Source organism: Chionomys nivalis, chromosome 2 (assembly GCF_950005125.1).
Source record: "Chionomys nivalis chromosome 2, mChiNiv1.1, whole genome shotgun sequence".
In the NCBI taxonomy this organism is placed as follows: Eukaryota; Metazoa; Chordata; class Mammalia; order Rodentia; family Cricetidae; genus Chionomys; species Chionomys nivalis.
Window position 1 is genome coordinate 17,902,796 of NC_080087.1, and position 243,793 is coordinate 18,146,588.

At 45.2% G+C, this 243,793-nt stretch overlaps 1 protein-coding gene and 2 non-coding genes across 3 annotated transcripts; all 3 read right to left on the minus strand.

Moving 5' to 3' along the window:
- Positions 1 to 39,232: 39,232 nt before the first annotated feature.
- LOC130870584 (U8 small nucleolar RNA) lies at positions 39,233 to 39,360 on the minus strand. The gene has a single exon (XR_009056728.1). It is a non-coding gene; the product is annotated as a U8 small nucleolar RNA (small nucleolar RNA).
- A 14,929-nt stretch (positions 39,361 to 54,289) lies between these two features.
- Positions 54,290 to 243,325, minus strand: Mthfd1l (methylenetetrahydrofolate dehydrogenase (NADP+ dependent) 1 like). The gene is made up of 28 exons (XM_057761342.1): positions 242,781 to 243,325; positions 234,797 to 234,881; positions 233,393 to 233,443; positions 233,256 to 233,309; positions 227,913 to 228,037; positions 226,192 to 226,292; positions 225,090 to 225,226; positions 210,183 to 210,294; positions 200,490 to 200,581; positions 198,581 to 198,678; positions 195,375 to 195,548; positions 185,760 to 185,896; positions 183,758 to 183,804; positions 181,260 to 181,367; positions 180,289 to 180,363; positions 178,366 to 178,468; positions 172,063 to 172,139; positions 165,288 to 165,428; positions 164,568 to 164,636; positions 150,427 to 150,538; positions 126,349 to 126,488; positions 121,518 to 121,559; positions 120,423 to 120,523; positions 119,729 to 119,906; positions 104,669 to 104,776; positions 101,553 to 101,705; positions 61,696 to 61,816; positions 54,290 to 54,756 (listed from the first exon to the last, which is right to left on the minus strand). The coding sequence occupies exons 1-27, from the start codon at positions 242,993 to 242,995 to the stop codon at positions 61,727 to 61,729; spliced, it is 2,925 nt and encodes a 974-aa protein (XP_057617325.1). The 5' UTR covers positions 242,996 to 243,325; the 3' UTR covers positions 54,290 to 54,756; positions 61,696 to 61,726.
- On the minus strand, positions 186,486 to 186,592 carry LOC130870574 (U6 spliceosomal RNA). Its single transcript, XR_009056719.1, has one exon. It is a non-coding gene; the product is annotated as a U6 spliceosomal RNA (small nuclear RNA).
- Positions 243,326 to 243,793: the final 468 nt, after the last annotated feature.

A 243,793-nucleotide genomic window follows, 5' to 3' on the forward strand; every position in this document is an offset into this window, starting at 1 on the left:
TTTACTTTTGAGACAGGGTTTCTCCTGTGGAGCCCTGGCTGTTCTGGAACTCACTCTGTAGACTAGGCTGTCCTCAAACTCACAGAGATCCACCTGCCTCTGCCTCGCAAGTGCTGGGATTAAAGGTGTATGCCACCACTGCCTGGCTAAGTTTTACTGTTCTGAGACAAGTTCTGTTATTCCCTAGCCTGGCCTCAAAACACAGCACTGGTGCAGTCCTCGATTTCCTGATCCTCCTTGGTCTTCCTCCCACATGCTGGGGTTGCATGGTTGTACTTGCTTTATTTATAAGATGTATTATAGTTTTTAAGATGCAGTTCTGTGGTTTGAAGCTAGGACCTCAAGCACACAAAGTAGATGCTCTATCACTGAGACACACCACCATCCCCCCTCCCTGCCCAAATTTATGAACAGCCCCTGAGGCTATGAAGTAGGTATTTCCACCTTGGAGAATTGCTTGCTAGGCTTCCAGTGGCTGGCGGGACTTTACATGGAACTGTCCCATATGGTCAGTGGAGGCGACTCCAAAAAGTGGATTTCAGAAGTAGGGGTGTCAAGATGAAAAGGCACTTTGGTAATCTCCCTCCTTAGGGGACGAGTCCACCTCTTTAGTAGGAATAGTGAGATTTACCCCGGTCCTCTCTTGTGCCAGCCTCGGAGAAGTCCTTGAAAGAGTTCTCTGCTACAGAAGAGCGAGGGTGCCCCCCCCCCCATGACCTTCCACAAGCACAGATGGAACCCAGAGGAGCCCAGGCTGTTCTAGTGTCCTTTGTCCTGTGACAAACTGGACACATCCTCCGCAGTGCACAAAGAACAACCGTGCTGGGGCCAGAGCGGTCATTTGAAACATCACACACAGTCCTTTTCCTTTCCCTGGCGTCTGATATCTGTTCTTATTGATCCCGCTAAAAGGTTGGCTCCATCCAACGCGTGGGCGCAGCAGGGAGTCTGCGCCGTTGCTATGGTTCGGGCGTCTTGACCTCATTACACCTGTTGATGGAGGCAATTATACATCTAAGATGCTGGGGCTGTTGCTCACCTGTGCCCAAACCTTCCCGGAGAGAAATCCAGAGATAAATGCGTTTGCGCATGACCATGAAACTGGAGGTGGGAACGCAGACTTGAAAAGCTGCATCGAATCCACGTTGAGTTTTACACCATCTATTTTAAATATACACACTAACGCGGATAAGAGCTTGATGACTTATTTTCTCCAGAGGAAGGAAAAAATGAAAGAAAATAGGTTGTGCCTGGGGAAACCCACACCCCTGCGAAGCCTCAGTACTTGAAGCATCTGGATTCCTGGGACCTGAAGCACATTCCGGGACATGCTAATGAGCATGCGCACCCCCACCCCGCCCTGGGCAATCCTGTTATAAAAGGGTCTCTCTTTCTGCTTTTGAATCTGCTCACGTCAAAGCGCCTCATTGCTTGACGCTAAATTGCTCGCATTTTTCATGTCGATGGAGGCATTTACACATCTAAGATGCTGGGGCCCTTGCTCACCTGTGACTGAACCTTCCCGGAAAGAAATCCAGAGATAAATGCATTTGCGCATGACCATGAAACTGGAGGTGGGAACGCAGACTTGAAAAGCTGCATCGAATCCATGTTGAGTTTCAGGTGAGGCAGAAGGCTGGTTTATCCCCAGCAGATATAAAATGGAGGACCATCCAAGTTTCCTTGGCATTGTCCTCCCCGCCCCCCAAGGTCTTTACAATCAGCTGGGGGTGGCTAATTTCCAGATGAAATGGTGCCAGCTAGCTTGATGGACAATAGAAGTCAAAACATGTGAAGGAGAACCGAGACAAGCGCGTAGTAACCTCAAGAGATGGTTTCAAAACCTACTTTCCAAGCACTCAGGAGCTGGAAGTGGGAGGGTCAGAAATTCAAATCCTCACCTACCTTGTGAGTTTGAAGCCAGTTTGAGCTATGTGAACCCCAGTGTCTGTAATACATGCTGACTAGTTTTATACCAATGCGACAAAGGTCAGAGTGATCTGGGAAGAGGGAACCAACCCCTCCACCAGAAGGGCCTGCGAACTAGAGTGTAGTGCATTTTCTTGGTTGATGATTGATGTGGGAGGGCCCCGCCCCCGGCCCCGCCCCACCCCCAACCCTCACCTCCACCCATTGTGGGTGGTCCTGGGTGCTTTCAGAAAGCAGGCTGAAGAGACAGGTGGATCTCTGTGAGTTCGAGGCCAGCCTGGACTACAGAGTGAGTTCCAAGACAGGCACCAAAGCAACACAGAGAAACCTTGTCTCGAAAAACAAAACAAACAAAAAGTGTCATAGCCAGAACCTGGAAACAACCTAAATGCCCCTCGACAGAAGAATGGATAAGGAAAATGTGGTACATTTACACAATGAAGTACTACACAGCAGAAAAAACCGACATCTTAAAATTTGCAGGAAAATGGATAGATCTAGAAAACATCATATTGAGTGAAGTAACCCAGACCCAGAAAGAAAAATATCATATCGCAAGTGGCTTTTAGACAAAAAGCAAAGAAAAACCTGCCTACAAATCACAATCCTAGAGAGCAATAGACAACAAAGAGGACCCTAAGAGAGACATACATGGATCTAAATCTACATGGGAAGTAGAAAAAGACAAGATCTCCTGAGTAAATTGGGAGCATGGGGACCACGGGAGAAGGTAGAAGGGGAGGGGAGAGGAAGCGAGGGAAGCAGAGAAAAATATATAGCTCAATAAAAACAATTAAGAAAGAAAGAACGAAAGCAAGCAAGCAAGAAAGCTGAGCAAGCCATGGGGAACAAGCCAGTAAGCTCATTCCTCCAGGGCCTCTATGTCATCTCCTGCCTCTAGGTTCCTGCCTTGAGTTTCTGCCTCAACTTCCCAGGAGAGTGGACTACAAATTGGAAGGTGAAATAAACTTCTTTCCCTGCCAGTTGTTTTTGGTCATGGTGTTTTATCACAGCAATAGAAAGTGACTAAAGACACAATAGGGGCTCAAGGAAGGTTGAGCTTTACTGGAAAGATTCCACTGGGTACCCAGCTCTCTCCACCATCCACCCTTTCTTCTTTTTTTTAAAGATTATTTATTGTATGCATAAGAATGGTTTGCACACATCTGTGTCTGTGCACCACATGCATGCCTGATGCCCACAGAGGTCAGAAGAGGGATCAGATCCTCTGGAACTGAGTTACGATTGTGAGTCACTGGGAATCAAACCCTGGTCCTCTGAAAGTGCTCTTACCCCCTGAGCCATCTCCCTCCAGGCCCTAGTGAGTTTCTTAAACAAAATAAATTGAGATAAAATAACCACAGAGTAGAAAACACCAGTCAGCATCCACCATTTTCGTTGGACAGGGTATCATTTTTGCAGGAGTCCTCAGAGGTTCAGATCACAGGGTTTGGAATTGCCCTGCTAAGCAAGAACCCTTTGTCAGTCTGCATTATGTGATAACAAACTAGAAGTTAATTGTCTCTATATGTAGATGTATATATGATGCATTTGGGGACCATAAGTAAATAAGATTTTTTATCGAAGTCAGATCTTTGAACAGGTAGTAAAAGTTTCAGCCTGGAAAAACATAAACAGGAGCTTACTTAGTGGTTAAGAGCACTGGACATCTTTTGAAGGACTACATGGAAGATAACAAACTGCCTATAACTCCATTTCCAAGGGATCTGATCCCCTCTTCTGGTCTCAATGGGCACCATGCTCAATTGACATTCAAGCAAGCAAACACCCATACACATAAAACGTAAATGAACACATTGTTTGAAAAAAGCCATCCATTTCTCCGGAGAGATGGCTTTGTGGTCAAGAGTGTTTGCTGTTCCTCTGGGGGACCTGAGCTCAGATCAGAGGACCACATCAGCCGGCTCACGACTGCCTATGATGCCAGCTCCAGAGGACCCAAATCCCTCACCCAGCGTCTGTTAAACATCGCTTGCGCACACGTGCACACACACACACACAACAATTAAAATGTTTAAAAGAAGAAAAACAAAAGAAAATGAAGGTTATAGGAAAGAATATATGGTGTAATTACAAGAGCACTTAAAAGGATGTATAATGTGTAATTGCGTATGCATGCATAGAGTGCCCTACATAAAATGGAAATGACAGACTTCAATGGTAGTGGGATTTGAGGTGATTTTTCTCTTCAGGCCTTTTCTATAAAGAAAAAAAAAACACCAATATATTTCAAAATGAAAAAAAGAACCATCTATTTTCAGTTAAGTGTTCCCCAAGGAAAGTGGTTCGTCGGAAAGTAGAAAACATTAATTATAAGGCTATCAAATCTGATACTAAGGTTTCTAGATTTAGCAAATAAAAATAGAAGATACTCGGTTAAATATAAAGCTTGATAAACAGTGTCAGTCTGCTTCCATGGAATATCTGGGACACGGCCTCTTCATTTTTTTTTTTCAAAGACAGAAAATAAATGTAATGGCAGAAGTATAGTTTCTAAACTACAGATATATGTATATACATTCCTATCTGTGTATATACACACACACCACATATATGTTTACTTTTTTTTTTTCAATCCTGAGGATGGAACCCAAGCCTAGTATATGATAGGCAAGCAGTCCAACATAGGCCACATCCCTAGCCCCTTTTTATCTTTTTGTATGGAGACACTCAGTTGCCCAGGCTGTTCCAGAACTACTCCTGCAGCCCAGATTTTGCGACCCTCTGTCTTCAGCTGAGTGGTGAGATTATTCGTCTGCACCACTAGGTCCAACTTACTCATACGCATGCTTTCATTCTTTTCTGTCTGTCTTGTTTCAGATGCTGAGAAGTTATACCGTGTGCATGTTTCTTCCTGTGGAATATGCATGGAGCCAAGCATTCCAAACATGTCAGAGGCAATGCTATGGTTTTCCATTTGCATTTTTTTCGATTTTATTTTTGAGATTCTATAGGTGGAACCCAGGTCCTCTGCATGCAAGTTAAGTGCTTAGTCACTGAACAAGATCTCCAGCATGGGAGTATATCCAACTGGGTCTCTGCTTATATAAAACTATTTCACGTAGGTTAATATGAAGTTAAATGAGCTGGAGAGATGGCTCAGTGGTTAAGAGCACCTGCTGCTCTTTTGAGGATCCAGGTTTGCTCCCCAGCACCCACATAGAGTCTTACAACTACCTGTAATTCCAGTTCCGAAAGATCCGAAACCCCCTCTGGTCTCTGAGGGTACCAGCCATGCACATGGTACACACACATACACTCGTACACATAGAAAGGAAATTGTACTGCCTTATAGGCTTTAGTAAATCAAGACTTTTTGCAGTTTGCCATTATCTTATTTTTAGGATAGATAGCTAATAATATTACTGTATTTTTAGACTAGTTGGGAGTTGAGAAAGCTAATTGACTGGAATGGAGGAGTGTTCATGTCTATAACTCTTTGCCAGCTTTGGTTTAGTCATTTTCCATGGGTGTGTTCACTAATTTTATTTGCCAGATTACCTATGTATTTTTAGGGGGGGTGTGATCTTGCAATTATTCTAATCTTCTTAATGAACTTAACTTTAATTGAGGTCTTGTGGTCACATACCTGCAACCTCAGAATTTGGGAAGCAGAGGCAGGAGGATCAGGTGTTCAAAGTTATCCTTAGCTACCAAGAATGCCTGGGGCAAGCTTGAGCTACATGAAGCACGTTCTCAAAGAATAAGAATAGTTCTTCAAGAGAGAAGAACTTGCTGTTCTACCAGAGGGCCCGAGTTCAAATCCTAGCATCTACACAAAAGCAAACCGTGGCTGTGGGTGTCTATAACCCCAGTGGGGGAAGAAGGGGGGACACATGGACATGGAGATCTCAGGAGCTTGCTGATGGGGCAGCCTAGTTGAAACAGTGAGCTTTGGGTTCAGTGACAGGTCCTGTCTTAAAATACAACGTACCAAGTGATAGAGGACGACACTGGATGTCCTTGTGTGGCCTCTGTATGTGTACAGACACACAGACCCACCCACACACCTGCACATACACCACACCACAAACATACCCCCAAACCAAACAAAAACGTGGAAAGGAGAGCTCAGTCTTGTTCTTAATTTTTTTAAATGTTTCTGTTTTTTTTGTTTTGTTTTGTTTTTTACTAGGACAAATTGACATCATAGCTATTAAAATCTCTTCAGCTGTTTCTTAGTGGAAACATCATGTCTCTGTCCAAATGTTTACTATGTTTGATTTTATTTTATCCTTTGTTATATTTAAAAATAAAGATCATCTGGAATTTATTGAGTTGCAGGTTTGTAGTGACTAGCTGATAAGATTTATCTCTCCAGATGACTTATTTGTTATTTTCAAAGAACATTCTGTTTTTCTTTCTCTCCCTTTGATTTTTATGATGACTTTTTTGTCACACATTTAATTTTTAATATGTTTATCAATAGACTTATGTTCTTTTGATCTGTTTAGTTGAACACTATCATCACACTGCTTTTCATTATAAAATCTAACAGTGTGGTATTAGAAAAATGTTAAGAGCATTAATTATATAGAATGTGTATGATATAAATGATTCTAGTTTTTATTTAAGATTTATTTATTTATTGCCGGGCGGTGGTGGTGCACGCCTTTAATCCCAGCACTCGGGAGGCAGAGGCAGGTGGATCTCTGGGAGTTCGAGGCCAGCCTGGTCTACAAGAGCTAGTTCCAGGACAGGCTCCAAAGCCACAGAGAAACCCTGTCTCGAAAAACCAAAAAAAAAAAAAAAAAGATTTATTTATTTATTATGTATACAGTGTTCAGCCTCCATGCCTACAGGCCAGAAGAGGGCACCAGATCTCATTACAGATGGTTGTGAGCCACCATGTGGTTGCTGGGAATTGAACTCAGGACCTCCGAAAGAGCAGTCAGTGCTCTTAACCTCTGAGCCATCTCTCCAGCCCCCAAATGATTCTAGTTTTATAGCATTTTAAATGTTATGGTTATTTCCCTAGCACCCAAATACTGGAATCTTTTTTACTTTTTTTTTTTTTTTTTTTGAGTCAGGATCTCACTACCTCATCCTGGTTGACCTTGCATACGCTGAGTAGACCAGGCCTAAATTCACAGAAATCCTTTGTCCTCTGCCTCCTGCATGCTGGCATTAAAACTCTGAGCAGTTTCTTCCTCTCTTTTCTGAGAATCTCCTGTAGCCTAGCCCGGCCTTGAACTCACTCACTAGACCACTGAAGATGAGTAGAACTACTTCTCTTCCTTCTGCATCCTAAGCCCTGGGGCTGCAGTGGGCATCCCCATGCCCAGCTCATGTAGTGGTGAGGATTGAACCGAGGGCTCCTCGGTTGGCTGGACCCATAAATTATTTCTCCAGACCAGAGGGGAGGCATGGAATTAAAGACACAACTCACATGGCTTTATCAGGAGGGAGATTCTCAGTGATCCCTCGTGAAATCCTGAGCTCACATCCTGAAAATTCCCCTGCGTTTATTCTCCAATAACAGCTTTTACACCAAAACATAAACTGAGGGGGAAAATTCATTAGCTTTCTGTTTCCTAGGTAACCAGGTGAAGGTTGTGGTCGCATCCACATCTACCTATTCCTGCTCTGTCATGTCTTTCTGCTCCGTATGCCAGCTCTGTCATGTAAGCTGAATTAACATCTCTTTTCAGACATCCTCCAAATTACAAAGTAGGAGCAGAACAACATCCTGACCCTTTGTTAGGGAGGTGACCGCCTCCTGTGTGGTAGGTGCAAACTATAGCCTGAGATTCTGGCCGCCATACCATGTAGAAATATGGGCGTATACTCCACGCATGTTAGGCAAGTGCTCTACCAACTGAGTGGCATCCCCAGCCTGAGGCTGCTCTTTCTGAGGAAAGATTAAGCTCTTCATAACTTCCTTTGGGACCTGACATGGAATTTTACCAAGGCTATCAGCTAATAGGATCGCAGTAGGCAGTTCTCCACAAAAGAGCATGACCTTTCTCCATTCAGTCAATTCTCCTATATGTAAGAGCAAAATTAGGCCCAGCATTGCTGTGGGACAATGGTTTGTACCGTGACAATTGTATTTTAATAAAACGCTGATTGGGCAGTAGCCAAGCAGGAAGTATAGGCAGGACAACCAGGCAGGCAATAGAGGCGGGGCAATGAGAACAGGAGAATTCTGGGAATAGGAAATCTCAGTCCGCAGTTGTTACCCAAACACAGAGGATGCAATATGTGACTGTCTTGCTGAAAAAGGTACTAAGCCATGTGGCTAACACACACAAGAATTATGGGCTAATGTAAGTTATAAGAATTAGTTAATAAGAAGCCTGAGCTAATGGGCCAATCAGTTTAAAATTAATGTAGACTTCTGTGTGATTTCTTTGGGACTTAACAACTGTGGGAACCAGGCAGGACAGAAAAACTCAGTCAACAGAATGGTACCCAACGTGGGGCTCGAACCCACAACCCTGAGATTAAGAGTCTCATGCTCTACCAACTGATCTAGCTGGTGGCTCACGCCTTTAATATAGCATTCAGGACACAGAGGCAATTGTTTCTATAAGTTTGAGGATAGCCTGGTCTACAAAAAAGTTCCAAGATAGTCAAGGCTGTTACACAGAGAAACACTGTATCAAAAAACAAAGCAAAACAACAATAAAAATCCCAGCAAAATCCTCTCTTTCTGTCCTTGACATTTACCTGGCCCTCTGAAATCTTTTATGGCTGAGTCCTACCGGACTTACCTTGGCTCCATACCAGCTACCCTTTTGTCTGTTCCATGTCTCTAAGTAATCATTCAGGTTATTGAGCCGATTGAGTGGAGTGTTAAGAACCTCTCCACTATTAGCCAGGGGCTTGTTCACAGTTTTAACTCTTGGGAAGCCAAAGAAGGATGATGAGTTCAAGGCCAGCCTGAGCTATGAAGAGAGACCCTGCCTCAAAAGATTCAAAACCAACCAAACCAAGGCTACTCCCATTCCTCAGTCTTGATTTTATTTCCCTTCTCACTCAGAGTTGGGTCCTTCCTTCTGCCCTGGTTGGCACTTGACTCCTCCTCTGGGTATCAGAACACAGCCATTTTCCCTGGTCCCACTCTTCTTCTTCTCTCTCTTCTTACCCAGATTCTTCAGAACTGATGGGATGTCTTTTGGGGGAGAAGGGAAGAAAACACAAAATTAGGTTAGTGAGATGGCTTAGCAGGAAAAGGCACTTTTTACAAAATCTGATGACCCAAGTTTGACTCCTACAAGTTGTCCCCTGCCTGGCAAGCTTGTGGGCATTGCTAGTCCCTGGTCAAATGGTTCCAGGCTGTTGTAGGATAGAATATTTGTTTAACTATGTAAAGATAGGTTATATTTGTTTGTGTTGCAGAGTAATTGTTTGACTATGTAAAGATGAGTTGCATTTGTTTATGCTGCATTTGTTTAAATGTGTAAAGATTTGGCCTTGCCTGCCTAAGGCACCTGATTGGTGCCTAATAAAAAGCTTAATGGCCAATGGCTAGGCAGAGAAGGGACAGGGGGGCTGGAGGGGAGAGAGAAAAGGGGAGCCAGCCATCTAGCCCAGGGTCAGCCAGCCAAGGGCCAGCCAGCCAGACACAGACGAAGCAGGATGCACAGTACACAGACGAGGTAAACAATTCTCAGGGCAGCACATAGATTTATAGAAACGGGCTAATTAAAAAAAAAAGCTAGCTAGAAATAAGCCTAAACTAAGGCCAAGCATTCATAATTAATAATAAGTCTCCATGTCATGATCTGGGGGCTGGCGGTTCAAGATAGTCTGCTACCCCAGGTGTGTTAGAAAGTTCGCTAAGCACATTCACTAAGCACGAGCCTGCATAAACCATCAGACAGCGTTCTTTCCTCCATGGTTTCTGTTAGACACCTTGGCTGTGAGTGAGTCCCTTGGTCAGAGGTAATACCGAGTAGAATGCCAAGTAGGGTTGCCTTCACGTTCCTGCCCTGAGTTCCCTACAATGGACCTGGAACTGTAAACCAAATAAACCCTTCCCTCTCTCAGTTGCTTTTGGTTAGTGTTGTATCATAGCAACAGAACAAACTAGAATGGGAGGGTATAACCTTCAAAGGTCCACCCCCACCCCTGTGACTTAATTCTACCAGCAAGGTACCACCTCCTCAAGGTCCCACAGTCTTTAAAATAGTGTCCCCAGTCAAGGAACAAGTTTCAAAGATAAGCCGTGGGGACAATTTAGAGTTAAGCGTAATAATTAGCATGTCTAGATGGACTTTTAGCTGTCATGTGTTCAAGAATGTTAAACCAAGTTGTTACATATATTATGTATAAATTATGGGGCGAAAGTGTGTTGAAGACTGTCTTAGTTAAGGTTTTTCTTGCTGTGAAGAGACACCATGACCATGGCAGCTCTTAGAAAGGAAAACATTTAATTGGGACTGTCTTACAGTTCAGAGTTTCAGTCCACTGTCATGGTGGGACATGGTGGCACGCAGGCCGATGTGCTGGAGAGGGAGCTGAGAGTCCTACATCTTGCAGGCAACAGGAAGTCACCTGAGACACTGGGCGATATTGTGAGCACAGGAACCCTCAAAGCCCACAGTGACACACTTCCTCTAACAAGGCCATGCCCACTCCAACAAAGCTGCACCTCCTAATAGTGTCACTAGGAGATTATGGGGGCCAGCTACATTCAGACTACCGCAGAGACCCAACAGGACGACGTATGAAGATAATGGTGCTTTTTAGGATTTTGGTTTGGTTCTGAGATCTATTTGAGGATGAGCTTCATTGTTGGTTGTTTTTACTCTGTTACTCTTTTGAGGGCCCACCACCCACTTTCCAAATAAATCACGCATGGAGGCTTATTCTTACTTATGAATGTCTGGCCTTAGTTTGGCTTATTTCTTGCCAGCTTTTCTTAAATTATCCCAACTACCTTTTGCTCCTGGACTTTTTCCCTGTCCTACTTCTGTATATCTTACTTTTACTTTTACTCCATGGCTGGCTGGGTGGCTGGTCCCTGATGCCCTTCTCCCCTTCTCTCGTTGCTCTTTTTCTTCCTCATGTTTTTTCTTCTGTTTATCCTGTCTGCCTGCCAGCTCTGCCTGTCCTTCCTCCCGCCTTGCTATTGGCCGTTCAGCTTTTTAGTAGACCATCAGGAGTTTTAGACAGGCAAAGAATCACAGCTTCACAGAGTTCAACAGATGCAGCATAAACAAAGACAACCCAGCTTTAAACATTAAACAAATGTTCCGCAGCATAAACAAAAGAAACACACCTTAAAGTAATAATATTCTAGAAGAGAATTTGAATCTTCAATTCTCCTGCCTCCACCTTCCAAGAGCTGGGATTAGGTCAAACTTGGTTTACAGAGTGCTGGAGCTCAAACCTAGGGTTTTGTGGGAGCTGGGCAAGGGTTCTACCGACTGAGCTACCCCTAGGTCCCCCTAGGTCCCCCTAGCTCCCCCTTAGCTCCCCCCAGCTTTTTAGAGATTAGGTCTCTAAAGAAGTAACTAAACTACAGTAGGGTGGACTACAAAGACAGAATTACAACAACTTTCATTAACGATCTAATTGGGTTTTATTCTCACACCATGAATGGTAACAGCCTTTACTCTATAGACTGGAGTGAGAAATGCTGGGCCATGGCGGACAGTGGGGTTTGTAGGGAACAAGGAAACACAACAGGAAAAAATGTCTATTGGTTAACTCAGGTTACCAGAGGCAGCTTTCATTGTAAGGATCAAAGCAGGGCGACTTCCTTATTGTGTTGTTGACTGGATTCCCTTGGTGTTTAGGAAAAATGATCCATTGAAAAGTTCCATTTGAATACACACTACTTTTCAAGAGTATCTCTGTGCGGTTCATTTCTATTGTCAATTGGACTGCAGTTAGAATCACCATGGAAACACACCTCTGGGTGTATTCATGCGGGGCTTTCCAGGAAGACTTAGCTAAGCAAGGAGACCCTTGCCCTGAGTGTGGCTGGCACTAAGTGATGGGGTGGAGTCCTGGGTTGAGTATAAAGGAGAAACACCTGAAAAAGTGACTTCATCTCTCTGTGGATGCGATTCAGCCAACTGTCTCATGTTCCTGTCACAATGCCTTGTCTGCTGTGACAGGCATTGTCTCTTTTAAACCATGAGTTGGAATAAACACATCCTTCTTTATGTTGCCCTTGTCTGGCAGTCGGTCACAGCCCTAAGAGGAGTCACAGGTACAGATACCACTCTGGGTTGGTCTGGTCCGCAGGGTCTTGGTGAAGGAGGATAGAACACTGGCTGCCTGTAAGCTGCTCAACATCCCGACTCCACTGCGGTTACTCTCCGCATGGGAAGTGAATAAGACTCACGCAAGCGCAGAAGGAAGCACCTATGACGATGCAGGGAGAAGGCGGCCGTGTACAAACCATGGAGAGAGATTAATCTTGGAGATATCTTCGTCTTGGCCTGGTAACCTCCACCAGGGCTGTAAGGAAATTAATTTCTGTTGTTGAAGCAGCCTCGTTTGTGGTATTATGTCACCACAGCCCTAAAAAATCTCTGTAAGGTAACTAATGTTCTTGTTTCTTAGCTACTTTGAAAGGGGTAATAATAATAATAATAATTAATAATGATGATGATGATGAGTTTTAAAGATTTCCAATTAAGATGGCAGACTAGAAACAGTGTGACATAGTGAGGGGAAAGAGCCAAGAAAAAATAGACAAAGAAAAAAAAAAGAGCATTGGAAACCCACAAGGGGATGATGGGACAAATGGAGACAGGAGGAACAGAAGGGCGAGGCTGCAGGGAAAAAGTGAGCCAAGATAAACAGCTTCAGCTTCCTGTGCGGACGGGAGGCAGGAGCCTCATCCAAAGCATTGTCTTTCTCCTCTCAGAGTGGGATAAGGAGGCACCGAGTCCTTAGGAGGAGGCGACCCCAGAATAAAACCCTAAGGTAGCCAAGGCGGCAGAGGCATAAGTTAACCCCAAGACACCAGACTCACGGAAAAGAAGGCAAGGAGATGCCTTTACATGCTGAGTAACTCTTTACCCACTATGGTCAGAGATTTAGAAATGTCTGGGCAATGTGGTGTCTGCCTTTAATCCTAGCTCTTGGGAGGCAGAGGAAGGCTGGTCTCTATGAGTTTGAGGCTAGACTGGTCTACACAATGAGTTCCAGACCAGTCCCGGCCAGGACTACAAAGTGAGACTCTGTCTCCCTCGGCCCCCCAACCCCCCAAAAAAGGATACTGGAACGGATAAAATGCCACTTGAGGAATTCAAACATTTATTTTTCAAATTGATCAGTGACCAAGTGGTTGGAGAGATGGCTCGGTCATCAATACACTTGCGGCTTTTATGTGGATCCAGGTTCAGTTTCTGGCACTCACATGATGGATCTCCCAACTGCCTCTGACTCCAGGTCCAGGGAATGAATCTGATGCCCTCTGCTAGTCATCACTGGCTCTGGCATGCACATGATGTTCGTACACGAACTCTGTATTTTGCAAATATGTTTTATTACCATTGGTTAATGAGTAAAGCTGTTTTGGCCAATGGCTTAGCAGATCAAAGTCAGGTGGGAAATAAGATACACGGAGAGATTAAGTGGGGTCAGGGAGATGCCATGTAGCTGCCGAGGGAGTAACATGCTGGCACTGGTTAGTGGCAATACACAGATGAAGAGAAGCGGGTTAATTTAAGATGTAAGAGTTAGCTAGAAATATTGGTCAAACAATATTGTAACTAATAAAGTCTCTGTGTTATTATTTAGGTCTGGGCAGCTGGGAAATGATCAAGCACTCTCTGTTAACACACATATATGTTAAATAAATAAAATATCGTTAAAGAGATAATCAAGGGCCTCAAAGAGGACACAAGCAAGGATACAAATGAAGTCAGGAGATCCATCCAGGATCTAGAGAGAGAAGCCAGAAACACAACAGAATGGAAAGAAATGCAATAAGAAGAGTGAGGTTTAAACAACAACAACAAAGGAAAACACCAGAAACCAGTGCAAGTGTAGGAAGTGAACAACTGCATGGGTAAAATCAAGAACACAGCGGAAAGCATCACCCACACCCTTGACCAAGCAGAGGGGGGATTGGCAGGGATGGAGAACAAGGGCCCAGGTTATACCACTTTCAAACCTCGACACTAGCAAACCATCCGCTTAGTAACTGGGCGGATGAGTAGGACAGACAGTTCTTTAAGACAGAAATACAAACATCGAGCAAGAGCTTGAGAAAATGGTCCACATCCTCAGCCATCAGGGGAAGACTCGTGAAGACGGCATTCGGGTTCCATTGCATCAGAGTCAGGCTGGCAGTCAGGGAGACAAGCGATGACAAGAAACAAGAGCCAGTATGTCGGGAAAGGAGAACTCTTAACCCTATTGTTGGGAGTGTAAGGTGGTGCAGCCCTTATGGAAGTCAGCATGGAGGCTCCTCAAAAAATTAAGATTAGATCTACCGCCGAGCGATGGTGGCACACACCCTTAATTCCCCCAACTAGGGAGGCAGAGGCAGGCGGATCTCTGTGAGTTTGAGGCCAGCCTGGTCTACAGAGTGAAGTTCCAGGACAGCCAGGGCTACGCAGAAAAAAAAAATGCTGTCTCGAAAAACTAGAGGGGAAAGAAAAAGATTAGCTCTACCACTGACCCAGCTGTACCACGCCTACCTGGAGGACTCTAAGGTCCCACACCACAACGACCCTTTCTGCACCACTCACAGGGGCCAAGATGTGGAGGCAGCCTAGCTATCCATCAACAAGTGAACGGATAATGAAAATGTGATGTGCTCATATACACAGCGGAGATTTATCTAGCCCCGGGGAAGAGCAAAATTATGTCACGGGAGGAAAATAGATGTAACTAGTGAAATAAGCCAGACTCGGAAAAACAAACACTGAACTTTTACTCTCAGATGAGAAGTGTGCATTTTTATTTATATATGAAAGAAGGAGGGGGATTCGGGGGGGGCAGTAAGGTCTGAAAGGGGGAACGGGGAGCAGGAGAGGCTAGAGGAGGGGAGGCAAATATCACATGTGTTCTTGCATATACTCAGTCTAGACCTAGCTATATTCTACATGCATATATGTAGCATGAAAGCAGAAAGGAGTCCTGGGAGAAAGAAAGAAAGAAACCACTGTCCAGGGGAAAGGAAGGAAGCAAGATTTAGGAAGAGACAAATAAGAGCAAGATAAAGCTCTATTATCTATCCGTCTGTCTGTCTGTCTATCTATCTATCTATCTATCTATCTATCTATCTATCTATCTATCTATCTATCATGTATGTATCTATCTATCATGTATGTATCTATCTACCTATCATGTATGTATGTATGTATCTCTCTGTCTCTATCTATCCATCATCTATGTATGTATGTATATATCCATCCATCTATATGAATGATGTTTATGAAAGTGTCATAATGAAATTCATTATTTTGTTTTCTTACTAAAAATGGAACTGTATAAAAATACTAGTCTGTCAACACATGCATCAAGGTATCTCCCCCATCTCCGTGTCTCCAACAAGCTTACTCCCAGTCAGAGCAGACATATGACTTTCTGAAAATCACACCACCATTTGCAAATACATCTAGTGAGCTCCCTGTGCTACAGCGAATGAAAGAGCAGGGGTTTTGAAGAGTGAGCCACAGAATGGGCACCCTCCCCACAACACAGACACACATACACACTCTCTGCCCTGTCTGTGCATGCGTGTGGCCACACCTCTGTCACCAAACGACTAGAGAAGTCATGAGAAGTTGCCCTCTTGGACAACTGGCAGCAACTGTGACCCTTTCTTTCTTTCTTTCTTTCTTTCTTTCTTTCTTTCTTTCTTTCTTTCTTTCTTTCTTTCTTTCTTTCTCTGTCTTTTTGTGAACTGGGCTTTTCTGTGGTTGAGATAACACAGCACAAACCAAGAGGGATTTGCGTTTCGGATAAAGCAAGGCATTTCAAATGCATGTTTTGGGAAAAGGAGGCCTTTTATATCTTTGCACTTTGGCAAAAATCTCCATGAGTGAGAAAGCGAGGCCTGTGGGGCTGGGCTGGAGCTGCTGGGGTGGAGGTCACAGCAAGCCTTCTTCAAACGTTCCTTCTATGTACATCATATACGGGGGGGAAAGCAGTCACTGAGGGTCTGTTTTGTGTTAGTTGTAACTGGTCCTTGATATCTAGGGGAGGGACCCTAGGCATATAACCCACTCTGTGTGTACCCCAGTCTCATGGAAAATGGTGTGGTCTTTGTGCGTAACCTGGGCATGTCCTGTTGTTAACCCTACATCATCCCTTAGGATTCATAATGACATATAAATCATTGTTGGGTTTATTGTTTAGAAAACAGTGATTAAAAAAAAAACAACAAACTGGTACAGGCTAACACACCTCCCTCCAAGTGTTTTCGCTTTGTGTTTGCTGGAATCCACAAATGTGGGTGGAGGGCTAACCCTGTTGTCTGAAGTCCTCCCATATTCCACTCACTCTATATACACTGTGGCTAACAACTGCTGGCTCTAAAGTCCTTCATGAAAAGTCTTGACCCTCCCCCCCGCCCCAGCCTTGTTTCCCTGTCCCGATTCTTCCAGTTGCCCTCATTTAAACACCCATTTCCTAAACAGCAAGGGAAAGACCTTTGAATCTGGAACCTTCTCAGAGCAGCAAAGCTGCACCGCATAGAGATGGGCTGGACCCCAGGGTGTGTTAATGAAGAGCGGCGAGAAACCGCATCTCACAGACTGCAGATGTCTCAAGTCCCACAGACTGCAGATGTCGATTGTCTGCTGGGGGACTGGAGGGAGCCCCAAGTGCCTGTGGAAAGAGTAACTGAAGTCCTGCGTGAACTGTTATCACTGATCTTAACATACCCAGCCATGTTAAGAGTCCCATGGGCTCAGACTCATGGATTGGCAAAGCCTTTCCCAAGTGAGGCTGGAAGGACTAGCAAATCCTTCCTTGGGTCCGAAGGTGGATGTAAACAGTGAGTGTAGAAACAATCACTCTATCAATCATAGCTTCTCCTCTGGGGTGACTGCTGCCTGAGACTGCTCCCCTAAAGACACCTCCTACTGAGATTAGCCAAACCTGCCTCCCTGTTCAGCTGTGCACTGCCTTCTTCTAGCCTCCTCTATTCTGGTTCAGAAAATAAACTTGCTGAATGCTCATGTTCTGGGTTTGTAGCGGGAGCCCTCCATCAGCGTGAGCGCGGCCTACCCGGTCCCAGCTTTTCTGCACTTGGGTCTGTCCTTCCTTCATTCCCTCACGACCCGAGTTACATCAGTCCTTGAAGCCTTGCAGAGCCTAGCAACCTGACTGCTCTTGAGACCAGAAGTCTGACGGCATTCGTGTCCTGGGAAACCTGGGAATGGTGTGCGCGTGCATGCGTGCGTGCATGCGTGAAGGGGTGGGAGTATGAACCCCGGCAATCCTGGACTTTGAGATTCCTCTCAACACCCCCTGCCTCATCATGCCACCATCTTCTTGCTCTGTTTCTGTCTCTCCTCTCAGATGGTGTTGAATTAAGAGTCCTTTTTATGCCGGTATGACTTCAGCAAATCCCACTGTACCGTCCCATTCTAAGTATGCCACATTCTAAACTACTCAATAAATAAATAAGCGTTCATATATAAAAAAAAAAGGCCTGCCAGACGCTAAGGGCAGATGCTCTGGGCAGGAGAGAGCTCCCAGCATAGGATGCCCGAACACTGAAAAGCAAGGCAATGTCTACAGTGCATGGCCTCAGAGATGGCGGACAAGCACGGGGATTGAGGGAAAACGAATCTTCTGTAAATCATCCAGACGGACCCATGCTTGTCCACATCCACCAGAGAAATCACTCGGTTCTCTATTTTGTGGCATTTAGCAGGTCAGGCTCATGTCTGTGTTCCAAGGATGTGACGTGACTCCTGACCGTTACTCCATTTGAACTTAAATAGCGATTTCAGGTTAATTTGGAAATTGATTGTGTCAGGCCTTTTCACAGATATGATTTTGCCTTTTGGGAGTACCAGGGTGGGGATAGGGTCAAAGATCCTTTTATGGATCCAGGATGTATTTGTGAAAACAGGCTTTCCGGTCAGTTAACAATGGTCACTGGAGTCTAATGGCGATTACTGGCAAAAGGCAGGGTTTATAGAAGACCCCATTTAAGACATTTCTCTCAGGGTTTGTTAGACTGTAAGGGAGGGACTCTGCAGACCCAAATCACTCCAGGATGCAGTCTTATCTGTTTCAGATGATCCCTGCTGAGTGCCTGGCTAAATCAATTAGAGACGCTGACAGCAATTTTCACATCCCCCAGCTGAAGGACACAGCACGGGGTGATGCAGGGGACTTCTCTCTTTCCAACCCAAATGTCAAAGTCTAGAGGTCGTGAGTGATTAGAGTCTCCTCAGCTCCAGCTGCTTCCCAGCTGCCCTAAGGTCAGGCTCATCTGTCTGCAGGTCTGCAAGTCACCCCCCACACCCCCTCCCCCCTCGCTGTGGAAAAGCAGGTGCCACCTGCCTCCCTCCCTCCTTCTCTCCCTCCCCTCCCCTCCCTCCCTCCCTCCCTCCCTCCCTCCCTCCCTCCCTCCCTCCCTCCCTCCGACAATGCCATTGTCATGGTCCTCACAGATGAAGCACAAGCCCCGAGATTCTTTATCTCCGTTGGTCCTGACTCCTGGCACCCATCCAACTACCATGTGCCCCACTACAGGCAGCAGCCCTCGTCAAGCGTAAGCATCAGGACCACCTGAGGGACTTTTATTTATTTATTTTTATTTTTTTTTATATTTTTTTATTAATTAATTTATTTAATTATTAAAGATTTCTGCCTCTTCCCCGCCACCACCTCCCATTCCCTCCCCCTCCCCCAATCAAGTCTTCCTCCCTCCTCAGCCCAAAGAGCAAGCAGGTTTCTCTGCCCTGTGGGAGTTCCAAGGACCACCCACCTCCATCCAGGTCTATTAAGGTGAGCATCCAAACTACCTGGGCTCCCACAAAGCCATTACGTGCAATAGGATCAAGAACCCATTGCCATTGTTCTTCAGTTCTCAGTATTCCTCATTGTCCGTTATGTTCAGCGAGACCGGTTTTGTCCCATGCTTTTTCAGACCCTGGCCAGCTGGCCTTGATGAGTTCCCGATAGAACATCCCCTTTGCCTCAGTGTGTGGGTGCACCCCTTGCGGTCCTGAGTTCCTTGCTCGTGCTCACTCTCCTTCTGCTCCTCCTTTGGATCGTGAGACTTCAGTCCAGTGCTCCAATGTTGGTCTCTGTCTCTGTCTTCTTTCATCGCCTGATGAAGGTTAATATTCAGGAGGATGCTTATATGTTTTTCTTTGGGTTCACCTTCTTATTTAGCTTCTCTAGAATCACGAATTGTAGTCTCAATGTCCTTTATTTATGGCTAGAAACCAAATATGAGTGAGTACATCCCATGTTCCTCTTTTTGGGTCTGGCTTACCTCACTCAGGATAGTGTTTTCTATTTCCGTCCATTTGTATGCAAAATTCAAGAAGTCATTGTTTTTTACTGCTGAGTAGTACTCTAATATGTATATATTCCATACTTTCTTCATCCATTCTTCCATTGAAGGACATCTAGGTTGTTTCCAGGTTCTGGCTATTACAAACAATGCTGCTATGAACATAGTTGAGCATATACTTTTGTTGTATGTTTGGGCATCTCTTGGGTATATTCACCTGAGGGACTTTTAAATGAGTGACTTCAGACACTCTCCAAGATGCTGAATCAGCACATCTCAAGGCGGGCGGCCGGAGTATGTGTTAAAAGTCCAGAGGCTGCCTCAAAGGTGATTTGACGGCTGTCAGGATTGAGAAGTCATTGTCCTAAAAGTGCCGTGGCCCTGGTACCTCCCCAATACCTCCATCCAACGTGTCTGGGTTCGAGTCTATCTCTTGTTCCGCCCTCATGGCCTTGATTAGGCATCCATTTTAGTGGCTGGTATTTTCAGAAATTTGGCTGGGCTAGTCAGTGTTCTCTAGAACTAACCAGAAGAATGTATATATGTGTGTGTGTGTGTGTGTGTGTGTGTGTGTGTGTGGAACCGGACTATTAACCAAAGACTGGCCTCATGCCTGAGGGGCTGAAAACCCATTAGCAGTTCAGTCCCTGAAGCTGGACACCTTCTCCCTTTTGTCTGGATACGTGGCCACCTGCCTCATTCTTCAAGACCAGAGTTGACAAAGGGAGCCTCACAGTGGACAGAGGCCTCTGTGCCTTGCCCCTTTCAGCTGTAGGATGCTATGCAGTCCTGTCTCATCATCCGTAGACCAGATTAGTAATTAGTATGAGGTAGGGCTGAGGATTTTGAGAGAACAATGCTCACTAAAGCATCCCCATCCTACTGCTCTCTTTCTGGACATGGGTGGGTAGACGGGCATTTGCCCGGTGTGAACTCCCTGACCTGTGCGTTCATACGTGTGTGCTTTTCAATGTTGATGTTTGATGTGGGAGTCCCCTCTGTATGCTGACATTACCATTAATGAATAAAGAAACTGCCTTGGCCTGTTGATAGGCCAGAACTTAGGTAGGCGGGGAGAAGGGAGGCAGAGAGAGAGGATCACCATGGAGCAGCCAGAGACAGATGCTGGGAATTTTACTTGGTAAGCCACTGTCACGTCGCAATACACATATTACTAGAAATGGGTTAAATTAATAAGAGTTAACCAATAAGAAGCTAGAGATAATGGGCCAAGCAGTGATCTAATTAATACAGTTTCTGTGTGGTTATTTCAGGGCTAAGCTAGCTGGGTGGCTGGGATGAACAAGTGGGCCCTCCTCCTACAGATGTTTATTAAAATTTAGGACTAGCCAAGTATTTTGGCTCATGCCTATAATCCCAGCACTTGGGAGACTGAGGCAGGAGCATCATTCAGAGATTAAGACATGGTGGACCTGCATATTGAGTTCCAGGTCAGTCTAAGGCAGTGCTTCTCAACCTGCCTAATGCTGTAACACAGTTCCTCAAGTTGCTGTTACCCCAACCATAAGATGATTTCCTTGCTACTTCATAACCGTGATTTTGCTTCTACAAATATTTGATATGCAGGCTCTGTGGGGGACATGACCCACAGGTTGAGAACCACTGGCCTAAGGCTAAGGAGTGAGACCCTTAAGAGGATATTGGAAGGGCTTCACATATTTGAGAGGCTTTCCCAAGAGTAATCAGAATTGTTTATTTCCAAGAGCAATCAGAATTGAGGCAGATGGTCGGTTTGTCAACTTGATACAACCTGGAAAGAGAATCTCAGGGAGGGATTGTCTACATCAGGGTGGCCTGTGGGTGTGTCCGTGGGGCATTGTTTTGGTTGTCTTAATTAATGTGGGAAGACCTAGTCTCAAAGTGGGTGGTACCATTCCCTGGTTTGGGGCCTTGGACCGTGTAAGCAGAGAGAAAGCTAGTTAATCACCAAACATGCATGCATGCCTTTCTTCTTCTCTTGATGTAAACATGATGTTTTAAGTTCCTGATATCTTGTCTCCCTGTTCTGTGCTGGACTGTAACCTGCAAGCTAAAGTAAACCCTACTCACCCTTAGCTGCTTTTTGTCAAGTTATTTTTTTTTAATTATAGCAACAGAAATAAAATTAGAACAGTTATGGACTGAACTGTCCTCCGAAAAGATCTGCTGACATCTGAGCCCAAGCGCCTTGTCTGAAAGGAGGATTTTTGCAGACAGCATAGACTATGAGGTCATTAGGGCGGGTTCGAATCCTGGATGATGGGTGGGTGTCTTTATCCAAAGAGAGGAGACACACAGCTAAAGAGATTGCCATGCGAATAACTGATATAAGAGGGAAGGCGGCTTGAGGCCTGGGTGATGGCAGGGAACACAGTAGCTGCCAGCCAAGAAATGCAAGAAGAGTCTGACACTGATTACACTTTGATTGATATCCGATTTCCTGATACAGGAACCATGGGAACGCTAGCACTGACAGAGCAAGTCTGTTGTAGTTGGTGGAACATTGTGCCTGCATCCTAGGCCGTGATGCTTCCAAGATCCCTCCCCAGCCCTTGAGTCCTCATTAGTTGGATGGCGACAGTAAAGGCAGAGTTGTCTTACAAGGTCACCCTGACATATGTACTTCAATTGCTGAGCCTTTACTACCATCTCCTTGGTGATGGTCTCCATCCCAGACACTTCTGGCCTCCTAGCGCTCAGAAATACCCCTGCCCCTGAGCCCTACCTGCTCTACCGTGCTCTGCTTTTCTCTTTTTTACTGCCCCTCCTTCCATACCCACATGGCCCAAGTTCAGAGCCTGGGGGCTCCGTGAGACCCAGGATCTAGGTGAGGGAGCTCTGCTAACCTTCCAAGCCCCTACCGCATCCAGAGAGTCTCAAGTTTAGGACTCTTTAGCCAGCAGCTCTAGGAAAGGCTTTCTGAGTTTTCAGGTACTGGGCTTGATGCTCCAGTCCAGTGGGGTAGATAAGGCTATGATGCTGTAGCCAACTAAAGCAGCCCTTAAACTGGAAACACAGAGAGCCCTCATAAACCCATGCTCTTCTCTTTCCTCTGAAGTTCAGAAATGTCTTGTGAGGACTCTTGCTGCGCAGGAGAATGAAGATGAGATAGTTGTCTTTAAAATCCTGTGAACCAGTGTGTCCTTGTGATTCGTGCCCAAGCCAGCTGCTGCTATGTAGAAACTCCTGTGGGCACTGATGCCCCTCTTGGCTGCAAATGGTCAGTCACTGTGGGCTGAGGAGATGTGCTAGAAAGGGAGAAGATGCATGGGATGCTGTCTCCAAGGACAGCAGGGACACTGGGTCCTTCATCTGACCTCTTTAGAAAGACCCCTGGGACCTGAGGGCTAAATCCCATATGGTCGCAGGAATCCTTGATTCTATGTGTGTTTCTGTTCTCTGGTCCCTCTGTCCCCAACTCCAGCTGAACACCTAGACTCCATTGCTTCACTGTGAGTGCCACGAGAGAGTTACAGACAGTTGTGAGTTGTCCTTTGGTGCTGGGAATTGAACCTAGATCCTCTGGAAGAGCAGTCAGTGCTCTTAACTGCTGAGCCATCTCTCCCACTCCATAAAAAGTATTTGTAAGGATAAGGAAAAGTAATCAAAGACCGTCCTGTTTTCAGAGAAGGATGCGCCTGAGACCTGACAGAAGCCGCAAGGGTATATTATCTTGTCACGTGCAGGGCAGATTTAGGGAGATAGACTGACACAGCCTGGCTCCTGGGATGTCCAAAGGAGACCCCAGGGGCTGGAGCGAAGTGGTCTAGAAAAGAGGGGCATGCCGCGTTAGACACCTGCAGGACTTTTCCAAGTCCTCCAAATGCTGGCATTATTGTGAATCTCCTAGAATCTGTTAAAAGTCTCTTTCATCAAAAAAAAAAAAAATTCCCTTTCATCCCATCTGATCACAGAGCTGGGGACACACAGAGTATTGTACTGTCACTGAGGAATTTAGGAATACCACTTGATAAAAACAGTTCAACCGAGGAAAAAGCCAAACTACCTGGATATGACACAGGGATGCCTGTGCTTAGTTTATATATTGTTGAGGAGGACTCGCTGCTCTAACTGAACTTGGGGGGGGAAAGGGAGCCATACACCAAACTGAGCATGGGCAAACAAGAGTGATGGCGTTCTACAGCAGCGTGGGCCAGTGTGGGCAAGGATCCTGATTGGTGTGTTTGGGAGCTGGGGTGTAGAAGATTGTAGAAGTGTTAAAGGGGTTTCTGGGTAGCGCACACACACACACGGGAAAACACATGCGCTCTCTCTCTCTCTCTCTCTCTCGCGCGCGCGCACACACACACACACACAGAAAATAAATCTTATCCTTTCTCTCACTGCTCACCGCTGTTTCCTCCTGACAGAATTGGTCACCTCTGCATTCAGGAGAGCCTCCCAGATCACCCTTTGCAAAATGCTGCAATGCCGCTTCCTTATCAGGGGATGTATCCAGCTTCCTCTTTCTTGCTCAAACTGACCATAGTAGTAAAGACTGAATTCTGAAGCTGGGCATAGTGGCATGAGTCTATAATCCTAGTCCTTGGGATGTGAAGCAGGACTTCAGGAGTTCAATGTCATCTCCAGTTATATAGTGAGTTTAAGGCCAGTCTGGGTTATACAAACCCTGTCTCAAAAAAAGAATTAATAGTTGAAAATGTATGTATATGTATGTATAGAGATCCCCCTCCCCTCCTCCTCTTCTGCCCCTTAGGAATCAAACGCACACAGGCAGAGGCTGGATGCCATTTCTCACCCTGTACAGGACACAGGGGGCTCTTTCCTGAAAGGAATGTGAGGGGACATCCTGCCCTGATAGGAAACTCCTGTATTTCCATTTCCTGCCCCATGGTCAAACAGCCCCTGCTCCTGGCCAGGATCCTGGCCTCTGTTGCCTCCCTTCTTCCTGTTGTCCCTTCCCCTCCTTGCTGTCCTTCCTGTCTCTACAGGCCAGGTCACGTTAGTAGGAAGGACATCCCTAGGTGCTTTTGCAAAGGCAGTGGATGGTTTTCTCTCACCTCTCTCCACAGCAGCTGTCTACATGGCCCTAGAGACCCCCAAGAGGCCCTAGAATCTAGGCCTGACCCTCTGTAGCCTGAGAGCCCTGGGGGGCACCCTTTCCTGTACCTTGTTCCCTCAAGCTCCTCCTCTTCGGATCTCCATATTCTAGACAGCAAGAAATTCTGGTAGTGTGGGTGGGTGGGGAGAGGGATGGGCACCAGGAGAGGGGAAGTAGGGAAAGGGAGTGGGACGATCAAGTGAGTGAGAAGGCCCGGAAGAACAAAGCAGGTATGAGAAGGCCATCATGAAACCCATGAAATCCTCTACTCTGGACGTTAACTTCAACAACAACAAAGCCTGCACCCCATAGTCATATTTCTCGGAAAGCTCGCCTACCTGGCCTCCTGGCTCTCTACCCAGGAGTCTTCTGTACTGGGGGAAAGATATCTGCACTGTTTGGAACCCAGGTGATTCGGAGGCAGAGGTCCCGGCAGCTGGTTGATCAGTTTCATATGGCACAAGTCAGCTCTGACGTCTTTCTCTCTCTCCTGGTCCAGTCTAAGCCCCCTTTGATTTTATGGCCTTTTCTCTTCATTCCCAATGCAGTTGGGGAAAGTCAGACTCCCTCACCTGAAGTTTATACCTAGCATGGCTGAGGAAATAACCCATTGGACATGTCTATGAGGGCTTTCCTAGACTAGGTTGACTCCAGTCGGAAGACCCACGCTAAAGTGACTGCACTATTCCATGGGTGGGGCGTCTCAGACTAAAAAACAAAAGGAGAAAGGAGGCTGAGGGCCATCACTCATTTCTGCTTCTTGCACGTGCCACGTGACTGCCTGCTTCATGCTTTTTTTCCCACACTTTCCCCTCTGTGGTGTGTTGTGCCACAGACCCATGGGTCAAGAAAAGTGTCCCCTTCTTCCTAAAGTTGCTTCTGCCGTGGCAGTTGTCACAGTAACAAGACAACAAGTGTCAACGTGCAGTGGCTGGCCTGAGTGGAATTTTCTCCAGCTTGAGTGACTTCAGGAGCGTTTCCAGGACGGATCTTTTGGTATATTGACAAAGTAGCGGTCACGACAATGTTACAGTTCAGATGCTGACTGTCCCTTATGGCCCTGGTTTGTAGGTTGGTACTAAAGGGAGGTGGTGGAGCTTTGGAGAGCTGGTGCTCAGTGGAGTTCCTTCAGCCATTGCAGTGTGCCCCAACTGTGTTTGTGGGACACTTGGCTTTTCCATCTTTGTTCCTGGCTCACACACTCCCACCAGGCTCGGTCGCTGCAGGCCCAAAGCAACCAGTTCAATGGTTTCTGGCCTTTTGGAGCCATTGAAATGCTGGGCTCAAGACCATTTGTTTTCTGTCTGTAAACTCATTGTTTCAGGTGTCTTCTTCTAGTTACAGAGAACTGATGAACAGGAGCAATTAGGCAAGACTTGGCCAAGAGCAATATGACATCATAGATTCCGTGTGCCAGCTTGGCTTTCTGACTACCTGGAACCAAGTCTGGACTCTGCCACATTCTGGACGGGTGATTTAATCTTCCTGCATGTCAGTTCTCGTGTGTGTATAAAGAGGACACTGATAATAACTCATTTTTTAGGGCCTGTGTCTGGAGTGGCTGTGCCAGGTACGTGATCAGTGCTTAGTGAACGCTGGGTTTTTTGTCAACCTAGGGACCTCAACTGAGACATTGCTTCCATCAGATTGGCAAATCTGTGGGGCGTTTTCTTGATTGATGTGGGAGGGCCCAGGCCACTGTGGGTGGTGACACCCCTGGACAGGTGGTCCAGGGTGGTAGAAGAAAGAAGGCTGTGAAAGCCATAGGGAGCAAGCCAGTAAGCAGCCGCGGTCTTTACTTCAGTTCCGGCTTCCAAGTTTCCACCCCGCTTGAGCTCTGCGTTGTCTTCCCTCAGAGACTGACTAGGAAGCCAAGTCAACCCTTTCATTCCAAGCTGCTTTTGGTTATGGTCTTTATCACAGCCATAAAAAACAAGTTGGACAACGCTCAGAAAAATGTTATTTACAATTGATGCTACGGCCCCAGAGCTGCGTCTGCCACTGGGGACCTTCATGGATGGGTCATACACACGAAGATGAGATTCCCCTTGGCCCAGCCTTCCAGGAGCCTCCGAGGGACCATGTGTGGGTTGATCCCTGTCTCTGGGATTTGGTCGGCTGCAGGGAAACATCTGGAGCTTTCAGTCCAGCTGGAGGCAGATTTAGGTTTGGACAGCAGCCATTCTCATGGAGCATCCCAACTACAGCAACCCTGGCCTTCAACTTGGGGCCAAATAGAAGAACGGGAGTGCCACGAGTTATCTGGTGAGAAGGACGATACAGAAAGTGAGCGACTTCCCTTGTCAGATAGGTCTTAGAGAGAAGGCTTCGGCTGTAAGCTCTCCCTTAGGGGCTCCGATGTTCCACACAGCTCTTCGTCAGTCAGGGGTCACTGATTGATGGGTGAGCAGTGCCTTGTGCACTTTTCTCCCGCGCAGAACAAGCCTGACCTATCCAGTTAGTGGATAAGCAACAGAGAGCGCTTGCGTCACCTGGACTGGCTGCGACGCCCCATTTTCTAACCTTTGGCTTTACCCATACATCTCTTTCCTGAGAGAGGAACTTTGAGAGGCAGTGTATTCACCATGTAAATTCGGGGGGGGGGTGTTATGTGAAAGACAGACAAGGGACCGTGGGCATCTTTGGAGCGACTCTGGGACTTCTAAAGCTGCTTTAGGTATGGGAACCTCCCAGCCGCAGAGTTCCTTCTCTTCCTCCCTGGCATGAGCAGAAATGGCTGGTGTTAAAGGATACGTGCCGGTTAAGTCCTTTTTCCTGTGACACTCGAAGGCTGTCTCTGAGAGGCACAGAGCTGAGTACTGGGGGTATGGCTGTGGAGAGTCAGACACTCTCCGAGTTCTGTCGTTGGCCCCATCTCAACAGGAAGAGATGGGCACCCTGATATGGCAGATCTTGGCCTCTCGTCTTCCTGACAGCGCTCTCTCCCAAGACATGGTTTTGAGCCCAGGTTCAGAGAATTGCTGCCTGCAAAAGAGGCCGGAGACACAATTCCTGGCTTGCTGACTTGGAAGGCAGTGGGGCCCTGAAGCAGAAATGGATGTGTAGAAGTCTGAACGTCTTCCAACGTCCTTGTCCTGGCTGATAATCCTTAATCAAGCCTGGTTGTCTCTTCTTGTGGAAGCCTTTCCTGTCTGTCGAGGTCTGAGTTGGCTGCGTGGCCTGGTGCCCTTTGGTTCTCCTCGCCACTCTGTCACTTCCCTGAACACACAGTGCTCTAATAACCAGCTTCCTGCTGATCGGCCAGCTCCTTGAGCGCCATTAGGCAGGTCACACAGTGTCTGTGAGGCTCCACCCAAAATTCATCTTAGCACAGTGCCCGGCACATGACAACCTACTCTGTAGACATCAGCTCCGTGAAAAGATGGAGGATGGATACACACCTGGGAGTCCAGCTACTCGGGAGGCTGAGGTTTGAGGTCAGTCGATGCTGGCTATAGCGTGTGCTATAGTGAGACTCCTATCTCAAAGAAAAAGAAGCAGGGGGAAGGAAAGCAGAAGGAGGAAGAGGAAGACGACAAGAAGGAAGCAATGGTTAAAAAGATGGAGGTAGGGACTCCATGATCACTCAGCTCAACTCGGTGCTTTCAGCCAAGTGTTGGGCTGGGAGACCTTGACCTTTTTTTTTCTCAATTTCTCCACTGATTTTCTGTTTGACTTGGGGGCAATTTCATATATGGTTTCTGCAGCTTCTTTCTTTCATCTTTAAAATGAGGCTAATGATAGGTTTGTGGTAAAGTTCAAATTCAATAATGTATATAAAATGCCATAAAGATTCTTGCAAAAATAAACTATAAAAACATTTACATTTAAAGCACAGAATTGAGGGCACTTAAAAAAAAAAAGTAAGCCACTCTGCACACACTGGTTTTGTAATCATTCCTTTATATGATGGCTGCTATCCAGGCACATTGGATCATGTCACTTCTCAATTCACATCTTCCCAGCAACCTCACGGTGTGACTGGAACTCGGGTCAAGGCAGTGTTGTAAATACAGTGAACTGAGCTGAGAGGTTAAGTTAGAGTAAAGTGCTCTGCTCATACAGGGGGAGAAAACTCCTTTAAGTAGAAAGGTTTTAGAAGGGAGGTGTGGTGTGGAAGGTCCTTCTGTCTATGTGTTGCTTTTATTGGTTAATGAATAGATAAACTGCTTTGGACTTATTGCAGGGCAGAACTTAGGTAGGCCGGGAAGATGGAACTGAATGCTGGGAGGAAGAAGGCAGAGTCAGAGAGAAGCCATGGAGCTGCCAGACACAGATGTGCTGAAACTTTGCTGGTAGGCCATGACCCCGTGGTGATGCACAGATTAATGGAGATGGGTTAAATTCATAAGTAAGAGCTAGCCAATAAGAAACTAGAGCTAAGGGGCCAATCAGTGACTTAATTAATACAGTTTCTGTGTGATTATTTCAGGTCTAAGCTAGCCGAGCAGCTGGGACGAACAAGCGGGCCCTTTTCCTACAGAGGTGGGGTACAAGACCAGAAGGGGAGGAGGTGGGGGTGACAAGGGCCAACCAAAACAAAGAATGTGAGAAAAAGCCATAAGGATACTTGATACTTGGTAAGCTAATTAAGAAACAAAATAAACAACAAAAAAAATGGAGTTGAACAGAGGTACTCTGCATTGGTAGATGAAACTGCTCACTGAAGCCATAGGTTGTTCAATGGAAATCCCAATGCCTCTCTCTAAGTTGAGAAACCTGACATTCTCCAACCACACAGGCAATTGCCACTGTGTTAGTTGCTCACTAGAACAAGATGGTAACTCTATGGCTGAAGATTCCACATACCTAGGTCACAGGATACGGCAAAACCAAACTGGGACTCAGCTGGAAGCTTCCTTCCTGCTAGCCAGCCCTCACAGTGCCTGAAGGTGCTGTGTAGGCAGCTCGGGGAGAATTGTCATCAATGATGTCACTCAGCTTTGGACTCTGTGTGCCACAGTACTAACTAGCCTGCAAGGTGTGACCGCTGGTGCAGTAGAGGCGAGTCTGTTACAGGGGTAACCAGCCTCTTATGTAGTGGAGCTGATGTCTGCTTCTTGGGGAGGGGGTGAAATGTACACCCACTACTATAAACTCAATCAGAGGTCCACGGCTAGGGAGGTCACAAGTCCTTGGGGGTAAACTATTGATGTTGTTTTGCTAACCGGACGTGATGTGTCCATCAAACGGCCTTCCAAGTTCTTGGTGAGATACAGTATTCAGTAATAGGTAGTGAGACAAGCAAGTCCCAGAAGAAGAGGGCTGGTGTAGAGAAGGGTAATGACAGCTAGGAAGGTAGCTTAGGACATACAGAGAGGTTCACATTTCACAAATACGGTTTATCCCTTCCCCCTTTGCCTGTCTTTGTAGACACATCTAAGGGGATATCGGTTGCTTTCTGTTGCTCTGATGAAACACCATGACCTAAAGTGACTCATGGAAGGGAGTTTATTTGGGCTTATGGTTCCAGAGGGAGAGTTCGTAATGGCCAGAGAGGCAAGGCACCAGGCAGCCAGAGCAGGATGGTCACTTCTTCAACCACACACAGAAAGCAGAGAGTGACTGGGTGATGGTGGCGCACACCATTAATCCCAGCACTCGGGAGGCAGAAGCAGGCAGATCTCTGTGAGTTCAAGGCCAGCCTGGTCTACAGAGTGAGTACCAGGACAGCTCCAAAGCTACAGAGAAACCCCCTCCCAGTAAATAAATAAAAAAAAAAGAAAGAAAGAAAAGAAAAAGAAAAAAAATCACGGAGAGTGAACTGGGAGTCGGGTGAGGCTGTAAAGTCTCAGACCTCACCCCTAGTGATGTTTTCTTCCAGCAAGGCTGCACCTTGGAAAGGCTCCACTACCACCCTAAGAGTTCCACTGACAAGAGACAAAGAATTTGAAGACACAGGCCCCACAAGGGACAGTTCTCATTCACACTATCACAGGGTGGAACCCAGGGACTTTCCATCCTAGTCAAGGGCTTCACTTCTGAGCTACAGCCCCAGATGCTGGCTTTGTGAGACAGCTATGTGTCCCAGGATGATCTGGAACTTGATGTTTTAAATCCTCCGGCTTTTCTTTCCTCAGTACTCAGATTACAGTTGCACACCACTCTACAGGCATCTCAATGTCCTTTTATGAGCTTCCTAGTAACTCTGCAATGTCTGTGTAAATTATCAATGAAAATAACTCCATTCTTAGTATGTGAGGAGTATAGCAGTGACCTGTGAGGTTTCAGCGCATCCTGATGCCACCTAGGTTGCAAACCTGCTTGTCTCTCATGGAGGAAAGTGTCTGCTACCTCTGCTAATGGCCATGGCTCATTTGAGTGTGGCCTTTAGGCTCTTAGGTCATCTCAGAGAAGGACAGGGAGCCTGGAAGAGCCGGGTAGGGGTTGAGAGGAGAAAGGACCTGACTCTGAACCTCTATATTGTGTTGCCTCAAGACCCTTCTATGTCTGGCTTCCTCAGAAGAAAGTGAGAGAGGGTGAGGAAAAACGGTAGACAAGCCAGTGGATGGTTGGTCCATAGCCAAGCTTCTAGGAGTGAAGACATCGGGTTTTCACTAAAATAGCACATGGGATACTTACTACCAACTCCCCAGAGAAGGCTGTGGGCCACTTGCTCCTCCCACTCTCGGAGAGGGTAGAGATGATTTCTGAGCGCTTTACTCCAGCATCCTGTGTGTGGTGACCACTGTGCCTCTGGGCCCCGCCCTGCCTGTGATTGCACCTTTTTGGCTGCAGAGGATTCTTCATTTGCCAAGAGGGAAAAGGAAAAGAAAGAGGAAGAAGCATGAGAACCAGCTTAGTGACTTGCCAACTTGCCTCAGGCTAATTCTTTTAATTAGGTGAGTTCCAGACACTTGTAGCATGGACACTGTACATGATTCCGTGGCTTATCCTCTGCTCAGGGAATGCTGTGAATCTCCAAGTTTCACATCTGGGCTTTCCACTAACCTGGGTTAAAATATTCAGAAAAAAAAAAAAAAGGTTTTGAACACGAGCAGGTTTTGTTCTTATTAATTCTTACACAACACAGCAAACAGTTATTTACATATCATTTACACTGTGTTGTCTTCCAAGTATTCCAGAGACTGCTCAAGATTCAACATATATAGGTTATATGCAAATACTTCATCATTTATATGACAGACTTGAGCATCCAAGGAGTTTGAGATCTGATATCCGGAACCCAATTCCCTTTGGCTATGGAGGTACAACTGCATTCATTTGCTCGAGTTGCCTTAATATATTTTCACACACCAGATGACTTAAATGACAGATACGCTGTGTCTTATGGTTTTAGCAGCTGAGAGTCTGACATCATGGTGTCAGCAGGGGTGGCTCCTTTTCAGGGTGCTGGGAGAGAAGGGTCTGGTCCTGGCTCTCTCCTGGGATTCTGAATGACCTTCACCTTTTATTGTCTTACCTCATCTGCATGCATGTCTGGGCAAATATCCCTTTCCTATCAGGATGCTAACCTTATTGGATTGGGAGCCATCCTACTGACTCATCTTCATTTAACATGTACACATACCCCTGATTTAGGGCACACCGGAATCCACAGGCTGTCTAGATGTACTTGGCAATCACATAATAACTAAAGCTATGAGAGATTTTCGGCGGTTCTAATTTAACACGGCTAGAGCTCCTGTAAGAAATGACAGAGATACAGAAGGGAAAAAGATGAACAAAGAGACAAAGGTTGGGATGGTGGGGCCGTACGTCAGGGGGCTGCTAGGAGCTGGACAAGAAAAAGGACCAGGGGAAGTGTGGTTTTGGTTTGTCACCTCTCTGTGAGAAAATATATCCCTGCTGCTGTCATCCACACAGTTTGTGAAGCTTTCTTACAGCAGCCTTAGGAAACAAATATGTTCTTCCTTCCTATGTAAAAACCAAGATCATTCCTTGTGTACACTCTCAACTTCCAGCTGCCTGCTCTGATAGTTCCAGCCTACAGTATTTTTTGATTTTGTTAATTTGGATCTTCTTTCTCTCTTTTGGTTAGTTTGGATAAAGGTTTGTCTATTTTTTTGATTTTTTTCTCGGAGAACCAACTCTTTGTCTCATTGATTCTTTGTATTGTTTTCTTTGTTTCTATTTTGTTGATTTCAGCTCTCAATTTGATTATTTCCTGCCATCTAGTTCTCTTGGGTGAGTTTGCTTCTTTTTTTTTTTTTCTAAAGTTTTCAAATGTTCTGTTAATTCACTAGTGTGGGATTTTTCCAGCTTCTTTACGTAGGCATTTAGTGCTATGAACTTTCCACTTAACACTGCTTTCATTGTGTCCCATAGATTTGTGCATGTTGTGTGGTCATTTTCATTGAATTTTAGGAAGTTTTTAATTTCTCCCTTTATTTCTTCCTTGACTCATTGATGATTCAGGTGAGCATTGTTTAATTTCCATGTGTTTGTGGGCTTTCCGGAATTAGTATTGCTGTTGAATTCTAGTTTTAAACCATGGTGATCTGATAAGACACATGGGGTTATTCCTATTTTTTTTATAACTGTTGAGGTTTGTTTTGTTATCAAGTATGTGGTCAGTTTTTGAGAAGGTTCCACAAGGTGCTGAGAAGAAGGTATATTCTTTTCTGTTTGGATGGAATATTCTATAGATGTCTGTTAAGTCCATTTGAGTCATAACATCTGCTAGTTCCCTTATTTTTCTGTTAATTTTTTGTTTGAGTGACCTGTTTAGTGATGAGAGTGGAGTGTTGAAGTTCCCCACTATTAGTGTGTGGGATTTAATGTATGATTTAAGCATTAGAAGTGTTTATTTTACATATGAGGGTACCCTTGGGACATAGATGTTCAGTATTGAAATTTCCTCTTGATGGATATTTCCTGTGACTAAAATGAAATGCCTTTCTTTGTCTCTTTTGATTGGTTTTAGTTTGAAGCCTATTTTGTTAGCTATTAGGACAGCTACACTAGCTTGTTTCTTAGGTCCACTTGATTGGAAATTTTTTTCTCAATGCTTTACTTTTAGGCGATGTCTGTCTTTGAGGTTAAGGTGTACTTTTTGTATGCAGCAGAAGGATGGATTCTGTTTTCATATTCAATCTGATAGCCTGTGTCTTTTTATAGGTGAGTTGAGTCCATTTATATTAAGGAATATTAATGACCAGTGATTGCTATCTCCTGTTAATTTAGTTTACGTTGTTGGTGATGTTAATTTGTGTGTTTTTTCCTTCTTTGGGATTTGCTGCTGTGAGATCATCAATTGTCTCTGTTTTTGTTTGTTTGTTTTTTTTTGTTTTTTAAATTTATTTATTCATTATGTGTACAATATTCTGTCTGTGTGTATGCCTGCTGGCCAGAAGAGGGCACCAGACCTCATTACAGATGGTTGTGAGTCACCATGTCGTTGCTGGGAATTGAACTCAGGACCTTTGGAAGAGCAGGCAATGCTCTTAACCTCTGAGCCATCTCTCCAGCCCTCTGTTTTTGTTGATATAGCCAACTTTCCTGGGTTGGAGTTTTCCTTCTAGTATTTTTTGTAGGGCTGACTTGAGATTCTCTCTTTCATCTCCTATATTTTGCTGTTTATGTGGCTAGGTATGGGTTTTGTCATGGAATATCTTGTTTTGTCCTGCTATGGTGATTGAAAGTTTTGCTGTGTATAGTAGTCTGGGCTGGTATCCATGGTCTCTTAAAGTCTGCATAACACTTGACCAGAACCTTCTGGCTTTCATTGTCTCCAATGAGAAGTCAGGTATAATTCCTACAGGTCTGCTTTTATATGTTACTTGGCTTTTTTCCTTTGCCGCTCTTAATATTCTTTCTTTATTCTGTATGTTTAGTGTTTCGATTATTATGTGGTGAGGGGACTTTTTTTTTTGATTCAGTCTATTTGGTGTTCTGTAAGCTTCTTGTATCTTCATAGACATATCTTCCTTTAGGTTGGAAAAGTTTTCTTCTATGATTTTGTTAAATATATTTTCTGTGCTTTTGAGTTGAACTTCTCCTTCTTCTTAGGTTTAGTCTTTGCATGGTGTTCCATATTTCCTGGATATTTTGCGTTAAGCTTTTGTTAGATTAAATTTTTTTTTAGATTTAATAGACCGATGAGTCTATTTCCTCTACTGTATTTTCAGTGCTTGAGATTCTCTCTTTCGTCTCCTGTATTTTGCTGTTTATGTTTGCATTTATGGTTCCTGGTCATTTTCTCATGATTTCTATTTCTATATAATTCCCTCAGCTTGTGTTTTCTTTATTGTCTCTATTTCAGTTTTCAAGTTTTGAATAGTTTCTTTCATATGTTTGATTGATTTTTCTTGGTTTTCTTTAAAGGATTCGCTGATGTCTTCCATTTTTTGTTTGTCTTTTCCTCCATTTCTTTGAAGGAATTTCTCATTTCCTTTTTAAGAGTCTCAAACATTCTTCTGAAGTTATATTTTTAGGTAATTTTCTTCTGCTTCATCTATATTTGGTTGTTCAAGTCTTGCTGTTGTAGGGTCTCTAGATTTTACTGGTGTCGTGTTGCTCTTTGTGTTGTTATGTGTGTTCTTACCTTGTCTACTCATCTTTTCCTCTAATTGGTGTGGTTGGGGTTGTCTTGACTATGGTGATTAATATTCTAGGTGCCAGTGAATGCAAGGCTCAGATGGTACCATTCCTTGTGGTACAGTCAGTGCCATAGTTCTAGTTACCCTGTTGGTCACTCAACATTCCTGGAGGTCACTCAGCACTCCTGGAGTTTGCTCTGCTCATGTGGAGTTTGCTGTCTCATGCCTGCTCTGGTCCAGGTTGCTGGCTCAGACCTCTTTCTATAAATGGTCCTTGTCTGGATCTGCTCCTGCCGAGGTCCCTGGCTTGGAGTTCATCCTGCAAAGGTCTCTGGCTCTGATCTTATCCCTCATAGGTCCCAGACTCAGGTGTGCCCAGACCTGCAGAAGACCCGGCTAAGGCCTACTCCCTCAGAGGTCCCAGATTTACTCCCAGATTCGCAGAGGTTTCTGGTTCCTGCCTATTGCCTCAGAGGTCCCAGACTGATACCCGGACTCACAGAGGTCCTGGCTCAGGCCTAGTTCCTCAGATGTCCCAGACACATCCAGACCTGCAAGAGTCCTGGTTCAGGACTACTCCTGTGGAGGTCCCAGATTCACTCCTGGACCCACAGTGGTGTTTCGCTCTGGCTCACTTGCTCAGCAGTTGCTCCCCTGTACCTGCTCCTGTGGAGTTTGCCCGCTAGCTCAGTCCTGCCTTTGCAAATGTCCCTGGTCTGGATCTGCTCCCACTCCCTTGGAGCTTGCTGTCTTTGGCCCACTCTGGCCCAGGTTGCTGGCTCAGTTCCGCTCCTATGACATTTGGCCATCCCAGATCCGCTCCAGCCCAGGTTGCTGGAAAAGGTATTTTATTTGGTGTTCAAGGTTAAGTCTTCACGTACATCCTCTAGTGGTCCTTCTACCTCTTATTCCACCCCTTCTTCAAGCTTATTCCTGAGTTCATGAACACCTTGTCTTTATGGCTTCTTCTACTGTGCCCTGTACTGGTTTTTCTTGTCAACTGATATAAGCTCGAGTCACATGGGAAGAAGAGAGAACTTCAGATTGAGGAATTGCCTCTTTTAGTTTGATACCTGGACTCACAGAGGTCCTGGCTCAGGCCTAGTCCTCAGATGTCCCAGACTCATACCCAGACCTGCAGGAGTCCTGGTTCTGGACTTGCAAGTCTGTTAGGGGGTCTTTCTTAATTAATGATTGACATGGGAGGGCCCAGTCCATGGTAGGTGGTCCTGGGCTGTATAAGAAAGCAGACTGAGCTGGTGATGGAGAGCAAGCCAGTAAGCATCACTCTCTACGGTCTCTGCTTCAGTTCCTGCCTCCAGGTTCCTGCCCTGCTGGGTTTTCTGCCCTGACTTCCCTGATTGATGGACTGTGATTAGGGGTGTAAACCAAGCAAATACCTTCCTTCCCAAGTAGCTTTTGGTCATGGTGTAATAGATGATGGTAATAGAAAACAAACTAAGGCAGGCCCCATCCTGTATCCCCAGTTGTCTGACTCTATCTATCACCCCATCAAGTGGCTCTTGTCACGTTCACCAATCAGCATCAAGGGACCAAACCCAGTGTGTATTTTCTGTACTACTCTCTTCTCCGCATTTGCCTTTGACAGCCTTGCCCCCCTTGGCTTTGGAGACACCCCCAGTTCTTCTATTTCCTTTGTTGACTCTTAGATACCCACCCACTCCACTCTGCTGCAGGAGAATTGTTTGCACTGCCAGTCTGTTGTGCCAATAAAGTTTACCTTGCCTCAGAGGGCAGAGCTAGCTAGTAGCTGACCAACATTAGCCATAGAGGATTTGGAGGACTGAGGAAATATATAGAGACACAGGAAGTTGTAGGGAGGGGCTTCAAAAGGTGCCTGGCCTTTTGGATGGTGGGAGGAGACAGAGAGGAGGTCACTGGTCACTTCTGTGCCATTTCTCTGATCAATCAGGTTTTAACCCCATATCTGACTCCTGAGTTCTTTTTTAAATTAATAATAGAATAATTTAGATAATTGTTACACCTTCCTGCTAGTATTGCCTCTGATTTTAGCCCTTTCCTTTTTAGAAAAATCCCATTCGCACCCTTCCTCTGGCTATGAGCAGTCAGCAGGGCCATGAGTTCTCCAAAGGTAGCAGAGACCCCATCCACTCCTCTGTTCTTTTGCTTCCAAGCATTCCTGGCCTTGTGAGAGTGGCCTCTACCCCCTTCCTTCACAGCTTTCTCCTCTGCTCTAGCCTTCACTCTTCCTCCCGTCTCTTGTGAGGACACGTAGTCAATGCAGAACGACTTCACGTCAGGATCTTTAACTTAATTGCATCTGCAGAGATGTTTTCCACATGAGGCCATATTCATCTGATTCTGGGTAGACATATCTTTTGAGGGACCAATATTCAACCCACTCTGGACCAGCCCTCCATCAATCAAGTGCCCCTCAGGGACCTTCTGCTGTAATCCGACAGCCTCTGCCCTTGTCACTTATCAAATGGCTTGTCCTAAATCTTGCCTTCTTGGCCCATCTGCTCTCCCCTAGTTCATCCCCCAGGCAGCATCATAAATGATCTTTCCACAATGTAAAAGCAACCACATCACTCTGCTGCTTAAAAAGCATGTTTCTGGGGCACTGGTCTGCAGCAGGCCTCCAGTGCTGAATATTTCATGAACTACGTAGCAATGGAAACATCTCTCAGCTTTAAACTGTAGAGAATGTGCTCCAGCTTCTATAGTAGAGCAATGGAAATGCATTTATCTGAGCCATGTCTGTTGCATGCACCCCCAGACTCAGGTGCTCGAATTAGGGAATTGCTATATCAGGGGTCCAGGCTATACCTGGTTTTAACTCAGTATTTCCCAACTTTCCTAATGTTGCGACCCTTTAATACTGTTCCTCCTGTTGTGGTGACCCCAACCATAAACTTATTTTCGTTGCTATTTTGCAACTGTAACTTTGCTATTGTTATGAATTGTAATGTAAACATCTGATATGCTTTAAATATGTAAATCATATTTTAAAATCCAATTGTCAAGACACAAATCAGAAAGGCTCAAAGTTGGGCTGGGTATGTAGTTCAATGGTAAAGCATTTGCCTGGAATACATACATGAAGCCCTGAACTTGATACCCCAGCCTTGCAAAACCACAACCCAACTCAAAACAACGTTATCACCAAGTTGATTCTTTCTCATGAGGTTTGTCTTAAACAACTCAACCAGAACCCTGTCATTCTCCCCTCCCCCCACCACACACATCCCCATGCACCATTACCCTACGGAACAAATTATTTGTTATGTGCCACAGCAGCTTGGTCTCTATTCTTATTTTAGGTCTCTTGAGATAATAAGTGGCAGAAGCATAACCCACGTCTGGCGGTAGTGTGTATTGGCTCAGGAACTGAGCTTAGGGAATAACCATGGTTTAGTCCTGCTTGAATCTAGGGGCTTAAAGAAATGTCAGCAGGACATGGCTCTTTCTCTATCCTTCACTTTCTCTTCTCTTCTGCTGGCTCCGTTCCCAAGATGTCTCTCACCAGGTGGTATCTAGCAAATGAAGTCTTATTTCTCACTAACCCAGCAGCCTCAGAGACAAAACACCTGTCCTTGGTCTCCATGGGGATGGATTCCAGGCCTTTCCAGGAAGGTCAGACCTGTGGGCACTCAAGTCCCTTATTTCAGAGTCATCCCATTTACATATAACCTATGCTATCCTCTCCAGTACTTTAAATGTTCAGCTCCCAGCCCAGAGCACGTGAACGCTATGCAAATAGTGGTTCGACTCTATTGTCCAAGGAACGACAGCCAAGGCTGCACATGTTCAGGTCAGGTGCAGTCATTTCTCTGAGTCTTTCTGATCCTTGGATGTTTGCATCTGTGGTTGTGAAAGTCACAGATATGAAGTGCCCACTCTTCTCCATTCTCCAAGCCCTGCTACCACCGAAGTTTTAAGGCTGGTGTGTACTAGACCAGCTTGGGTGACATTTCTATCCTTAACACAATGTTAGTTACTGGCAGATGCAGCTTATGTTTGGAACCAGTGATGAGTTTGCCAGACCAGAATCACTCCAGGGTAGAAATATGGTTTTTTCATGGTTTCTAGAAAAAGAGGACTGGATGCTGAGCAGGCAGAATTTCAATATACCAGAATATAAGTTGGCAATAAGCAGAAAAAAATAAAATGGAAAAGCACTTTCTGTAATTTTACCATTTGGTAGTCCAAAGGGACATGATAAAATTCATTGATGCAAAATTTATACACATTTCTTTTATAGATATATATGTATATTTATATATACATACACAATTTTATAGACATTTCTTTTTTTCTTTTCACAGAAGAATCAGGTAATAGCAATCAAGATTTCTAGTCCTGATTAGACAGAGTCATAATCACAGGTCAAACGTTAGCATTACACGCTTATCTGCCTTCCTGAAGAAGGAACGTGTAAGGATTGTCCCATATGGTGTATACTTTGCTTTTTGTTGAAGGCACAGCTTTTGGAGCTAGTCAGGCGCTAGTCTATATGAGGCATGTGCTTGTTAGAGATGAGGTCATGACTAGCCTTGAATTTGCATTTCTGTCTTGGTCTCTAGAATGCTGGGGTTACAGGCATGAACCACCTTACAGGCTTCCCTATGCGTTCATGAACAGAGTCAGGTTTGCTTGAGATGTATAGGCACCATCTTGTTTTAGGATTGGTGAGGTTCTCATGTGCCTCCACATCCCTTCCTGCATGATTGCACCAGGCATCGTAATTGCATGCCCTGAACTCTTGGAGACCCTCTCTCAAGAGTTGCAGCCTGTGGCAGGTTGGCAGAGCCAACCATTGCCACTTCTAGGGTTTTCGTTTTTTCCGCACTAGAAAGTGGCAGTCACTCAACACTGGTTTAATGAGTGTAATTTGTCTGTTTCAAAGTTTAGAAATGTGTTCTGTGGGGATTGGAGAGATGGCTCAGCAGTTAAGAGGACCTAAGTTCAGTTTCTAGCACTCACATTTGGGTGGCTCACAATTGCCTGTAACTTCAGCTCCAGGGGATCTGATGGCTTCTTCTGGACTCTGAGGGTACCTGCATTGATACCCGCTTGAACTCTAACCCAAGGCTTTCTGTGTGTACGGCAATTACTCTCCCAACTGATCGCCATCCCCAGTGTTTCCCTCCACACTTTTTCTTGAAGATGGTCCATCAATTCTGTCCTTCTCTAGAGACGGAAGCTGGTGTTTAGAGATCATCCAGCCTGTTCACTATGGAGAGGTTTCTATCATGAGACATTTTCTCCCACACTGAGTTATAGCTGTTCTTATTAAACACAAACTCTTCTTTAAAGCAACAATGTGTTTTGAGCTATTCCTCTGTGCCATGTTTTAGCAGTAGAGCAGGGTTTGCAAGGTTCGCTGGGTGTTTCTGTATGAGTTCAAGGCTCATCACCTTGATTTCAGTAACATGACAGGCTTCTGGAATGTGTGTATGGTTTCAGTATAAACAGTCCCCAAACTCACGTATCTGACAAAGTCTAGACTCAAAAGTTTGTTTCAAGGAGAAAAAACGAGGAAGAGGAGAGGAAGAGGAGGCGCCCCTCTTTTAGAAAGAACGGCAAACCTGTAAAGCCACGGTGTGTTTATTCCACCAGTCGAGGGTTCAAGTAAAGCAAAGCAAGAGCAAGCACAAGTGCCAAGTCAACACTCACTGCACCTTCAAAAGGGCCAGGTGAAACGACAATTCCCCTTGTCTTGCTGTGACCAGGCACCTGGCCAGCACCCCAGTGCATTGCCTACAGGATGGGTCTGCTTATTACCCTTCTTGCTCTGAGACACTGAAATTCAAAGAGATGAGTGAGGGCCTCAGGTCAGACAGAACCCTCCTTTTGGGGGGCCAGGAATGCCCATGGGTGCTCTAACTTAACCCAGGTAACCTTTTAAAGCTGATTCATACACCCTGTGGATGCAGATCACTAGCCCAGAGCTATTTCTCATTTCAAGAGAAAACAAACTCCCCTGTGAATTTTTATCATATTCTTAGGGTTGTCTGTCATGACCTCCATCTCCCATGGTTTTCTCAGACTTCCAAAGTGTAACTTAGTCATCAGTCATACTTGCCAGACAGCCAAGGACACAATTTGCTCACTGATATTTGACTTATGCTGAGGGTCAAGTTAAGTCAGCAAAGGACAGAAGGGCCAACGTCATATGTTTGAGTGAAACATTAGAAACAAGTCCAGTAAACTGTTGGTGGAAAATTATGGGACTTAGGAGCAAAATCAAGGCTTTGCAAAATTTTATTACCCCGTGTTAAGCAAGCACAATTTTGAGGCAAACTATTTCAGTGGCGTGTTGATTCTTACGAATGCAAATATCAAGTGATATTTAAAGAAAAACCTATAGGTTAGTCCTGGTGGCATATATCTATAATCCCAGCTACCTGGGAGATTGAGACAGGAGGATTGTAACTCTGAGGATTGTCTGGGCTACAGAATGAGTTTAAAGATGGCCTGGGCAACTTAATGAGACCCTATCTCAAAACACCAAAGTAAAAAGAGGTCTGGGGATATACTTCAGCAGTAGAGCTCTTGCCTAGCATATATGAGGCCTACAAAAACAAAAGAATAAAAACCAAAACCAAATTAAAATTCCTATAGTCTATCCAGCCTGTTCATAGTAGATGCTGCAACTTTTTGGGTCTTCACTGCTTTTATTAATCAGCCAGAAACAAAAATGGACAGATGGTCCAGGCTGGTGCCTCAGGGATTCAGACAAATGCCATTGTCTAGACGGCAGACGCTTTTTATCTGGGCCAATTCTCTCCTTCTTTGCTCACCTACCTTTAATCCATCCTCTCCAGAGCCATGATGGTAATCTCTGTGTAAAAATGCTCTATAGTGACTTAGTGATCCTGTCTGACTCTAGGCTCTCTAAAATTGGGCTATAGCAATCTTTTTTCTTCCAGTCTTTTTCTTTCTTTCTTTCTTTCTTTCTTTCTTTCTTTCTTTCTTTCTTCCTTCCTTCCTTCCTTCCTTCCTTCCTTCTTTCCTTCCTTCCTTCCTTCCTTGCTTTCTTGCTTTCTTGCTTTCCTTCCTTCCTTTGATGTTTTTGAGACAGGGCTTCTCTGTGTAGCCCTGACTGTCCTAGAACTCACTCTGTAGACCAGGTTGGCCTTGAACCCACAGAGCCCCACCTGTCTCTGCCTCCTGAGTATTGAGGTTAAAGGTGTGCGCCTCTACAGCTGGTTTAGAGGACCATTTTCTAATTCCATCTTCCTGCATGTTACCAGACTGCCTGTCTTGATCTCTTAAGATTCACCCAAGACCCATTCATGAAGCTGTTGTAGCAGAGGCCCCTCATCTCCCTATAGACGTCAGCTGCAAAGCAGAACCTTGCAAGGGAAGGTTGAGGCTCCCAAAGCAAAGCCACACCTAGAGATGCATCCATGTCCTGTACTTTTCTTACAGTGTGTGATGTTTTTCTCATGGAGGGCCGCTATGAATTTGAAGTATCCTGAGCTACACAGTGAGTTCAAACTCCAAACTGAAAAGATGAGGTCTGGTTTCAAAAGAGAGAGAAAGAAAAAGAGAAAAAGAATATGTTTGTGTGTGTGTGTGTGTGTGTGTGTGTGTGCATGCGTGCACGCACACCAGTGGAATTCTAATTGCAATGGTCAGATTGGCCTCTGAGTTCTGAAAAGTTTTGGCTAACTAGGTCCTTGAGGTGAAGGGTGTTCTGGGGGTGCTTAGGTTCCTGTTTGCATCCAGGCTCCTCCTTTACTGTATCCTAAACTATTTTTTTCCCATTGTCGTAACACTGGCAACTCCTCTTATAACGTATTTCTTTGTTTGTGACAGGGTCTCATGTGGCCCAGGCTGATCTGGAATTCACTACGTAGCTGGGTCTGACTTTGAACTGTTAATCCTCCTGCCTCCATCTCCCTGGCATGACAGGTGCATGATGCCTGGTTTGGTTAAATATGTTAATACTATTTCTAGGCCTGTCTCTGTCACACACAGATAATTGCTTTTCAAGAGGACTGCATTTCCCAAAACTTAGTTCATTGGTTTGAATAATGATACAATCTGTTGAAGGTCTGACTCATTCTTCATGGGTATGTATCTCAATATGGATGCTTAATTAATTAATTGTTATCTAATGCCTGGATTGAGTTGCAATGATTTCAGTCAACAGTGGATGCTCCATGGTTTTGTTATGACCTCGGGCAGCCAGGGTTTGATGGATTCTTTGTGGCCTTAGTTCTTTGTTGGGAATGATAGGGTAAGGCATTGACATGGTCACTGTGCCTCTCACTCACAGCCCTGATTTTGAATGAGGTTTATGGAAAAAAAGAGAAAACAAAGGTTGAAAATAGAGTTGAAACATTTTTGAAGGTGCATGGATCTTGGTGGCAGGCCTGAGGATCAGCTGATGTCTGCTGTGGGGCCTGGATGCTAGGGAGAGGTGCGTCTCCACTGCATGGGACCAGGGGAAGTGTGGTCTAGACATCAAGCCCATTTCCTTATATATACCTTCATTGTATTGAAATAATATAGTGCCTAATCTTGGGAGGGGTGTTTCAATTTGCTTAGAGTGAAATAATGAAGTCTAGGCTGCAGATCTTACTCAGAAAGAGCTGCAAGCACATTGGCTCACCCTGCCTGTCACCCTTCATCCCCGAAGGAAATTCACTATCTGTTGCCCAGTAGGAAAGGAAGCATGGGAGAAATGGCTGCTCGTTCTGGATTTTTCCATATCAGGTTGGTTGCTTCTCTGGCTTGAAGGCCTCCGAGTGGTTTGGTTCCATTGTTCTTCCTACTGCACAAGCAAGGAACAGCCGAGATGATGGGGATGAAAGTTTTCCCAGAGCCCCCTTCACCCTTCTGATTGCTTGCTGCTTCATGGGAAAGTCACTTCTCAGGGGCTGGCTTCCTGTGTCTCAGAGGAGGCTATTCATATCACAGTCACGGGTCCTTCATGAGTGACATCCTGTTAATGATAACACATGTAACAGAAACCCCGGCACAAATTAGACATCCAGCAACAGGCAGTTGCTGTTGAATCTAGAGTCTCAGCGCTACCAGAACCATAGCAGACATCTCTCATTTCATAAAGAGGCAACTGCAATCCAGGACAGTGTGTTGACGTCCTCAGCCTGGCTTCATAAGCTTGAGTCAAACCTGTTAATGGAACCAAGGCTATTTAAACCCCAGAAATAACACTGCTAAGCATAGAGACAAATTTGTTTCAGGTGACTCAGAAAGTTTGGAGGTGTTGATAACTAATGTGCTTAAAGTTTTGGATGCTGGGAGGAGTAGTATACCTCTGAGTCTCAGCACTCTGGGTGCAGAGGTAGGTGGTTCTCTGTGAGTGCAAGATTAGCCTGGTCTACATAATAAATTCTGGGCTAGTCAGGGCTACAGAGTGAGGTTCTGTCTAAAATTTTTTTTAAAAAAAAGCAAAACTGTCTTAGTTAAGGTTTCTATTGTTGTGAAGAGGCACCATGACCACAAAAAGTCTTATAAAGAATAACATTTAATTGGGGTTTGCTTACAGTTCAGAAGCTTAGTTTATTATCATCATGGCAGGAAGCATGGGATCTTGCAGGCAAACATGGTGCTGGAGAAGGAGCTGAGGGTTTTTCATCTTCATCTGCAGTCGACAGAAGGAGACTTTGTACCACACTGGGTGGAGCTTGAGCATATGAAACCTCAAAGCCCACCCCCACAGTGATACACTTCCTCCAACAAGGCCACACCCATTCCAACAATGCATCCCTCATACCTGCCACAAAAAAAAAAAAAGTATCAGGTATAGAGGAATATACTTGTAATCCCTACACTTAACAGGTTGGGGCAGCCTGGGCTACATAGTAAGTACTGGGCCAACTAGAGCTTCATAGAAAGAACCTGTCTTGGTCCAGTGAGACGGCTGGTGACCTACACTGGAGCTGTGGAACGTGGAAGTTGGAAGGAGAGGCCTAATTCTTGACAATTCTCCTCTGACCTCCACCTGTGCCCTGTGCTCACACCAAGACCCTGTCTCAAAAAAAAGTCCAAACAAAACAATGCAGATAAACTTACGAACCAACCAAACAAACAGCAAACAACCCAACCCCGAAACAAAACAACAAGAAAAAGAGCAAACAATTATAACTAAGAAATGAGGTCTGCTCACTCCCGACTGTGATTGGTAGCATCCGGGGAAAGTGGCTTGTCCTGCTTTCCAAAGGAGCCAGCCTTTGGGGGATGTGTCACCCTTGGAGGATGCTCAGGGGAGCCTCCGGGGTCTCCCAGGCCTTTCAGACATCTTCCTCAGATCTGTCAGGGGAACAGTTAGCAGTTCTTAATGATTTTTTTAAAAAGTGATTTTGAAAGCCAAGCCTTTCCTTTAAAATAATACAATTCTGTTCTGATAATATTGTAATAATTGTTTGGGGCTGGAGAGATGGCTCAGTGGTTAAGAGGGTGGACTGCTTTAGCAGAGGACCTGAGTTTGGTTCCTAGCACCCATGTTGAGTGCATCAGACCATTCTAGCTCCAGGAGACCCAACACCCTCTTCTGGCCTCTGGGGACACTCATGTGCACATACCCAGTCCCACCCCCATAATTAGAAACCTATAGCTTACCTATGAGCACTGTGTGGGAGGGGCTGTAGGAAGCACAGAGCCCTTGACCAGTGTCTTATCTTCATGCTAACCCTACAGAGCACTCCTATCTCTGGGCAGTGTGGAAACCAAGGCCTTTCCAGGATAAATATCTGCTTGTGTTGCACAGACAGGAAGTGGGGAGCTGGGTAAGAGTCCAAGTCTAGCCCGTCACTTGATCTGGCCCCGTTCTCCCCAAGGAGAGAGTCCTAGCCAGACTGCCATTAACTTGTCATGACAGCTCAGTGATAAAGGAATTTGAAATTGGAACAGGAATTGGGAATTGGGGTGGAGCTCAGAGGGTGCACGCTTACTTGTGTGCGCAAAGCCCTACTTTTGTTTCATTTTATTCTATGTTTTGAAACTAGCCTTAAACTCCCTGTGGAGCCAAGGATGACCTTGAAGTTCTGATCGCCTTGCCTTTAACATTGAGAGAGCTGCAATTACAGATGTATATCACATCTGATTCCCTGATTTTTCTTTTTTTAGTGAAATTTTTTTTTAAAATTTTTGTTTTGTTTTGAACCAGAATCTTGCCAGCCCAGGCTAATCTCAAATCCCAATCCTCCTGCATCTTCCGTCCGAATGATGTGATTACATACTTGAGATGTATCACATCTTGAGATGTATTACCTACTTGAGATAATTACATACAGAGATGATGGTCAACTCTTTTTCAATTATATTCTTGGCTATGTATTTCCAATCTTTTTCCTCTGGTTATTTTAGGCAAGGTCTCCCTGTGTAGCTACTATGGCTGGCTTTGAACTCCTGATCTTCCTGCCTCCACTTCTCAAATCCTGAGATTAGAAGCATGTAGCCATTGTCCTGGGCTAATTAATCTTAAAAATTAACAACTTTATGGTGGGGGGGCATGTTTATGCAACAGCACACATGTGGCGGTCAATGGACAACTTGCAAAATTTGGTTCTCTCCTCTGACTGTGAATGAACTCAGGTCATCAAGGGTTTTGGGCAGGCTGTCTAGAGGAACAGAACTGGCAGATACTCAGTCAACAAGGAAGTACCTTAGTGGTCCCAATCTGGCGCCAGAAGCCAGGAAGGTGCCTGGAGAGCTGGTGGTCCCTATTCCAAGATGAAAGCTTGGAAACCCTTCCTTATCAGAGGAGGAATCAGAAGCGGCAATGGCAACTGCAGTGCAAATGAACACTGTTCTAGGAGAGATGGAGGGCTGAGCAAGCAGCAGGAGAGATTAAAGACAGCATTTCCAAAGGGAGTTTATCTGGGATGAAGGTGCAGTCCACAACCAGGGTGCCTGCCCTGCATCAGTCAAGGCAAGCGGGACAGTTAGTTCTTCAGGTGAGGCTTCCTGCTCAAGGGATTCTAATTTGTAGCAAGCTGACACTAGAACCACCCACAATGCCCCCTGACACTAGAATCACCCACAATGCCCCCTGACACTAGAACCACCCATAATGCCCTGCTGACACTAGAACCACCCATAATACCCTGCTGACACTAGAACCACCCACAATGCCCCCTGACACTAGAGCCACCCATAATACCCCACTGACACTAGGACCACCCACAATACCCCCTGACATTAGAACCACCCATAATGCCTTGCTGACACTGGAACCACTCATAATACCCCGCTGACACTAGAACCACCCACAATGCCCCACTGACACTAGAACCACCCACAATGCCCCACTGACACTAGGACCACCCACAATGCCCTGCTGACACTAGAACCACCCACAATGCCCCCTGACACTAGAACCACCCATAATACCCTGCTGACACTAGAACCACCCATAATACTCCGCTGACATTAGAACCACCCACAATGCCCAGCTGACATTAGAACCACCCACAATGCTCAGCTGACATTAGAACCACCCATAATACCCTGCTGACACTAGAACCACCCACAATGCCCAGCTGACGTTAGAAACCCCCATAATACCCTGCTGACACTAGAACCACCCACAATGCCCAGCTGACATTAGAACCACCCACAATGCCCAGCTGACATTAGAAACCCCCATAATACCCTGCTGACACTAGAACCACCCACAATGCCCAGCTGACATTAGAAACCCCCATAATACCCTGCTGACACTAGAACCACCCACAATGCCCAGCTGACATTAGAAACCCCCATAATACCCTGCTGACACTAGAACCACCCACAATGCCCAGCTGACATTAGAACCACCCACAATGCCCAGCTGACATTAGAAACCCCCATAATACCCTGCTGACACTAGAACCACCCACAATGCCCAGCTGACATTAGAAACCCCCATAATACCCTGCTGACACTAGAACCACCCACAATGCCCAGCTGACATTAGAAACCCCCATAATACCCTGCTGACACTAGAACCACCCACAATGCCCAGCTGACATTAGAACCACCCTAAATACCCCCACTGGCACTAGAACCACCCATGATACCCCTCCGAGACATCTCGCTGCCCTGTATTTTTAGTTTTAGAACACACACAAAAATTGATTGTGAAATGCTATTATAATTTTAACTTAATTAGACTGAATCAAATTGATTATAACCCAGTGAATAGTCCTTTAAATTATTTTTAAAAAGATTTTTCTTTTTCAGTGCTGGGAATGGAGTCTGTACATGGTAGAGATCTGGTGGTTACAATCTGGCTCTGTGGTTGGGCACAGCCTGGGGGCCCTGTGAGGTTGTTATGTAGCTGTTCCTGCTATGGTGTGGTTTACACTCCCTTTGTTTACTATGAAACCCTGGTGACACACTATATAGCATACCCAGGCTTTACACTCACAGCAATCGGCTTGCCTCAGCCTCCTGAGTGCTGGAATGACATGTGTATGTCACCATACCTGGTTTCCATGTTTTAATAGTTAGGCCTTCAAGTCATCTATCCAGAGGTGACTTCTTCTGCTCAGCTTTCTGAGTCCCACCAAAAGATGTTGGGTCGGTCCTGGTCCAAGCACCTTAACGGACTTGCATCTCTTTGAACACAGGTTTACCCCAGCTGGGATCCAGGCTGAGGTGTTCAGTGGGGCTGAGCATGGCTCTGGGGTCAGAGAGACCATGCTGGGTCCTAGGAGTCTCCCTTGTGGGGACTTGGACATGGCCTTGTATGCGTTCAAGCTTCAGTTTCTTCAACTATAAAATGGGAAAACAGAGCCTTGTATTTATTTCCTTAAATAATAAGTGCAAAGCATCTGGAAGGGTCTTGGCAGATGGTTATCTTCCAGCGCTAACTATTAAGAGTCATTAAGGAAATAGCTGCCCGTGCACATGGCTCCTTCCTGCTTCCTGTTAGTGTTCACAGCAGGCTCTCCATGCCTGCGGCTCCTGGGTGCAGTCCCGGGCATCTGTGGAGCAGGCACCTGTCTCGGTGAGGGCCAGCTGCCCAAGGCTCTGCTCCTACCTCAGCTCTGCAAAGGTTCGGCCTTTCATATGTGATTTGCCCTTTTGTACGGATCGATAGCACCAGCTAATCTTAGACTTTCATTTTTAGCTTATCTGCTGGTTTTACTGGGTTAGAATCGGGTTTCTTTTTCTTTTTCCTTCTTTTCTTTTTTCTTTTTTTGTTTTTTGTTACTTTCGTGTGTTGAGTGGGAACACACTGTGGTGGGCAAAGGTCCTGAGTGAGGCAGAGAAATTGGAGGGCCACAGTGTTTTGTTTTTACCCTTAAAACTTGTATACTGGGCTGGAGAGACAGCTTAGCACTGACTGCTTTTCCAGAGGGCAAGGATTCAATTCCCAGCATCCACATGGTAGCTCACAACTGTCTGTAACTCCAGTTCCAGGGGATCCGACACCCACGGCAAAACACCGATGAACAGAAAATAAAATACACACACACACATTTACACACACACACACACACATAAAATTGTGTACTAAGTGGCTACTGTGAGCTCTCTTCCCCCCTCTGCCCCACCCTTGCCCCTTCCTTTCCTCTGACAGGGTTTGCTATGTGGCTCAGTTTGGCCTTGGGCTTTCCAGTCTCTGTTTTCTCTTTTGGTTTTCCAAGACAGGGTTTCTTTGTGTAAACCTGGCTGTCTTGGAACTAGGTCTGTAGACCAGGCTGGCCTTGAACTTAGAGACCTAACCTGCCTTTGCCTCCAGAGTGCTGGGATTAAAGGTACGTGCCATCATCACCCTGCTTATAATTTTACTTTTTATCAAACATCATACATATATACATACATACTGTATACATAGTAAATAGTCTGACCCTCTATTTAAATGCACAAGGACAAGATCAAAGTGTTAGGCAAGTCTAGCCCTGTAGACAATTGGTCTTGGTGTTGTTATTGGGCATGTAGCTTAGTGGTACAGTGCTTGCCTAGCACACAGAAAATTCTGGGTTCAATCCCCAATTCTGGAAAACTAAAACAAAACAAAACAAAACAAAACAAAAAACCCAAACAACTAACTGCCCCCCCCCAACAACACTCCATTCTTTGGGTTCAGAATATTCACGGCGCTCTGAACTGGTGATCTGAAACACGAAGTCAGCCTGTACCAGCTACAGCGTAGACCCAGAGCCGGGGCGGCCATTCCTTCCGAGAACCTCTGTACAGCTCTGCAGTCAGGGCAGTCGGTCAAGGCTGGGCAGCTAAGGCATCTCCTGCAGCACGCGGTTGCTTTTTGTCAAGAGGTCCTATCTGTCACTCTGCCTCTCAGGGCTCAGAATCTTCAGAAACCAGAACCCGCTGGAGACTGCTCTCCCTGGACCCGCTTGGCTCCTTGGCCTGCATCCTCACCTCCTTGCTCTGCCTGTGGGTCCCCCTCCTGGGTCCACCCCCTGCTGCTCCCAGCTAGGTCCCAGCTCAGCACTCCCCACAAGGCTTCCCACTGTCCTTGGATCCCCGCCTCCCTAATTATTTAGGTCTGAACTGGGTTTTTCTGTCCATCTGTAGTTAGCTGTGCCTGAGTCCTTCCTGTCATTTCTGTTTATATATATTTACAGCTACTTCAATGATCTGTTCTAATGATGAGCTAGGTAGCCACGAATAATTTAAAAATAATTTATTTTCGGCTTTGGGCATAATCTCTGCACTCCCATTTTGAGGTTGGAGGGTATTTGATCATCAGGGAACTCATATTTTCAAATGGGGTTCTGAAGGCATCGTCTGACAGTCGGCAGGAGGGGCAGTTACGCAGACTACTCTTCCCCTGGTCCCTGTAAACTCTTCTGGCTCCAAACTCCATGCTGAAATTGGAAGGCATTTGTCTAGTTGGCTCGTCCTGAATCCAGGAGAGCCTGCGTGTTCTCTCACCTTGCCTGTCTCTGCTCTTTGTCTGGTACACATCGTCTCTATCAAGGCGGGAGGCTCATCAGGAGGCCGGCGTAGAGGAGAATTATCAGACCTCGTGCAATTACCGAGGAAGAAAAATTCCTTAATTGTAAAACTTTGCCAAGCGCACATTCATTAAATGTCTCTGCTCTTAAGCACATTCACAAATGGAATCAGGCTGATGGGCTTGAGAAATCGCCTCTTCGCCGTCTTTAAAGCAAACCATGTTGGCAACGTGATGTATGACTGAAAATATTAACGGGCTTTGAACTCTTAGGGTCCTTTCGCATAAACAGAGATGCCCACACAGGGCTGCATAAACACATGACATTCGTGTTGATACGCTGGGCCGAGGTCTGCGGTTCTGACCGCGCAATGAGAAATATTTAAGTTGAGCTGATTTGTTACATAAACACTGTAACCTCAGGCAAGGGCAGAGCGATCACACTGCTCTCCTCTGAGCCGGACGGTCCTAAAACAGAGATGGGGCGCAGGCCATTTTTGGAACAGATCTGCCTTTCTTGTCATCTTAACCGTGAGATGAATGTCTGACAACAGGTCTGAGCGCTTGGGTCTGGAAAGCCGGTCAAGAGGCCCAGCTAGACTGCTTCGGAAAGCCTAACCACAGAGCGTGATTTTTCCCAAAGCGAACTCAAAGCCTGGAGGGCATCCCCTGGCTGGTACGTGCAAGGCCTTGCCTCCAGATCCAGACTCAGTTTGACCAGCTCCTTCTACCTCGACTTCATGGCTTCTTGAACATTTCTAGGGAGCCTCTCCTCAGCCCTCTTCCCTTTTTATCCTCCAAGCTGTGTTGATGTCTAGTCTGAGTGGGTACTCGGCTCTTGGTGGCTTGTTAGACAAGGTTCAGGGATGCGAGCAAAGGATGACCTCATTTTCTCCTTTGCCATCAAATGAACCTTCCTAAGAGGTCACATAAATAAACTTGGAGCTGGGTGGGGCCAGGCCTGGAAGGCAGGGACAGGAGAATCTCAAGTTACAGGCCAGCCTGGTCTACATAATGAATTCACATCTACACAGGGAGACCCCATGTCAAAAACATGGAAAACATGGGTGTAGGGGCAGGGGGTTAAAAGTCAAAGGAAGAAAAGCAATGGGGGGAGGGGGAAAGAGTCTGAGCTGCTTGGCTCAGAAGGGGAGGGAGGACTTGACAGGGCTGAAATAGGGACATTTATCAGAGGGGTGGCACTGGGCCAGAGACTGCTGCCATCAATGGTCATTCAGCCTTTCAAGGAGTATTTATTTAGACCTCCTGTGTGCTTAGCATTGTGCTGGCCCAGTAATGATACAAAGGTAGAGGTCAGGTTAATTCTTAATCTTTAGCTTGGAGAGTAATCATTTAGTAAATGTGTTAAAACACGGGTCTTTAAGAGCAACCCATGGTCGGAGGGACTACAAAATATGAAAGGAAAGTGTCACTTTTTTTAAAGAGACAGTTTCATGTAGCCCAGGCTAGCCTTAAATTTGCTTTGCAGCTGAAGGTGACCTTGACAGGCTGCTCTTCCTATCTAGTTCCTGAGAGCTGGTTTTGCGTGGTGCTGAGGATGGAGCCAGGGCTTCCTGCGTGGTTGGCAGGCATGCTACTAGGCGAGCCACGTCCCCAGCAAACCCTTCACTTTTAGCAAGGGGCTCGGGTCATGCTAATGGAGATAACCTTAAGACCAGCTTTCCTAAAACAACGATTGTAAAGCCTGTGTATAGGCAAACACGAACTCAAATGCTACTGTTAGTTGCCAGGGATTTTGACTGTGTTCACCTAATACTACAGATGGGAGCAAACTTAGCTTGAATGTACTGGGCCTGACCAATTAGTGCAGCCTCACAGAGCAGACCACTAGAATATCCAGAACCTTGGACTCAAGGAAGCGATGCTAGAATTTGGAGGCTGCACCCTGGATCTGGGGAGCTACCTACTTTGGGCTTATGAGTGCGCAGAGGAAGGAGAGTATGAGGGCCCAGCTCACAAGGCTGAGCTCACAGGAAGGTAATGTAGCTAAGTATTCGATCTGCTGTTCATCTTGAAGGCTCAAGTGTGGCCTCGTTCTAATTCATGTCATCTTTCCTATATCTTTCTCTTTCTTCTGTTTTAGGAAGCAAGTACCCAACTGAGTTGTTAAGGAAGGGCCCAGCTTTTGTCATCACAAACGGCCCCTTGGAAAATCCATCTCTGTGTCTGTTTTACATGCATGTCCTCTGTTCAGAACATGGAGTGTCTGTCATGGTACCCCACAAACAGGTGACAAGGGGTGGGAATCTGACCCTTCAGGAACAGGCATAGTTTAGATCATCCTGCTCCTTCTGCGATGTCCCATGTAGGTTGCCCAGGCCTGTGGACACTAACCTGCTTTTAGGAAATTCGTGAGTCACAGACATTTTGCTTAGCTCTTGAATGAGACTCCAAACTGTTTTCCCACAATGGAGATTAGATTACTAACCTCTTACCCTTGTGACTAAATTGCTGACAAAGGAACCTAAGGACTAAAGGGATTTATTCTGGCTTATGGTTTAAGAGAACATAGTCCATATAGTGGGGCAGGCATGGCAGGCATACGGTGAGGGAGTCCATGGCTGCCTGCGACTCCATAACTCTCAGCTCACAATGAGCTACTGTTCCTGAATGCATCCCATGGAGAATTTAGCATCACATAGGTTTAAGGACCGAGGAGACAGGGAAAGTGCGAATGCAGAGAGAGAGGTGGACTCCCCTAGAAAGAGCAGAGACCAGGAAGGGCACCTTAGAATCACTAAGCTAAATTACACTTGGGAAAGGCACTCTGAGTGGGCTTTTTAGCTTTCAAACAATGTTTTGGAACAAGCTAAACTGTGCATAAAGACACTTTATGGGCCAAGCGGGGTCACTGGCGTGGGCATCCTAAGGGCACACAGGAAGCATCCTGCAGGATGTGCCCCGGGTTGTTTAGGGTATTTATGGTGGCAAGTTTACTTATACTGCTTAGGGGACAATTACTTATTGTTTGTTTCTGAATCCCTGGTTTTGTTTTAAGTTTTACATAATTTTATATTATTGCAAGGGGAAAAAGGGAGACAAGGAAGGGTCAAAAAGTAGAGAACAGGTCATAGAACATTCTCTACTTTGCATTCAGTTGGACCAAAGGGAAAACATTTGCCAATCACCTGACCTTTAAGAGGCACTCTCCTGCCCCGTGGGCCCAGAAAGTTGAATGGCCGTTGCCATTCATTCATGGTGGAAGAAACTTCATAAGCTTGTATTAGGCAAGTGACTTCCCTGAGACTTGAAAGTTGTGCAGACAGTGCACCTTGTTCCAAGAGGCCTGCTGACCTTCCACGGTCGAAGAGCTTAGCTGCCCAGACATTTCTATCCCTGTGACTGTTTCCTTGTCTTTACAAGGTGTCGACCGCACTTGTGATTTCCTCCACAAATCTGCCAGGTGACAATCCCACCAGAGTCCCATGGACAGTGACATCCGGGAGAGCGGTTTTACTCGGCACTGAACACTGGTTGGGTGGTTTTCTAGAAACATTTTTATTTTCAGTTCAAAGACAAAAATAAAGATACAGCTTAGCAGTAGAAGCTGTGCAGGCCGAGGCCTGGCATCCCATCCCATCATGGGGAGGCGGGGAGGAGAATAGAAAAGAGAAAAGAGGAAACCCCACAGAGGAAAACATTAGCTTCTAGTTCACACTCTGGTAATCCCCCAGTCCCCATAAAATAAACACTCCAAAGTATAAGCAGCAGAAACGGTGTAAACTCTATAGGCACTGAGAGTAACTTTGCTTCTTCCAGTTGAGGCGCAGGTCCTTCCGCTGAGCAAGGCTTGGCTGGGACGATCCATCTCGCAGGAGGAAGCAGTCTTTGGCCGCTCTCACGCTTTCTCCAGCATTGTGTAACAAGCAGATTTCAAAACTCGCTTTCTTCTCCAACTGCAGCAAAAAGGCAAGAAGACTTGTTTTTCCTCTTTTGTTTGAAGAGCCTGAAAAACAGGGAGAAGTGTCTCAGAGCCAAATCGCCTCTTCCTCTGGTGTTAAACTCTTACTTATGTCATAGTTTGAAAGAAAATCCAAGAGTAGAGAAATGACTCCATTCAGAAGCCAAGGCTGGGATGCTTGGGTGGGATGTTTCCCGTGTGAGAAATGAGAATCAGGGTAGAGACAGGCAGATCCTGGAGCTCTCTGACCAGCCATTCTTAGTGTGCTCTGGCCCAGCAGGAGACTGTCAAAACTGGTCCAGCATCTGGAGCGTTGAGATCCAAAGTTGTCTTCTAGCCCCCATGCACTGCATGTATATTTGCACATAAGTGTGCCCCGAGTAAACACGGACCCCACACATATGCACATGTATATTTGCACATAAGTGTGTCCCGAGTAAACATGGACCCCACACATATGCACATGTATATTTGCACATAAGTGTGTCCCCAATAAACATGAACCCATACATATGCACATGTATATTTGCACATAAGTGTGCCCAGAATAAACATGGACCCCACACATATGCACACGTATATTTGCACATAAGTGTGCCCCGAGTAAACATGGACCCCACACATATGCACACGTATATTTGCACATAAGTGTGCCCCGAGTAAACATGGACCCCACACATATGCACATGTATATTTGCACATAAGTGTGCCCCTAATAAACACGGACCCCACACACATATGCACACAGAGAATCAGACGTAGCGCCCCATAACTATGAGTCAGTGCTGTACTACACAGTAACCCCTGAACTTCCCAAGACAGTCCAGAATTTCCACAATTTGCAGATTTTGGATCTGCATAATATGTGGTATCCTGGGGCTGTTACAGTCTTTAGATGAGCAATAGACCCAGGACATTTGAGGATTTGTTGCCTTCTCTCAAAAAAGAACTGTTATGATTTTTGGGAGATCTTGAATTCTCTAACATTTAAAAATGTATTTATTTATTTTTGATAGGGTTTTCTCTAACCCAGGCTGCCTTGAGGTTAGTATGTAGTCTAGGCCTGCCTTCCAGTCTTCTGGCCTCCACCTCTCAAACGGTGGGGTTACAGACATGGACCCCATGCCCAGCTATTTGCAGTCTTTCAGAGAAAGAACGTGATAAGACTATATTTGAAAAACAATAACTAAGCAAAACATCTAAGTCCCAGAAGAAAACATGGTCCCACTCCATGAAAAATGTAAATGCCAGTATGTAGCCTTTCATCTGAGTTTATACACGGAGGGATTTATTTGTGGGCCAAAGGAGTTCATTCTGCTGAAGTCGGGTAGTTTTGCCTCCCACAGATAACTGAGCAGTCTGGAGACAGGGGAGATGTCTGGGCGGTGTAAAGACAGAAGACAGTGATGAAGAGGAGGACAAAACTTCAAATACCCCCCAACATCAGAGTCCAAGTCAGGGGAGTAAACAGAAACCAGAAACACAGCAAGCATAACAATCATGAATGGAAAGCAAACATGGCAAGTGAGGAGGGCTGTCTGCTAAAGCCACTGCCTCTGTCCTCAGAGACACAGCAGCCTCACTGGGGAGACAGGGAGACCTGGGGAGGGAAGATACTGCTGGGCAGAGGAGGGGGGCCTCTGTGGGCTGGAGTTAGATGCCCTCGGTGTGGTAAGAATTTCCTGGTTGCTGAGGTAAGGAATGGACACTGGCTGGCTAGCCACTGACTTTGTGTCCTACGGTTTTGTGTACAGAGAAGAGTCTCTGTTCCATATTTTTTTTTCTTTTTGTGAGACATGTGATCAATGTGTAGCCCAACTTGCAACCTGCCTGCTTCCCCAGGATTTGGATTATAGACATGTACCACGAACATCTGACATGGTCCCACATGTAAGGAAAGCTGAAGGGTTGGCAAAAACACGCAAAGTCTAATTATAAATGGGTACGAGGGTGGGGGCAACAGCTAAGGTGAAGATGTAAAAATGAATTATTACTTATTCTGAATAAAGGAACAACCTTGGAAGGTGATCCACTGGGAACATACTTTAGAAGATGAATATATGAAAAACGCCCCGCCTCCTGATGCTGAAGATTGAGCTTGGGGTCTTGCTCATGCTAGGCAAATGTTCTACCATTGATCCACATCCCCAGTCCAAAATTCATATGTGAAATAGTCTATTTCAGTAAGTGTGTTGTGCCCCAAAGTTCCCTTTGGGGGGAATTAAGAAGATCACAGTTGGTGCCTAAGCTAGATAAGGAAGACAATCTTAACAGTCATTAGATGCCAGAAAGGAGGAAATAGCCAGGTCTGCTATTATCTTGGGTTCCTGCCTGCAAGAGGGGGAAAGAAAAAGTGTGTGCTTACTGCAGTGGTGGAGCAAAAGATAAAATTCCCAAATTCAAATCATAGGGTTGAGGTTCTCCTCTGGGGTCCCCTTCGATGTGCGAGCTGGGGTTGGACAGGTCTGCCCATGGAAAGGCATGCATGCGGCCAGCTGACACAAGAGTAGTCTGATCAGTAAGCATCTCGGGCATTTTCTGCCCTCTATTAGGGAAGAAATGAGCTTGGGCTGGCGTTCTTTCTATTGGTGCAACTCTAGAAAAGAAACTTCTGGCAAAACACTGGGAACCAGAGTGGACCCCAGCGCATACTAAACAGTGCTCAGCGGATTGGAGGGAGGGTACCTGGGTCTTCCAGGAAGTCTGCTAGACTTTATTGGCCGAGCATTTGTAGGTATAGAAATACGGTAAAGGCCGAGAACGAGAACCCGGTAGACGAGAGAGGAACACACCACCCCATCCCCGGCAACACAAACACGATGAAGCAGACAACTGAAACACAGGGTGGATTTCACAAGGCCAAAGCTTATTAGAAAGATTTCTATTTAGTGACATCCAAAAGAATGAGTCATGCCTCAGGTTAACAATAGCAAGAGAACTCCAGGGAAGTCTTGCGACAAAGGGGGCTGGGCTCAAGCCCTGGTGACTCTTGGAATCTCACGTTCACGTCCAGTCTCACGATGTTTCCTGGGTGGAAAATGAGGGAGGCAGGAAAGGCGAGAAAGGGGTGGAAGGAAGGTAGTCATTAGCTCTCCTTCGTCCCTGGTGGAGCACAGGTGCAAGGCCCCTCTGTATTCCTAGGACAGTGACTCTGCTGCCCTGCTGCTGAAAGTCTAGAACGACCCGTGGCAATAAAGTGTGCCGACAATATTCTCGATGCTGGGGCCTTGCCCAAGATGAAACGCTTTTAATTTTTTCCCCCCATGCATTCTCAACAGCTACAGACCCCTGGGTATGGAGAGAAGTGATCCTGGACCGCTACAGCGGAGAGGCGCAGGAAGCAGGGACAATATTTACAGGAGCAGGACACAGGAGCCACGGAGAGGGAGTGGTTATTTGTAGAAAGCTTTTATCTGAGGACACCAGATCTGTTTTCAATTGTTCCAGCAGGGTCAAATGATGGGGTTTGAACTACTGCCCAGCGAGCCTAGAATGGTATTAAGCCGTTTCACAAAACAGCAGCCTTGGATAAACGAGAAGCAATGCCATTCAAGTAGAGGGTGAGGTAAGAGACGGTCCCATTACACCCAGTTTCGATAAACTTCGAGCTCGGAGTTGAATACCCAAGCACTTATCTTTGGTTATTTTTAAAAATAAGCCACATTTTACTCACCAGCTGATACCATCTTCTGGAACGGGCCTAAGTTCATGCAGGGAATGGGGTATCAGGGCTGGGTCACACTGTGAGCGGCTTATCTGGGTTGGATCTTGGCTTCTGCAGCCACGAGCTGTGCAGTGTGTTGACCTCTCTGGGTCTGTGCTGTCACAGCCCCATAACATCATACGTCACTGGCTGGACCTCTCTGTGCTCGTCGACTGGTGTGGCAAAATGACACACACTAGCTACGATGACAGAAGCCCTGTGCGGTGGGGATGTACACTGCCCTCAGACACTTCCTCTCCGTGACCACGTGCAGTGGACCGATCTTCCTGAAGCCTCTGCAGTTTATACGAGGACAACACCTGTTGTAGATGTGGGAACCACCATTGCGAGGTACTGAGCAGAGTATCTGGCATATCAGAAGGTCATTACCACCGACCCCTGCTCCATTTTAATTACGCATTTTAAAATTCAGCACATGCATGCGTGTGTGTGTGTGTGCATGCGTGTGTGTGTCTGTCTGTCCGTCCATCCCAGTTTGTCCACAGAGAGAGCAGCAGATCTTCCTGGAGCTAGAGTTACAAGTGGTTGTGAGCTCCTCCAGTACAGGTGCTGGGAACCAAACGTGGGTCCTCTGCAAGAGCAACAGTGCTCTTAAACAGCGAGCCATTCCTCCAACTCCTTACATGTTAGTTTCTGATAGGCTCTTGTTCAGCCCAGGGTTACCTGGGACTCACTATGTAGTTAAGATGACCCTGAAATCCTGATCCTTCTGCCCCTACTTCCAAAATGTTGGGATTAACATCTGGAGCCACCATTCCTGGATTACTTCATCTTCAGATAAAATCTGAAGGAGGGGCTTTCCGGGGAACATATAGGCTAAGCCACAAGAAATTTATTCAGGTGTATGCATTGGTATAGAAAAGGGCAGCACATCCCTGGCATTACCTCAGTCTTAATTTATTACTATTATTATTATTATTCTTACTATTATTATTATTGTGGCATTGGGCTCATATGATCTACTTTGAAAACAGATGAAAACTGACCAAAAGTCTGGAAAAAATGTTATTCATCAGAGACTCGAGACAAGTGACATATATGTACCATATAGGGTTCTCGACACGACAGACAGAAACTAGGACGAGGTTCAACTTTTGGTTTAAAAGGAACAATACCGTTCGTTATTTTCCCAAGGCCTAGCTGGGAACTCCAACACAGCGCAACACAACAGAAGACCGAAATAGCACTGTTGCCAAAGGTCAAGCCCATGGGTTCCTTTGTTAAACCATTCATCTGATGTCATCCTGGGGGGTGGGTGTTCTTTGTCCAGGATGAAGAAGATAAAACATGCGGCCACGGTTGACATTTCCCACTTCTCAGCGACAAACACACATAGGCACCAAAGTACCACCCATAGCATGGAGCCAGCTATCCCACACCTCAGCTCAATGTGAGTCCATTTAAGAGGCTCCTTACTTTTCTCCCCAGAGCCCAGGTCCTAACCATTCAATTAAAAAAAAATTATAGGAAAGAAAACCAAAATCAAAACCAAATGAGGTACCTGTCAAAACATCAAAGGGGGCTTTGCAGACATGAGGGCCTGAGATCGATCCCCAAAGCCTACACACAGGAATTTCTAGGTATAGCGGTATGTGTTTGTAATCCCAGGGTTGGAGAGGTAGAGGCAGGAGGATTCCTGGGACTCTCTGGCCACCCAGGCTAGTTTACTTGGCAGGCTTCCAGTCGGTGGGAGAGCCTATCTGAAACGAACAACAGCAACACTCTGGCTAGCTCCCGAGCAGGACTCCTGAGGTTGTCCTTTCATTTCCACAAGCACGAGTTCACTCCCAGACATCAGCGCCCCAAACCCATAAAATAGTTACATATTAGTGCTGAACTCCAAAGAGATAGGAATTCTGCATCCTGCTTAGGGTCCTAACTCAGAGGTGTTGAAGGATATTTGGGTCAAACGAGTCCACCCAAAGGCCCAGAACATGGTGTGATGCCAAGAAGGATGGGTTCTAGGCTAAGGAAGAGAGTTGAGAGAAAGTTTGGGGAACCCTGGGAATACGGTGAGGACACATTGATATATGGATGTAAAGGGAGACCCCAAAACCTTTACGATTTCTGCCTGGGAGTTCTGGGCAGGAATGTTGGAAGTATGATCATTTTCTTTAGAGGGGCAGCCAAGCCAGAAGCCAGAAGGTATTGTTTCAACACTGAATAAGGCCCATATCCCCCAGCCTTGAGAGTCCTAAAAAGCTCTACTCTCTTAAACTGAAGGGTCAGAGTCCAGAAAGGTTTCTAATATCCTGTGTCTCAAGGAAGGCCTGTTATCCATTGTATGTGGCTTCCCAGAGGGAGAAGATCCCAACCATAGTCAAGAGTTGAATTGTGCTCTCCAAAAGGTATGTAGGAATCCTGTCCCTGGACACCTGTGACAGTGACCCCGTCTCTGCATTTGGAAGCAGGGTTTTTGGCAGAATAATCAAGCTAAGATAATGTTTTTAATCTGAGCCTGACTCTAATTGCCTAGGGTCCTTAGGAAAAGAGGACAAAGTACTAGCCTAGCACTTGGGAGGGAGAGGCAGAAGGGTCATGTGTTCAAGCCAGCCTGGGCTATTTAGTGAGTTCTCATCTCAAAAACCAAAAATAAACCCAAATCACCACTACCAACACATGCACATATAAACTAAAAAAGAAGAAAAAAAAAGGGGGATGTGATTGAGAAAAAAAGAGAACCCAGAAGGCCAGAAGCACAGAAAGAGAAGGTACAGAAAACCGAAGAGGCAGAGGTGGTAGGGACACAATGCCATGGTGATCAAGATGCCATGGCATCTCTCAGAGGGAGCAGGACACCTGCTCAGTTGACACCCTGACCCTGAACTTCCAGCTTGCAGGACAGCAGTTCACAGCTCTATTCTAACCCATGCAGTCCATGGTACTTTGGAATGGCATCCCCGAGAAATAAACCCAAGATTTCCTTAACACAGCTGGAACTCTGTACCAAGATGTGTGGTAGTAAGGGAGGAAGTTAGTCTTAAATGACAGTAGACATGGGCCATTCTTAGGACAAGAAGTACTTTAATCAAGTTCATAACCAGAGATAGCATGATCTAACTTCCACTAGACTCAAGCCCAGGTACACCAGGGACATGTCCACTTTTGAGAGGGGACCCAAGTCACAGGCGCTTTTAGGTATGAACTTGTCGTGACCTAGGAAACAAGTTACTTATTTGATCATGCTTATAATAAACATGAGAAAGACAACACAAGAAAGCGTTTGCGTTGACAGCAGGACCCAAGTCACAGCGACCCACCTGGCTCAGGTCCTGTGGGTATGTCGTTCCATCAGAACAAGCCTTTCACCTGCTCGGATTCTGTGTCAAGGTCTATATCGTAAAAGCAGGGCCGGGTGGGCAGTCCTGGCATCGTGCTCATCTGGAAGAGAAAACAGAGCATCGCTTGTGAGCCAAGTCCACAAAGTGATTAATCACGGCGCTGCTGACTTGAAGACATACACCAACTGCACAGTTCATGACAGCCTCCCAGAACATCAGGCTGTGGACACAGGCAGGCCTGTCAGCTTGGCCCCTGCCTTCACTCTGCAAGGAAACCAAATACAGAAAGCACAGTACACCTCTTCCAAAATGTAGCCCATTTACCCTCCCGTGTGGTCCCACAGGGTGCAGCAACCACCATTGAGTTTCAAAGCTTCTTTTTCTAAGTCAAATTTGCATGCAGAACTTGAGATCAATGCCTCCTCACCAACCATCAAGGATTTTGTCAAAGCAAAAGCCTGTGGGTGCAGTACAAACCCCACCCTCTAGAGACTTGGCGAAGTAACTTCCCCTCCAACAGGGACTCCTGTGTGACGCTTTGCCCTGGGCACACAGCTGAGTGTGTTCCTCATTCTATTCTCTCAATCGTCTCTGCAAGAGGCATTTTTATTATTTCCATGGCACACTGGGGAGGGCAGTGAGATCTAGAGAGGGGAAACTACATGTCCAAGGTTGCACAGGTAATACGTGCCGCACAACCTTCGGACGTGGCTGGTCATGTTCCATGTTTCTGTGTCATCCCCTTGGAGTGGCACTTGTATTTTACACTGAGGACAGCCAGCTTCATCCAGCTTCCAGCACCTTCTGAAGTAGATCCTGCTTTCTCCTCACTTTATAGTCTTTTTGTTTGTTTGGGGGTGGGGGTTGGTGGGGCCTGTTTTGTTTTGTTTTTTTTCAAATAGGGTCTCAGGTAGCCCAGGCTGACCTTGAACTCCTGATCTTCCTGTGACTTATCTCCCAAGTCCTCAGGTCACAGGCCAAGGGCCACCAGGCCTAGTGAGGTGAGAGGGTAGCAAGCTACAAAGGTAAGTGCTCGAGGGGATGGCTAGCTAGGGGCAGAATGTGATTCTTTTCTGCTTTGCTGAGCTGAGACCTTCATTTTCTCCCCTGCGGCAAAAGGCCCTGGCTTACTAAGAGGGCAGGCTGGTACCCCATTCACACACTGCTCCCAGGATCTGTGCTGGCAATCAGAGGGTTTGGGAACAGGCACACATCTTCCAGCGACATCACAGGCAGAGGCAGTATCTGGTTCCTGGCTCTTCAGAGGCCATCTTGCCTGTCCCTGTCCCCACACACTCTTCATGAGACAACGCTGTGATGGCTTAGCACTCACCTGCCTGTCTCTTCCCATCCCTCACCAGCTCTTTGCAGAGAGCTACGGAAGCTGGAATGGAGTTCCCACCCCCTGCTCCCCTCTCTCACTCCTGACCCCCCATTTAGGAACTCTTCTCAGCCAGAGCCCTAGAAGTCTGGTGGAAATTCAAAGCCGTAGACCTACTGGGTGGGCACCTGGGACCACAAGACTCCAGGGGACACAGACACATACCATGAATTGGAAAGCAAGTCTCACGTGGTGCACACAGTTCCTCTGTTTCCCCTTCAGCTCAGAAGGGTTTAACACCTCAAATGCTGTCTCCCCTTGATCTGCTGCTGCCCAGGTGGGGAGCCAATAATGCACCCCCCCCCCACAGACCTCACTGACCACTCCCTGCCCTGCTGGCCCTGGAGTGTGGCAGTGGGGAGACTGAGGCAGAACAAGGAGAAGGTGCAACAGTGTGGTGCTAGCTGGTCCAGGACACTGTTGCCACCTACCCAGGACTGTAACACAAGTGTCTCATGGTGACAGACGTCTTAGCAAAATTGGGGTTCAATTTGTCACACACCAGTGGGCAATCCCATTCTGGCTCTCAGACGGTAAACTGAGGGTAAGCTCGTACACCTGATTTAGTGACTGGGGACCTGCTGTATTGTTCGTCTTACCTGCTTAAGAGGCAGGCTCCTATCATGGAGCTGACGTTTCTCTGGTTACTACTCTGCTTCTCTACTGATAGGAGGCCATGGGAGGGAAGCTATGCTTGCTGTTTGTGCTGGGACAGCCAGCACAAGTCATTCATACATGTACGCCTACAGGTGTCGGGGTAACGATGTACCAAGGATTCAATAATAACTTCCCTATAAGGCGCATTGTAACGGGTGCTCTGTGGTCCTTGTAGAAAGTATTCCAAGGTGCCTCTACCATCTATGGGCTCCAGACTTGGAGAAGACACCAGGCTGACTGAAGAAATGTTGGATCATGCTGGCTACTGCTGCATCTCTGGGTCAAAGGCATCCCTTGCAGGGAGGTACCCCTGGAGACGCGATGGCAGTTGTTCCCAAGACTGCCACTCTCCTTACTAACAGCTGGCAAAGCTAAGAGTCACTCAAGGGGACAAAACTTAAGAAGACCCTATAAAGGAAGTGCATTTGGGAACGCGTGACAAAGTTACCAACCACAGAGTGTCTAAGGTAAATAATGAGAATCTCACATCACCTTCTTCTTGTTAACGACTGTTTCTATAAGGGGTGTGGCTTATTCCCCAAGCACTCTCAGATGGTGGAGGACCAAGACCCTCAAGGTAGAATGGGAGCCTATGGTTCCTAGAGCCAGAGATATGGGTGGCCACATGTCTTCTGGTCATTCTAATTCTGTTACAATCCCGGGACAAAAACCTAGCCAAGCTATGAAGCGACAGGAAGTGAGAGCTGTCTTTCTTCCATTTTTCAGCTTATTTTGTTGAAGTGGGAGAGACATGGGTGGAATGCCAAGAGTCCCACATTCCTTTCCAAGGATGCAGCAATCACTTCTGAGAATCGAGACTGCTTATTTGGGACAAGGGACAGCAGACCAGAAACCACAGGATCTGCAGAGTGAGAGACTCTCAGACCTGTGGATAAACAGCCGTGTCCACTCTTTCTGCTGAGGAAGCACAACGTATAGTTATGTTACCAAGACAGTGAGCACTCGTACCAAGTGCAGAGTGTGGCTCCCAGACCAGACTCTGCAAAGCGCTACAGAAGAAAGAGAGAGAGAAAAAGGAGAGCCCTGGGAATTGACCTCTGGCCACAGCCCTGGGGTCAGTGAGGCTCTGTGCTAACTCTGTGCTCCTGCTTAAAATAGCCAAGGAGCCGCTAAATCAACATTCCTGCCATGTTACTTTAATGGGTTCTTGTGCAAAGACTGAAAAAAGCCTTTTGTCTTCAGGACCCTGATTTTTTTTTTTTCTTTTCCGAGACAGGGTTTCTCTGTAGCTTTGGAGCCTGTCCTGGAACTAGCTTTGTAGACCAGGCTGGCCTCAAATTCACATTCACAGAGATCCACCTGCCTCTGCCTCCCGAGTGCTGGGATTAAAGGTGTGTGCCACCACCCGGCAACCCTGATTTTAACTATAGCTATAATCTCCCAAATCTTTTCTGACCATGAGAAACCTCACTTTCTGTCAACAATGTTTAGAAATGTACATTAGGGCTGGCAGGAAGGCTCAGTGGTGCTTGCTGCCAAGCCTGGTGACTCTCATCTGTCTAGACCTCTAGTTCCAGGGGATCTGATACTCTCTTCTGGCCTCCATGAGCACTGGGAATAGTCACACATGCAGACAAAATATATACATAAAGTTAATGTCTGCTTAAGACTGGTGTTAAGACCAGTCATGATGACACACGCCTTTAATCCCGGCACTCAAGAGGCAGAGGCAGGCGGATCTCTGTGAGTTCGAGGCCGGCCTGGGCTATATAGTAAGCTCTAGGAAAGACAGGACTACATAGAGAAACCCTGCCTAGAAAAGCAAACACCCCCACCCCCAAGCAAAACAACCCCTCCCCTCAAACACAAAAAGAATGATGTTAGCTTATAGTCGGACCAGAACCTTTGCAAAGATCGTCTTTCAGAGCAAGGCACTGCAGGGAGTCACAATACCTTCTGACTGTAAAACGCAAGCATTTCTAAAGTGGTACAAATAGAGTAAGTACCCAGATCTTCCTGCCACTCTTCTATGAGCAGGTGTGGATCATTCACACCGATTTGAGTTCTTCCTTGCACGGCCTCACTGAAAAATTACTTACACAGTCAGGGGTGTGTGACTTAGCAGCAAAGTGCTGACCTAATATACTCGAGGGTTCGGGTTTGACTGCACCCAAAATCTTTGGGAAGCTGAAGGAATTACAGTTATACCTGGAATGTTGATTTGCTAACTAATTCTAGAGCAGTGGTTCTCAACCTGTGGGTCATGACCCCTCTGGGGTGGGGGGTGCCATAGCCGATATCCTGCATATCAGATGTTTATATTACGATTCATAACAGTAGCAAAATTACAGTTATGACGTAGCAACAAAATAATTTTATGGTTGGGGGTGGTTCACTGCAACAGGAACTGTATTAAAAGGTAGAAGCATTAGGAAGGTTGAAGACCACTGCTCTAGAGGGTTAGCAAAATTCAAGGAAGAGAGTTCTAAGGCAAGGCATTGACTAGCTGGTCCATCTTCACGCGAATGCTCTGTTAGGTCTATTCCCCCAGAGATACACAGAGATCACTAGTTATGTGCACTGAGCCATTTTTGTGTGGCTCGTCCCATGTCCCCCTGGGTTTCTATAGAGGTCATTGTTGTTTTCCCCATGTCACTGCCACCGTCATTCCTGAACTCCTCAGCAGCCCTGCAGTAGTTGGAGGATGACTGTCTTTCCTCCATCTCTCTATAGATGCAGAGAGAAATGCAGCGATGCTCAGTGTAGTTGTGCCGTGCTCCTGGTACCAATGTGAAGGATCTGTGAGGACCTTGTCTCTAGATGGGTCAGCAGTCCATCTGAAGGGGCAGTAGCTATGGGAACCAGGTCAAGACTGATGCGAAGGGCTTCTGCTTCACAGAGAGGCATGACTCTTGGGCAGTTAGCTCACTGAGCTTTCATCAGTCATAAGTAAACACAGTGCGACAATGTCTACACTATGGAGATAAAGTAAGAAAAGACTCCAGGCAGGTGACTGGCACAGACTACTCACTTGGTTGTTTTATTATTATCTGTGGATATATATATGTATATACATATATGCATGCATGCATGTGGTATGCTATAGCACACACGTGGAGGACAGAGAACAACTTGCAGCAATCAATTCTCTCCTATTACATGGGTTTTGGGCATCAAACTTGGGTTATCAGGCTTGGTGGCAAGAGCCTTTAATCATGATACTATCTGTCCCATTCCTTCCAACTTCAACTGGTTTCTTTGATATCCACGAAGAATACTGCTGGGGACATCATTATGGGACTCCCTTCCAGAGGTGGAAGATAGGTTAACTTGAAGACCAACTCTATTTAACTCAGCCACAAATTGTGACTCCCTTTTTTGCTCACACATACAAGTATTAAAAATAAGGAGAGGGGCTAGGAGTGTAGCTGAATGGCACAGCTCATACTTATGCACGAGGTCCAGGGTTCAATCCTTAGCATTAATCAAGGAGAAGAGAAGAAATAGTAAGGGAACAAAATGGTCAATCCTTGTTCTTTCTAATTTATTTTTTGCCAAAATGAATCACACATTTGGCTTAAGAGGTTACATCATTCCAGAAGGCTTATAAAAAACGACAAGCTGCCTACCCCAACAGCACTGCTGCTCCCAAAGGAAGACACCATTAACTCTTGGCTGTTCCTTTCTGTGGTATGTGGGCTTAAAAACGCCTCCCATAGGATTGAAGGGTGAGGCATTACTTGAAAGGATTAGGACAGGTGGTCTTGTTGGAGCAGGTGTAGCTTTATTGGAGGAAGTGTGTCAGTAGGGGTGGGCTCTGAGGTTGTAGAAGCTCAAGCCAGGCCCAGGGGCTCACTCTTTCTTCCTGCTGCCTGCTGATCCAGATGTAGAACTCTTGACTCCTCCTGCACCATGTCTGCCTTCATGCTTCCATGTTTCCCAACACTGTCATAATGGACTAAATCCCAGAAATTGTAAACCAGTTGCAATGAAATGTTTTTCCTTTATAAGGGTTGCCATGGTCAAGGTGTCTCTTCACAGTAACAGACACCCTAAGACACATTCTGCTTACTCTGTTTACTTGGCCTTGCAGATACAGGCTTTACCCACTGGCTTTCTGATGTAGATATGGAGGACTGAGAGCTCAACATCCCCATGTCTGGCCCCTTGGGTCCCTAACTACAGAACTACTTTAGGTCAGGCTGGGTTAGGATTATGTAACTATGCACAGCAAGGCCATCTATCCATCATGGTTTCTGAAAGGACTACAGTCTGCCTGCCCAAACAGTGAGTTCTGTGTATATCCTATGAGCCTGCAGAGATGCCCCCTTCAGGTTTCTTCTTCACGCTCTCTCTCCCCTATTTTGGGAGATGGGGTCTCTCACCACACCTGCAGCAGGACGACCTGGCTGGCCTGGCTGGCCAGAGCTCAGTTCCTCTTATCTCTGCTTTCTCGGCTCTTGGATCAAGCGCCTGCTTTGCTTTAATGTTAAACATTAACATGCTGTTTAGCTGAATTCAGAGGAATTCCAGTCCTCTAACTCATCTCTTAATGCATTCAAGGAAAAGATTAATTTTCTCTGGTGCCATCCTTCTGGCATCATCATCCCAGAGGGTTACGAAAACAAACCCCACAGTGGGCGCTTCCTGTTCCACAATCAATGGAGCCTTTCTGCTGTCTGGGTTTCCATTTCCTTGACCCGTATTGTACTGGACACACCCATGATGACCCTAGGTGACCCCAGTGCTCCCCTAGCAGCACTGAAGGCCATGAGGCTTACATTCATGATTAGCACACTGAGAGATAGCTTGGCTGGACATAGAGATACGGCTAAGAATTTCGTTCAGAGTGTGGGGACAATGCTCTCCTGTAGTCTAGCCTCCTCGTCACTGCTGAGAAGGCCCATGTGACCGTGATTCTGGGTCAACTATGCACAAATGATTGTTCATTCTCCTGTATGAGTTTTAGCATTCTCTCTGAGCAGTGTTCTTTTGTTCTTAATGATAAGGTACGGTGGTGTCAGTCTATGAATTCATCTTGGTGACCTCTTTGATTAGAAACTCTTTCAATTCTGGGGAGGATTATTTCTTTCATAATTTTACATCTTCCTCTTTGGTGTCAACTGCCTATTCAGAATTTTAATTATTTGAATGTTAGGCTTACTAGATTGTTCCTCTAACAATGGGGTTTCTTTCTTTTTTTTTTTTGAAGCAGGGTTATGCATTGTATGTAGTCTAGGCTGACTTTGAACCTAATCCTCCTGCCTTAGCTTCCTGAGTGTTTCCTGTAATTTTTGCAAACCCAACTGCATTATCAAATCAGTTTATTGGCAAACTTGATTTGTAATAAATCACATATATCCGGATACAAAGCCAAGGTGTACCGCTGTATAAACCAACTGCTGTTGAGCTGCAGACTCAGTGCAGTGGTAGAGTACTTGCTTAGCATGTTCAAGACCTCAGGTCTGAGTCCCAGCACACAAAGCAAACAGTTGCTTTGACTGTTCATACACAGGTCTTTGCATGGGCATCTACCTTATTCGTTTTTTCAAGTAAATATTATGAATGAAATTGTGTGGTCATATAGTAGGTATTTATTTAAGTTTGATTTTGCTTTGCTTTGTTTTCAACATTGGGGATTGAACCTAGAGTCTCATAAGGTCAGGCAATAATGATACCTCAAAGTGACATCACACCCTTTGTCTACAACACTTAATTATTTTTTTAAAAATGAACCTACCAACTGTCCTCCTGTGTTGTGGGAGCTGTGGGCTGTGTTCCTGCCGCCCCAGCTCCTGGTCGCCTGGCTAGCTTATGCCCCGAAATAACACACAAACTGTATTCTTTTAAGCACTGCTTGGCCCATTAGCTCTAGCCCTTACTGGCTAGTTCTCATATCCCGATCAACCCATCTCTAATAATCTGTGTAGCACCAGTCTTACTGGGAAAGATTCAGCATGTCTGACCTGGCGGCTTGCTCATCGCGTCTGCCTCTGAGAGGAGGTGTCCTGCATCTAAGCTCACTTCCTCTTCCTCCCAGCATTCTGTTCTGTTTACTCCACCCACCTATGTTTTAACCTATGAGGGCCAAGCAGTTTCTTTATTATTTAACCAATGACCTTCCTCCATCATTCCTGGTTGCTAATACTACTATAAATTCCTACCAGCAGAGTCTGGAGTTCCAGTCACAACATCCTCACCAGCATTAGGTGTGATGAATCTTTTTAAATTTTAGAAATTGACATTCTCACTGGGTGTTGGTGACGTACACCTTTAATCCCAGCACTCAGGAGGCAGAAGCAGGTGGATTTCTGTGAGATCAAGGTCAACAGGGCATTTAATATTGAGTTCCAGGATATCCAGAACTACACAGAAAAGCTGTGTTACCAAAAAACCAAAATAAAAAAAAGTTGACAGTCTTATGGCTGTGTAGGGTAATCCACTGTGATTTTGATTTGCATTTCCTTAACTACCACTACTAGTGAACGTTTTAATGAAAAACCCAGGATTGAAGGGGTCATGGAGAAAAACTGAAGCTTGGAACCAGGGTTGGAGTCCCTGGCCATGGGTGGAGGTGTAACCCCCATTGCAGGGGAGGCTGTCGCATTTTGGAGATGCCAGGGCCTGGCACTGAGAACCAAAGATGACTGAGGTGTGCAGTGGAGTTGGCCCGACTTAGAAGACAAACCGTGTATGCTCCAGACAGCAAAGCCAGAGAAGCAGAGCTGCCCAGGGCCTGTGGTCCTGAGACAGTGAGTGAATCCCACATGGCAGACAGAGTTACACGTTTGGAACTACATGATTGGATTTTGGTTTTGCATAACTGATTATTTTGATGCCCTGGTTTTCCTTGTTTGGAGTAAAAATGTGTTTGTTTTTCATTTTACATGGACTCTCAGTTAAAGAGATTTTTGGATATTTTAAAGCTACATCAAACTCTTAAAGTGTTTTAATTTTTAAAAGACTGTGGACATTTAAAGCTACACTATGTTTTATATTGTAATATTTCCAAGCAATAAACAAGAGATGAAAAATTATGGTTTAAAAGTGATTCGTGTGTGTGTGAAGTTAACAAGGGACGAACTTATGACAGCTCATCTTGGTTGTCAACTTCACACAACGAAGAGTCACCCAGGAGGCGGAAGCTTCGACTGAAGAATCGCTCACATCTGGTTAGCTTGTGGCCGCATGTGTGAGGCATTCTAATTGACTATTGATGCAGAAAGACCCAACCATTCCTGGGTAGGTTGGCCTGGGATGGGTAAGAAAGATAGCTAAGCAAAGCAAAGGGAGGGAGGGAGTTAGTAAGCAGTGGCCCTCGATGGTCTCTGCGTTGGCCCTTGCCTTGCCTTCTCTCAATGATTCGCTGTGACATGGAAATATAAGCTGAAACAAGCCCTTTGTTCCCTAAACTGCTTAAAAACACTACAAGGGAGGGCAGAGATGGCTCAGTGGTTAAAAGCACCCATGACTCTTTCAGAAAAACAGGGTTTGATCACCAATATAACACAGTGCCAACAGCTACGTGTAACTCCAGTTCCAGCGGATCCTACACCTTCTTCTTGCCACCACAGGCACCAGGCACGGATGTAAAACAAGAGATCCATGCAGGCAAAACCCCCATATAACATAAAAATAAAACTAAAGGTTGATTGATGGGGGAGGGGTGGCACACACCTTTAATCCCAGCACACAGGCAGGTGGGTCTGGCAGGTCAGGGCTACAGAGCCTGCTCCTCACAGAGAGACCCTATCTACAAAACCAAAACCAAATAAACAAAAGCACTATCAATGAGAAATCAGACAAACACTTTAAAAAATGATCTCTGCATTGAGAATTCCCTTTCGTTCCAGAGTACACGTTCTTACGGGGCAGATGACTGTTGAGTACATGCTATCACTGGAGCCTGCTTGGTTTCCACATTCTTGGAGATTCCCCAGATATCTTTCAGTCTTGACTTCTCATTTAATTCCATTGTGGTTACTGAACAAACTTGGTGTGATCTGAATCCTTTATAATTTATTGAGACCAGTTCTGTGGCTCAGAACGTAGCCAATCTTGGCACATGTTCTACGCACATTTGCAAGGAATTTGCGCTCTGCTGCTGCTGCTGGGTGGAGCGTCCTCGAGATGCCAATTAGGTCAATCGCCTATTGTAGAATATTCTAGCCTTCTACGTCTTCATTGGCTTTAGACTATTTGTTCTGGAGGGGATTAAGAATTTCTGACTCTGCTTGTGGATTTGCCTATTTTCCCTCATGGCTCTCCCGCCCTTCATTTTACTGAGAATTTTATTTTGTCCTACAAACACAAGATTATTATGTCCATTGATGAAACTGCTACTTTAAATGAAACACATTTGTATTGTGTGTCTGATTTGTGTACATGGACGGTGTGTGTGTGTGTATGGGGCTATGTATGTAAAGAGCACATGTGCATGCCAATGGACAACCTCGGGTATTGGTCCTCACCTTCCACCCCTTTGAGATACTGCTGTTCAGCACTGTGTTAGTCAGGACCCTGTGCACAGGACACTGTGTAAGACAGGACAGCTGGCCCACAGGCTTCTGGAGATGGTCCACTCTCCATCTCACTGACAGAGCACTGAGAGAACAGAAGTTCTGGGTCCAGATTTAGATGAGTTTTTGGGATTTGAACTAAGACACTCACACTTGTGTGGTCAATCCCTCCACACTGAGCCATCTCTCCCAGACTCTCTTTGCTGGCAGTCCACAGCTCTGGCTACTTTCTGATTAGCATTCAGGTTTCCCCACCGCCCTGGTTGATTTAACCCACAGTGGTCTTTCCTTGCTTGCAGTTTCTTTTCCCAAGTTTTCAGTCACCCATGGCAAACATGGTTAAAAATTACAGCGCAATATGGCAAGATCAGCTGAGAGAGTCCACATTCGTGTAATGTAAAAAAAGGTTTATATCTACAAGTGTTCTGCTTCAATGTAAGCTTGTGCATCACGTATGTGCCTGGTGCCTGTGGAATCTGGAAGAGAGCATCAGATCCCCTGGAACTAGAGTCACAAAAAGTTGTGAGTCACCACAGGGTGCTAGGAATTGAACCTGATCCCCTGCAAGAGCAGTCAGTATTCTGATTGTTGTTTTCAATGTCTCTTTCTACAAGTTATAACATTTATAAAATTAACGGGCTAATTTTAGTCGGCTTTCTTTAGCATATGACATGTTCCTATTTCTTTTTAGACTTTGTAATTTTGGATTGAATGCCACAGGTTTTATTTTGTTGTATATTCATTGTTTTTATGTTTGTTCACTGAAAACTTAAATCACACGTATGTGTGCATGTATGCATGCATGTGTATGGCAGCCAGAGGACAAACAGCGGGACTTGGTTCTCAAGGCTAAGGTTCTTGTGGGTCCCAAGGGCTAAGATCAGGCTGTGCGGCTGGTCTGCAGGCTACTTTACTGTTGGCGTCACCTCACTGGCCCAGATATATTTTTTTATATTCTATTGTGGGACAGTTTTTTAGCTGCTCCCGGACAGGTTGACCTTTTTGGATTTTGCCTTTAATCTCTGTTAGAGAGAACTGGAGTTATGTTTAGTCTGGGATTCATTTTATCCTCACCACTAAGGCAAGACGTTTTACTATTCTGACAATTCTGTTCTCTTCCTGCCTTTGTAGTAGCCACACGTGATTCCTTTAATTCTTCCGGGCGGCGCCTCCCTCGGCTTTAGCTAGTTTTTCCATAGGTGCACTGATTATACTGTCTTGAATGATGCAGCAAGGCCCTCTGAGATACGCACATTTTCCTCTCAGATACTCCGTCATGCAGATGCGAGCTGCCTTGATTTTCTTGAAGGGACATCCTCTCTGTGTCCTCAATGAGGGGACAAGCTGAGCTTCTGTTCTCTGGGAGTCCTCTCCTTAGACACTAGACTGGAACCTTTTTCTAGACAACAGCCAGGACCATCAGCTCTGGGGCCCTCCTCGCTGGCTTCCTACTTCCTGGAGATCAGGATTCTATGCCCGCTGACACGCAGTGTCTTAAGTATTATTTTTCATAACTTCTTCCAGCTTTCCCGTTATTCCAAGGAGAGGCTCAATTTAACCCTGCAACTCCATCTTCCCAGCAGGCAATGTACCCTGAAGAGTGTTATTTCTCGTTAAGTGAGATAATATTGTCTTACAAATGTGCGTGTAAATTTTATAAGCTCACAGAGCCTTTCAAGTTAACTAAAATTCCACCCCCCCTCCAATTAGAGAGCAATGCTATAACAAAGATGATATCCTGGGGAATTAGATTCTAAGATAAGGATCCCAAGAACAAAACTACATTAATAAGATTCACAAGGCAACACCCAACTAATATATAAAACAAACACAGGAAAAGCAAATTTTTTTTTCACATAAAATGTTACTTAGAACAGAGCACGTGAGCATCTGTATTTAAAATGTAGTTTAGTATAGTATGTATGCTTTGAGAAAATAACACTTAGGCCACATTTAGTAGCATGCACCTTTAATCCCAGCACTCAGAAAGCAGAGGCAAGTGGATCTTTGTGAGTTCAAGGTCAGCCTGATCTATATAGCAAGGTCCATGCCAGCTAGGGTTACATACTCAGTAAGACTCTGTTTCAGAACAAAACAAAACTCCCTAAAAACTAATTGTAGGATGTTCAGGCAATAAGGTTACACACATTTTCTATTTGGGTTATAAATTGAATAATAATAGTTAATACACATATTATTAATAAAAACATTCATCAATGTCTGTAATTTTCTGCATTTCTCTCTCTCTCTCTTCTTTCCTTCCTTCCTTCTTTTTTTTCTGTTTTGGTTTTTTGAGACAGGGTTTCTTGTGTAATAGCCCTAACTGTCCTGGAACTCTCTTTGTAGACCAGGCTGGCCTCAAACTCACACAGATCCACCTACTTCTGCCTCCTGAGTGCTGGGATTAAAAGTGTGTGCCACCACTACCCAGCAATTTTCTGCACTTCTTAAACAAAATGAATTTCCTCTAACTTTGTTTTTTTTTTTCTTTCTTTTTTTTAACAGGTTAGCTCTTCCATTGCTTCTTGTGCCACTGTGTCAAGATCGATGTGCCTGCTTCTGCTGCTCTCTCCATGACCCTGGTGAATGACAGCTTCCCATGACGGCACATGCTCAGATAAACACGGCTCAGGCCTCTGAGTCATTCTCCGGCATCTGACACAGATGGACACCCACAGTCCATTAGCTGTTTCCCTACACAAACCAGGCTGGTAAAGCTGGAGGTTTCTTCTTATACAGAAGGCACAGATCACCAACGTAAAGACACCTTATAGCAGGGAATGTCCCCTGGACACTCTTCCCGTCATAGCTCGGGACTGCAATGAAATGGCATCCAGTCTCAACGAACATGTCACTTTTCCTTTCTCTGCCTCCTCCAGCGCACCACCGGCCATTTTACTCACGACCAGGCAATCTTCTGGACACCTATAGCAAATCAGATGCTACCAGTGCGGCAAGCATCGGTTCCCTCCCTGAACCACTGTAGACCTTAGCGAAAGCGACAAAGAAGAGTTTGTAGAATTCTCTGAATAAACTGCAACAGGTTGGGGGTTTCCCCGTCATGGCTTTGCCTCCCTGCCCTGGAGCCGAAGATGATTCCAATGGGCAGAGGAACATGGCTGGCTCTCTGCTTTAGGAAAGAGCATTTTTAGGCCCTTTCAGCTTATTCCCACTGGTATCCAGGGATGCTGGGGCTGCAGGGATTCTGGGGCTGCAGGGATTCTGGAGCATCTTTGCATGGCTATTACCAAAACACTGCATCATAGGAATCTCTCTTTCTGAGTCAGTAAAATAAGGCCCCCTATGAAATCTGGCTAGCTGCCTGTCTTTACAAACAGGTCTATTAGAACACAGACAGTCGAGGGTGGACATACTATGCATGGTTGTGTGGCTGTGTTTATGCTCTCACAGTGGAGCTGAGCCATTAGAATGCAGGCTGAATGGGAAGCCCGCTCCGTCAAGGTGCTGTTGACCCTGCACAGGAGATGTTTCTCAATCTCTGTGTTAAGAGACAGAAGAGCTTGGGAGGAATGTGGTTAGTCTATCACTTTCCTTAAAGACACTATGGCCAAGGGCAGTGCGGGTGTTCACTGATGCTGCATCAACAGAACACATGTCGAACCAAAGCAAAAGTCAGAGGCGTGAATTCGGAACGGCAGAAGAGCGCCAAGGGACACATGAGTCTGTAACATATATTTTCACATATAATTTATTTTGCAGGATTTCGGTCCTAAACTTAACTAGATCCAAGGTACAAGTCTACACAGAATCTCATTGTTTAGGTTGCAAAGCCCCTAACTTCTGGAGGGTGTTCTGTCTTAATCCCAATAGCCACATGCCCACTTTCATGCCACTAGAGCCTGGTAGAGTAAACCTGGTGATCTCTCATTCATCTGGATACCAGAAGAGTGACCCCATCACAAAGCAACAGTCCAGAACCGGGCTCTTCGTATTGACATGAAAGTGGCAGTGTCTGGTTGCTGTTTTGGGAATTGCTATGGTGACTGTTGGCCTGACTAGGAAAAGCAAGTCCTATGCCACGTTCAGTGCATCCACAGGACCCTGCAGAGGAATCTGCTGCTTGAAACTCTGAATAACCTGGAAGTGATTTTGTATTTAATACTGTCCCTTGTATCTGGCTCTCCGAACGGCATGTACGCAAGTGCCTTCACTAACTATGAGACAAGGGGGCCGCTAGAGACACTTTGATAGGAAAACGACTTTGTAAGTAGGAACAAGGACAGAGGTTGCCGGTGAAAGGAACCCTGGGTGCTTTGGGAGAAGGAACACGGGGAGCATTGGGGTTTGGCTTCCAAAGATGAAAGTAGCAAAACCAGGGCAGAACACTGGAGTAGGGAAGCAGCAATGGCAGACTTGGTTCACGGCTGGGGAGCGGAGAAAGCAGAGTGAGTGACAATCTCTTAAGTAGATTCTACGGTTAGCTTTTGCCATGAACAACCGGCACACAAAAGTCCCTGGGTGTACTGAGCCAGCAGTGAGGGAAAGAGAGACAGGGGTAGGGGAGAGAAAGACAGTGGGGGAAGATGGAGAGGAAGGAGAAAAGACACAGGCGGGGAGAAAGGGGAAGAACAAGAGGAAGGGAGAAAGATAAAGAGAGAAGAGAGAGAAAGAGGAAGAGGCTGGGAGGGAGAGAGAAGCTCATTAAAATTGTGCACCCCCTCAACTCCACATCCCCTCCCCTGCCAGTAACTAGATTTGGGTCACATGACTGTAGCTGCTTTAGAATAAAGCTAGCTAAGAATCCACAAGGTCGAGGTGGCTGAACTCATGCGAAGTAAACACTGCATTCTATTCCTTTGCCCCGGGACCCGCTTTCCCCAGCCTCTCAGTCTGAATTCCTCATCTTTCACCAGGACCGCCCCAAATTATGATTGATGTGAAGGCTGCAATAAAATGATACCATACTTTCAGTTCTTTCCAAAAATTTAATGAAATCAGGGAAACTGGCTCAAGTCCACAGAGCTGGAATCAAAGCTGGAGACCACGACCACTGCTTCAAAGACACGTAGATGGGTTCAAAGGAAAGACAGCTGCAGACAAGTATTGGTATTGCCTTTACAGAGGCCGACGACCCTTCCAGTGAATGGACCCTTGTTGACAATGCCAAGTGTGAGCAGAAGGGTAATGTTCTTGCCAACTTGAGAAAGTTTAAAATTTCCACCTTTTCCATACTGCCATGTCTAGCTGTCTTGGGATATGGGGTTAAGTTAAAATGTTTATGCGATTTCTATGAAGCTTAAGCAATTTCTATCAAGTTAGCTTTTGAAAAATGATTGGGCGATACGCTGCGAACACTTAGAGACTCTTTGGGGATTAGTGGGTGGAAACATGAAAAAGCCAAGAGATTCCAGAAAAAAAAAAAAAAAAAGAAGCGTGGTCAGGGAGTGAGCTGGGACACATATGGATGTTGTAATGAAGCTCTCTGCTCAAGAGGAAGCTGACCCAAAGAGCCACTCAGGGCCTTGAGGAAATGCCTCAGGATTCCAAAGATCAGTAGCGTCATGAACAAAACAGTGAAAAACAAAACTGGAAAAAAATCCTGAGGTGTTTCCATCTCCATCACTGATAAGATCTTGGCTCAAGTTCCTTCTCAGGGGTCACCAGTCAAAAGGTATCCGTGCCCTATAAGATCACAGTGTGGCTTTTCTACTCCGGTGTGGTCCGGCAGCCACGCCCCATTCCTATAGATAGGAGGGCCAGAATAAACTTCTCTTTGTCATCCTTTGATTTAATCAAAACAGAAGGCTGTTATCAGACAGATTTGTATTCTAGCTGTTATTTAGGTTTTACCCAGAAGTCTCCTCTGTGACCAATGGCCCCAAACAGAGTTGTGTTGTCTGGTCAAGGCTGCCCATCTCTATGCAGGAGGAGAAACCTATGCAAATGTGACTCTAAAGCCGTCTATAACTCATGGCAGTCCTCAGGCAGACAAACAGCAAAACAAGGGGCACAGAGAACATTGGCTGGTAACCCCACAGCATCAGCAGAAAGGAATTAATGGCCCTGTCAAACTAACTGGTAGGCTGCCATCATGGTCCAACTTGGGTTAAAGGATTAACCATACAGCAATGCCCCACCACTGGATGGCAGACCATGGACAAATAAATGTCACTATCTGCATGTAAGCTTTCTATTTCAACATTCATTCATTCATTCCTTCCTTCATTCATTCCTTCATTCATCCATTCATTCTACAGTGCTAAAGATTGAATCCAGGCCCTTGTATTACCTGATAGGTATTTTACCACTTATTTTTGATTTTTTTCCTTTGAGATCAAATTGCAGGTATCACAAGTTAGCCTCAATCTCATTGTGTGCCATGGCAAGCATGTGCCCACACAGATAGGATGAACACACACTCAATGCAATGGTTTGAAAAAAAATGGCCCTCAAAGGGAGTGGCACTCTTTTGAAGTGGGTGTGACCTTGTTGGAGGAAGTGTGTCACTGTGGCGCAGTCTTTGAGGTCTCTTCTGCTCAAGCTTCACTCAGAGTGACAGCCTACTTCCTGTTGATTGCATGTCAACATGTATCAGTCCTTCTCCAGCATGTCTGCCTGCATGCAGGAATGCTCCCCGCCGTGATAATGGACTGAACCTCTGAAAATACACTGCCACGTCATTTAAATCTTTTCCTTTATAAGAGTTGCTGTGGCAGGGCGGTGGTGGCTCACGCCTTTAATTCCAGCACTCGGGAGGCAGAGGCAGGCAGATCTGTGTGAGTTCGAGACCAGCCTGGTCTACAAGAGCTAGTTCCAGGACAGGCTCCAAAACCACAGAGAAACCCTGTCTCGAAAAACCAAAAAAAAAAAAAAAAAAAAAAAAAAAGAGTTGCTGTGGTCATGGTGTCTCTTCACAGCAACAGAAACCCTAACCAAGATAATAAATAAATACACAGAATTTTTTTTAAATTTAAGGGTTTTGCTTTCCCAGTACTTTTCTTTTCTTTCTTTTTTTTTTTTTTAAGATTTATTTATTTATTATGTATACAGTGTTCTGTCTGTCTGTATGTTTACTGGCCATAAGAAGGCACCAGATCTCATTACAGATGGCTGTGAGCCACAATGTGGTTGCTGGGAATTGAATTCAGGACCTCTGAAAGAGCAGTCAGTGCTCTTAACCTCTGAGCCATCTCTCCAGCCCTCCCAGTACTTGTCTATGTACCAGAGTTTATCCTTGCAAGTGAGGATAACCCTGAACTCCTGACCCTCCTGATTCTGCCTACTGAGCGATTAGATTACGTGGGTTGATGCCACACTGCATTTATTTCTGATGTTTTCAGGCTGAAAAGACAGTATCTACTGTTTATAAAAATGACTAACTATTGCTGGGCCTAGTGGCACACACCTTTAATCCCAACACTCTAGAGCAGAGGCAGGGAGATCTCTGTGAGTTTGAGGCTAGCCTGGTCTATACATCAAGTTAAAGGCTACATAGTAAGACCCTGTCACAAAAAAAAAAAAAAAAAAAGGGAAGAAGGGAGGGAGGGAGAGTGATATTATTAACTGTTTAAATGTGGTTGGGTTCAGGGCTGTCACTACTGTTAAGCTGTTCATGCTTCAATAAATAACTTCCTACCCACACTCAAATAAGAAACCCGGATTAAACTGAGTGCAGTGTGCGTACACACACACTCAACAGAACAAACAGAAGAAAAAAATCATGAAATAGGAGGGAGACTTGAAGGCGGTAAGAGGCTCAGGGGAAGTGGGAGAAGATGAGGGAGGGCACTGGGGGCTGAAAATGAGCAAAGTATGGCACATATGTGTGAAGTTGTCCACTACAAACATTTAAAAATGACGAATGATTTATGGTATTTTTAACTGGCTAAGCTAATATAATTTGATCTCATAGCAGTCAAATGGATCCACTTTCCACAGTAAAATGGAGTACAACGATCTGTCTACACTGCTGGAGTACAATGATCTGTCTACACTGCTTCTATGCGCTGAGCATGAAACATGATGAATAACAGCAGGAAGTTTGTGTGCACACAAGAACAAGCTTAAGTTCGAGTCTCCTGTCAAAGTTAGGGTTCGTATTGCTGAGATAAAACAGCAGAACCGAAATGAACTCCGGGAGGAAAGGGGTTATTTTCTTTTTAATTTTTTTTATTATTTTAACTTATGTGTGTATCAGTATGTATATGTGCACACGCATGTGAGCGCCTGCAGAAGTTAGGAGAGGGTTGAACTTCACAGATCTGGAGTTAGAGGCCTTTGTGAGCTACACAGTCTGGGTTCTGGGATTTCAACTCAGGTCCTCTGCAAGAGCAGCAAGCGCTCTTAACCACTGAGCCATCTTTCTACCTAGAGAGGGTCTATTTAATCTTATAGGTTGTATTTAGTCCATCATCCAGGGCAGTCAGGGCAGGAGCCTGGAGGCAGGAATGCAGAGGCCATGGAGGGGTGCTGCCTACTGGCTTGCTCACTGTTTACTTGCTCAGCCTGCTTTCTTACAGACCCCAGGATGAGCAGCTCTGAGGGGTAGGAGGTGCACTATCCGTAGCCAAGCTGGGTCCTCCCATATCAACCGTCAATGAAGGAAATGCACCACAGGCCAATCCGGTCCCATCTTCTCAGGTTCCCTCGTTCCAGATGACTCTAGCTTGTGTCAAGTTGACATAAAAACTAGCCAGCACACCTCTGGCTGAGGAAACTTAAGGATTAGAGAAGGTAAGCTTGCTGGCCAACTCTTTGGAGGGACCAACGACAAAAAACAAAACAAAACAAAAAACCCATTTCTGTGCTTTACTTTTAGCCAAAGCATTTGCAAAGACCCTGGGTCTTGTGTTTGAAAGGAAAAGTCTCTCAGAGCAGAATCCATTCATCACAAAAATATACAGCGAGAAGGCTCTGCTATCCATTAAATTATGCTTCAGATGACTTTTTAATCTCATACATCCCAGCCACCCCTCCCCCAACTAAACCAACAGTAGTCTTTGCTAGGGGGACATCTTTGATGCAGTCCAGGAACACTGAGATACAGCAGCCACTGAGGTGTTGTCCCCGTCTTCTATGTCTATGGAGGCCACTCTGTCACGTGCGGATGACCTGCTGGTGGGTTAAGGTGATGTTGCCAGGCTGGGCGGACAAGCAGGGCCACCAAGGGATGCTGCGTATTGATCGGTTTGCAGTGTTGGAGGAGGAGGAGGGATCTCCTTACCCAAGGGAGCAGGTTTTAGCTGAGGTGGGCCACTGCAACAGGTCTGGGGAGGGACAGTTGGGGGTGGGGAGTGGGGAAGTGGGCGAGCAATGCTGAGGAAAGGAGGGCAGAGGCCACTGTCCTGACTGAAGCTGTGGCTGAGCCTGGATCAACTGCGGAACTTCTGGGTTATGTGGGCCAATTTGTTCCCTCTTTTGGTCCAAGTTTGAGTCGAGTTTCTGTTATTTGAAACCACAAGAGAATTCTGACAAACAGGTTGAGCTCAAGGCCTTGCCAGGCAGGAAACAGCCCCAACCCATAACAGTCCAGAGTCTTTCAGCTCAGAGAAGGAGCAGTACTGGAGCAGCCCTGCAGGAGGCAGGATTGAGGTGAGGGAGCCTGGGACCAGAGGGCAGAGCGATGCCCGAACTCTACCAGGCCTTCCCTTCAGAAAAGACAGCCTGGGCAGCATCAGCTGCTCCCTGAAAACAACAGCAGAAACCCAGAAAGTGGGCAAACATTTGCTGCCTTGATATGGAGTGAACAATTCTGTTTTAATATTAATATTTTTTAATGGAAATGATAGTGGATCTTTAACCAATCTTTGCTAGGTTGGAAAAAGAAAATCGCCTATCTCCAAGTTGGATATTTCTCAGGAATTTAAAAGATGTCATGAAGAGAAAGTTTCAACTTTAACACAAGGTGAATTTCTTGGGCAGCAAGCTTCCTTAGAGAAACCAGAGGACTCTGGGCCTCAACTCCTCAACTTGGCTTTCTGCCAAGTATTAGCCTCTTTTCATTCTTGGACTTTTTTGGAGACTCTAAAGCAGAATATTTTTAAAGACAAACAATTTCGTTTTGTATTTTGAGAGCCTCTCCCTCTGTGTGAGCTCATCTAGGAGTGGCCTGGTCCCAGTAGAAGGAGTATGACAGGGGCCTTTTAAATCTCTGAGAGCACGTGCAGAGAAACACGGCCCCCTAGAACGCCTGCCACTGTCTATCACCATAACGTGTGCCAGTTTAAGTCCGAAAACAACAAAATCAAGACAAAGCACACGAAATAAGAATAACAAACCAACCAGACATAACCCAGGCCTTTAGTTCTAAAGGTGTACTGTTCAAATACGTCATTGACTTCCAGCCAGAAAATGCAACGACAGCTGGAGTCGCTTCCCATCCCCCCAGTCCACTCTTGACATTTGGATGTTTAATTATCCTATTCGTTTAACTGTCTAAATATATTTGCATATGATCGCAACAGTATCAGATGGAAGCCCTCATGAGTTTGTCAATATTATTTTTGGCTAGCCTCGTGGAAAGGAAACATGCTACGCTAAGGAGCCACAAATTCAAACAGGGAAATAAACAAATCGCCCCGACATCTGCATAAGCCGTATTTTTCGGTGAAGTTGAAAAGAGAGATGGGCATTTAACAAGATTAATCGTCTCACAAAATATTCAGGCTTCTCTGGATGACACGCTGCACGGTATCAGTTAATCATGTCTGATAGCTGAGAGACAAAGGCTGCGCGCACGACGCATGAGAGGGCGAAGGAAGCTGACAAAGGAATCAAGACCCAAAGGCGGAACTCTTACTTTTTAAAATGTATACTTTGAGATCATACAAAAGACCTGCAATTTATTTTAAAACTTATATTCTACTATTAAATTTGACTTGGCACATTTTTTTTCAAGCTTTCCTCTGAGACACTTAGAATAATGCAAGCTGTTAGTTACCACCACTCAGGAGGAGATGCGTAGTGAAGCAAAAGGCGGCGATAAACACAGACTGTGAGTTCAGTTTCTCTCTCTTAAATACACACACACACACACACACCCATGCACGCACATGTATGTGCGCACGCACGCGCACACACACACACACACACACACCCACACCCATGCATGCACATACACACAAGTAAGAGTAAGTAGCGCTCCTCATGGGCCAGTTTCGCAACATTGCCCGGGCCTGTCCTTGAACTCCTGGGTTCCAGTCATCATTCCATCTCCGTCTGTGGAGTGGCTGGGATTACAGGTGTGCACTACTGCCTCCGGGTCAGAAGGTCACTTTAGGTTCTAATGTTCAACTCTTGAGGCCAAAGCCAAAGGTGTCAGGTGAGGTGGACATTTCAAAGAACAACTGTCATAAGCTTTCTAAGCCGTCCATTCAAGGTAAGCCGTTGGAATGAAATTTGAAACTAAATAAGCAAGCAGTGATTTCCCCTTCCAGACTGTTCTCTCTGTCTCTTTCTCTGGCTCTCTGTGTGTGCATGTGTGTGGCTGTATGCATGCATGCATGTGGAGATCATAAGTGAAACTTGGGTATCTTTTCTCAGGATGCCATCTACCTTAGTTTTTGGGGACAATGTCTCTCACTGTCCTGGAAGTCACCAGACAAGGCAGCAAGCCCCTGGGATCTGCCTGTCTCTGCCTCTTCAATGCTGGGATTACAACTGTATGCCATTGACAGGTGGTAGAGGTACATGCCTTTAATCACCTGCAGAGGCAGGTGGATTTCTTTGAGTTCGAGGCCAATCTGGTCTACAGAGTGAATTCTAGGACATCCAGGGCTGTTACACAGAGAAACTGTAAAAAGACAAAACAAAACAAAACAAAGCCAAAACAATAACCCACACGTACACGCTATCACACCTGACTTATTAAATGGATTCTGGGGATCGAACTCAGGTCCTCTTGTTTGCACAGCAAGCACCCTGCCTACTGAGCCATTTCAGTTTTTGAGTTCTACCACATCCTTCGCAGAGTTTTATGCAGAAATTAATATGCTTGGTTGTTCGATCTTTTACTCCCTGTATTTAAGGGGCCACTCACCCTGTTTCTGCTTTGAAAAAACACTCCTGATATTGCACACTGGGTTCATCCATTCATTTCCTGGTCTTAGAACACAAGTCGTCGAGGGAAAAGACTTTGCTCCCTCGATCTTTTATTCCTAGTGGCTCACAGGACTTGGAAACGTTAAAAAGTGTTGGCCAGGCACGAGAGTAAAGAAGAGTGATCTCAGTCATCTCTTGTCCTTTGACAACCAGGTTGATTGAACATGAATGTTTGACTTCAAAGGCTGCTTAGAAATTCCTTCCAGGTGGAAGCCTTGATGTGACCAGCTCTATTGTAAAGGTCTGATGGCCAGGCCCTTTGAAATAGGAAACTGTGCGTGCAAACCACATGCTAGAGCTTAAACTTCAACTTACATCATCTCCACCCAACAGGCTGAAGAGCAGGTACAGGGCTAGGCTTTCTGGACTTTTTCTGGGACTTGTTTCGGAGCAACTGTTGCTAGGCTCCTGCCAGAGGCTCATCAGTGCTACGCTCATAGATGTACTCTTGAGCCCAGAATAACTGTGGTCTTAATGCCCACGAGATGCTCACGTCTCCAGAACCCTAAGCTGGTAACAGACTTCATCATTGAACCTTAGACCCAGTACCAAGTGCCCTGGTGTCTGCTCTTGAACACAGCTTCACTCAACATGTTTTAGCAGACATGCGCTGCCGTGCAGGACAGGGGTAATGTAGGAGAAGTGAACATGGTCCTCACGGAACTCTGCCTACAAATGGTGTTGGGTATGTGGGTATGGGCGGGGCTCCCCTCATTCCCTAAATGGGAAGACTGGCTCACACTGCTCAAACTGTTTTTTACTTTTTTTTTAACCAAAAATTAGGTTTACGCTTAATATCTGCTTTCCTTTTGAGAGTCTGCAATTCGATGCTTATGCGATTAGTCCCAATAAAAACCTTGGGGCGTGAGTCTCTAATGAGCTTCCTTGATTGGTAGCATTTCAGGAACTGTCACAAGTCACTGCTGGACTCTAGGTAGAGAGGGCTTGGGAGCTCGCCCTGGTTTCTTCTCCGCATCAGCCTGTATGATGGTCCTTCTATGTTGTGTTGTTCTCCACCTCTGCAATGAATCACAGGATGGTTGCATGCTGACTTAGAAGTCCTCCCGGGGAACGGCTGTCCCTGTAAATGATCCTGGGGACCTCCACAAAGAATCACCTTTCCCCTAAGATGGTCCTGTCTCTCACTACAGCTCTAAGGAAATGGTAACTCCATCATCAGTAGATGTCAGAAGTGAGGACCACTGAAGAATTGCTTTTCCTTTTTTTCTGAGCATTCAACGTCCATAACCTCTTACCCCATCTCCTGCCTCTGCCTCACGTAGGCTCTTCTGTGTCTTTCTACGTCTTGTCATCTCTCAACAAGGTCTTCCTGCCCTCTGACTGCTCCCCTCTCTGCTCCATCCATCCGGCTGCCTGAGTGATTTTTCTAAAATGCGAACATAATTATGATATTGCTTGCTTCAAATTCTCAGGCTTTGCAGGATCAACTCCAACTCCCAAGCTGGACTCTCAAGCCCACATGACCTGAGTCAGGCCTTCCTGACACATTCTAACTCTCAGCTTGTACAGGATGGCTGTATTAGGACATTAACAATACTGTTTCAGGCCTTGAAGTTTTGAACCTCCTGCCTCTTTGTTCTGTATTGCTTGGTTACGCTGTTCTTTTTGCTCTATCAAGATCAGGCTTGGGTGACTCCTCTCTCTGCTAGACATCCCAGCCCTCGGTACCACCAACCCTGCAGGCTCCTGGAGTCGATCAGCCTCACTCCATTTGAGGCCCCAGCTCTTAGTCATCTCCATACACAACTTGTGTCTCTCACCAGCTTTCCAGCCTTCCTCCATACATGTTGAACAAGTGAATCAGAGCTCAGGCATTTGTGTGGCTGCAATGGCATGGGTTCCCTAGGTTGGAATAGCTTAATGAATGGTCCCTGTGTGCCCAAGGACTTAAAGGAAGAGGGCTAGTCATTTCTGGTGGGAGAATCCTAGTGTCCAAACTTTGGGGACAACAATAAAATCTCTAGTGAGTCCTTTGGGGTGCATATCTCATGCCAAGAAGACACACTGAAGCCCCCACTATCTAAACCAACTGTTGAGTTAATCCTGTACTGATTCCCATGAATCCAACGCTGCCTCATCTTGGAGGTGTCTCCCTGCTGACCGGTCTGCTTTGCCCTTTGTTGAACTCCTGTCCTCTCTTGAGTGACTCCAGTACCTCCCTTGCAATACAGGAAAGGCTTCAATCTGGAACTCAATAAAAGTCAAAAACCCATTGAAAGCATCGACTCCCCAGTGCATTATGCAATATCCTGAGGAAGAGTTCTTCCTCGCCGTGCCGAAGGGGAGCTGGGCGTGCTTGCAGGCGCTGTGCACAGCTGCCTCCAGGAAAGCTATAGTATGGAGCATCGTGCACGCTCTAGAAAGTACTCTGGGACATGTCAATCACTAGGTAGGGGGCCCGGGTAGCAACATCATCCTGTTACCTAGAATTCAACAGAACTGGAAGAACAGAGATTGAACCCCAGCCCCTTCATCCTCAAGAGGGTGTCATTTCTTACGAAAAGCAAAAGCAACACCCCAACACCTACCAACTTTATATTTTGACCTTTTAATAATGCCAATTACAGGTAGTTCAGAATTACAGAAACCTAAAATGGAAGAGAGATGAGAGGGCATTGGTGTACCGTGGGATAAAGGCAGCAGCTATACAGAGGTGACGCTAAACCCAGGCATCTTATTGCACAGAGTGTCCCGCCAATTTGCTTACCACCAGAGAAAAGAATTATTTGGGTAAAATGTGGTACATTTACACAATGGAGTACTAAACAGCAGAAAAAAATAATGACATCTTGAATTTTGCAGGAAAATGGATGGAGCTAGAAAACATTATTTTGAGTGAGGTAACCCAGACACAGAAAGACAATTATTACATGTACTCACTCATAGGTGGTTTTTAAACATAAACCAAAGAAAGCCAGCCTACAAACCACAATCCCAGAGAACTTAGACAACAATGAGGACCCTAAGAGAGACTTACATAGATCTAATCTACATGGGGAATAGAAAAAGACAAGATCTCTTGAGTAAATTGGGAGCATGGGGACCTTGGAGGAGGGTTGAAGAAGGGAGGGGAGAGGCAAGGAGGGGAGCAGAGAAAAATGTAGAGCTCAATAAAAAAATAAATATTTGTGTAAAAAAATATACAGAAGGAGAGAGAGAGAGAGAGAGAGAGATCCCTTGGGAGACCTGTAGGGCTTCACTGAACTGTTGCGGATCCAAGAGATCCAGGTGGGCAAGATGTCCTCCAAAGAGGGGAACCAGGGCCTCACAGGTGTGGCAAAGGGTGGGATATTAGGGGTACGGTATTAAGAGCATGCCTGAGTCACATCTGTCCCTTTTCACAATGGCAATTATAAGTTCGTCCATAAATGATTATTTTCATGATATCTTGTGGGATTAATGGGACTCCATAGGGTCATTATCATCCAGTATGGAGAACAACATGTAAGGGAAATGATTTCGTTGGCTGTCACCAGCAGGACATCCCTAAAGCAAAATGAATCACATTTCTGTGACACATATCCAAAACTCTGGAAGATCGGAAGTGCAGGTGGTATAAGACCCAGGCCATTAGTGCCCTCATTGGCTGTTCTCTGGTCTCCACATCAGCACTGCCCATGCTGGTTCCTGCATGGTCCTTCTGACTCTTTCTCATGAGCAGCCAAACGCTATTAATTTTATTCAGTCAATGTGGGAGATTGGCTAGGCCTGCTCTTATTATATATGGAAATGAAGCGAGAGAAGAGGCTTGATTTCAACTCATCACAAATATGCCAGAGACAGTGCCTGACACCCAGAGAAATTAGCATTCCACATCCAAGTGTCCTCACAGGTGGGATGGTTCCCTGACATGCTGCTTGGATTGGTGGAGAGAGAAGGCAGGGCTGAGTGCCGTCTTCTGTGTATGTGAGGATGCTTTTCTCGCTCAGAAGAATCTATGTCTCTTCAGTGTGGAAGCATTTGGAAGCAGTGACATCATTTATCCTTCATTCCTTCATTTTCTAGATGCCAATCCCCAAAAGGGGAAATTTTCAACCAAGAGCCCAAGCAAGTTTCCCTTGTAATGAAATTTATTTGTGTGAGCCTGTGGTACGTGTGTACGTGTGTAGCCAGAGGATGATGCTGGCTCAATCGTGTGAGCCTGTGGTATGCGTGTAGCCAGAGGATGATGCTGGCTCAACCGTGTGAGCCTGTGGTACGCGTGTACGTGTGTAGCCAGAGGATGATGCTGGCTCAATCGCTCACCACTTTATTTTGAGACAAGGTCTCTCACTGAATCTGGAGCTCACTGTTTGGCGAGGCTGGCTGGCTGGTGAACCCTAGGAATCTGCCTCCTCAGTTCTGAGATTACAGGTGAGGTCTGTCAAAGCTTGTCTTATCATGTGAGCTCTGGGGATTTGAACTCAGGTCCGCAGGCTTGAGAGACAAGTAGTTTACTGACTGAGTTATCCCCCTAGACTCCTAAAGCCATTTTGACTTTATTCACAAAAGTGTTATTTCTTTTAAATCTGCAAATCCACCATTTCTCTGTTTATGTGTCCATGTAAACATTCCTTAGCCCCTATGTGAGGGTCAAAGGGCAACTCTCACGAGTCAGTTTCTTTCTGCTGAGGATTCTAGGAATCAAACTCAGGCTTTTTGGCCTGTGTGGCAAGCACTTTTACCTGCTGAGCCATCTTGCTGGCCCATTCCACTAAGATTTTATGGAAATATTGGACTCCGGGCATGAATATTTTGGATATCATTTGCCCCCATCATGGTATTACTTTGAGATAGTTTGAAGTTTCTGCTAACAAACTGGTTGGCAGAAGCAAAGTTGGATTCCACCAGCTCATAGAAAATAGGACATATGCCCAGTACAAAAATCAGAACAAGTTTTAAAGAAGTGAAGTAGGGCTGAGTGGTGGTGGCATACACCTTTAATCCCAGCACTCGGGAGGTGGAGGCAGGCGGATCTCTGTGAGTTCGAGGCCAGCCCGGACTACAGAGCTAGTTCCAGGACAGGCTCCAAAGCTACAGAGAAACCCTGCCTTGGGAAAAAACAGAAGTGAAGTAGGTTATGAATCCTGACCTGTCACTTCCTATCTATGGCTGTCCTCTGTGCTTTCTCAGAGCAGGGACAGAGATGTGACTTCTCCCTAAGGATGCTGGGAGCCGAAAAAGAGTCAACACACGCTAACAGCTCTGAGCATTGCCTCGCTCTTGGGAGTGTTCAATAAACATTAGCTCTGACTATAGTGCTGATTTTATTATAAGTGATTTAAGTATCTCTTTATTTCTCTTTCCCTTCCTATGCCCCCTTTTCTGAATGTACGGAAGAATGCACCTAGGGTCTCATGAATGCTAGGCAAATGCTCTACCACCGAGCTATGCTTCCTGGCATTCATTGCCTTTTTTTTTTTTTTTTTAAATTAAAGATAGCCTGGAATTTGCTGTGTAGACCAGGCCTGCCTGGCCTCTGAGTGCTGGGATTAAAGGTGTGGACTACCACGCCTGGCCACTCGTATGCATTCTTATATTGTTGACAGTATATACTATGAAATCGCATCCTAGCTCCCTAAACAGCACCCTAAGTCATAACCCATTTTAGATAGGGAATCATAGCATATACTTCAAGACAATCATTCTGAATGGAAACCATGTGAGAAGTTATACATTATACTTACGGACAAAGATGCTTTTGGAGCCAGAAATATATCAACCCATGGGCTCAATAAAGATCCATGGAAGCTGGCAAGAAAGTGCGGTGTTTGTTCACAGTCTGGTGACCTGAATTCCATCTCCAGAGCCCAGGGTGGAAGGAGAGAACTGGCTTTCTAAAGGTGTCCCCTGACCTCCACATGGGTGCTGTGGTAATGTGCCCCGCCCTCCACCAACACACACTAATAATAAATTAAAAAAAGATACAGAAAAAATGAAAGAAAACTCCAATGGGAGACCTCAGGATTCACGGAGCTGGAGCAGGCAGACTCTTTGCTCTGAGAAACTGAAGGGGAGCCAAGGCTGCTCACTGACAGTGGCCGGGGTGGGGGTGGGGCTGGCTGCTGCAGCTTGCGGCAGCGGCCCCGTGCACTTCACGTGAACTGTGCCAGTCCTCCATCACTATCCTCAGCTCGGATCTGTGATCTCAAGAGTTCTGGGGGAGGATTTATGGGGCATATTTTACAAAAAGTGCTGTAGACATTCCCCACCGCGACTGCGATGTACCGTTAACTACTGCTAAGTGAAGGCAGCATCCTGCCTGAAGGTCTGAGTGGTCACGGCACTTTCATTGTACTGCACAAAGCCATCTCTTCTTCTAACCAAACAGTTCTAGGAATGGGTTCTTCTGAAATACTTCCTAACTTAAAGACACAAGCTTCTTGCTTATACCTCAAGAGAAAACCAGGATGTTCTACAGACGCCGAAAGGGATCCCCTTTGTTGGGTGGGGTACGGTTTCTCTTCTCTCTTCCTGCCAAAAATGTTTCCACCCTCAAACAGAAGTGCACTCCACTCCTTAAGACAAACATCAAAGCTAAAACAAACTCCAGCTGTCAAACAGCTTTGCTTTGGGAAAAAAAAATAGTTATGACAAGATGCCACTGAATAGTAAAGCACTTATAGCTACCAGTATAATGGCTTTTATTTGCGTGAAAGGCATTTATTAACTTGAGAAGGAATGCTGATGACATCATGGGCTTGGGAGTTACACTGACCCGTGCAGAACACTGAAGTGGGTGAGTCCTTGTAGGACACGTACTATAAATCAAGCTGAAAGGAGAACTCCCTCACCCTTTTTTTTGAGATGGGGTCTCACTATGAAGCTCAGGTTGGCCTTGTGACCCTCCTGTCTCAACCTTAGTGGTTCTTAGTGGCTTCACAATAGCCTGTGTCATAGCAAGTCAGCTGAGAATGGAGAAGGAGAATCCACCAAAATAGCTATGCACAGCAGACAAACTAGAAGGGCCCTAAACCAGAAGAGATTTCCCCCTGATGGACAACTCTACTTACTGGTGTGGATCATAGTTTGAGACAATCTCGGAGGATGCTGATCCACAGTGAAACAGCAGTTCTGAGTTAGAATCCCCAGCGCGCCCGCCAAAAGCCAGATGTGGCTGCTGTGCCTGTACCCCTAGCATTGTTTGTGTGTGTAAGATAGGTGAGTTTGAGAGTTTGCTGGCCAGTCAGTCATGCCAGGATCAGTTTCCCAGCCAGTGAGAGGACCGGGCTCAAGGGAGAGAGGCAGAGAGAGAGAGAGAGAGAGACCCCTGGTGGGCCGCTCTGGTCAAAACGTGTACCTGCACAATCATGTGCATACATACCGCGTGCACACACACATACACAAACACACACACCATACACATGTGCACACACATACTACACACAGAAGACTAACTATGACAGCAGTGAAAAAGCCCGAAATGACAAATGCAATACATTGCCCCAAAATACATACAAAAAGCTATAATTTCAGAGTTCTATTTTAACGGGTGTGGTACAGTCTGAATCACAGGCATCTCGTGGTATCTGTAGGGGACTGGTTCCAGGAACCTCATGTATAGTATCCCTCTACCAAACACACAGATGCTTAAGTTTCGTCTATGAAATGAAGTTGTATTTACAGATGTGTTGTAAGAAGGGCTGTTAGTTCATTCCCAGCTGCTGAGCCCCGAAATAACCACACAGAAACTGTATTAATTAAATTGCTGCTTGGCCTATTAGCTCTAGCTTCTTATAGGTTAACTCTTACATCTTAATTTAACCCATTTCCATTAATCTGTGTATTGCCATGTGGCTGTGGCTTACTGGGTGAAGTTCCAGCATCTGCATCCAGAGGGGCTATATGGCTTCTCCTGACTCTGCCCTTCTTTCTCCCAGCATTCAGTTTAGTTTTCCCCGCCTAGCTCTACTCTACCCTATCAGGCCAAGCTAGTATCTTTATTAGACAATGGTATTCACAGCATACGGAGGGGAATCCCACATCACAGATGTAGACCAGGCTGGCCTTGAACTCAGGGATCACCTGCCTCTGCTTCCCAAATGCTAGGATTAAAGGCATGCACCACCACTGTCTGGCCACACTTTGACTCTTAATGACATAAATATTTCTAAATCCTCTCCCAGAGGAGGCAGATTGGAGTCTAAGGGATCCCATCTCCTCCAGCTTTCTCTTTACCTACAATTGTTCTATCAGGGGTTGACCTTCTCTAAATGGTGGGCAGATGTGAGCCTGCTTGGGTAACACTTAGAAAACGAGAGGCCTGTAGGACCGGGGTGGAGCTTAGCTGTAGAATGTCCACATGAGGTATGGGGTTTGGTCCCCAGCACTAGAAAGGAAGGGAACAAGATCGGAACCTTCAGTCACATCCACCCATCTATCTCCAGGAAAGGCGGGGCAGGGGCTGATCTCTACAAAAACTCTAGAATAAACTCACAAGACCTTGATTTTGGTGAACTATGGGGAGAGAAGCTCTTGCAGCTGGGCCCTTCCAGACGGCACCTGATTTACTTCTTTCACAGTAACCAGAACAAAGCAGTCATGCATGGCCCCCAGTTCCGAAGCCCTCCAGCAGCTTATGTGAAGCTGAGAAGAGGGTTGTAGGGAGCACGGTTGTTAGTCAGCCAGTCCTACAGGAGGATGAGTAGTCCTCCGCCCACGCCACCTCACGCCACCTACAGGCAGACCGTGTAAAAACTGAGTTCTAGGGTTTTGAGCTGGTTGCAGAGTTTATCTGGAAACAGGCGGATAGCATACTTCACAGATTCTTCCTCTACACTGGGATATTTGATGATATAAATCCACATCTGGAGCCTAGAAGGAAGATTGATGTATTTGGTTCTGGCTTTATGGCCAGCACCTAGTTGGATGAGGATCACCAGGACACTGATTCCAAAGGCTAGAAGGCAGAAAGGCTGTGTGAACCCCAGAGCCTGGATGTCTAATGCCTAGACTATTCTAGACTTTTCTGAGCCCAAGACTGCAGTGCTGATGAGTTCATCATGGGCAGGAGGATCCCCCTAAAGCCCCCCCCCGCCCCGTCCTCTTTGAGAACTGGATACTCAGCCGGCAGCCAAGTTACAGCGCTACATGGGGTGTCTATGCAGGAAGGTGTACAGACTTGAAAGGATGCATTTTACTTGAGGGAGCAGGGCTTGCATTAACAGGAGACCCCGAGTAAGGTGACCTGGTAGACTGAAAAGCCACCCAAAGGAAGTGTACGTGGCTTGACTTAGCTGGGTGGAGCTGGAGGTGTGAATGACATGTACTTGATGAAGAAATGGAATGTTCATAAGAGAACAATTAAATTCTCACAGCAACCCCCCGCATCCTAGGGAGGGCTTGGGAGCTGCTGTAGCTATGCATTTAGGGGAGAAACAGAAATGTCTGGAAAATGAAAGATGACTCTTGGAAAGTACAACCAGACATGGGTACCGTTCTCCCCACAACTGATTCTAGTGGGTGGAGTGCCCAGTCTCAGTAGGAGACTGACATTCAGGATGGGTTCAGCATCTTAATCTCCCAGGTTTCAATTTCTTCCTTAGGAGACTCCAGTACCTTTACTAGAAATGGCCCGGGGAGCATCCTTAACGCGATACCTCAGAAATTCTTACAAGCGGCTAGTGAGGAGGTTATGAATTTATTCCATGACTTCTATAGGCCTGAAAAGAAAAGGCTTCACTGATCATTTAAACTGACAAAATTATTTTCCTAGACCTATTTATACTTGTTCCTTGATTTTCTACCACTGAGTCGAGCCAGACCAAATGAAAGGTTCTGGATTTCCAGTGACATTCAGAGAAAGCGGCGATAGCTCTTCTCTTTCCATTCGAGCTAATACTCACGCCTGGATAACTTAATAGTCACATATTCAGTTCAGCTTGTAAGCTACCAGTTAAACTCCGCCGCACGTTGCAACTCTAGTTTTAAAGAAAGATGTTTTCCTTAAATGTTTCTCATTTCATTCATTCTTCCTGCTAAGCTCTCAAACAAACTCTGAGGGTGGCCCACTATTATTTTTGCAACACTGGCATTTTGGTTTTAATTTTATTCCGTTTGCATAAGTTGCCTCCTTGCTTCAGAGTGTATGCTTCTTGGCAAAGCCTGCGGCTATTGAAGTATAGTAGATATGAGAGAGGGGCACAGATTATGACAAATTCTGGAAGTGTAAGTTGAGTTGATGGCTTTCCTTCAGAAGCCCTCATGAGCCAGGATGTATTTTTGCTAACATTCCTATGCTAGGACTCCAAACCAAAACCTGAGAGAGGGGCTGGAGAGATGGCTCAGTGGGTAAGAGCATTGCCTGCTCTTCCAAAGGTCCTGAGTTCAATTCCCGGCAACCACATGGTGGCTCACAACCATCTGCCCTCTTCTGGCCTGCAGAAACACAGACAGAATATTGTATTAAAAAAAACAAAAAACAAAAAACAAAAAAACAAAACCTGCGAGAGAAAATAAAGAGACCATGCATGCAGGTGAGAGAGAAACACCAGACTGCATCCATCACCAGAGAAAACAATAGATTGAGAGGCCGACTGTAGGCTAAGAACTACATACGCTACGCAGAAAGCAACAGAAGGATGGTCAACTCTAGCCTGGGATTACAGTTCAGTGGTAGAAGGCTGGGCGAGCACGTATAAGGCCCTTGACTCCATCCAGCACAGGATGACATTGCAACTCAGTGGGAGGAGTCCTCTACCCACCTCCCCTCTTTCTTTCTCACGCAGTCCAGGTCGGCTTGAACTCCGGAGCCTATTGTCGCCCCCTCCTAAGTGTTAAAATATGCCACCATGCACCATTTCCACTAACATCTACTCCACAATTGTCCCGGGTGGAGGCCTGCTTTCAGAGAGGAACTTCGCAGTTATGCAGAGTAGAATCTGTCTTCCAGTTAGGAACGAGAAGACTGGAGGAAACAAATGACAGGACCTAGATGACCTCTAAGAGCAGAAAGACGCCATCCTCCTGAGTCATAGAGCTTTCTCCTCTTGTCAGCCAATCGCTTTTTGGAAACCGAGGATACCAGTCACCTTCCGCTTGGACACATGATGCTGAAAGTCCAGGAAGGTCCCCTTAGCTTCTGGCCAGACACACGTGTGACTTCCCAGGAAGAAGGTGTGCTGCCAAGTGTTCTGGGGGACACAGCACAATGACAAACACCTTGCCAGTACACCATGCAAGAGGAAGCGGCTGATGCAAGGGCCATGTTTGAGGAAAGCAGGAAATTCTGATGTGTTGATAGGGAAGAGAGGGGAAGGGAAACCACATATGGTGGAGAAGAGAAGGGAACTGCCAAGAGCCCAGTCAGGGGTCAGAGGTCACAGGGATCAAGACAGAGTGGAAGCGGCTTCATTTTGATCCCCGGGCATAGATGCCAGCAGGCAGGGCACTGGAGTGGGGACCGTGTTCTGCAGAGACTTTTGTGAAAGAGGCTGGGAGTTTCTCCACTGATCTATGCGGAGATGGGGGAAGAGGGGAGCAGGTGGTTTTGAAGAAGTGCATGGCTGTTAGCTCCCAATGGATGACCCAGGTTGGTGGAGTTTCACAGGGTGAACTCTTCATTTGGTGACTGCTTGTGCGTCTCCCTTAAAGCCCAGCTTAGGGAGTGTTTAATTTTCTCACTGTGTAAATGGATGTAAATCTCTGGGAAAATGCCACAAGTCAACAAGTCATCAAGTCATACCTCCGAATAAAATCGAAGAGGTCTGAAAAGATTCACCTTCCATGCCTAGGGGAATTTAGGAAGTGCTTAGTTTTTTTTTCTTCCATTTTCTTTTTTCTATTGATTTTTATTGAGCTCTACATTTTTCTCTGCTCTCCTCCCTGCCTCTCCCTTCCCCTTCAATCCTCTCCCAAGGTCCCCATGCTCCCAATTTACCCAGGAGACCTTGACTTTTTCTACTTCCCATGTACACTAGATCTATGTATTCAGAAGTACAGGGGGAAAGTACCCGGCAAGCCAAAAGGACTTCACTGACCCGAATCAGACCTGGCAGGCAGCTCCACATTCAGCCCATACTTAGCAGAGAGGGAGGAGGGAAAGCAGAGCGAGTTCAATGGAACGTGAGAAAGAACAAACCGGCAATGCCTCCGAAGGGTGGGGCCCCAACTTGCTGTTCTCACCCCCTCCCCCTTGTATTAGGTCCAATAACTCTCCACCCAGCATCAGCCGGGTGTGACGTCACTGACTCCCCCACTGGCTCCAGCAGCTTCCTGCTTTCTGGAAACCAGCTAAGGCAATGATGTCAGGGGTGCACCTGGTAGCGATGTGGCCAAACCAGGGCACTTACAGCAGAGATAAAAGGCATAGCAAGTTGAAGCTAATCTTCTAATCCCTTTCCACTAGGAAAAAATAAAATAAAAAAGGTGTGTGCATGCATGCAGAATCTTTTGTTCACCTTCTACTCTGCCAGGCACGGGCCCAAAGGGAATGGACTAGAAGGGAAAGAGGAAAGGACCCATGAGGATTGTTACAATGTCATGCTGTCCCTGCCACAGTGTATGTGATTGTTACAATGTCACGCTGTCTTCCTCACGAATCTGGGAGACAGACCCCAGTGTGTTTATATTTCTTATAGTTCAGTAGCTACTCTGGTCCTTAGAAATGCCCTATAAGGTGCTGCCTAACACAGAAATACCACGAGGAGACCTAATCTCCCCTAGATGAACTGCAAGATTGTTTAAGCCTGAGATTCCAGTCAAGACTGTCACTGAAAACCAGACTGCACGGCATCAAATTAAGCCCCACAGTGGTTAATAAAAAAGGAATTCAGTGTCGGCATAGTAACTCAGGCATATAATTCCAGCATTTAGGAGGCTGAGGCTGAAGAATTGGGAGCTCAAGGCTAGCCTGAGCCATGTACTGAGACCCACTAACCCCCACTCAGCAAAGCCTCCCTAACCCCTTAAGAAAGAACTCACAGCGCAAATTCTTCCAGAGTCTTTGCTCAGAGTCTCAGTGCTGATATCAAAGGAAAACAGTCATAGAAAAAGCTGCCTTCAAATGGACGTCTGCTAAGAATTCAAGCTTGGCTGGATACCTCTCCATGCTGTTATGAGAATGTATCGCTGCTTAGGAAAGTTCTTTGAGAAGAAAGGAACCTTTCACCCCTCCAACACCCCGATACAGAATGTGAGGGGGCCCAGGACTAATTGCCAGCTAGAAACCTCTAACGTCCCTTTTGCAGAAACACGGGACAGATCCAGACACCAACCTCAGAACACACATCTCTTAGCGCCACTCTCTATGGTTCCCCTGGTTTGAACCCAGCAGGACAGCTGCAGAACACCCCGCAGCTCCAACAGCCAAGCTAGAGTCACAGGGACGGATCTCACACGCTGGGATGATCTGACTCTCCTGAAAGTGTCTAGCCCAAGCTAAATATTATTCTAAGCCCTTATGGTTTATCATCTCCCCATTTATTGTATTTTCATATTATCAAAGTGATATATGCTGCCTCAGACTAAGGGTTTGGTGTTGACTTTCTGGCCCTTTCTCTAAGGAGTTTGTCTTCCAACATTACTTCACACATGTGGCTTACAAAGTAACATTTTCATGCCAGGTGGCCAACCAGGCTTTGTGAGTTAGAAACTAGAGACTGTACCCATGGTAGGACAACAAGCATGGCTATTCTTTTTCCCTTTGGCATGAGATTATTTTCTGAGAAGTTGTACAGTCTCTTGGGTTTACTGGTTGTTAGAAACCACTAGCTCTGGGGAAAAGAGCAGTTTGTAAAGTATGAGGTTGGGATCTTCTCTTCCTCCCCACCACAGACGCATGCATTTTAGCAAATTACTTCTTTTCTTTTGATAATGCATTTAACTTTATTTTATGTGCATTGGTGTGAAGGTATCAGCTCCCCTGGAACTGGAGTTACAGACAGTTGTGAGTTGCCTTGTGTGTGCTGGGAATTGAAGCCGGGTCCTCTGCAAGAGCAGTCAGTGCTCTTAACTGCTATGCCATCTCTCCATTTCTTAGAGAAAGATGTACTGAGTGGTGGAGGTGTACTGGCTGACAATATTATATTATTTCACAGTTTTCAATGATATATTGGGAAGAATATGTATGTATGACATCATCCCAAAGACACAAGAACACACAGGAATGTGTTCTTTAAATTATTTTATATTAATTAATTTTGTGTGTGGGTGTGTGAGCGAGCGCATGAGTGGAGCTCTGAGGACGACTTCTAGGCTCTCTCTTTCCACCATACGGGTCCCTGGGATAACTCAAGTCATCAATCTTGGCAGCGAGCATCTTTATCCCCTCAGCCATCTTGCCAGCCCAGGTTGCATTCTTACATAGAAACAAAGAAAGCTACTTTAGGAAGAAATACGCAGCTACCCAAACATGTATGGAAACCACATCACCACAGCAAGATCTTCTGGTGCCTGTGAGCCAAGGCGTTTCTGTGAAAAAGGCTGGGGTGGTGAGACAGACTAGAACAGCTTCCACACTGAGTGAGGTGTTGACCATCAGCAAGCGATTGAGTCAATCAACACCAATGGAAGTCATGACCAGACAGAATGTGCTATGACGGTTCCAGAACAGAAATACATGGGTCGGCCATGTAAATAAAGGAAAGTACAGGTATTTAAGCAGCTAAACTCTGGAAGGGACAAAGTAAACGCCATCTAGCATTTCTCCATGTGATTTCTCAACAGCGGTCGGACTGAACACAGTATTAGTCGAGGCTAGACTGGCTTATGCCGTGATTCTTTGCTTTCAAGCATCAGCATGTGCAGCATGTGATAGCAAAGGCGTGAAGGGTGTCTGCCTCCCTTCAGGACATGTCAAGGGGGGACCTTTGTTCTAAAGCCCATAGCACTCTGTCCATGTTGGCTTTCTTTAGCAAAGTCTGTCTAAAAGAGGCCCACAGGGAGGTCTGGGGTCTGGTTCCTCTCCAGGAAGTACACGGGCATGCAGGCTGGAGGGACTTAGCAGTGATTTGTTGGCTAAGTGAATGAATCAATCAATAAATAAATGCTATTGAAGAATGGGGAACCTTTCTGATTGGGAGGCCCAGAGGGGGTAAACACTGTGGCCTCTCTGATGTGAACTGACTAAGCATAACACTGATTCATTCTGCTAGAATTTTCCCACCTGCAGGAGCCAGTTTCCCCCGGTGTCCCCATTCCTTCCCCTTAGTCATCCCACCAGGAAGTTATCACCGTGTCTCTCAAAGGGGTGAGCAAGGTTAGAAGCATTCCAGCAGCCCGTGGCAGGGCCCAGAGTGGGGTCAAAGAAAGTAAATTCCAGCCTTATTAGGAGATCCTGGCTTCCTTGGGGGAATTTGCCCAGCTTGCATGCAGTTTCCTGTGTTGTCAATGAAAGCAGCCTTCTCACCGCTTCCCAGTGACAGTGTCCTGCCTTCCAGGACTCCCTTTGCTCAGGCTCCACTTCCTGAGACTCCTCAGGCCTGATTGTGAGTAGACACTCCCTCTGTCCCTGAGAGGGGTCACAAGAGGAACTTCTGAGGCTGGGAGGCGAGATAAGGCACAGAGGGCTGCTCCAGGAAGCTCTGTGAGCTGTCCCTGCTCCAGGGCTAGTCACACACTCATTTATTAAGTCATCAGGAGCCAAGGAGCCAGGCCAGGGAACAGGCTGGGAGCGAAAGTGCACTCTGATTTTCCAGAACAGCTTTGGTCTTAGGCTGGCCATGGAGGGGAAGGAAAGTGAGAAGAGTCACTCAAAGAACCATCTCCCTGGCTGTGGCCAAGTTTCTAAGAGGGGTGCAGACTTTTTCCCATATCCTGACAACCCTTCCAATGATCCTGTCCCTGTCAATCTACTGCCTTTCTGTGCCCATGGTTGGGCGCTCCCTCTGTCCCTTTCTCCCCCCCTTCTCTCTCTCTCTCTCTCTCTCTCTCTCTCTCTCTCTCTCTTTCTCTCCTTCTTTTCCCTGTCTCACCAAAGACAAGGTCTCACTGGAACTCACTATATAGACTAGACTGACCTCGAACCCATCGAGATCTGTCTGCCTCTGTCTCCCCAGTACTGGGATTAAAGGCGTGCCCCGCTGGCTTCCTCCCTGTTCTTTACTTAACAATAGTGTGACTACCCAAAGCCACCCAGCTAAAATGCTTCCCTTTTAGGTGTGAATGTGAAATACCTCTCAGAGGTTCATGTGTTTGAACACTTGGTTCCCATCTGAAGGAGCTGTCTGGAAGGTGAAGCCTCCCTGGGGGAAGTGGGTCCCTAGAGGCAGGACTTGAGGTTCAAAAGTCCAGCCCCAGTTATCTGTGACCAGCTATCTTTCCTCCATAATGAGCTGTATGCGCTCCTTCTTAAACCATGAGCCCAAATAGTCAGGATGGTCCCCATCCTTCCTCCCACAACTTGCTTTCGTCACAGCAAAGAGATGGGCAAGCAAACCAGCCCTTGCGGCATCCCCCGCTGCAGGTAGCCATCTTTACATCATGGCGTGGGTTTGCTTCCACAGTCCACATCTGTCTCTGCAGCTGCAGTGCCAATTCGAACCGCCTCTGGCGCCGGTTGACTTACCTCATCTCTTTGGGCCTGGTTCTTTTCCCCTTAAGCTCTCTCCACAAGGCGCTGCAGCTGGTTTCCTAAAAAGCACACTGGAAGCAAACCCCAGCCTGCGGCGGCAGCTCTAGCACAGATGGAGTGATAGACAAACCTCTAGAGATCACATGACCCCCGAGGCCCTGTACTGCCTCCATCACCCTTCTCAGCCTCTCACTGCTTCCTGCCCTCTCAACCGGCATCTCCAGTCACACTAAACTACCTGAGCAGGGACACCATGCTCTTTTGTGCCATTGGGATGACATTCATTGTGTCTTCAGTGCTGAGGTCACGTCCTTTATGAAGAACTAGCTGGTGCTTCCTCCACTCCGAGGGCATTTCTATGCCAGCACGAGGTCCTGGCTAGGGTGAGCAGTAGCCCCAATTTCCCCTCAGAGGCATAATATGATAAGTTTGAGATGCAAACGATGTGAAAAAGTTTGATAAGTCTGGCACTAGGCCACACTGCTGCTCAAACAGCTCACTGACTTCTGTCCCCGAAGGAAAACCACTTTATGCCTCTATGGATCCTGAACACACGATTTGAAAGTAGAAGAACCTGGCCTGCAACGGCAGAGGTGTTTTTTTCACTCAGTTATTGGAGGAAGAGTGCTTAGAAAAATAGCAGATAATGCCAGTTCCTCTCCAGTGTACCATTGGTAGGGTTGGCAGAGTGTGATTAAGACATGACAGTCACACGGAATGAGGAAAGGCTTTGGAGCTTGGTACTCACCGTTCCCACCAAAGGGTAAATGAACCCAGCGCCAATGCTGGCCCGGACATCACTAATTGGCAGAATGAAATCCCTTGGCACCCCCTTTTTATCAGGCTCATGAGACAGAGAAAGGTGGGTCTTTGCCATGCAGATGGGCAAGTTTCCAAAACCCTGTAAGAAAGAAAAGGAACTACATTCAGTGCCACAAATGCTTGGACTTCATCTGCATTTCACACCCCCTGTGCAGCCACTGCATGCTGCTTCAGACTGGGCAGGGGCGGTGGGGCTGCAGCTACTTGTCGAGCGAGAAGCTGAGAATAAAAACTCGTGTGCTTATGGCCATGATTTCTCAGGGTGTGAGGTCTACTGTTTACTCTGGAGGTTCTCCTAAAGAGGAGGCACTTGCACGCTTGTGTGTGTGTGTGTCCCTGTGAGTGTGCGCACGCGTGTGTGTAAGCAAGGCTATTTTTAGGCCCAGCAGCGGAACAGCTGTAGAAAGCTCTTTCCAGGGCTATTAATATCCAGGAAAGAGAAAGGTAATACAGAACATGGCTCCTAATGAGGCTCTTAGTCCCATTGTTCTGTCCTTCTTGGAGTCTGCTGGGAAGCAAAGGGCCCTTTGTGCTGGCCTATGAATCATGGCTACTTGATCTGTGATTACATTATAGGAATTGAGATGAGGTCACTTCTGAAGCCGCTTCCATTTCTAAGGACCCAAGTCTGTGCCTGACCCAGAATTCGAAAGGTGAAAGGGGAGGAAGTCACGTGCTGCATCTCACAAAAAGGACAGTGTGTGGGAAGGGTGGTGGCGAAGAAGCACACAGTGTTCCTTCAGAGGCCTCGCACTGATGAACTGCAACCACACACTCGCCACTCACTTTTAAGGAATACTCCCGTGGTAGACAGACGGATGACAGAGTGCAATTACTTATGAGTCAACCTAAAACTATCTAGAACATTTCAGAGTATTATCAATTGTGTGTGTGTGTGTGTGTGGGGGGGTGCTGTGTTTTTGAAACCCCTACTTTTACATACTAATGAGAATCTTGGTGAGGAAAAAACCACCACAATTGGGTAGAATTTTGATTTTATGGAATGATTAAGTTTTGAAATAATTCCTATGAAATAATATATTATATACAGCCTCTGAAAATTTACTAGCAGAAAAATTTTTTAAAAATCCCATCAACAGATTGTATCATAGAAATATTTTGTAATGGGGAGGAAGTGGAAATTTTTGAATGGAAAAATAAATAAAAAATAAATAAATAATATTAGAATAGATGAAAGTTCTTAGCATTGAAAGCTCATGGGAAAACTGCCCCAAACTTGATGACAATGACTTCACTCAGCTGCTTGTACAGAAGCGAAAGAATAAGCACAGATTATCAGAGTGCAGAGCGAGGACCAGCAATCCTTTCCTGTCTATTGGGGGTGCGGTTGTTAGTGGGGCTGACCGTTAACACGCTATGTAGCTAAGAATGATCCTGAACTTCCTGTTTCTACCCTCCATGGTCTGTGATCACTCCAAACCCAGTTTACAGAGAGCTACGGACTGGACCATAAGCATAGTCACTGAGCTACAGCTATAGTCTGGGAATCCTTTTTATAAACAAAGGAACACTCAAGGGGACAGAGAGATGGTTCAGTAGGTAAGAACATTTACTCTTGCAAGCGTGAGGACCTGAGTTCGAATCCCTAGCATCCATGTGAAAATCAGGACATGGCTATGCATGGCTGTAACTCCAGCATGGCAGAGGTGATGTGCATAGAGACAGGTGCATCCTAAAAGCTGCTGGCTAGGTAGCTTTTCAGCGAGAGAGCCTACGTCAAGGCAGAAGGTGGAACATGACAGAAGAAAGCACAGGCATTCTGGTTTCTACGTGTTTATGCACAGCTGTGCAAACTCATACACTCACGTGTGTAAAACATATACTCTCTCTCACACACACAAAGGAAGAAAGAAAAACTGGGGCCAAGAATGTAGTTCCGTGTCAAAAAAAAAAATAGGAAAAAAAAAAAAAGTCAAGAGAATACATTTGCAAACGTCAAGGAAAGAGGATTTTTCCCCCCTTCAGGGGAGGTGCGAACACAGTCCCCAACTAAAAATTATGCATTTAGGTTTCCTACATTTGGAGAAATTCAGGGGTCAGCATGCCTAAAATGCACTGGAAAAACCATGTTTGTAATCGTGGTATCTCCCCTGCCAGGTAACTACATTTTTTTTTTTTTTTTTTTTTTTTGAGACAGTGCTTTTCTTTGTAGTCCTCTCGGCCTCGAACTCAGAAATCACCTGCCTCTTCCCGCTGAATGTTAGGATTAAAGGCATGTACCCCCACCACCCGACTGGAAAAAATGATTTTTTATCAAAACCCACAGAAACAACCTGGCATTGATAGGATAGTATCTAACAAAATATCAAACATATTTATAAATAGGGTAAGAAGTTGGAGGGACAAAGACAACACGGTTACTTGTAATAAATATTGCGACCCTGACAGGAAGTGTCTGAAACGCGGACTTCTATGGACTCTTTAATTCCTAAGGACAGCCCTAAGACTAGCTAATAAACCACCTGCATAAAAATATCTCCAAACACTCCCATCCTGTTCACCTCGCCGGCAGCACGCAAGCATTTTTAAGATAGTAGAGCCCCACAATGAGGAGAAAATGCTGGAAAAAAAATCAAATACTGATGTCCCCCGCCCCGCCACCTACCAAAGCAACACTTTCCAATACTTCTGGCTGAGTGAATGGGATGACACCCATATGACTTACCCCGAGTAGGGATGGAGCCCAGTGGGAAAGTGCTGACTAAGCACAGAAGCCAGCCCCTGGGTTCCATCCCCAGCACTGCAAACCAGAGAGCCACGGTCTTAATCACAGTCAAGATGCCCAAGTCAGAGGCTAAAAGCCCTAACCATGTGTTAGCTAACCAACAGGACCTGAATGCCCTAACCCATGATGCGGTAGCTAGCCAGCAGTACTTATGTTCCTACTTTAATCTCTGATGATCCTCGGGCAATTTGATGGAGTTTAATTATGAGACAGAACTTACCTGTCCTCAAATCAAGGAGTGCGTTTTTAGAGTGCAAGGCAGAGTCCCCCACTCAAAGTACAGGGATCTTGTTTACCTGTTGCGTATAGCGATCGATTTTGGATTGCGCCTCAGGAGACAGCTCAATATCCTTGGCTCCATAAACAGCCTGGGCAATGGTTCTTATCTTTTCCACGATCGGAAGCTGCGGAAACACGAATGACAACAGAATCATTGGCCTTAACATGGTTGAGGAACTAAGGGAAAGCTTAATGGAATTTTAGATTTTGATGCCCCCCCCCTCCCCCAACAAGCAGAGCACTCCAAACTAGGTATCTTTTATCCTTCAGTCACCAAGGCACTGAAACACTCACATCAGAAGTCAGCTAGCAGGAAGTCAGGATATTTAGCCAACAAAAGGGCTGCCAACCTAGTTAGCAGTTTTAATCCATTTCAACATTAAAAATAATGGTTTATGTAATTAAAAACATTACTAAAAACAAGCGGGTGTCGCAGACATTTTAAGTGCCTATGTGACTGGGTGTTTCACCGGAAAGCCAGACATTGACTCTCCTGTCACATTAGATAACTCTCTGAGATCAAGTGGCATGGGAGACATTTCGAGAAGACTAGATATTGGCAAATGATGCCAGGTGTAAGTGACACGTGCCCTAAATCCCAGCACCTGGAAGGCTGAGGGGGGACTGCAAGTTTTAGGCCAACCTGGACAATATAGTGAGGCTATCTCACAGACCCCAAACCCTAAACAACCACCACAACAACCCTACAATAACATTCCCCATGACTCCCTCCAAACAAACAACCAATGAATCACCCACAACAAAATAAAACAAAGTGAAAGATACCAGTAAATCAATGTGTGCGTGATGTTGTTGTCTACAAAATTCTAGACAGAAACCCTGGATGTAACCCAGCAGGAAGGATGGCCTCACCCATTGGGTAGGGGACTCATAGACCACACACGGCAAGGGCATATGGTGTATAACACAGGTAGGAGAGTTATCCAATCAAGACAAAACAAAACCCAGTACTTGCCACCTTTCCAACCCTGATAGAGCCACAAACTGCTCAGAACCAGTACTGCAGAATGCATTATTGTCTTGTTCTGTTGTCTGGGACTTAAATATTGGACATTTAGCAAATGAAATGTAAGATGCCCCCTTTACAGACAGGTTCTCACTATGTGGTCCTTGCTGAGTTGGTAACTTGTTCTGCAGACCAGGCCTTCATCTCACGGAGCTCTGCCTGTCTCTGCTTCCCGAGAGCTGGGATGAAAGTCACAAGACACCACGCCCACCAGGTGTAAGTGTTCACTGAAGGATTCAGAAAGGACCACAAGCAAGAGACAAAGGCTATGTACGTGAATGAATGATTCAATGCTGTGCACACATCAGCTCTTTATGACTTAATCAGTTCAATGCAATTCCGATGAAAATCCCAAGAGCACCCGGGATTTTAGAATGTGGCCAACGAGTTCTAAAAATGCACATGGAAGAGAGAGCCATGGCACAAATCAAGTATCAATAACACTATAAAACCATATTCATCAATTTCTTGTGCTATCCATACAGGAATAGAGGAATTAGCCCAGGAAAGAGAAGAATGGACTGTGACAGGCATCTCTGCAGGTACGAGGTAGTGCATAACAGAAAGAGAGAGGGTCAGCGACCCAGCAGACTTTTGACTAGAAAGAAATAAAATTAGATTCATACTAGCCTGCCTACTTGCAAAAATTTCAATTGGAACAGAGGCCTCAACGTGAAAACCAAAGCTCTAAATATCACAGGATTTGTCTTCCCAGCACAGGGGGAGATTTCGTAAACATGGCTGTTCTGTTGTTTCATGTCTGTACTCCCAACACTTGGGAGGTACAGGGAGAAGGATCAGGTGGCTCAGGCCAGCCTTGGCTACACATCAAGGATAGACTAGGCTACATGAAACCCTTTCTACCCACATACACTTACATACCCACACCAAGGCACTCCACATATAATAAGCCAGAAAAGAAATGATCCTTACATTTGTTTTTCCTCTGGGGGCTGGAGGGATGATTCCCTGAGGACCTGGGTTTCATTTCCAGCACACATATGGTGGCTCACAAACCACCTGTAACTCCAGTCCCAGAGGATTAGGCATCCTCTTCTGGCCTCTGAGAGTGCCGGGCGAGCATAGGATACACAGACATACATGTAGACAAAATAACCATACACATAAAATAAATAAAATTAAAATAAAAAATATTTTTTTTTTCTGAGACAGGGTGATTTAGCCTCCTGAACACTGGGATTATGGGTATACACCACTATGCTCAGCAGCTTCTGAATTTAAAAATATAAATCTTTGAAGGTACAAGGATAAGAGAGAAGCTAAATATTTGAATAGTTTACAAGCTAAAAGATTAGTATTAAAATGAATTTTGAATACCTATAAGAAGACACTTAATAATGGGGCAAAAACTAATAACCACATGAAAAGTAGTCTCGGTGGTAATCAAGAGAGTAACTAATAAAATGATTAAAAAACAAACCAAAACCCTAACTCACGATCTGGGGAGACGGCTCTGTGGGTGAAGCGCTTGCTGTACAAGCATGAGGACCTGAGTTCGGATCCTGCACTCTCATAACCATGGCTTTGGTGTACTGGGGAGGAGGAAACGGGCTCACCTTACAGCCTAGGCAAGGGGGCAAGCTTCGCTTCAGGCAAAGACCGCTTCCAAACACGAGGCAGAGGGCTGCCACAATGACTCAGCAGGTCAATAACCCGAGTTTGATCCTTAGGACCCACACGGTGGAAGGAGAGAACTGATTTCGACCAGCTGTCTCCTGACTCCTACCCACTGTGGTTTGTGGGCACACTAATATTGAAACGCGACAGCGGGAGACTCTGGCCTCCAAGTGCTCACGCACGCGTGAGTGCACCTGCACACACTTGCACACACCTGCATGTGTAACTCCCTCCGCATCTCCCTCTCATCTGAAAAACCAACCACAGGCATAACTACCGGAAATAAGATCTCCGATTCCTACTCACGAAATGTCAAGTGCAGAGGAAGAGGCAGGAAGTCACACGCTACACGTGCTCAGTTGTGGGGGAGGGGCCTAGCTGTCTCAGCTTTGGAAGCTCCCTGACGTTTCCTTCATTTTGAACAGTCCCTACTACAGCTCCCACTTCCCACAGCACATACCCAGGTGAGAAAAAGCCCTGTGCCACAGCAGCACGTTCTGCTCATAGACACACTGACCGAGGAATTTTAGTACATGCACCAACCGATGTCATTGGAACCATTGTGGTCTCTGCCTTCTTGCTTCTGAGATGGGCCATGAAATCTCTTTCCCTGGTCTCTTCAAACATCAAACTCTCCAATGCTCTCAGGTCTATCTCATTGGCCACCTCTCCTACAAAGCCTCTAGGGACAGCACTTCCTGCATTGCGGACAAGAGCACCCACATCTGCTCTTTCCTGGCGGAGGGTCTGCTGGCTAGGCTCATGCTGCCTCAGAATGTAATGATGGATTCGGAGGTCCTACGAATGGATTCAAGCGGCTGAATGTAAATCCAATCCTAAAATCTCCTGGCTGACAAGGTGCCTTTAACAAACCATGGGATATGTGAAATCATACGAGATCTTCCTCTCTGAAAAGGGATAACCAATTGCTTCCCAGCAAGGCAGAATGTGAATCAAGAGCTAGAAGCCAGAGGGAAATCGTTTCTGTCCCGCGTCTAAGGGAGAACTGCTGTTTGCACAGTTGCCCTTTAAGCAAAGACTTGAGCATCCCAGGAGAGCTCAGTACGAATACAAGAGATGCAGGGATGTTGCAGAACGAGCGAGGGCACAATGCGAAGTTGAGGCTGGGCTAGAGATAACCGAGGGTAATGTTGCTTTTCAGCATTGGGAACTGAACAAAGGGCTTTGTTGACCCGATGCAAGTGCTTTACCATTGAGCTGTATTCTTAGCCCTCCTTTTACTTTTATTCTTTTTCGTTTTGAGACAGGGTTTCAGCAAATTGCTCCAGCTGGCCTTGAACTCATGCTAGCCTTGCACTTGCAAGCTCCCTGCCTCGGCTTCCTGAGTAGCTGGGATGAAAGGACCATGCCACGAAGCCCAACACAACTTATAACATACGAAACTCAAAGCTCCAGTTAGTTGAAGAATATAGTTGGTTGGCGATGTCTTTGAGGCCAAGGGCTGGAGCAGGTACTTTTCTCATTATTGAGACCAAGGGTCTGGGATGAAGCGACTTCAGGGAGGGTCCATTGGCTTGCAGTCTACGGGCATACATTCCTCCATTCCAGGAAAGGATGATGATGGAATGTGAGGCAGATGGTCACCTCGCATCTGCTGCCTGGAAGCAAGGGATGCCAAATGCTAGCAGCCAGCTTACTTCCTCCTTATTACCCAGTCTGGGATGCCAGTCCATGGGATGGTGTCACCCACATTTAGAGTAAGTCTTCGCACCACAGTTAGCCCAGTCTAGAAACTCCCTCACAGACATGCCTGGGGGTTTGTCTCCTAGGCGATTCTAGATCTTGGCAGGGGGACAATGTTAGCAATCACAAGAACCACTATTTACCCAAAGGTTACTCTAGCCTTTGGAGTGGAGTTACCCCCATAGACCAGTGAAGAAATGACTATAAATTTCCCGTCATCTAAGCACGAACTCCTGATGCTACAGGAGTTACAGAAGGCATAGGAAAGTGTAGAATATTTCTTTACACAGTATAAATATATGCCACTGTGATTAGTTTATTGAAGAAGCTGATTGGCCAATAGGTGGATGGGATAAGGTTAGGCAGGAGGATACTAAGAATGTTGAGAAGAAGAAGGGCGGAGTCAGAGGAGTCACCAGCCAGACACGGAGAGGAGACAGGAAGTGCAAGATGAAAGAGAAGTAATGCCATTTGGCAGAATGTAGATTAATATAAATGGGTTAACTCAAGTTGTAAGAGCTAGTTAGTAATAAGCCTGAGCTATTGGCCAAGGATTTATAATTAATAATAAGTCTCTGAGTGGTTATTTAACATGTAGCAGGTGGAACAGAGCTAACTAAAAACTTTACCTACAGGAAAGCTCAGATGACAGGGTAATCATGACAGGGGACTTGGTACATGAACCTGCGATCTCGCTGTTGGCGTGGCACATCGCCATGCAAGGAAACGCTTGTTCCTGCCACTGCTGAAGCTACTGCAATCTCCTCTGTTGGTCAGCAACAGCCTGGGGCCAGTGCCAAGGCTCAGCAGATAAAGGTACTTGCCAACAAGTGGTAGAAAGAGAGAATGAATTCTTGAAAATTGTTCTCTGTCCACCACATGTGTGACATAGCACACACCACCACTCCAAAATAAATGAAAATTTAACGAGATGCTAGAAGATCTTTCTAGCAGGAAAGAATCTGCTGAGGAAGCAGAAGGACCAGAGAAAGTCAGTCGCCAGGAGCCCTGGTCCTGAATCAGGCAGCCCAGCTCCTGAGCATCTCTCCGCTCCAGCCAGGCTTCAGATGTGGCCTGTCCCAGGACCACTCCAAACTCCCATGGACACAAGGGAGTGCACCGTTTTTGCCAATGACTCATCTCTTCTTTGTTAGTGTTTACTGGAAAGAGCTTTGGGACTATCGAGCCAGTGCTCAGGCTGCCTTTGTGAGCTCTACTAAGCAGGACTCCCACAGAGCCCGCGGTGGGTGGAAAAACAGAAGGGTTGAGCAATGGGCAGCATGGCCTCCTATGGTTCTCCCTGCCTCAGCTGCATGGCTCTCAGCAGGCACTCCAACCCACTGAGTAGGAAGCTCAGCCAAGGTTCTGAGGGGCTTCTACTGTGGCGTTTTGCAAGTAAATCAAAATATCTCGGTTAACTTGCTGCTTAGGGGTCGTGTGAAAATTGCCCCATATGTGTTTCTCCCTCCACCGTGGGTAATCTGCACATTCGACTGTGGTAATCTATGTACTCTATGTCTTCAGTGAAGGAGTTTCCTATTCTTTTCCTGCTCGGTTGTGAAGAGTAATACAAACCTTGGGGGCAAGCTCAGTCTAATGAGCTTTACCTGAACTTGGGATTTACGTAAGCCGCTTTGGGGAAAAGCACAGCTTTTAATAGAAACAAATAAAATGATAAAGAGGCCGTGTTTACGCATTTATCAGCACTGGCATTCCCTTGACCGTGTACAGAGGGATGAAGCTGTTTATTCCCTCACCCTGATATGCCTCGTGTCTAGCAGAATGGTTTACACACAGCAGGCCTTGCCCAAGCCTGTGCTGAAGGAGCAAAGAACCATCCACGGCAAGAACTTCCACTATGTCAAGGCATCGCACACAAGTTCTGGGGACTTTCTGGGCGAGCATTCCTGATGGAGTGCAAACAATGGCACAATAAACAAATGTGATGGGAGGCAGTGTGCAATCAAGGCTCTGCATAAACAAGAAGTCAGGAGGTGGCAGGCTACATGGAAAGCTTGGAGATCTGCAAAAGCTGGCAAGACATTAAAGGGGACGTTCAAGGGTGTAGTTTGGTGGGGGAGCTCTTGCCTAGCGTGCACAAGGCTCTGGGGTTGATCCCTAGTGTGGAAAAACAAAACAAGTTGAACAGTGCCTTGAAGGAAGAACAAGAAAAATCTTAACAAGCAAAGGAGAAAAACAAAACTCATTCTACATGAAGAAGAAGGTAGAGGCCTCAGCTCAAACAGCAGCGGTCAGAAAGCCAGTCACAAAATAGCGAGTATCCTACTTGTACAAGGTAGGAATATAGAATACAGTACTAAGACTTCATGGAGCTTGAGAAGTGGCTCAGTAGCTAAGAGCACTGGCTGCTCTTGCAAAGAACCTGGGTTCAGTTCCCAGCATCTACATGGGAGTTTGCAACCATCTGTAACTCCGGTTCCGAGGGATCTCATGTACTCCTCCGACCTCTGTGGGTACCAGGCACACACTTGGTGCACGGACACACAGACAGGCAAACACTCATACACGCTGAATGAAAATTAAGGATTTATAGAGGTGCGTGTTTAGGCTTGTGCTGGTGAGCCTTTCTGAATTAACACTACAGTAGACTTTGAATATTCCAAACACTTTCCACGTCAATTCTCCCCCAAGTCTCTGAAACCGACATTTAGGAACCTGGAACATTCTAGAATGAAACTTCCAATGGAATGTTTGTCACCATACAAATATTTTCTGACTCTTCTTTCTAGCCAACTTACAATACATGTCACATGAACATTAAAGCCCTTGGAACACGACTATTGCATTTGAAAAATGACCGAGGAAATGAATTCTTAATTTTATTTTAGTTTATTGTAATCTAAACAGCTGCCAGCTGTCTTGGGCAGTACAGCTTTAGAGAAATAATATGATCAACCCTTATACTGTTGTGCAGCTTCTTTTTAAAAAACATATTTCATTTTATGTGCATGGGTATTTTGTGTGCATGTGTATCTGTGTTTTAGATCCATTTTTGGAGGCCAGAGAGGGTGTCAGATTCCTTGGAACTAGAGTTAAAGATGACCCTGAGCTGCCATGTGGGTGCTTGGAATGAATTGACCTTGGGTCCTCTGGAAGATCAGCCAATGCTCTTAACTGCTGAGCCATCTCTCCAGCCCCTTGCATAGCTTCTTGTATGCTGCTGGCGCACCATAAACCTTGGTCCTGACACCAGCAATGTAAGGTAGAGGACATGGTGACTTTCATAGATTGTGCTCACAGGGTAGCTATAGTGATCCCGGCTAGTAGAAGCTACTCAAAATCACATGATAATATTATTTTTGAAAAGGTTCTGGAAATGCCCAAAGAAGTTGTTAAATCAAACTACTTAAAAAATTGTCTTTTTAATGGAATTGATAAATCCTAGAAAAGTATTGATTTAAACCTATACACACACACAGACACACACACACACCCCAGCCTGTGCTTGGTAGAGCATACATTTAACCCAGCACTCAGGAGCCAGAGACAGATTTGCAAGTTCAAGGCTAGTCTGGTCTGCAAAGCAAATTCTAGGTTAGTCAAGGCTACGTAGTGGTGTTCATATGTTGGTACTAACCAACAGCTGTCTGATTGTACTTATGATCTACTCAAAAGGAGGAAAATCATGCCAGTACTAGAAACCTAACCAACCGTCCAGGTCTAGTGATGTCATGGATCTCAGAGAAGAACCCACTACCTCCCACTACCTCCACTTTAGCAAGTTCCTAACTCTAATCTAAAGCCTATTCTTTGTTTTTGTTTTGTTTTTCTGACAAAGGGTTTGCCTGTGAAGCCTTTGCTGTCCTTAACTCTCTTTGTAATTCAGACTGGCCTCAAACTCACAGAAATCCACCTGTTTCAGCCTCCTAAGTGCTGGGATTAAAGGCATGTACCACCACCACCTGGCTCTTAAAATTTATTATATCCACAGGTGAGTGTACTTCTTAGCTCTCATCAGAGAAGCTCCTCTTTACAGCAAAAGGAGACCATCAGAAAACAACACAGAGATTAAAGTGTCATGGATTAATGAATTACTTAAGAGATCAATCTTCCGGCCCCAATGGATAAACCTACAATACAACTCCAGCCTTCACAGAAGGTTCAGGAAGCATCACAGAAGAGCAAGCAGGTAGAAAGATTGTCGGAGCCAGATCAAGTCATTTGCTGTAAGACCCTATCTCCTCAAAAGGGCTGCCCAAACCAGACCTGAAAAATGACAGCATCAACAGAAATGCGCATAATGTGCATGTGGCAGGGGAGACCTCAGGGATCTCACCCCTAGACAAAGAATGCAGGCAACTGATGGCTGCTGAGATGAGAATTAGCTCCTCCCGGAGAGAAGCCCTCTAATCGATGACCCAACACAAAGTGCTCAGCCAGGAAATCATATACACACAAGCCACAAAAATGGACTCAGCAGGTTGAATTTATATAGTTATGAATTCCCCTATACGTATCAACAATAATCAAAGAAAAAGAGGCCATTGATTTGAGAAGGAGTAAGAGGGGCACAGACTGGGTGAGAGGGAAAACAGTAGACATGATGTAAAAATGTTAATTAATTTTTCTTTTAAAGCACCAAATGCGGGGTGATGGTGCACACCTTTAATTCTGACACTCGGGAGGCAGAGGTAGGCAGATCTCTGTGAGTTCGAGGTCAGCCTGAATCACAAAGAGCTCCAGGACAGCCGAGGTTACACAAAGAAACCCTGCCTCGACAAACCAAAAGGGCACTAAATAAAGTGAAGTAGGATAAAGTTTAAAAAAACGAAGCTGCCAGAAATAACAAGGTAAAAGGGCTTCGTGGGGCTGGGGAGCTGTCTCAGTGGATAAGAGCTCTTGCTGAGCAACCGTGAGGACCTGAGTTCAAATCTCTAGCAGCCATGTAAGAAGCATGTGGTTGTGGGCCTCAGTGCTATGAGTGGCAGGGGGTTTGCTGGCTGCCAGACGAGCTCCGAGTTTAGTGAGAGACTCTCTCCCAATATAATAAAGTGATGAAGTGGGATGCTTAGTGTTCTAACCTGTGACCTCTAAGTGCACACAGGTATACAGATCCCATCCCCAACACACGTGGGTATACACGCACGCATCTGCACGGGGTGGGAGGGGAGAGGACAAAACAGAAACAAACCAATGTCTTCTAAATGGGATGTTTCCGCTCACTTGGAGATCAGGTGCTAAGGGCAGCAGCTTGGAGAAATCCCCTTTGAGTGACGAAAACACCACCTATCATTCTCCCAACCACCCCTGGCCGTATCTTAGCAAGCCCACATGGTTGCTGCTTCAGCTCGGCACCAAATTAAGTTATTGGTATGCATCCTGACACGCTGAATAAAAAATAGCTTTCTCTTGTTTCAGCTCCCAGGTCACGGAGCTGAAAGCACATGGGTTCACCATTTTTATTCCGTGACACTGGGATAATGCATTTTGATGTCCATAAAATATTGAAAGGGAAGGATCAATTAATAACGTATAGGCCGAATATAAATCTCCAGGTGCACGCTAATCACTTCAGCTCGTGGTCTGTATCTGAAATAGAGCGTTGATTTTAAATGACACGCACGTAGTTTGGACAACACCCTTTCTAGTGATTCAGACAGACATACAACTGGAAACTGTCCACAGTCATTCACACTGACCAGACCGCACAGGTACAAGGGCTGCACGGCACACGTACCACCTGGTGTCCCAGGAGCAGCCGTCACTGTTACTGCGAACATCAGGGCTCTGCATCTCTGACACAAGCCATACTTTGTGCCAGAGACTAGCTCATCTGAGCTACCGAGTGGGTGAGCTTATACTTCCTGGACCCCAGGCACCCTACCCTGAGCAGTGGGCTCACTTTGGAAGCCCTGAGAAACCTCATCCTCCTAAGGAAGGCAACTGCAGTGTGTGATGGGGAGCAATGGGATCTGGGAAATGAGCAAATGTCTCACTGTTAGGAGAGCTGCAGTCACCAAAGAAAAACATTGCAAATAAGAGGTTCCCGAGGGTAATTTCTGGTTATTCTCAAACAGAAGTCTGCAGGGACTACCCACACTTATTTCCCCCTCTTTGGTTTTATTATTATTATTATTATTATTTTTAATCTTGAACTTCTAACCCTCTTGCCTCAGCTTCCCCAGTGCTGGAATTACAGGTGTGCACCACCATGCCCGGCTTGCTCATGTATTTCCATGTTGTATCTTGTCCTTTCTGTCTCACAGATCTGACTGTGAAACGTGTGTTTTCTAAGAGCAATGGGAACAAACACAAGGCACAGTTCCAGCTCCCTTTCATGAGCAAGGAGCCTGTGCATGCGGGTGGGACTTTCCTGACCATGCCGCAAAGCTAGTTCATGTCCACTGACATGTACTTCTGAGAAAAACACCCCTGCTTCAAGAGTAACCATCTCCCTCAAAAATAAGGCGTTGGCTGGAATGACATCTCAGCTCCCCAAGAGCTTTCTTTAAAGGCACGAAGGCCTGAGTCTGATCCCTCTGAACCTACATAGAAAAGACAGGCGTGGTGGCACACATGTAGTACCAGCCCTGGGGAGGAGAAAAGAGGTGGGTTCTTGGGGCTTGTTGGCCAGCCAGCCTGGCTTCCTGCAATTCCCTGACCAAGGAGAGAGCCTGTCCACTTGAAATAAGGTACATTGAACCTGAGGAATACTGCCTGAGGTTGTCCTATGACTTCTACACACGTGTGCATGTGTACAAAACATGCACACACACACACAGTGGGTGGTGAGGGAGAGAGAGGGAGAGGCTTGCAAGGAAGAAGACAAATTAATTTTAAAACCAAGCCTCAACTTCTTGAGACTGGGGTGAATAAGTGTCCCCCTGAATCTGAAGGGAGTCATTTTCTATACAGGAATTTGATCATATTTGGTATTTTTAAGATCTACTTTTAGTCCCTATAATGAGATGACTATATTCTCATTTCGTCTATATTGAAGCTGGAAAGGATGTTTGGGAATGGGAGGGGGTAAACGGCAGCTGTCACCTGAGTGTGACCTTTGTAGTTTGTCATTGGAGATTCTCTCATATTTAGGGGGAATAGTGTATTTTTAGAAACTTCTATCACAATGATGTTCTGTGATAGAAGTTCCGTGGAGCAGGATGGAAGAGCAGATAAATCAGAGGGGAGACAGGTGGATATTCCAATGAGAAATGCACTCGTCTGGGAAACGTGGGGGTGACTGCACAGATGACTCCAGAAGGTCCAGTATCTAGGAAGAAGAAAGAAGAAACAGGACAAAGGGCAGGTAGGCATGGGTGATGGAGGGAGCGATGACAGTCGGAGGAGAGAGTGGGACAGGGACATGGACAACAAGAAGGGGCTTGCAACATTCCTCATCTGATTGCCCTATTCCCACACTGCTACAGCAAGACACATGGAGAGGAGTAAATAAAGTTTTAAGTTCTAAAACTCTACAAATTCAATTCTGTAAGCATAATACTATACGTAAAGTCATAGAAGTAGATAGACATTCAAAATAATGAAAATGCAAGTAAAACACACACAAAAAAGCAGGGCTCCTTTGAGAGTTGATAGATGTCAAAAACTTTTTCACATTCAGGTTTTATTTCCCTGAGACAGGGTGGGGGTGCACATCTTTAATCCCAGTACTCAGGAGGGAGAGGCAGGTAGATCTCTGTGAGTTCGAGGCCAGCCTGGTCTACAGAGTGAGTTCCAGAACAGTCAAGGCTACACACAGAAACCCTGTCTTGAAAAGCTAAAGTTTAAACAAAACCAAACCAACTAACCAACCAACCAACAAACAAACAAAAAAACCCAAACCAAACCAAACCAAAAAACCAAAAAAGATTGGTTTCGAACTTACTATGTATTGGAGATCAACTTTGAATTACAGATGCCCCACTTCTACTGTGTGGGTCCATGGGGTTGAACCTAGGTCATCAGGCTTGGCAGCAAGTACTTTTACTGGCTGAGCCATCTCCCTGAGCCTCGCATTGATCTTGACTCATAACCCAGAATATTCTAGTCCCCCATTCGTCCAGTGGCCTTGCCATGAATAAATCCATTCTGCATCAACTATCACAATTCCTCCTTAAGTCCTACATGTCAGGGATGTCTCTCCTCCAGCAGGGATTCTGTGCCTATCCCATTTCTGCCACCTCTCTCAGTGACAGAGTCTCTGTCCCCTCAAGTTGCAGGTCCCCTCCCCTCCCTCAAATATTCTTCTGCACACAGTTCCCAGAGCTGAAGATCAAAGCTGGATGTTGAGCTTTTGTCTCAGTTAGACTCCCCATCTGCCTCCTTCTCATTCTGGGTCAGTGGGCAGGTTCCCCCAGCTCTGTGCTTCAGCGTTTTAACCCTAGAGCAGGGCCACCACTGGTTCTTGCCAACTAGGGGTATTAGGACGAAAAGGGGACAGGTGACAAGTGCTCATGTAGGCATGTGGGCAGCTCTCCCAACCTTGTGCTCTTGCTGAAGATCTCAGGTTGACATATGTGACCAAGCCCTTGCCCCTCGCTTGCTTTTGCTTCCTGTTCACGTCCACTGGGGAGTCACGCAAGCGGCAGACACAGTGATGCTGCCTCTGAGACACTCTTGAGGAATGTGTGAGGGACGGAGACGGGAGTGGCTGCTGGCTTGTAGGCAGACACTCTGGCAGCCACAGACACCTTCTGAGGGCAAATTCATTGACCAGAGCAGCAACCATGAAAGCCAGAATGGAGATGCAAGGTGGACAGCAGGACAATGTCTGTCTGAGAAGAGTGAATTCTGGGAAATCCAGGTTTTATACTTAAGGGCTCAATGTCAAGATGAGTTTAAAAAAATGAACTATGAGGCTGGATATAGTGACACATGCTTTCAATACAAGTACCAAGGAAGTGGAGGCAGAAGGGATTAGAATCTAAAGCCACCCTCAGTTACACAGTAAGTTCAAGGCCAGCCTGGACTATATGAAAGCCTGTTTCGGAAAACAAACAGCAAAACTACCTGGCTCCAATAAAAAGAAAGAAATCCATGTAGAAATCCTGGAGTGCCCATTGCTGGCGGTCTTGAAAGAGATGCATGCACATGTGCAGACACACACACAATGGACACATGTGGTCACAGCAGCATTTACAGTCGTCATGTGGTGGAAGCAACCCAGGCCTGTCAGCAAAATGTGGTGTAGACACGCAGTGAAGACAACATCCAGTATCAATGTGGCGATTTCTCAGAAAATTAGGAAACAACCTTCCTCAAGACCCAGCAATACCACTTTTGGGTATATACCCAAAGGATGCTCAATTGTGCCACAAGGACATGTGTTCATAGCAGCTTTGTTTGTCATAGCCAGAACCTGGAAACAACCTAAATGCCCCTCGACTGAAGAATGGATAAGGAAAATGTGGTACATTTACACAATGAAGTACTACACTGCAGAATAAAATAACGACATCTTGGAAATTTGCAGGCAAATGGATGGAGCTAGAAAATATCATTTTGAGTGAGGTAACCCAGACCCAGAAAGACAGTTATTATATGTACTCACTCATAAATGATTTTTAAACATAAAGCACAGAAAACTAGCCTACAAATCACAATGCCAGAGAACTTAGACAACAATGAGAACCCGAAGAGAGACATTCATGGATCTAACCTACATGGGAAGTAGAAAAAGACAAGATCTCCTGAGTATTTACTCAGGAGATCTTAGGAGCATGAGGACTATGGGAGAGGGTTGAAGAGGAGGGGAGAGGCAGGAAGGGGAGCAGAGAAAAATGTAGAGCTCAATATGATTTTTTAAATAAGACAATATCCAGTCTTTTTAAAATAGATACAATTTCACATGGGCTATGACATTTCCACGGACATTACACCGTATGAAACAAGCCACAATATAAAACACTGCAAGACCCCACTTATATGAAGTATCTAAGGCGTCCAGTTCCTAAAACTAAGGTGGAATGGTGGTTCCTAGAGAGATCTGTGGAAGGGGAAAGCGAGGAGCCGTTACATGGACACAGAGTTTCAGTCTTCTAAGAAGAGACTAGTTCTAGAAACTGGTTGTACAACGCGAATATACTTGGTACCACTGCACTGCACACTCATATGTGAGGACACTTGATGTATTTTACGACAAGGAAAAAATAAGTAAGATCGTGCAGGGAAACCACAATGAGGGTCGGTGAGCCAGCTCGGTGCATAAAGGTGCCTGCTGCTGAGTCCTGCCATGGTTTCATCCCGGGAACTGATACAGTGAGAGGGCAGAACTGACTCCCACAAGCTGACCTCTGATTTCTGCATGTGTGCCGTGGCATGTGTGTGCCCACACTTACCTATCTCTCTCTCTCACACACACACACATACACCCACCCACCCCCATGGGAATGAACCACAGCAGATATGGGTAATAAAAATACCTCATAACTGAGCAGCTACGAATTTGCTCAAAAGACTTGCTGCTGGGAGGTCAGTCCCTGCAAGCATTAGTTTACCTCCCAGGGCCTTCCCTTCCCTTGGGCCCACTATTTGAAAGCAGAGCCTTAAGAGCACAGGTTTGGGACAGAAATAGGGTGTGCCCTTGGCACCTGGACCTTGTCAGATGCTAATGCCTTATGTCATGAGCTTCCTTCTCTGCAGAGCCTTCAGGAAAGCTGCGTGAGGCAGGCCATGTAAACAGCTCTGGCCTTCGGCAAGACCCCAAAGCCACCAGCCCGCTGTCGTCCTGGTGGCGGGGACTTACCTGAACATCGTACAGGAACTGGAAGCGGCTTCTTTTGTTCGCGGCATCTCTCACAGCCCGAGCCAAGTCCACAGACCCTTTTCCCCCAGCCGACCAGTGATAGCAGGGGACTGCATCAAAGGCACCGGCCCGCTTAGCGAGCTCACACACCAAGTCGATCTCCGCGCGGGTGTCGGTCCTGGTGTAGAGAATGATTGTGGTTTTTGCATCTGTGTTCACTTAGTGATGTTTTGAAAGAAAGACTAACGGTTTATACAGAACTTCACTCCCTAACACTGAATATATTTTAAACATCAAAAGTGGTCACATTGTGTTTAAATAAACCAGACTTGAAGAAAAACAGGTAGAAAGAATCCTCTCTAACATGACTCAACAGTTTCAGGTTGTTAAGGGTTTTTAATTGAGAAAATTTTATAGTAATCTCCTTTTGATCATTCTTTCATGCTGTCAGACAGAAGTACTGGGTGGAAAGGAAAAAACCAACCCCCCCCCCCAAACCAAACAGATGGTAATTCACTATTTGAGTTTTATTTCCACAGTAACACTTGAGAACACATTCGTGAAGATGAAACCAAATCAAACAGAATAAGCCCACGATTCTGTGTCTCAAGATGAAGCCGAGAAACCCAAGTGCCCTTAGGACACAAGTGCGGTCACTAGTGTGATCCCCCAGACAGCAGAAAGCTAGACTCACTTGAAGACGTTCAGTGCCACCACGACGGGCACCCCGAAGAGCTGAGCGATCTGAATTTGCTTTTGTAGGTTACAGCAGCCATCAGCCACCAGCTGAATGTTCTGGAAGGAAATCAGCCTTAGTGTCATCATCAATGCCCCCAAACAAGACCAGCCTCCCCACACTGGCAACTTCTGATTCTATCTTGTCTCACTTTATTGCCCTGGAAACTTCTAAAAAGAGCCCTAAATCACCTTGGGTTTCCAAGAAATATGGCGGAGACAGAGGCAATTCACGTTAAAATTAGCTTCTAAACCTAGTCTGGGTCCAAGTCCATGTATCTGAGTCTTAGACTAGGCAACTATTTTTATGGAGGGCTGGCCATCAGATAAACAGCCAACTCTCTGCAGTCAGTGGGGCAAAAGGCACACAAGTCCCTGGGATACTGAGGGGTCCTGCTTGGCTACTCCGGTTAAACCCATGGCGCCACCTGTAGGAGCTATGTGGTACTGCCGCCAGTTAACGGGCGCAGAACAGTTACTGTACTCTGGAAAGCCATAAAAACAACGGCACATCTTTCTAGAATCAGCTTTTTTCCTACAACATAGAAAGACACAAGTATAAGCTTCCCTCTTTTCTGGGTCAGAATGACTGCCGTGGGAGTAGAGGACCCCAGATAAGCCTATATCTATCTTTTCTTCAGCTTTTAGAGGTCACTGGACGGGTTTCACCTCTTTATCCCACCCATTTTCACAGGGATTCTTAAAAATCCAAACTACAGTATGGGCACACGAATGTGGAGGCCAGAGGACAGCCTTGGCTGCTCCCTAGGTGCTGTCTACCTTTCTTTATTGAGGTAGTCTCTCGCTGGCCAGTGAGCCCCAAGGGTCCACTTGTCTCTGCCTTCCTAGGGCTGAGAAAGCAAGCATGCACCACCATCCCTGGTAGGGATCGAACTCAGGTCCTCCTGCTTGCTAGGCAAGTACTTTACCCACTGAGCCATCTCCTCAGTCGAGAAAAGCACATTTCTAAGAAGTTGCCGGTGGACTTGAGGTCATTCATTGACGGTCTACTGGAAGCTAATCATTAATCGGGGGAATGATCAGTTTCTCTTACCTCCTCTGTATATTCTTTCTTGAGGGGAACCCCAGCAGTTACCTGAAATAAAAAGAGTCAAAAACTAAGACTCATCCCATTGCTGGGGACGGGGACGGGACGGGACTCTTTATAGCAATAGTCCCAGATGGCCTGATAGGAGAATTCTACTCAATCAATAAAAAAATTTAATAAATCAATTACTGTAATGCTTACACAAGCCTTCCACAGTTAAGAAAAAAAGAATACTCCAAAATTTTAAAATTTTGTATAGTTAACTCATACGAATGGGGAAAAAAAGAAAACTGGCTCAAACCATTAGCAAACTGATTAGTAAAATCCAGTTACTTGGAAAGCAGACATATCTGTCTGAATCAGACTTGTTCTGGCAAGATTTCTTGAAGTAATAATAATTTCAGCAACACGTGCAGCCTTAAAAGAGAAAAACCAAACGTCATCTTGAAAGACATAGGAAACCTGTATCAGTCTTTATGCTAATTTGGCCAATTAAAAATAAACGGCAATCCCTGAATCCTCATTAAAAATAGATCCCAGGCATCACACTTAGCGATGAGCTGTTTAGACACCCCCTTTAAGATGAGGACTAAGAAGATGCCTGCAGCCAGCACTCCACCCAACACTGCTTTGCAATTAGAAAGACCCTGCCAGTGACAAGGGGAAAAGAGTAAAGATTGAGAGGAAGAAACGGATCTCATTTTCAGATATGCACGGCAGCACAGAATTCCCCAAAGACTTGATAGGTTAAATCCGTACAGCAATGAAGAGAATTCAGACGAGTTAGAGATAGAACATGTAACATAGATGAACAGAAATAATTCATTATGTTATTTACAAATATTAAGTATATAGAAACAGATCCATATGAAGATATATGAGCATTTTTTATGAAATAAGCGGTAACTTTCATTGAAAAACATTCAAACAGATCCAAGCCAATGACGAGATAGCTAATGTCTTTTGAATAGAAACCCTATAGAGACTGCAGAATCTATAAGCTAATTCTCAGATGCACATGAGGTTTTAAGCATGTAGTTCAGTGGCATAGAACTGGTCTTATGTAGACTGGATCCCCCAAACCTCAAAAAATAAAATCCACCAATAAGATGCAGAGAGCAGTGAATAGGGGCACCTGGGGGTCAGACAAACTTGAAGGAACAGCCTGGCTTCGGATCTCTGTAGTACACGGTCAGATATAACTAGTTCAGGTCAACTGAAGGGAGACGCTGGAAAGAGACTGCTATACTTTTGGGAAAAGGGATCCATCCCACCCTAAGTCAAAAAGAACAAAAGGACACTTAAGACAGTGTGGAGGCAATGGCTTATTAATACCCCCCCCCCCAATAAATAATTAAATAAAGAAACGAAATTTAGTCAGTGTTCCACATGCCTACACATGCCTAAACACATGGTGTATTCCACGTGTTAACCTGGTGGGAATTCAAAGTGCTCAGATATTTGATCAAGCATTGCTGTGTATGTTTCTCTGGTGAGGACATTTTCTAGTGAGATTAAATACACAGAACAGTAGACTTCAAGAAAAGCAGGGAGCTATAATCTCCATAATTTGGCTGATCTCAGCTCACCAGCAGACCTGAATACCACACGGACTGAGCTCCTCTAAGCCAAGAGAATGTTTCCAGCAGGCTGCCATCAGACTGTATGACCAGCTCTTCCTGGACGTGCCAGGCTTTATAATCACGTGACCTGATTCCATCTTACTCTCCCCCTCCCACCACATAGCTCCATATATACAATGTCTTCTAGTTTCTTAAGAGCTCTGATTACTGGAGTGAATTTAGAGGGTTAACTGCAAAAGGACTGTGTGTGTGCAGACTCAGGGGTCTAGGGATGTCAGCTCTTATGCTGCATCCAGAGTGGTGAGCATCCTGGAAGACAGGCTATGCATTTAAAATGCCGGTCGTGGGCCTGGGAATCTTTGCTGTCCTCTTGAATGCATTAGGAAATGCCCAGGGCATTAATAAGGAGCGCCTCTGCCTGCAGAGTGCTTCCAGAGCGGCTTTATCAAGGAGGGAAGACCCAGGGTGAAGGCAGGCAGTGACATTCTGTGGGCTGGGGTCCATCCGTGCCTGAATGACAAGGAACCAGCATGCAGCCACATGAGCGCCAGCCTTCATCTCTCTGCTTCCCGGATGCGGCTTCTGCACAGTCATTGGCCTCATGCCCCTGTCTCTTCCCTGCACTGGTGACCCCTATCCTCTTGGCTCAGATCACGAGCCCCAGCAAGTCCTTCCCCCTTTAAGTTGCTCCTTGTCAGGTTTTTGGTCACGGTCATGGGAAAAATAACTGTGTTAAAATGGGCAAGTTCAAAGGTCACAGGATTCTCCACTGCACAAATAACAGATCAAAAGAGCCACCTCAGCTGAGTAAACACACACCAGGCGACCGCAGCGATCTATGCGATGACGTCGAGGGGGAGCAGAAATTACACTGGATCGAAAAAAAATAGTACGACAGAGCTGTTTCAAGGGAGAAGCTGACACACTGAGGTGGGCCACATGAAAGAAAATGGACATAGGATTAAGAGGTGAAAGTTCATTTACTACTCAACGACTGCAAACATTTCCGGGATACAAAATATGCCAGGCCCTCGAACACTGTCACAGAAGGAAGGAAGGAACAGGAAAGAATAACTGGGAAGAAAACAGCCTGACAATGCAGCACACACAGTAAGAGGTGCGATAGGACTGGAAATCATGGTGAACATTTTTATAGTCTGGAGGTCTGGGGAAAGCTGGACTGTAAATCCTAGGGCTGGTCAGTTCCCTACAGAGGTGTGATGTTTCCGCCGCTGGGTCTCCGCACGCCTCCACAATTTCCTCCCTTATTCTATAAAGACCGAACCAGACCAGGCAGACTCGAAACCATTTAGAGGACCAAATGTAGGAATGGTAGGGGAAGAAACGAGCATTTCAAATTATACATGCATACGTTTTATCTTTTGAAAGGGGAAGCTGATCTAAAGTGGAGGACCCACAGCAACAACTGGAATTTTAAGCATGATCAGAACTGCCAAGGATTCATGATGTGTGTCTTAACAAATACATGACATGTGTCTTTACAAATTTTGCATTTTGAATGATAACGCAGCTTCAGGCAAAATGAAGAGCGTAAGCGTCTGGCACGGAGTTGGAGTCTCGAACGTGTGTCCCACCCATCCACCCTCGGCTCTGCATGTGGACAAAGCAGGGGGGTTGACTGACATTCTTGACTTCAGATTGACCTGCTGTTGGCCATTGTCTCTAAACCCAGCAAATCTTGCCTTCTTCAGCTATAAAAAGGGATGAGAAATAGTTCCTAGGACAAAGACCAAATGACATAGTCCGCCAAAGGCAAACCCGTTACTATTTATAGTGGGTGACCACCCTTGGTTATAGTTTTGTGACCATAGTACTCTAATTAAAAAATTAGGTTTGATGTCTTTCATATCTGTATGCCATAATGGTATCAGATGTGAAAATAATGAAACTTCAAATAAAAATTTTCCCATTTGGAAACTTCTAAAGTAAAAAAATTTGAAAAATACACATACACCCCTTTTGCCCATTTTAAAGAAAGGTATAAAAATCTTCACATATATTAAAATAAATTGTAAGGTGTAGTGGCACGCCCATTTAATCCCAGCACTAGGGAGACAGGGGCAACTCGGTCTCTATAAGTTCCAGGACAGCTGGTCTACATAGTGAGTTTCAGGTTAGCTAGGGCTAAATGGTGAGCCCTTGTTTTATTTAAAAGAGAGAGAGAGAGAGCGAGAGAGAGAGAGAATTTTCCCAAAGTAGGGCTCCTCAGAAGCACACAGTGCTGTGCAAGAGTCACAAGGCAAAGTCACAATTGGCAGAGACGGGCCTAAAGAGGTTTTACGCGGAACCTGGTAGTCTATAACATCCATGTACTACAAAGGCATCCGTAGAAGCACGGCAAAGCTCCAACAAAGCCATCACTCCAACCCCAGTGATCCTCAACGAGGAATGGGCACTTCTGCCCTCCTGATCTGGTCCACACGTTTACATAAGCATGGCCGGTATGCCTGGGATGAATCTGAAGAGTCAAAAGTGGTTCTATGTGTCTTAGAAGTCACGTGTGGGCATTGCATGTAGTTGATATGAATGAACTAAACTCCAAGTGCTCTTTGAGGTGAACTTCAAATAAGGAAGCAGACTTTACAGACAACTGGAAATATTTATCTAGTACATATTATGCTTCAAACACTACATCAAACTGTATTTTTTCTTTCAGACAGGTTCTACTCTGAGCCTTAGTTGGTTTTGAACCTGTGGCAATCCTCCTGTCTCAGTGCTAGGACTACAGGTATGAGCTTAAAAAAATCTTTTTAACAATTGTTTTATGAGTGTTTTGCTTACATGTATGTATGTGTACCATATGTATGCCTGGTGTTCAAGGAGGTCAGAAGAGGGCATTGGATCCCCTGGGACTGGAGTTACAGACAGTTGTGAGCTACGACGTAGGTGCTGGGAACTGGACCCAGGTCATCTGCAAGAGAGGTAAGACTCTTACATATTGAGTCAACTCTCTAGCCTCTATATAATTTAAATTTTTTTATGATTTATGTGTATGTGTGTATGCAACCTGGGTCTGTTTATGAGTGCTAAGTGTATGCAGGTGCCCACGGAGTCCACAAGGGCATTGGATTTCCTGACACTTAAGTTATAGGCAGTTGAGAGTCACCAGATGCAGGTGCTGGGAACTGAAGCCAGGTCCTCTTAAGGGCAGCAAATGCTCTTAATCACTGAATCATCTTTCCAGCCCCTGTTTTTTTGTTTTTGTTGTAAGCTAAGACAAAGCAGGAACTTACACTTGGCCCACCTCCGTGCATCTTCAGAGCTCGAACAGTGGCCACCAGCACAACCACGTTGGGCACCAGGCCGGAAGCTCGGCATTTGATGTTGAAGAATTTCTCCATCCCAATATCAGCCCCAAAGCCAGCTTCAGTCACTGCAGAGAAACAAGCAGGGAATGAGTTAGTGTCTTAAAACAGAAGCGGGTGCTGGCAGCCAATGTTCAATAACAGGGCAAGTGCTCACAATGGCCCCTACTCCTGCCACACCAAGGTCACTGCAAGGCGCTGTATCCCATGGCAACCAAAGGTAACCTGACAATGGAACACACTCACCGCACAAGGCAGGTCTCTACCCTGTTGGACTCAACACGCTACAAGGACTCACTGCCAGGCCAAGAGCACTCTTCCCAAGACTCTAACTCAAACCAAAGCTTTTCTTAGCATAGATGGGATTTTCAGCTTCGTGATCAGGTTCCAAACCTGAGGGGTGGCTGGTCATTTCCGTCGATGAGCAAAATTCAAGTTGGAGGCATGGTTTAAGGATATTGGTCATGAGATGTGATGAAAGACATTAGCTTAATTCCAGGACCACAGAGATGCTCACTCATTTCTACGGACTTCGCCGTCCTAGCTGATAGAAATGTTACCGTGGGGGCTGGGGAGAGGGCTCAGTGGATGAGAGAGCACTGGGTGCACAAGCAGACGAACTGAGTTTGAATCTCCACATCTATGAAGAGAGCTTAGTGTGATTGTGTGTACTTGTAACCTGTAACTGCGGGGGACAGAGAGACAGGATTGCTGGGCTCAATGGCCACCAGCCTAGTGCCAGGTTCATCGAAAGACCCCCAGCTCAAGGGAAGAAGGTAGAAAGTGATGGCATTGGACATCCCATATCTTTCTCTGGCCTCATATATGTATACCTGTACATCCTCCACCCAAAGACATATTGTAGCATTTGTGGAGGTGGCAGATAGAACATGAGTATTATTTTCCAAAATCATGATAGATACTGAGCCATTAGATTATCTTCCTACCCAAGGGAGAGCCACAGGGCTCTGGTATTCAATGTGTGTGACCCATGTGACCGTGGCATCACTTAAGGGTTTGTTAAAAAGGTGGAATATTGGGCCCATGAGATCTCCTCAACCATAGCCAGAATTTAAAATAGCAGACTTTAAGGGCATGAGTGTTTTGCTTGTTCGCCTATCTGTGCACCATTTGTGTGCCTGGTGTCTGCAGAGAACAGCGACCATGCATCCCTGTTACAGACAGTTATAAGCCATGTGGGTTCTGGAGATCAAATCCAGTCCTTTAGAAGAACAGCCAGCGCCCTTAATCGCGAGCCATCTTTCCAGCCCCACTTATTCAGCATTTTAAAAAAGACGCGCACGTGCAGTGATGATCCTTTGTCATTCGGGAAGATACTACTGATGGAGTCTGCACCATCTACTGACAATAGGACTAATACTGTAAGTAACGGTCCAGAGAGGAAGTAGAAGTAAACGACTATTCTGTGGGTTATATAAAAATATTTAAGGGCTGGGGTTGAAGCCCAGTAGCACAATGCTTGCCTTGCATGAATGAATTCTTGAGCTCAAATCCTCGGCAGCACCAAAAAGGCGAAAAGTAAACAAATGAATGCATTCACGCTAGCATAACAGGATTAGAAATTGTAACAAGAACTGAAGGAAGAATCTTGTTCAGATGTAATCTTAAACTCTAAATACACTTATTTCTTACTTTTTTCCTTTGGCACTGCATGTACCCGTTTTGTTTTTACAGAATACACAGAATTCTGTAGTCTCCTGTAACTTAAAAGTGTAATTCTATTTCAGAATTTATGATTATAAAGACAGCAGCTTGTAATTTTGTTCACTGATGTGCCAAAATTTGTAAAAGCATTCCCTCTGTTACTGAACATTTGGGCGGTCTCCAGCACGCACAACAACACACTGAAATCATACTGCACATGAACTTTAATCTCTTTCAAAGTATACCCTTGGAATAAATTACCAGGGGCCAAGGAATAGCACATCTTTTATGACCACTGACATACATTTGACAAGTCATTTTATTAAATTTTATGTTTTGAAATCAGTGTTTTAGGTTACTAGAGAAAAGAGTAGGTTTCATGGTGTTGCTCTCATTTTTCCCCTCCCCCATCGCCTGCTCTCCCAGCTCCGATTTTTATTACGTTCTCTTTGCATGGATTTATACCACAACAATGGAGCGGACATGCCTTCCTTACACAGCAGACGAAGTCATTCTCATGATTCCATCGATACTGGTCGAAATTAGAGATGATTTCTTACCTCTGCAAGGAGGCCCTGAGAGGCTACTGTGTGAAGATGCTATGAAGATAAAGCTTAAGATGAAGAGGAGGTTCTGGGATGTGAGAGATGTGAGGACCACAGGAAAAGGAATGTTGAGGTGTGAGGATCAGAGAGAAAGAGAGGAATTGAGCTAAGACAAGTATTTATTTTTCCCTACTTCCCGACTGTGGATACAAAGTCACCCACTCCTGCTACCACCCTTCCCTGCCACAATGAACTCTTCAAACTAAGAACCTAAAAGAACCACATTTCCTTTAAGTTGCCTTTCTCAGTGTTTTATCAGAGCAGTATGAAAAATCATTAACACGAATACCAAACCCTGAAACTCTTGCTCACAGATACAGAGGATGAATGCATTTCTTTTATAATCTTTTCCCTTCTTAGTTCTAGCTATTCTGTCTTAACTCTCAGCATGGTCCTCACATTCTCCTCCGTTTGCAGGTTCTAGGGGGAAAAAATCTGAGGATCATCACCCGAGATGCAAGGCCTTACTCAAGCAAACCATCCTTACCTTATCCCCCTCCACAATCCAGGGAAGGAGGACACTCTGTTGGTATAGTGCTTGAGTAAACATAGGGACATGAGTTTGATTCCCAGAACCCATGTTATAAAAAGCCAGGCATGGTAGTTCATGCTTATAATCCCAGCGATGGACGGGTAGAGATAGGTGGATCTCTGGGGCTGGATAGGCAGCCAACTTAGCCTTAATGGGTGAGTTTCAGGCCTATGAGAAAGTGTCTCAAAAATAAATAAATAAATAAGCAAACAAGTGACTCTGAGGACTGACACCTGTGGTTGTCCTCTAGCTTACGCCCACAGGCACGCAAAGACGTACGTATGTGATGGAGGAGTTAATTTCATTGGTTAAATAAAGAAACTGCCTTAGCCCTTTAATAGGACAGAAAATTAGGTAGGCGGAGTAAACAGAACAGAATACTGGGAGAAAGAAGCCGAGTGAGGAGTCGCCATGATTCTCCCACTCCAGAGAGACGCAGGTTAAGATCTTTCCTGGTAAGCCAGCTCATGGTGCTACACAGAATATTAGAAATGGGTTAGATCAATATGTAAGAGCTAGCCAGTAAGAAGCTAGAACTAATGGGCCAAGCAGTGTTTAAAAGAATACAGTTTCCATGTAATTATTTTGGGGCATAAGCCATGCAGGCGGCCGGGTGCCGGGGACGCAGCCCTGCCGCGCCTATTACAACACGTATGCAGGAACATGCGCACACGATACTTGCGTCTCATTGTGTGGCAGTGTCAAGCTGCCGAGCTTCCTGCAGAGCCCTACACTATGATACTATCATCTCTGTCCTTCTCTTCCCGTCTGGAACATTCCTTTCTTTCCTCTCCTCTCCTTAAACCCCTTGTCTAAACTCCAGCTCAGCGTCTCATCTCTTGGAAGCTTGTCTGGATCTCAGGCAGGGGAGTTTTCCTTCTTCTTGCCCTCTTGGGTATTTTCTACCTCAGCCATTGTTTCTCTCCTTCGGACCCCTTACTCCTGAGATCTGCATCCCCGCCAGCCCACCCTATCAAGTGCAAGCAGCATCCCCGGGCATGCACTCTGCTGGCTTCTCCTAGAGACGAGGGACATGCCTTTATTTACTTTGATGTTTCCAGTACCTAACAGTCCCTGACACACAAAAGTGCAAACCCCAACAGCGTGGGACTCAATAGCCAACCCAAAGATCACAATTCAACTAAAAGACAGAGGGACACATTAAAAATAGAAAAACAAAACAAAACAAAATAACCCACGCCAGCCCTACCTATCCTCTTTTTTTTCCCTTTCAAAACTGGTTTGTTTTTTATAAATCAAAGTTGCAATGGTGTAAATGCCACACATATCTAGCAATGAATGATATTATCGTCTCAAATGTCTAAATGGACAAATTCAGCTCAATTTTGTATTTTAACATACAGATTGGAAATAAACAAGAAAGTGGTGGGAAAGCCCATTTTAATTAAGGGGAGGGAAATGGGCTGTGGTGTGAAGGCCCCGAGATTCCAGCTGTCAAACAACACACAGGAACCGCGCAGGAACTGGGGAAGAGCCAGACTCCCATGCCCTTAAAACCTCTGCTTTCTGAGCATGTGATCCCTCTTAGGCTGTTTGTTTCTACACTGCAGGCCGCCAAGAAGAAGGGAGAAGGTGGGCCCTTGGGTGAGCAGCCTTTACTAAAGCAGGAATTACTTCCCTAAGGCGTGACCAGCGACTATCTTGGAGATGGACACTGCAGGGTTCAGCCGTAGTCCCAGCCTGTCCCTGTGAAGGGACAGGTCACTCTCCCTGGCAGGTTCCATTTCCTCAGGACTTCCGGGGGAATCACCCACAAGCCGAACCTCCCTGGTGACCTCAAATAAGCTATTTATTCCCTTATCCCATTTGCTGTCCCTAAGCCAGAGGCATCTACTGTTGAACTTAATAGACATATTCTTAAATCACGGAGCAAGTGCACTTAGCATGACTTGGCTTTCCTGAAAAGCGTGGAATGCAGGTTTCAAGAGGCTGCCTATTCAACAAAAGGCTTGTGATGAAAAATATTTGCGCAAGCCGTGGTCACTATTTGTCTTGGCAGTCTCTCTTCTCCCAGTCACAGGTCTTTCTCTTCCAGCATGAATGGAAACAGGAAATGCTGAGGGACGGGCTCGTCCAGGAAGAACAGACATTATCCCACAGGATTGCTCGGCTCAAACTTCAGCAGCTCAGAAAAGGGGAGACGTTGGGTTCAAACTAGAAGGGACTCACAAAACACAGCTCTGGGTGCAAGAGGAGGTTGAAGCGTAGGCAGCTGGCTTGGCCACAACAATCCTCAGAGCGCCTAGCGTCCTGGTGTAAAAATTATAGAGCAGGAGTGGCCAGGAGAGTCACAAAAATGCTCCACTGCTGACAAGGTGAGGCGGCCCACGTGCTCTCTACAAACACAGCCCTCACCCCCTCCCCAAAGGAGGGAATTTTGCCAAGTTTCCCTATGACGTCTTTGGCTTCTTGTACACACTGAAGAAAACGGCGGTGACAACTAAGACCCAGATTTCAAAGCAAACACCTATTTTTATTAATAATAACTTCTTTCTAGAGACCCACTATGGTGTCCAGGTTTCTCTATGGTCCAACCAGGAGCTGTCCCAACTTTACATGTTTTGCTATCCACCATTCTACTCAGAGTGCTTCTCACTAAACCTACACAACATGGATTTTAGGAAAAACTGTCATTTCTTCTCAATGGACAACTGAATCTCTGCTACCCTGTGGGGCGTCTAACATGCGATTGCCTGCCTGAGATTTCCCCATTTAGGAAGACAACTGAACATCCTTACTGTGATGAAGATAAGTTCATTCCCCAGTGACCAAGCAGCACGACTCTGTCCTTTCTTCTAGTTTTAAATTTCGTGGTCTACATGAATACATGGTCTACATATATGGTCCCTTCCCCCTCCCACCAAACTCCTTCCCAGCAAGTCTTCCTCTTCTCATAGCTTGTTATTGCTTTTATTTTATCTGCTTTGGGGCCCACTGCGCTTAACTATGGTTGCTTGCACATGCAAGGGTGACTGACCAGGAACATGACTGCCTCCTCGGGGCAAGCATTAACCACTTATAGTCCCCTGGGTGGGAGGTGTCATGGATCTACCTCACTCACGACGGAATGCTGATGTGGCCTTTCCTTTTTGAAACTACGTTTATACTTTTAACTCCCCTTGCCCCCCAAGACAGGGTCTTACTAGGTAGCCCTAAACTCCCCTTGCCCCCTGAGACAAGGTCTTATTAGGTAGCCGTGGCTGCCCTAAAACTCTCTATGTAGACCAAACTGGCATCAAAGTCACAGAGACCCATCTGCCTCCCAAGCGCCAAGATTAAAGGTGTGTGCCTGGCCTTAACATTTTGTTTACTTGCTTGAATGCAGGTGAATCTGAATTCCACCCTGTCTCATATTTATCTCCGGTTATTTGAATGCCTTAACTTTTGTCCCTATTTCTACAACACCACAGGCATCACAAACCATAAAATGTGACCGAGTTCTTCTTGAGTGGAAAGACGCTGTTCCCTGGTACCCCCACCCCACTGGAGAGGCGAGGAAAACACCAGTTTTTGAAGATATTTTTGGTCAGTACTGGCATCTAAGTAAGAGACACCGCTAAGCAGCCTGCTTCCAAAAAATCAAAGGCGTCTTCATCCCACTTAGGCAGCCGGCTGAGGGTCAAGCAGAACAAAGGCAGGCTGGACTTTGCAGACACTCCCTCGGAGAATATTAGAACCGCACGGAGGGCTAGACTACAAGATTGCGCAAGCTTATTATGTTAATCACCGTAACCTCATCCACTGAGATCGCGGAGTCTGATTTATCCAAATAAAAAATTCTGCTCAGCACAGCTTTGATGTATTGCATCAATAACGGGGTCAGTGCAACTAGGCAGTTGGGGACTAAGGTGACTCCTGACTTAATAATATAAAGAGGAAGGAGGGGCCAGAGGAAACCACTCGGCATGGGAAGACAAAGGGGATGGAGGCTGTCAGTCTTACTGTTAAGATGTGTATACGGTGAGGAGAGGGGACTATTTTAAAAACCCAGGCATGAGACGATGGACCCAAATGGAATATCCATTGTGCATTTCTACTGACCCTTTGTTCTAGTTTTATTTTGTTGCTTTGAGAGCACTCTGACCAAAAGCACCTTGGAAAGAAAAGGATCTGTTTTAGCTTACAAAAGCCAAGTGAAAATCCATCATCAAGGGCCCAGAGCAGGAACTAGCTCATGGGCCCTGGAAGAATGGCGCTTCCTGGCTCAACCGTAGGCTCATGCTCAGTAAGTTTTCTGATAGAGCACCAGACTAAGCTGCCTAGAAATGGTGTCACCCATAGTGGGATGGACCCTCCTGCATCAAGGCAATGGGCACAGGCCAATGTGATCCGGGTGATTCCTTCCCTCTTCCCACAGACAAGCATAGCCTTTAAACGGAGTTTAAAGCCTATGATGCCACTGCTGGAAAGGTTCCAATCACTGTGCTCGGGGGTCACTGTTATTCAGCTGTACCGAAATCCAGGCGCCTGGGATTACAGTCTCTACTCCACACTGACTTGCTGACTCACCAGCCAAGCACAAAACATTTCTCTAGTCCAACCGCTTTCCAGGAAAGTTCAATATCGTTGTGCTCCAAGGGCATTTCATTCTTTGGCTTCAGTAATTTGTTATCTCTTAGAGCAATTCACGTGGGGATGACCCATCACCTCTCCTAATTGTCAGTTGCCATGGCAACAGAGGTGGGGCTTGGGCAGTGGAGAGCAGAAGAGATTTAGGGTGAATTAAGAAAGATTTTAGTGGATGCTTCAGGGATTTGGGCTATCAGGATTTGGTTCCTGACACCAAGCACAGGTAGCCCACACAGTACGTTGTGGTGGCCCTCCTCAGAACCAAGAGCTGTCCTGGAGCCACTTCCCCACTTGTCTGAGACCCCCCAAGACTTGTCTCTTTAAACCAGGCACCAGCTCTCTCGCCATTGTTTGGAGGAGTGGGTAACTCTAACTTCCTGCCTTAGAATCTCTGTACCAAAATGCAGATGGATTGGGAAAAAGGAAACTGATTTAGTTTTGAAATCCTCATTTTTGTTTCCCAACTGAGGAGAGACCCTCCTTAAAATGAGTCAGGTTTTCCTTGAGTTTCTCATACTTAAAGAACCTGAAAATTATCACTAGAATTGCGAATTGAATTTTCACCTTGTTAGGTCACGAAAACACCCTTTGTTCCATAAGCACTCAGAAGATAAAAAGAAAAATCAGTCTTGTCAGATTTCATAGCTACTTTATGATAGCGATAAATTTTCTGTGTGACACACACAACACACACATGTAATATACCACATATTGAGTTTTCCATTATCCTTGGACGGGAAATTGGATTTATGGGCTGTTGAAGTCCTCACTGAACTAGTCACTCAGTGTAACCAGCTCAGCTCAGAATGGGCCGAAGAAAAAAAAAAGAAGTCTGCACAGGACAGATTTGGTCAATTCTCAAAATGAATTCTTATAAACAGAGGGGAAAACGAAACTGCAGCTCTCGTCCAGCCCACACCTTACTTTCTCATGACAGGCGAGAGATGGCAAGGGAGGCGCACGCGGAGCGAGGCGTCATCCTGAAGTACTCTGGGTCGTGAGTTCTGAGCAGGGCTGAAGGAAACAGAGATGGAGTCTCCACACGGTCCCTTCTGCACTGGGTAAACACACTTATTCGTTGCAGCTGCCTGCAGATGCACTCAGGAGGAGTAGGTTCAAAGTCACTGAAGCACACGCGTTCTGCGCTGGAGCTCAAGGTAGGCTGGCCTTGGAGGGCTTTTAGTTATTTTCTCAGTGGCTAGAAGGAGACTAAGTAACCGGGATGAGTCACCCAGTCACCCACAAGGGAGGCTCCGCATTATTGTTACAGCTGAAAAACAACGGTGACCTCGGTTTCAAACATATTAATTGTGAGGAGCTAGCTCGTCTTAGGCCTACGAAATTTTACTAAAAACAAAATTCTTTCTGCTCTGTAGGTTCTGTTTATGTAATTCACGGTCCCTTGACTTTATTAAATGTAAAAGAGTTGAATTTCCATAGAGGATACAAAAAAAATGAACTTACTGAGCACATATTTGGAGTCTGAAGGAAGAGATCAGTAAAACCACAAATTAATGTTATTTTGAAGACCCTTCTCTCGTGCCCAGTGGCCAGGTCGAAGTTGAGGCACGGAGCATGAGGAAGCTATTGGGGGTGTACTCTAGGGGAGCAAAAGGAACGTTAACAACAGACAATGAGCCCACAGGGTCAAGTGTGGTGATACAGGGCTGCAATCCCAACACTGGGCAGAGGGAGCGTAGAGGCAAGACGCTTGGGAAGCTCAGGGCCAGTAAGGTCTACACAGTGAGTTCTAGTCCAGTCTGAGCTACAGGGGGAGACTCGGCCTTAAAGAGGCGATGATAAACAAACAGGACACAGGGCCACTTGGATAGTGTGTGTGTGTGTGCGTACGCGCGCGCGCATGTGCTCGCACACAAACGCATGTACAGTAACAAGTTTTTAAAAATTAAAAAATACCAATGTACTTTGAAAGAAGGATTCAGAACTTTCTCCACATCTCCAGAGATTAATTAGTTACAGTAATCTAGAACCATCATGAATTATCTTGTTTTGGAAGTTGATTTTGGTCAAAAGGAAAATTAAATTTTGGAACAAAATGTTTAGTTAAGAATAAAGTTATGCACTCTACTTATTGTTTTGAGACAGGATCTTACTACATAGCCCTGGAACTCACTCTTTTGACCGGGGTGGCCTTGAACTCTGCCTCCGGAGTGCTAAGATTAAAGGTGTGCCCCACTGTGCCCAGTGTTACATGTTAGCTTTATTGCCCACATAAAAATGTAAGCTCTGGACTAGGTGAGTTTGCTTTTTGGGTGATTATATGGGGCAAAGCTGTCCTCTTGCAGCTTCTGAGATGTGGGGTGTATGTCCACTCCCCCCCCCCAGATAAATTCTGAAGCTGAGGGTGGTGGTACACACCCATAATTTCACACTCAGGAGGCTGTGGCAGGCAGACTGCCAGTCAGGTCAGCCTCGGCTGCACAGTGAGGCTGTGGCGTAGAATAAAAAAGAAAAAAAAGAGAGAAAAAGAATTCTGCCTGGTTTGGCTACTAACAAGTGTGTATTAACAAAATGGAAAGACAGGACAGAGCCTTTTCTATAAGAGGGGTTTATGGAAATACACGTAAGGAAGAAGGCAGGAATGTGGAGGTATCATAAGGCCATGCAGAAAAGACATGCTCACAAAGCCAGGACAGCTCGTTCCGACTCACTAGAAACTCTGATCACAGAGTCTGAAAACTAAGCAAACAGACTGGCTTTCCGGGAAGTTCTTCTTATCATTTCTAGATTCCCAGAAGTCATGAAGATAGAAGCAAAATATATTAAGAGTGAAAGCTATAATCTTTGAATGTGTTTTTTTTTTTAAATTTACTTATACATGTGGCATGTATATATGTATGTGTGCATGCATACACATACCTGGGTACACGTGGAAACCAGAAATCTAAGTCAGGGTCTTCCTCATTTGCTCGCCACCGACTCTTGAGGGATGGTCTCTCACGGAACCCGGAGCTCACTGATGGAGCTAGGGGGGTAAACGAGCTCCAGGAGGCTGCCGCATCCTCCCACCCCCACCCTTCAGTGCTGGGGTTACCGCCGGCTTTCATATGAGCGCTGGGATCCAAATTCAGGTTTTTATACATGCATGGCATGTGCTTTCCCAATGGAGCCAGCTCTCTGGACCCTGGGATGGTTCTTGCACACATGTGGCTCATAGAGAAATTACTTCTGCCTCTGGATTTTATCCAAACATTCTCTGAGAAAAAAGAATCTTTTAATACATCTTTATCTAGGAGAAAAAGAGCAGGGTGGGGGGAGGGGCTTGCCCTTTTCTTACAAATAGACCACGGTAGTGTTGGCTCATTCTGTTCGGCACTGTTACCCAGGGCAGAGGAAGCCCCTGGGAGCATCACTCATTCCAGCATTAGCAACCTCTATGCAGCGCCATAGGGAATAGGGCAGCTGACTTCCAGGTGAACTTTGAAAATACTGGTGGATGACTTACCCAACCATGGAGCAAAACAGGGCGATACCATGAAGGAGGGATAATGGGCCACAGCAATAAGAGGGCCAGACAAAGGCACAAAAAAAGTATCCTTAACACTTATTCTTTGACATGGTTAAAAGGGATCATTAAAGGTATTGGTATTTCAAAATGGTAGTGAGCATGTGGATTACTTTATTGGGACAACTGGCTGATAACGGGGCTCTCTCCCTAGAAGATGACTCCCCAGCAGTTAGGCTCATGCTACACTCTGGGGGGTAATCTATAAGGCCGGAGCTTAGAGATGCAGGGTATATGCACAGATGCTTCTCGCTTGTCCTGACACACACAGACAAAGTTGAGAATACAATAAGCTGATGATAGTACATTTCATGTCTCCAACCCGCGGAACGTTCTAGCCTCACGGCACATCGCACTGCAGCCTACGAGCGGTTTCCTTGGTGATGGTGGGGCTGACTGCCTAGTATCTATCATGATACTATCACCAGCCAAAAAGAACGGAGATCCCGAATTTCCCAGGATGCTGTCCACAGAACGGAGATGCTCTCCTACTATTGTGAGGTTTGTGTCAGACAGGGGCCATCTGGACGTCTACAACATTTTCAAAGCACAAACACACAATATTGAATTCTATTTTGCCTCTGCACATATGTTCAAAATGTATGAAAAACACAATGGGGACAGGCCCCCATGGTCCTACGAGTTGTGACGTGGGAAGGAAGGACCAGAGCCAAGTTCCTAGCACACCTTCTGCTATTACCGCCCAAGGATGCCGTCTGGTGTGCTTGGTGAAGGGGAAAAGGAGGAAATTTGGGTCTGTAATTTCAGAGGGTGTGGCTAATGCCAAGACTGGCTGTTGGATGCTGTCCACAGAGCTTAATATAAATGGTAATGGCAGTGTTTGAGTGGGCTGGGCGCTTCAAGCTGCCTGCCAGAGGTGCGGACGGGGTTTGTGGACAGCATATCACACTTGCCTTTACCCTGGGATGAGCAGTTCAGATGCAGGTAGTAGCCGACCAGCTGAAGCCAGGCAGGTGGGGGCAGGGCTGAGATTCTTTTCCGTGCAAACAGAAATGACTCTGACTGTTATTTCTCACTGAGTTCCAATGTAGTCTGCACTGAGTAGCAGATGCGTCCGTTCTAACTCCTGACTCGGCACCAAGGTGAGAGCTGGGTTTCATGCAGTTTCTAGATACTGATCGTGGGTTTGGGCATTTCTGTGTCCAAACATACTGACCTCCAAACACCAGCAATCTCAGCACTACCTTCATCTGTATTTTTCTCCCCATACCCTTTAGTCCTTTGGATTATTTTATAAAATTGTGTGAATACTTTGGGTGAGTGTAGATGGCTTTTACTTTTTAAGACCAGGCAGCAATTTCATAAAATAATGCCTCAAAATACCTAAAATAACTATGAAAGTAGTTGTTTCCAAAAATCACTTCTTGTTTTAGAATACACACAAAAGAGAGTGTTTGGAGTGGAAATGATTTTAACACACCATGAACAGGAAACCCTCCAGAGTCCTACACGTATATCCCATGGCACTCCCAGGTTAACACAAATATAATAGTGGTTTCTGCTGTCTTGATTCAAGGCTGAATGCAAAGCTTTTTAGCCAACAGCTGGTTTCCTCGGTGCTGTGACTCTGAGTCATCAATCAACGAGTTCTGGGTCCGGGAGATGGCTCAGGGGGTACAGAGCTTGCCGTACAAGCCTGAGAAACTGAGTTTGGATGCCAAGCACCCAGTTAGGCTCGGCACGTGTGTTTGTAACCCAGCATTGGGAGAGTAGAGACAGGAATAGCCTGGGGGCTCAATGGCCAGCAAATCTAGACAAACGTGAGCTGAGCTCCCGCCTCCCCAAGAGAACTGTCTCAAAATTGTCTCAAAAACTGTCTCTATGGCGGAAGGCCATAGAGGAGGATACGTGACATTGATCTCTGATCTTTACATGCATACACATATCACACCAAGAGTTCTGCCCCTGCCGGGCGGTGGTGGCGCACGCCTTTAATCCCAGCACTCGGGAGGCAGAGGCAGGCGGATCTCTGTGAGTTCGAGACCAGCCTGGTCTACAAGAGCTAGTTCCAGGACAGGCTCCAAAACCACAGAGAAACCCTGTCTCGAAAAACCAAAAAAAAAAAAAAAAAAAAAAAAAAAAAAGAGTTCTGCCCCTAGAAGTTCGGTTCTTTCATCAGTAAAACTTCGTGCAAACCTTGCATCTCTTCTCAATTAGAAATGTCACCTTGACTTCGGTCTCAGAGTTAATGCCGTGCAGAGAAAGGAAACCCCGTAGCCTACACGTAATACACAGGAGTAAATGATCGAAGTGAAAAAAATACTAGGGTGTCTACAAGCAGGCTGTTTTCACAAATGGACCAAACAGGACTAGGCTTACCCACAAACATGAGGAGCCACGAAGAAGTGGCACGATGCCAATACTAGCATGATTTTCTCTCACATAAATGATGATCACAGCTGGCACTCTGTGCTGGTGTACCAGCTCCTCTGACATCTGGGGAGGTGCCACTACCCAGGGGTCCAGGATGATTGCTGGAGTCCCTGCATCATAACTAAATGTCCCAACCAGTGGGGAATGAGGAAGAGAGGCATACCCCTTTTCAAAAGACTTCCTGGATGGGCTTGTGGCTGTGGCTCAGTAGGTGGAGGGCTTGTATAAGGGCCTGGGTTCCACCCCCACCATTTCCTAAACTGGGCAAGGTTGACAAATGTGTGTAATCTTAGCACTCTGGAGGTGGAGGCGGGGGAGATCAGAAGTTCAAGGTCATCCTCAGATACATGAGTTTAAGACTAGCCTTGTCTCAAGAGAGAGGGGGATACAGAGAGAGATACACATACAGAAAGAGACAGAATAAAAGAGAAAGAGCCGCAGAGAGATGGGGTGGGGGCTGGGAAAGCTAAGACCTTCTGGGATCCACCATGGTCACCTTCAAGCCAAAAGCGGTAGTGTTCAGAATGCTTCTCCAGGAAGAAGTGAGTTCATGCCCAGTCATCTCTGTCACCACCTGCTTTGTGCCTTTTCCTGAAGAGATGTCAACAACCGTGTATCCACCCTAGGTAGGGCACTGACAACAAACCAAAGAAAGAATCCCAGAGAAGTCGGTGGAATGATGAGTTCACTTGGTCGGGTTACTTACAGGAGCATGGGTGACTCTCAAGCAGCTGTGTCAGCGAGAATCGTCCCTCACCATCCCCATCACCAGCCTGAGTGACCACCAAGGACAGCTGCGTCTCTGGAGCTCATGGTCCACCATGCAGGTTGCTCTTCTAAACAGACATCCATCACACTGCTGTGGCAGGTTACTGATCAGGTGTCACCTCGGGCAGGAGCCTGGTGAGTCTTAGTTTCCCGGGGTTTCCAGAGCATTCCTTGTAAGTTGTTTTAGCTTCCTGATCCCCACTCCCCACCCCCATCTGTTTTGCAAGGTCTCCTTCTTCTTGCTAGGAGGCCAGGAGGTAGGAGGAGCAGACCACTGAAGGTCTGATGGGGTGCTCAGGAGGGTCACTGAGATAAACAAGAGCATGGCAGGACACCTAAGGTGAGTTAAGGACCTATCAGGGGACACAGACAGCAAGGGGTAGGTTCTGAAGAGAAGAACCAGGCATGCGTGGCGGAAGCCAGAGAATTTGTATTCCGATGGTGGAATATTACACGATAAAATAAATACTGCTTTAAAAGTGTTTAGACTCAAGGGAGACTTCTCCACATGGAATTAACTGAAAAGTTCAGGATATGAACTTGTCCTCTAGGCTGGCTTCATGGTGCTGAAGCTGGAAATATAGCTAGGAATTATAGTCTTTCTGGGAGCAACTTCAACCTGCCCTTCCCGAGTGTTGCTCCAAAATTTTGCAAGGCCAATGGGCATGATAAAACTTTGACTTAGAATGCTTGCCTAGCTGAGCAAGGCACCAGGTCTTATCCTAGCCACTGTATAATATACAAACTTGCCGTGGTGGGCACACCCATAATCCCAGCACCCAGGAGGTGGAGGCAGGAGGATTAAAAATTCACGGTCATTCTTGGTTACACAGTGAGTTTAAGGGCAGCCTGGACACCGTAAGATTCCAACAGAAAGAAACAAAAGGACGAGAAGGAGAGAGGGAGAGAAGAAAGGAAGAAACCATCTTTGTAATATCCGCCTTTTGCTGAGATAATAAACATCATGATAAAATATTGTTTATACACATGATGCTCTGGGCCACACAGTAACAGGTATACAGCCTACGGGTTCTCAACCTGGGGGTCGAGACCCCATTAGGGGTGGAATATCAGATATCCTGTGTACGAAGTATTTACATTACAATTCATAACAGGAGCCAAATTACAGTTCTGAAGTAGCAATGAAAATAATATTATGTTTGGGGTCACCACAACATGAGGAACTGTGTTAAAGGGTTGCAGCATTTAGGAAGGTTGAGAACCAGTGCTGTAGCATTTTCCTAACATCAAACCCACTCGTCCTGAATAAAGACAAGACCAAGCTGAGAACATTCCAAAGAAGGCAGGAGAGGTGGTCAAGTTAGGTTCTGCTTTCTCTCGCTTTCTCTCTCTCTCTCTCTCTCTCTCTCTCTCTCTCTCTCTCTCTCTCTCTCTCTCTCTCATAAAACCAATTCTCTTAGAAGCTAGACAAATGGAGCCAGACATGGTGACACATGCATGTAATCCCAACACTCAGAGAGGAAGGCAGGAGGGACAACAGCCCCCGGCCAGCTTCAGTTATACACTGAGTTGGAAGCCAACATGGGCTACATGGTGTCCCAGGTCAAAATAAAGTTAAAAAAATAAAAAATAAAAACTGGGGGCTGGAGAGGTAGATTGGTCATTAGGATCCCTTGCTCTCCTGCAGAGGACTGGGTTCAGTTCCCAGACAAACAGGCATGCACACATACATACAGATAGAGATAAAATGTTTAAAAATCCAAGCGAAGAGCAAACATTTGCTGCAAACATTAAAAGAAAACATCCCTTTAAGAAGTTAAAAGGGAGAGCATTCTAAAAGGCTCATTGCACATTCTCTCATTGCTTTTGGAGCAAAGTCTATGCAGCATGGAACAGCCATAGGTATCAGCTTGACAAAGAGAACATGGGATCACTACTCAAGGTATCAATAACTTTCAGTTTCATACATGGCTGTATTTTTCTTTCTCCACGTTTATGTCTTGCTAAATGTATTCCTATTTTATTTTATAGCGTGGAGAAGGGTATGAATAAAGAGGATCATTTTCCACATTATAATATGTTTATCCTTGATATAAAGGAAGGCTATTGACTTACATATTTATACCGCAGTCAACTGGGCAAGCTAAAACTTTTATTACTTACGATAAATTTAAGTTGGTGCCTTAGATTTTATCTCTGCATGAACATATATAAATAAGAGAAAAGTTACCTATGCTTTTCACAATGTTCTTTCTTACCCCACTAGGTCTGCAGGGTAAGATAATAATAGCAGTGGTTACAAACAGCCTGGTCAGGTTGACTAGGTGTGCCCAAGAGGGATGTAATTTACTGCAATGCTGTTCCCTCATTTTTTACTTTTAATTTTGTTTAAATTCTTCTATTGTCTGTCTTTATCATTTCTCATTTCATACAGACACATCTTTGGTTTCTAGCTTTTAAAGCTCCGCTTTGTTGCGAGTTAGACAAGCAGCCCACAGGACCCTATACCCTTATGCAGATTTCACAGCGACAGACTTTCTACCAAAACATTAATAGCGAAATGATGAGAATTATTTATAGTTACAGGTGACTGGAGGCCTGCAGCTTTTAGAAAGCAATGAGCAATCTGTTTCCTCTCCAGAACGCCCTTCTCCAAAGATGCAAAGAGGTCCCTGACAAGACATACTAAATTATACTCCTTTAGGAATCACCAGTTTCCCAGCATTCCTCGTTCAAAATTCACTATGTGCCTTATGGAGGAACAGTACCATATTGTAATTTCACCAAATACTGCTAAAAAATGTAAAAAAAAAACAACTGCACATAATTGCAATATTTGGAACTATAAAAGGCAATTTGGCTCCTGCCCAGCACCCTGAGGCTAGATGTTCTTGGTCCAGATGGGTTAGGATAGCAGTCATATAACGTAATCTGAAAACCGATGGTGCAATGGATGTTAGAGAAAATCCCTTAGAAGGCCCATGTAATCACAAGTTACAAAACTCCAGCTTAACCTCCGGACCACTTTTTAAAGTCATTTTATGTCAGCCCTCACAGCACTAATCTCCCCGCATCACGATGTTTTGACAAGGGTCTTGTTTGAACTCCACATTTTACGATGATAAGCAGAACGATATGCCAAGCACGCTGTTTGGAATATACATAAATCATAAATAGGAATGAGCCACAGAGCTCATTTTTAGACACATTTGCAACATGCAGGGCATAAAGAAAAGGTCAAGGTCAGGTTGAGCTTTCCCAACACTCAGAATGGCTTTTTAAAACATTTTACTTTTGAAAATGCCTATAAAAAATACTTGTATAAACCTAACTATTTTTATTATTTAATTTTATGTGTATGGGTGTTTTCTTTGCATGTATGTATCTATGCATCACATGCAAGCCTGGTACCCTCAGAAGCAAGAAGATGACACTGAATCCCCTAAAACCGAGCTACCGACAGCTAGCTGTGAGTTGCTAGGTAGGTGCTGGGAATTGAACCCAGCATCACCGTAAAAGCAGCAAGTGCTCTTAACCACTGAACCACCTCTTCAGCCTGGAACAGTTTACGGTTTTGAGGATAGAAAGGCATTATCTGTTAGGCAGGACAAGCCCTACTACTGTGAAGCAGGCCACTGTTTCAAGAGAAGTGTCTATTAAATGACATCCTGTACTTTGTGAAGCTAAGTCAGAACGATTGCCGTAGGAACAAAGAGCCGCGCTGAAGCTGAGAGGCTGAGCACATCTGGGCCAGGGTTTGTAGAGTTGTTGGGTGGTGCCCAACACGTGTCTTGTTAATGAGGTATGGGAGTTGCTTAAGGACCATACAGTATTATTTTATTTTCTATTTTTTAATATTTATTTATTTATTATGTATACAATATTCTGTCTGTGTGTCTGCCTTCAGGCCAGAAGAGGGCACCAGACCCCGTCACAGATGGCTGTGAGCCACCATGTGGTTGCTGGGAATTGAACTCAGGACCTCTGGAAGAGCAGGCAATGCTCTCAACCTCTGAGCCATCTCTCCAGCCCCGATACAGTATTATTTTCAATTGATTCTTACAGACAGCCAGTAAACTATTAGGTTACAAATGCCTATTAAATTGTTTGATCCTTAATTACATAATAAATGGAGGTGTCTGACATCTCTTTGGGTCGAGGGTGCTGTTAAAGAAATTACTGTAACCTAATGTTGCAAACAGAGTAGGTTTGAGAAAGTTAATTGCAGATCTTTTGTGATAAAAGTATCAATGTATACCCAGAAATGATACCTTGTCCCACCTAGAGAGTACTTCCCTCTAGAGGAACTGTTCTCAATTTTCCTGAAACTGCAACCCTTCAATACAGTTCCTTATGTTACAGTGACCACTAACCATAAAATTACTTCCATTGCGACTTCATAACTGTAACTTTGCTACTGTGACAAATAACAATGTAAATATTTCTGGAGAGAGAGGTTAGCCTACAGATTGAGAGCCACTGCTCCAGAGCAGCAGGAAAGAGGGAACAGACGATGGCGTCACATTTCGTATTGCTGTGATGTGCGTGACGGGATAATTTTCAGAGAAAAGATGTCTGTTTTGACTAATGGTTCAAGGAGTCAATGGGCATAATGTCACCATCTGCTCTGCATGTGTGAGACTTTCTGGAGCACAGTAGAAGGCCAAGGAGACACACATAGAAGACAAGTTCAAGACACATCTAAGACAGGAGGGGTAAGGTCAGGGTAACCAGGGCTGGTCCCTTGAGCTCAGGAGCTAACTTCAAACCCAAGGCTTTCATCCACGAGGGCCCATCACCAGCTCTGCCACCCAGTATTGCTGTGAGGAAGAACCAGGCAGTCAACTATTCAGGTCACAGCCGCTAAGTCACAGAGATTTCAACTACGTCAAATCTCTGCCTTCTTTCACCATGCCGGGAACCGAATTCAAGGTCCCGGCCATGCTAGCCTTTGTCATGGAATCCCCAGGTATCTGTCTTATGACATACTAACACCCGAACCTAAAGCACACAGGAAGAGCACATCAAGACTTGATGAAGCTGAGTGTTGGGAACAAGGAGATTGGTTAACTTAACCTGTATACTTTCCCAAGGAGTATATCACCAGAACATTCCAATCTTATTTACTGATTATCAATTTATACGTGTATGAGTCTTTTGCCAGACATATGTTTGTGTGCCACACGCTTACCTAGGGCCCACTGAGGCCAGAAGAGGGCATCAGATCCTTTGCAACTGGAGTTACAGACATTTTTATGAGCTGCCTTGTGGGTGCTATGATCTGAATCCAGGTCAAGCAACCGGTGCTCTTGACCACTGAGCTGTCTCTGCTGCCTACCTCTACCATTTATCTGTGCTGGGGATTGAACCCAGGGCCTTGGACATGTTGGGAAAGCACTCTATCCATGAGCTTCCCTCAATTTTATTATCATTTTAAGGACTGAAGACTGGTTGCTAAAAACCAAACCCAAACCCAAACCAAAGAGAGGTCTAGTCTGTCGGAACCCAAGTATGGTAGTGAGAGGCCAGCATTGCAAGGCTGGCAAATGGAGTCGGCACTGAGTTCCTGGAATCAGATGTCCAGGGACACTCTGAACCAGCATCTCTGCAGTGAAGCTTGTCTGAGTACAATGCCTAAGCTCCACTCCCCAGACTCAGCAGCTGCGGGTTCACATACCCCTCCAGTCACACCGCTAACAAGCCAGTTCTCAAGCCAGGATTACTCAAGACACAAAAATGAACTTCATACCAGAGTGAAGCCCTGGCCGAGAGCAGAGTGAGCTCCAGGAGCCTCTGAGCTCAGAAGCTGGACACTTCAACTCAGATCTTTTTTTTTTAAGGGTGGATAAAATTATAGGAATGTTTAGTTTGGTCTGGCTTTCTTCTACCTAAAGGATGGAGTATTTAACACTTCATTGCAATAAAAACAGATGGCGTGAGTAAGTCAGTAACTGGGTGGAGCTATTCGCTGGAGTCCCCTGAAACTCAAGAGGGAAGATTTACAACTGTCCTAAAGGATGGGGAAGAAGGCAAAGGAGGATGACTGAAGTCGTGGTCCCAAGTCCCCTTTACTCAGCAATGTATTGAGGAAGACATTTCAAGGCAAGAGAGTGCTGTGTTGGACTATGGTCCCTCTCCCATTTCCACTGGAATTAAATAAATACTATGAGGCACGAGAGGGTGGCGCCTGAACCAAGCTCTGGTGTTCAGAACTGACAGGATTCAAATTCCAGAATTTAGGAAGCAGAGGTAAGAGAATCTCTACCAACCTAGTTCACACAGTGAGCAGGCCAAATAAAACTACCAAGTGAGACCCTGTCTCAAAAGCAACTCCCCTGGGATGGAGAGAGGCTCAGTGATGCTGTTCTTATAGCTTGGTTTACAGCACCAATATGTATGGTGACAGCAACCCGTTACTCAGGGGATCTGATGTTCTCTTCTGGACTCCTAAGGCATCTTCATGCACATGTACAAGAATTAGCTCCTCTAAAACAATAGTCAAAACACAAAACCAATTTAAAAAAAAAGGATGAGAGAAATACACACCGCCCTCATGCATGTACACATATACCCATTCCAACATATTCACACTCCATACTCATGCACATAAATATATACACACCCACATATGCCATACCCATGCATACACACATACACACACACACACTCTTGCTATATGATGCCTTTTGTTGCCTCACAACTCTGCCAATAAGAAGATCATCCGAAGACTCAGGCCAACAACCCAGGCTAAGAACAAAAGTCAAAACAGAGTTTTTTTCTTTAAAATATAAATCTGTGGTATTACATTATAGAAATAGAAACTGGGCTAATGTGGAGGAGTTGGGACAATACAAACATGATCAACTGCTGTGTATATTAAGATGCAATGGCATGGCATCATATCACAATTATATTGATTTATTCATTGATTTAGGTGGAACATTCTGGAGTTATTGAGACAAGTGTGGGTTGGCCTCAAACTCACAGTCCCTCTGCCTTAGTCTTCCAAGATTACAGGTACAAGCTATCACATCCGGCCCATTCTATCAGTAAATAAGCATGGGAAGAAGCAGTCCCTACAAATTCTCCCCATGGATTCCTGTGACTGCAACCATCGGATGTAAGAATCCTCAGCTATGAGCATGAGCAATTCCAGGTCCACACACATAAGTAGCAAAAGCTAAGGCTTGAAAACAGTTTTGAGGTTCTTATAAATAATTTAAATGAGATCATAATAATTTAAAAATAGGAAGTCAGTGATACTTCTCCTTTCCTCTCTTTGTTTTTCTGTAAAAATAACCCTTGACTCGAGTTTGATGTCAAAGGGAGGTTTGTGTTCCAGCAGTGCCTGGAGGTTGAGTGGACTCCCACAGGAACTACTGGGTCACAAGAAGGGGCCATTACAGTCGCTGCAGAACTTTCTCTAAAATTCTCATTGAAGCACTTTGCTCTCATCCGACAAATTCATGCAGCTAATTAAATAAACACCGGGCTATTGGGAGACTAAATGGACTGTTGATTCCATTATCTGAGGATAATTATTCTGGGTAGGCAAAAGGATTCCTGGCCGGGATGCTGGGACAGAACTGAATGTGATATTAAGTGACCATAAACAGGGAAGATTCTATCCAAGAGATGTCAATCAACAAAGTCCCCGCCCCCCCCGAGCGCACCCCACTCTCTGCTGAGACTCAACGGCAAGTGCCTTGAGTCAAGGCAAAGAAGGGTTAGTGACTTCCAGACGAAGATGTTCTGAAGATGTAGCTGATACTCTCCTGCCGCACAGCAAAGATGGCAGACTCTAAGTGATGCATATCATACAAAAACTAAAAAAATCATTATTACTCCACAGTAAACCCAATTCTTACAAGGACCTTAACCATTCCTAGTCGGGAATCAATAATGGGGGAAGAGTCACAATGAGGACTGAGTAAGGGTTGACAGGTGTCAGGCCAGAACCTGACAGGCACAGTGGCCACACCCTCTGAAGAAAGCTCTTTTATAAACCCTACTTTGGCTGGTGAGATGGCTGAGTGGGTAGAGGTACTTGCTGAGCTGGCCTGGTGACCTGAGTCTGAAACCCTAGTGACCATGTTAAAGTGGAAAGGGAGAACTGATCCTACAAACTTGTCCTTTGACCTCCACGTGTGCCATGGCTACCCCCATCCATCACACACACACACAAACACATAATTATAATATTTATTTTTAAACGGCCTTACTTTACACACAGGGCATTTGAGGCACAGCAAGTTAACATGCCTTGAAGAGTGTCCTGACTATCCCATTGGGCAAGAAGATTACCCCGGAACTCTCCCCTCAGACCACAACAGGATCAGAGAAGTAATTAGAAGCATAGTTGACATTTGTGTAATTGCCTATGTTTTATAAATCATTTTTTCCCTTGGATATTATTGAATATAATACCAAAGAGGTTCTGCTATTACCAAAGAGAACACTGAGCCCTAGGAAAGTTCTTGTTTCCTACTACCAAAAGGAGGCCCCCATCCCACAACATCTAACCCTGCATCAGCACCACCTTCCATATCCCACTCCTCATCTGATCCCCCTTCTCGTTTTCCCAGTGAGGACACCACCAAGCCCAGGGTCTAATGTTTTGTCCAGGCCACAGGAGTGCTAGCGTGCTTTGCAGACACCCTCAACATGTTTAACAATATTTTGTCATGATGATGCATATTCTGAATATACCTGCTTGCTAAATCAGAGAGCTCCGTCAGCACACACCAGAGTGCTCTACGCTAGGAGCCCTTTTATCCACAGTCGATGCATTAGAACCTCTTCACTTAAGTGCCCATCTTCTCAGTGTCTGCTCTTCCCCCAGCCTCCTCAGCCATTAGCTCGACTGCTACGTATGCTCAACCGAGCAAATCCACTTAGCGTGCCTAGTCACTCTTGCTGCGGACTTGGTGCCTAAGCAGCAAAGAACATGATTGCCGCATTACACAGATCTTTGAAGGATGGAATTACATAAATCCTGATTTGATCCGGACTCTGTCTACAAGGGGATCTTTAAATCAGTCTCAATAATGCTGAAAGAACAATGAGATGTCACAGCCTGAAAGCACAGATCTCTTCTGCCCAGCGGAATTTTTTCCTACTAAAAGAACTCACGTTTTGAGCTTGCACAAGGCCGATGGCCAAACGAGAAGTAAGCAACTGTTATACTTGATTATGGACAGTTTCAGGATCACGGGAGCTGCCTGCTGACAGGGCAAAATCTGATAATAAACCCTCCCAGTACGCTTCCAGGAATCCTCGTTTTTGTTTTCGGCTTCTTCATACCTTCACCCTTCTGGCCTAAGACCATGACTAGTAACCATGAACAAAACTCTATGGCAGGTGCCTTCTCCTGACAGCAGACAAGACGAATCCACCAAATAAACCTTGAGCCTATTGGTTGGGAACCTCCCTTCTATAAGGTTACAAAACCACGCCAGGATTCCAGGAAGAAACAAACACTGACTTTACTAGTACTATGATAAGCGCTAACAGCTCAGGCAGTGACCACGGTCTCCTCTGCGTCCATCACTGACAGTACATTCCACAAGGCCTGCCGCTCGATCAGCTCTGCTAACCACGGGATCCCCAGTTCTGAGCTTTGAATGTGGTAGGTTCTGAATATGAGTATATAGCCACTGGATGACGAATTAAAATAATTTCACTAGCCCCACTTTATAGATGAGGTTCAAAGGTACTTAAAAATATGCCCAAGGTCATTCAGTTGACAGGTCCTAGAGCTCTGAAGAGCATATGTGCTGGACCACAGAACCAAGGATTCACCAATATAAATGGTACTGGGCTAGAACAATAGCGCTCCAGTACTGAGACCCTCTTCAAAGAGAGGTATAAAAGACGGGATTTCATGTCGATACCCTATCCCAGCCATTATCTTCTCGATCCCATCAAGAGTCTACAATCACTAAACGTTAAGCAAAACGACTTACCTACAAAGCCTTCTTCCCCGACCAGCTTCAGTGCAATTTTATCAGCTAACACTGACGAGTTGCCATGAGCGATGTTAGCAAAGGGGCCAGCGTGCACAAACACAGGTGTCCCCTAAAGAAGAACAAGAACAAATTAGGACCATAAAGGAAACAGAAAGCCGGGCCGTGGTGGCGCACGCCTTTAATCCCAGCACTCGGGAGGCAGAGGCAGGCGGATCTCTGTGAGTTCGAGACCAGCCTGGTCTACAAGAGCTAGTTCCAGGACAGGCTCCAAAACCACAGAGAAACCCTGTCTCGAAAAACAAAAACAAAAACAACAACAACAACAAAAAAGGAAACAGAAGAATGGACACCAAGCTTTACTTGGGGACGCAAGGTGCCACAGAGTGGCTCCAAGTTAAAGTTCTAAGTCTACACTGCACGCTCAAAGCACAGTGGCTCCCAAGAGATCTGAAAGAACTGTGAGCCAGGTAGAGTGTTGGAATTACAACACTTGGGGTAGAGATTCGAGGATCAGTAAGTAGTTCAAGGTCATGTCAAGATACAGGAGGGGTTAGAAACCAGCCTGGGCTACAGCTCAACCTAAAAACAAACACAAGCAGTCCTGGGGACACGGCTCAGTCAGTAAAATGCCTGCCACGAGAGCATGAGGACCTGAGTTCAAGTCCTCAGAAGCCACGTAAAAGCTGGGTGTGGTGACACCGGCCTGTAACGTCAGCACACAAGAAGAGAGAAAAGTGGGGGAGGCTAAGACAGGGAGGTTGTGGGCCAATTGGTCTACCCAGTTGACAAACTGTGGGTTCAGTGAGAAAAAATTGCCTGAAAAATAAAACTGGAGAGAGAAGATACCCAGAGTCTCCTGAGGCCTTCAAACATTATGCAAACATGATCACATGCATACATACATACATACGTACAAACAAATAAAAAGCGAACAAAAACCAAAACCCTTTAAAATAAAACTAAAACCAAAGATATCCTGATTGACTCAGACACCAAGTGTGTCTCTGGTTTCCTTGGACAGAATCAGACTCTGGTTAATGTTGAGCGAGAGACAAACTCTAAGAATACAGTCACCTCGAATATAATTTTGATAAGCTACTGTTCATTGCTTGTTGGTCATGAAATAAGCTATGTGCCTTACTTCTTATTGTACATATTATATTTTTAAAAAATGATTTAACCAAACCCTGGTAGACTAAGTAATATTTTAAATATTTTTCCCCCGCAAATAACAATTTGTCAACTCAGGAAAAATCTACCAGCATTCGTGAGGCAGAGGAAGGCAGATTTCTGTGTAGACAAGGGCAGTCTAGTGCCAGGCTAGTCAGGGCTACATAGTGAGGAGAGCAGATGGGAAGGGAGACAGAAAGGGAGATAGGGACTAAGTGAGAGAAGGGGGGAGGAGGAGGGAGAGAAGGAGGAAGAGGGAGAGAAGGAGAAAAATCAAAGCCAGGCAAAACAGCGCATACCTGCAATCCCAGCCTCTGGGAAGTTAAAGCAGGGGCGAGGATTGGGAGTTCAATGTCAGTCTAGATTACATGAGACTTCTGTCTCAAACAAACAAAGAACTGAATATAAAAAATATAACTAATAAATTATGGGAACCAGGAAAGGCCAATTACATGAAGGAGAAGACTGGACTATGGTTCTCATACAAAAGTTGGTTTTTCAGTTTTTAAAAATCCCGCTTAAATCTTTTAAAAATAGTCCAACTATTGTCCATGTTAGAAATCTGGCAATCATTAAGATAACAAGAGCAGGCAGGCAGGCCCAGGTGGCGGAGGCACCGGCAGGCAGGCCTAGGCGGCGGAAGCAACGGCGCGCAGGCAGGCCCGGGCAGCAGAGGCACCAGCACGCAGGCAAGTCCTGGCGGCAGAGGCACCGGCGTGCAGGCAGGCCCGGGTGGCGGAGGCACCGGCAGTCAGGCCCGGGCGGCGGAGGCACCAGCACGCAGGCAAGTCCGGGCGGCAGAGGCACCGGCGTGCAGGAAGGCCCGGGTGGCGGAGGCACCGGCAGTCAGGCCCGGCAGGCAGGCCTAGGCGGCAGAAGCACCGGCGCACAGACAGTTCCGGGTGGCGGAGGCACCGGCAGGCAGGCCCGGGCGGTGGAGGCACTGGATACAGGATAGTGCGGGCAAGAAACAGTGAAGCCTGCAGTGAGAACAGACTGCCCCGCTACAATTAAATCAAACCCAATAGATAGCATCGGTAAGAGGAGATGGGCAGACGCCAAGGCAAGAATTCACCCAACAATCTGAAAAACAACATGAAAACACCAGAACCCAATGATCTTACAACACAAGGACTTGAACACCCTATCACAGGAGAAGAGGAAAAAACTGACTTTTTGAAAGCAATAGAGTCCCTTAAACAACATGTAAAAAACGCCCTCATAGAAATGGATGAGAAGTATAACAAAAAGTTTGAAGAAATGAGTAAATACGTAAATGATACCCTGGGAAGCCAAGAAAAAACGATCAAACAGGTAATGGAAACAGTCCAAGAATTGAAAACTGAAATGGAAGCAAGGAAGAAAACACAAACTGAGGACCAGCTGGATATGGCAAATATAGGTCAACGAGCAGAGACTACAGAAACAAGCATAATCAATAGAATACAAGAGATAGAAGAAAGAATCTCAGATTCTGAAGACAACATAGAGAAAATAAACGGACTGATCAAAGAAAACACCAAAACCAACAAATTCTCATCACAAAACATTCAGGAAATATGGGACACAATAAAAAGACCAAACCTAAGAATAATAGGGATAGAAGAAGGAGAAGAGGCACAGCTCAAAGGTCCAGAAAACATTTTTAACAAAATTATGGAAGAAAACTTTCCCAACATAAAGAAAGATATTCCTTTGAATATTCAAGAAGCATACAGAACACCAAACAGACTGGATCAAAAAAAAACGTCCCCTCGCCATATAATAATCAAAACACAAAATATACAGATTAAAGAAAGAATATTAAGAGCTGCAAAGGAAAAAGGCCAAGTAACTTATAAGGGTAAACCGATCAGACTTACACCTGACTTCTCTATGGAAACCATGAAAGCCAGAAGGTCCTGGATAGAGGTACTACAGAAACTAAGAGACCATGGATGCAAACCCAAACTACTATACCCAGCCAAGCTATCGTTCACTATCAATGGAGAAAACAAGACATTCCAGGATAAGAACAAATTTAAACAATACGTTGCCACAAATCCAGCCCTACAGAAAGTAATAGAAGGAAAATCACAACCCAAGGAATCCAACATTGCCAACACTGCCTACAATAACCCAGGCATCTAGCGACCCTTCAACAGCACAACTCAAAGAAGGGAGACACACAAACTCTTCTACCAAAAGCAGTAAGAATAACCGGAGTTAACAACCACTGGTCATTAATATCACTTAATATTAATGGTCTCAATTCACCAATAAAAAGGCACAGGCTAAGAGATTGGATACGAAAACAGGATCCAACAGTCTGCTGTTTGCAAGAAACTCATCTCAACCACAAAGACAGGCATCTACTCAGAGTAAAGGGTTGGGAAAAGGTTTTTCAAGCAAATGGTCCTAAGAAAAAAGCAGGTGTGGCCATACTAATTTCTAACAAAACTGACTTCAAACTAAAATCAATCAGAAGAGATCGACAGGGACACTTTATACTCATAACAGGAACGATTCAGCAGGATGAAGTCTCAATCCTGAATATCTATGCCCCTAATATAAAAGCACCCACTTATGTAAAAGAAATATTGCTAAAACTCAAGGCAGACATCAAATCACACACACTAGTAGTAGGAGACTTCAACACACCTCTCTCACCAATGGACAGGTCAATCAGACAGAAAACTAATAGAGAATTAAGAGAATTGTTGGAGGTAATGAATCAAATGGACTTAACAGACATCTATAGACACTCCACCCAAATAGGAAAGAATACACCTTCTTCTCTGCAGCTCATGGAACCTTCTCGAAAATTGACCACATACTTGGAAACAAAGGAAACCTCCACAGATACAAAAAAATATCAGTGTCCACCTGTGTCTTATCAGATCACCACGGATTAAAGTTAGAAGCCACCAACAAAGCTACCCCCAGAAAGCTGACAAACTCATGGAAACTGAACAGTCAACTACAGAACCACACCTGGGTCAAGGAAGAAATTAAGAAAGAAATTAAAGTCTTCCTTGAATTTAATGAAAACAAAGAGACAACATACTCAAACCTATGGGACACGATGAAAGCAGTGCTAAGAGGAAAGTTCATAGCACTAAGTGCCCACTTAAAGAAAACGGAGAAAGCATACATTGGGGACTTAACAGCACACCTGAAAGCTCTAGAAAAAAAAGAAGCAGACGCGCCCAGGAGGAGTAGAAGACTGGAAATAATCAAACTGAGGGCAGAAATCAACAAAATAGAAACACAGAAAACAGTCCAAAGAATCAATGAAACAAAAAGTTGGTTCTTGGAGAAAATCAACAAGATTGACAAACCCCTATCCAAACTAATTAAACGACAGAGAGAGAACACGCAAATAAATAAGATCAGAAATGAAAAGGGGGACATAACCACAGACACAGAGGAAATTCAGAGAATCATGAGATCTTACTACAAAAGCCTGTATGCCACAAAACTGGAAAATGCAAAAGAAATGGACACTTTTTTAGATAAGTACCATATACCAAACCTAAACCAAGACCAGGTGAACGATCTACATAGACCTGTTAGTCGCGAAGAATTAGAAACAGTTATCAAAAATCTCCCTTCCAAAAAAAGCCCAGGGCCAGATGGTTTCAATGCAGAATTCTACCAGAACTTCCAAGAAGAGCTAATACCTATACTTCTTAATGTATTTCACAATATAGAAACAGAAGAGTCATTGCCAAATTCCTTTTATGAAGCTACAGTTACCCTGATACCAAAACCACACAAAGACCCAACCAAGAAAGAGAATTACAGGCCTATCTCACTCATGAACATCGACGCAAAAATTCTCAATAAAATACTGGCAAACCGAATCCAAGAACACATTAGAAAAGTTATCCATTATGATCAAGTAGGCTTCATTCCAGAGATGCAGGGCTGGTTCAACATACGCAAATCTATCAATGTAATCAACCATATAAATAAACTGAAAGAAAAAAACCATATGATCATTTCATTAGATGCTGAAAAAGCATTCGACAAAATTCAACACTCCTTTATGATAAAGGTCTTGGAGAGATTAGGGATACAAGGGGCATACCTAAATATAATAAAAGCTATTTACAGCAAGCCGACAGCTAACATTAAATTAAATGGAGAAAAACTCAAAGCCATCCCACTAAAATCAGGAACACGACAAGGATGTCCACTCTCTCCATACCTCTTCAATATAGTGCTTGAAGTTCTAGCAATAGCAATAAGACAACATAAGGGGATCAAGGGGATCCGTATTGGAAAGGAAGAAGTTAAGCTTTCATTATTTGCAGATGATATGATAGTATACATAACTGACCCCAAAAACTCTACCAAAGAACTCCTACAGCTGATAAACACCTTTGGTAATGTGGCAGGATACAAAATCAACTCCAAAAAATCAGTTGCCTTCCTATACACTAAGGATAAGGAAGCAGAGAGGGAAATCAGAGAAGCATCACCTTTCACGATAGCCACAAATAGCATAAAATACCTTGGGGTAACTCTGACCAAGGAAGTGAAAGATCTATTTGGCAAGAACTTTAAGTCTTTGAAGAAAGAAATTGAAGAGGACACCAGAAAATGGAAGGACCTCCCTTGCTCTTGGATTGGGAGGATCAACATAGTAAAAATGGCAATTCTACCAAAAGCAATCTATAGATTCAACGCAATCCCCATCAAAATCCCATCAAAATTCTTCACAGATCTGGAGAAGACAATAATCAACTTTATATGGAAAAACAAAAAACCCAGGATAGCCAAAACAATCTTATACAATAAAGGATTGTCTGGAGGCATTACCATCCCTGACTTCAAACTCTATTACAGAGCTACAGTACTGAAAACGGCTTGGTACTGGCATAAAAACAGAGAAGTCGACCAATGGAATAGAATAGAAGACCCTGACTTTAGCCCACAAACCTATGAACACCTGATTTTCGATAAAGGAGCTAAAAGTATACAATGGAAAAAAGAGAGCATCTTCAACAAATTGTGCTGGCAAAACTGGAAGTCAATCTGTAGAAGAATGAAAATAGATCCATATATATCACCATGCACAAAACTCAAGTCCAAATGGATTAAAGACCTCAATATCAGTCCAAACACACTGAATCTGATAGAAGAGAAAGTGGGAAGTACTCTACAACACACGGGCACAGGAGAACACTTCCTACGTACAACCCCAGCAGCACAAACACTAAGGACATCATTGAATAAATGGGACCTCCTGAGACTGAGAAGCTTCTGTAAAGCAAAGGACACTGTCACTAAGACAGAAAGGCAACCCACTGACTGGGAGAAGATCTTCACCAACCCCGCAACTGACAAAGGTCTGATATCCAAAATATACAAAGAACTCAAGAAATTAGACCGTAAAAGGTTAATCAATCCAATTATAAAATGGGGCACTGAGCTGAACAGAGACTTTTCAACAGAAGAAGTTCAAATGGCCAAAAGTCACTTAAGATCATGCTCAACTTCCTTAGCAATCAGGGAAATGCAAATCAAGACAACATTAAGATACCATCTTACACCGGTCAGAATGGCTAAAATCAAAAACACCAATGATAGCCTCTGCTGGAGAGGTTGTGGAGAAAGGGGCACTCTCATCCATTGCTGGTGGGAATGCAAACTTGTGCAACCACTTTGGAAAGCAGTGTGGCGGTTTCTCAGGAAAGTCGGGTTCAACCTACCTCTTAACCCAGCAATACCACTATTGGGAATATACCCAAGAGATGCCCAAACATACAACAAAAGTATATGCTCAACTATGTTCATAGCAGCATTGTTTGTAATTGCCAGAACCTGGAAACAACCTAGATGTCCTTCAATGGAAGAATGGATGAAGAAAGTATGGAATATATACATATTAGAGTACTACTCAGCAGTAAAAAACAATGACTTCTTGAATTTTGCATACAAATGGACGGAAATTGAAAACACTATCCTGAGTGAGGTAAGCCAGACCCAAAAAGAGGAACATGGGATGTACTCACTCATATTTGGTTTCTAGCCATAAATAAAGGACATTGAGACTATAATTCGTGACTCTAGAGAAGCTAAATAAGAAGGTGAACCCAAAGAAAAACATATAAGCATCCCCCTGAATATTAACCTTCATCAGGCGATGAAAGAAGACAGAGACAGAGACCAACATTGGAGCACTGGACTGAAGTCTCACGATCCAAAGGAGGAGCAGAAGGAGAGTGAGCACGAGCAAGGAACTCAGGACGGCGAGGGGTGCACCCACACACTGAGGCAATGGGGATGATCTATCGGGAACTCACCAAGGTCAGCTGGCCGGGGACTGCAAAAGCATGGGACAAAACCGGTCTCGCTGAACATAATGGACAATGAGGACTACTGAGAACTGAAGAACAACGGCAATGGGTTCTTGATCCTATTGCATGTAATGGCTTTGTGGGAGCCCAGGTAGTTTGGATGCTCACCTTAATAGACCTGGATGGAGGTGGGTGGTCCTTGGACCTCCCACAGGGCAGAGAAACCTGCTTGCTCTTTGGGCTGAGGAGGAAGGAAGACTTGATTGGGGGAGGGGGAGGGAATGGGAGGTGGTGGCGGGGAAGAGGCAGAAATCTTTAATAATTAAATTAATTAATTAATAAAAAAATCAGCAAGAAAAAAAAAGATAACAAGAGCAAAGAAAAAGAAAAAGAAAAAAACCATGGGTGAAATGTACCAATAATGAAAACAGCTTGATGTGGTTGTTCAAACAGGGCGTTATGGAGCCCAGGGTGGCCCAGCTTGCTACATAGTCAGGGATGATTTTGAACTCATGATTCTTCTATCTCTACTTATTAAATACAGGGATTGAAGCCAAGCATCACCATACCCAACTCTAATTTACTATTACAATATTTTTTAGAAAGCATACAAAGCAATGAGTTTCTTTATGACATTTTAATCCACGTAGACTATACTTATTCTTACTAGTTACTGTCCTAGGTAGGTTTCATTACTGTAATAAAACACTATGAGCAAAAGCAAGCTGGAGAGGAAAGGGTTTGTTTCAGCAGATAGCTGTCACGTCACACTCTGTCACTGAGGGAAGTCAGGGCAAGAGTTCAAAGCAGGAACCTGGAGGCAGAAACTGATGCCAAAGCCAAGAGGACTGCAGTCTCCCGCCCCCTCTGCATGCTTTTCTCAGTCTTCCTTCTTAATAGCCCAAGATCACAGGCCCGGGGATGGTATTGCCAACAGTGAGCTAGACCCGCCCACATCAACCATTGGTTGGCCCACAGGCCAATCTGGTGGGGGTGTGGTTCCAAAATAACTCTAGCTTGTGTGAAGCAGACATGAAACCAGTCACCACAACTGCAAATAAAGCAAAGCCAATATAAGGGACTAATTAAAAATTTTAGGCTTTCAACATCTTTAAGTCAACCTTGTCAATATAATCATTTTTACAGTCTTTTTTATTTTCCTTTATTGATGACAACAGGCTTCAGTTCTATCTGAAAATCATTTTCTCACTAAAACACTCTCAGGCTTTATCTGTAGCCCTGCAGGTTATTGGGGGTCTGCTCAGATGAAGGCTTGGCTCCACCTGTGAAAATAGAGGCTGCCCCTTTGCTGACACAGAGGAAAGCAGGGAGTGATGTGGGGTGGGGGTGGGGCGGCTCGGAAGCATGAACATTCCCGTGAACCATGATGGTCTATCGAGCTGCACAAAAGCAGGAAGGCAGTTAGTGGAAGAAAAAAGGACAATGGTCTGAGAATGAAACAGCTTCTCAAATCCATGATCTGAAATCGCTATTTAGCTTCCTACCCCGAGTCCTCAGGAGAGTGAGAAACAAGATCCTGCCGCCTGGGGAAGGCTGCTGCCCTGGAGAAGTGCAATGAGGACAGTCACCAGCTCCATCCCTGGATGGCCGCTGGCTCTTCTCCTTGACAGACTGCAGCCCTCATTGCCGCCATCTGTCAGGCCCTGATCTCCAGGGGACACAGGTGACATGGTGCAGCCTAACAGGCACAAGCTTCACGATTCCTGGAATTATCACCCCAAGTTGCTGCTTAATCTAAGGCATATCTATTAAAAAAGTAAGAACCTTCATCTTTCACAGAGCTTTTCTTGTTATCTAGGCTTTGTGGCTCATCGATCAGCAAGACTGCTTTGTGATTATATCTTTATTTCATGTGTATGTGTGTGTGTGTGCGCATGTGTGTACAGGTACATCACTCAGGACACAGATGCATGTGGAGGTCAGAGGATGACCTCATGTTTTGGTCCTAGCCTTCCATCTTATTTGAGACATGGTCTCCTGCTCTTCGCGGCTCACGTGCCAGGTTAGCTGGTCCTGGATCCTCCCCTTCTCCACCTCCTACCTTGACACGCGAGCTGGGGTTACAGGTGATGTGATCACGCTTAGCTTTTCTTTTTAAAGATGTATTTATTATGTATACAGTGTTCTGTCTGCATGTATGTCTGCAAGTCAGAAAAGGGCACCACTTGTCATTATAGATGGGTGGAAGCCCCAATGTGGTTGCTGGGAATTAAATTCAGGACCTCTGGAAGAGCAGGCAGTGCTCTTAACCTCTGAGCCATCTCTCCAGCCCCCACAATTAGCTTTTTATGTAGGCAATAAGGATTCAAAGGCAGGCCCCAATGCTTGCAGAGCAAGTATTCTTACTCACCGAGCCATCTCCGTAGCCCTTCCATTTTGAGTTTTAATCAGCAATTACATATCTTAGGAGAACAAAAGAATGCTTTGATATCTGTGCATTATGGAATGTTAGGCTGGAGTTTGGATCCTGGCTATCTTCCACAGGTCTCCGGTAAAGTCTTGGCACCAAGGGAAGGTTGTGAACCCCTTAAGAAATGGGACCAAGTGGGAGGATTTTGGTACAGGGGAAGGGGCTTCTCCATGAGGAAGACTACTGAGCCCTGGTCCCTTACTGTCTTCATGTGCTGGCTATGAGGGGAGCAGCTTGTTCTGATCCATTCTCTGATCAGGATGTGCTGTCTTACACAGTGCCAAAACCAACAGGGCAACCAGACACAGACTGAAAACTCCAAGCCCGGGAGCCTAAAGAAACGTTTCCTTTGTGTATGTTGCTCATCTTGTGCAGTTGCTACAGTAATGGAAAGCTAACAGGTTACATTAGATCACCTGCCACATTCTGTCTCCTTTCTGGGAACTGTTAACTATGGTTGACAGTTCTGGACAATTCATTATTCCCATCTAACCAGAATATGAGCCATTTGGTCAGTTTCTCTCCAGTCTGGTACTCACGGTTTTGCCCTTTACCTCACATTTTATGATCTTGTGCAAAGTAGTTTTAGTTGGAAATCACAGAACCAAATAATGGGAGATCACCTCTTCCTGACACGAGAAACTCAAGGCCCAGGGAAGCAAGGGATATAATCCAAGGCCACAGAACAATCAATAACCTCATTAACATTACGGTCCTGGTGTAAAATCCCAGTTTGGAGTCTGAGTGGACTAATGACCAAAATCGTGTTATAGGATATTCAAACTCAGGGACAAAGACACATTCAATGGTAGCACTTTGAGCTAAATTGTCCAAAAGATCTATTTAGAGGAATATGTATCTTGACTTCATATGCAGAATGCTTGGGAGTGAATAGTCTCCATAATGGCTCTTTCCGGAAACTTCCTAAGACTATTAACTTCCAATTATTATTACTTCAGTCTGGTAAACAATTTGGTGGCTTACCAGAGTATCAACAGAGTATTATAATCCAGTACTGCTCAGTACTGTAGCCTCAGGCCATGAGCTGCTGTAAGTACTTAAGATGTAGCGAGTACCCCTTTCTCAGAAACCTAAATAAATGGGACAGTAGAAAGGTGGTCAAGCAACTGAAATGCTGCCTTTTTAATTTTATTAAACTTTAATTAAGAATAAGGCATGTAGCCTGTGGCCACAATGGCACGGGGACTGTGTGCTCTAGCACGTGGTGATTTCATCACACTGTCTGTGGCTCATCTATGATGAGGCTTGTCTGGAATATTAAGGCCTTAACTAGTGTCGGAGGTCCTTCTGTTTATGTGTTGCTTTCATTGGTTGAATAAAGAAACTGCCTTGGCCTTTTGATAGGTCAGAACTTAGGTAGGCATGGAGAAGACAGAACTGAATGCTGGGAAGAAGGGCAGACAGGCAGACGCCATGGAGCTCCTGCCTGACACGGACGCTGGTTAGAATTTTACTGGTAAGCCACAATCATGTGGCAATACACAGATTTAATAGAAATGGGTTAAATCAAGACATAAGAGTTAGCCAATAAGAAGTTAGAGCTAATGGGCCAGGCAGTGTTTAAATGGATACAGTTTCTGTGTGATTATTTTGGGTGAAAGCTAGCCGGGTGACCAGGATGAAAAGTAGGCCCTCTCTCCTCGTACACTTAACTTCTCCCCAGCCACCTGCTCCTCTTTGTAGGGACATAGCCCCACCCATTGGGGGCGTGTTCGCCTCGGGCTAATGTTTACGGATAAATCTGCCGGGCGTGAGCCCAGCAGCCCCTTTTCTTTTGCTCCGCTTTTTCCAGTGCTCCGCGGGAACCTGTGGTCCTGTAAGTCTATTTCCTTATTAAAGCTGTATATATCTATATAATCTGTCTGCATTCATTTGCTCCGCCACACCTCTTAGTCCATGGTAGAACCTGGTGTGGATCAGTATCCCCATATCTCCTAGGTGTTCCAGGGACAGCTAGGACTGAGAACTGCCAGCATCTTAGCCACCTGTATTGAGGCAGGGGGTCTCCCAATGCCCTCCTATGACACTAGCAATAGGTGTGTCCAAAATCTAACACTGTGGACAAATTAGATTTTTAGGCTGTTCACAGATACAGACCCTCAGTGTCATTGATTCCAGGGGCCCTTCCCTGATGACTGTCTAGAATCAAGCTACAAAGTTCACATATGCAAATATCCTAACCAAATTCTGTGCTTTGTTTTTTTAAATAAGTTATCTGTTCAAATATTTTAAAACAGTCAACACTATACATGAAAATTAGAAACAATGTGAATGTACTAAGCATTGCTTAGGAGAAAGCCATCTATTAAACAAAACTAGACTTTCAGCGTGGCCGACATCATAGACTAAGTGATATCTACCTACCTACTTACGAGTTAACTTACTGTGCTAGGCCAAGGCCTTGCACATTGGAGGCAAGCTCTCTACCCCTGATCTTCTTCACAGTTACCGTGTTGGGCAAGTTGTTACGGCCACCACTTTACATAGGTGGAAGCTGAGGCCAAGGGAATAAAATAACTCACCGCAGGATACAAATGCAAACGGCAAAGCGTCCATTCAAACTCGGCTTTATGTCATCCGAGTACAGGGATGGCTATGGACATTCCCCTCGTCTTTCTGCTCTGAGTACACGGATGGATATGGACGTTCCCCTTGTCTTTCTGCTCTGAGTACACGGATGGCTATGGACATTCCCCTTGTCCTTCTGCTCTGAGTACACGGATGGCTATGGACATTCCCCTTGTCTTTCTGCTCTGAGTACACGGATGGCTATGGACATTCCCCTTGTCCTCTGCTCTGAGTACATGGATGGCTATGGACGTTCCCCTTGTCTTTCTGCTCTGAGTACACGGATGGCTATGGACGTTCCCCTTGTCCTTCTGCTCTGAGTACACGGATGGCTATGGACATTCCCCTTGTCTTTCTGCTCTGTTCTCCTGAGTACGCACCCTCTGGCCACCTCCATCCCTCTTTCCCATGGCAGCTTAGTATATACAGACTTTAAACTCTACTCAGTGACACTGACCATGGTGGAAATATTTTTCTCCCTGGCAGCTCTCTCACCCCCATGCCTACTCTCTCTTTGTAAATATTAATTTTATATGTATGAGTGTATCATATGCATGCCTTGTGCCAGAGGACATGGTATCCCTTGGAAGTGAGTTCCTCTGCAAAAGCAGCAAATGCTCTTACCTGCTGAGCCACCTCTCTAGCCCAATATCTGTCTTTGTGCTAAACCCAAACAGATATTCCCCTTTGTTTGGACCTCTTTGGGCTCAAATCCTAAAAACTGTTATCTAAGGAAAGGAATGAGCAATGGCTAAATCAAATGAATATGAGAAGTAATGTGGAAACTAGATTGTAATGGAGATACATACATACAGACATACATACAGACAGACAGATTTTGATAAAAACACTTCGAATCAAAGAAGCTAAGACAAAAATCTCAGTATTTGTGTATAAGACTATACAAAAGTGTCACCACCAAAGTGAGAAGATCATATATTCTTAGAAAACATTTCTTAGTATTTACTGTATTTTACTTGGGAATAAAAAAATCAATCTATAATTATAAAACAGACAATTTATAATTAACATTAGACAATGTCGGGTAAAAATGGAAGTACCATTCACAGGCTTACTAGGTAGGGCTTTATTTTCTATGTTCCTATTCTAGTCAATTAAGCCAAAGCCAAGACATAAGTCACACCAAAGAATCAGTAAATTCACTTTTAACTTTTGATTTATGTTTTTCAGAAGACCAAGAAGTTATTCTGATACTCTGCCAGGCTCACGCTGGCCGGAAATATTCATATTGTCTACAGTCAATCCAATGAAGGGAAATGCTACATTATAAATAATTATAAAAAGAAAACCAGAGCTGGGTCCTCAGTCAGTAAAGTCCTTGCCATAAAGGATCTGAATTTTAAAGAACTCAATTAAAAAAAAAAAAGGTGGCATGATGGCACACTTATAATCCCAGTGCCCAAAGGGCAGAGCTGGGTAGAGGCTGGCCAGCCAGTCAGTCTAGCCTTGTTGGCAAGTTCTAGGCTAGTGAAAGACCCTGTCTCAAAAACTAAAGTTGACAGCACCTGAAGAGATAATACCAAAGGTCGACCTCTGACCTGCACACACATGCATGTATATGGGTGTGGCATCCCCGCTCAACATGCACACTTACACATGAAAAAAAAATCAATACCAAAAAAAAAAAGGAGACTACTTACTTCCAGAGTCTGCATCAGATTTGGTTTGATGGCATCTTTCATCAAAACTGTCAAAGCACCTGTCACCCCCTACAAGAGAGAAAAAGATGCATAAATTTGCAAGAAGACTCCTAGGGCCCTGCTGATTTGTCCTCTTTCCCCGATTCTGCTTCTAGGTGGGCATCCCATCAAGCTGACCAGGCACCTGGGATTGTCAGCTCTGTCCATGTCTTGTTCACCCCAGCCTGGACAACCCTACCAGCCCAGCCTGGCCAACTCTACCAGCCCAGCCTGGCCAACTTTACCAGCCCAGCCTGGCCAAAACAAGTGGGGATTAAGACAGACAAGGATGGTAAAATGGTTGTGAAACACACTTCATGTGTTCTGGTCACAGCCAGGTATAGACCTGTTATTAACACAAAGGAAGCAGCAAGGTTTGTGCAGGAGACAATGGGGCAGGCGGAACTCTTCATAACCTCAAATGTGCAGCAGTATAAGAAGGAGATCTCTGGCTGGGCGGTGGTGGCGTATGCCTTTAATCCCAGCACTTGGGAGGCAGAGGCAGGCGGATCTCTGTGAGTTCGAGACCAGCCTGGTCTACAAGAGCTAGTTCCAGGACAGGCTCCAAAACCACAGAGAAACCCTGTCTCGAAAAAACCAAAAAAAAAAAAAAAAAAAAGGAGGAGATCTCTGTTCTTCAAATGGGCCCCAAGCTCCCCAGGGCCTCCGAGAGACACTCACCAAGTCCTCAGCTGTCACAGGCTGCCCATCTTTGTCACTGGCCACCACCATCCTCCCTAGCCGCTCCTTCATGTCGGCGAGGCTATCCGTCAAGGCCAGCACGGCCATGATCTCGCTGGCCACTGCAATGTCAAATTGTGCCTGAGAGAGCAGAGCAGATGCTGTGGTCAGTTGAGGAGCCACTGGATGGACACTTTTCACAAGGCCTTAGCAGTCACAGCTGGGGGCTATCCCCTGTGGGAAGGTTCACATTGACTGCGTTTTATCTGGAGTGCACAGCACATAAGGTCTTGAGTTCCTACCATCAAAGACGGCCTCCCTAGGTTGTCCACATTCTCTACTGTGCTCTGCCGAATAGCAGCCAACTGCATGAGGCCTGTTAAACCTGCTGCTCACTGTACCATGCAGCTTGCATGCTTCAGCCTGCTGCAGACTACCATTAAGTACTAACGTAGAACATTGGTATAGCTCAATGGTGGAGTTCTTGCTTAGGACGCACGAAGCCTTGGGTTTGGTCCCTTTCCAAAGTATTAGCATTGTTATCTGTCTCCTGAGCATCTTTATCACTAAAATGTCTGGCCACAAAGGCAGGGACCAAAGAGGAAGACTCCCGGATACCAGCAGGGACAATGGCCTGTGATACCCAGTAGGTGTTTAGTGCATACTGAATGAGCTAGTCGGTGAACTACTGGCTACCTCTGTTCATAGCAATCGGTCCGGAAAGGAGGCCACATTATAATCCCCTCCAACCTGCTCATCTTCTTTCTCCTTCTTTTCGTTGAGGTGGGAATTAAACCCAGGATGGTAGTATGCTCGGTGAGCATGCTAGCCCTGAGCCACAGGACCATTAATACTTAACTACAACTCCTTGTGTCCAGGGAAGAAGAGCACCCTGCCAGCTTCCTGTGCACACGGCCCACTTCTTGTTGAGTTTCCTCTCAGTACAGTTCCGCCCAGCAGCTTAAGAATGACCTGAGACCGATTTGTGTCTGGTTCTGAGGTATGGCTCCACCCTACCCTAAGGCTCCCAGCAATGACAGCCAGAGAGCATCGACTTTCTTAAAAAAAAAAAATTCCCAGGACTTCCTCCTCCTCTCTCTTGGCTCCAAGAGTACGTTGTACAGAATCCCGTGGGAATAAAGGAGGAGACAAGGAGGGCGTGTTTCCTCCTGCACACAGTCCAGCCACTGGGGAAATATCTGCGTATAGCCACTTGGTTAACCTCCAGCTTAAGTCTCTGGATCCCATGGGGAGTGTGAGTCAGACAGGTTCAAGCTCACACACACACACACACACACACACACACACAGAGAGAGAGAGAGAGAGAGAGAGAGAGAGAGAGAGAGAGACATTATGGTTCTGCCCTGGTGGGATCACCTTATGAGGTATTTTATTACCTATTTTCATCACTGACAGATGAGGAAATGAAGGCAGGAAGGAGCTTGCTGGCTCCTTCCTGGTTGAGACTGTATTAGCCATTGATCTACTGAAATATACTGCCGGAAAGCTAAAGGCATTCATATCCAATGACTATCCTCAATACAACTCACTCTAAAACGTACGTGATTTTTCATTGAATGATACCTAACTTTTAAGCACAAGTGTGTGCAAAAATGACCAAAATGTTACTATTTTCTGTGCATAACATGAGCCTGGTGATGCTTTTGCAATATGATCTATATAGCAAGCAACTTGTAAAGTTTTTCATGTGTATACAAGCATTTCACTTGCAATTGTTTCAGTTCTAAAACTCTAAGGCTGCATCATGGCGGAGGCTTCTAATTCCATCATCTGGGAGGATGAGGCAGGAGGATCATGGTTTTGGGGCTACCCTGGGCTACCTAATAAGTTCCATATCAGTCTTCACTAAATAGCAAGACCATATGTGAATGCATGCATGTATGCATGCATGTATGTATGTACGTATGTATATATTAATGCTAACTGAGTCAATCTCAGGGTCATTACATAACTGAGGCTATTTAAGGATCATTGTTCCTCATTTTACTAACCAATGTGTTTGAGAAAGGAACGTTCACATTGCTTAGCAAATAAAACACTCCAAAATCACATAAAGGGACAAATGGATTACCACAGATATAAACAAAAGGACAGTGTACCATGTCCCTTAGATTGGCAGAGATTTAAACAAAAGGACAGTGTACAATGCTCCTAAGTCAGTGAGTAGATTTACCTTTCCTGGAAAGCAATGCAGAAATCTAAGCACTATACGATACACTGACTCTACAAGTGTATCCCTGGAAACCTACCCCCAACATAATACCAGACAAGTACATGCCTCGGCACAAACATGCTTACTATGTCCTATTTAGGAGAGTCAACCAAAATAAATAGCCCACGTGTCCTTTAACAGAAATTGGTGAGCTGGTTGATGTATCTCTATGAGCTTACACAGCCATTCAAACCAGTGACATGCAGTTTTACCTTTATTAATGCAGGCTGACGATCTAGAGTATGAAGATTTAAACAAGCAATCAACCCTCTAATATAACTCTTTATTATGTAAAAACTGCATAAAGCAATATGAAATATAAGCAACCCGCCAAGTAATTTAAACTGTCTTCAAACCTACAGGGATCCTCCCGCTTCTGCCTCCTAAATCCTAGGATTACAGTCACGCGCCATGACATGGAGCTACACTTACTGTCTTAATCTATAAGGCCATAGCTACCATTTCACAGTGGCATTTGATATTTGTATCTGTCAACTGTCATTTATTTGTTCTATTTATTTGTTCAACAGATACCTACTGACATCAACCACTGACTGTGAGAGAGTACAAGGGTGAGTACAGGAGGCGACAGACACTGCTTTCAGGAGAGCATGCAAACCGGAATGACAGGAAGGGATTCAGAGGTAGGATTCAGCAGGAGGGAGGAAATGGGACACCTTAGCATTATAAAGGTGGCCAGGGGATGAGCCGTATCTGAGTATTAATTGTTGAACGTCCTTGTTACATACAATAACCTGTGTTGTGTCCCAGATGACAACTTGTCTTAAATTTTCTGTGTGAGTCACTGTTTTATTTATTTATTTAAAATATTTATTTATTTATTCATCAATTTATTTATTATGTATACTGTGTTAGTTTCCATGTTTGCCTACAGGCCAGAAGAGGGCACCAGATCTCATTATAGATAGTTGTGAGCCACCATGTGGTTGCTGGGAATTGAACTCAGGACTTCTGGAAGAACAGTCAGTGTTTTTAACTTCTTGAGCCATCTCTCTAGCCTTGTGAGTCACTGTTTTAGATGGATGATTTTGATTTTCAAGCGGATCAAAACTGGCCTGTTGCTTTCTTCACTGTCTCTGCGTGTTGTCAGCAACAGCCCCTCCCTACCGCGACTTCTGCTAATGGCTGCCTTGTTCCAGGAGGGCTGTCTCCTATTCTCTCAAGTTCTCCTTCACTCTAATGTGTTTCCTGCTAGTTCTGTTGTTTTTCTCTCTCTGCGAAGCCTCCCCTCATCATTCTCCTTCAGAACTCTGAGTGAATTTCCCCAAGGCCACCTGGCATTTGGTGTTGTTGATGAGAATTTTGATTCCTCCGTGAGTAATCAGGACCCATTCTCTTTGGCAGCACAGAGGAATTTCTTCTTTATTCATTCCTGTTCTGAAATCTCAGCCTGATGTTTCTGGGGAGAAGTCTTTTGTTTTGTTTTTCTCCCCTACCAGCAACCTTTCTGTTTGGTATTTGTCTTTTAAAATGGAAACACTGTTTTCCTCATCTGAGAAGTTCTCATCCTTCTCAGTTCTTTGAATAGACTACCCACTTTGTTCCAAGGTGCAGTGCTCTGTAGACCCCTACCTATGTGGCTAGCTTTTGCCTTTGTCTTCCTTTATGTGTATGCGTGTGCATGTGTGTGCGTGTTTAGGTCAAAGGTTAGCATTGGTGTCTCCCTCAGTTGTTTTACTTTGTGAGTAGTCTACCATGGCTGTACAGCAACTCCCAAGGGCTCTTCTGTCCCTGCCTCCCCAATGCTGGAATCATAGGTACATGTCATCGTGCCTGACTTTCCTTACATGGGTACAGGAAATCCGAATTCAGGTCAAGTTTATGTACCAACTAAGCCATCTCCCTAGTCCACATGGTCATTTTTGAGATAGGATCTCTGTATGTAGCCAAAGCTGGCTTCAAACTTGTAATCCTCCTGTCTTAGCCTTCTGAGTGCTGGCATTATAGCCATGTGTCACTGTGTGTTGTAATATGAGCGGCAGGGCTGCGTCCCCGGCACCCGGCCGCACGCATGGCTAGCTTAAAGTCTTTTTTGTTTAAACAGAAAAAGGGGAAATGATGGAGGTGGGTCTTGGATTTATCTGTTGCTTTCATTGGTTAATTAATAAAGAAAACTGCTTGGCCCTGATAGGACAGAAAATTAGATAGGCGGAGTAAACAGATAGAATGCTGGGAGAAAGAAGCCGAGTAAAGGAGTCGCCATGATTCTCCCACTCCAGACAGACGCAGGTTAAGATCTTTCCTGGTAAGCCAGCTCGTGGTACTACACAGAATATTAGAAATGGGTTAGATCAATATGTAAGAGCTAGCCAATAAGAGGCTGGAACTAATGGGCCAGGCAGTGTTTAAAAGAATACAGTTTCCGTGTAATTATTTCGGGGCATAAGCTAGCCATGCGGGCGGCCGGGTGCCGGGGACGCAGCCCTGCCGCTCATATTACAACAACTGTGCCCCGATGGAACCTTTATAACTGAGGGTGGGAATGTTTGGGGTCAAACCTAGGGCATTTAGGACTTCCAGATAGGCCCCTTCTGTCTCTTAAACCCTTGGATCTATTTTTTGTTTTATTTTGGGAACCATTTCTAGATAGTTCCTTGGTTAGAAGTCCCCTTCTACTGTACTTACTCCATCACCTTTGTTTTTTACATCATGGTAAGATCTTATCACAATTCTTGCCACATCAGTGAACCCTCACTGGGTACTGCTGCTTCTTCACCCTTTTGGGAATTCACACACCACTCAGACTCCGCCCATCAATCTCCTAGCTTGTTTCCTTGGGTATGTGAGCGCCTCTTCCCAGGACCTGGTCAGTTTTCATGCTTTCTATTTCTTTACATGTGAGGGCTTGGGGCCCTCTCTCACCTGTCTGAGGACACAACATCAAACATGCCTAGCTTTGTAACAATATCCCGAAGGAGCGCAAGCCGCTGTTGGCTTTTGCCATGGAGCCATTCCCAGGCCCATTGTTACCCTTTACACGTTTAACACACCAATGCCAAAAGTCTATGTTCTCTTAGAAAAGGGTCCCAGCGTGTTGGTTTTCTCTAAATGAATACTCCACTGGTACCTGCCAGGCAAGCAGCCTGTGTCAACCCATGACTGCAACATGAACAGTTCCCTGTGGGTTGGGCAGTGACTCGGTCCCTCACCTCAGAATCCCACTCAGATGCAAGTGAATATGCTGTGACCAGGTGTGTAAGGACAATAGTTAGGTCCCCACTCACCAGCGTCTAGGGATCGTCCCCACATACTAACCCTAAAGGGTGTCTGGTTTCTCCTGGTCTAAGAGCTAGGATGCCTTGCACCTCTGAATTAGAGGTCCCTCTTCTATATTCTAGGTTATTCTCTCCATTAACTAAATTCCTTCTGCAAATTTTTGAGGAAGGATTGTGGTTTTCTAGCACAGATAATGTGGATCATATGAAATCTGTGTGTGAAAGTTTCAGAGTTTGGGGCAAGAAGGGAGGTGCATAGTCTTTACCAAGCTTCTTGATCCAACCTCTAGTTTCTTCCCTCCCTCCCTCCCTCCGTCCCTTCCTTCCCCTCTTTGTTTCTCTTTCTTCTTTCTTTCCTTCATTCCTTTTCTCTCTCCTACCTTCCTTCCCTTTCCTTCCATGAATGTATGTGTGTGTGTGTATGTGTTATGCATGGGCACATGTGTGTGAGTTAACAAGGTGTCTTCCTTGCTCACATTCCATATAGTGAGGCAGCTCCAAGTGGCTCATCTTTGTCCCCTACATGCTTGAGTCACAGCAGGTCACCATGGCCACCCGAAATGAATGAGGGGTGACCCTGAACTCCAGTCTGCATGCTTATGCAGCAAGGGTTTCACTTACCCGCCATCGCCCCACCTTCACTTTCTAATTCAGAATCTATCAAAAGTTACCCAAATCTATTTGGTATGAGAAATTGCTATTATCATAAAAGTAACTTTTTCCACTAATAAAAATTTAGTGTAAAGCTCATAAATTAAAAATAAAAAACTTTCCAAAAAAAGTTTACTATAAAAAATTAGAAGGCTGTTGTGCCTGGCTAAAAACTATGGAATGAATTTATATTTCCTAAGTTCCACTATTCCACATCAGAGACCCATTAAATGGAAGGCAGAGCTCATAATCCCCCTCCCACATTGTCTGCTTTTGAGTAATAAGCTATTATCCTTTGAAAAATTCTCCATGCTATTAAACATAAAAAGTAGGTGCTTGCCCTTTGGTTTATGAAACTCGAGTGATGTATCTGAGACTTTCACTTTTCCATTATTATATATCTGTTGTATTATGGGACTATTCCCAAATGAGTCTCCCCAGAAACATAGCCAAATGTGCTTAGAAGAGGATGCTGGAGACTTCCTGCCTCCCAATGCTCTCATTTCCAGAGCAATCCTGAAACTCTCAACTACTAGATCAGTAGAGACAGTGGGAGAGCCACCAACACTGCTGCTGGGGGAACAGAAGCAAAAAGCAAAGAGTGGAAATCAAGCCGAGGAAGGAGTGACACTTCCGGGAAGATGGCGCCACCTACCTGCCGGGAATATCCTTTCTCTGTGCTTCCCTGCCCGATAGTTATTTTTCTCAGAAATCGGTCATTGGTATCCAATACTGAAAGAGAGCAGGTAGGTTATTCTATAAACAAATATGGAGTGGCCATGCTGGGAGATGCTGAGGAAGGAGCAGAAAACAAGAGTCAATTTGAAGAATTGAATGAGTGAGAAAGACACATTCTAGTGGGAAGTGTCTTACAGTGTATCAGGTGATGGTGGGCCAGGCTGGTTGTTTTTGATTAGGCAAGTGTATCTGAAAGTGTATTTTCCAATGAAATCTAAGTGATAAGTCAGTTTGGTTTCTCATGCATGTAACAGTCAAATGGCCCAGTATTCTACCTCTACGTGTTATTCAAAAACCTAGACACAGAGACCTGAACAGATGTATATGCGCTCATGTTCATAGCGGCTCCATGCACAGTGGCCAGAGAGTAGGAGCAATCAAAGTTTCCACCAAGAGATAGATGGACTGACTGACGATATATTGCATAGCATAAAATGAGCATTCTGATATGTACCCTACAAATGTCCTAAATACTGTGCAGACAAAGAAGGGCAAATGCTGTATGGTTCTCCCTCCATGAGGGCTCAAAAATAGGCAAATCCACAGAGACAGAAAACAGATGCGCTGGGATCACCAGCAGAGGGGATGTTACTGACTCCTGGGTCTAGGACAGTGGTTCTCAACCTGTGGGTAGGAGACTCCTTTCAGAGTTGCATATCAGACATATCCATAACGGATATTTATATTTCGATTCATAGCAAACAGCAGCAAAATTACAGTTATGAAGTAGCAATGAAAATAATTTTATGGTTGGCGGTCACCACAACATGAGTTATATTAAGGGGTAGCAGTATTGGGAAGGTTGAGAACCACTGGTCGAGGGCTTTTGGAGGGGATGGTGGTAAGCTTTGGGTACAGGCAATGGTGATGGAGCAATCACTGAGGATGCAGTCAGTGCTAGCAGCTTACAGTCACGGATGGTCAAGAGGGAAACCATTGGCCAAGCATACTTTACCATGCTAAAAAGAAAAGCCAAAGGAAATACGGCACATGGGAGGAGACGGGCTGTGGTTAGATCAGACACAACTCTTGCTTGTGTGAATTGCACCAGTTGAGAAAGTCTGTGAAAACTATCTGGCTTAGAGAAACTAAATTTATAATGCCAAGAAAGGCAGAATAGACACTTTTCTCATTTTTGTGATTTAAAACAGCAGGGCTGTTCACAGCAACAACTGAGATCCAACTTACTAAAGTGTATAATATGCCACCAATGAAAACAGAGATGATGTATTTGGGAACTGGGAGAATCTGTAGGATGAAGACTGTTCATCTTCCTAATGACATACAAATCCTTCTCGGGCCCTCACCCCAGCTGCTGCCGCCATGTCTGTTTTTCTCTCTCTCTCTTACAAACACCCCCACCCCCCACACACATGCCCACACACTCACACATGTGCACACATACTCCAAACACACTCACAGACAAATATATACAAACTTCCACTATTATTTTTTAAGCCAGAAGCAGAACACCTGCAAGGTTCAAGGGCTGCATCTCCAGTGTCACCAGAAGTCCCACTGTCACTTTTACTTCTAAGATGCTGGGTATACGGTCACATGTGACAAAAACATCTCCTTCTTTTCTTTCTTTCTGTGTAGTATATAAACGCTCTTGGACACAGACCAAGGTCACCTCCCCAGCAAATGTATTTAAAGTCAACACAGACCATTCAAATTTTATATTGACAAAGGGAAGACAAGCATCACCATTCCAAGAACACTATGCTTTCCATGATGTCTCTGTAGAGCGCTATGACCTACCAGGATACTTACACCTGGGGAAAAAACTCTGTGAACTCGGTACCATTGACACGCAAGAGAAGACATGTGGGTCAATTCCAACCCACAAGACACAAACATGGCTAATGCCCTAAGAAAGTGACAGGAACACACAGCCGGCATCTACATGATAGAGCTAAAGGGGTCATCCGCTACATGCTCGTGCCTTCCTTTCTGGAGCAGGTTCTGAGGGCTTTTTCTGTACCCAGTTCTGTGCTGGCTAGGCAGGGACATGAAGGTGCACAAGGTGCCAGTCTGTGACTCCTGGCATTTCCTAAGAGAAGATGCACAGAGAGCACCAAAGTGCAGGCATGGAAGGAAGACAGTGGCTTTGGGGATTGACTGGCTTATTTCTTCTCTTGGTCTAAGTAGTTTCTATAGCGATATAGTGTTGAGGGTGTTCAAAGGAACACCCGGAGCTTTCCTGATCCTTCAAGTAACCAATACCAACCCAAGAGCCGAAGGACAGGCACTGGTGCCATACCAGGGCAGGCCATTGTTTGGCTTCGATAGAAGACATGGCAACCTTTTCCCATAATGCCATTGGGGTAGGGTTGGGAAGCTGAGACATGGTATCTAGAGACTGACAATGAGTAGGGCTGCTGGGCCCTTGGCCTGTGATGAGGGGATGGACTTGTGTGCAAGTCTCTAAGGTTCTGGGGGAGTTGGGGTCTCTAAGAGGCAGGGGATTGGGGGTACCCAACATAACAAAGTCTAGTTTCCTGGTCCTTGGGGGATAATACATGCCTGGAGATATGTTTTCCTTCGTGCCTCTGTGATGTGGTTCTGGAACAGTCCAGTATCATAAGCTCTACTCCAGCACCTGGCTTATACTTCGTCTCAAAGACAGAAAACGCTACCAGTAAACGTTCTCAGTTCATCAACAAAGAGTCTCCATGCTCCAACCGACTCGCTAGTCAGGACCAAACTGCGCATCAGATGTCAGCCCGAATTCCTCTGGCCCAGGTGCCTTGTCCTCAGCAATAAAATTTGCTTGCCTTTAGCACCCCGAACAGTAATGCAAGTCTGTATTTTTCTGGGCTAACTTTTGAAGTTGTCACTTCCACTAAACTTGATTTGTAACCACAGAGCATTCCAATCCTTCCTGTCTTCGCACAGAGAATCCAATTGCACACTGGTCCCCATCAAAGAGATGATATGCCATGATTTCTGAGGCTGGGGCAGAGTGCAGATGTGCCGGGATGCCAGTTGGTCTGAGAGTTTCTCTTCCAGCAGAACCACACATATGGTTGAAAATATACTGAAAACATTCCATGCCCAGTTCTTCTTTTACTAAAAGGTCCCCCAAAACAATTTAAAGAGTATCACAAGCTCAGAGATGTTTTTGAAAGGTTGACTACACATTTTGTAAACAAATGACATTTTAATAACAGATCTTTCTAGTAGAAAAAAAAATTCTAGAAAAACTAATGCCCCAGGAAAATGCTGAAACTATTCGTGTTGGCAGCTGAAAACATTGTTGATTTTAGACTTGTGGCATGAACAAGTCATATAGCTCATCCCCAAAGGACTATTCTAGAGTCATTTAAATGACCACCCCAGGTGCTGGGGATATAGCTTGGAGATGCGCATATGTTTTGCATGCCAAAGACTGTGTGGGTTAAATCTCTAGCACCATGAAAAATAATAATAAAAAAAATGAATAAATCATCCTAAGAAAGAGCTAACAAAGTAGAACATGCTTAGGTTATAATTGAATTGGGTAGGAAATAAAACCCATACAAATAAATGGTAAAAGAGTTGTCGGAAAAATCGGATATACCAAAAATTATGATTAGCAGTTATTAACATTGTGAAATGTTGCTGGCTTTTTTTTTAAAAACAGATTTTGATGAAATCTTTACAATAGTATTATTTGCTTTAAAATAAAAAAAGGATCCGTGCAAGAGTGCTCAAGGAGATTTTAACAATCTTAGGAGACAAAGACTACAGAGAAACAACATAACACAGCTGTTACCCTCCAAGGGACACAGGGGACGCGCTTTTGAGTTTCTGTGTGTTCACGTTTCAGTGGAGCCTCCCGTGGGGAGGCTGATGTCACTACAGGTTCCACAGCCAAAATCCAAACGTTGTGAGTATTAACATAATACCCGTAGTGGAAAAGTCCCACGGCCTAAAACAGCTTCATTTACAAAATTATTCAACACAAACTCTAAAATATCCTTTAGGCTATGAGCGGGAGATGTAAACACAGCGAATGACCTTTGTGTTTAGACTTGGCTATCATTATTGCGTTGTCTGCCCAAACCATGAAACTTCAGGGATGAAGTCTGGAAGGCTACTGGTCTTGGGTGTTCTGGATAAGAGCTTCTCAATACAGATGAGGAAACTGGGGAAGTGGTTTGTCTACAGTTGCGTAGCTCAAATGTGGTAGAGTTAAGAGAGAAGACTCCATGCCTGGTCTTCCTTTGTCTCTTGTCAGCAAGGTCTGCTGGGAGACATTCAGTTCTTATTGGCTTAGCTGAATGGGTTTTTCGGAAGACAGCTCAAGAAGGGTGGGAGGCTGGCTGAAGCTGGGAAGAAGACTGGCCTAGAAAAGAGATGGGCTAAGGAGGGCCACACCCAAGAAAAGAGAATGAAGCAGGCCTCTGGTGGAGAGAAGAAGTCCTGAATGACAAACTGTGATGGCGACCTGACGGCCCAGGATAGGAGCCCTTGAAGTTTCAACTGAGGAAATGACAGGCTGGTAGCTCTGCATTGAGAACCTACTGAACTAAGGGAAGGAAATGCAAACAGGAGAATGTGCGAAAGGTAGCTTATAATTCAGGTGTCGGTTAAACACATTCTGAAGGAGGACAGACAGGTCCGGGACACATGCCATGCACCACTTCTGTGGCCTGTAGGGTGATCAGGTGAGACTGCCACATCCCCGTGAAGCACAGACACCATCCTCTCCGTGCTGTATTCAAGACTCTAGAACACAGAGCAGGGGCACTGTTCAAGGCCACGTAGCCCAGCAGGGTGGTGGCTGCTCCCCAGGCTGAACTCTGTGGTCAGTCCTTTGCGCACTGTTCCGCTGAAGTGACTTGATGAAAAGCCAGGGAGAGGAACGGGGACACTGAGAGGGAACCAGGGAAAGAGGAGGGGCACTGAGGCGATCTGTGACGTGTGCAGTTGCCAGAGTGACACATACGTAGGACACAGCTGGAAACACACCTGCCCTTCTAACATTCTAGGATCAGGGCAAATTCCGGGCCAGCCCGGCCCTCATGGCAAGTTTGAAACCAGCCAGAGCTACATCACAAGACCTTGTCTCAGAAACAGGAGGGACTGGGGATCCGGCTCAGCTGATAAAGTGTGCCACGTCACATGAGAGCCTGAGCTGGATCCCCAGCTCTCAGATACAAAGCAGTACTGCCCTGTACCGGGGAAGCAGAGAAGGGAAGGGCTTTCTGGCCAATCAATCTAATTGTAGGTTTAGAAAGATCCCCGATGTCAACTGGTGCCGTCCATGTGTGCGTGCACGCTTGTGCATGCCCACATCTGCACACACCCATGTCCCAGTTAAGAGCACTTATTGCTCTTGCAGAGGACCCAGGAACCCACATGGCAGCTCAATCACCTGTGAGCCCAGTTCCAGATATGACTTCCTCTTCCGGGAGTCAGGAGCACTGCATATATATGGCATATTCACAAACACACAGGCAAAACAAAAGATTTTTAAAAAAGGATGTAGGCTTTAGGCTCAACTCTTTCCTTTTGTTATGCCTTGTCCCTCCCAATTGAGATCCTGAATATAACAAAGAATAATGTAAAATACGTTTCTTTCTTAAAAAGTAGAGGAACAAATTAGGTTTGGGAGAAGAGAACTCACCAGGACAAAAAGAGATCTTGCCTTCAAAACATTTTACAATGCAGATCCATAAAGAAAAGATGTTCCTTACACACTTGGTGTAATTAGTCCCCATAATCTCAGAGAGTGGTACTAGTGGGAAGTGTGGCTTTGTTGGAGTAGGTGTGGTCTTGTTGGAGGAAGTGTGTCATTGTGGAGGTGGGCTTTGAGGTCTCCTTTCCTGGAGCTAGGTTCAGTGTGATACACAGCTGCTTGCTGCCTGCCAATCCAGATGTAGAACTCCCAGCTCTTTCTCCAGCACCATGTCTACCTGCATGCTGTCATGGCACCCACCATGATGATAATGGACTGAACCTCTGAACTGTAAGAGAGCCACCCCAGTTAAATATTTTCCTTTATAAGAGTTACTGTGGTCATGGTGTCTCTTTGCAGCACTAGAAACCCTAACCAAGACGTTGAGAGAAGGTTGTGTTACTTTGTGATGTCTAGCTTTGCACGTGCCAGAATAAAGCCCAGAATAAGCAGCTGTATGTCAGACTGAGTGTTTATGAATTGAACTTAAATATGGGGCTCAAACACGCCCTCCCAGTTGGGTCCCGAGTGCCCTCTGGTTTCCTCAGTACCTACCTCTCTGCCATGTGATAGTTGAGGGGTCAATGTTGAGGCGGGCAAACTTCCTCACTTCTTCCTCTGTCAGTGTGCTTGGATCAGTTTTATTTATCCCCAGTCTCTAATAATTGAGGAGAAATTAGATTATAAGAACAAGAATGAACAAGAAGCCAGACTCAAACAGAATCATCCTGTGTGATGCGCTATCTCCATGGTTACTAAGGTCCTGGCAAAATACAAAACTTGGAGTGAGCTGTGGGTTAGGTGAACTCATTGTAGTGTATGTCTTCTACAAGTGGAAGATAGTGGGGATCTACGAATAGCCTAAAATTATGATCTGAAAATGGGGTCCAGTCAGCAGCTCACAGCAAACATATGTGCTTGCGGCTTCTGTAAGGCTGGCGCTACCTACTGGTGTGGTCCTGAATACTGAGCTCGGAAGGTGCACAACCCGTTGTCTCCATGGGTGCTTTACCTCACTGACCTCTTTAAATGCACATACCAAGGGAAGTGCATGCCCAAGTTTCAAAGGAATAAAGGTCTACTTCACTTGGAAAAATGAATTAAAAATTTTAAGTTGGCTGTGGTGATGTATTCGTGTAATCCCTGTGCTTGGGAGGCAGGGACAGGAGGATCAGGAGTTTGAGGCTAAGCTACATGAGACTGTCTCAAAAAAGAAATACATAAAGCCAAAACAACACAAAGCTTTAATGGATTTAATTCTGTAAAGAAAATGTCCTTAAAAGAAAAAACTTCTTGAAATATATTTAATGCCAGTTAGTGGTTATAAATTATACCATAAAGGTTTTTTTCTTTAAAAAAATGGTTAATAGGACAAAAGCAGCTAATAGAACCAGAAAACATATGGAAAAGAATTAAGATGGCTTTTTCAAATACAAAGGGTAATAATTATTATCCTAAAAAACAAAACAAAACAAAACAAATAAACAGAACCAAGAGATGGCTATCCAAAGTTACCATACCATTGTTTCGAATGGCTAGAAATAGGAAACCATTTCTTTTCAGGAGAAGCTCCTCAAAAACCTAATGTGTAAGCTAACAAGGGCACTCACAGGCTAAAAGGCAGTCCTGCCCCCCCCGCCCCCCCCATGAGGAAACAGAGCCCATGGCTCAGCAGGCAAAGTACCTGATGCCAACTCTAACACCTCAATTTAATACCTGGAGGAACTCCCACTTGAAGGAGAGAGACAACTTCTGTAAGCTGTCCTCTGCCTTACACACACACACACACACACACACACACACACACAGAGAGAGAGAGAGAGAGAGAGAGAGAGAGAGAGAGAGAGAGAGAGAGAGAATAAGCAAGACAAAATGGAAATATTTTTTCTTAAACTACATGATCTTTAAAAGAAAAAATACAAGTTATCACTTCCGTAGCTCTTTGGTGTGGGGGTGTGTCAATGGACTTAGCTGTGTGTGATATTCTGAATTAATACTCAACCCATAGGTTGAGAAGTACCTTTGGGGGAGTAACACATCAGATATCCTGCATATCAGATATTGACATTATGACTCATAATAGTAGCAAAATTACAGTTATGAAGTAGCAAAGAAAACACTTTTATACTTGGGGGGTCACCACAACATGAGGAACTGTACTCAAGTGTTGCAGCATGAGGAAGGTTGGGAATAACTGAAGAAGTATCTGAAAACCCAAATCAAGTCAAGTTTCTAGAATGTTCTCTCTCTTTTTTGTAAAGGTTTGTTTGTTTATTTATTTATTTATGTGCATTGGTGTTTTTCTTATCTATATATCTGTGTGGGGATGCCAAATTCCCTGGAAATGGAGTTATGGACAACTGTGAGTTGCCATGTGGGTGCTGGGAATCGAACCCGGGTCCTCCAGAAGTGCTCTTAACCACTGGCTCTTTCCAGCCTGAATGTTCTCTTCTTAAAAACCATGAACTGGAAACTTACTTTCAGCCGAGAAAGTTGGATTTCTGAAAACTCTCTGACTCCGTTCACCGAGGGAACCAGCCGATTGTACAGCGCCTAAGAAAACAGAACCACACAGCAGAGCTTCAGGCTCAGCCACATCTCAGAGAACCCGGAAACGGACACAGTTCACTATAGGCTCTATTGGCCTTGAGGGCTGATAGAAACAATCTCAACTTGAGCACTGTCATTTTAATAAAGCTTAGCAAGGTGGGAATGAGGCGCGGGACAAAGAGTTTGCATAAGTCTACCTTGTCTGTCCTCTTACCACTTACCAAAGAGTTATCTGAGTTCCGTGGGAAGATTCGCTAGGGACTGCCAGTGAAAAACGTCAGAACCCTATGCCAAAGCATGCCAGGAAATACCTCTCTTGCCTACGATCTTTGTCTGTGAGGAATTAGCTCCTAGAACTCAGTTGCTTTCAGTTCTGAGTTGGTTCTTGGACTTCACGCGTCTGAAGGCAGAAAGGGCCTCTGAGCTCTTTCACCCTGCATGATGGCTGCATGTAATTTTAGTCTTACAAATGGCTGACTGTGGCTAAAACTTAGTGGTACAGCTCATACGCAAAGCCCTGGGTTCAAGTCCCAGTACTGGAAGCCCCAATTCCCCCTCCCCCAAAAGTCCAATTTTCTTGAGAATGGACCAACATGTCTGTGACCCTAGTGAAAATGAACGATGTACCCAAGACCTTTACAACTTAAGACTCATCTCGAATAATTTTTGACCTAATTAGCACAGCACAATTCTCCCAGCTGCTCTGCAGTGATCATCAACCCACTTGAGAAGCTGATTGAAGTGTAGCTCTCCTCCTCTGGAAGTGAGGATATGAGTAAAACCCATCACAGTTTGAATAGACTTTCAGAACAGATGGGCTGTGACCATCTTCCGTGAAGTCCTCAAGGAGGCAGGAAGCCTAGGATAAAAGCCAAGATGGCTAACAAGGGCCCCCTCACCTTGTCCGTTTGGGTACTTTCATGTAAAATTCTTGTGTCGATGGCCGCAGCCAGCAAGTTATTCGCAGCGGTGATGGCATGGATGTCCCCTGTCAGGTGAAGGTTGAACTAGAAAAAAAAGTCACATCTCTCTGTTTGTATCATACAGATAGCACCGTTTTCAAAGGCTGCCTGAATTAATAAAGCAGTGTGCTCATTATCTGTCTGTATCAGGAGCCGAGACAAGATGGCCTACATCAGAACACCAAGGTCAAGTCCCCCACTTGATGACAAAGAAGCATTGAGAGTCTGCCTCTCTCATCATAGATTCTTCCATCCACAGGCTAAAGGTGACACATTCTCATGGGCTTAATGACTAGTTTCTTTTTCACACTGTCTTCATTTCCAATCTTTTATTTGTATGTTTTCATTATTTAGGAAACTATACTATATCAAACACACTTGGGAATAAAGCAAGACTTTGGGAGTAAAATTGAACTAAGAGAAAACATTACTGACAGCTAGTTTCGCGTTAACACAAGCTTACTAGTTATGAAAGCAACACACTCATACTTTGGAAACTTTAATTTTTAAAATTAACTTAGTCAAGTTTTACTTATTGCCATGTATGTATGTGGTGGAGAGAGGGGTGTGGGCATGTCATGGCATGTGTGGAGGTCAGAGGACAGCTTCCTGGAATTGATCTCTTTCCTTTCTCCTTTACTTGGGTTCTGGGCTTGAAATCAGGTTCTAGACTTGACTGGCCAGTGGCTTTAATGGCTGAGTTGTCTATCTTTCTGGCCCTTGTAAACCTTCATGGAAAAGTTATTACGGCTTTCACATCTCTAACTTCCAAATCTGCAATCCAAAGAGCTTCCAAGTCGGTAACATTTTGAAGACCCACATGAAGCCACGAGTGGAAAATCCCATCCTACATTTTGTTCCTGACTGAAATTATAAATATTCTCACACAAAACCTAGTGTGACCCTGCTAATCTCCTGTCAAGACCCTCCAATGGCTGACTATGATGCTTCAAGTCAAACCTAACTAACCTCTTGGCTATGAACTGAAGGCTGGCTCGTGTCTACTCTGCTGCTTTTGTCTGCCTACCCTGACCCTACATTCTGGTCAAGTTCTGTGACATCGTGTGGTCCCCCAACAGACTATGTCCTTTTCTGTCACAGGACTGCCCTTACAGAGTTCTCCAACTGGAAACACCTTGCCTCGTTCTTCACAAGACTGACACTCTTCAATCTAGTACCTTGGCTGCCTAGAACACATTCTAACGTTTCTCCATACAGCTTTTTATGAGTCTCTGATGCCTGCGTATGGAATCTGCTCAACCAATACCCACGACATGGCAGGCACTGAGCTACGAGCCAATGGAGCAGACACACAGTTTGCTACAGTTTCAAGTGACAAACTGCCTGCCTCTGTGTGTGACAAGACACCCAGAGTCATCCAGGAGTCCTACACTGGGCCCTAGAGCTGAAGACCCACGCAGATCAGCACCATCACTCTGTTCATATTCGCTAGCTTCCCTCATGGTCCTTCTTCTTCATCTTAATTTGGCCTTCAGGTCTTGGCTTCTCCTAGCTTGTGAACAAGAATTGGGGGGACTACTGAAGTGAAGCAGAGTCTTGGGGTCCTAACTTAGGGTAGTGAGAACAGAGGAAGAGTAGAACATTCCATGCATGGGAAAAGTCTTAGAACCAAGAGAAAACAGGGAACCGGTGTTAGTGGTTAGTGTTCATGAGACCCTACATCCCAGCAGCCACTTAGAAAACAGAACAGGCACCACCAAGGAACTTGATAAGGAGGAGCACACAGACTACAGTGCAGGAGCAAAGGCCTGTTACAATCTCTCAAGTCACACACAAGTGATAGGTAACAGGAAGGACAGTGTCCTTCTCAGACAAGAGCTTAGGGAGGCCTCAGGACGGCCACATGAGTTGATACAGAAAGCAGGGTAGGAGCGAACATGTCCTGGTGAGACACAAGAGGAAAGGGAAGGGAAGCAAAATGAAGGAAGTGTTCTTGGAGAAGTAAAGATCAACGCTATCAACTCCTATTGCCCATTTTCTCTGAGACGCTTTTATTTGTGGCCTCAGTTGGCAGAACAAATCCTCTATCCATTTCTGAGTTTGGCAGTCTAAGAGATGACTGATGGGCCTCAGGACAACATTATTTAAAATGGGCTCGAGGCCACACAGGCTTGGTGATACAGAACCATTTTGGGATTCTAAATTTTGGAATTTAGAAAGGCAATATGATGTGTGTGCGTGTGTGCATGCATGCATGTGCATATGTATACAGATACATACATACATACACACACATTCATACACACATATATATTTATAATATATTTGTAAAACACTTCAACCAGGGACCAGGTTAACATTCATTTGCTATAGGAAAATATACGTATATTAATGGAAGGTGAATAGTCACACCAAGAAGCACACACATATCTGTACGTAGTCACCAGGGTCATGTGGGCATCTCACAGCCTTACCTCCTCCATGGGGATAACCTGAGCGTATCCGCCACCTGCAGCTCCTCCTAGACAAGAGAGCAAGTACAGTGAGGTGAGTCCCCAGATCTAGTTACACAATAGAGACAGACTGAAGAACGCTACTCACACCCAGTGGGGAGGCCTACTAAGGCCCAGAGATTCTATCCATACAAACAAAAATTAAACAAAAACAGTGCACTGTATCCAGCAATGCCATTTTAGGCCTTCTGTTTCTTTGAATAAATAGGAAGGTTGGCACAGGCCTACAATCACAGCTCCTAGAGGAACTGAGAGGAATATCACAAATTCAAGGCCCACCAGATAAGAGTGAGCTCAAGGCTAGCCTGGGCAACATCACAAATTCAAGGCCCACCAGATAAGAGTGAGCTCAAGGCTAGCCTGGGCAACATAGCAAGTCCTACTTTAAAAAAAAATGTGAAAAAAATGAAACAAAAAATGTCCCCAAATGTAAATACAATACAGTAAATATCAGCACTATAAAACACATATTTCAGGTTAAGAGATCATTTTATTAAATTCACTTTAGGGTCTACATTGGTTATGTTTCATCTAAGTCATACATGAAATAAAAACTGACGCTCCCTGCCAGGCTTGGTGGAGCACTCAGGAGGCAGACTCAGGAGGATTACGACAAACCCGAAGCCAGCCTGGTCTGCAGAGCGAGAACATCCCTCAGAATTAACAGAACGGGTGGGGGGAGGAAGTAGGGAGGGAGGAAGGAGAAGACAAGGGGGGGGGAGGAGAACTTGAGGGAACGGGGTAGTAGAAATGGAGGAAGGACAGAGATGAGAACAAGGAAAGAGATATTTTGATTGAGGGAGCCATTATGGGGCTAGCAAGAAACCTGGCACTAGAGAAATTCCAGCTAAGACCCTAAGCAATAGAGGAGAGGGTGCCTGAACTGGACAAGCTGTTGGGGATCAATCTTCAGCACCATGTAAGCCAAATAATATTTACCTTGAATACCCCAGACATAAAAATGATAACCTTCAGGTAACTCATCTGATGGTTGCTTATCCCTCCCAATATTAGTTATTATACTAGACACTAGTGTCTCAAACGCGTAAGCCATTTTACAACATAGCCTGCTCTTTCCATGTTATTTGAGTCTCACAATAGCCGGATGAGCCTGGTGCTCCAAGCCCTTCTACACCTATAGATGGGGCTCAGAGATGTGCAGATTGGCTGTAGACCTTGCAGAGGTGAGAGACACCAGCCATGAACAAGACCCTGGACTCTTTGCTCTAAGTCTCATGTTCAATCTGCTTCATAATGCATGGCCCTCCAGGAGGAATCAGTACTTAATGGGTTAGGAATTATTAATATTTGTAACAGTGATATAAATAAAATACAGTTAAAAACCGCACGCTGCCAAGAACACACAGTAATTGCGGCAGTAAGGGCCGAGGAGTGACTTCATGATAAATCAACAGAGCGGGAGTAATGAAGGGGAAGGTGCCAGACATCAGCTCCGCTAAGCCAGAGAGGAATTTCCTCACGGCTCTGCACACAGCCAGTTGTCTCCTCTCCAGAGCTCCTTGGCCCCACACAGAAACTCCCACAAGCTGCAACTTGGGGCCTGACCTAAAGAGCTCATATGTGTATGGGAAGAGACCTCTCACTGTGACTGAGATGATAAGGCTCCAATGAGATAGGCAGAGTTTCAAAACTGCTTGGCGAAGGAGAAGGGGATGATACAGAAGACGCTGCTGGAGGCAGGAGTTCTGAGCAACAGCGCCAAGAGACCAGCTTCCTGGGGCTCCACAGACGACCTCCCCACCCCAGTCCTGCATCAACCTATGTATGCCTTTACATACTAGGAAGTTCAACTTGGGATGACGCCTGAGTGTTCAGGGGATACAGAAGATGATCAGCCAGCTCTCTTGCAAACATTTAATCCCATCTTCGTGTCTCATGTTCAGTTTGAACTTTTATTGCCCCAATTTTACTCTGAAAACTGGCCTAGCTGCTAAGGAGGTACCTTTCACTCCAAACGTGGGTCCCTGGGAAGGCTGCCTCAGACAGGCGAATGAGTTGACATGCAGGTGGGCGGTCAGGGCCTGCACCAGTCCGATGGTGACTGTACTCTTCCCTTCTCCAAGCGGGGTGGGTGTGATCCTAGTTTGGAGGGAGATGAATGAATTTAATTGCATTTCCAAGACAACACTTATGAAAACCAAGCTTAGATTTCAAGTCCAAATCCAAGGACATATGCAGTGAGCAGAGCTCGCCCCGCACACTCGATACCATGGTTTCTTAAATTGTTCCCTGGCGTAGCACAGAGGCCAAGTTTAAGCTAAAGTCTGAGGCACAAAAGTGAAAGGCTACATGGTCAAAAAGGAAGGTTCTTGGGTGACAGGGCTAGCAATGTTCATTTTAAGGAGGGGCACAAAGCTAGTCGCTAAAATAGTTGGAACCACCAACTTGACGTGGTGGCTTTTGGGGCTATCTGTCTTCTGCTTTCCAGAGCTATTTATTAGAGGTTAGGTGGGCAACCTATGTCAAAGGTTGCTGAGTGAGTGAGGAAGGGCCAGAGTCTCAGGATTAGGAGGGATCCCAAAGTCCCTACTGGCCCAGGTACCAGATGCTGGTCTGGATCCCACCATATCCAACAGGTAGACATGAGCTCATTATTGCCAGGTGACATTGTGTGTGTGTGTGTGTGTGTGTGTGTGCGTGTGTGTTCCCATACATGTTTTAATGGATATCGGAACTGGAATGCTTTGTGAATTAGCGTGTCATCCTTGCGCAGGCGCCATGCTACTTCCTTGTATGGTTCTAATTTTAGTACATGTGTTGCCAAAGCGAGCCCACTAAGTGACATTTCTAGGTACAGGTTTTAGAGGTAAGTCTCTTGTTCCAAAGGAGACATCTGAATCTCTGTTGTTGCTTACATTTTAGGAGGTCCCACTAATCTGGGGCCCGTGGTCCACATACACCTCAGAACTTGGCCCAATACACGAAACCATAAACTTCCTTAAAGCACTGAGGTTTTTAACAAACCTTTTCTTATTTAACTAAACTATGTGCTTTGTGATTAGAAATTTTGTAGAGGCCAACATCGTGAATAAATGCCAAAAGTGTGGATCCGCCTGTTGACTGCTTTCCTATACAACAGGCTTTCAAATGCTGGATGAGAAAGTCCGAGTCCCACTGCACACCCAGGAGGAAACCCCTGCACGGAGGAGCTGACCTTCCAGGATACCACACAAAGACATATTTCTGCACGGTCATAATATTTCTGCATTTTGTGATATTTCATTCCTGAGTAAGGTCCCATAGCACCACCCTACAGTATACTTTAACCATCACTAAAATTCCTTAAATTTTCTCTTCAGTGCTTACAACCTCATCTTTTATGAGTCAAATGGTGTGAGCCAGGGTGTCTAGGAAACTCAGTTACAACAAAGCTTATGGACAGAGTTTTTTCTAACCTACAAAACCTGGTGACGTTATCACGAGGAGAAAGGCATTCCTTCAGATATCTCTTTGTCCCTAGCTATCTCAGAGTAACCCAGTAACATGATCTGTTGCTCATTCATACAATAAATATTTATTCAGTACCATCCCGAGTCAGGGTCTGGGCTAGATCCTGGAACACAAAGGCGACTGATGGGAGATATAGATAATTCAGTGAATATAGCAACTGGGATAAACAGCAAGAAGGGGAAACAGAGCAAGCACTGTATTAAGAGCATCGGAACGAGGTTCCACTCACTTCAGAACACCAAGGGAAGCTTCCTGTAGACCTCACAGCTAAGCTGGGATGTGATTATCAGATAAATATTCCCTGGATGAAATGAGCCATAGACAAGGCATTGCACTCTGGTCTTTCATCTACTCTAGCTGGTTTCTCCTGCAGATGGAAGGTGGGGCCACAGTCGACACTTCAAAGCACCAAATGGGTAAGATCGCGCAGGGAGTGCACGTGCCGTAAGAAAAAAGATGAGAATAGAGCCATTGGGTACGTTTCCCTTTAAGGAACAGTCAGAAAAGACCAAAAAGAGTCAAAGAAGGAAATCTGGAGAAGAAAACAGGACATGACATAGCTCGGAAGGAGGCTGAGAAAGACCACGTCTAGAGATGAAAAGCCACCAAGGACTGAAGCAGGGTGAGGACCAAGAAGAACTGAGGAGTTTAGTGACAAGGAGGTCGTTGTTGACCGCTATACAGCAGGGATTTCTGATGAGCCAGTTTAGGTATTGATGAAGTAAACTGGAAATGCCCAGGTCACAGGAAGAGGGCTTATCAGGCCCCTCTCCAACTGTCTAAATAGCACAGCATGAGGAGAATCAATGTGGAGACCATTACCCAAGGCTCTGAGTTAACTTCACACTGAAGTAAATACAACACGAATGAAAGAAAGGCAAAGCCCACAGACATCACTGGCTTGCAAAAGCCACCCATTGTTCGTAAAGCTGCGCTTTATGTCACACGGAGGATCCCATTTTCCCTCCCAAGGATATGCTGGCAGAGCTGAGGAAGACACGCCCAGTGATGACCTCAAACTTCAGCCAGCCATCCAATTCTTAATTGGAAACACAGGACTGTTGAGCTTGCTGCCAACAAACACAATGCAGCAAAAGTCACAAAGTAGGAAGTATTTATTGGAAGCAATAAAGGAGAGCTGCAATAAAATATTATTTCTCCCCACCTCTGCATTTGATATCAAAATTTGGTTTAAATTTTCCCCCATATCCTTAGCTCAGATCCCAAATCATCAGGTTGGTTGCAAAAAGAGTAAAGTTTCCCTTTCTGTTTCTAGGAAGCCTCTTTGTTGTGGAAATGGGACCGGGAGCTTTCCTCACCATCTCTGAGCTCCAGTTGCCTTCCTGAGTTTTATGACTTTTCAGATAACATTATAATAAAAGCTCTGACATGCTAAGGTGAAGAAAAAATGCCTTCACTTCTTGCATTAATATCACCCGACCAGGCCATACATCATCATCATCATCATCATCATCATCATCAACAACAAAAATGTCTGACAATATTATGAAGCCTTTTCTTAGCTAAGTACTGTTTGCTGTTAAGGACAGTAGGATTCATCAAGATAGCCTGTGACAACTGGAAAGAAGTTGATTCAAAAGTCAGAGAGATTTCTTATGCAGAGACAAAGGTAAAGATCTGGAGTACATTTAAAATTGAGTTTTGTCAAACAGTATCATGGGCACCAGGTATGCATAACCTGACCATGACCTCCAAAGCTACATGCGCAAACAGCTATAAATATACAGCACTCATCCCAGGCATCTTTATGGCGGTGAAGGTTTTAAAAGCCCTTTACTATCTAACAATAAATGTGGCCGTCCATCTGGGTGTTTTCCCCATTATAGCTGATGGAGGTGAAAAGTTCAAAGGCCGTGTTGGCACTTGTTTCTTCTAATGATCCTTGTCCTCTTCTGACGTCAGTACAACTTAAAGAAAACCTCACAGATGTTCAAATGGCGGCTTGAGAAAGGGAAAGTCTTACAAAGTCAGGACAGTTGTCTCTTAAGTTGTACCAAAATAAAGGATTGAAACATTCAAAGAAAGAAATTTTAAATCTGATACTTAACATTCTGAAAAAGCAAAATAAAACAAAACTGACACAGAGAATCTCCATTTTCCTCCAGTGAGAAATTCAGTCTATACTCACGAAGCAGTTTGGACTTTTAAAAACCCTTTTGTCCATTGAATTCACAGACATTCTAGAATCTTCTGCAGGGTAGATGGTGCAGGACCAATTCAGGCCTATTTCCCCAGGCAATTCCTGGTGCAGGAGAATTGTCTGTATTTTGTCAATGATGTTTTAAATACACGCTGATTGGTCAGGCAGGAAGTATAGGCGGGAAAACCAGACATTTCTACCAGAAGTAGAAATGATGCAATGAGAATTCTGGGAAGGAGATTCCTCCCACTCCTGTCCAGACTCTGAAGAAGCAACATGTGATCTGCCCCGCTGTGAAAAATACTGAGCCACATGGCTAACATAGAAAAGAACAATGGGTTAATATAAGTGATAAGAGGTAATAAGAAGCCTGAGCTAATGGGCCAATCAGTTTTATAATCTTATGGAGTCCCTCTGTGTGATTTTCTTTGGGACCTTGCTGGCTGTGGGATACAGGGCAGGACAGAAACCACAAGCAGGCCCCCTCATGTTACAAATTCCCAGTAGTTTTTATTTTGTCAGGCAAAGCAAATACAGCCATGTGTAGGTATAAACATCGTGGGCGTGGGATGTGTAGCCGATGGGAGGGCAGGTCATTCCCACCGAAGATGAAATCCTACAACCTGAAGAATGGCTTTTAAAAATAATGGGGGTAGGGGGCTAATCTGGTCTCCATTTGAATTATCAACAATACAATTAAAAAAGAATGAAACCTCCACTCTTCCACATTTTCATCCCACCGTTGATAGGTTTAGATTGGATTTTTGGCAATTTAGGTTTATTGAAAAAATTTCTTGGGTATCCGAAGTCTCTAAAATATGGTAGAGTGTTATGCTACGGAACTCAGAGAAAAGGGGAGGATGAAAATGTTATTTCTAGTGTGATCTTTAATGTAAACAGGATGGGCATAACAAAGGTAAAATCCTGGGAGGAAATAGAACAAAAATGAACACTTCTGAGTAGTGAGATAGTTTAGTTTCTCCTTCTTCTGACGTTTCTTTATGCTACGCTTTCTGTAAAAAGAGAATTTCAAAAAATGGGAAAGAATATTTCTCCTTTGAGGGGCCATTTATATTCTTAAAAACTGGAACAGTGCATGTAAGAGTTGATATTATCATTTCCCTCTAACTAAAAGTAAAAAAAAAGAAGGGAGGTGACTTTGTCAAAGTTCAGCTTTCATTTTTAGATTATAACCATGTGTCTGATGTCAATCATCCAGCTGCTAAAACTAGTTAACACACTGATAAATATATCAGGCATTGTATTTGAAGGAGAATTAATTAGTTAATTTAATTGAGCCAAGATCTCACTATGTAGCCCTGGTTGGCCTGAAATTTGCTGGGTAGAGAAGGCTAGCCTTAAACTACTAACCGACCTATCTCTGTCTCCCAAGGGCTAGGATTCAAGGCATGTGCCACCACGCCTGATTCCTGAATTTGTTTACTCTTATAGAACACAGCGTGGCATGGGCTCTCTAGAAACCATATATTTCTGACATGGGTGTGCTCAGGACTCAACAACATCACCTTCACAGGTTGTCTTTTGCTTTGTTGTATGGTTTTGAATATAGGAGAAAGCTAGACCCCTTCCAACAGAGAGCGTTTAATGCATTCTCAGGGAAAGAATGATTGCCCGCCTGTCATTAAATCTGCCCTTGAGGACTCTAGTTCAGTTTGCATTTTCATTTACGTGGTATGCTTGCTCCAGCTGGGTCACACGTACCATGTAGCAATGTGGCAATGCAGAGCAATGTTTCACTGAGTGTGGACTGCTGGGAGTGAGCCATCAGCCAAGCTGCCCAGGGTTGTCTAGCCCAGGGCTTCCTAATACTACTTCACCTGTGAATCTTTTCAACCAAGAAATTTTTGTGTAATCTCAGGTATACAAAATAGGCATGCAAATCAAATATTAATTAATAAATAATTATAAATGTAAAAACTCAATTTGTTGGTGTATATATAATTTTACCATTTATTAAAAAGGAAAGTGAATTTGCATACTGAAGATGGACGTGCAATGGTTTTTAATATAACAATTAAACCTTGATGCATATTCAATACTATAGGATACAAGCCATCTTCAACATTTTTTAGAGTTGAAAGACATTTTGACTTAATAATCATCAATGATGAGAACACTGCTTTGCATAAATATGTCATATAAAAAAAGTAGGAGCATATTTAGGGCCACTGTAGAAATTGATAGAAATTCTGTTCCAATCCCAAGCTAAATTCATCTAATCATTTTTTTTCATGAAACTCAAGTCAGAAACTCAACCTTTGAAAAATCAAACACTCTAACACAATACAACCTAAAGATACTTAGAAGCTAAAAATGATGGAAAGAAAATATTAAATATCAAAAGCCTTCCTCCTCCATGATTAAACCAGCGTATTTCTATCAGAGCAGAAAATATGCACAGCTAGAACTCTAACTTTGAGCTCATGTGCCCCAGGGACTTTAATTGGTGATGTGTCGTGTGATGGCATGCCCAGGACAAAGTGGACATGTAGTACATTCAAGAAGCATGACGGACCAAGGCTGTGCAGTGCCAAGGACACGTCAGGTCTATTATGTGCTTTCTGCACTAACTTCTGATGGCTGTGCGTTCACAATCCCCTCAATGCTGTCCTTTTTTTTTTTTTTCTTTTTGGTTTAGTAACCACCACATTGATGACATGACTCCAGACTTAAGAAGTTGGATCTAGTATGTGGCTGGAGGCCAGGCCTTAATGGCTTAACCCCCACATGGGGAACGTGATAACAATATCATTGTTTAAGACATGTCAACTCTGTTCTTAGCTCAAGGCGGGGCTGTGTCTAAATCTCGGCATCATTTCCAAAATGGACAAGCCCCAGATGGAGTATATCACAGCCACTTCATGAGAAAAAAAATGCACCATGAATCTTCCTTTATTATCAGATAACACATTTCTCCTGAGATCCTTGGATCTTATCCTAAAGGATCTGGAGATTAAACCCAAGGCCTCACATATGCTAAGGAAGAGCTCTACAACTGAGCAACAGCTCCTGTCCCAAATCTTCTGGACTGGACCACAGAGAGAAAATTCAGGAAAACTCACCAAGACTGTGCAAAGCCTGGAGAAGGGAAGCAAATTCATGTATGAGATATATTAAAAAAGATACCTGTGTGTTTCTTTGGGGAACCTGTCTTCTTCAAGTGCGGGTGTGTACCTCAAAAAGTGTGTGTGTTTCTTTAGGGCGCTATCTACTTCAAGTGCAGGTGTGGATCTCCTTTCCCAGCTCAAAGGGGTTTGTAAATATCTCCGTGTCCAACAATGTGTGTGCTCATTGCAATCTTCTATCAAGCAGATTGTCTAAGAGCAACCTTAGCCAGAAGATGCTCCATACTCGGATGCAGGAGTGGAGGAATGATGAGGCCCTCCTGCTTCTCCTTTCAGTGGTAGAGCCTGCAGAGTCCCCGCAGATAGGACCAACGTCTCTAAACTCAGGTATAAGGATATAAGGGTTGGGTTCTCAGATTAGAAAGGAAATTGGGGAGTACAAATGCTGGCAGCCTGAGGGGCGACATTTAAATCACAGACAATGGAGGTGCTACACCAAATTGTTGGAAAAAAGAAAAACTGTATTGAACAAGTACAGACTTCTTTGTCATTATTCCATAAACAAGACAGGATAATATATATTTGCATAGCTTTTGTGCTATATTAACAACCATAGGCAATCTAATGAACATAGGCTTAATGTTTATGAAATGATATTACATACAAATTCTACAACATTTTTACAGGAGGGGCTTGGATGTCATAGTTTGGTGTCCTCAGGAACTTAGAACCAATCCGCAGATACTAAAAGTTCATGACAAGTGACTTCCCTTCGGGAGAAACTTCCTAGGGAGACAAACGCACAAATATGGATGTGCAGGACTATTCATTTTAGCATGGTTTACAGTGATCCCAAACTGTAGACCATCTCTATCCCACTGTCAAGCATTTTCCCTTCTCAATACACTAGAACTAGAAACTCGCTATGCTAGTGATGGCGGGACACCTTAACTTCCGTGCCCCACTGAGAACAAGGATCTGGAGGCACTGGAAAGAGACTCACTGCAGAAGTGTGCTGCTGAGCACATATAATGTGACTACATTTAAGGAAGGACCTATTGATGGTCTGAGGCCACCCTGACCTGAGGAACTGTTTCCCCTGGGTGGTAGAATTTGTAATATTTTATTCTCTTGTTTATTTTCAGTATTTTTAGAAAATTCTTATAGCAAGACTATGTTATTTTTTAAAATAACTGTCTTAGTTTGCTTTCTATTGCTATGGTAAAAGATCATGAGATCAAAAGCCATTCGGGAAGGAAAGGGTTACTTCATTTTATCAGTCTCAGATCATACTCCATCACTGAGGAAGCCAGGGCAGGAACTCAAGGAAGGAACTTGAAGGCAGGAAGTAAAGCAAAGACTATGGAGAAATGCTGCTTATTGGCTTGTTTAGCCAGCCTGTTCAGCACCACCTACGGTAGAATGTACCCTCCCACATCAATCATCCACATACACAAAGATGGGCCACAGATTTGCCTACAGGCCAATACGATGGGGCATTTTCTCAAATGAGAATCCCTCTTCTTAGATAGCCCTAGCTTGTGTTGACTGACAAAAAGCAAAACAAGCAAGCAAACAAAAAACTCAAAACCAACCAGGTCAACAACCAACAAAAAGAAAGCAGAAAGCAATCACATGGATAACTAACATGGATAACTAACTAACTAACCTAAATTAACTAGAAGTCAAGGACACAGCTAAGAAAAGTGTCTGTCTGAGACATAAATGGATTTTGTATCTCAAGCCTAATCTATTATCTATCTATCTATCTATCTATCTATCTATCTATCTATCTATCTATCTATCCACCCACCTCCTTACCTACCTACCTATACAGGCAACAGTCAACTGCACAAAATTACAAGACCACACAAGAATTTATATGTCTCTTGATGTTCTCTAATGTCACAATGAATAAATAGTTCAAATCTCTGGTTGTCTAGTTCAGCTAGCAAATATATTTTTAAAAAGAAAACAACAACAACAACTGTCCCCCTTTCATAAAAAGGACCAATCAATTTTTTATGTAATAGCCAAGACAATTGAAAATGGCCCAACCTTAGTTTGAAATGCAATAAAGTTTTGTAAGGTCCACATGAAAATGAACTACCAAGACAGTAACAAGAGTGTGTACATTTCACAAGGCATCTTAAAACATTATTTGAAAGCAGAATACCAAATAACATACTTCTCAAGCTTTACTCAGTTCAAAATAATATGCTTCCAATTGCTATTCTGATTTTTTTTTATCATGAAAAATGGAATTTAAATGTTTAGGACAGCTGGGGATGGTCACACATGCCTGCAGCCCCAGCACTTAGCAGATAGAGGCAGAAGCCTGAAAGGTCAAGGGCATTCTGGGCTACATAATGTAGGACTTGGTGGGAGGGGCAGAAGCCCAGGGAGCCATATCAAGTATAGAGTAAGGAAAATAAACCCCAGGGCGGGGAGTATAGCTCTGTGACACAGCCCTTGCTCAGCATGCATGAAGCCCCGGGTTCGTTCTCCACCACCGCCAAAAGAAACCACTTCTGTTTTGATTGGTGGTATAGTTCAGAGGTAGAGCCCTTGCCTATAACAGGACAGACTTGGGGTTTGAGACTAAGGATCATAAATTAAAAAAAAAATTGAAAAGTAAACCAGTAAAATTAGCAGCTTGTTAGTCTCTATACAGAATAAAGATGAATTTGCTCAGGCCTGGGGATGATGGAGATCCTTGTGGCAGATGGAGGCCTGTCAATGGAAACAAAAAGGAGCCAGGACAAAACTGACAACACAATGCGCTTCAGGGGCAGGGGACAGAGATAATACAGAGGACAGTTCTGGAAATATGTCTCCTCAATGTACAGTGGAGGCTTACCCGGCAACCAGGACATATTTTCCGTCTTTTTGATCCTTTAACCTCTCCAGCAGGGACAACCGGACTTTGGCTTTGCTCTTGCCATAGACTTCAATTTCCTCTGCAAACAATCCTATCTCTTTGGCAAGGACATCCACAGCTTTTGGAGTCTGTCCTCTTGAAATCTCAATATCACTGGAGGGAGAGAAAGAAGCATGAAGGAGGCAGTCGCCTCAGCTTAGGTGGTCGGCGCTCGAGGGAAAAGCATCTGTGCACGCCGCCAACCCTTAAATCAACCCAATTGCTCTGTGGTCCCTTTTCCCAGGCAGAGTTAAACACAACTGCTAGCAATTAAGATGCATGAGAAAGTGACTTTCCCTCTCTTTCTTTTTTACTTTTCTTTTTCCCATCTTTTTTTTTTTTTTTTTTTTTTTTTTTGAGATATTATTACAGAACACCTAACCAAGATCCTAGTGTCAGGCACAAAGATACCATGGAGAGGGCAATTGTGTTCTTTGCACTATGGCTATGGTGAACCCATTCTAGAACACCAAGCTCCGTGAGTCGGCGGGAGGGTAGAAAGGCCAGGGCATGAGGCTCTCCCACGTGGCTAGTCAACGTGTCTCTTGGCTATTCAGAAATATGGAAATGCTATTTTCTTTTATCTCCTTGCATACTTTCTCTTTCCCATTTCCAGTTCAAAAATAATATTTCAAAATATTTCATCCGTTATGTAATAGTTCATGAAAGGATGCAGTACCTGACACTCAGTCTCAAACAGGAGAGTCGGGACCTTCATGAGGAGGGTGGCCGGGCACCAGCCTTGACTATGAGGCGAGCAAACAGTTGCTGATATTACAGGGGCTCTCAGCACCAATGTGTGTGCTGTGGACCACAGAGAACACTGCTGTGGCCGATATGCCCAGACGTCTCTCTTATTCGGGGCCAGCCTGTCCATTTATCCCACTGAACATCTGTCTAAGATGGAGTACTGACGGCACACTTGTTCCCAGAGCCTTGAGTATCACACATGAGAGGACAACCGTTCCCTGACAGTCTCGAGGACACAGTGGTCTTTGAGGGCAGCAGGAGACCACCCTCGCTGCTAAAGGCAGTTCCTCAGCTGCAACTGTTTTGCGTTGCTGACAATCTGCTCAGCCTCCATACGACTCTATCATCATTCTCTTTAGACAAGAGGACCAGGGCAGTCTGACCTTGGGATAGGAGATAATAGTAAACATGCCATCCGCACTGCTCTAGAGGGTATCCGGGAAGCTGGGAGAAGAGAGTGATGCTTTAGGGTCCATGTAAGCTGAACTCTTGGCTTTCTGTCGGGTAATGCCCTCCCCAAGTCCCTAGCATAGATCTTTCTATTTCTCTTCTGGCCCACCCTGAGCTCTCAGAATCTTGTTTTATCTTGTCTTCCTAGCTACAGTGTTTCTCCTTCTGTCATTCCTGAAACTGAGCAGCTAAACCTTGGAGATTTTCCATGTTTGTTACTTTATTACCTTAAGAGCCACAGTGACATCAATTTTGATTTTTGTTTGTTTGGATGGGGATCTGATTGGCCTTAAAACTCCCAATCCTCTGCTTTATTGTCTCATATGCTGGAATTACAGGCTCATTTCCATTTTTTTTTTTAGTGATTTATAAACTATACAGTCTGCTTTCCTTTTCCCAGGGGCTCTAGAAATTGCATTTGGCTAAATAACTAAAGCGCCCCTCCCTAAGTAGAATCCACTTTGGAAGATTTTGGTACACAGCTTAAGAGAATCTATCTTAATAATAAATAAATTATATAAATAATAACAATAATAATAATTATTATTATTTTTAGCTTTCTGCAAATATACTGTAATGGCATGCTTGTAAAAACCAATCAAAAAAGAAGATATGTTTCACAATTGATTGTGCAATGATAGGATGAAGTTATAAAGAATAGTATTCCTCCTTGGAATTTGTGTTAATGACTCAAAGCAAGTATGCCTATGACATATTATAGTCTATTGTGAAGGGAAAAACAATCTCATGGGGATGCTTAACTGGTAGAGAGCTGACTATAGAAGAGAAAAGAGGTCAATTCTGAGAGTCACCTGCAGTTTGGCACAATCATACATGCCTGTGATTCTAGTACTTGGGAGGCCGAGGCAGGAGCGTTACTGTGAGTTCGAGACCGTAAGCCGTGTTTCTCCTTGCTACTCCCCCAAAGAAGTCATAGCCACGTGAAAAACTCAGCCAGTTACTGGAGGTTTTAGTTGTCCAACACTCTCTGTATCCCAGCATTGCTGGATGGGATGCTCTGCGGCTCAGGTATCACACAAACCTGGACAAGGTTGTGTGACCAACTCACTGGAACAAGGCAGTGACCCTGGTTCGAATACCATATCACAGGGATCATTCACAATCACTCACTAAGATTATATCCTGTAGTGTTTACTAATTGTACAAAGAGACTATATAACTCATTTTCAGTAAGTTGCTGGAGAAAACATCCATCCCGATCACCACGTCTTAGGGGACAGTCCTGGAGAAAGTGGAACGTAGTTCCCATGTGAGTGTGTGTGGCTTGTTTGGTCATTTCCCCTAAGACTAGAAAAATATCTGCCTGTTGCACTAAGTTGATCCATCTCCTGGGTGTTCCTAGCCCCGTTCAAAACTTGCCAAATGCTACATGACCTATATTCTGTCAGATAAGGACAATGCTTTCTGCACGATGAAGAAAACCAGTCTGTACGTGTCCACTTAATATAGGACACACCGCTAAGACAAAATGAAATGATATGCAACCTTACTATTAATAAAATAAGGTAAGCACATTCATCAGGATTTAATCGGGGAGGACTTATGATAGAGAAATGGTGTCTCACTTTGGTGATTAGAGGAATTATCTAATGCCAAAATTCAAATACGGGGGCTGGTAATGTAGCTCAGTTAGTTCATGTTGCTTAGGATGCATGAAGTCCTGGTTTTCATCCCCAATACTCTTGCACCGCACAAAACCAGGTGGTACACGAGTATAATCCCAGCCCTTGGGGAATAGAGGCAAGGTGATCGGATGTTCATGTCATCCTTGGCTACATAGTGAGTACAAGATCAGCCTGGACTACATGAGGCCATGATAAGCAATCACTCAAAAGCCTTGAGTTACGCCTCCCATCTTTGACTGCATGGAGACCCTTGCCACTCGAATGAGCCGCCATCGGTACAAGCCAAGCACTGTCACCTACCTGGGGACGGGGGAGAGAGGCTGCAGCTTCAAACAGTGGAGCCGCCACCTCCTATGCTGCTGCTCTCGGAGCCATCTCCTGCCACTGCTGACCATGTTCTTCAGGAGAAAAGGGGAGAAAGATCATAGGGAAGTGAGGGTGGTAGGTCACCCACATTAACTACAGGAACTGCAAGGGGGTTACAAAGTCAAAGGAATCCCAAATCAAGAAAATCATCGTCTCATAGAAGCAACAATGAGATTCACATGTAATTAGCCATGCAGGCTTTGTTTACGGGCTTGTAGATATATGCATTGCTAAAATAGCTTAACTATTCGCAAAAGATACCAAAAATACAGATAAAATTATTCTGAATAGATTGTTAAAAAAAGGTTTTACTTATGTATGTATGTGTGCTTATAGATGGTGGTCGCAGGTTAACATCAGATAGAGTTTCTTCTATTGCTCTCCAACTCATGTTTTTATAATTAATTGATTTTTATTATATATGTGTGGGTGTTTTCCCTGCATGCATCATCCATGCACCGTGGGTACAGAAAGCCTGGGGAGGCCAGAAGAGAACCCTGGATCCCATGGAACTGGAGCTATAGATGGTTGTGAGCTGCCATCTGGATACTGGGAACCAAAATTGGATCCTCTGTTAGAGCAGTCATTGTTCTTAGCCACCGAGCCACTTCTCCAGCCCTACCCCCTTGAAGATCAGTTTTGAGACATGATCTTCCACTAAACCTAGAACTATACTGTCTTCCCAGAAAGTTCCAGATATCCTTCTCTCTCTCTCTCTCTCTCTCTCTCTCTCTCTCTCTCTCTCTCTCTCTCTCTCTTTCTCTCTCTCTCATGCTGGGATTACCACTGCTCCCAGCTTTTTATGGGGGTACTGGGGTTCAAACTCAGGCCGCTCGGTTTGTGGACCAAGCATTTTCCTGACTGAGCCATCTCCTTGGATGGATTCTTCATCTCAATTAGAAAAGAAAAAAATGAAGACAACAAGACAATGTAAGCCTATATGAAAGATGGTCTTGGACATCCAGATTCCAAAATACATAATGCCATTTCCAATACAATTCTTCTACGGCCAGTTGAAACGTACACGGAAACCGAATTACTCAACAGTGATACATGTACATCTATATGCATGTGAAATTAAGATAAACAGATGTAGTCCCGCAGGCTCTGGCAGCCTCAGAATGCTCAGTAGACATAGTTAAGAGCGGGCAACTTCAGGGTTTAGGCTTCACAAATGATGGTGGCTTAAAAAGATGCCAACAAGCTTTTCAATAGCCAGATAGGCTCTTCTTCTAAGAAGGCTAGGTGATTTGATTCTAACAAAAGCAAAGAGTGGCACCATGTGATTTCTTTCAGAGAGTACACCTCAAAACAGATCCTTTGCTCAGTTTGTGGGTCACTCACGGTGGGTGAAGTTAGCTGCAGCAATGCACGCAGCCCTATGGAGAGGCCCACGAGGGATAAAAGCATCCACTCAACAGCCAAAGAGGAGCTTAGGGTCACATGCCGACAGCCACATGTGGCTGCGTTACCTCAGAAGTGAATTATCAGCCCTCAACAGAGCCCTGGATGGCATCTTGATTTCAGTCATCTGAGAGGCTTGAACCACACAGCTGACAAGCTCCCAGGTGTCAGATGCAGGAAAGCTATGGGACACCACCTGCTTCAAGTTTGGGGCTGCCATGTTTGAGAGGTGATGCATTATACAGACAGGACCTTGGGCATCTGTCATGCAATCATCATGTGAAGGTGGCAAGCAGAAGGCTTCTATGAGTCCCCATTTCCTTACATCAGGTGGCTTTGACCCCTGGTGTGTGAAGCACCTGACACTGTACCCAATAAGCAGAAAACACTAGCAGCCACTAACAAGACACCCAAATTCAAATGGCCGTGTCAAACAAACCTGTATCCGCAGAGCTGCAGCAAGGAGACTCACATTCTCTCCTGTAATGAGTCCTTTCCTGGGGACCCCAGGAGAGCTATCTCTCGGTTTCCCTGCAGAAACATTGAATAGGGAAAAGGCTTAGAGTGTATTGCCATTTATAAACAACTGGTCTTTGTAAAAACCCAGCGCACTGAATCATGGTGCCCATTAGGTATCGCCCAAGGAAGTTGGGAGTCAATAGGCAAGTGACCTGTTGCGCAGCCTCGAGGATCTCAGTGGGGGCTCTTTCATATTTTACATCAGAGGAATGTCAATGTTCACTTAAGCTGTTAACCAGGGATATATAGAAGCTCAGTTTAACAAGGCACCCTGCTTGGAAGAAATCTCACATAGAACACAGAAACAATCTAAGCAGTCTCTTCAAGCACCCCAGGTGTCATACTGTGATCTACAAAAAAATATATATATACAGAATTAGCTGGATGTGGTAGTCTAGCCCTGTAAACCCAGCACTTGGAAAGCCGAGACAGGAGAATAGACAGCTTAAAGCTATCCTAGGCTACATAGCAAAGTCTAGGCTACATAGCATAATCCTGTCTCATGAACATAACTAAAAATAGAGATATAAATATAAGAGTAACTTAAGACAATTCTAGTTGGGTCTGGTGGCCTGAAGTCCTAGTTACTCAAGAGGCTAAGGCAGAGCCAGTCAAGGGAAGGTAGTCAGACTTGGTCTCAAAATTAAAAAGCAAAAAGACTGGAGATATAGTTCAGTGGTAGAGTGCTTGCTTAGCGTGCTTGAGGCCCTGGGTTCAATGCGGAGCACCTTTGCCCCTCCCCCACCCAAGGAAATTCACACTATTTATGGTAGAGGCAGCATGGTGTAAACAGAAGTTTCTGTCCTGTCTGGTCCCACATCCGTTCAGTCCCAAAGAAACACACAGAGGCTTATATTAATTATTATCGGTTTGACCTATTAGCTCAGGCTTATTATTAACTAGCTCTTACAACTGTATAACCCATAATTCTTATCTTGGTTTAGCCATGTGGTTTGGTACTTTTCTCAGTGCAACATTTCCATCTTGCATCCTCTATGTCTGGGTGGCGACTGTAGTCTGAGCCTTTTCTCTTCCCAGAAATCCTCCTAGTCTGGTTACCCTGCAGATACTTCCTGCCTGGCTACTGGCCAATCAGAGTTTTATTAAACCAATACAAGTGAGAAGTTTTTATAGGGTGCAAGAGCATTGTCCCACAGCAGCATAGCCTGCACAGCAGGCCCCACCCAGACCTGCATCAGATTGACACCTCCATCTCTGACCCAACCTGGCTCTGGGTCGTGACTTCCTAAGGGTAAAGTAAGCCTCTCAGGATTGTGTGGCATGAAATGTAGCATGGCCCATGAGGAGCGTACTCTATAGGATTCTCATTTTAACTATCAGACACAATGTCTGGATTTCTGACACAGTGGGGCTTTGTCTTCTTACAAGAACCTGTAACCTTTCGGGATAACACCAGAGAAACAAATAGAAGTGAGTTTACTCGTGAACATGAGGTCAAACAGGAGTAAAAAACACCCAGAGGATAAACTCTAAATCTGAGAAGAGAGCAAGCTTCGTTTGGTCATTAAAAGAATAAAAATTGCTGTCAATTTATCTATGTAAAAAAACATTCCATTCAAATAAAATCAAATGTAGTGAATTATTTATCAAATAATGTGACAAACCCAGAAGACATACATATAACTTACATATTTATATTTTCAAAGTAATAACTGTAGGTTTTAAATTTGTTTTGAGACAGGGTCTCACCAGGGGCCCTGACTGGCCTAGAACTCCCTATGTACATCAGGCTAGCTTCAAATTTACAGAAATCTGCCTGCCTTTATCTCCCAAGCTCTGAGATTAAAGGCATATATCACTATATCCAGGATAACTGTGGCGTTTCTTTCCGTGTGTTTGTATATGTGCTCACATGTGACTGTGTTTATGCGTATGCACAGGCACACATGAACCAGAGGCCAGGGGTTGATGTCAAGTGTCTTCCTTGATCACTATGGAGACAGGGTGTGCTGCTGAATCTGGAGCTCACTGATTCTGCTGCTCTAGCTTGCGGCAGGGATCCTGTCTCTGCCTCCAGAGCTGTGCTGCTGTGCCCACCTGGCTTTCCGGAGGTGGTGGAGAGCTGAACTCTGGTCCTGATGCATTTAAGGCAAGCGCTTCAGCCAATGAGTCACCTCCCCAGACCCAAAGATTGTTTTTGTAATTATCAAAAGAAAATTCCTTTCATGGAAATATGACCCAATTTCCAGGGCTAAAGAGATGCGCAGTGGTTAAGAACACTTACTGCTTTTCTAGAGGACCCGAGTTCAATTACCAGCATCCATATTAGGCATTTGCCTCAGGGGATCTGACACGTCCTCTTGCTTCCAAGAAGCACTTGTATATATGTGATATACACATGCACACACATACCTGTGTACATGTGGAACACATACACACACCCTAAAACTCTGCAGACCAGTCTGACTTTGAATTCACAGAGATCCGCCTGCTTCTGCCTCCTGAGTTCAAAGTCAGCTTGGTCTACAGAGCTAGCTCCAGGACAGCTAGGACTGTTACACAGAGAAACCATGTCTCGAAACTCCCCAACACCTCCCCAAAAAAAAGAAAAAAAAAAAAGAAATATGAGCCAATTTCCATCAAAAGCTATTACGTTTTAGGATATTAACTTTAGGGATTATCTAGTGCTGTTTGGGGTCTGGGGTGTCCCTGAACACCCACATGGGAAGGGCTGGGTCATTGGCCTGTGGCTCTACTGGATGTGCTGGCATTTTAAGGAGGGAAGAAGTTAGGTGGCTGGGGTCGTGCCCCTGGGACTCCAGACCCTTCCACTTTCGGCCTGCTTCCTCGCCACCGCTCCTGCTATAGGCACCTTTCCGCCACAGACCTAGAGCAACAAGGCTTGGGAAACATGGAATGAACTCTTGAAAACCACAAAACCAAACAGACTTTCTTCCTTATCAGTTGATTTTCTTTCTCAATAATTTTTCGCAGTAGCAGAAAGTTGACAAACATCCCTGGTTTTGAAATTTGGGGATCATTAATGAGAATTCCACTTTCCCCTCTTTTAGTTAGCAATTATAAAATTTATTAAAAGAAAACACACATGTAAAATGCTTTGGGCTGTGTTCTCTCTTAGAGGGGGAAAATGCTTCTAATAGCAATGCTTTCGAATTAAACAATTTTCTTCTGTTTCTGGACTACTCGACTCTTAAATTATCCACTCTGCTGACAGTCCTTTGCAAGAAATTGCACAAAACACTTAAAGAGTATGTGTTCCATGATGTTTTATTGTCAAATGCATTAAGGGTGTTGGAAAAACTCTATCCCCCATGTATAGTTTAAAGATGAGCAATGCTTTGGCTCTATAAATCACATTTAGGCAGAGGACAAGAGTCCAAAGATGGGAGAGATTTGTTTTGCTTTGTTTTAATCACTAGAGACCTGCTCTTAAGATCCTGTCCAACTACCACGGAAAAGAAAAACGTACTGTTCATCCCCCCTGTCTTTAAGCAATGGAGAATGAAGACAGCTACGTTCCAGGGGCTGGTATCAATTTGCAAATGCATGTTCCCAGAACATAAGGGACACAGTCGCACAGTAAAGAATTTTTTATCACTTTAGGTGCTTGCACAAGGTAGGGCTCAGGAAGACACTAGGCTGCAGTTTTGAAACGCTGCATGAAGGCTGCCTGCTAAGTCTAAACGAGCTCACTGATGGCTTGAAGGCGCGATGAACAATGTGAAGAGCAGGTATAAGCAAAACAGAACACCTTCCTTCTTCTCGGCTCTCAGGACAGCTGACTGAAGGAAATAAACCTAGAGGGGAATACGATCCCATGATTGGACCAGAAATCGTGAGGAGTTTTTGGAAGAAAGCGGCAAGAACAAATCGAATGAGAAGCCTGGGTGGAGGGAGTTATAACCTGATGCTAACAGAAGCTTATGACCAGCCAACCTTCCCTTCTGCAGGGACTGGCCTATCCCTAATTTACACTCAGTTACACTCAATTAATTATATTCAACAAATACCAAAAGATGCAGCTAATGCTGTAGGTGTCAGGGCACCAGATCTGCCCACCAAAGCTGGGCACGTTCACTCACAGGGCTGACTTTAGCCTTGTAGGCACAGTGGACATAGATGCCTTGCCATCTAATTCACACATGCTAGACAAGTGAGTTCTTACTGAGTCATAGCAGAGGCTTTTCACTAGCTAACCACACACACACTTTACAAGAGTCTTATAGAGATCTTCACAAACTAACACACACACACACACACACGCACACACACACACACTTTACAAGGGTCTTACAGAACCCAGTAGTTCTCTGGAAGTGGGTGTCTAAATTTAAGCAATGCTTGGGGTATCATTTGCTTTTCCTTTTATTAGCGTCAAATAAAACTATGATTCTTTTAACTGGAAAAACGTGATGGGGTCAGAAGATACTTTTATTTGATTCTGTACACTTATTTACTGGGCAGATCTGCTTTTATAAATTTTCTATTTTTTCTGGAGTAGGGATAAATATCGAGACAGAATTGATTGCAGAGAATTTGAAGCCATTACGATGGGAGGACTCAGGGCAGCAGGAATACATTGCCAGTACACTTTAACGTGGATGAGACTTGGGAAAGAAAACCACTGCTTCTGCACCCTGAGGAGTGAAGGAAGGACTCCACCCAGAGTCTGGGTGTCCCCAGCATGGGTCCTGTCCTAAAACATGGGAGGAACTTCTCGCTTCCCACCAACATTTAACCCATGGCTCCTCAGAGGCACATCACTTTAAAAGATGGCGTTCCATTTCCAATGTTTTAAGACGGTATTGACGAAAATTTGTGCAGAGAGAAGTCAAGGCTTCTTTGTTACGCTGCTACCTGTGGAGGTCGGAACAACTCCTTCTTGGACTACCCTGGGAGGAGGGACAGACTGCTAAGACAGCCTTCCTCCCGCACTGCTCCACTGCCTCAGGACCTGGCTTTGACTCGGAGGCAGCCAGTGGACCAGCTTTCTATTACAATCCTACGAATCTACAGACAACTCTTTCATGGTTTTCCTTTCTAGGATGACAAGTTATTCTAAAGCCAGGAGAGCTAAAAACCGGAAATTAATACAGATAAACTTAAACAAACACCCATTTTGTTTTTTCTAGTTCCAGGAGCTAAATTTGTAAGGTGAGATGGTGACATGGTGATGAGAGCCAGAGGGAATCCTCTAGAAAGATTTATGACAGGGCCCTCAGCGAGAGCTGCTGCCATCATTTCAAACATCTAAATCCTACTATCAAATTACGGTATACAATTTCTGTTCCTTTAAAAGAAAGAAGATTTGAATTATAAAGAAATGAAAATAATGTAAACATTAGAACTACCTTATATAACTTTGCAACCTCTAAGACCAAATTAAGGAGGATTTAAGACACTACACACCTAAGCTAAATGGCTTTATGTTTTCTTCTTTTGAGAAAGTGCTCACGTATCCAAGACTGACCTTGAACTTCTGACCCTCTGCCTCCACCTACCCAGGGATTTTACGTACGCGTAGCTACATCACATTTTATGCCAGGGTGGGGATTGAATCCAGGGCCATGTGTGTGTGTCAGGCAAGAACTCCATCCCCAGCCTTGGCTTAAATCTTTAAAAGGGGACTAATGGAATGTAGTGAGAATGAATTAAAAATTCAACTAGAAAATTGGCGGTATGTCTCAGCGGTAGGTGTGTGTTGTGGGAGTGGGGGATCTGGGTAATACAGACATGCATCTCAGAATAAAGCGTATATCTCAGGGATAGATGTAGTGGGGGTGGGGTGGGGGTGGAGTCGGGTAATACAGACATAAAGCAAAGTTCGAGTCAGAAGGAAACATCTCATCTTATTCCAAACACAAAAGTTGATGAATCCAAGGTCTGCCCAATTTCTCTGAAGCTACCATCATACTCTTTCAGAATCCCCTTCCCTGGGCATAACTTCCAAGAAAACTCATACACCTGCTGCTGTAAAGTCAGTCCTGTGTGCTGGGAAGATGGCGAAGGGAGACCGTGAACAAGTTCTCACCAGTAGCTAGTCCGAAAACGACACAGCCCCTGAGTATCTGTGCCATTTACTCTTCCCAGCCGAGTTTCCCATTCCTATTTTATCCAAGGAAACTGAGGACTGGCAAGCTGAAGGGATTTCCTCAAAGCCACATGGCCCAAGGGGCAGTATAAATAAGAGTTAAAAAAATCATTGTGAGAGTGTGTGTGTGTGTATGTGTGTGTGTGTGTGGAGTGGGCAGTGGGCAGGTGGAGCTAGCAAGATGGCTCAGACATTAAGAGCTTTGACTGGAGGTTGATGGTTCCCAATACTTGCACAGACGGTTCACAACCACCTGTAACTCTAGCTCCAGGGGGCAGCTACATCTCACACTTCTGGGAGCACCTGCAATCTCTCTCATACACACAAACAAAAGAGAAATAAATAAAAATAATTCCTTAAAAAAAAGGTCCAAACAATGAAGTCTGGTGTGGTGGTACATCCTTGTAACCTCAGCCCCAAGACGCTAAGACAGGAGGATTGAGAGTTCATAGTGAGCCTCAGCTAAACAATGAGACTCTGGCTCCATAACAAAACAACAAAATCTCACACCAGTGAAATAGCTATCTTCTCTTGAATGACATAATCCCAGATTCATTTACACCCTTTCCACTCCAACAAACTGTCTCCCTGCAGGCCCCACAAAAGGAAAAACCCCAGATCCTCTGGATCACCTGGTTTATCACCCTGAATCCTGGGAGACAGCTCAGGACTTTTCTCTCACTCCGTACTAGACACCACTTTTTCGGTGTGAGAGAACTCTACAAACTTGAGTAAAATACAAAGATGTTACTGTTTGGTCCTGTTTTCTGGGCCCAAGACTAAAGACCAGCTTCTCTGTCCCATTCAATACGTATGTCCCTATATTTTACAACATGGTGTACAAAATGGCTGTACGCAGGGTAAATTCTGTTCTTCAGCAATCAAGGTGCTCCAAGACCACAGCATTCCTTCTTTTAAAAAAACATGTTTTAAGTAATAAATAAATAAAGCAGTTGACCTTAAAGCCAGAACACAGGATGTAGACTTTCTATGTCTAAATTCCACGTATTCAGTTCATGTGACAGCGGCATGAGAGACCTGGATAGTCAGGTCTAACAGTTCTCTGAGCACAGCTTCAGCCATCAGGAAACTCTCCTAGGATTGGTATCAATAACACGCCTGCCTCTACAGAGTTCCCGCACCATAACCTCCCAGATCCTGTCAGGATCACGATGAGAATGAATATCTTTAAGATCATCATCGTTTAAACAAAAGTACTTCTCTCTTTAACAGTGATCCTGAAACTATCCACTCACTAGTTTCAAGTGGCAAGATTATGACGAAAGAGGAAGCCTTTTCCAGCCTCCTCATTGGTTCAGCCCTCTACATCCAAGCCTCTACGATGAGAACTCTTGACCATTGACAATGTGCTACAACCATGAGCAGCCCTGGAAAAGGCTGCATCGTATCAGTATGCTGTCCTGTCAGCCCCGAGTGTGAGCAGGACAAACACCGGGAAGGATCTCTACCATAGCTATAGGATAGCTCTCGGGCAGCGCTTACCTGTTCCTCATCAACACCCAGCCTCTACTTGGGGCCAGGCACCATCTTGTTAATGTGAATTTCTAAAACCAACAAGGAAAGTATTATAAAGGGACCAGTGAGATTTAAAATAAACTAGCTGCAATTATTCCACTTATAGAAGAATTAAATCAATATGGAAGGCTTCTAGTCTTTTATGTTCTCCTAAGCATCAAAATACTAAAACTTAAAGTTATTTAAACATAAATTCTTTTTATTTATTCATTTGGAACTTCGGATATGTACATATCCCACACCAATTCTCCAATATAACCTACTTTTTAAAAAATTAATTATTGTTGTTATTGGTTGGTTGTTTGGTTTGAGACAGGGTCTCACTGTGTAGCTATTGGTGTGGCCTGGAGCTTGGTATATGGACCATGTTTGCCTAGATTTCCCAGAGATCCTCCTGCCTCTGCCTCCTGAGTGCTGGGATTAAGGGTGTAATATCTTTAAAAATAGTTTTATCAAAACCAAGAGCTCTAAAAGAAACATTAAAAATAAAGTTTTCCTTACAGAAAATATACTATTTTTTTACATAACAGCAGAGAATGAAGACAGCCCAAAAGAATACTGAAGTAGAGTCTGTCTTCAGCTAGAATTGCGCCAAAACTGTTCTCAGTAAAAATGCTAACAAAAACCAGCAGGTAAGTATTCTTGCAAAGAATATAAAATCATGAAACAGCAGAAATAGGGACATTATAACTAAGCTTCCTCACCGAACTAGGATTCCGAGCCCAGTCTACCACAGCCATCACTTACGGTTAGAGATTGCTTTCTTAGGGAACAATAAAAGTTGTATGCATGTCTGTAGGAAATATGACGTGTATTTCATGTGTTTTTGAAGCATAAGGGATGGCACTGATAGTTTCACACATGGGAGGCAAGCCCTCTACCACAGAGCTACATTCCCCAGCGTCCACATGGTATGGATTTTATTTTTTTATTTTAATTTTTAAAAATTATATATATGTATATTTATTTATTTGTATTGTGTGTGTGTGCATATCACGGCTATGGTTGGTGTATGTAGAGGTCAGAGGTCAACTTGATGGCGTTGGTTCCTCCCTTCACAAGTGGGACCTGGGGATGGCATTCAGGTCATCAGGCTTGGTGGCAAGCACCCTTACCCACTCCAAGCACCTGCCGGCCACAGGTGTCTTTAGAACAAGCCAGGCAGCCCCTGCTCGCACACACAGCTGCACCTCTACTTGCTCCATTGCTCTGTGTGCTTTTATGGCTGGAACATTTCAGGGGTCACCGGGAGAGGGACTCTGGAGACAACATGGCTGATCTCCATCCGGACCCTCCCAGCAGCTCTGCTTTCCCTCTGCTTTTCACAGAGAGTCTGCCAAGAATCTTTGGCAAGGAAAGACTCCTGCCATTTCTAGTCTACCTCACACATACCCAGATTGTCTCCTGAGGTCACAGGTGTCAGTCATGTCTGTCAGATACCAGAGGCCAGCAGAGGTGTTCTGGTGGTGGTAAGGGGAAAGAAAGGGTAGTACTTCAGCTGATACCTTGGTCTCTCTGGTCACAACGTGGAGCTGGTATCAGAAAAGCCCAAAGGTGCGCATATCGAGAGTTCGGTCTCCTGTTCTGCACACCCACACTGACAGCAGCCATCCTCTCACGAACACATTGTGGTGGTTTGAAAGAAAATGACCCCCAAAGGGAGTGTCACTGTTAGGAGGTGTGGCCTTGTTGGAGGAAGTGCATCACTGTGGGGGTGGGATTTGAGATCTCTTGTGCTCAAGCTTCCCTCAGTGTGACTGTTGACTTCCTGTTGTCTACCTGCAAACTGCCGTGCTCCCTTTCATGATCACAATGGACTGAGCCTCTGAAACCGTAAGTGAGCCACCACCAATTAACTGCTTCTTCGTAAGAGTGGCCATGCTTATGGTGCCTCTTCCCAGCAATAAGACCCTAAACTAAGACACACGATCTCTCCTGAAGAAGCAAGGTGACTGTTTCCCCCAACATCATCGCTCCCTGCCCCACCAAGGTGAAGCAATTTACCTGATGAGATGTCATGGAAGCAATTGAGGACAGTGGCTCCTGACAGGATCCACTCGGCAGGGATCTCTTCTGGCTTAGGCGAGCCTAAGACCACAACATCTGCCTCTCGAAGCTAAAAGGAGAAAAGGAGAGAAAACGGCACACATTAACCTAGAGCATTAGATGTAGACAACTTCTGATGTCACGTGACTCCAAAGTAGCACACACGTTTAATACAAGACCCCAAGTTTCATACCAAACTGTGGGCCTAGACTAAGACCCTGAACCAATAAGCATAACTCAGTAGAAGTAGGACACGAGACTAGCAATCTTACAAAGAGAATGGGTCTATAAAAGCATCTTCACGGTTGCCGCGTCGGTGTAAACACTACACAAGTATCATCATTTCTATGTCCCACCCCTCTATATATTACTCATGTCGGGAATGAAACAGAAGACTGGGAAGTTAGCTCAGTATGTAAAGAGTGCAAGCATGAGAACCCAAGATCAAATCCCCCAAACTCACATCTGACCAGACCTGGGAGTATAGCTGTAATCCAAGTGTGCCTATGGACAAGTCAGGTGGAGACAGGAGAATTCCCCAGAACATGGCGAGCCAGCCAGACTGGGCCATTGTATTGTCAAAAGATCAAAGAGAGCCTGTCTCCAACAAGGTGAAAAGTGAGCCCTTGGTCACCACACACATTCTGTGGCCTTACCCTCGCATGATCATACACTCTTTAAAAAAAAAAAAAAGATTTATTTATTATGTGTATTATGTGTACAGTATTCTGCCTGCATGGACATGTGCATGCCAGAGGAGGGCACCAGATCTCATTATAGATGGCTGTGAACTACCATGTGGGTTCTGGGAATTGAACTCAGGACCAAGTCCCCTTAACTTCTGAGCTATCTCCCCAGCCCAGCATACACACACTCTTATGTATACATGCACACACACACACACACACACACTGGAGGGAGGGAAAGAGACTTAAAAAGAAAGAGAAGAAAGATATCTCTGCCGAGGCAACTGCCTGAGCAGCCATTCCTCCTCCTATATGCTACACGGCCGTGACACAGTTAAAGAGCTCCGAGACGCGCAGAGCCAACAACCCCGGCAGTCTGGCCAGTTCAAGCCGTCCATGACCTCCGTGTAAGGAAAAGAGTTCTAGTGGGAAGCCGATTGTAGACAGCTGTTTCACAAAGCCATTTCTCATTTACATACTCAAATGACTGTCATAAATTCAACCACAGCAGTCCTCAAAGGAAACGCAAATGTTTATGGCTGGCTCCTGAGCAGCAGATAAGAAACATCATTTTGCTAGATGTTCCTGTGTGGGGACAGGGAAACCAGAATGCGTTAAAGCACTTCTTGAAAGGCCATCTAGAAGAACAATGCTGAAGTGTTCATTTTGGGAAAAGCCAGGGACCATAGCTTCGTGCCTGCTCCTAAGATCCCTAGCCTCCTGCATGTGGTACCTTTGGTACAATCCATTCTCTTCGTTAACTAGAAATCTCAAGAATTTTATTCCGGTTCCTTAGCTATGTACCTACATACATCGCTAAAGCAGCTGCACTAATAAGTGATCAGGGGGCAGTTAATCCCTCACCAAAGGGCAAAACCCTCCTTCCTTCACTGTCATGGCGTAGATGCTAATTCTATCTGAGAAGAAAAAGTGTTAGATGCTTAGATCAATGAAAAACCCACTGAGGATGGGGCAAGATTTTAATGAGCTCCAAATTCAAGGAGAATTATTGTCTCCCTGGCCGCTTCAGCTTCCCACTCCCCACATGGGAAAGGCCCTGGCTAGAGCCTGGCTTGAAACTTTACCTCATAACAAAATATTGCTTTCTCTGTGGAGACGAGAGTAGCATAGCTTAGCGGGAACCACCCACTCCCCAGGCAGAGGAGCAAATGTTAAAACAATAGGAAGACACAGATACTTGGACATCGCTGTGGAGCACGTGGGGTACAGTGGGGTTCAGGGGCCATGCAGATCATTCCAGTGACCCTTATTGGGAGGGGACATTAAACATGAAGAGAAGGGAGCAGGCAGATGCGATCTGGAAGGTTACGTGAGAGTCTGCCTTTTCCTATCTAGCAAATGTAACACATTTAAAGACAGGAGACTATAGCAACAACAGTCCCAACATCGAGACTGGAAGCGACACGCTAGCTCTCCAGCAATGTGTTGTGGAGGAGTATAAATAATGGAAGAATTAAAGCTGGAACAAGTAAAACAAGACAAAACTAAAGTAAACAACCCTCCCCCAAAACAAAACAAAAATAAAACAAAACCCAGTTGATGAGCTGATCAGATGACTCAGTGAGTAAAGGCTCCTGATGCCAAGCCCGAGGATCTGAGTTCAATTCCCGGTGCAAAATGACTTTGACTACTTGTCTGTTAAGTTCCACAAGCATGCTGGGACACGTGTGCCATCTGCTGCCTCCCAACCAATAGAAATGTAATTTTTTTTTAAGTTGAAAGCTTTATCTGAAGAAATTTGCTTTTTAGCACTTGAGGGTTATGAAACTTGCTTCCACATATTTTGAAATATCATCAGCCCGGTTAAGAATATGAAGTTTAGGGGCTGGAGAGCAGCTCAAGCAGTTGAGAGCACTGGCTGCTCTTCCAAAGGACCCAGGATCATTTCCCAGCACCCAAATGGCAGTTCACAACTGCCTGTAACTCTAGTTCCAGGGGAATCTGACATCCTCATACAGACATACACGCAGGCAAAACCCAAATGTACATGAAATAGATAAATCATTTTTAAAAAGTATATCAAGTCTAAACAAAGAAATCTGTTTAAAAACAGACACAAGAGTCCACAGGTAACTGCTTTCCCCAGCAAACATACACCTTGAAAAGAGATGAGACGAAAATTCTCCTTCACCTCACCTTATGGTTTTTTAAAGGTAGCTGGGAGTGTAAAGGTAAAAACCCCATCCCTGGGCGTAGATGTTAGAATTGGGGTCTTCAGGCAAACCACTGAGATACAAGAGGAAAACGGCACTCAGTAGCTACTTATTCCCCGCCCCCACATCTTGGAATGTAAGATCTCCTAGTATTTAATGTCTGGATGGACATCAGCAACTCAACTGGTGTTATCCAGCAACTGTCTCACACATACCGAACAGGGGGGTACCGAGGGGAGGGGAGGACCCACCACACTCATTTGGCCCCTCGTGTGATCTCTAGCTTCTAGCAAAAGGGGTGTATCAGGTGGCTTTACAGATCCTATAGGCCTCCATTATTGATTCCCCACACGGCTTGGTAAGGAGAGAAGTGTCCACAAACATCCTGTGTAGCATGGAGGTGCCTGGACTAGCTCTTAGCATCATCCTGAAAAGAATTCCTTATTTGATTTTTTCAGAAAGTGTCACTTTTATTTTAGAAAGTTGTCAATATTTCCAAAATTGCTGATGGTTTCTTAACAACAGACAGGGATTTGGAAAAGCAAACTTCGTGTTTAAAGAATAAAATATGCTCGGCTTGGTAGCGCTTGGAAAGAACTACAGCGCGCAGGAGCATTCATTCCCACAACGAGAAATGCAGCTGAAATCCCGGGTCTCGCGGTACTGTAACTGCCCTTACGGAATCGCACATGCGCACTGCACAATTAAGGTCGTATTCTGCAGTGAAAAACGCGTTAGATCTTGGTAATGCATGCTCAGGACCCCACAAAGTATATTATATATACTTTGTGAATGATCAGCATGCATTTTATATTTTTAAAGATTACTCTTTCTTGTTCTCCTTCCTAACGGTTGTACATACATTTGTTTACACATATACATGTGAGCCTTATAAGCTGGAATTTGCGAGAGAGAGAGAGAGAGAGAGAGAGAGAGAGAGAGAGAGAGAGAGAGAGAGAGTTTGTTGTTTGTTTTTGTTTGAGACTGGGCAACCTCTGTTAATTATATACATTCTAAATTGATCCATTTTCCTGCAAACTTTGTGACTTTGTTTTTCTTTAGAGCTAGAGATGGAGTCAGTCTATATGTACCAGACTTTCACCGTCCATTCCCGTGTTGACGGACAGACAGCTCCTTTGGCTTTGTTTACTTGCTCTGGTGATTGGAGCAGCAAGAAACACGAGAAACTCTTTTGTTGTCCCTGAATCTCAAAGAGTAACAAGCCAGAAATTTGAAAACACTGAAACATGCCCCTCCAGCCCCCACCACCCCACTTAAGGTATAATTCTAAAATGTTTCATTGTTGCTGAATAAACATAATTCTAAAAATATAACAAAATCACAGCAGTGGTCAGACTGATCTATACCGTATGAGATTTGTCTCGGGGATTGGAATGGGAAGCAGGAGGGAGGAGGCCCATAGGATACTAAGACATCCAAGGGGACTGGACGTTGGGGCTGGAACTGAAACTGGTCAGGCAGCGGGGAAGAAGGGAGCCAGCTGGGGTCCACCCCCATACAGAGTAAAGGAAGAGCTAGAAGGCTGAGCAAGAGTCCCAAGGTCACTTTAGGAGGCACTGGTGTTAATCAGGGAGAGGGGAGCTAAGGATGGAAATACGGTCTGGCACAGGAGCTAGGAAGGAAGCGGATGGCCCTGCAGGATAAGGAAAAGGGCAGGGTTGAGGTTTACACCATTCCTGGTGGTTACATGAACTAGAAACCAAAATTGCATTTCTGGCAACTAGGAATTGGCGGGTAATTTTACCATAGCAACCACTCCTGGAGTAGCGTGTGCACACTGTCGATGGAGAGCCGTGCTGGTGCAATTTTTCATTAGCAGAATCCCCGTCTATTGATAAAAATTTAAAACTTAGAATGCTTAACATTTGAGCAGCAAGAAACACGAGAAACTCATTGCTGCTTGAAGATTTGTCACCAGAGCCTTCTTGTCAACTTGGACCCTTGCAGTTAGTAATTTTAAAATGTATTAGGCTACTCTTTTGTTGTCCCTGAATCTTAAAAGTAGCCGAGTCTAGGGCCATCCCGCCCGGAACGTGCCAGATCTCATCTGAAATTAGCTGAGCAAATACCATACGGCCAGGCTGTGTATCGACGAATCGACAGCCACGTTTTCCTGCAGTAATAAAGTGAGGAACACGGAAAGAGCTGTAACGACTCTAAAATGTCAGGCCCCTCAGATGGTTTCATTCAGATGGCGTCAGGCTTTGGCAAGATAAGAGGATGAGAGTCGTAACAAAGGTATTTCCCCCGTTCTGTGCCCACCCAGTGACCTCACTCTGGGAGAATGTTTTTCCTTGCAGGACTCGTGTGTATTTCTGTTGTCTACCCTCTCTTGTGATCAGTAAAACAGATTATTGGCTTTTAAAACCTTCAGGCTTATTTCATAAATCAGGATGACTGCAAGCCGAACGGGCAACAGAGAATTAAACTTACATATTTACCAACAGCCCCTGAAGGCTAATAAACGGCCTTCCTTTTCCTCAGCTTGCCCAACTTCAACTCTTACTTCATCGTTCTGGTGCGTATCTAGGCTATTCAGTTGTGTCCAAGAACGCTAGAAAAGACAGTTAATCTCCTTTGAAGTGAATTTCGTATATCCACGTTAGATGGGGCTGGGAATGAAGTGCGGTTGCTATTGTGCTTATTTGGCACACAGGAAGCCAGGATTCCTTAACATCAGCCGTGGGAGCACACATCTATAATCCCTGCACTTGGGAGGTAAAGGGGAAAAGATGAGGAGCTCAAAGACATCCTTTGTTACAGAGCAGTGCTCCTCAACCTTCCTAATGCTGCGACCCCTGAATACAGTTCCTCACATGGTGGTGACACCCAACCATAAAATTATTATCATTGCTACTTCATAACTGTAATTTTGCTACTGTTAGGAATCATAATATAAATTTCTGATATGCAGATGGTCTTAGTGAACCCTTGTGAAAGGAATGCTTGAGCCCCCACGAAGGGGTCAGGACCCACATGTTGAGAATCACTGCTGTAGAGCAAGTGTGGGGTCAGCTTGGGCAAAATGAGACCCTCCTAAATAGACACACACACACACACACACAAACACACACACAAGCTACCACTACCACCACCACCACCACCACCAAATACCTTAAAAGTCAGGGGAAAACACAGCCTTAAATTCAGTAATATATATGCTTTGAAAGACTATAAAAATAATTATTTTCTTCAAACTCTTGAGAAAAAAGATAGGACGGATGGGGAAGGGAAAGGAGACTAGAGAAAGTGAGAGAGAGGGGGAGGGAGAGGCAGAGCATGTGTGTTGTGGTGAAGGTTCTGGAGGAGGAGAGGGTGGGTTGCAGGATACACCACACGTCACAGGCACACAGCAGGCTCAAGTTCAGCGACATGGATGGTGCAATGGGGAACGAGGCTTGGCATCTCCTGGCATCTATGATTTCCAACCTCCCACCGCACATCTACGGATCAGATTTCTGCATCTGCTCTCCTGGAGGAACTCTCTGGGCCTTAGCTGTTCCCCGGAGAGTTGAGGAATCCAGACACATGGCAGAGGGATGTCACATCACCTGGACTTGGGCTCTGCTTACCAGCGACGATCAGGATCCAGGCCTGTGTTGGGCCTAATACCTGGTTTCTAGTGACTGACAGGCAAATTCTAAAGACGGGGAAACGGCTCTCTATACAAACGGGTGATACCTGCCCCACAGATCACATACAAGAGTGCACCTGCCATTAAACATCTCAGAAACCCCATCGGAGAAGGGAAACACAAATCATGTGTAAATGGACTGAAGGTGACATCCTCAGCCTGTTTTCTTCAGGACACAGCTCCAGAATCCAGCAGGACTGAAGAGGGCACTCAGTTGTTCAGTCTGTGCCCCACTTCCACACCTGGACTCTGATGACTCAGGTGCAGTTGATCACAGGTGACCACAAAGTGACACGAGTTGCTTGAGAGCTGAGCCAAAACCCCAGTCTGGAGGAACATCTCCATCCCCAGCCAGGTTTCCCATAGAGAATGAGGCACCCTGGCAACACAATTCCACTTCTGATCCGTTAAACTGCCCTCCGGAGCCCATGGATCCTTACGTTACCATTTCTAAGGATGTCTGTGAGAACGCATTCCGAGTTCGAACATTTGCAGCACAACGCGTCAAGACAGAAATCAGAGTAATTTGCCTACAGGACATAGGGAGGGCATTTAAAATGAGGGCAGCTATAAAGAGGAAGGTGGAGACAGACGCTGCTTTCATTACATCTGCCCCACAAAACTGATCAGATCAATATGCCATTTCTCCCCCACTTCAGTGTCTCGGCTTACATCCGGAACCATCTGAGGCTAATCAATCTGCCAATTTACACGGTTCCACTTGACCTCATGCTTACCCGTTTCAGTGTGCTCTCATGAATCCCTTTCTCAACACAGTCTGATATTTTGGCCTTTTAAAAAAGCTCCAATCAGCTCTGTCTTTGGTGTTGACAAGTCATGTGACCAGGCAGGAGAAAGAGCGAAAAGATTAGAAGCCAACATCTGAATGCACTTTGTCAAAGAAAGCTGAGCAGCCAGCACCCCAGGGGTCCATACACGCTGGGGAAGCTAGATGTTGGCTCTGCATCTATACGGTGCCCGTTCCACACAGGACAGGAATCATGCCGTCATAGGATGTGCACCAGTAGAAGGGAGCCTGGAAGGCCGCTCAAGTCCAAGGTCTAGGGGAAGGGGTCGTATTCAGTCTACATCAGTCTGCCTATCTCCCAAGGTTGTCTCAGGAAGAGTTGGATTGATACAAGAGTAAACCCAACCCAAGCCCACTGGCTTGGGCTCTGCTAACTGTGATGAGCCACAGCTGAGCCGGGCAGAGCTTTGGATTCAGAGATCAGACTCTCAAGAGAATCTGGAAGAAGCGTTTCAAGTATGGAGGAGGGAAAACGTGGTAGCTTCTTTCTTCCCTGTTGTGGGGTAAGTCTTCTGTACACTGTGAATATGTCTTCCTCTCATTGGTTAATAAAGAAGCTGCTTTGGCCTGTAGACAGGCAGAATAAGGCTAGGTGAAAAGCCAAACTGAAAATACACAGAGAAGGGCAAAGTCTGGCGGAGACCCCAGCCAGCCGCCCAAGAAAGAAGCAAGATGCCAGCAGACACACGGCAATACAAAGATTAATAGAAAAGGATTAATTTAAATGCAAGAGTTAGTTATATAAGCCTGAGCTATAGGCCAAACAGTTTATAATTAATATTAAGCCTCTGAGGGATTATTTAGAAACAGCTGCGGGACAGGGCAGGGCAGAGAAACCTCTGTTTGTACTTCCCAAAAAGATGTATTTGTTTATTGATGAGCATGAATGTGTACCTGCATCAGTTTCTGCACATCACATGTGTGCACAGATCTGCGGAGGCCAGAAGAGAATGTCAGGTACAAGGAACTGAACCTAAGTCCTCTGCAAGAGCAGTACACACCCTTAACTGCTGGGCCATTAACACTTCCAGCCCCAAGTATCTGTTCATAACTTATAGTCTCCAGAAAGCCTCTTCTGAGCCTGTTTCCTCACCTTGTGGGCACAAGGACAGTCCTGTCGAGTGGATACGAGCCTTGACATCACTGGGACAACACAAAGGACAGTGTACAACTCACTGCGAACTGCCACTCAGCTAAGGTGACTCACGGGCTGCTTTTGTGCGTCTATAGTGTTGACCTAAAGTGTGGAAAGATCAGCACTCGTATAACTCAACGGCCCAGCCCGCTTGGAAGACCGGGAGCTCTAGCTACCCCAGCCTTTCATGCACACGACACAATACACTTAGAAATTTCCAGTTCACTTTCAAGCCCTTTTATTAGGCACACTGTGCGCTAAGAGTAAACTTTGTAGAGTAAACTTTGTAATAACGAAGGTTTGCTCCAAAATTCCAGACACTTTTGAGCCTTCGAATATGAAAGAAAGGCTCATGTTTTTCTTTTTTTTCCGTAAGTACTGGTTTCCTAAGCATCTCCGTGAAATGAAGAGAAATGAGAGTGTCGGAGTAAATTAAATTCAAACACGTCTTGGATATCTAGAGCATGTCTTCGCTGTGCAGCTGGGATCCACTGGCCTCGTCCCAGCTGGAGGCTATTCCAGTAGTACCTCCCAGTTGCGCTTTAACCATGACTTCAATGGGACTCTCAAGGGAGCAGAGCTCTGTGATGCCCAACAATTGCGTTTTTTTTTTCCTCCCAAGGACAGGGTACCACTTGACTCACAAACACTCAAGACAAAGCATCATCTCACTCAGATGGGTGGGATACCAAGGTGAGAAAGAGGGGACCACTCAGTCACAGTGAATTCCCAACCATGGGATATGGGCTGTCTGTCAGCTCCATCACTGCTGCCCAGGGACCTGGGATGATAGGTTTGTGTGGAAGAAAGTGAGAAAGGTGGGGTGTGGTTAGAGGGGTTCTCAGCTCTATGCAGATGCATACGGCCATGACCTGGGTCTACACTCATTAGATATGAACAATATTCAACCTCCCCTCCACCGTGAGGTATCTATGGAAATGCAAACCGCACCTGCAACAGACATGGCAAGAGCAAATTCTATAACTTTCAGTGACAAATTCCAATGGGCGTAAGAAATAAAGCTACTGAACAGAGGTCCATTCTGGTCTCTCTAAGGCTCCATGAAGTCAAATCTCAGTTCATCATGCTCACACCTCCTGGAGATCCTAGGTATTGTCACTATCCATATCAGTTCATTTGCAGTTACTATAACAAAATGCCCGAGATTGGAGACAGGTTGAGTTGGTTTCTAAGTTTTTCAGGTTCAAGAGCTCAGTGCTGCCTTCTGCCTAGCCCTGTAGAAGGCCTCTGCGCTGCTCTGAATTAGAATGGTTCCCATAGGCTCATATGTTTGAGTACTTGAATCTAGCAAGGCTTGTAATCTCCCACTGAGGAGGCTAAGATGAGCAGATTCCTGGAGCTCGCTGGTCTGCCAGCTCAGATTATTTAGTGAACTCCGGGACAGTGACAGACAGACCCGTCTCATTTGGCAGACAGCTCCTGAGGATGACATCTGAGGCTGTGCTCTGGTCTACACACACTCTCTCTCTCTCTCTCTCTCTCTCTCTCTCTCTCTCTCTCTCTCTCACACACACACACACACACACACACACGCAAAAGAGTGAAAGCGGCAAAGCCATGATGGCGTCGTTTCCCAGTCTTTTAGCTAAGATCAAGCGTCTCAGATTCAAGACAATGCTGCTGTAACGTGAGCGAATTATGAGGAAATGCATATTAATTATTAACAGAAGCTTCTTAGCTATGCAAAAACAGGGATGTTCACCATCTCCAGGTTCTCTAGAAAAACCACAGCTATGGACTCCTCCTCTCAGAGATGGGATGAGCTTCATCCCACAGAAGAGTTCAGGTGATTTATTTTCATAAGAAAAAGTGCTTTTAAAAAAGTCTTTGTTTTTCAAAAATACAGATACAACCAGCCAAAGTCCCCGGCCAGCTGTGAAAACATTCAGCCGCAGTGAAGGCATTCTCGCTTCCCACCACAGCTGTTCAGCACAGGGCAAGGCTTATTTTCCTCTTCCACCAGTGCTTCCAAACCAAAAATTCTAGGTTTTCAAGTGCAAAATAGGGGTTGTGACTTAGTGGCTGCCAAGCTAAGCAAGTACAAGGTTTGGCTCTGGGAGAGGGAGGGAGGGAGAAGGAAAGGGTGGGTGGGGTCGGGCAAAATGATTGTTCTTGAATTTTCTTGAGTAGGCTGCCCCCATGTGGTAACTACTAAAAACACAAACGGGTTTCATTCCCTTCCAAGACCACATTCCTGAACTGTCTTAAAATCAGCAAGCATGGCATCAGGTGGATCCAGCTGCCAAGCCACCACTCCAGCTGTGTGGTAGAGCCCCTGCCTTCCATGCAGGACTCTCTAACCAGCCCATCATTCCCCATCTTTTAGCACGAGTGATATGTATTCTTAGATGTCATTCAGCATATCTGGGGAGGGAGTATATTCTAAAACCCCCGTGGGTCCCTGACCCCCGTAAGTCCACACATACCCTTCATAGGTCCGTACGCACCCTCACAACCTTCAGGTTTTCACCCCAAGGAAACTGTTCAGAGTTTCTCTTTTGGCTTCTCTACCATATCCAAATTAGTATCTTCACAGCTTTCATGCTACGGGGTTGTTATTAAATAAAGAAAAAGGCAGCTGTATACAAGGGATGCCACACTAGATCTGATGCCCCAAATGGGCTATTGCGTGACTAACAGGTGGGGAGCTCAGAGGGTAAAGCTATGCCGGACAGAGATGTTCACCTCGGGCAGGGTGAAGAAGGAAGCGCAGAAGGTTCAGGAGGTCATTGTTCTACTCAGGACGGCACAGTCAAGAGTGGCTCAGCGTGAGATTTTTCTACTGAACACTGCCAGGCCCCGCCGGTCCCACAGACACTGTGAACTCAAACTGCCAATCAAGATTCTGCTATGCCTGTCACGGCTAATGTGTTTGTTTGTTGCTGTTTTCAAAAAATGAGAAGCTTTACAAAGTAGCTCAGATATGGAAAGATTAATAATAATAATGATAATGATAATAATAATAATAATAATAATAATAGACACTCATTGTCCAGACTGAGAAAACAGATCAATGGCAGGACTCCTGAGTTTGAATCCATTTCTCAGGATAAACAAATGCTTGGAAGTGGAAGGGTGGCTCAGCAGTTTAGAGTGCTGGGTGCTTTTGCTCTTCCAAAGGACCTGGGTTTCACTCTAACACCCACATGGAGGTTCACAATTATCTGTAACTCTAGTCCTAGAGACTCCAGTGCCCTCTTCTGGCCTCTGCAGGTACCACGTGCATACAGTGCACAACACACACGCAGGCAAAACACTCATAAAAAGTAAAGAGAAGCACACACTTCCTCTCTTAAAAGAGAGACTCTAATGTCAAAATTATAAATGACTTTTAAAGTCTCAATTAAAATTTATAAATAAACAGTTTCCCTAAACTCAAATTTTATACTATATAACGAAGTGAGGAAGAAGAAAAAAAACAACAAAGGTTGGGCTTGAAGCAGTCTTCCTGACTCAGCCCCCTGAGTGCTGGGATGGCATGTCACCATGCCTGACCACGTCCCTTCTTCATCGCAGACTGTTTAGATATAGGACTTTGCCCTGTGCTGAGCATGGCTGACAATCGTCGTTAATTTAAGTGCTGACGGTTGGTTATTGTTTTCCAGTTTTATACTCCAGTCGTAGACTCTAGAACGGCTGCTCATGAGTAATATGGATGGCAGTGCTTTATTTCTTTAATTTGAGACAGTCTCTAGCCCAGGCTGACCTTGAACTTCTAATCTTCTGGCATCCACACCAAGCACTAGGATTGCATGTAGGCACCACCGGTCATGCTGCGCTAGGGACTGACCCCAGGCTTTACGCATGGTGAGGCAAGCAGTCTACCAGCTGAGCACATATCTACCATCTCCTCCTTTTAATAGATATTATTTCATTTATGTTCCCCCAGCTCGGACATAGATGAACTCAACCAAAAATGCTTAGCAATTTTCCTCAGTACATATAAGTAAAAAAAGAAAAAAAACCATAATGTATTAAACATAGAACACACGAAACTCAGTAAGTCAAGGGAGGAGAGGGGAAGAAGAGAAAATGAGAAGATTGGTTGTTCAAACCCACGGAGCCCTAATTACAAGCCAGGTAGCCTGCTAAGTGCTTCCCAGCGACCAACTGTCTGCTTTGGCCATCACACCATCCAGGAGGGATGTGATCTGATGGCCTTCACCGCACCATGAAAACTAACGGCCTTAAAAATGATTTCACTGGGGTGAATACCCAAACATGACTCTGAGAGAAAGCCGAAGAGAGCAGGACAGAACCAGGGACTGAGATGGGAGGAGAAAAGTCCTCAGCAGGGGGTGGAAAGCATCTCATTCACTTCTCCCTCCCACTCCCCTCCTTCATTCTCAAAGTCATGTCAAAGACTACAGAACTTAGTAGTCACCTAGTACTACTAAATAGTAATCATAGTAGTACCCATGACTGGGTAGGCAGTCATAGTAGTACCCATGCTAGCCATTACCCAATTCCTTTCTCTGGTATTCCAAGGTGAGCATTGTGTGTGTGTGTGTGTGTGTGTGTGTGTGCGCGCGCGCGCGCGTGTGTATGCATGTACATGCATGCGTGCATGTACTGCCACACATATCCATCCAGAGGGGTCACTGAACATCTGTCCTGCTCCATCACTCTATGCCGTTTTTATTCCCTCCATACAGCGTCTCTATGAAATTGTACCTAAGCTGGCAGCTGACAAGATGCTCCTGTTTCTGTCGCCATAGCAGTGGGGAACATGTCCAGCTTTTTAAGGGGTGCTGAAGTTTAAACTCAGGTCCTCAGGCATGCTCAGCAAGTGGTCCTAGCCACTAAGCCATCTCTCCAACCCCAAATCTGAGCTTTTGATGAAGAAAAATGAAAGAATAATTTTACTATTAAAAGTAAAAGGAAAGAAGTCCCCCTGAACTTCCTCTTTCCCCATCTTGTCCGAGTACAGCTCCTCAGAACTCCTGTTTTGTGTTATACACATGCTGCTGCTGCTCCCTCCCTCCCTCCCTCCCTCCCTCCCTCCCTCCCTCCCTCCCTCCCTCCCTCCCTCCCTCCCTCCCTCCCCTCTGTGTTTCCCTTTTTTTTTTTGTGCTAGGATTATAGGGTCATGTGCATACTAGGCAACTACTTTATTATTGAGCCGTCTCCCCAAACCCCTGACCATGTCTTCTTGTTTGTATGTCCAGGAACTTGTCTATGATATATTCAGACAGAAAAATGTCAGGGTCAAAAAGCACCTTTAAACTCTATTAAAGGACTTTGCAAAGGGCCTATTTCACCTTGAAGTCTTTACAGCAACATGTCAGCTCCTGTTCTCCTACAATTTTGACAGTATCTGTATCTGTCACTATTTAATTATTGCTGGCAGGATTCACGAGCACAAATCCTAAGGAGCTGGGCGGCTTTCTGCATGTCACTGAATCACCCCATGCCCATGAATGGCCCATGAATGGCCATCTGCCATTTTTCTATCAATTATTTTTGTCTTATTGATTTCTACGTCTTTCACAAGACAGCAACCACCAGCTAAATGCTCCGTAAACACCCCCAATCTGTAACCATATTCTCACTTTTTTAAATGTAGTCCTGATGTAGGAAGACTCAGCCCACTGTAAGCAGCACCATTCCCTAGGCAGAAGGGAAGAGGTGAGTCCAGAACATTCTAAGAAAGCCAGCAGGAGGCAAGCAAACAAGGATCTTAGCACTATTCTCTCTGCTCTTGACCACACATTTGATGCTATTTGTTTCTGCCTCGACTTCCCCACAGAGACAGACTGCAATCTGAATTGTATGCCGAACAAACCCCTCTTCCCTAAGTTGAATTTTGTGAGGGTACCTGTTACAGCAACGGAAATGAAGCTGGGGCAGTAGTTGAGTCTTGTTCTTTCTTGTTACAGCTGGGGCTCTTTTCTCTTACATTGACTAATTGTGTACCCATTTTCTAATCTTTCTCAAGAACCAACTTTGGGCTCTACTAACAATCTCACATAAACGTTTGTTTGCACATTAGTAATTGCTCTTTGTTTGAATTCATTTTTCCCTGAACTCCTTAGGTTTCCAAATGATGTGACCGTTGGAATGAGCCACCGTGATAGGATTTGCTTTTCATTACATTTTTTTATTCTTTTCAAGACTGGGTCTCTCTGTGTAGCTCTGGCTGTCCTAGAACTATCTCTTGTAGACCAGGCTGGCCTTGAACTCACAGAGATCCGCCTGCCTCTGCCTCCCGAGTGCTGGGACAAAAAGCGTGCACCACCCCCGCCCAGCGCTTTCATTATCTTCATCCTTCAAGATCTCCCACGGTCTTTCCCTAACTCCCTCTCAGCGTTCACTTCACACATTTCCAGCCTTTCTTCTTTTCTGATACAGAATTTCAAGGCTGTAGAGTCGCAGGTGAGACCTACCTTGCCTTGGAGCTGAGGTGCTGCCCACGGGGAGCTCATTGTCATGGACCCCTTTCTCTGGAAAAGGTATTGCAGGGCCGCTTCCAAGGGCCCACGAGCCCCTATCACCAAAACCTTCTTTCCATCCAAGATGACTCCTACCAACCAATGAGAACTCAATATTAAAATCACACCTCAGAAACTTCCTCCCAGATAGCTTTAACTGAAAAAAGAACACCTTTGAAAGCACATCTTTTCTTGGGGAACGCCTCAGAAGAGGGACTCTGGAAAGACGGTAAGAAACAGAGGTAAGGAAGGAATGCTGCCAAACAGAATCTTCTAGCTGTGACAGACAGCTTTGCTCATGAGCTCTCGAGAGCTGTGGTTGCCTGTGCAAGGTGAATCTAGTCAATATTCCAGCATGGATGGGGGCTCCCAAGGCCCCTCTTCCGGTTGAGAGGCTGCAGACAGTCAACAGCCCATATACATTTAGGCAACAATAACTGCACTCAGTAGATTTTCTTTTCTTAAAGACCATGAAATTACAAGCGACACTGAGACGGAGGGGGTCTGAGAGAAGTTAGAGAGGAAGGAGAGATGAGACTTACTGATATCTATGGAATAACAAACTTGCTGATTTAGGAATCACTTTTGCTGTTTTTTGATTGTTTCTTGAGAGAAATGTTCATTTGTACTTATTAGAAAATACTTTTGATTAGTCTATTTACATCCCCAAATAAGAACTAAAAGAAATGAAGTCGCCATTAAATAGCACTTTGAAGCCGGCGGTGGTGGCGCACGCCTTTAATCTCAGCACTTGGGAGGCAGAGGCAGGCGGGTCTCTGTGAGTTCGAGACCAGCCTGGTCTACAACAGCTAGTTCCAGGACAGGTTCCAAAACCACAGAGAAACCCTGTCTCAAAAAAAACCAAAATAAATAAATAAATAAATAAGGACTTCAACACGTCCTTATTTTCAAAAGTTATCTAATGAGCAGTAAGCAGAAGAGCATTTCTCTTCTTGCTTCATTTTGAATCTGCCAGTAACAAATCCTCATTGAAAAACAAACAAACAAAAACCCCAATGCACAGAATAGACCATTCCAGAAGGAGGGGCCACCAGACCTGATTTCTCAACAAGTTCTACTGCAGCTCTGGCCAGAGGAGAAACAAAACACTCGGGGGCGTTGCCTCGCGCCAGCTTCCCCAGATTGACGTCAGTCACCCTGGATCGGAAAGAAAGAGGACAAGTGAGTCTCAAGTCACCTGATGGTGACATACAGCATCAGTCCCAGATAACAGAGCGTCGATGATGGACGAGCGGCTGGGATGCTAGCTGCTCAAACAGTGCAGAAAACTCAGCAGACGCAGCACAAAGTCACACAGGGCTGCACGCCACACCTCCAGAGACACGTTTAGTAGCTGCAGCACCCTGACACGCTGCAGCCAGCTGTCCACTTGGAGAACTCAGGATTGAGTCCATCACTCTAGAGATGGGCAGGTTGACTTCTACTTGGCTTCGGTATTTATCTCCATGAGAAATTAAGGGAAAACAAGTAACCACAAACGTGTTATCAGTGGCTTCTGTGCGCCTTTTCCAACTCAAATCTAGAACAAAGAATTTCAACTGTTTGCCAAGACAATGTTCTCTACCCAGATTGGTAACAGAAAGAAAGACTTTCAGGAGGTTTATTTGATTCTCCCCTTGTAGGGAAAATCTGAAACTATATCTTCTCCCCTGGGGGCTTCCTGGTCCACTCCGGCATCGTCTCCCTTCACAACTGCTATAGAATTGGAGGTTTTTTATCATCCATGCGACCATTCAATCCATCCGTCCATATCTTTCTCCCGGAAAACCAAGTGCCTTACCTATGCACACACTCTCCCACTGAATTACACACTCCCCAGCCCTTACAAAACAATGTTCTAACCCTTGTTTGGGTCTACCCTGGTTATAGAGAAAGGATGGGGTAGAGGAAACCAGTGTAGTCCAGTAAGGTACCGGGTTCTCGATCCAGCTGCGGAAGGATACACTAGACAGGAGTCGAGCTTTATCAATCTGTTTAGAACCTGCAGTCTTAAATGCACCCCGCTGTTTTATCTACAGGTAAAAGCATTTCCCAGGCTTCCATATAAGAAAATAGAGCTTTTACTTTCTAGCAAACACACTGTACCTCCATTGCAGGCTGGTGGCGTTCACTAACCTATGATACTTACATCATACCGTGGCATCCCACAAAAAAACATCCAACGGTCACAATTCCTTCCCCATCTCAAAATTTAACTAAAAACTGGTATTATACTGTGTGTGATGGTTGTGTGACGGTGGTCCACGCCTTTAATCCCAGCACTTGGGAGGCAGAGGCAGATGGATCTCTGAGTTTGATGCCAGCCTGGTCTACAGAGAGAGATCCAGGACAGCTAGGGCTACACAGAGGAATCTTGTCTTGAAAAACCAATAAGGAACTTGTATCATTAATAAAAGAATTTCTTTTCAACCAGTCCAGAAGTAAATGCGGTTTCAGTGCTCCTGCAGAATCAGGTGTCAAGGTATCTTTTACTGTTGATAGAATTACCCAGGGAAGATTAGTGCTGACCAGAGATTCCATCAGAAAGACAGGAGCTTCTGAGTAGATACGATAGTGAAGGGTTACCTCCAGACAAATGTGTATTTTCCACATTGCATGACTTTGACTCACAGACTTTTAAAACTTCTCAGCCTTCTCCGCTATTTAAAATATTTTAAAACTAATTACTGTCAAAGTTGCAAAAATTAGAAATTTAGAAAAGAAATCCCCACAGTTACTTATCAATAAGATTGATTATTTTCTTTTCTATTTTCTTACCCGTCCACATCTTTTTCTGGCTTCAAAGCATCGAGAACTTTGTTGCTAAATGAATCCTCAGAGATCTGAAGAGCAAGGCCATGCACTCTGGGGTCTTCATTAATCTTCAAGATTTCATCTATGATCTAAACAGAAAAACATTGGCATTGGTCTTGTGAAAGTAAGAGCCAGAACAAAAAAGTAGATGGGGAAAAAAAGAAAGGACATAGGCTCAGGGAGATGACATAGTTGATAGCATGTGCGCCTACTGATGACATCAGTTGGATCTCTAGAACTTACATTAAAAAAAAGTGTTGGCTTTGGTAGCATAGACCTGTAATCTCAGTACTGGGGAAGCAAAGACATGCAAATCTCTGTGACTTCGTGACCAGCAAGCCTAGCCTAGTAGGTGAGCTCCACGCCAATGAGAGACCCTGCCTCAAAAAACCGCAAAGAGGTGGGTGGTTGCCGAGGTTGTCCTCTGGCTGCGGTCTGCCCACGCTCCTGCAACCACACATGCACAGAAACACCTGTGCACACAGAGTCCTGAAAAGTGTTTCTTTTTAGTGCTTATTGAAGACTCTGGTATGAAACACAGTGTAGACTCTATTTCCTCTTTATAGCTTATATAGAGAAGCCCCCAAAGAAACTGGGATGATGAATAAAGGTTTTAGTAGTTTCATAGTTCCTCTGGTCCTATCAAGAAAACAATAACAAAAACAACAACAACAACACCCAAAGCTTCACTCTTATTTAGACAGACAAAAGACAATTCCCTGCCAACGACTGTTTTTACATCAAATACTAGAAGTTTTGGGGGAGCTCAGGAAGCATGCATCCAAGTCTCCCACCCTCCCCAATGGTGCCTATGGGTCTTAGACCTCACATGCCCAAAAGTGGCTTCCTAGCAATGAGTCCAATCAGTCCCCCAGACCCTCTGGTTCACTGGATCCAAGTGGCATGCCAGACGCCTTTCCTAAGGCTTGGGACAGAAGCTAAGTGCTGAGACCGACTCATGGCATGCAAAAAAACCCACCTACTCAGAAGCAGAAAGATTCCCACCCGTGTGTGTGGGTGCCTCTCAAAGGAAGTGTTACCTTACCAATTTTTATTCTATTTCTTGGTAAAAATATCTGCGCTATTACTACCATCTGATAGGGAAGGGAAATGCTATTGGGTACAGAAAGAAAACTGGTCTCATTCATTAAGCTGGGAACTGAAGTTTCCAGAAAAACAATTAAAAAGTAACAATGTTAAAGATTCTGCAAGGCTGGTTAGAACTTCATGACTGTGGAGCGTTGGAGATCGAGGGATAAATTATCTTGGGCTATCTTTAATCGTTTTTCTAACCATTCGCTGCTGCTCACCCATGAATCTAATTGAACATTCTTATGACTACCAAGTGAAACTCAATTGGAACTTAGTCACACACCAGCAGCTTCCACCAAGCCCAGAGGCCTTCAGAGGCCTGAACACTGGTATCAGATAGCACCTGAGGCTTATAGCAGAGACCTGCATTCCTGGCTACAACCCATAGGTTGTCTGTTTTCCTCAACAGATTTTTTTCTTTCTTTCTTTTTTTAATTTCTTCTTTTTAAAATATTTATTTATTATGGATACAATATTCTGTTTGCATATATGCCTGCAGGCCAGAAGAGGGCACCAGACCTCATTACAGATGGTTGTGAGTCACCATGTGGTTGCTGGGAATCGAACTCGGGTCCTTTGGAAGAGCAGGCAATGCTCTTAACCGCTGAGCCATCTCTCCAGCCCCTTTTATAATTTCTTGAGAAAGGGTTTCTCAGTGTAACTCTGGAGCCTGTCCTGGAACTAGCTCTGTAGACCAGGCTGGCCTTAAACTCACAGAATCCATCTGCTTCTGACTCCTGAGTGCTGGGATCAAAGACGTGCGCCACCACCACCACCCAGTATATTTTTTCCTTCCTTCCTTCCTTCCTTCCTTCCTTCCTTCCTTCCTTCCTTCTTTCTTTCTTTCTTCCTTTCTTTCCCTCTCCCTTCCTTCCTTCCTTCCTTCCTATTTTTCTTTTTTTTTCTTTTGGTTTTTCGAGACAGGGTTTCTCTGTAGCTTTGGTGCCTGTCCTGGAACTAGCTCTTGTAGACCAGGCTGGCCTCAAACTCACAGAGATCCGCCTGCCTCTGCCTCCCAAGTGCTGGGATTAAAGGCGTGCGCCACCACTGCCCGGCCTTCCTATTTTTCTTGATTTTTTGGGATAGGGAATAAATTTTTAAAGTGCCTTGATTGATGACTTTTTTTGTTCTGCTCCTAAAACAAAACAAAATAAATTTTGTGAAGCTGGGAAGTGGAAAAATGGCTCAGCAGCCAAGATCACTTGCTGCTCTTCTATAGGACCCGAGTTCTGTTAGGTGGCTCACCAGCGCCTATAGCTCAAGCTCCAAGGGATCCAGTATGTCTTAACCTCTTGGGTATAACACTCATGTGTACATACTATCCATCACTTAAACAAACAAACAAACATGGTCCAAGAATCTACTTTGTACGTGTCCTAAGAAAGGGACCTAACAGCTAGCTGTCAGCAAAACTGCTCTGGCAAACCTGATATGCTAATAGGGCGCCAAGTCTCAGCCCGACAGCAATAACAAGTGCTAAAAATGGCCAACAACATAAACAAAGACAAAGTGGGACAAACAGGGTGAAGAGTCACAGAATGAGGGTGGCCAGAGGCTGCACCTAAGCAGAGCTCAGCATAAAATAAGGAATTAGCTTTAGAACCAATGAAAACAGAACAAAACTGGAAATAGAAAAGGCTTAATAAATTACAACACTCAATATAATACCATACTCATTTATCAAAAATTTCAGGAAAAATAAAATGAGTGGGAGTAAATGAGTCCTTACCAAAAAATTGTCAAGCCAAGTGTGCTGAGTGGACATCTATAACCTTGGGACTTGGGAGGCTGGGGCAGGTGGATTATGCGTTAGAGGCCAGATTGGGCTTCATAGTCTTTTCTTGGCTAGCCTGGGCTACACAGCTGAAGTTGTCTAAAGAAATGAAAATGTGACTATACACAGTGAGGGTCCTGGAAACAGATGGCCTGCTTCTTTGAATTCTGTTACTGCTTGTGCCTTCATATTTCGTACTTACTGTAACTAGCAGTATTAACTGTATTAACTGCTTGTTCAATACTAGCTTCCCTTCTTCCTCAGGAATGATCTAAAGGCCTCCGGGCATTAAGACCACATTTCCCCGCCTCCTCACTGTCTGGCCAAACAATGTGATTGTTGCAGATGGAGGGGGAGCAAAATTGTGGTTTGCAGAAAACATCCTTAGAGGGAGGGAAGGGCGCAGACTGGAGCCTGCCTTCATCCTTTCCCATGGTCAGGGCTTTACCTGAGGTGCTGGGAAAGGGGACAGCCGAGACTCACCCTCAACCTCTGTGTACAGCAAAGAATTGCCTTTCCCCATAGGGTCTGGATAAGATTCAGTTACTAAAGACACAGAAGGACAGACGACAAAAACACACTCCTATTACATCAGTGACTGGGCCAACTGCTGGTTCCCACTGGCCAAGTAAAACAAAATGCGTTGGAAAGCAACCTTTGGTCAAGCTTTCACCTTCCGGATGCCTGAACTTCGGGGCACCCTCAGGCTAAACAGGCAGACCGTGACCCCTGTAACGGGCTGGCTGTGGGAACTCCTTCAGTCAGTAGCCTTTACGATACCAGTCCACTTGGCTGTGGTCTCTTTTACTATAAATGCAGCTGTAAAGCATGCGCACACTCTCCCCCAGCTGCTGGATTTGGTTCCTGATCCCCATTCGTGCAGAGGACTGTGATCTATCTGTGAGTCTACCCCTAAATAAATAGCTCTTCATTATACTGAATTCTGAGCTACTGTGAGATTTCTTTATAGCATCCAGCTTCACATACTGGCTGTGGGAAGCAACATTCTCTGATCTATTACTACCAAGCTACTCCTCAGCCCATCCCTCACTTGGAGGATTATTCCTCTCCATAAAAAAAAAAAAAAACAACCTCATCTGCCCAGCCCTGAAGGGGACTGCAGGTTACTCCAAGGTTTCAGTTACTCTTCATCAACTGCGACACGAAAAACACTCAAGGGAAACTTCCGGAAATAAGCAATTCATTAGTTTGAAATCGTGCACCTCACTGGAACCAAGCGGACATGAACCAGTCCTTTGTCTGGCACATCTACACGTGTGAACGGGACCCGCTCCTTAGTCACTCAGCAATCACGTGGGTTCCCAGATCAGCCATGGCAGTTTCACAGTGCTGGTGTTATGTAACTTTTCTTTTACTGAATAACCATGCCAAAGCACGAGAAGATCAACGTTAGTGTTTGAGAGAAGCCTAAGAGAAGCCACACGCTACTACAGAGCTGTACTACTTGCAGTTTTAGGTATCTGCTGGGTGTCGTTCCCTGCTCTCATCATCTCCGTATCCAGCAATAATCATTTTGAACAACTCCCATTATGCAGTAGAGCTGGTCTGACCTTGGTGAGAACATGGCTATGACAGGGAGAGTTGACTCCACCATCTTTGACTTGACGGTACACTACAGAGACACTAGAGCAGTGGGAAGGGAGCGCCGCACTTCATGTGACTTTGAGATGCTTCTCCTAGCCAGCAACTATTGATTTCCAAACATCATTCATGTCTTCCCTGGACACGTGCCCCCAAAAGCAAAGCAAAGCAAAGCAAATAAACCCCCAAAACTTTGCTATTCCAGAATCTGTGATTTGAGGTTTTCTACCCCAGGAGCCACAATCTACTCCTCCCTGGCACAGCCAACCAGAGGAAAGTTAGACACAAGGGCTCATGCCCCAGACCAGGAGCATGGCACACAGTCCAGGTCTGCCATATGTTTATGACGGCTGCTTCTCTCACACTTGAGACAACCCTGGGGAGTGATGCTGACAGCTATAGCTAAGGCATGTGGCCAGGATGGAGGGTCTATCAGCTGCCCCAAAATGCCAATGAAGGAGTCTCAGAATGCTAAGACTAAAGAGGCTCTTGAAGAGCCCCCTGTCCTGCTCCTACATTGTATCAATAAGACTATGGTTACCCCAAGATGCTCCACGGTCAAAGAAGCTGTTAGGATAGAGTAAAACCAGAGTCAAGTCTCCAGACACTTCTAGCACAACAATTTTTCATGAGATGCTGCTTCTTCTTCAGCGAATAAACAGCTACGATTACCATAATGTCTAGCTTGTCTTCAGCAGAAAGCAACTGGAAGGGAGAGAGGTGCGCAGATCTCTTCCCCCTGGAAACTCAGTCCCAAGAAGAGGCTGAGCCTGTGCTCACCACCCCGAAAGATACTCAGAGGCCTGATGAGAAACAGGAATGAGCTAGGCTGACATTACCTCGTCTTCTCCACTGTCTGGAGGCAGGCAGATGTGAGTGATGTCCAGACCGGCCTGAAAAGGGCAAAAGATTCTGTTATCACGGGAGGCTATACCATCAGGAATTCTAACGAACTGTTAAAATCACGAGTTCTTACCTCCTTGGCCAAATTCTGGTTTATTTCCTGCATCGAGTTATCACCGCCAGCCTAAGGGCAAAGGAGCAAAGGGAGACTATCACAGTGTGAAAATTCCTTGACAAGGTGTACCAAACATGACACAGGTTACGTCTGTGAATACAATGAACACAAGTGACCGGAAAACAAAGATGATAAGAAAAATACAGAAAAGACTCTTATTACCAATGGAAATCAGGCTAACAGCTGGGATTTATGTGCATATCATTTAAAAAATGATAGACTGCATGTTATAGAATATAGTGGTTTGAAGGAGAATGACATTCCAAAGGCATATATGTTTAATACTTGGTCCCCAGCTGGTGGAACTGTTTGGGAAGGATTAGGAGGTGTGGCCTATTGGAGGAGGCGTGTCCCTGGCAGTGGGCTTGCATCATTTCCAGTGTGTCTCTCTGGTTCCTGTGGAGAATGTGCTCTCACAGCTGGCCTTACCCTCCCCCCCCATGCCTTTGCTCTGTCATAGACACTAACCCTCTGAAACCATGACACCAACCTGATGCTTTCTTTTATAAGCTGCCGTGGTCATGGAGTTTGGTCACAGCAATAGAAAAGTCACTAAGACATGGGGAATATAAGAATAACGTCATCATGGCTAGCATCACTTTCTGTGACACACCAAAGACAGGAGTTTGGATGTCTATATGTGCACTTAGGTTGCATGGCAACAAGGAACCAGATTCTCTGGGAGTCCAAGTTTCTCAACCAATCCCCCCCCCCAATGAGGGGATATGGCAGCTACCTAAGGACGTAGATCACATGAACACAGTTCTGTAGTCTCACAAACCAAGGTCCTATTGGCCACACTGGCTGCTATTGTGACACGGAAACAGCCTGCCAAGCACCACCAGAACATGCCAGCTACTGGACTGAACTGCTTCCAGGCCTGGCCCATCCTGTTATGTCCCTGTACCTGCCATCACACAAGGATGCCAATGACACAGTGCCAACTGCGGCTCCTCACCAAGGGATAAACACGGAATACAAAGTCCTCTGACACACGCATGACTTTTGACACTTGGGCTGTAAAACATTAATGCGCACCCGGCATTGCCCATTTGTCTTCCCTAGAACAAGAAAGAACTGACCTGCAAGCCACATTTGATAAGTACTCCTAAGTACACGTGGGCTAGTATCTACTGTGTCCTGTGATTTATGTGGGTGCCTCCCTTCTGACCTCCGTGACCACCTATGTCTCGGCAGGATGAGTGACCCCAACAGGGCCACGTCTATCCTGTACATGTAACAGCACTTGCCACTGAGACCACTGCATTGATTGACAGGACCTATGTCTGGTCTCTGCTTATAAGGATTTGCTAAATCACATCACAAAGTAGTAGGGGAGAGAGCACCATGGCCAGGGCTTACCTGAATAACAGCAAGAACTGGCTTAAAAGCAGGGCTTTTCTCTTGCAGCAAGCTCAGCACTTCTTTGGAATTGTGAATGACTTCTCTGTATCGAGAAAGAAAAACAACAGAGTCACTTCTTTGTTCACAGTTAGAAAGGACAGGCATAATGGCTGTCCTGCCAAAGCTTGTTACTCAAAGTGACTCAGACAACGGAGGGAAGACTGGGCAGAGCGTGAGAGAGGGCAGGGCACAGAGGCATCGAGGGCGGCTGATGCAGGCAGTGTGCATGGGCACAAACCTGCAGCTCGGGCTCTAGGGAGATGGAGGTGTGAGAATTGTGAATTCAAAGCCAGCCTAGACTGCACGGTGAAACCCTGTCTCAGAAAACCAAAAATGTTTTAAAAGAAACGTTAAGGCAAATTCTGGATGAAATGTGACAATTGAATTTCTAAAATGTGTAGAGGGGAACCAGCTAAATGCAAACATTCATTTCCAAGACGCTGAATTTTTCTCTTGTATTTTCCAAGTTTAATTCAATAAAAAGTTTGGAGCCAATAAGGGGACGCAGTGGGTAAAAGCGCTTGCTGCCAAGCCTGCCCATCAGAGTCCGCCCCTGGACCCATATGTAAAAGGAGGAACTGGCTTGACTCCTCAAGCTGTCTTCTTAATCACACACATATGCACATAAAGGAATGTAATAAAAAGATTTAAAGTCTGGGTTTCTATTCTACACAGCCCCATTCTTTTACCACATTCCCTTGCCCCTTCCCCCAGGAGAAATTAGTTTGGGGTACCATGGGAAAAGGAAACAAATGGGGGGAGGCCTGTAGAAATGGTGATGGCTGAACGGACTGGTAAGGCAGGACAAGACACAGTGTCTCCGGCTGAAGTCCGGGTCTCAGAGTTTGAAGAAAGGATTCAGAGACAGAAGAGGAGGGAAAGAAATGCAAGGAACAGATGTGGGCGACCTAGGATGCCATAGCCTGCGCCCCTTCTGAAGATGGTGATACACGGCTGGGGCAGGCTGGTCTTCCGTGAGTAGTCTTGCTCCTAGCCCAGTGAGGACCATGGTCTTTTTCACAGTCTAGGAGAGGAGAGGCGCCTCTCAGATGTGCAGACCTATATAAATATAACAGAGCCAGGCTTCCTTTCTAGAACTGTCTATATATGTCATTTTAGAAGCCATCATCACTTCTATGCCATGTCTTCACTGGCACATCTCCAGCCATCTGCTCTGGCTTTCTCTCTCAGAACAGACCGAAAGGCTACTCAAAGTAGCGCCCAATTTCAGTGTTAAAAGATTTAGCTGCCTCCAGGGATGGCTGGGTGAACCTGGGGCCCCACAGAAGCTAGATAAGCACTGGCAGGCACCACAAGCTGCAGGCTACCTTTAAAGACTGCTCTCGTATTTATTACACCTAACAACTTTCAAAAAAAATGATTTAGCCTCATTCAGGTGCCGTTAGGAGTAAGTCACCAGAAACAAAACAAACAACTACCACTTTTCAGAGCTGTGGCTGAGGGATGTTATCCGGAAGGTGCTGAGCTCTGGGGGACATAGGGAGCAGGGTGCTTAGAAGACTACAATGAGTTCAAAACTTGCTCTGGAGGGACCTTTCCTACTGTCACAGAGGCTAACCGAGCCAGGCAAGTGTGTACAATTATTTGTTTGGCTTTGCGTTTATACACTTGGGATGAAGCAGTTCAATCCCCAGGGAAGTAACTTCATTATTCTGTTAACACACAAAACCACTTAGAAAAGCTCACTTCTCTAGCAATTGGTGACAGAGTTTCCATATTGTATTGTTGCCCAGCCTGGGAGAGCGGCTAAGCTATTATAGACCAATCTGGATTCATATTTTTGTTTGGTCTGGGGAGGTACTTCAGTGTGAGCATCAAGCACTTCTGGGCCTAAGAATCCTCTGGGGAACATGATAAAAATCAAGGTTCCAGCTCAGAAAGTCTTGTTCAATATGCTGGGCTGGGGTCCAGGAGTGTGTCATCTTAAGTAAGTGCTAGGGGTTCTGGAACATGGCCTATGGATAACAGCCAGGTCTGGCACTCGGGCCTCCTATACACTAGAGAAGCCTTCTATAAATGGCTTCTTCACCTATGAAAAAGGTAGATTTTTATTTCAAGGGCTCTTTATCTTTTCCTTATTGTTGGACACATTTTTTTTCCTGCTACTAAGGCTACCTGTTTGAAGGGGAAATGTCTCTCACCCAATCATGAGTCTGAACACTTGGCCTTCAGCTGGGTCAGTGAAGGTTGTGGACCTTTAAGGGGGTAGAGTCCTGCAGGAGAAAGTGAGTTACTGGGACAGGGCCTGGAGGTTTTATAGCTCCATCCTACTTCCAGTTTACTTTCGCAGCCTAACTTGGGATACAATGTAAATAAGAGCCTTCCATGCCTAACAACAGGCTTTTGCCTCAGACAGTATCCATTTGAACTCTAAGCTCAAACACATTCACCTTCCCTCCCTCAGATTTCGGTACTGACACTTTTGTCAGGCATTGGTCACGGCAACAAACTTTTAAACATAAGAATTCACAGCAGAGGCCCTCCAGTCTTGCCCTCCCTCATTAGAATAAAAGGAGCGTTTCAGTGGGTAAGTCATCACTAGGTTTAGTCAGCTGTCCCGGGCTTGGAGAAATGACTCCGCAGTTAGGAGCACTAGTTACTCTTTGAGAATTGTCATTCAATTCCCAGCACGCATCTGGGGGCTATCACCTGTAACTCCAGTTCTAAGAGCTTGGATGCCTTCTTTGGGCCTCCAAGGGCACCAGACATAAACGGTGAACCAATATACAGGCAGGTAAAACACCCATAATAATAAATATAATAAATAAATAGTATAAGCAATAAATGTAATAAAATAAATTTTTAAAAAGTCAGTTGTCAGACAGAATGGTTGAGGTGCGGGCAAGTGGAAGATAGAACTACACAAAGGAGTCCACAATGAAATAATACCACCGGAAAAAAAAAGCCAGGCCGTGGTGGTGCACACCTTCAATCCCAGCACTCAGGGAGGCAGAGGCAGGTGGAACTCTGTGAGTTTGAAGCCAGACTGGTCTACAGAGTGAGTTCCAGGGCAGCAAGAACTACACAGAGAAATCCTGTCTTGAAAAAAAACAAAGCAAACAAACGCCTGGGGTTACCCCCCCCCACACACACACAACTACACACAACTGGCCCTATGTATCACATTTCCATTCCTTTCAGGAACTCCTGCAGTGTGGAACAATGCAAGAGCATCCCCAGGCCCAATAAAGGTAAAAAGTAGCATAAATGTTTCCAATCATGTGTCTCTGCCGCTGGGGGAGAAAAACCTCAGTTCTGGCTGGGAACAGTGTAGTTGAAACTTGAAACATCCTGTTACTAAAGATAGGTGGGCAAAGGTTTAAGCTAGCGGCCTTCTAATACTACCCCTATTATGCTGCTGTTACTATTTCTGCCTCAGCTCGGTCATCCCCGCCTGCTAACTGCACAAAGCTGCCTTGTCCTAACAACGGCATTCCTCATTCTCCCTGTGGCTAGCCGCCGCCACACCCGAGTGTGGGAGGCAGCAGCTGGCCATGCTACTGAGAAACTACCACTGGACACTACCCCTGCATGCTGAGACCATTCGCTGACAGAAGTCCGCACTTAACGTCTCAACTCTTCCAAAGGAAAAAGAAGCATCTTTCTAGGAATGTGGAGCTGGTCTCCTTCAAAGACTGCCACTAGTGTTTAGAGAAACTGTCCAGGGTAAAAGCCTAGAACTCTTTGCTTTGATCATAACAGCTTCAATGATAAAGCTGACTCCAGCTACTTCTTACACACAGTGCTTCTCCGCTCCTCTTTTTCAGAAACAGGATTCTGAGTTTCAAAGGCACATGACCACCTGGGTCTCCCAGTCTCTCTCTGACCCCAGCTACTTCCTACAGACAGAGCTTCTCCGCTCCTCTTTTCAAAAATAAAGAGGATTCATGACCACCTGGATCTCCCAGCCTCTCTCCTGCAGCTGGTTGGGATCGTGTGACTAGTTTCTGGCCAAAAGTAGGAGGCGAGGACTGTGTAGTGAGAGGACCACACACAACCTGGCTGGGAGGTAACGAGACCAGAAATCAGGAACAATGGGGAACCATTCTGGAGCCTTTGTTCTGGATGTTTTCTTTGGGCGTTGCTTTGGTTTGGATGGGTCCCCCAAAGCTCATGTGGTGGAGGCTTAATCCTGGTGCAGAAGCGCTGGGGGGGGGGGGACCTTTGAGGAGCTGGGACAGACTCATACGGTTGTCATGGGATAATGGAAGGGACAAGTTTACACCTCCAACTCACTTGTCCTTCTGCCTTCAGCTGTGCGTGACGTATCGAGGCCCTTGCCAAATGCCAGCTCCTTGACAGTGGACTTCTCAGACTCCACAACAGTGGAGATAAATTTCTATAATTACTCAGTCTGTGGTATTTTATTATTAAAGCAGCAAAACAAAACAGAAAAAAAAGATAAGTATCCTGGTTCTTTATTTTGTTTTTCGCATGAGCTGAATTTGAGAGTAATAAGACTATCTTATACACATTATTTCATCAAATTTAAGATAGACAAGGAAAGACACATTGCCAATTTATGTGAAAACAGAAAAAAAAATTGCTGTTGGTTAAATGACAGCATCCCCTTTTCTTTCCAAAAATGGATTTATGGTATTGATGGAATTTTTAAAAAGATTTTATTTTTATTAAGTATATAGGTATGGAGGCCCAAAGAGGAATTTGCATTCCCCGAGCTGGAGTTATGTGTGGTTATGATGAGCCACACATGATGCCAATATGATGAGACCTGGGAACCTAACTCAGAGACTCTGCAATAGCAGCAGGATGTGCTCTTCAGCAATGGACCATTTCTCTAGCTCCATGAGCTCCATGAAAGACTTTTTAATAAAAACGCCCTAGACACAGGACTGTTTCATCATTAGTTCACTCATCCATATGTACCAAAAGGAAAACAATAAATCGAAGGCGTCTCAAACTTCAAATTAAGGATCTGACACTTCTGAATGTATTCTTAACTAAAAAAAGAAAAAAATATTTTTATTGTTTGTCAGTTTTTGTTTGCTCCTCATATGATCATCCTGTGTCATAAGAATATTGGCGAGGCAACAATCCTTAAAAGATGTCATTGTTGTCCCTAGATACGCTAGCCACTGTTGTGGAATATTAGTTGAAGATGCGTTACATTCATTTATGCTGTGGAACATTTGCTTAATGATGCAAAGATGGTTTGCATTTTTTTTATGTTGTATTTGTTTAACTCTGTGAAGCTCTGTTACTCTGCCTGTCTAAAGTACCTGGCTGGTCTAATAGAGAGCTGAATGGCCAATAGCTGGGCAGGAAACAGGATAGGTGGGGCTGCCAGACATAGACAATAAATAGGAGAAAAAAAAGAGGATGGCGGAGTGAGAAAAGGAGGAGAGGAGGACATCAGGGGCCAGCCACTCAGCTACACAGCAAGCCACAGAGAAAGATAAAAGCCCAGAAGCAAAAGATTGATGGGATAATTTAAGAAAAGCTGGCTAGAAATAAGCCAAATAAGGTCAGACATTCATAAGAAAGAGTAAGTGTCTGTGTATTTATTTGGGAGCTGGGTAGTGGACCCTCCAAGGAGCAAAAAAACAAAAACAAAACCCAACAACAAATCACTGCCTCATTACTCTAAGAAGATACCTGAAGTAATTAACTTCTAAAGAGAAAAGGTGTGTTTGGGCTCATGGTCTTGGAGATGCTGCTGTCCGAGATCTGGTGACCTCCAGCAAGGGCAGCCCAGCATTGCAGGCATATGTCTCAGAGAAAAACTCCTCCCATCAGGAGCCAAAAAGGACAGGTGAGAAAATGCTGAGTCAAATCCCCACCGTTTCCTTCAAGGCGGGTCTATGAGGACCTAAGCACATTCTACAAGGTGCTACTTCTCAAAAGTTCCATCCCCTAGTAGCCTCCAGAGCACCACTCTGTGGCCCAAGCTTTCTGTATATGGACCTACGGGAAACAACAAACAGCCAGACTCAACCCTGTAGTTTTCACTGCGGTCGCCCTCCCTGCAAGTGTCGGGGGCTGATACTTTCTTGATTCTATCAGATGACAGACAACCAGAAATCACAGTATTTCCGCAAATGACCTTTCACATCACAGGCATTGAGCCACTCCATTAGATAAAGGTCACTGTGCTTCCTGGGGACTTGATGCCACATCATTTCTGATGCACACGGATGATGGCTCTTGTACAGCTACTTCCTCCAGGTGACATCTAATCTGATCACTTCTCCACTTTCCAAATCCCACAGATGCAGAAAGGGATACATTTGCTGCCAAGGCCTCCTGGCCAACAGCAACCACAAGACACAATCAACGGAAAGACAGATACTAGGTTCAGAGCTATTCGGAATATGCATTCTAGGATTGCTTCCTTGAAGTAGGTAGCATTGAGGGTTCCATTTGCAGGTAAAGATGCTGAGACCAATAGCTTGTCCAAACTCTCACATGCGGTAGTAGACTTTGGCCAAAAAAAAAAAAAAAAAAAAAGACATCTGTTTCCTAAGCACTGACCTCTGGTTCTGCAGCAGAACCAGGAAATGTCCACCCACTAGCTAGGAATGCATGCACGTGCACATACGTTTTTATTTAATGTCGTGATGTATGTTCGGGTGCACATGTGTTGGCGTATGGAAACACCACACGTCAACTTCGGGTATTGCCTCTCAACATTTGCCCAATTTGGTTGTGGAAACAGGACCTGTCATTGGTCTGGAGCTATTGGACTCTGCTGGGGTGGGGAGCAAGCCAGTGAGCCCCAGGGATCTGTCTGTCTCCGCCTTCCCAGGACGGGGGTGGGGGTGGGGATGGAGGAGAGGGGAGGGGTCACGGGAATGGGAGGGGACACAGGCAAGAGTATGCTACCACACCCATTCCCATCCAGTGCTTTGCTAATGAGTGATCTCCCTAGCTTGAACTCACATTTTTAAACAACGTAGAAACATAAAACTAAGGATATTTCATAGCCTGGAAAAATACAGGAAAAATTCAAACTTCAGAGTTCATAAAAGGTTGAATTTTATCAAAAAAAGTGAGAATTTGTTTTTCCTTGACACAAAGGTACCTATGTGATATTTTAAATTTTGCTTCTTAGTCCACTAAATCTTAAGTATTTACTATCATGCCTATTACACAAAGTTTGCAGGTCTTAGTTTATTTGTTGCAGGCTATGCGACAGTCCCCAGGTCTTATATTTTTGCTCATTTAACTGTTTCCACAGTTCCATTTGGGAGCCAGATCGGTAAGCGCTTTCCCGCCACCTGCAGGTAGGTCCTGGGCGTGTCCCCGTGCACTGCAGTGGCCCAGCAAACCCACTTCTCTGGCTAGGGCCTGCTTCCCGGTCTCTCCCACAGGGGAACAGAAGGCTGAGGAACCGGGCAGGATGTGGGGACAGGACACAGCCTCGGGTCTGCACAGATCTCCACTGGACAAGAAATGAACTTTCCAGACACAACGGCGCTGGACCTTGTGTGCTCTCCGAGCGGCGATATTCGGGACTTTTGCGCCACGGCCTCCAGGGCTTCCGCAGCGGGTTTCGCCGGAGTCTCCTGGGGCAGGGACAGCAGCAGCGGAATGGCAGAGCCATCCTCCCAGCAGCTCTCCCGCCCTGGGCCGCGCCGCCCCTTTTCAGTCGGCGCCACGCCCGGCGTGGTTGCATCAGAGCCGGAGGCGGGCGACGCACGTGGAGCGGGGCGTGCGGTCCGTGAGGCGCGCGCGGCGGCTAGGGGATGCCCTCTCCCACAGGGTCCCATACCCCGAGCGTCCCCCCCCCCGCCACGTCCTCACTGCTAATAGCCAGGAGCCCCTGCAAGTTGGCACCAAGCATTCTCTGCCTTCCGCCCTACGGAAACGGTTTCTCGAGTCTCCCGGCTACCGAGAGCTCTGCTGTCCCATCTTTGGGTCCCTAGTTGGGGACCTGCGTGCAGGCAAGCCAGACACTCACCTGACGATGGAGGTCGTCCCAGAGGCCTCCGTACTGCCGGTTCCAGGGATGCTGAAGGTCTGGCCATCTTGCAGCCGCTGCCCGCGCACCCCCTCGGGGTCACCACCTCCGCTGCTGCTTCTGGAGCTACACAGCTCACGGAGGCGACACGCCGGGCCCCGGGGCAGCTGCTGATGGCCGAGCTGGCGCAGCAGGAGGGGCAGGCGGGCGCTCATGTTGCTGCGGAACACGGGGCGACTGGTTCTCCGGTGGCGCCGAGATGCTGCAGCAAGTTCCTCCCTGGGTTGGCGAGGCTGGCGCCAGAGAGAGCCAAGCTACACAGTAACGGGCCAGCAGCAGGAAAAGACTAGGCTCTTCCTCGTGGGAGGAACAGAGGCCCCTAGGGGGCACTGTACCTAGTGGCGGTGACGTTCGGAGGGCGGGGGCCAGCGGACGCAAGGCTGCTGGTTGGAGTTGCCTGAAAGTCAAGAGAGTAGGTGGGGCACCGCAGTGGTGCTGAGCCCTTTCCCTGAGGTTGTAAGGCCCACCCTTCTGCCTCAAAACTTGGTGCCACCCTTGATGTTTAGCATGCAGCTCACTGTACGTAGGAGGTAGTGGTTCTAAGTCCAGTTTAGACCAGAAGAGAGGGTATATTACGTCGGAAGTGGGAAGTGGCCTAAGGGTAAATGAGTCAGTACTTGGAGTTTGCTTCGCTGACTTTGTAGCCTTATGCAAGTAAGTTAACGTCATTGGCTTAGGACTGAGAGTTTTACAAGGTTTATAATTTCCGAGGCCAGAGGGAATAAGGTTGCGACTGTGTAGCCCCCAAGTAAGGTGAGGTAAAATTCGTCCAAGGTAGGCAGTTTTGGGGTGCTCACACTGCCCCGTGTGCTAGAAAGATAGACCGTTTAACCCCAACCGGTGTAAGGAATTGCATGGCATGTGCTTGATTTCCAACCAAGAGAATCTGGGGATGCAGAGAAGTTCTTGACAGAGCTGTCAGTTTGCCCAACTCCAAGGATGATCCTCCTCCT

What these genes read in the sequence shown, in the direction of transcription:
- Mthfd1l (XM_057761342.1), bottom strand. Translation starts at nt 242,995, where the DNA reads ATGAGCGCCCGCCTGCCCCTCCTGCTGCGCCAGCTCGGCCATCAGCAG. An exon ending in CGGGGAAGAAGGCTTTGTAG is followed by an intron (nt 126,489 to 150,426) that starts GTAAGTCGTTTT and finishes GTTTCTCTGCAG; the next exon opens with TGACTGAAGCTGGCTTTGGG. An exon ending in AGTTCCTGTACGATGTTCAG is followed by an intron (nt 104,777 to 119,728) that starts GTAAGTCCCCGC and finishes GTGTTTCCGCAG; the next exon opens with CTTCCGATCGTGGAAAAGAT.